Genomic DNA, 285184 nt, shown 5'->3' with positions numbered 1-285184 from the left:
TTTTCTCTAATCTTTGATTTTTGCTGAAATATTGGATCATTTGAACATTTATTGAAATGAAAGCATGTGAGAAGTTTAGAGGGAAAAATCACTATTTGGTGGAGCTGTTAACAACTCATAGACATGTGAAATGTGACCCCGACTACACACTGCTTTTTGTAAGACGTCAAAAGACAAAAAGGTTGGAAACCACTGGTTTCATCTTTAACAATGTGTTGTATTTGTATGTTTTAAACAAACATTGTAGTTTTGACACCATTTTGACTGGAACTGGTTTTGAAATTATTTTAAAAAAAATTCAAACATGAACCAGAGTTAACGAGAACTCTGTCTGTCTGTTTGTTTGTTTGTTTGTTTGTTTGTTTGTTTAGGTTGCTGCATTACAAAAACTTCTGAGGAGGAACTCCAGACGATGAAGCATTGAACAGGAAATCTGAAAGTCTTTCTGGCTGAGGTCTAAAGGACCACACTGCTGTTTCTTTAATGTTTTAGCTGCTGTTTCACTGCAAATACTTTTGTATTCCCTCTGGTCATTTTTCTGCTATTTTCTGTCAAAGTAATATTATGTCATGACTGGCTGCCTGGAAGGGACTAAAGCTTAAAACTTGATGGATAATGAAAATGATCAACAGGAACAGAAAGTAAACGAGTTGTAGTTGTTGCAGCTGAAAGATGGGAAATCATGATGCAGTTTGGCACAGACACAAACCACAGCGACCAACAGACTGAACACGGATGAACTGATGGACTGAGAGTTTGTAGACGAGTGTTTGGCAGCTGGATGGAAACATTTAATCTGTGAAACCAGGAGATAAACATCAAATCCAGCTGAGACACCTGAGAGACCACCATACCTGTCTGCGTTTGTTTTTTATTGTTTGTATGAAGTTATTGTATAAAGAAACCAAACAGTTAAATGTTTTTGTCTCTTTTCACCAACAACCTGAAATATTCAACACAAAGCCTGGAAGCAGGAGAAACCGTTAGCCTAGCTTAGCACAAAGCCTGGAAGCAGGAGAAACTGTTAGCCTAGCTTAGCACAAAGCCTGGAAGCAGGAGAAACCGTTAGCCTAGCTTAGCACAAAGCCTGGAAGCAGGAGAAACTGTTAGCCTAGCTTAGCACAAAGCCTGAAAGCAGGTGAAACTGTTAGCCTAGCTTAGCACAAAGCCTGGAAGCAGGAGAAACCGTTAGCCTAGCTTAGCACAAAGCCTGGAAGCAGGAGAAACTGTTAGCCTAGCTTAGCACAAAGCCTGGAAGCAGGAGAAACTGTTAGCCTAGCTTAGCACAAAGCCTGGAAGCAGGAGAAACTGTTAGCTTAGCGTAGCACAAACACTGGAAACAGGAAACTGTCAGAACATTTATTAAAATTTGTTTTTGGACCAGGTGACATGAAAAAAAAAAAATCAAAATTTTAGGATTAAATTTGAGAAAGATAAAAGTCTATATTCTGTGACAAAAACAGTCAGCATACATTTTTGACTCTTATTTATCATGTTTACAGCTAATGTTTCTGTTATAGCAAACAGCCCTGACAGACACTATAATAAGATATGTAGAGAAAGAAATCCACTATTCATAATCTAACCTGATGATTTATTTTACATAATTTTCACCAATTTTTTCTCCATTTAATCCACCAAAGTGTTACACGCTTGTGGAGTGGTAACTGCTCAACCCAAGTTGCACATAGTGCAAGATCAGGCGTTCAGGGTGCAGAGTGGGAATGAAAGAAGCACCACTCTCCATGTTAGAAGTCAGTGTGCCGTCAAAATGATTTTGAAGCTGTTTTAATAGTTGCTGCTTTAAAAGAAGAGCATTGAGACATACTTGCTGAGTTTATCAATCTCAAATAATTGAATAAATCATGATGGAGTTACATAAGCAGTTTCCCCCTGCTTCCATCTTTATGCTAAGCTAGGCTAACCACCTCCTGGATACACATAGATGAACTTAAATATCGTACTGTTCCTTTAAGAGTGGTGCAGCTTTAACTGTTCAAAACGCAGGTTTTTGTGAGATTAGAGAAGGACGGGAGGCAGAGCAGGTCCTCCAGTCTGCACGTCCTCGGGTAAGATGCTGAACCCCAGATGTGCTCTCTGTGTGTGTGTGTGTGTGTGTGTGTGTGTGTGTGTGGGTGGGTGAACATACATAGAAACATTTTGGGGCCCTTCAGACGGGAAGCACTGCATCGCTCCTGATGAGCAGGCTGGCATCCTGCATGGAAACCTCTTCCATCACTGTATGAATGTTTCAGTCCATTTACCATTTATGTTACACAACAACAGAACGGAGTTAAAATGCAGAACAGAGTTATGTAACACAGGCAGACAATCAGCCAATCACATGCCAGGAAGACCAACCGCCTAACGCTTATCGCCACCTCACACCTTCAGAGGAATGTCCTCCGTCCTGTCGGTCCGCAGGTGGAATCGTGAGAAACATGCGTCTCTCTGCGGCAGCAAACAGCGTCTGATCTACCTGACAGCAGGTTACATTAACTGTCACATGACACTCAAAATGATGCCCGTGAGCAAGGCATCGACCTCACACAGCTCTGATCAGCCGCCAACAGATCAGTTCAGTTTCACTCTCAGTAAATTGTTTGTTGCTGTCAGTTTATTTTCACTCTCATCATTATTTATTATTGTTATGCAGGAACCCATAGCCCAGAAACAAATGACAACAAAAACAAACTTTCTAAAGTTTTAAATTGATTAAATTTGTACTTGTTTTTTTTAAATTGTACATATTTTAATATTTTATGCTATTATTATTTTATTATATTTTAATCTTAGTTACAAATGATGCTGTCAGGACTTATCCTCATGAACATGTCCTTACCCGGATTTTATTTATGTTTTATTATTTTATTTATTCATATTTAGTTATTTATATTGGATTTATGTTATTTTCTCTTCATATTTATTTAATATTTTTATTGTATCATATCTTTATTTAGTTCCAAATAAATACATTATAAAAACATTTATTTTTTGATCATTTATTTATTGTATATTATTTTTAATTTATTTTATATATCAGTCTAAAATGAGTCAAATTAAAAATAAAGATAATACACAACATTTGTATTCATGACATTATTGTCTTCAGTGGTTCTTTCGACAGGAAGTCTCAGTATCTCAACATGTGATTTATTGATTATATAATTACTGCTTTTATAGTATTTAAAAAAATCAACTAAAAAATATATTTAATGTAATAAAAAGAGATAAAATAAAGTTTACAGTGTATTTGCACAATTAAGTGAAAAAAGAAATTTTGAAAATTATTAAAATGTGAAAATGTCATAAAGTGCCTGATGTCTCGGCTACATCACTGCGAGCAGGTCATGAAGTACGAATGAATAAATGAATAAAAACATTGATTAAAAAAAAGTAAAACACAGTTTGCTCAATATACAGATATTATATATAATAATCATATCATATAAAATACATATATTTATATATGATGACACAACAGAATGTTGAGATGTAAGAAATGAGAAGCAAACATCGATCATAACAACCTGCAGGAACAAACATCTCCACCCTCTAAACTCACCTGACCACTTTCTGTACCTGCTGTCATTCATGAGTGAATCTCCGCCCACCGATGACATCACAGCCTGGCAGTAACCTGACTTTCAGGCTTCCTGACAGACACAAGTCGACTTGTTGACAGAAAGGTAAGAAAGTGCTGCTGTTTGAGCTTTTAAAACCACAACTAACTGCAGGAACGTTAAACTACTTTTATTTAAAACGCAGAAGAAAAAAAACTTTAATTTTGTTTGATCACAGACTTCAGTTATTTGTGGAGATAACGTGTTGATCTGGAAAGTGAACCTCAGTATTTACAAGCTAAAATAATCTTGATTGTGGTTGAGAGATCTGCTTCTTTGTGATTGATGATCTGATCCAGAAACACAGAAACTAACACGACAGCAGCTGGAAGTAACTCACATCTTATTCTGGATTATTTTATAAAAACCTTTGAAGTGAATGTGATTCAGCAGCTTGTTACTGTGAGATTTATTTGCAGTGTAGATTTAAAAGCTGGTGTGTTTCTCACAGAACTGATCAGTGATCATTTAAATCCACACCTGTCTTAGTTAGATCATCATTATGATGTTTGTTGTTTGTTTATTGTGCACATTTTGGTTCCAGTTTCATCTCTTGATGTTGTGTTTTCCATTTTAACATGTCTGTGGTTATTTGTTCTTCTGCAGATTTTATGTAAACTCCATAAAATTGCTTATTGATTTTGGCCCCGAATCCCAAACGTCCCCTCAGCTCGCTGTTGACACAAAGTCATAAGATTAAACTGCTTTATGATCAGAACCCTTCATAGCAGCGTAACCGAAAAGTATTCACAGTCTTAACCCTAAAATAAACTCTAAAATATATCTCCTAGCAGCTTAATCTGACCCAAAACTCAAATTATTCATATTTTTAGGCTGCATTCAGACCAAATATTTGAGGCACCAGTGAGACGAAGTAAACAGTCAAATATGGCTTCATGTTACAAAGTAAACTACCAGCAGTGTGTTGTTGTATGTATGTGATTGGCCACCGACCGCAATGTGATCCAGCTAAGGTTGATTCCGGTTAACCTTTTTGCCGGATGGCTGATGCGGTTTTGCTGAGTCCTGTTCGGTCTGCACTGCCGGATCTGGTCTGAACGCAGCTTTAACCCTAAAACAAACTACAAACCCATAAAAGAATATAAAAGGATCATACAAGATGTGTCGTCATTAGTCTTGGACTGGACGGAAACGTCAGGGACGTCATGTCATCGGTTGGAGGTGGAGCAAATGTGCGAAACTTTACAGAAATAGAGCGGCGGCAGTTTTTTAAACAAGCGATACGTTGCTCAGCCTGTTGGCTGACGCACGGAGCAGATTAGCACATCTTCATCTGGAAAAACTGAAACAGTCTGTTTTCTCATTAACATCGCGTCCAGTCAGGAATCGCTGTTACTTATGCAAGTTTGACCCAAACAGACAAAATACATAAGTGTACATCAGCTGTAAGCTAGCTAGTAGCAGAGACTCTGGTTGTTTCTGTTGTTTCCCTCCAGTCTCTCTTCTTTCCCGCCTCTCCTCTCTGTACGTTCATAAAGTGCTGCGATACGCTCAGATTTCTGACTCAAGTTTCACTCAATGTTTTCAACTCTCACAGATGTGCCGATGTTTGTAATAGCACCACAAGAAAAACTGGCCGTGTGCTTGGTCTGAACACATCATTATTCCTGGAAAACCTTTTTACAGACAACCAGTAAAGTTTTGCAAAGGTCACTTGTTATTTCTAAACCAAATACAGTATATTCTTCTCAGTACCAACAGTTATATATGGCTTAACGTTACACATTTATTCACTCAGAATACGTTAAACTTTTCACATGATAAATACTGTAAAAAATACAGTATTTGTAGTAAACTGACCAAAACATGAAGAAGTCCATGTTGAATGTTACAAACGTTATCGCCACCATCACAAACACGCCGCCCCGCTGCTGCTCCTGATTGTTGTTCCTGTTCTCACACATATTTTACATATTTCCTTCTGTGATGAAGCTTTTCTGTTGTCATCTGTGTAAACTGTGAATTTCCACTCAGCTGTAGAGAACCGATGCAAATGTTTTCTGTCAATAAACACCAGCAGAGAATCAGAATAATAATAATAATAATGTGACTGATGCAGATTAAGTTTTTTCAGATGATTCAGAGGTTTATACAGAACAGACGACTGCAGTGATATAAAATGCTAAATGCTAATCAATGCTAAATGCTACTGAACTCAGATATTTGTCAGTGGTGGAAAGTAACTAAGTACATTTACTCAACTACTGGACTTCAGTACAGTTTTGAGATACTTGAACTTTACTTGAGTATTTCCACTTGATGCTACTTTATACTTCCACTCCACTACATTTATTTGACAGCTTTAGTTACTTCAATATTTTATATATAAAACATGTGATCAGTTTGTTATAAATGCATTATCATAGATTCATAGAACAGTACAACATTAAAATGCTTCTTCCATGTACACATCAATTAATCACTTTCAATATTCAATTCACGTATACTGTAAATATACATGTATGTAAATATGACACTTTAAATTGGGCCATTTTACTTTTGATACTTTAAGTACATTTTGCTGCTAATACAGAACTTTTACTTGTAATGGAGTATTTTTACATCGTTGTAATGGTACTTTTACTGCACTAAAGGATCTGAGTACTTCCTCCACCACTTGATATACAGTCTGTAAGACACTCACACAGTTACAGGATTAAGTTGCTTCAAATAAAGACTGAAACACAAGTTCCCGACACGGCCGCTAATAAACGTTAAAAACATCGAGGCGGCTGAAATCACATGAATTATAACATTTATATCCAAATATTTCAGCAACTATTGGATGTATTGTTGTGAAACTTGGTTCACACGTTCATGTTCTCCAGAGGATGAATCCGTCTGACTCCTCTAGCGCCACCATGAGGTTGATTTTTGTTGTTTTGTAGATTTTAATGAAATTTACAGCAAATATTCGAGATCCTGGGAGAACTTGGATGTAGACTCGTATTCTGCTTTAAATAATTCTCTTAGTAAGTTTTTATTATGTATTTATTCTTTTATTCTTATTTATTTCCATTAGTCATAGTTTTTGTATTTTTGATTTATTATGTATTTTATTTTCAAAATTTAAAAATAACATTTATTACTTATGTTTAAATTTCAATCTTAAGTTTGATTTTTAAACATTTACATTTGTATTGAAAAAATAATTGTATTACTTTTGAATTTCATATACTATCACCATTTTATTAATCTTTTTTATTTTTGTTTTATATGATTTTTCCCATTTGCATTATAATGTTTGTCATTTGTGCTAAAAAAAAAAAATATTTAAACCATTATTCAGTTATCAAAATAGTTGTTTATTGTTGCATGTTATCATCCTCTCACCTCATTTCTCTCCAGAAATAAGTAGAAGATATTATAAAGATATTAAGTTATTAAGCAGATAACTTTTACATAAACTGATTAATCTATGAAGTGTTTTAGCTCTAGTATAGTAGTGGATCATTTATGTTTCTCTACATTCTAATAACTTGTGATCTGTATTTTTAGTCAGGCAGGAATTAAATTCTCTTGAAGCTCCAAAAACATCTGCTGCTGCTGCTAATTTACATATTAGCTGGTATTGATACTCCATGTATAAGCTTGTTTTTCCACTGACACTGAATGCAGCTCACACACAGGTGAGGTGGCCCCGCCCCTCTTTTCCACCTGTTTACACCTGTTGAGACAGGTGGTTATCAGCCTGACAGGGACACAAACACATGAAGAGAGGAAGCAGGTAGAGCACACCTGTCCAACATTCACCTGATGCTGGTTTGTTATTTTTGGCTTCATTCAGACTTAAATCTGTATGTGTGTCGGAGTTCACCTGTTTTCAGGTGGAATGTAGTTTGACCAGGTGTTGTTTTGGATTAACGAGTGTCCCTGTTAACTGGTGACGATCAGCCGAGTGTGTCGAGTCATGACGGCAGCTGTCGGTGTCTCGTAAAGGCCTTAATTTAACTTTAATTAAATGTTCAGGTAGATTCGTCTGAAAACTCTGTAAATGAAAAGGAAAGTTTTCACCTTTCTTAAAGTTACTTTTGATTCACATTTCAAGATTCACTTTTCTCCTCAGCAGTTTCAGTTTTTCATGTCTGTGTGGAAAGAAGTACTGAGATACTTTACTGCAGTAAAAGTACCAATACAGCAATATACAAATACTCCATTACAAGTAAAAGTCCTGCATGAAGAATCCTACTACAGTAAAAGTAGTAGAAAGAAGCTAACGGCGGCGTTCACCTGTGCTCTGGTCGGCAGTATGATGATGGCGGAGGCGGCGACCTCAGATCTGTTCTCAGAGCAGGAGCTCACCTGCTCCATCTGTCTGGACCTGTTCAGTGAACCTGTCTCAACCCCCTGCGGACACAACTTCTGCCAGGTAACATTCACACTCCACAACACCTGAGGCCCGGTTCACACAGAGCCGGGTCCATGATGAAGGTCTGTCCTGAAGGCTTCAGACCGACACTCATCAGTTCAGGCAGAACTGTAGTTACTGAAATACCAGGATTACATTTCTAATCCAGTGTTTTCTACCTGACCATGTGGAGAAGCTTTGAACCAGCAAACAGGCCGTCATGAAACTAAAACTGTCTGTTTCTGTCTGTCATTAACTTTTACAAGAAGTTTCCTGGAAAATAAATATATAATCTGGTGCTAATTTCAGTGGAAACAGAGACAGTTATTTGAGTTTATAAGCAGTTGCTGATTCAAGTTTCCTTGAAAGAAATTCTTAATTTAAATAAAACATAGTTGAACTTCTAACTATGAAAACATTTTAAAAATTTTGATCAAGTACTCTAGTAGTAGTAGTAGTACTTTAGTATTTCTAAAATCTTATCTACGACACCAGTTGTTAATATGAGAGTGACAGAATTGACGTTAGCATTGAGAAAATAATGTTAGCATTTAAAAAAGTAAGGTTAGCATTAAGAAAAGTAATTTTATCATTAAAAAGTAACTTTACCATAAAAAAGTTACATTAACATTTTAAAAAGTCATGTTAGCATTAAGAAAAGTTACATTAGCATTGAGAAAAGTAATTTTAGCATTAAAAAGTAACGTTAGCATTAAAAAGTTACATTAGCATTAAAAAAGTTATGTTAGGATTTTTTTTAAAGTTATACTAGCATTAAAAGAGTAATGTTAGCATTAAAAAAATGTTAAAAAAAAAACAATCACAGTAGGAAGAGTTTGAACTTCTGTCACTGGACGTTGTTAATATGTTAATATCAGATTATCTGAACGTTACAGATTTAGTCAAATGCGTCTTAAGATGCATCACGATTTATTCTGTTTCCACCTGAATGTTCAGCAGCTTTAAAATGAAATAGTTTAGACTGTGATGCAAGAGGGTAAAACATGTTTATTTTTAAGATAAATCAGCTGACATCATTGTATGAACCTTCTTCTTCTTCTCTTGTTTCGTTCCAGGCGTGTATCGGAGGTTACTGGGCGTCCAGCCCGGTCTGCACCTGTCCACTGTGTAAGCGTCAGTTTGATGAGCGACCTCGGCTCAGCGTCAACAGAGTCTTCTCCCTCATCGCAGACAAATACAAAGTAGCCCGTTATGGCGCTGCCGGGTTACCGGTGCCGGTCGGGAATGGGATGCCGACGGGCGCCATGGTGACGGACAAGGAGGGAAGCAGCACCAACCCGTTCCTGACGGGGGCAGCGTCAGGTGAGGAGGTGGTGTGGTGTGACGTGTGTACAGGTGTCAAACAGCCGGCCATCAGCTCCTGTCTCACCTGCACTGCCTCATACTGCGCCGAGCATGTGCGGCCGCATCACAGCACGCCATTCTACGCCAAACACCCTCTGATGGACCCTCAGGAGGCCCTCAGGGGCCGCACCTGCGCCATACACCACCGCCTGCTGGAGGTGAGGGGAATCACATGATTCTTCTTCTTCTTCTTCTTCTTATTATTATTATCACATTATTATTGTTTGTGATGATCGATGAATCAATATTGTTCAGTTCATTTTAAAGAGGAAACAAATCTTTATGGTTAAAGTGATATAAAAATATAATTCCAGTCACTCATAAGGATGATTAAAAAAAACAAACAAACAAACATATATAAATATAGGATAATAAATCATAAAAATACACCAACAGGTATCAGCTGACTCGCCCTCCTCAACTGAACCAGACAAGAAAATAACTGAAACACTTTTGGGAGTAATGAAAGTGATATTAATAAACAGCCGCTGTTACTGATGGTTAAAATATCATCTGGAACGATGCGTTTATCTAAATATTCTATTACTGTAGAGATTAAAAATCTCTTTTTCAAGGGAGACGTGGCCTAGACGGGCAGCAGCATGAATAAAAACACAAAAAGCAAAGTGAACTCACCAGGTAAATTAAAAACATTGACATCTTAAGGAATCTGCCTCTAATTCTTTCATTTTGGATTTAAAGGCATTTAACGAGTTAAGTCATTGAGTTTCAAGTCATTCTGTAACGTATTCCATACTGAGGGTGCAGAATACACAAATGCCCTTTTTCCAATTTCCGTACAGGCATTTGGGACTGAAAGCATAAAGAAGTCCTGCAAACATAAAGAGAACTGTCCGGCACTTCTGTGCGTGATAAAAACACACATAGGTATTACAGGAGTAGACCAGGGATTTGCCTTATATATAAAGGTGTATTATTGTAAGAGCCTACGGGTGGCCAGATCAGGCCATCCTACCCCTGAGTATAACTCACAGTGGTGAGTCAAAGCTTTACAATTGGTAATGAACCTCAAGGAAGCATGGTGAGCTGTGTCAACCATATGAAGACACTGAGCTGGGGTACGCATATATAAAGTCCAACACAAGTAAAAAAAAAAAAAAAAAAAAGGAAGCAACAATTCGCTTTTTTACATTAAAAGAAATACACAACTTATTTTGAAATTTAAAAAATCCAGTTTTAGCCTCAGCTTCTTCGCCAGTTACTGCACATGTGGTATTTATAAGAGTTGAAAACCTCTATTTCACTTCCCTCAAGAGTGACCACTCATATTTTGTGGCCTATTCCTACAGCTGGTAAACAACATAAGTTTGGTCTTATCTGCATCAAGGAGTTTCAGCTGAAGTAGGACATTTTGGACAACAATAAAAACATTTTGCAAGTATTCAGTGGCCTGTATAAGAGTTGATGCACAGTAGTATATAACAGTGTCATCAGCATACAAATTAAAATTAGCAACTGACATGTTTTGACCCGGATTTTTAAAATTCTGTCCAGAGTTCAGCAGTGCTTTGAACTGAATGCTAATGTTAGCATTGAGCTAACGTTAATGTAATATTTAGTGTTTCAGCATGTTTACACAGAAACATTAGCATGTTAATGTGGTAACATGAATATTTAATATACAGTTTATTGTGTATAATGTTTGTTAATTTGATGTCATGTTATTTTAGAACACTAACGTTAGCATGTTAGCATTCTATAAAATTAGAGCAGAAACAATCAATTAATCAACCAATCGATCCACAGACAGAATTAATCTACTATTTTTGATAACTGATTAATCATTTAACTCACTTATTTGAGCAGAAATGTCAGACTTTTGCTGCTTTTCTCTGTTTTATATCATCATAAACTGAATATCTTTTAGGTTTTGGACTGTTGGTTGGACAAAAGTCAACATTTGAAAAAGCCACTTTGAGTTCTGGCAAAATGTAACAGGCAGTTTTCACTATTGTTTGACACTGTAATGACAAATAAATTAATTGAGAAAATAATGTGAAGGCTGCTAATGGTACCTGCCCAGCCCATGGATCTAGAACCACATGTGGACACAGGAAAAGCACCGGGCTTTGACATTGCTACAGGGACCAAAATTCTCCCAAAGACTAACAACTGTGAAAGAGACATCTTCAAATCAGCGGATAATTTTTTTTGACTGTCACAACCCGCTTGAAATGACTCATTTCACCATCATAATTTGATCCATTTGGTCTGATTACATTTAGACAGTCTAGAAAAGCTGCACGATTGAATCGTTTTATTCCCATTCAAGTTAGCCAGAGGGCTAAAGCGGAAGTAACCGACTCGGCTGGTGAAAGTCACTAGTTCGCTTGCTCTATGGGCCCCACAGATGGAGACGCAATGCAGAAGAAGTTGAACTTTTTTGGCTTTTTTGGTTGAACGGGGCCCCACCTCCGACACTGTTAACAGTTCTCTTTCTACATTCATGTCGCTAACAGGAGCTAACTGGCTAAATCTAGAAGCTAGCATTTGTTGCGCTTGCTAGCTTGAAATACAACTTGATATTAAAATAAAGTGTAATTATGATAGAAAATATATCTATAAATGAAATAAAAATGATATCTGGTTTGAGTTGAGTTTGAATAATTTCTTTCAATAGTTTCAGAAATTATTGGTTAATTTAAATTTTACACAGTTTATTATTTGTTTTATAATGTCTTTTTTCATTTATTTAATATTGAACACTTCCATAGAAATGTCTGCAGTCAGACAAATATCAGTTTTGTTGGCATTCAGATGACACCAATCACACTTTAACATGCTGATGACCTGCTGATGTGTTTACCTGCCCAGGTGTACTGTCGAACATGTCAGTGCTGTATCTGCGCCATCTGTGTCCTGGAGGAACATCGAACTCACAAGACCGTGTCCGTCCAGACCGAGAGACAAGGGAAACAGGTAGAGGACAGAAATATCTTCTGCATCAACACATCCTGAAGTGTTTCCTCCTCGTATACAAACAATCCAGAAACCTTTGTCTATGTCTCACCCCGTAGTTCTAGCCAACCAGAGCCTCACTATAGCGGAAGATTTTAAACACCTCACATCTGAAGAGCATATTCAAAGACTACTGAAAAAGTTGAATAAGAAACTACATGTTGACAGTCAGATCAGGTCTCTAATACATATCTTCATGCCGTACTGTCTTCCAGTTTGGTCTCTCACGACGTCAGAACTTATTGAACCAATAGCTCGACTCTACAATAGAGCTCATAAACTTCCTCCTCGGACACATCATTGTGTAGTGTTTTCATAATCTGAATCATTAAATATTCATAATTAGACAGTACTTAGCAGTATGAATTTGTACTATCAACTATATTATCACCTTCTTTACTTTGTTCTATTTAGCTAAGACTTAATTCCATAAGACTTAAGAATAACCAGAGCTGTTATAAACATGAACTGAAACCCAGACCTGCATTTAATAATAACTTAGCTTTATAACAATAGCTTTAACCTTTAAGATCATTTTTCTCTAAATACACTAAAATCTGAAATAAAATCCCATCACATTAGAAATTCTCACTCCTTTTTTACAAATTAAACATTTACACAGATATTTCCTCCCTCTGATCTAAAATTGTGACCACTAACGTTTCAATAACCTTATTCTTCCCTTTGAATTATGTATCTGTCATTTAAAATTTGTTTACCTTTGTTATTTTTTTGTCTGTATGTTGTATTCTTGTATTGATTAAAAAAATTGAATTAAATTAATTAAAAAATGAAATGAACAAACTAGACTCTGTCTCACCTGTGTGTTCAGAAACAGGTAGCGAGGACGGAGCAGGAGATCCTGAACCGCATCAAGGAGAAAGAGATTCATGTGACGGAGCTAAAGAGGAAACTGCAGGGAGTCAAGGTCGGACATCTTGTTCTTTTTGAAAACATTAGTGAAGAGAGTGAACCTCCCAGACAATCTTCTGTCCATACACCTGGAGCTAGAGTGCCTTGCTCATGGGCAAAGTAACAGCTGACAGTCAGAGGTGGAAGAAGTATTCAGATCCTTTACTGCGGTAAAAGTACCAATACAGCAACGTAAAAAAACTGCATTACAAGTAAAAGTCCTGCATGAAAAATCTTACCACAATAAAAGTACATAAGTATTATGAGCTTGATGTAGTTAAAGTATTGCAGTAAAAGTACATAAGTATTATGAGCTTGATGCAGTTAAAGTATTGCAGTAAAAGTACATAAGTATTATGAGCTTGATGTAGTTAATGTATTGCAGTAAAAGTACATAAGTATTATGAGCTTGATGTAGTTAAAGTATTGCAGTAAAAGTACATAAGTATTATGAGCTTGATGTAGTTAAAGTATTGCAGTAAAAGTAGTGGTTTGGTCCCTCTGACTGATATATTATTATATATGACATCATTAGATTATTAATAGTGAAGCATCAGTGTTAGAGCAGCATGTTACTGTTGTAGCTGCTGGAGGTGGAGCTAGTTTACACTACTTTATATACAGTTAGCTAGTTTAGTCCAGTGGTTCCCAACCTAGGGGTCGGGCCCCTCCAAAGGGTCAGCAGATAAATCTGAGGGGTGGTGAGATGATTAATGGGAGAGGAAAGAAGAAAAAACAAAGTTCTGATACACAAATCTGTTTTCAGTTTTTGGACTTTTTCTCTAATCTTTGATTTTTGCTGAAATATTGGATCATTTGAACATTTATTGAAATGAAAGCATGTGAGAAGTTTAGAGGGAAAAATCACTATTTGGTGGAGCTGTTAACAACTCATAGACATGTGAAATGTGACCCCGACTACACACTGCTTTTTGTAAGACGTCAAGACAACAAGATACAGTGATTTGTTGTTTTACAAGACAAGCAGACTAATAACAGGAAAATCCCAGAATAACATGAAAAAGTTCTTGATATAATTTGAAAAGTTTCTCGTTATTACAGGGAACTTTTTTTAGTTAATGAGATAATTATCATAATTCATTATTATAATAATATATATGATTTGTCTTTATCCCTGTGTGGTACATAGCTGTAATTGTACAATCTTGTATGAATTAAAGTAATATTTTAGTAAAAATGGCGTCATTTGTGTCAGAACTACGCAGATGGGGAACGAGGCGAGGTCGAACACCTGCTGGACGAGCTGTCGAGCTCGCTGGACAGGATCCGCTCTCAGGTGGTGGGTGGGATCGAGAACCAGCTGGACGCCGTGATGTCGAAGGGGGAGGGGCTGGTGAGCCGTCTGGAGGTGGAGTTAAGCCAGCTGATGGACAGGAGGGCCACGCTGGAGGTCCAGGCCATCAGTCAGGATCACATTGGCTTCCTGCAGGTGAGCGGAACATCTGTCAAACACACAGGAAGTGATGTCACCGTGCTGGGCGGAGTTAAATACATCAACACAAAGTATGAGACACTAAAATACGTTTGTCTCAGACTGTTTCCACAACATCTTTAGCAGGGAAGTCAATGAGAAACCTCCAATCAGAAAGCTTCCGAGGTCTTTTTTGGAGGGTAAAGTTGTGTGTCGTCAGCATATAAATTATATGAGATAGAAAGATGAGAATCTATCTATCTATCTATCTATCTATCTATCTATCTATCTATCTATCTATCTATCTCTAGTAAATAAAAGTAGAGTTTGATCAAGATCAGTTCACTTTTGTATTTTGGTTCAATTCTGGATCAATTCAGCATCTGTGGTAATTGTTGTGGTGAGTTTTGTTCCTGATTTCTCTCTTATTTTATGGCTCTGCTGAGACTCATGGGTAATGTAGTCCACAGTCCAAACTGAGGGAACAAACATGATTTTTTCCCCTTTGTCTTGTGTCCTCTCTCCTCTGCAGAGTTTCGAGGAGGCCACAGCTCCTCTGGCTGAAGATCAGCAGGACGAGGTGGATGAGGACTCGAGTTTCTCGCTCCACTTCCAGCTGGGGGACGTGAAGAGCGCTCTGACCGAGGTGAAGGAGAAGATGGACGACATCAGGATGGGAGAGGTCCGCTCCAGAGGCTCCAGAAGCTCCAGAGGATCCTGTGAGTTACACTCTGACAATGTTTAAGACTGATTTCCGTGATAAATACGGGTCATGAGGTTTTGGACCCCCTGATGAGCCCCCCTCTGTTCCCTGTTCTAGTCTCGTCCGGCGAGGTGATGCTGGCTGCTGAGAGCATGCTCAGTCTGAGAGCAAGCAACGCCAATTTGAGGAAGAGCCATTGGTCTCTGAGAGGTGAGAGATGCCCAACATGATCGAATTACATGTTTAAAGAGTTTAATTCAGTGTTGCTGCAGCATTGATGTGGTTTCCTGTCCCCCTTTTCAGATCTGAAGAAGCACAAACCGGTCTCAGGTATGTTTGTGTCTTTTAAACTGTAAGCAGTGCTGGAAAGTAACTAAGTACATTTACTGTAGTACTGTACTTAAGTACAATTGTGAGGTAAAAAAGGATGAAAGTCAAGATATCGTTATTTTTATTCCACACATTCTTCTTCGTCAAAATATGACACCTGCATTACCCACAATGCATTGCAAATTAATGGATATTTGGTGTTATTTTTGACATTTAAAAAAGTATTTTTTGGCCTGGCAGCCCACCAGGCCTGTACTATTATAGAGGAAACACCGACTCCACTACATTTATTTGACAGCTTTAGTTACTTTTCAGATGAAGATTTGACACAATGGATAATATAACAAGCTTTTAAAATACAACACATTGTTAAAGATGAAACCAGTGGTTTCCAACCTTTTTGTCTTTTGACGTCTTACAAAAAGCAGTGTGTAGTCGGGGTCACATTTCACATGTCTATGAGTTGTTAACAGCTCCACCAAATAGTGATTTTTCCCTCTAAACTTCTCACATGCTTTCATTTCAATAAATGTTCAAATGATCCAATATTTCAGCAAAAATCAAAGATTAGAGAAAAAGTCCAAAAACTGAAAACAGATTTGTGTATCAGAACTTTGTTTTTTCTTCTTTCCTCTCCCATTAATCATCTCACCACCCCTCAGATTTATCTGCTGACCCTTTGGAGGGGCCCGACCCCTAGGTTGGGAACCACTGGACTAAACTAGCTAACTGTATATAAAGTAGTGTAAACTAGCTCCACCTCCAGCAGCTACAACAGTAACATGCTGCTCTAACACTGATGCTTCACTATTAATAATCTAATGATGTCATATATAATAATATATCAGTCAGAGGGACCAAACCACTACTTTTACTGCAATACTTTAACTACATCAAGCTCATAATACTTATGTACTTTTACTGCAATACTTTAACTACATCAAGCTCATAATACTTATGTACTTTTACTGCAATACTTTAACTACATCAAGCTCATAATACTTATGTACTTTTACTGCAGTAGGATTTTTCATGCAGGACTTTTACTCGTAATGGAGTATTTTTACATTGCTGCTTTGGTACTTGGTTACTGCAGTAACGGATCTCAGTACTTCTTCCACCACTGACTGTAAATGCTCTGATTCATGGCGTCATTATGATGTTTGTCACAGTAAAATCTGTTTGTTTTGTTTCAGGACACAAGAAAGCTCGAGTCTACATGGGTGAATAACACACACTACAATATTTTTTATTTATTATCTTTTTATTCTAATTAAAGCTGCAAGCAGCGTTGAATGGACCCTCACGCCTACGCACACGTCGGGCCGTGGCGCAATCAAAGGGCTTCTGTGACGGGCCCATTCACTTGAATTTCAATTAGTAAACAAAACTCTTGATGAGTTTGTGTGTAAAACAAATTAATTTCCTAATTTTCATCAAGTCTATTTTTGGAAAAAATGGAGTGAGGGTGACAGTTTAGTGATAAAGTGCTGCAGAAAAATAAAATCAAAACTAAAATTTGTAGCTCTGTACTGCAGTTTTTCCTTTATTAGGACCCGAGCACCTAGTGGTTCACTCACACTCTCCATTCAAATATATGAGTATCAGTTACTCATTGTCTCTACACACCTGACAGTACACATGTCAATCACACTTTGACCAGGTCATGTGGTTTAAAAGTCTTTACTTTTCTAAAAATAGACTTGATGAAAATTAGGAAATTAATTTGTTTTACACACAAACTCATCAAGAGTTTTCAATTTACTAATTGAAATTCAAGTGAATGGGCCCAAAACTTGCATAAGTTTGATGACACAGGTGTGAGCGAGGCAGACATGTCTCACCCTGCAGGAAACTCTCATCCTCACACCGTTGAGATTTAATATAATAAGTGGACAAAGGAAGTGATGTTTATCTCTTTCCTGCACTGTCTGAAAACAGCCGGGTCTGAAAACATCTACATGCCTGTAACAGAAGCCCTTCGACTGCGCCGCAGCCCGACGTGTGCGGTGGCGCGAGGGCCCGTTCAACGCTGCTTGCATCTTTAATTATTATTATTATTATTATTATTAGTACAACTAAGTAAACTAAAGATTTTCTTTGGAAGCTCACTTCTGCCACAAAAAAGATAAAAAGATTCAATAAAAAAGTTTGTCCATATATTTACTTCCTAAGTCATTATGAAATCATAATTTTGATGTATTATGTAAAAAGTTTGACTCAGTTTCTCATAATTTAGAACTAAAATATATTTTTGAATTTAAATAATTTATATACCTTTAAAAGTTATAAGCAAAAAGTCTTAACTGTGAATTTAAATGTTGTGATAATATTACAAAAAAAATCACATAAGAAATGAACTGTGGTTTTAGCTGAATGCTAATGTTAGCAGGCGCCTTTCCTGTGGCTCCACTCTCAGGACAAACGTTATACTTTTACCCCATCAGCAGTTTATCGTTCTTGAGTGTGATGATCATTTCAGACTCAGGGGGGCGTTAGAGTGACAACATTTATCTTTGTATGTCCTTTTTGTTTCCAGAGGATGTGACACTGAACCCAGTGACGGCGTATCCGTTCCTGATCCTCTCTGAGGACAGGAAGCAGGTGAAGCGAGGAGAGAAGCTGCAGTTCTACAGAAACAGTCAGCATCGATTCGACGTTTGGTCCTGCGTCATCGCCAAAGAGGGATTCAGCTCAGGACGCCACTACTGGGAGGTCAGACGCCACACAGCTGAACCAGACTTCAGTGTAACATATACATTTTTTTGCTTGACATCAGCGGCTCTGTTTCCGTCCACCTGTACAGGTGTGTGTCGGGGAGAATAAAGACTGGAAGCTGGGTGTGGTCCGGGAGTCGGCTCAGAAGAAAGGTCTGTTCGACATGAGTCCCTCTAACGGATACTACGCCATCTGGTGGAGCGGCAGCCAGCTGCGAGCGCTCACCTCTCCACCGCTCACCAAGGTCCACTCACACTTACTTTATTATTAGTAACTTTATCACCGGGTTCCCCTTTAGTTCACTTCTTTATCAGCTTTTTAAAATTTAGATAATATGACACTATGGATTCTTGATGCAGCTCACTTCTGCCAGGAGAAAAACAAAAAGATAAAAAGTATGATTAAAGAAATAAAAATACTTCAAAACTACATTATTATAAATTTTTACTTCCTAAGTCATTATCAGATAGTTATTTTGATGTTTTATTTACAAATGTTGACTTAATAAGTAAACATTTTGATTTCGACAATTTTGAGGTAAAATGTTGTCATTTTGAATTGAAAGTTAATTATTTATATACTTTTAAAAGTTTTAAGTATATATTTAAATACTTTTTTCATAATTTTAAATAAAAACTTAATTGAATTAAAAAGTCATGATTTTGATGTAAAAAATTATGTTTTATTTTGTATCTTTTATAATTCTGAACTAAAACGAAATGATTGACGTCTAAAGTGAAGTTTTGACCCGTGTGAAGGATTTAGTGGCATCTAGTGGTGAGGTTGCAGATTGCAACCAACTGAATTAATCAAAATCTTATTTTTGAATTAAAAGGTCATGATTTTGACATAAAAATGATGCTTTACTTACAACATCTTTACACTTTTGAATAAATGGGGGAAAAAATTCTGATTTCATAGGTAATTCATAGGTAATTTCTGACTTCTCTTATTTTTGACCTAAAAATTGAAATTATGAGTTGTTGTGTCTAATATTTCTTAAAATTTAAGCTATAATTTTGACCTAAGAAGTAAAAAATTTGACACAACAGTCATACTTTAGAATTAAAAAGTAATAATTATTACAATAATAATTATATTATTATAATTATATATTATAATTATAATTATTATTGTAATTATTATAATTATAATTATAATTACAATTATAATTATATTATTAATAAGTAAAATGTAATTTCATAATTTCTAATTAAATAATAATTTTGATGCAAAATTATATGTATGATGTGGTATCTTACAGTATTTTAAATGAAAAGGAAATCATTGTGTCTCAAAGTTATCTCATTTTTAAATTATAAATATATAAATCATAATTATAAATTGAAATCATATTTTTAATCTAAATTAATAATTATTACTTTGTCTGATATTTCAAAAATAACAGTCATGAAAAAAAGTTGTAATTTTGACATACAATTTATATGTATGACTTTATATCTTATAATTTTGAATTAAAAGGAAAAAATAATTTCTAAAGTAAATTTAAAAAGTATATTCATATGATTCATTCATTCATAACTCAGACTTTAATTTTTTTCCTTTTCCAGGCAGACATGATCTTTCATAATTAATAAAATATAACGGAACCTGTTTTTATTGGACTGTTTTCCTCAAACATCACTGATGTAAACAAACCTTAAACAGCATCAGAAAACCTTGCTGCACCTCTTTACGTCTCGTTTTAACTACGTTTCTCTGTGTGTCGTCCGTACAGGTGAAACATCCCCCGAAGCTGCGTCAGGTGGGCGTGTTCCTGGACATGGACGAGGGTCAGGTGTCGTTTTATAATGTGAAGTCGGGCTCAGAGATCTACAGCTTCACCGGATCCTCTGAGTTCACCGAGAGGATGTTCCCCCTGTTGGGCACCGGGGACAAAGAGGTGCCGCTGGTCCTCATGACCTCACAGCATCACCTGGCCTGAGGGGCGGGGCAAAGACTGAGGGGCTCACCTGAGGGAAGAGGGGGAGCACTGGGACATGTTAGAGGACGTTAATGATCTGTGTTGACGTGATGTTCACACATTTAACACAAGTGGAAACATACAGCAGCCACCGTGATGAAAAAATATGTCCTCAGTTTGTTGATATACAAAAATCAATTAACAAAATGATTTTCGTGTTAAAACAAGATATTTTTCATGTCATGTCAACACATCCTGTCATAACGAATGATGTCTTCTTTTAGTGAGATTTGTGGATTTTTTTGTTACAAAGGTTTTGTGACATAAAATAAATTGATATGGTGTTATAACATGAAAAGTTTCTTGTCAAAACATTTGTAAATATGATAATGAAAAATATATAACATGAAAAATATCAAGTTGTAACATGAGAAGCATTTGTTAAAAAAAGAATATTTTTCTGTTATAACAAGAAATTTTTAATGATTGAAACCTTTATTCAAAAAAAGTGAGAAAAGTAAAAGTTTCATGTATTACATAATAAATCACAAAACTGCCACCAAAAGTTAAAAAACAACAAAAAGGAGCAGATGAAAACAAGAATAAAGATATTAATTAAAACAAAAACATACTTTTTTATTCTGTCGTTATAGAAGCGATACACTGCAGGTTTGTTCTGGTAAATGTTAGCATTAGCATTAGCATGTTCACACTAAACTACAGACCAGATGTACACCTGTCTCTGGACTCTGTGATGTCACTCACAGGTTCATAAGATGGATGTTTTGAAGTCTGAACTTTGTTTTGTTTTGTTTTTTTGAGATTTTTTGGAGGCAGCAACCAACGTGGCTGAATGTTACCAACCTGTCAATCAAGCAAATGTGCCTCTAAATACATCTCTTCACCAACACTGAACTTATGTAAATAAAAATGTACTGACTTTGTTTACATTTGTAGAGAGAAGTTGGCTTTGGTATGGAAGCCCATTACTGCTATGAAAAAAAGATGAAATGTTGGAATGATGAAAAAAAAAAGATAATAGTTTAAGTCAAAACATGAATTTACTAAGTCAAAAATGATATATTACTTCAAAGTTAAGGTCTCAAGTAAAAATCATGGGAGACTCCATTTAGATTAGTCATATTTATGACATTAAGTATAATAATCACATAGTATGATGTACTTTTGATGGTTTTGTCTTAATATATCAATTCATCTCAAAGCCCAAATTATGGCTGTCTATGTCAAAATTATGAGACAACTCAAATTTGAGATATTAAATGAAATGTATGACATGAGTCAATATTTTGAGATAGTATCTCATAAAATAAAGCCAAAATAAGTCAAAATCATGACATATTAAGAAAAACAATGAGGTGGTATAATGTACGGTCTTATTGTTTTGACTTTCTGTACAAAATTTATCTTAAAGCCCAAATTCTCACTTTTTAAGTCCAAATTTTGAGATAGTAAAACAAAATCATGACATCATAATTAAAAATGTGCACTTCCTAAGTTACAAATACAAAGTCAAACATTTGATTTAAATTTATGAGTTAGTTTGTAAAATTTGTAGTTAAAATGTTGATTTGCTGTCTCGTAACTATGGTTTATAAAAGTTATTTTCTTCTTCTTCTGGCACAAATAGGCGTCCATACAAAGATGAAGATATTTGATGGTTAAAACAAAAGAGAGACTCGGCTGCACATCTGAAGTTGAATTGTAGGATAATAAATATTGAACATTAAGTCCAGCTGATTGTCAGCTTCATCTTTCTGCTCGTTCTGGATCCAGATGTTGTTTTACTGTCCGCCTGTTGTTGCTGCAGCAGTTTGTGACTCGACTTTAATTATTATCTTTTATTATTTAATGACTGACTCCTAATTTTTGACCTGTTTTTTTATAATGGTCAACTTTTCATTAATTGCAAGTTGAATATTTGTTAATTGATGTTCAGCTTTTTGTGATTAGATATGGACGTTTATTAATTGATGGTTGAATTGTTATTTGAAGAGTTTTAATCATTAGATGTGATGATTTATTGCTGCAGTCTGACTCAGAAAAAGACAGTAAACTGAATATTCTGGGTTTTGGACTGTTTGTCGCACAAAACCAGCAAACTGAAGACTTCCTGGTCTTTAGAAAGTTGTGATTTTATAGACAAAATGTTTAATCAATCAGCAGATCAATCGATAATGACATAGATCATTAGCTGCAGCCTTGGTTTTGTTAAAGGACTAACTCGGTTTAGATTAAACAAAGAAGATATTGAGGTTTTTTTTTATTGATCAGCTAAATGAACTCTCCTCCTTTCAGAAAGTGAACAAGTATATTTCCTATAATGTGAAACTATTCCTTTAAGAGTTTAGATATTTTACATAAAGATCTGCAGCATGAGAAGAAAATATAAGATGAAAATAACAATAACTAAGATAACTAATAACTAATCCTGTTGAGTTTAAATAAAGTCTGAAAAGACGCAGTGACTCTGTGAGTTCAGGTTCTGTGTTTCTTCACTGTCTGTAAGTCATGTGACTTCTTGTAAAGCTGCAGTTCTGCAGTTTCTTCATCTCCAACTGCAACTTAATGTTTAACTTTCATTGAGGCTTGTAAATGGATCCTGTGAAAGAGAAAATGTGTCAAAGATTAGATGATAATGTTGGTGAGTAACACCATAGTTATAAACATACATCTGATATTATCTAGTCTACTGATAATATGAATCATAATGATGAATGTTCATTTATTAACAAATAAAGATAAAACCATGAACAGGGACAAACGCTGCTCTTCATTTTATATCACGCAGACATCAAACCATCAAACCATCAACCTTTAGTGGGGTGATGTCATCTTCCATCAGTCCTCGACCGCTGAGCCTCTACCATCATAACACCGTGATTTAACCTCTTCAGTCCATCGTTGGGGTGGATTAAATGACTCTACTGGCTTTTTACTCACAAAGCTTTTATTGCACTTTCAGCAACACAACAACTGTAGTTAGTTGTCGTCAAGTCCGCCTGGTTCACTGTCTCTCTTCTGCTACTCACACACACACACACACATAAACACACACACACACACACACACACACACACACACACACACACACACACACACACACATAAACACACACACACACACACACACATAAACACACACATGCACACGGAGCACTCAGACTGAAACGGGGAGAAACCATAAATAACTGTATCTACAGTGTGTACTACGGGGTGATTTCCACAAGACACTTTTTGGGAACACTTTCTCTTTTGACATCATGTGACTCTGAAGCAGCCAATAAGAGAGGAGAGGAGTGGACAGCAGCAGACTTAATTCCTCTGAACAGGAAGAAAGTGAACACATCATGGTCAGAGAGGAGTATCTGCTCTACAAATTTAACTTCAGGTAAGATTCACTCATTTAGTTCAGCAGCACAACTGAGAGGATTTCTACCAGCTTCTTGTTAAAAAATGTATTTTTTTAAAATGATGAATCATAAACTAACAATCACCACCATTGTATTGGGTGAAATTTCAGAGAGAGAAATATGCCACAGAAGACAACATTTTAACTGTTATTTGATTTATTTATTTGTAATTTGGTGACGAGACCTTTGAATTAATTTGTGGGGAAAGATGTTCACCTCTGTGAAGCTGTGTGACGACCACACCCCAAATATATAAACTACATGTGCTTTCTATATTAATGCTGTGTAGTACTACTACACTTCAGCTAGGGGTAAAGTATTTGCATTTTCACTACAAAGAGCAATAAACTGTACTGCTAAACTGTATTATTGATGCAAGTAGATTAAAAAAATACGCAGATTAAAAATAACTAAAAATAAATACGCCTGTGATACAAAACCCAGGGCTAAACCCTCGTTAAGATTGTTGCTGTGAGAACGACTCAGATGAGCTCGTTAACATTTTTACCAACTCAGATCTTCTCTTGTCTGTATTTCGCTGGTTGCACAGTCAGATGACTCAGTTTAGAGAGACTCCGGTGGCTTTGATGGACTCAACTTCACTACTGAAGGAGATGGGCTCCGGCCTAATTTAACTTCTGTGTTTATGGGACATATTGATAAAATCCTGGACAGAACTTTAACATAGTTCTACACTTTTACTGTCTTTATCTGCTCACAAGTTTACAGCAGCACTACAGTCTTATCAGCAGTGTTCTATACATACAGGAACACGCCCAAAAATACAGTCTTATCTGGTTTTAGCTGCGCCTATATGCTCTCCTTCACTCTCAGTGTGATCCGTCCAGGAGCTGACAGCATAATGAGCTGCAGTCTTAGTAAATCAGACACTGAATGCAGCCACAAGCTCACAGACAACCTCTGCTCCCATCTTCACAACGCCTTTCTCAGTACATCTGTGTTATACTTGTGTTGAGGAGAGAGACAGACAAAGACTACATGCATGATGGAGCCCTGGCTGGCGTCGGTAGGGGATAAGGTTCAGGTTATGTTGGAAACAACCAGTCCTCTGAATGAACCTCCAGATCTGTGGCTTGATCATGTGACTCCAGAACGACACATACAGGCAACCCCTGACAATTTCCATTATTTTCATTTATAAATCATTGAGTGTTTGGATCAGCAATTTCATTTTGATCAATCAAATAACTGATGGACACAGCATTATTTCAGTAGTGAAATGAGGTTTATTGGATTAACAGAAAATCTGCAATATGCATCAAAACAAAATTAGACAGGTGCATAAATTTGGGCACTCCAACAGAAAAATCACATCAATATTTAGTCGAGCCTCCTTTTGCAAAAATAACGGCCTGTAGATGCTTCCTATAGCCTCTGATGAGTGTCTGGATTCTGGATGAAGGTATTTTGGACCATTCCTCCTTACAAAACATCTCCAGTTCACTGAGGTTTGATGGTTGCTGAGCATGGACGGCGCGCTTCTAATCATCCCACAGATTTCCAATGATATTCAGGTCTGGGGACTGGGATGGCCATCCCAGAACATTGTACTGGTTCCTCTGCATGAATGTCTACTGTGGAATCCATGCGACCCTCAACTTTAACAAGATTCCCAGTACCGGCACTGGCCACACAGCCCCACAGCATGATTGAACCTCCACCAAATTTTACTGTGGGTAGCAAGTGTTTTTCTTGGAATGCTGTGTTCTTTCGCCGCCATGCATAACGCTCCGTGTTATGACCAAATAAGTCAATCTTTGTTTTCAGGTCATTTGAGAGTTGTTTTGAGGCCTCATGTTGCCACTCTTCAGAGGAGAGTCAAAGAGAAGAACAACTTGCAATTGGCCACCTTAAACACATTTTCTCATGATTTGATGCACCTGGCTATGAAGTTCAAGGTTTAATGATCTCACCAAACCAATTTTGTGATCCACTTAATCAGTTCTAAGTAGTTACAGATGTTCAAATCAACACAATGACAAAGGTGCCCAATTTTTTGCACAGCCTATTTTTCACATCTGATTTGATTTCATACAACTTAATATTGCTACACTAAAAATCTTTGTCTGGTAAATACCCCAGTACTCAGCTTTTATTAGAAAATGAATGGCATGACAATGTGATCATTATTATGCAGCCTCAGAGGGGTGCCGAAACTTTTTCATACCACTGTAGCAGCGTTTTCTAATCTGGTGTCTCTATCAGCAGGACGACATCATCTGTCTGTGTTTTATAAACTGTCACACATCACTCTAAAACAATAATGATGTTTTGTCGGTGGTCAATGTTTTACTTCCTTAAAGTTAGGCCACCTTCGTCTGTTGTTTTTCAGGCCTTGTGACCTTTGTGCATCATCATGTCAGCTGAGGATCAGCTGTACGAGCTCATCATTTCCTGGTTGGATCAGCGAGAAGATTTTAGTCGTCACCTGAGAGAATTAGCAAATGATCTTGAGTCTGTTAATGAGAAATGCAACGCTGGCCGTATGGTGGGAAACAGTGTTACAGTACTGGGTGGGATAACGATGATAGGAGCAGGTGTTGCCACCTTTTTAAGTGCAGGAGCAGCAGCTCCCCTCCTCGGACTTGCAGGAGCGTACACGGCAGTCGGGTCAACTGTGACTTTAACATCAAAACTAATTGAGTGGTGGTTAGAAAGAGGCACACTGGAAAAAGCAAAGAAGGTTTCTGAGGACAATAAAAAGCTTGGAGAGAAAATCCAAAGACGCATCAAAGAGCAGATAGAAGAAATCAGGAACAGCTCAGATATATGTGCGACAGATAATGATGTCATAGAGTGCATCCTTCGGGCCATTGCAAAACGAAATGGAATACCATGGATGGAGGTTATAGGGGTAGCAAAAAATTTGGCGCCTTACATCCAAAACCTGATGATAAGCATAGGTGTGATACAGGCGAGTCAGGGCGGCTTCAACCTGGAAACCTTCATCAGGGATCAGGCTGCAGGGTTCGCCAGACAGACAACTATAGATGCCCTGATAGTAGCTGGGAAAGGAGCAGTACGGGTAAGTTACCAAATACAACGCCAACGGAAGCTTTTTGGTGTTGTCTGATCATTGATAATTGATCATTTTGTAAGAATATAAATTGTTACCCTGTTGAAACTGGATCAGAGGAACCAGCTTCACATCTTGATATTGGGCTGAAGAATACACCACCTCAACACCTCAGATGACTTTTAGCATTAAGTCAAACTGTAAATGATTTTTTAGAAAAGTCTTGTTATTTTTTCCAGGTTGGGGGAGGAATCTTCACTGTGGCACTGACACTCCCGAATACCATCGACAACTACAAGAGGGCCATTGAAAAAAACAACGTAACTGGACCGAGTGAAGAACTGAAGAAAGCAGCTGATGTGCTGAAGACGTCGACTCAAAATTTCAGAGAAGCACTGAATGAAATTGAGTAAGTCTTTCTCCCCTCTGACATGTTGAACATAAAATGCACAGATTGTTATGAACATGACTTGAAGGACACATATTCTTACACCACTAGAGCAGCTTTGCATGATTCATAGTTTAAAAAAAACTCCTTATTTATCTTCTACTGGCCCTTTACTGCCTGTTTCAGACAGAGGCTGAACTGAGGGGCTGCATAAAGGACCAGTACAAGATAAATAAAGAGTCTTTTTTTAACTATAAATCATGCAAAGCTGCTCTGGTGGAGTCAAAATAAGAATTTAGAGCTGGAAATGAGCATAATAGGTCGTCTTTAACATCCAACCACAGAACAGGATATAAAGTACAGTAAATCACTAAAAACAGAATATGCCCCCTTTAAGGGGTTCATAATGTGTACACACTAATATTCATAGTACAGTATATTGTTTTTTGCAGTTAATATACAAGAAATCAATATACTAGGGATGCAAATTTTAAGCAATGTCTTTTATTGATATTCATCCACATTAATGTTTAAAGATCCAATCCAGACATGTTTTTTCTCCCTCATTAAAAATTCCAGAATCTAGAAATATGTAAATATATTTAATTTCTACAGTTTTCCTGCTGGACACCAGATGTTTCCTTCACTGTAAAGTTTATTCTCAGTGTTTGTGCACTGGAGGCTTCAAGTTAACACGTCCAACTTGTTTAAGTTGAATATTGGGCCAGAATTGGCTTCCAAACTTTTGTGATGTCACAAATCCTGCTCATAGGTCCACCCCTTAACAAGGCATTTTCAATTGGCTCAGAGAAACTTTTTCCACTTTCAGCAGATGAATATGAAAACAAACATCATTCTGCACAGAGAAGCTCAAACCTTCAACTGAAGGAACAAGAAGCAAAACACATTTTTGAGTGGAGGGGGACTTTAACATCCTGCATCATAACAGATATAAATAACTAAAAACAAACAGCTGCTTATTTCCTCATCTTGCAAACAGACAACAACACGATCATCACATTAACAGCTTCAGGAATGACATGTGAGGTTCCACAGGGTTCTATTGTTGGTCCTTTATATTTTTAATTTGTATACTAACAGTAACACACAGGTCCCCTAAAAAAAACACCATTATAGGTTGACAACACCTTCAGTTGAGTTTATGTGACTAAATCTACCTTTTTGGCCACTTTTGGAGGAAATCAACAAGCTGTAAACACATCTGACATATTCCTTTATAAAGTATCTGTGGCTAACATGTTAGCAACCAGCTGCCGGCAGACAGAGCAACATGATCATCAACATGTTTCCTTTGTCTGTTACACTCACTAGATTCACTGAATCACTGAATCCTAAAGACTCATTTCTCTTAATTTGTTTGATTCTTGCAGGAGGAAGATGAGAGAGATGCGGCGCTCAAGAGGCTGGTTTTAATCCTCATAAACGGGTCCCAATATATTTTCTTTTTTGTAACACTGCCTTTGTTTTCAACAACTCATAATGTGGAAGACTTGAAATATCAACAGAAAAGACATGAAAAAAGAGAAAAGTAAAGGGAAAAAACATGTTAAATAGGAAAACAGAGGTAGATTTGGTATTATATACATGTATGCCCATATATATGTGAAAGTATAGCTACACTTCATTTACGTACACATATATTTACTCAGCGGTGATACATTTCCTCAAGTACTGTACTTAAGTACAATATTGAACTTTATATTTAAATTTTCTGTTTGTTTGGTGGCTGCTGTACTTACTTTTCAGATTAAAATTTGACATTAAATAAGAAAAACTTTTAAATTTCACTGAATTATTTAAGATTAAACCAGCAGTTCCCAAACGTCACATAACTCAGTGTGTCATCATGTCTCTCTAGTTTCTCTAAACTTTGTTTCAAATAAATAAACCCAAAGAAGTAAAACTCCAATATTTCACAGAAACGTAAATATGAGAGAAACGTTTTGGAAAACTAATCCAAATTTTTGTGTCAGAACTTTTTCTTCTTTCCTTCACAAATAATCATCTCACATTGGTTCAGATTTATCTGGTGACTCTTATAAAGTCCCGAAGATCAAATAACAACAATAAATTGCTGCTTATGCACCAATTCATCATTAATAATGTACTTTATTAAATGTATTTAATATAGTCACAGCCTGATTTTCTGCAAAACTACTTTTACTTTAAACACTGAAAGTTAATTTTCCTGTTTATACTTATATACTTTTACATAAACAGGACTTTTACTTGTAATGGAGTAATTTTATATTGTGATATTTCTACTCTTACTGAAGTAAGGGATCTGAGTACTTCATACTGTATTTACTGTTATTCTACCGACAGAAAAACAGGAAATTACAGCGCGGCACAGACAAAGAACCTTTTTCTACATACATAAGACAAGTTTATTTGTACAGCACATTCCAACAACAAGGAGATTCAAAGTGCTTTACATAAAAAATGTTGTAGTGTTTAGTACTTGTATCTGTAGTATTAGTAATAAATGTTTATGTAACTAAAGTGGACTTGTTTGTGTTTTCTTGTGCATCTCAGTCACTTAACCTTAAAAGACCTTATACCCTTGCAAAATTATAATTAAGATTAATAACAATCATAATTCTAATAGATCTCTCTTGTGTGTCCAACAAGGAGGATTATTTCCCTGTTATTATACCTACTCTAATATGAGTTATGTCACTGCATGAATAATTTCATGTTGGAGTTGTTGCACAATAATAATTCCTCCATAAAATCATAAAGATATTTGAGTGCACAAATTCCTACACTTGTGAGTTCCTACACTCGCCAAACTGTAAAAAGCATAGACATTAAAGGAGGTTGTCAGCGTTTCCAGTTAAACCAGCAGTCAGGTGTCTGTAATCATTCCTCATGTTCATACTGGATATTAAAAGATCCTTCAAATGTGCTTTCAATGGAAGTGATGGAGGATAAAATCCACAGTGTGTCCACACAGTCATTTAAAGTCTGTGTGAAGCTTCTATTCAGCTTCAGCAGTCTGAGTTAGTCATATCAAGTGGATATCTGACACATTTACAGTCTTTTTAGCATCAAATTCCCTCTTTGTGTTTCCTCGGACAGTGTTTCCCTGTTGAGCTGCAGGTGGAAGTATAGTAACAAAAAGAGGAACTTTGGCACTAAAAAGACTGTAACGTTGAAAGATATCTACTTGATTTGACTCATTTGGACGCTGAAGCTTCATATTAGCTTCAGATAAACTTTAAATACATTTTTGCACAGAAGGAGGACTGTGGATTTTGTCCTCCATCACTTCCATTGTAAGGTCATTATGAAGGGATCCTCTAGTGGTCAGTATGAACAGGAGGAATGATTACAGCAAGAAACACAGGTTTAATGTTCATTTGATGACTGACTGGTTTCAGACACACTTGAAAAATTGTGAACACGTCCTTTAATGTACCTGTTTAATTAGATTTATATTGGTTATATATTAATCTAACAACACTTTATAATTAAAATGGTCTTTATGCCTTTTACAGGTCTAAATAAAAACTTTTAGCTTACATTTGTTTTATTTTTATGCCGTTTTAATTTTGAAAGTTCTATTTAGTTTTGATAGCGGCTGAGATAATGTACTCATCCCTCATCATAAACCATACAATAAAATAAATAAAATAAAGCACACAGTGAAACTTGCTGCTGTTAATGAACCGCTGACAACTTCAGTAAAAACTGTCATCACAGTTTAAAGATTGAGATTGAGAGCAGCTTTCGTCACTCTGTCCCACTTCAGTTCAGGGTTACTGGTTGTAATGTGGCGCCTCCAGCTGGTTGAATGTGTAACTGCTCGGTAGAAACAGAGGGAATAAATAAAAAAGCACAAAATTATTAGAGGAATAAAGTTAATTGAGCATTTTTAAACATATTACATGAACACAGGTTTACTGTACATCATCTGACAGGTCAGACAACATCCTCCATCTTGAACAAGGACTCTGTTTGAAGAGTTTAATAGTTTTAGTTTCTATTTAGCTCATCTGTTGTAAAGTTGTGTTTCATCAAACTGAGGGACAGGTCATATTATTCCATCATTATTGTCTTTAATAATCTATTGATTGTTCAGTGTAGAGCTTCTTATTTATAAACTTAGCACAAAAAGTAAGGAAATTAGTGTTTGGTAGATTATTTCTTTGTTGTAACAATGCTTCTTGGCAATACATCTTATACCGTTGGAAAGAATGTTTATTTCCCTTTTAAATGGCGTCACATTTGTAAGGAACATGCATTTGTGGGATGAGCAGCAGAGCTGAGTATGTGGGTTGTGCCCATGAAAAATTTGCCAAATCTTCTCTGCCAATCAAACAGCTTATTCTGCTGTTGCTATTGACTCTTGTTTTGAGCTTCTGGTACCGCCAGGTGCTGTGAGCATGGGCCCTGCTACAGTGGTCAGTAGGTGGCTGTTCCAAGAATCAGCATGCCATGTTTGACTGATCTGGATAGGACCCGTGCGATAGGGCAACTTCAAGCTGGTGTTCCAAAAAAAAACAAGTTGCAGCATTATTTGGAGTGAGCCCTAGTACCATCTCCAAAGTGAAGGCCAAGTTCCATATGACGGGGGATGTCAGAGACAGGCCGTGAAGTGGGCGTCCCAAGAAGACCGTTTCCTCACCCTGTCAGCACTTGGGTACCGTAGGCTGTCTTCTACAGATTTGCAGTCAAGGTTTGCAGGACGATATGGCCGACGGCTCACTGCCCAGACAATCTGGAACAGACTGCACGCAGCCAATCTCCGGTCTCATAGGGCTGCCAGGAGACCTGCCATGACTGCCCTTCACCGTCAGGCCCGTCTGTGCTGGTGTCGGCAACACGTGCACTGGAACCTGAACATGTGGAGGAACGTTATGTTCGGCGATGAGTCCAGATTCTGTCTACGGCAGTTGGATCGTAGGGTCAAAATGTGGAGAGGACACAGAGAACACTATGCTGATTGCTGCACCGATAGAGTAACATCTGTTGGTGGAGGCAGTGTGATGGTGTGGGGCAGCATCTCCCTCACCGGGAAAACAAGGCTTGTCATCATTGGAGGCAATCTCAATGCAGAGAGATATCGAGATGAGATTCTGCAACCAGTGGCCGTATCTCCCATATCTCCACAGTCTGGGACTGAACTCTATCCTCCAAGATGACAACACTCGCCCCCACAGAGCGGGGTTTATCAGAGACTACCTGTGGGATCAGCTTGGGCGTGCTGTTTGTGCCAGAGTGACCAACACAACCACGTTGGCTGAGTTGCGACAAATGCTGGTTGAAGAATGGGACGCCATCCCACAGCAGTGTGTGACCAGGCTGGTGACCAGCATGAGGAGGAGGTGCCAGGCTGTTGTGGCTGTGTATGGTTCTTCCACATGCTACTGAGGCTCCTGTTTGTTAAATGAATCAATTGTTAAATTGCCAATATGTCCTGTTTCTTCAAACTTCAATCATCCAATCCACCAAACACCAAACAAGAGTCAATAGCAACAGCAAAATAAGCTGTTTGGTTGTTTTTTTTTGGAACACCAGCTTGAAGTTGCCCTATCGCATGGGCCCTATCCAGATCAGTCAAACATGGCATGCTGATTCTTGGAACAGCCACCTACTGACCACTGTAGCAGGGCCCATGCTCACAGCACCTGGCGGTACCAGAAGCTCAAAACAAGAGTCAATAGCAACAGCAGAATAAGCTGTTTGATTGGCAGAGAAGATTTGGCAAATTTTTCATGGGCACAACCCACATACTCACCTCTGCTGCTCATCCCACAAATGCATGTTCCTTACAAACGTGGCTCCATTTAAAAGGGAAATAAACATTCTTTCCAACGGTATAAGATTTATTGCCAAGAAGCTTCGTTACAACAAAGAAATAATCTACCAAACACAAATTTCCTTAGTTTTTGTGCTAAGTTTATATTTATTAGGACCATGTACATTGTGTAACATAAATGTTACCATTTGATGTACTGCACCAGAGTTGCCTTATACCTAATGTTCATCTGCAGTCCCTTCAGCGGGTCACAATTAAAACATATAACAGCACAATAACTTTTTCAGTCCAAATTTTGAGAAAGAAAAACCAAATCATGACATCATGAGTAAATATTTGAACTTCCTAAGTGACAAATATGAGAAATGAAGTCAAACATTTGACTTAAATTATTTAGGAGTTTGTTTGTAAAATTTGTAGTTAAAATGTTGACTTGCTGTCTCATATCTGAGGATGAAACATCAGGAAGATTGTTGGGAATGATTAAAAAAAACAAAAAAACCAGTAATGACTTAAAGGTGCAGTGTGTAGAATTTATCAGCATCTAGTGGAACAGACTTCGCAGAAATTGAATATAATATTCCTAAGTATGTTTTAATTAGTGTTTAATCACCTCAAAGTCAGAATTGTTGTGTTTTTGATACCTTAGAATTATATCTATAGCAGGTCCTCTTCTACGGAGCCACCATGTTGTACAGTAGCCCAGAACGGACAAACCAAACACTGGCTCTAGAGAGGAACTTTCATGAGTTTCATGAGTTTCATGCTTGGGGGGGATTTAGTGGCATCTCACCACTAGATGCCACTAAATCCTGCACACTGGTCCTTTGGACTGGGTCAAGTTATAAGACAGTAAATGATGTTGTCTTAAGTAAAAATCATGAGATAGTGAATCAAAATTTAGATAAAAAAAATTCATATTTACGCAATATGAAGTCGAATTATGACGTTACATAAAATCATGACGTTCTGCAGATCTTCTTACCTTGAAAGTTCACCTTTCAACCTTTTTAAATTTAATTCTTAATATTTTAATAAATAATTCTAGTTTTGTCATTTATTTTAGCCAGTTCTCACTTCATCACAAAAGTAAACTACTGATTTTATTACTGTACCTAAAATCCTAAAACTGAACTAAACTCACTTTCTAAACTTAACCTTGACACGTCGTCGTCCAGCAGACGTTAAACGAGGCACCGCGAGGACGACTTCAGGACATTTCTTGACTGGCGTCACTGCGACATTAAATGATGTGAATACAAAAGTTTTATTATGTTTAAATCTCAGATGAAGTTTGGTGTATTTTGTGGTAAACGGACGTCACAATAATTATAATCATTCAAGTTCATATTTTATTTAACATAAATCATATTGCAGTCAATGTGAACAGCTGGGGTTTCAATATACACAATAGAATCGTAACATTTAAGCCCCTCCCCTCTGTGACCCCGCCCACAATGACCCTCCCACCCCCCCCAAATGAAAACAAAAAGACCCCCCCCCTTTCCTGTTAAACCCCGCCCCCCAATTTCTTTAAACAAACACGCGGACCCCTCCCCCCTCACATCAGCCCCGCCCACCTGGCACGACGCCCCGCCCCTCTGACGCTGAGTGTATTTATGTGTGTTTGTGTGTTCTAGCAGCAAACTCCAAACTGTTTGCCATGTTCTTGTTGCTAAAATGACAAGATTAGCGAACAAAAACAAGCAAAAAAAAAAAAAAAAAAAAAAAATTCCCGCTCAACCCCGTTCAACTGTCACACCTGAGCAGCGTCATGTGACCTCCTGCAGACAGTTTCAACTTACTTTCAGAGTCGTATTTTGAGGAAAACTCGGTGTTGACATTTTGCTTTGAGGAACTTTTTAAGGCGCTTCTGCTCCACCTGTAGCTCCCACCCTGACTCATAGGCTCCTCCCACCACGACCCACAAGCTCCTCCTCCCAGCGTAGACTCCGTCACACCTCTAGCTGTGGAGTAAAAGAAGGCTGAAAACTCGACCTCTTGCTTTGGGATATTTTTTTAAGGCGCGTCTGCTCCCATCATCGCTCACAAGCTCCTCCTACTGTGACTTATAGGCCCCTCCCATTCTGATAAGCTCCTCCCCCATCAACTCACAAGCTCTTCCCTCCTACAGAGGCTGAAAACACTGCTTTCTTTGAGGAACTTTTTAAGGCGGTTCTGCTCCTATTGGGTCTAACAAGCCCCCCCCATTCTGACAGGCCCCTCCCACAAGTGCGGAGGTTGTTATGGCAACAGCTATGGAGTCACCGCAGGTTTTATGCTACAATTTATTTTTTTTAGCAAACAACCGCCGGGGGCAGTGACTTTCAGAAGTCTTGCCGTTACTATGAGGTTGCCAGGGCAACCAGCGCTAAGCCGCTGTAAGGTTGCCGGGGCAACCAGCTCTATAGCCGAAGATGCTCTGCACAAAAGTCCTGAGCGGACGGATCGAACGTGGTTTGTGAGTTTGGAGTTTGCTGCCGGCTGGCGTGTTCGTAACAAACAAACAGTGGTGAGCGGGAGGGGGCGTGTCCTTCTGACCACCTGACCGCCGGCAGGTGTCTTTGCCACACACGCTAAAAAAAAAAATAAAAACAAAAATCAAACAAAAACAAAAAAAATCATGTAGGTATCATCATCATCATCATCATCATCACCATCATCATCATCATCATCATCATCATCATCAGCGTTGTGGCGTTCACCAAATAATCGACTCATCAGAGCAACATTCACTGATCACCCAAACCTCCCCCCCCCCTCCCCCGTCCTCCATCTTCACCCTCGGCCACCGCTCGCCGTTGGCCATGTTTTCGAGTCCAGTCAGGTGTGTGTCGGCGTCCCCCGGTGGCGTGTAAACGGTAGAATTCTGCGTCTTGGAAGTAAAACAGAGAAATATGGGGGAGGAGGGGGAGAAAAGGGAGGAAGAGGGGAGAGGAGGGGAGGGGAGGGGGTGTTTCTTTGTCTTCTTCTTTTGTTTTAAAACAGAAAAGCGTCTTCTGGCGTGCTGCTTTCTGTCGCTGCTTCTGCCAACGAGCAGGACTGAGGAGTAACGGGGGGAGTGGGGAGGGGGGGGGTGAGGAGGAGGAGGAGGAGGAGGAGGTGAGGAGTGAGGGAGCTGGAGGATCATGGGACGCCGAGTTATTTAAGACACCTCTCGAAGTAGGTGGCGCCCACATAGCCGCCTCGCAGAGAGCGATGGACGTTCTGCTCAAAGAGCCGCCGGTTCGTCTGCAAAACCTCCGCTGCCTCCTTGTTCAAAGGATCCTCGGGGTTCGGCTCCTGCGGGGGGGGGGGGGGGAGAGGGGAGGGGGGGAGGGGGGCGGGGGATGAGTGATCACATTCATGTTTTATCTATAGATTAAAGGATCAATGAACTGGTGGAGCTGTAGAGCAACATGATGATGCACTAACACTTCATATAAGAGCCGTTTGACATTTGAAACCAGAGCTGCAACGATCAGCTGATCAATCATTTAGTTGTTAAATTAATCGCCAACTATTCTGATAATCGATTTGAATGAATGAATTGATTTTTTAAGGGAAAAAAAAAGTGTAAATTCTCTGATTCCAGCTTCTTAAATGTGAATATTTTCTGATAAAGACATAAGACGACGTCATCTTGAGCTTCCGGAAACAATGATCAACATTTTTCACCACTGTATGGACTAAAGTCAGCTGCAGCGCTGTGTGTAACTCTGCTAACAAGTTAAAATACACAATATTTAGGATTTTTAGCAGCCTGTAACAAACATTGTTTCCCATGAGTCCTAGAGGTTTGCAGGCTTCACGTCACGGCTCGACAGAGGAGACGAGTTCAGACATGTCTGTAATAGCAGCAGGACAGACAGACGTCAGATTACAGCTGCAAACAGCAACAGTGATGCAGGAGGAGGCAGAGAGGAGCTTTATGGATGAAACCAAGTTACACTGAGGAGGCTGAACGTGATGAAAACTCTGTTTAACATAGTCAGTGTGGTTTTCTGTTATTTATTTCCTGTTCTGATGTCAGATGTTTAACATGGTCAAACATATGTATAAACGCTGCCTGCAAATCAGACGTCAGGGCTTCAGCCTGCTCTGAACGCTTCGTCTGTGATGGTGAATGACAACAGTTCAAATAAATGAGGTAAATAACATAAATGAACAGTGTCTACTGTGTTTTGCTGAGTTTCTCTCCTCTGTTTCACCGCCGGTGGGGCCGAGCGAGTGTGTCCTCTGAGTGGAGCGGGGGAGAGAGACAGTGAACCGTGTGAAGTTCATGACATCTATACTTGTTACGTTATTGTAAGTCCATAAAAAAGAGTCCAACGCAACAGCTGAACCAGCTGCAGAGGTTCTTATTGTGAGCACATCGAACACAAGCGTGAACGCAGCTGTGTTCCAAACCAGCGAGTTAGCCGCTGTTAGCCAGTTAGCGAGCTAAGCTACTAGCTAGAAACCAGTAAGAGAGCTCTGGATATTAAAGACACTCGTGGATGGAGTGAAGACGAGACCGAGAGTCGGCTTCTTCGTCGCTTTTAAGAGACTCTTAAAAGTCTTAACAACAGCAGCTTCACGGACGGCTGACATCTGTTTCTGTTTCTGTAGGATGTGACGTTGGGTTGTTTGAGCTGGAGAGCGATCGGATCTCAACGTGAGACACATATTAACACACCAGGTGTGAACGTGATCAGGTTGAATCATGACTATGAGTCGCATTTTAATACAAAGTGTAAAAGGACTAAATGTTGAATGTTTAACTGCTTTCATGTCAAAATGCTCAGTTTTAAAAAGGTAAAAAGACAAACTGTTTTTAACAAGACTGAACACCAACATGTGTGTTAAACTCACTAGAAATAGATACTGTAGACCGTAGATGATGGAGTTTATTGTCAGCACCGGCTTCCAGTCCTCTCTGTGGACGACAGGAGACGAGTTAGAAACACAAACGACTCACCTGCTGCCTTCAGGCTGCCTGGCAGCACATTCACACATCTACAGATTTAAGGTGGATTTATTCCCACAAAACAACAAAAATATACAAATATTAGAAAATGAAGGCTGGTCAGTCATTATGATCACAGCTGATTTCATAGTTTTATTGATTGATTGGTTGTAAATGTGTTTCTTATTGTTTGTTCATTCGTGGAAATGCTTCAACATGAAATGACAGTTTCTCTGGTTGCAGCTTATTAAACGATGACTTCCTGTTTTCCTTCGTCGTTTATAGAGACGAAGTTCAACAGCGTTTACCTCTGTAAAGGTTTACCTCTGTAAAGGTCTACCTCTGTAAAGGTCTACCTCTGTAAAGGTTTACCTCTGTAAAGGTTTATCTTTGTAAAGGTTTACCTTTGTAAAGGTTTATCTTTGTAAAGGTTTACCTCTGTAAAGGTCTACCTCTGTAAAGGTTTACCTCTGTAAAGGTTTACCTCTGTAAAGGTTTATCTTTGTAAAGGTTTACCTCTGTAAAGGTTTACCTCTGTAAAGGTTTACCTCTGTAAAGGTTTATCTTTGTAAAGGTTTACCTTTGTAAAGGTTTATCTTTGTAAAGGTTTACCTCTGTAAAGGTCTACCTCTGTAAAGGTTTACCTCTGTAAAGGTTTACCTCTGTAAAGGTTTATCTTTGTAAAGGTTTACCTCTGTAAAGGTTTATCTTTGTAAAGGTTTACCTCTGTAAAGGTCTACCTCTGTAAAGGTTTACCTTTGTAAAGGTTTACCTCTGTAAAGGTTTATCTTTGTAAAGGTTTATCTTTGTAAAGGTTTATCTTTGTAAAGGTTTACCTTTGTAAAGGTTTATCTTTGTAAAGGTTTACCTCTGTAAAGGTCTACCTCTGTAAAGGTTTACCTTTGTAAAGGTTTACCTCTGTAAAGGTTTATCTTTGTAAAGGTTTATCTTTGTAAAGGTTTATCTTTGTAAAGGTTTATCTTTGTAAAGGTTTACCTCTGTAAAGGTTTATCTTTGTAAAGGTTTATCTTTGTAAAGGTTTACCTCTGTAAAGGTTTACCTCTGTAAAGGTTTATCTTTGTAAAGGTTTATCTTTGTAAAGGTTTATCTTTGTAAAGGTTTACCTCTGTAAAGGTCTACCTCTGTAAAGGTTTACCTCTGTAAAGGTTTACCTCTGTAAAGGTTTATCTTTGTAAAGGTTTACCTCTGTAAAGGTTTACCTTTGTAAAGGTTTACCTCTGTAAAGGTCTACCTCTGTAAAGGTTTATCTTTGTAAAGGTCTACCTCTGTAAAGGTTTACCTCTGTAAAGGTTTACCTTTGTAAAGGTTTACCTCTGTAAAGGTTTATCTTTGTAAAGGTTTATCTTTGTAAAGGTTTACCTTTGTAAAGGTTTATCTTTGTAAAGGTTTACCTCTGTAAAGGTCTACCTCTGTAAAGGTTTATCTTTGTAAAGGTTTACCTTTGTAAAGGTTTATCTTTGTAAAGGTTTATCTTTGTAAAGGTTTACCTCTGTAAAGGTTTATCTTTGTAAAGGTTTACCTCTGTAAAGGTCTACCTCTGTAAAGGTTTATCTTTGTAAAGGTTTATCTTTGTAAAGGTTTATCTTTGTAAAGGTTTATCTTTGTAAAGGTTTATCTTTGTAAAGGTTTACCTCTGTAAAGGTCTACCTCTGTAAAGGTTTACCTCTGTAAAGGTTTACCTCTGTAAAGGTTTACCTTTGTAAAGGTTTACCTTTGTAAAGGTTTACCTCTGTAAAGGTCTACCTCTGTAAAGGTTTATCTTTGTAAAGGTCTACCTCTGTAAAGGTTTACCTCTGTAAAGGTTTACCTCTGTAAAGGTTTACCTTTGTAAAGGTTTACCTCTGTAAAGGTTTACCTCTGTAAAGGTCTACCTCTGTAAAGGTTTACCTCTGTAAAGGTTTATCTTTGTAAAGGTTTACCTCTGTAAAGGTTTACCTCTGTAAAGGTTTATCTTTGTAAAGGTTTATCTTTGTAAAGGTTTACCTCTGTAAAGGTTTACCTCTGTAAAGGTTTACCTTTGTAAAGGTTTACCTCTGTAAAGGTCTACCTCTGTAAAGGTTTATCTTTGTAAAGGTTTACCTCTGTAAAGGTTTATCTTTGTAAAGGTTTACCTCTGTAAAGGTTTATCTTTGTAAAGGTTTATCTTTGTAAAGGTTTACCTCTGTAAAGGTTTACCTCTGTAAAGGTTTATCTTTGTAAAGGTTTACCTCTGTAAAGGTTTACCTCTGTAAAGGTTTATCTTTGTAAAGGTTTACCTCTGTAAAGGTTTATCTTTGTAAAGGTTTATCTTTGTAAAGGTTTACCTCTGTAAAGGTTTACCTCTGTAAAGGTTTACCTTTGTAAAGGTTTACCTCTGTAAAGGTCTACCTCTGTAAAGGTTTATCTTTGTAAAGGTCTACCTCTGTAAAGGTCTACCTCTGTAAAGGTTTACCTCTGTAAAGGTTTACCTCTGTAAAGGTTTACCTTTGTGTGCTTATTAAAGTCAATTAAACTGAATTAGTAACAGTCGGCTACAGATGAGAAGCTGCTATCTGCTGTTTGTTTTCTATTGATCTTTGCTAATAAGAGACAGAGATTCGTTAGCGTCTGAGCTTAATGAATCCAGATGTTCTGCAGACTGCTATCAGTATTTATCTGATGACTCATAGACAAAACTATTAATCTAAAAAATCAGCAAATAAATAAAGTTTTCATTATCAATTAATCTGCTGATTATTTTTACAATTTGTTGTTTTGTCTATAAAATGTCAGAATATTGTGTAAAATGCTTCTAATCTAATATCACGTGTGACAAAGAAAAGAGACAAACCTTCATGTTTGAGAAGCTGCAAACATTTTATGGACCAAACAACTAATTGATTAACTGACAGAATAATAATCCAGAGATCAATCGATATGGAACTAATCAATAGTTGCAGCAGCAGAAACACTGAATGTAAACAGATGTTTAGTTTGTTTGTAAGAAAACTTCACAGAGCAGCAAAATAAAATATTCTCTGATTTAAACAAACTCTACTGATGAAGAGTGTGCTGAAAGCTCAGGGAGAAGCTAGTAAGTGGATCTTGAGTTCAGGTTCTTGTGTGTGTGGAGACCTTAAGATATTTAGGCAGACGTTTCCCTCCAGGTCGATGTTGGGGTGGTACACCATCGTCTCACACTTTACCTTGGGGGGGTCGTGGGGGTAACCCTGTCCTACCTGGAACACACACACACACGCACACGCACACGCACACACACGCACACACACACATACACACATACACACACACACGCACATACACACACACACACACACACACACACACACACGCACGCACACACATACACACACACACGCACACACACACACACATACACACACATACACACACACACGCACGCACACGCACACACACACACACACACACACACGCACACACACACGCACACACGCACATGATCAATATCTCACATATCAACTTGTAATAAACAGTCACAGACGCTGATCTCAGGCGTCTCCTGATCAACAGTTTCTCTTCTTCATGTTTGCTTCAACAGACAGACGGTGAAGCAGGAAGTAAGAAGGAACTGCTGCATCATGGGAGTTTTTCAGAAAACAGGAAAACAAAACTAATCGAACCGATTCAGTGAAATAAAAAGAAAAACAAAACAAAAAGAATTTAGTAAAATCTGAAGACGTGAAGAATAATAAAATATATCAGAAGAATGAAAAAATAAATATATATAAATAAAATAAAAAAATCAAAATAAAGACGATTAAAGAAAGATCCAGAAAAACAAAAGAGTATTAATGGAGGACAAAGAGGACAGAGAGGACAGGTGAGGACAGAGAGGACAGAGAGGACAGGTGAGGACAGAGAGGACAGGTGAGGACAGGTGAGGACAGAGAGGACAGAGAGGACAGGTGAGGACAGGTGAGGACAGGTGAGGACAGAGAGGACAGGTGAGGACAGGTGAGGACAGGTGAGGACAGGTGAGGACAGAGAGGACAGAGAGGACAGGTGAGGACAGAGAGGACAGAGAGGACAGGTGAGGACAGGTGAGGACAGAGAGGACAGGTGAGGACAGAGAGGACAGGTGAGGACAGGTGAGTCTCACCTTAAAGCTGAAGACAAACTTTCCTCCTTTGTAAAAGCCCTGTGAGACAAAGACAAACATGTTAATGTCTCCAACTTCATCACTGTGACCTTTGACCCCTTGTTCAGTGGGGGGGGTCAGAATGTCGTCCAATCACACTGCTGATGCACATTCACTCTCTACTCAGCTGATTTGATTGTGAACTCTGATTGTGAACACTTCAGCTTTCTTCAGGGCCCACATGGGTTTACTGGAGGGCCAGGTTTGGCCCACGGGCCGCTGTTTGCCCATCACTGACTGTACTGTAGTGTTATTATTAAACACTATTATATTCTGTGTGTTTGTTTCTTTATTATTACGGGACATCAGACCTCTAAACATGCTCACACACATATAATAATATTAATACTTTCAGATCAGTGAATGTTTCTAGTGTTCACCACTGATCTGTTCCTGGATCACATTTCTGTATACTAAGAAAATACACAGGAAACACGTGTTAGTCATGTGACATGTTGTCTGTTTCTGATGAGAACATCAATCTGTTGTCACAATAGAACAATATTATACATTTAAATTTCACTTTGTTGGTAAAATGACACATTGTGAACCAGTCCACGGCTACAATGAACTCTTCTTTGTTTAGAAACAACATGTAGATGTTAAATGTCTTTAAAGAAGCAGCCTTTACACCACTCAGGAGTTTCTGTTTTTAAAAACAAATTTTTTTATTGGCATATAAAATTGCCCCCCCCCCCCTCTGATGTCATCAGGTGGGACAATGATATAGTTTGATGCGGTTTGTCCTCCACAATGTTTTGAGTCACCAGCCGTCACTGGTGTGGGGGTTGAATGCAGCTCTAAAGGTCTATATACACACAGTACATTATATACGGACTTTGTATGAAGTTTGGTGTTATTATCATTTATTTTACAATAATTATAGGTCTTATATTTATAATTCAGTAGTGAGGATGACCTATGAGGGGAAAAAATGGAGTGAAGGTGACAGTTAAGTGATAAAGTGCTGCAGAAAAATAAAATCAAAACTAAAATTTGTAGCTCTGTACTGCAGTTTTTCCTTTATTAGGGCCCGAGCACCTAGCGGTTCACTCACACTCTCCATTCAAATATATGAGTATCAGTTACTTATTGTCTCTACACACCTGACAGTACACGTCAATCACACTTTGACCAGGTCATGTGGGTTTAAAGTCTTTACTTTTCTAAAAATAGACTTGATGAAAATTAGGAAATTAATTTGTTTTACACACAAACTCATCAAGAGTTTTGTTTACTAATTGAAATTCAAGTGAATGGGCCCAAAACTTGCATAACTTTGATGACTCAGGTGTGAACGAGACAGACATGTCTCACCCTGCAGGAAACTCTCATCCTGTCAATCAAACTTTCACAATAAAAGCACACCACACTTGTAAGAAATATCCCTCATTTTTAAAAAATCTAAATGATCTGATCCTGACGGTCCAGACTGCGACGTCCCGACCGACGCTGCTGCATTTAATCTGTATGTGAATTAGTTATGAATTATATGTATCATAGCTGCACACAGTGATGAATTAATGTCTGCACAAAGTTCCTCAAAGGACATAAAGTAGTTTAGACTGGTGTAGCTGTTACACCAGTTTAGTGCTCTGCAGGTGCACTAACATGAACATTTCTCATAATTAATTTTATTGATTCCAATTCTGCTCATCAATTCTCAGTTTCTATTCCAATGTAGTAAAAATGTTTAGATGACAAAAATATCTTGATTGTTTTGCAGTTGGGTCTGTGTGAGGTATTTAACGCATCAGTACTGATCTGCAGGATCTAGCTGGTTCTTCACATGAGATGGAAACATAAACAGAGATTTTTAGTTCCTGACTTTGGTTCCTCTGGTTCTAAAGTTCCTGGAACTTTGAGTTGAAAAGAAGCTTAAAAGTCTCTGTTTGTGTTTCCATGTGAGGAACCAGGTGGATCCTGCAGATCAGACCCACGAGGAGTTTATTCTGTTGTTCTTTGTTGGATGTGATGAAAGTATGAAAAGCAGAAGAGCAGCGAGCGTCTCCACTAAATCACCTGCTGAATGTTTGATGCTTTTATTTCGGCTGTAAAACACAACGACATGAAACAACAGCTTTGTTCTCGCTACCGCCGCTCCCTCTTCATTCACTCTCTGACCAATCACAGCTCCTCATTCCAGCCTCCCAGTTAAAGTCCACAGATCGATCGTTTCCCACCGTCAACCATCAACTGTGGACCAGTTTGTCTCATCATTAGATCCTCTCCCTCCATCAACATGTTTCAAACTTCTTCAGCCTTTTAAACGTCATCATGGAGACATGATGGTCATGTGATGTTATTATTTGTTCTCTGTGCAGTGCTGTTGTGTTTTATTTATTTTATTCTATACTTTTATTAGATGATCCTCATAACCATGTCTATGTTTTCATTTGATCGTATTTCTCGGTCTTTATAAAGCACTTTAGCCGACTGTTGTTTTTAAATGTGTTCTATAAATAAACTGCTGCTCTCTCTGTCTCTCTCTTTCTTTCTCTCTCTCTCTTTCTTTCTCTCTCTCTCTCTCTCTCTTTCTCTCTCTTTCTTTCTCTCTCTCTGTCTTTCTTTCTCTCTCTTTTAAAACGAGTCTTGAAGCTGAAAACAAAACCAAACTTTACTTTGAACGTTAACAAACGCAGTGAAGCGTCTTCCTCTCGTCCCGAAGTGACACCAGAGCGCAGCTGTGTTGTCTGTGTTTGACCAATCGGTGACGACGGTCTTCCCTACAAACCCCGCCCCCCAAACCTCCTGTACTGTTGGGAAGTCGTCGGGGCGGGAAAGTTCCTGCGGCGGAAACGTTCAGACTTTTTTTTTTTATACCTTTAAAACCTTTGTGGAGGAAACTTAATTCGATGTTTCTTAAGATTTCAAGACCTGCAGATTATTATTTTTAATAACAGACGGTCACATGATAAATATTTAACTCTTCTTCTTCATGTGACAGATTAGATTAACATCTGACACTGTCAAGATAAATATTAAATATCACATCCATTATCACTGATTTAGAGACATGTGTTACATCCTTCAACAAGTTATCAGACAGAAACCTTTGAAATAATGTTGTTGTTGTTGTTTACTTCCTGACAACAGGAAGTAAACGAAGCTACTCAACGCTACAACTCTCTCTAGATCATCAAACTAACTTCATCACACATGTAAACAGGATTATTAAGAGCAAGTTGTCACCTTCACAATAATCGCACTAATGTCTAACTCGCACTACTGTGGTCATGTGACTGTTGCCACGGTGACAGTAAACAGAAATACGTCACACAAGTAGCAGCAGAAAGTGACTCTGATTCCAAAAACATGAGGGAAAACTGTTTCCTAGACAGGAAGTGAACACACACGCACGCACGCACGCACGCACACACACGCACACACACACGCACACACACACGCACACACACACACACACACACACACACACACACACACACACACACACACACACACACACACACACCTCGTCTGGTGAGATGATGAGTCTGAAGTTGAGGAGGTCATCGTCATCGGGGAAGTTGATCTCACACGTCTTTGGCAGGTTCAACTCATTGATGTCTGACACACAAACACACAAACACACAGTTAGAGACGCTTCACATGGATCAGCTGACTTCCTGTCAACATCAACAAATCCAACAGTTTTAAAAACACGTTTAAAGTCGTGACAGCGACAGTTTATCAGTCATCATCAGCTGTCATCTTTATCTGAGCTGAACAGACGCAGACGAGGCGACACACAGCTGATCTGAGGTCAGTCTCAACTACAGCTGGGGTTAGAAATTCACTTCCTGTATTAAAAAAACAGACTAAATGATTATCGTCAATATTGATGATTCTGCACATTTATTTTCTCTGTTAATCATTTTGTCTATGAAATGTCAGAAAATTGTTAAAGTGCTTCTTAAAGCTGAAGCTGACGTCTTGTTTTGTCTCATCAACAGTCAGAAATCTGAAGATTCTTCAGTTTAATGTCACAGAAAAGCTTCAAATCTTCACATGTGAGAAGCTGTCAGCAGAAAACGTCGCAGCTCTGAAAGTCATCTGGTAAAACATTTAATTCTTCAGTAGCGGCTGACTTGAGGTCCTGCTGACCTTAAAGGATCATTCTGATGATTTTCTATATTTGTCTTCATGTTTGGATCCAAACCAACAATCAACTGATCTACTAACAGGTACTGTGTTTGTATCAGTGAGTCTCACGCTGCGCTGGGTCACATGATCCTTCATCATCAAGAGTTTGGTCTCGTTAGTTTGTAACAGCATCATGTTTTCAGTCTCTGGAGAGCAGTTCTGTGTACGACAGACGCTACTGAGCATGTGCAGCTTGTTGTGCTGCAGATCATCAACCAACCAGAGAACTGAACGCTGATAAAATGAGTTTTATCCTCCAGAACCCAGATGAACAGTGATGTAATGGATCGTAGTTGATTGGTGATCGTATTGATCCCCCTCTCCCCCCCCCACACGGTTCAGCACGCATGTGAACCGCAGATTAACTGCTGTGGCTATAAGTCACAGACAGAGGATTCTGAAGAGAAACGAGCAGCTAACGAGCTAACCAGCAGCTAACGAGCTAACCAGCAGCTAACAAGCTAACCAGCAGCTAACGAGCTAACGTGCTGCAGCTGATCAGCTGTCTAACTGATGTTAGTGGTTTGTTTTATTCACTACCTTGTTTAAAGGAAGAAGGTATCAGGCTCATCTTGTACTTTAATTTGACAACAAAGATTTTATTTGAACGTTGGACGTCTTGAGTGTTGTTTTCATTTAAGATCACTGGTTGAGTGTTTTACTGAAGAAATGGAAAGTCAGATTGATCTCTGATCCCGGTGATACGATCCGAACCGTGACTTCTGTGACGCGTCGCTCCTGCAGCTCTGAAACTGAACATCTGTGACTTTGGTTTAATAGAAGTCTGACTTTTAATCAGCATGTGAAGCAACTGGAACAGAAAGTAGAGATAAAAGTGAGTTTCCTGCGTTAAGAGTGCAGAACTAGAGCTGCAATGATTAGTCAATGAATCGATTAGATGCCAATTATTACTTAATTGCTTAATTATCATTTTGAGTCATTTATTTTTAAGAAGAAAAAGTCCAAATTCTCTGATTGCAGCTTGTTAAATGTGAATATCTCTGTGACAGTAAACTGAAGATCTTCGTGGACAAAACGAGACACTTGATGACGTCGTCTTTGGGAAACATTGATCCACATTTTTCACCATTTTCTGATATTTTGTGGACCAAACAACTAATCTATTAATGGAGAAAATACCCGTTAGTTGCAGCTCTACATGCAACCATCACGTCTGACATCTTTATTCTCACACTGCTCGCTGCAGTTTATCTTTACAGGCGATAAATACCGAACACCTCACTGTGTTCTGTACGAAAAAGCAGAAACAAGACGAGAACTAGATTCTATCGTTTTTATTTATAGCTGCCTCAGTTTATCACTTCTCTTCTCGACAGAGCAGATCTCAGATATGTTTAGTTCAACCTCAGTTAACTGAACTCAGGAAGGCGACCGGAGCGTCTCACTGTGATGGTTTGTTTTCTTTCTCTCAGTTGATCTCACAAAACAGACCTGAAGATTTTATATGTTCACTGTTTATAATAATGAGCTTAATATTGGTGCCAACAGTGGTGGAAAGTAACTAAGTAGTTTACTGTAGTATTATGCTTAAGTACAGTTTAGAGGTACTTGTACTTTACTTGAGTATTTCCATGTGATGCTACTTTCTACATGTCAGAGGGAAATATTGTACTTTCTACTCCACTACATTTATTTGACAGCTTTAGTTACTTTTCAGATGAAGATTTGACACAATGGATAATATAACAAGCTTTTAAAATACAACACATTGTTAAAGATGAAACCAGTGGTTTCCAACCTTTTTGTCTTTTGACGTCTTACAAAAAGCAGTGTGTAGTCGGGGTCACATTTCACATGTCTATGAGTTGTTAACAGCTCCACCAAATAGTGATTTTTCCCTCTAAACTTCTCACATGCTTTCATTTCAATAAATGTTCAAATGATCCAATATTTCAGCAAAAATCAAAGATTAGAGACAAAGTCCAAAAACTGAAAACAGATTTGTGTATCAGAACTTTGTTTTTTCTTCTTTCCTCTCCCATTAATCATCTCACCACCCCTCAGATTTATCTGCTGACCCTTTGGAGGGGCCCGACCCCTAGGTTGGGAACCACTGGACTAAACTAGCTAACTGTATATAAAGTAGTGTAAACTAGCTCCACCTCCAGCAGCTACAACAGTAACATGCTGCTCTAACACTGATGCTTCACTATTAATAATCTAATGATGTCATATATAATAATATATCAGTCAGAGGGACCAAACCACTACTTTTACTGCAATACTTTAACTACATCAAGCTCATAATACTTATGTACTTTTACTGCAATACTTTAACTACATCAAGCTCATAATACTTATGTACTTTTACTGCAATACTTTAACTGCATCAAGCTCATAATACTTATGTACTTTTACTGCAGTAGGATTTTTCATGGAGGACTTTTATTTGTAAAGGAGTATCTTTACATTACTGTGTTGGTACTTTTACTGAGTACTTCTTCCACCTCTGGGTGCCAATAATGATTGATCGGTGTCTCCCTGTTGTGAGAGACAAACAAACAAATAACCTGCTGACAACAGTCTCTGTCACTGTTTCACCTCCACCTGTCAGATCTGTCTGCAGTTTGCTTCTGATCAGCTGATACATCTCAGTTTTTTTGTCTTCAGTTACAACTCACTGAGAAATCACTCAGATATCAGTTATTTTGCACCAAAGCTGTACATTTAGACATTTTATCGTCACTAAAATCTGTCCAGATGTGGAGAAGAAGTTTGTCATCCTGTAGACAATTAAGCAGAAAGCTGACACAGCAAGTTAGCTGGCAGCTACCTGCTGATAGCTAGCTCCGCTATAAACCATCCTAAATAACGATATGATGTCTGGCTGTTGTTGACTGTTGGTGAGAGAGCAGTTAGCAGCAGATTGTGTCCCGTGTTTTGTGTTGTTTGGTGTTAGCTGCGGGCTAACATGCGTCTGATGGCTGTCTGCGTTTTGTTTTCAAATATAGCACAAGCTAGCCGTTAGCTGAGCAGTTAGCATGCTAGCTGTTAGCCTGAGAGTTATAATAATGATAATAATAATTTTACAGCCTGTGTTAATGTGTCCTGGGAACTAAGAGGGGGTCGTGTCCCACTGGGGTTTATTGGTGAGCAGTCAGGGCAGCTAACCGAGTGTCCGCGGGGCTCTCCAGCCTACCTTTCTGTATCCGCAGCTGGGCCGCGCTGGCTTTCTTCCCCCCGGATCCGCTCCTGTTTCCTCCAGCAGATTCCTCGTCTTTCTTCTGCTGCTTCAGGGAAAAGAGCTTAATCATCTTCAGTTGTTGGGTAATCGGACGTCTGTACTGTGTGTCGCTTCTATGCGCCGCGTCCGTGTCTGCGGGAGTCTCAGCAGTCAGATCCGTCCGAACAGCACCGGGAGGAGGGACGAGCCGTGCCGGTGCGTCTTTGCTAATCACACCGAGGACAGCTGCTGGCGCCGGGCTAACACCTAGCGCTGCGAGCTAGCCGGTGTTACACCGTATTTGGTGACCCATCAGATTCTGTGACCTGCACTGTTGGAAGAAGTAATCAGATCCTTTACTTAAGTAAAAGTAGCTTTTCGATGCCACAATGTCAAAATACTTCGTTACAAGTAAAACTCGAAGTATTACCAGCTAAATTTACTTAAAATACTGAGGTGAAAGTACTAATTTTCCAGGAAATCGGACTGTGACTGATATATTAAAATGCTGCTTATGCACTGACTCATCAGTATTAATGATGTACTTTGTTAAATTTATTTAATATATCAGATACTTTTACTTAAGTAAAGGGTCTGAATATTTCTTCCAACACCGCAGGTCACAGAATCTGATGGGTAACCAAATACGGTGTAACACCGGCAGCCAGGACGCTGTAAAACATTACAACATTACAACACAGTATTTTTATTAAATATGGTTTTGATCTTATGTTACGGCAACATATATGTCGAGATAAATGGACACATTTAGCTTCTCTCCTCAAAACATCCACATTTGGAATAACTGTAGTATTTTATTCATGTACAAATGATGATTTGTTTGTCTTCAATTATACAATAATAATACAATAATGTGTAATATCACATATGAATGACAATATAAAAAGCGGTTTTATCATATCTAATGAGGTAAAATACATTTCTTTTCAATCAATTCAAAAGAAGTTTAAAAACAAAACTGAGTTTTTTCAGTAACTGTAATTTCAAAATCTCTTTCATTTTGATGACGCACATCTGCGTTAGAAAAATATTAAAGTTATTAAATCAGACGAAAAGTCTCCTTTACAAATATTGAGCTTGGTTCCAATGTACAGTATATAATTATAAAGTTTATATATTTTCCATGAGGAATAAATCTGAGTAATATTATGGTACAATATCACTTTCACAAATGTAAATTTACAAATAAAAATTTATATTTTTTTGTATTTTTCAAGAAAATGGAACATTACAATTCCAAAGTCTCACCATCCATAAATAAAGAAAATGATTTAAACAGGAATATTTCTTACATTCATATAGTATATATATTCCAGAGAGGCAGAGGGAGATCAAAATATAAAAAAGAATATTTGGTTGAAATAAACCATTACCAAATCTCAGTACTATTTATAAAATATTTTTCTCTCTTCTTTGGAAAAAAATCCATGATTAAAATTCTGTTTAAAATACTTGAACAGAGACGCCTGCAGGACGGGAGGAGAAAGAGCAGTGTGTGTGTGTGTGTGTGTGTGTGTGTGTGTGTGTGTGTGTGTGTGTGTGTGTGTGTGTGTGTGTGTGTGTGTGTGAAGTGGTGGACGGCATGCTTATCTATGATTGGCCAAGACACGTAAAATGACGCTCCTCCCTAACCAATCAACAACCAGAGTGCAATATTAACACTGAGTTGGTCCAATGATAGATTAGATCTTCAGCTCTCTCTCCGCTGGGAGGCAGAGCAGCAGCAGTAGACAGCTCCCTGCGGCCGGAAGGTCCTGCACATGTCGGTTAGATTTGTCTAAAAACGATCAACTTGACAGGACAGAGGAAACAGAATTAAACTCTCAGCTTCTGAAATATGTTTAGACAGCTCTCATGGAGCTCAGGATTTATCAGGAGGACGGCTGCTTTACTCCAAACAATTTCATTGTATGAATGCGGACTGTGTGTGTGTGTGTGTGTGTGTGTGTGTGTGTGTGTGTGTGTGTGACCTTTCAGATGTGTAGACGAACACAGAACATCAATTATAACATTAGATCCTGATCGATCGTGTCGGGAGATTTAAATAATCAATGAAGTTGAGCTGCTGCTGTGCCTCTTGAGTAAATGCCCACAGAGTGTCTCTGAACAGGGAGACGCACTTCTCGTTTCTGCTGCAGTGGGGTCCCTGCAGGCGTTTAATAAACTCAAACGTTTTTTTGGAAAGAGGTTGTTTAACAGCACCTCCAACTGAAATCATGTTCTGTGATGCGCTACTGATTTGACAGTGGCTGACATACATGAATGCAAGACGTTTTTATCTTCCATTTTTCAACAAGCACGCTTATCGTTGTATGTAGCCTATCATTAGCGATTCAAACCACACTGTCGCCACATTTAACATGAGGGAGGACTGTACAGTTAAAGATACCCTGTGTAGTTTTCTTGTAAAGATCTTTGTTGAGCCACTGCTGCACTACTTTGTGCATTACTGCTGCCACCAACTGTCACCAAGTCAGTAGAATAACGTGAAACCAGTGGAAGGACTGTGTTGTGTAAGTGGCAACTACCACGGCTTGAGGCTGAAGTCAATGCGGAAGCACCTTAAAGTGCAATACCACCAACAGCTGCTGGATGCTGGCTCCAAGAAATCCCTGACTCTAATTGACTCCCAATTATAGCACCTCAACTTATTTCTACAAATACTAAGTCTGTGTCATCCACTTATCATCCACTTATCTGTGTTGTCAAGGAAAGCCTCCTCTGACCTTGGTAACCATGGCAATGCTGATATACCCTCTATCAGAGAGGTTTCTGCCCTCCCCAAAACATCACAGACAGCTGGAGTCTCAAGGAGACTGCTTAAGAATTACATTGTGACCTCAAGGCCAAGCTTGACCCAATGTAACCCAACTTGTAACCCCTAATGATGGAGAATTCCATAACAATTGTACAGTCCTCCCTCATGTTAAATGTGGTGACAGTGTGGTTTGAATTGCTAATGATAGGCTACATACAACGATAAGTGTGCTTGTTGAAAAATGGAAAATAAAAACCCAAGAGAAAAGTCTTACATTCATGTATTTCAGCTACTGTCATGTGAAGCACCTTCAATCTTACGTGAAGTTTCCACAAATATGTTCAATATTAAATCAATAGCGCATCACAGAATGTGAAAGTATGTCTCCTACAGTAACATCGGCTGTTTTGAAAAATATACAAAATAGCTGCAGTATCTTCATTGATTATATATCTTTACATAAGGAGAGAATTCATATCTCAGTTTGATGTTAAAGTGACTGCATGTATGTACTGCACTGACGCTGGAAGTAGGGGGCCATTGGCTCCCCACTGTGTCCCCTCAAATGCCCCTATATTGCAACACTTACGGTAGAAAGTGCGCATTTCATTTGTGAACACAACAGCTGTGAGCGCGGTGCCAAAGCTTTGGGTCCGGGGCTGCCACTGCTTCAGCCCCGGATGGTGTGAGCCCCGTATATTTGTGCTCCTCAAAACCGGTATTTTAATGTAACAGAGTGGAACTTAATGTGGAGCGACAGGAGGAGAGGGAGAAATATGGCGGTGCACATAAGAAGATGCATACAGGCCATTGATGTATTACAGGCAGTGAAGTTGCTGTTTCTAGTGTTTCAGGCTTTAGTCACATTTCAGCACACAGATCGGTCCATAATGAAAACTGCAGAGAGCACAAAAGCCTCAAATTGCGCGGCTTCAATTAGCAGAGATGCGCGCACACAGAGCTCTCCACAATCACAAACCAACTTCCTTTTGCAGGATTCCCGCCTTGAAGGATTCCCGGGCTGTGTAAAAGGGGCTACTGACTCACGTCACACTGATAACACATCAAACTATACAGACTACAAATACAACTTTGTGTTGTGTTGGCATTTTTAATATCATGCAGATCGAGTAGGAATATGATAAAATAATTGTATAAATAACGTCACAAACCTCAGTCACTTTGGTCCCTTTAGAGGGTTTCCAGCCTCTTCCCCTGCTTCCGCGGTGTCGGTGTTTGCTCTCCTCCCTCGCCTGGTCCTGCCTGCAGCAGCACCGCTAACTCGCCCTCTTCCTCTCCCTCTAACCTCCAGTACTTGACTCTGCAAACGGATAATAGAATATGTAACGTTATCCTGCCAATGCTATCTCGCTATCAATAATGCGTAACTTTAGAATAAAATAATGTAAGTTTTGTTTAGCATGACGTTGCTAATGTTAGCTTGTATTACCAAAACAATAAACTCATAATTTCTATCTTACTTGTGAGCTATAACCTATAGTACTATAGACTAAATAACTAAATACATATTCACCTCATCGCTTGATTTGTTAGAAATGCTCAAAGTTGTTGTGGACGATGACATCTTCAGCAAATAGCTTCTTGTCCTTGAAGGCCACCGTAACTTCTGGAACCTCGCCAAAGTCTTAGGGAGGGGAGGGGTGAGCGGCGGAGTGCTTCAATCTAGAACCTCACCGTTAGAGGCCGCTAAATACCACACATATTACACACTGGACCTTTAAGCTTGTGGTGAGACACTAGCACTGAATGCTTGTATCAGCGCTAGGCTATGGGTTACAGCATGCAAATTTCTGAGTACTGAAAAGTAAGCAATTCTTGGAATCACTACAAGACAGAATTAGCATAGAGGCAAGTTAAATGCCATGCAAAATTGCTTTATTCTGACTGGAATTCAATAATTCCTCAAAATTAGGCTGTGCTCTTCTTTAATCTATGACCAAAGAAAAACAGCTCTAATTTTCATCACTTTAAAATGAGGTCTCACTTTTACAGTTAAGGTGAAACTGTAAATGAATAATCACTCTCTGACTCTGTCATGAGAGGGCACTAACACATACAGGTCACTGCTGGCCTGTCTGTCTAGACTGCTTAGCTTTATTGACCTCTAATTGAAAACAAGATGACGTTCAGTGCGGTGTTGCCCTGCGCATATGCCAAGCAGAGAACCTGGAAGAGATTTGGAATAGAGGAGTAAAAGCTCTGGGCTTCTGTTTACCCTAAACTGCAGTTAAGAAATGGCAACTTCACTCTCAAAGTTGCTTCATTAACCAAAATGAGTCTACACTCACTTTACCAATGCATGCAATCTACAAATTGTCACTCCAGATCACGACGGATCAGAAGAACTAAAACTCCCAAATAAGGCTAAATTCTAGCCACACAGCATTACACAGCTTCTGCATGTGTTCTATGCTTTCCTGTCTAGCCTTTTCTCTTCCTGAGCTAGTACAGAGAGTAACCATTAAACAGCAAAGCTAATGGTCAAGGGGAGTATATAGCACAGTCTTGTAATGAACTAGAGACTCGTAGTATACATTCAAGCTGGCTAATAAAGAAGGGCCCTAGGACTTAATAGACGGGGAATTTCGCCCGAATCTGTCCTTACATACCCCTTAACTGACAGACAACCTTATTGTCTGCTAAACATAACGACTGCGGTTACTTATCCTCTATGTGTCCTTTTAGACATGGCTGTTAGACTGGGGTCTGCTTACCCCTTGTATGGGATCCTGTCTAGGCCTGTTTCTGAATTGACTCTGAGATCACTCTCATTTTATGCAGCAAAACAGAAACAGACTTTAAGCCACAGCACAGTAATAAACAGAATGTAATATATGAACCTGATACAAGTGCTTGTTGTGATTGCAAATCAGTTTAAACCTTGCCCGCATTCTCCACCAAAATATGTAGGAATTTGTGCACTCAAATATCTTTATGATTTTATGGGGATACAATTATCCTTACACAGGATCCAAAACTACATTTGTAAGTCCATGGGTTTCACGGTCCTTCGTTCTTCTTGATCTGACTTCAAACGGCAGAGGTCCATGTCATTTGAGGGCGTGTGTGTGTGTGTGTGTGTGAGCGTGTGTGTGAGCATGTGTGTGTGCGAATGGGCATGGCATATAGTGCAGCATGTCTTGTGCCTTATGCTGGTTTGCCCAGTGATCAGTTCTTGGGTTGGTCACTCATGTCCTGAATCAAAATCCACAGTGGGATTAAAGTTTGGTGCCAGTTCGTCTCTGTGTGTGTCTGGCTCTTAGGTGGGGGTTGTTTATCAAAATGGTGCTCTTAATTTACACTGGGGTGTGAATTGGTCTTCCTATCTTGCTGGCTCTTGAAGCTTGACAGATCAAAGATAGTTTGGGTCAGTGGTCTGGTTTGGTGACCATGCAGGAGATGGGGGGTTCCTTATCTGATTCTTTCTGTTTGCAGGAGGTTGTTTAGATGGTCTGGTTCTGGCTCTCACTTTATGGACCAGCATTCCTTGGGTGTTGAAGAAAGTTCTGATCTGTTGTTTGAGGCTTGTGCTGTCTTCATTCGAAACATGCCGGGATTTTATCCTACAGTTATGTACGTGTGTTACGTATCCTTTAACTTCATAAGAGGTTACCAGGTCATATTTATTGTTTACATCATTATCTACTGCAGATTTATGAAAAATTATGTGAAAGAAAAAGGGAAAGCTTCAGCTTTCGTTACGAGGCCAATTATTTCTGCTGGGGGCCCAGATTTAGCCAATGGGCCATTATTTGCCTACCACTGCCATAGACTGTATATAAAGATGGATGCAGCAAGGTGTGATGTCACTCATTGATTTGCATTGGAGCCGTTTTGAAGCCAAGCCAAGAATTGCAGTTAACGGTCGGTGTGATATTTTCTGTTTGGAGCCAGGACCTTCTAAGTAAGGAGTGTGGGGTGTTGCCTTTCACGCTCTGGAAACACACCCCAGTAGGGCTGTAGTCAACCAAATAAAATCTTGGTTGACTGAAATCGTTTATTATCTTCAACTAATCGATTATTCGTGGGTGGGTTGGGGGGGTGAAGTAATGGGGCAGAGTGCACAGTGAACTCACATTTCTCCGTTTTGCCTCTTCAGGTTAGGCTAACCTATTGTTGCTAACTTTGGAGCTAACTCCCTTCACTTTTCCAGCACTTGGAAAACAACAGACGTGACTTTTTAGCATGTATTAACTGTTAGACTGTAGTCTGTTCTGTACATTTACTACCAGACCGACAACTTACTGCTAACCTTTTCCTCTGCTCCGCTCGCATCCACCGCCACTTTCCCGCCGCTCTTTCCTGCTCGCTACGCAAACATTCTAAGCATTGCCCTATTCCTAAACGGAGATATGCTACTGATATTTGGCGTTATTTTTGGCATTAGAAAATATCTTTTGGCCTGGCGGGGGTTCATCGACATTATTACAGGAGAAACGCTGATTCAGTAAACGTTCAGTAAACGTTCAGTAAACGTTGAGTCCAGTTAGACCCAGCAGTCTCCGTTAAGTTGGAAGAGTTAAAAGTTGTGAAAACAACAGGGGTGTTTTGAATACACCCCCGTTGTTTTCACAGGTAATTTGTTAGTCTGTCCCTCCCGCCGCAGGAAATAATGGATTAATCCTGGAAGGCTACTGATGTAGCACTTCTCTCCTTATTACAGTAACACAGAGATTATTCGACCGATAAATATTTAGTGTGACGAGAGCATATCGACCAACTAATCAACCAGTCGACCAGGAGACTACAGCCCTACCCCCCACTCCCTGAGAAATACAGTGTGGTGCACACTTGGGCTTAAGTTAGCTTCTTTAGCTAAATTATGCTAACAGGGCAGGTATCATTATTAAGTAACATTAAACTTAGTGAAATATCGCCACAATAGTCCGACTCAGTGTGAGTCCCAGAGCTGGGGAGAGCAGCAGGTGAGCCAACTGTCAATCACAGCTGTTAATCAACGCCCACACAGCAGACATCAAAGCTGCTATGAGTCTCCAAACCTGTAAGGTGCTTCCGCATTGACTTCAGCCTCAAGCCGTGGTAGTTGCCACTTACACAACACAGTCCTTCCACTGGTTTCACGTTATTCTACTGACTTGGTGACAGTTGGTGGCAGCAGTAATGCACAAAGTAGTGCAGCAGTGGTTCAACAAAGATCTTTACAAGAAAACTACACAGGGTATCTTTAACTGTTGTTGTGGATACTTCTGAGCGATGGTCAGCACCTCAGTGGAGAAAAGTGCACACAAGCCCTTGATGTCTTAAAGTTGAGAATGTTTATCGAAGCACTTGGCCAAGCGGAGAACCGAAAACAGTAAACACCAGAGTGTTCTACTCCGGTGCTGTCTCTTTCCGTTCTGTCCTCTGATGGTCCGAGTCCTAGTCTTTATCAGCCTACAATATGAAAAATTAGTCTCATTGGTTTGTCACGTTGCATGGAATGTCAGCAGTTTTGGTGTGAATATCTGACTGTGTCATCCACTTATCTGTGTTGTCAAGGAAAGCCTCCTCTGACCTTGGCAACCATGGCAATGCTGATATACCCTCTATCAGAGAGGTTTCTGCCTTCCCCAAAACATCACAGACAACTGGAGTCTCAAGGAGACTGCTTAAGAATTACATTGTGACCTCAAGGCCAAGCTTGACCCAATGTAACCCAACTTGTAACCCCTAATGATGGAGAATTCCATAACAATTGTACAGTCCTCCCTCATGTTAAATGTGGCGACAGTGTGGTTTGAATTGCTAATGATAGGCTACATACAACGATAAGTGTGCTTGTTGAAAAATGGAAAATAAAAACCCAAGAGAAAAGTCTTACATTTATGTATTTCAGCTACTGTCATGTGAAGCACCTTCAATCTTACGTGAAGTTTCCACAAATATGTTCAATATTAAATCAATAGCGCATCTGGAAAGTTATCAGGTTGCAACCATGTTTATTAGTGCGCACATGTGGAGTGCGTCTGTGTCCGCGAAACACACACACACAGAAACTTTTTGGCCCCCGCACTTCTGTAATGAATCCGGCGCCCCTGATGTACTGTACAGTGTGTTAACGTACTTGTAATTTATTATTTATTTAATTATAGAGAAATATTGTTTGTGAGTTCATTTGAAAGGAAATCCTTCCACAATAAGCTCTGCAGTCTCACAGAACTGCTGGTTAAACTTGAAGGAGGCTCTAAGACTCAGCTTTTCTTCTATCTTCTGTATCATATACCACATGATATCATCAACATAAACCACGACATCCGTTGTTCACTCTGGACTAAGCTTCTCACACATAAGCTCGAAACACATTCTTGGTCATTTTTCTTTGGAGGCAGTAAAAAAGTGGAATATGCTGCAGATCACTCCTGGTTTATACGGTGAGTTCCTTTCTGTTTATTACGTTTTGGTACTAGATTTAGTGTTATTGAGATGCTTTAATTGCCCTGAAGTGTCACAACCAGCTGGAACTATTAGAGTCATATCATTTGTAATGAAGTGGTGATTCTTACTTTGCTACAGACTGAGCAGAACACCTTCGATTTAATTTTATAGACTTTAAATTAATGGATGTAAATTATGATGAAATACTATTCCTTGTGGGGCCTGAAAATAGGAAAATCCTTAACTATATTTCAAATATGTACTCAGAGAATATGTTTAAGAACATTTTGATTCCAGTGGGATGTATTACTGATTACAAAGACAAACAGGTTACCAGTAATGTTTAAGTAATGTTTTTCTAATCACTGCATCAGAAAATCTTGCTTGCTTTCTGCAACCAGAATAAGTCGTGGAAGTTCTGCATTCACAAGATGAGGCTGTGTCTCCTGCTCTGCGTCCTCTGCCTGATGGCTCCTGCTAGCTACAGTCAGCTTCCAGGTCCTCCTGGTCCTCCTGGTCCTCCTGGTCCTCCTGGTCCCTCTGGTCCCTCTGGTCCCCCAGGTGAGACAAAATCTCCTGGGAAACCTGGTGTGGGTGCAACTTCACTGCTATCATGCTCCTTACAACATTAGGTCTACACTTCAATGATTTGTTTTCTACAATCTGGCAACCCTACCAGTTGGACAGACAGATGAGTTTGCTTTTAGCTACAATCCTGAAACCTCTCTCAAACCTCCCCAGATCCTTTCATATCACCTTCCTTATTCTTCACTCTGTGTGTGTGTCAGCTGTCACAGAAGACTGATATTCAAATCTCTGAATACATTCATGCTAATCAGAGGATAAACCCTTATGACTTCAGGTTACAGCATGGCTTTTCCTCTGGCACCATGCTCAGGCTAAATACTGTCATTTCCCCCCCTAATCATCTGAGCATTGCAATTATGTCAATTTTTCATCCATAGATTTTTTTTTTCAAATAAACAACAAGCATAATCTTTGCTATGTATTATGAGTCTTGTTTTATGTCTCTTTCCCTCCTCTTTTGTGGAACAAGGACGAGCGGGAACTGCTGGACCTGCTGGACCTCCTGGAATGTTTGGATCTCCTGGAGCCCGTGGACCCCCTGGACATGCTGGATTTGCTGTAATGTGTGGACGAGGTTATATAACTTTTTAAACTTTAAACAATATATATATAAATTGTACTGAATTATTTTCATCAGCTGAACAATTACAGTTTGTCTTTTCCCTAAACTGCAGGATGCAGTAATAGTACATCTTAAGCAAATTTCAGAACGCATGAACACACGAGTCTAGTCAGATAATGTGTAAACACACAAACACACACAGAAAGGTAAACACTTGTACGAATTCAGTTCAGCAACAATACCTTCCTGAAGCTTGACTGTTTGATTTTTGTTTAGGTTGTTTCTGTGTGATATTACTTCAACTTGGTTATATTTTGAGGCCATAGTATGTAAATATTAAAATACAATGCATTTATAGGGGTACACCCCCAATTTCACACATGAAGATCAGTGTCCTCATCACGATAAGTACTACACAGTCTGTGAAAACAGTTACATGTGTTTAAAAGGGGCATTGAAAAGTCTGAGAAAATAACAGGGAATGTCATCAGGGTTATCTTGGTTTCTAATTTCAGATGTTTATCAGAGAGCCTGTTACAAACTGGGGACTTGGAATTTGAAAGATGTGGGCATTGATCAGGCACAGAGGGTCTAATTAAAGACACACTGAGTTGTACTGTGAGAAGTGAGAGTTTCAGTATTTTTGGAGGTTGACCTATATTGGCACTAAAAGTCAGGATATCTTCTTCTTTTTAATAATTGTCTCTTGCAAGTCCCCCAGCTTAATGCAGCTTAATGTAATATTCAATTGTCTTTATTCAGTCAGAGACACTGACGTCAAGGAATTAACCAGTTATGATTTTGTTTGATAAATGACAAAACGATTCATCAATGTAAAATGGGTTTTAATGAATTTTCTGTTAATCGTTGAGTCATTTCAGACCTCAAATTTCAACATAAATCTTGCACAAAAAGTGTGTACACTTAATACAAGCAGAAGATATTGAAGGCTTTTGTATTGGATTGTATTATATTGTAAGGTGTACCTGCTATTGTGTCCATGTGTGATTGGTCTACTAGCTTTGGTCTGCTGTCATGGTCAGTAAAAATGAATGACTGTCTGTCATTGTCATCTGTAACAGTCTGGTGACAGATGTGAGGTCCAACTTATTGGCAGTAACTGTATTTAATTTGTTTGATCCAGATCTACTTGACTTTGTTGACCAGGACCTTGAAGCCTTAAAGAAAAGCTTTTCTAAGTTGGAGCTGGGTAAGTATCATATTCAAGAATTACAAGTGAGTGTTACAGGAAGTGAAGTATTTCTGATGTATGATTATCCCGTCTTGTTGTCTGAGAAAGTGAAGTGTTGCAATAGTTGGCTTCACTAATATTAATGTATCTGTGTTTGTATATACTGCATTATTTTTCAATGGGGCAATTCAGAAACATGTAAATAATTGCAAATATTACAAAACATTTTTTATCTCGAGCAACAAAAACTTGTGGTTAAGTGGACAAATGACCTTCTTTCAACCGGTTGAGAAGCTAAAGAAATGATATTGATCTTCAGTCAGAGGAAGAACAAACATGTCAAACTAAGTGTGTTTTAACAAAGACTTTCTGAATAGAGTTGATGAGCCAGAGGGCCAAAATGACAATTCAGTTTAGATTGTTGAAAACACAATATTTCTTCTCTCATTTATTTCTATGGAGCCACCAAAGTCCTGAGAGATGATATGTTTTATCTTGTTCATCACAACTTCAGAGTATTGGTTTCTAAGTTATTATCTTGTGCTCACAAGATTGCATGTCGTGTCCACAAGATAATTACTGGAGCAAACAAAATGGATCACTTGTGCCAGCAATATCCATGTTATGTGCACAAGATAAAAAAATGTTATGTTTGGGGGGTTCCATATATTTCTGATATCAGGCATGTTGTTTTCTTTTTTTCAGCTGTAAAGCACGACTTTGTCCGGAGAGTTGGTCAGAAATACTTTGTGTCAAACAAGGAGAGAGGCTCTTTCTCCCAGGCCATCGAGTTCTGCTCCCAACAAGACTTAGAGCTGGCTTTGCCCAGGAACGAGGAGGAGAACAGCGCACTGACTCAGCTGTTTGGTGAAGTGGACAAAATGGTCTGGATCTATGTCAACAATAAAAAAGCAGAGGGTCATTTTGAGACAGATATGAAAAACCGTCGTCTGACCTTCACCAAATGGGGTGAAGGGCAGCCAAACGGATCTGTCGGGGATACGGGCTGCACCATGCTGTCAGAAAACGGCGTCTGGCGAGTGTCACAAGATTGCTCTCTGAATGCTTACATCATTTGTCAGATATAACCATATATCGTATCCCTTGTAAGTCTTGCTTTAATGGAAAGTTTTTCATGTGCTCGATCTTATCTGGCGTATGATAAAGTATTGCTTCACTGTGTTGATGCTGTGTAGGGGAAGATGCAGATGCAAAGTGTCCACGCTTCATATATTTACCACAGATAAAGTGTCCAGCAGAATTTGAACATGACACATCTGTAACCAGTGTTACTGCAAAGTTGTGTTCAGTATAAACGCTTCTTTTTAAAATAAACAAGCCTTTTTGTTATTCACATTGTTGTGCTTTTCTTGTTTTGTTGTTGGGATACAATTTTAGAGGAAAATTGGGTGGTCAGGGTGGTTTGGGATGGTGAGGAGCAAAATATCCGACTGGATCAGCCAAACCAAGGGAAGTATGACAGGATCAATTCACACTTGCTGCAAAGATCAGTATATGAACCTGCAGCAGAGACCTGGTAGACCAACCTCAGCTGTAGATGTGGCAAATTTAACTTAGCAACAGACATTTTTAATAATTGTATGTGTGCTTCTAATTCTTTAAATAAGTTTAAAAAAAATGAGTCTATGATCTGAAGAAAATATAAGAAATAATTTCTCTACAGTTACATGTGTGATATGTGATAACAGCTTACAGCACAATGTGCTATGTCCACACAATACTTTCAAAAAGTGAAGTAAAAGATCCTTAAGAAGTGTTTGTCTACAGTTTGCATTTAGATGTAGAAATACAGAATAATAGAGAGGTCAAAGATTTTTGAGATAACAGAGATGTGGGTACAATATCTTTAGTCAATATCAGGAAGACTTTTCAAATATGTTTTACATTCAGTACAGATCAAAATAAATAATGGTTTACAAATGAGGGAGCAGCAGATCTTTTTGTTGCCTCATTACTCATCTAAGAAATCTAAAAATCTTCGCTAGCTCCAACTTTCAGAATGAAATAAAAATTTAAAGGTATCCTGTGGAGTTTTTGATCACTATTAGTGGCTATCAAGCAATGTTTGTATGAGTGGGTCCCTGTTTTAGTTGCATCTTCCATGTGCACAAAGATGTGTGAGATGTGTGAGAGCACACTAGCACCACAATACCATAGACCAGGGGTCTGGTATTGTGGTAATTAGGTTGAACAATGGGCCAGTTTTTTTCAGCACTATTTCTTGACCCAATATGTTTTTAATATGTCTTGCTGGTTTCTTTCTTTTAATTGATTTGATAATAAAATTGATTTGTAAAATAGTTTTAGGATTGTATCTGAGGGCAGAGCGATGGCAAACAGAAAGACAATATCTTCTAAACATGAACATATATGAGACTAGAAATGTAATTGATAGGTTATTCTCACACAATAAACAGTGGCCTGTTTCATTCGTGGTTGAAGTAAAGTTATTGTTATTGATGCGAATCTGTTCTGCTCAGATCGGCAAAATTATGCATTATTAGCCTACCATACATATCATGGCCTAATATTTTTCTATTGGAGCTAATTATTTTCACCAGGTCATGACATTTTGATGCACTGTGCAACATGACAGGGGTTTTATCTCAATTAGGACCAGTAGTACAGCTTGGTGTCTTTTGGCATTTCTATACTCTAAAACATTTTTGGTTAGGCTGTGATTCATCTGTCTAACAACCCTACGGTTGAAAAGAGCATATTATGGTATTGCAGTCCTGAAAGAAAGTGGAAAGTGGAAGGTTTTAGACTGGCCAAGTCAATCACCTGACCGTAACCCAATAGAGCATGCATTTCACCTCCTGAAGAGGAGACTGAAGAGAGAACCCCCCCGAAACAAACAAGAACTGAAAGAAGCTGCGGTAAAAGCCTGGAGTAGCATCACAAATGAAGAATGCAACAGTTTGGTGATGTCGATGGGTCGCAGGCTTGAGGCTTTAGCCTACCATACATATCATGGCCTAATATTTTTCTATTGGAGCTAATTATTTTCACCAGTTCATGCCATTTTGATGCGCTGTGCAACATGACAGGGTACCAGTAGTACAGCTTGGTGTCTTTTGGCATTTCTATGCTCTAAAACATTTTTGGTTAGGCTGTGATTCATCTGTCTAACAACCCTACGGTTCTTATGTTCTTTTAACTCTCCAATTAACTCTCCAATTGTCAGTGTTACATAATTTGGTCCCAAGGGTTTTGCAGTAGTTGTCACATGAAAATTGAAAAGAGCATACAGTCCCCTCCAAAAGTATTGGAACAGCAATGCAAATTCCCTTGTTTTTGTTGTTCATTGAAGACATTTGGGTTTAAGATCAAAAGATGAATATGAGACAAGAGTTCAGAATGTCGGCTTTTATTTCCTGGTATTGACATCTAGATGCATTAAACAACTCAGGACATACCACCCTTTGTTTGAAGCCACCCATTTTTCAAGTGAGCAAAACTATTGGAACATGTGACTGACAGGTGTTTCTTGTTGACCAGGTGTTGCCTTTAAGGTTGATTGTTCAAACATTAAATAGCTCTGCATGACTAGTCTACTTTTTGGCCTGGGTTTAAACCTATAAAGACTGCATTTCCTGTTAAAGAGGATAAACCATCATGAAGACCAGAGAGCTGTCCATGGGAGAAAAGCAAACCATTTTGAAGCTGAGAAAAGAAGGAAAATCAATCAGAGCCATTGGACAAACATTGAGCAAAAAAACATGAAGAAGCTAAACGAAATCGGGACAAGCAACGGCATAAAATGAGGATAAACCCAGATGGAAATCCCTGATGAGAGAAATGTTTGCAGACTGATGCCGAAGCTTCCTGTTTACTGCTGGACAGGTAAGAGTGTAATGTATATTTATTTTGCCCCGCTGGTTATGGTTCAAAACCTAGATGATGTGCAGTGTTTATTAGCAGTACATTAATTTCCCTGAAAAGAAACGCCGCCACGTAACGTTAAATATTAGCACACTTTAGCTTCGGTTTGTGCCTCTCATGGAGCTGGTGGTCTGACAAGAGACAACAGGGAAGCAATGTTGTGCTAATAACCCAACGACTGATTCATTTTCTGTGGCAGTTAGACAACACACTGACTGATAACTAAGATATTTAGCGCTGGTAATGTGGTAAAGACGGTAAGTCAGAGTAATTAATTAGTGTGAAAGATAAACTGAGGAGAAGTCTGCTCATCACCGAGTTAATACATTCTGTGAATTTATATGTATATATATATATATATATATATATATATATATATTTTTTTTTTTTTCACAGTGCTCCATGATTTCATTGTTTGCTCCTAATTTGTCATTTAGGAGTATATGTACACATTGGGGAGCAAAGTTAGCTTATAGTCCAACACAAGTAACGTTTTCCCCGTTTCAATGTTGAAAAACATGTAATTGCTACCAGAGTTTTAATTTTACATTCGTCAGTCTGAAGTAGAATTTTTCTGTTATTTATTTTGATGTGTTTATCCAGGCCAGCCAAGGCTCCCAGCATCTTAGGACATAACATAATGTATTACAATGGTTTGTGACTCTGTCATAAAGAACTTATTTTCTTGATGTTGCTGTTGTTTCTCCAGCTATGAGAGAGGTCCTGTAGCATCGATGCATGGTATTGCCTTTATCTTCATCCTAAAGTGACTGTGTAATAGGTCAGGGGTATTTCACCATGTGCCATTGATGGCTGGGAGTACGCTGGTTTTTATTACAACCAAAGACAACAAAAGTTGATTTCACTGAATAGCTACTCGTCTCTGACTGAAAGTGTGTTAATCAATTAAATAATCTGATCTAGTCTGTTGTTGGTATGAAAATCTGCATGGAATAAGGTTGAACAGTTTCTGGTGAGCACATTAGATAAATAGATAGATAGATAGATAGATAGATAGATAGATAGATGATTTATAATAAGTTCATTCATTTGTGCTGTTTTATTTTTCTCAGGCACTATGGGTTGTCATTATTCACCATGTCTGTGACATTCACACCCGCCATATCAGAAGTATTGCAGACCAAGTCAGGAGAGGTCTAGGTAAGTGATCACATTTGTTTGCCTATGTAGCGTATTAACTTACCCTGTAAGTCCTACTCTTGGTTAAATAGCACTATTTTCACATGTACAACTGTATAAAATGTATGAAATAGTAAATTATCTCTATGTGTAATGGTACTGTCTTCCACAGAAGCAGTTTTCCCTGCGGCTGCTGCTCTACACACAGCTCCTGGAGCAGATGAGGAACAGCAGTGCCAGTGAATCATGGGTGTTGTTCCTGCCATGAGCGCCTCTTCATCCAGAGCAGTAAATTGAATACCTTTGGTGTGGTTTTGGTCTGACCCTTGTCAGCTATTATGTGTGCAGCAATTTGAATGCTGGAAGGGGATCAGATAAGTTTAATCACACTGCTTTTAGTGTTCAAACACACTAATGATTTGATAGATAATTCTGTCTTAATCAGAATCAACTCTGAACAACACAGAATAAGCTGTCAAAATGTTTGTTTGAACAGTAAAAGCTGCATGTTTATGTTATCCTTTCATTGTCCAGATTGAAAAGGATGTCCAAAAACGTTTCTGTTAAATAAGATATATTTTTATTACAAATGTCATTATTCTTAGTGTTGATTTTTATATTTTTATTTTGTGGTTCAAACTAGTGAATTACAGTTAACATAACCTGAAGTGGCAATGAAAATTAATCCATAACATGTACTACAGTGCCCTGTTCTGAGGATCAGTGGTATTCCAACTTCACTACTGTTTTATGTTGCTTTATAGATATAAATAATGACAATATAAATTAATGGTGGAAGTGGTAATGAGAATATACTGACTGCAGGGAAATACTGTTATTGTATAAGTATATATTAATATGTTTGTCATTGCAGTTACCACAGCACATCTGATGAATATCTTTTATTTGGTAAACTTGCACAGTTAAGTTGAACAAATGTGAATATATAAACAAAAAGTTTAATAATTATCCAGAAAATATATAAATTTAGAAAATATATAGAAAAAGGATAAAATAAATAAAATATCAGAAATGTAACAAATAAATATGAGATGATTTGATGCCTTGATGATGAACAGGCAGGTGTGTGAGTACCTGAGATACTGTGTGGACGTTCCAGAGGACCTGGAGGGAAACGCAGAGGCCAGGTGTGAAACCAGTGTGATGTCTTTGGAGGACCAGGAAAATTGACCCTGATCCTCCAAACACAGCAAGTGGGGATGACAAGTCGGTTTCCCTGGCCTACAGAGCCATGCATAACGGTACTCCTGGTTGTCAACCCCAGGCTTCCTGGTTTGGCCAAATACAATAATGTCCTCCCAGTACTGCCTGTGAATGCATGAAAAGCATTTTCAAGACAGTACTGGGGGAAGTGCGGTATTAGGCTCACACAATCTGCAGGGTACTGGTCACAGTATTTCATCTCCCGGTCCGTAGGCATGTCTGTACAGTTACTACAAGTGCACCATGGTACCCCTGGCACTCCAGCAAACGGTGGGACACCATGCCTGCGCTGATGCATCATCAAGGCATCAAAAATGAGCCCTGGCTGCCTCTGAAGCAGTTCACTGGTGAGCTGCCTGTGCTCCTCCAAGGTCATCTCTTCAAGAAGTTTCTGAAGAAATAATCACCCCCCCAACCCACCCATGATTATTCGTGGGTGGGTTGGGGGGGTGAAGTAATGGGGCAGAGTGCACAGTGAACTCACATTTCTCCATTTTGCCTCTTCAGGTTAGGCTAACCTATTGTTGCTAACTTTGGAGCTAACTCCCTTCACTTTTCCAGCACTTGGAAAACAACAGACGTGACTTTTTAGCATGTATTAACTGTTAGACTGTAGTCTGTTCTGTACATTTACTACCAGACCGACAACTTACTGCTAACCTTTTCCTCTGCTCCGCTCGCATCCACCGCCAGTTTCCTGCCGCTCTTTCCTGCTCGCTACACAAACATTCTAAGCATTGCCCTATTCCTAAACGGAGATATGCTACCGATATTTAGCGTTATTTTTGGCATTAGAAAATATCGTTTGGCCTGGCGGGGGTTCGTCAATATTATTACAGGAGAAACGCTGATTCAGTAAACGTTCAGTAAACGTTCAGTAAATGTTGAGTACAGTTAGACCCAGCAGTCTCCGTTAAGTTGGAAGAGTTAAAAGTTGTGAAAACAACAGGAGTGTTTTGAATACACCCCCGTTGTTTTCACAGGTAATTTGTTAGTCTGTCCCTCCCGCCACAGGAAATAATGGATTAATCCTGGAAGGCTACTGATGTAGCACTTCTCTCCTTATTACAGTAACACAGAGATTATTCGACCAATAAATATTTAGTGTGACGAGAGCATATCGACCAACTAATCAACCAGTCGACCAGGAGACTACAGCCCTACCCCCACCCCCTGAGAAATACAGTGTGGTGCACACTTGGGCTTAAGTTAGCTTCTTTAGCTAAATTATGCTAACAGGGCAGGTATCATTATTAAGTAACATTAAACTTAGTGAAATATCGCCACAATAGTCCGACTCAGTGTGAGTCCTAGAGCTGGGGAGAGCAGCAGGTGAACCAACTGTCAATCACAGCTGTCAATCAACGCCCACACAGCAGACATCAAATCTGCTATGAGTCTCCAAACCTGTAAGGTGCTTCCGCATTGACTTCAGCCTCAAGCCGTGGTAGTTGCCACTTACACAATACAGTCCTTCCACTGGTTTCATGTTATTCTACTGACTTGGTGACAGTTGGTGGCAGCAGTAATGCACAAAGTAGTGCAGCAGTGTGTCAACAAAGATCTTTACAAGAAAACTACACAGGGTATCTTTACCTGTTGTTGTGGATACTTCTGAGCAATGGTCAGCACCTCAGTGGAGAAAAGCGCACACAAGCCTTTGATGTCTTAAAGCTGAGAATGTTTATCGAAGCACTTGGCCAAGCGGAGAACCGAAAGCAGTAAACACCAGAGTGTTCTACTCCGGTGCTGTCTCTTTCCGTTCTGTCTTCTGATGGTCCGAGTCCTAGTCTTTATCAGCCTACAATATGAAAAATTAGTCTCATTGGTTTGTCACGTTGCATGGAATGTCAGCAGTTTTGGTGTGAATATCTGACTGTGTCATCCACTTATCTGTGTTGTCAAGGAAAGCCTCCTCTGACCTTGGCAACCATGGCAATGCTGATATACCCTCTATCAGAGAGGTTTCTGCCCTCCCCAAAACATCACAGACAGCTGGAGTCTCAAGGAGACTGCTTAAGAATTACATTGTGACCTCAAGGCCAAGCTTGACCCAATGTAACCCAACTTGTAACCCCTAATGATGGAGAATTCCATAACAATTGTACAGTCCTCCCTCATGTTAAATGTGGCGACAGTGTGGTTTGAATTGCTAATGATAGGCTACATACAATGATAAGTGTGCTTGTTGAAAAATGGAAAATAAAAACCCAAGAGAAAAGTCTTACACTTATGTATTTCAGCTACTGTCATGTGAAGCACCTTCAATCTTACGTGAAGTCACCACAAATATGTTCATTATTAAATCAATAGCGCATCTGGAAAGTTATCAAGTTGCAACCATGTTTATTAGTGCGCACATGTGGAGTGCGTCTGTGTCCACGAAACACACACACAGAAACTTTTTGGCCCCCGCAATTCTGTAATGAATCCGGCGCCCCTGATGTACTGTACAGTGTGTTAACGTACTTGTAATTTATTATTTATTTAATTATAGAGAAATATTGTTTGTGAGTTCATTTGAAAGGAAATCCTTCCACAATAAGCTCTGCAGTCTCACAGAACTGCTGGTTAAACTTGAAGGGGGCTCTAAGACTCAGCTTTTCTTCTATCTTCTGTATCATATACCACATGATATCGTCAACATAAACCACGACATCCGTTGTTCACTCTGGACTAAGTTTCTCACGCATAAGCTCGAAACACATTCTTGGTCATTTTTCTTTGGAGGCAGTAAAAAAGTGGAATATCCTGCAGATCACTCCTGGTTTATACGGTGAGTTCCTTTCTGTTTATTACGTTTTGGTACTAGATTTAGTGTTATTGAGATGCTTTAATTGCCCTGAAAATTTCATCAGTTTTTCCTGAAGTATCACAACCAGCTGGAACTATTAGAGTCATATCATTTGTAATGAAGTGGTAATTCTTACTTTGCTACAGACTGAGCAGAACACCTTTGATTTAATTTTATAGACTTTAAATTAATGGATGTAAATTATGATGAAATACTATTCCTTGTGGGGCCTGAAAATAGGAAAATCCTTAACTATATTTCAAATATGTACTCAGAGAATATGTTTAAGAACATTTTGATTCCAGTGGGATGTATTACTGATTACAAAGACAAACAGGTTACCGGTAATGTTTAAGTAATGTTTTTCTAATCACTGTATCAGAAAATCTTGCTTGCTTTCTGCAACCAGAATAAGTCGTGGAAGTTCTGCATTCACAAGATGAGGCTGTGTCTCCTGCTCTGCGTCCTCTGCCTGATGGCTCCTGTTGGCTACAGTCAGCTTCCAGGTCCTCCTGGTCCTCCTGGTCCTCCTGGTCCCCCAGGTGAGACAAAGTCTCCTGGGAAACCTGGTGTGGGTGCAACTTCACTGCTATCATGCTCCTTACAACATTAGGTCTACACTTCAATGATTTGTTTTCTACAATCTGGCAACCCTACCAGTTGGACAGACAGATGAGTTTGCTTTTAGCTACAATCCTGAAACCTCTCTCAAACCTCCCCAGATCCTTTCATATCACCTTCCTTATTCTTCACTCTGTGTGTGTGTCAGCTGTCACAGAAGACTGATATTCAAATCTCTGAATACATTCATGCTAATCAGAGGATAAACCCTTATGACTTCAGGTTACAGCATGGCTTTTCCTCTGGCACCATGCTCAGGCTAAATACTGTCATTTCCCCCCCTAATCATCTGAGCATTGCAATTATGTCAACTTTTCATCCATAGATTTTTTTTCAAATAAACAACAAGCATAATCTTTGCTATGTATTATGAGTCTTGTTTTATGTCTCTTTCCCTGCTCTTTTGTGGAACAAGGACAGGTGGGACCTGCTGGATATCCTGGATTCCCTGGAACCCCTGGAATCCCTGGAGCTGATGGACATGATGGACCTGCTGTAATGTGTGGACGAGGTTATATAACTTTTTAAACTTTAAACAATATATATATAAATTGTACTGAATTATTTTCATCAGCTGAGCAATTACAGTTTGTCTTTTCCCTAAAATGCAGGATGCAGTAATAGTACATCTTAAGCAAATTTCAGAACGCATGAACACACGAGTCTAGTCAGATAATGTGTAAACACACAAACACACACAGAAAGGTAAACATTTGTACGAATTCAGTTCAGCAACAATACCTTCCTGAAGCTTGACTGTTTGATTTTTGTTTAGGTTGTTTCTGTGTGATATTACTTCAACTTGGTTATATTTTGGTTAAATATTGAAATACAATGTATTTATAGGGATACACCCCCAATTTTACACACGAAGATCAGTGTCCTCATCACGATAAGTACTACACAGTCTGTGAAAACAGTTACTTGTGTTTAAAAGGGGCATTGAAAAGTCTGAGAAAATAACAGCGAATGTCGGCCTTTGTATTGGATTGTATTATATTGTAAGGTGTACCTGCTATTGTGTCCATGTATGATTGGTTTACTAGCTCTGGTCTGCTGTCATGGTCAGTAAAAATGAATGACTGTCTGTCATTGTCATCTGTGACAATCTGGTGACAGATGTGAGGTCCAACTTATTGGCAGTAACTGTATTTAATTTGTTTGATCCAGATCTACTTGACTTTGTTGACCAGGACCTTGAAGCCTTAAAGAAAAGCGTTTCTAAGTTGGAGCTGGGTAAGTATCATATTCAAGAACTACAAGTGAGTGTTACAGGAAGTGAAGTATTTCTGATGTATGATTATCCCGTCTTGTTGTCTGAGAAAGTGAACTGTTGCAATAGTTGGCTTCACTAATATTAATGTATCTGTGTTTGTATATACTGCATTATTTTTCAATGGGGCAATTCAGAAACATGTAAATAATTGCAAATATTACAAAACATTTTTTATCTTGAGCAACAAAAACTTGTGGTTAAGTGGACAAATGACCTTCTTTCAACCGGTTGAGAAGCTAAAGAAATGATATTGATCTTCAGTCAGAGGAAGAACATGTCAAACTAAGTGTGTTTTAACAAAGACTTTCTGAATAGAGTTGATGAGCCAGAGGGCCAAAATGACAATTCAGTTTAGGATTGTTGAAAACACAATATTTCTTCTCTCATTTATTTCTATGGAGCCACCAAAGTCCTGAGAGATGATATGTTTTATCTTGTTCATCACAACTTCAGAGTATTGGCTTCTAAGTTATTATCTTGTGCTCACAAGATTGCATGTCGTGTCCACAAGATAATTACTGGAGCAAACAAAATGGATCACTTGTGCCAGCAATATCCATATGTTATGTGCACAAGATAAAAAAAATATGTTTTGGGGGATTCCATATATTTCTGATATCAGGCATGTTGTTTTCTTTTTTTCAGCTGTGAACCACAACTTTGTCCGGAGAGTTGGTCAGAAATACTTTGTGTCAAACAAGGAGAGAGGCTCTTTCTCCCAGGCCATCGAGTTCTGCTCCCAACAAGACTTAGAGCTGGCTTTGCCCAGGAACGAGGAGGAGAACAGCGCACTGACTCAGCTGTTTGGTGAAGTGGACAAAATGGTCTGGATCTATGTCAACAATAAAAAAGCAGAGGGTCATTTTGAGACAGATATGAAAAACCGTCGTCTGACCTTCACCAAATGGGGTGAAGGGCAGCCAAACGGATCTGTCGGGGATACGGGCTGCACCATGCTGTCAGAAAACGGCGTCTGGCGAGTGTCACAAGATTGCTCTCTGAATGCTTACATCATTTGTCAGATATAACCATATATCGTATCCCTTGCAATTCTTGCTTTAATGGAAAGTTTTTCATGTGCTCGATCTTATCTAGCGTATGATAAATTATTGCTTCACTGTGTTGACGCTGTGTAGAGGAAGATGCAGATGCAAAGTGTCCACGCTTCACATATTTACCACAGATAAAGTGTCCAGCAGAATTTGAACATGACACATCTGTAACCAGTGTTACTGCAAAGTTGTGTTCAGTATAAACGCTTCTTTTTAAAATAAACAAGCCTTTTTGTTATTCACATTGTTTTGCTTTTCTTGTTTTGTTGTTGGGATACAATTTTAGAGGAAAATTGGGTGGTCAGGGTGGTTTGGGATGGTGGGGAGCAAAATATCTGACTGGATCAGCCAAACCAAGGGAACTATGACAGGATCAATTCACACTTGCTGCAAAGATCAGTATATGAACCTGCAGCAGAGACCTGGTAGACCAACCTCAGCTGTAGATGTGGCAAATTTAACTTAGCAACAGACCTTTTTAATAATTATATGTGTGCTTCTAATTCTTTAAAAAAGTTTAAAAAAATGAGTCTATGATCTGAAGAAAATATAAGAAATAATTTCTCTACAGTTACATGTGTGATGTGTGATAACAGCTTACAGCACAATGTGCTATGTCCACACAATACTTTCAAAAAGTGCAGTAAAAGATCCTTAAGAAGTGTTTGTCTACAGTTTGCATTTAGATGTAGAAATACAGAATAATAGAGAGGTCAAAGATTTTTGAGATAACAGAGATGTGGGTACAATATCTTTAGTCAATATCAGAAAGACTTTTCAAATATGTTTTACATTCAGTACAGATCAAAATAAATAATGGTTTACAAATGAGGGAGCAGCAGATCTTTTTGATGCCTTATTACCATCTAAGAAATCTAAAAATCTTCGCTAGCTCCAACTTTCAGAATGAAATAAAAATTTAAAGGTATCCTGTGGAGTTTTTGATCACTATTAGTGGCTATCAAGCAATGTTTGTACGAGTGGGTCCCTGTTTTAGTTGCATCTTCCATGTGCACAAAGATGTGTGAGATGTGTGAGAGCACACTAGCACCACAATACCATAGACCAGGGGTCTGGTATTGTGGTAATTAGGTTGAACAATGGGCCAGTTTTTTTCAGCACTATTTATTGACTCAATATGTTTTTAATATGTCTTGTTTGTTTCTTTCTTTTAATTGATTTGATGATAAAATGATTTATAATACAGTTTTAGGATTGTATCTGAGGGCAGAGCGATGGCAAACAGAAAGACAGTATCTTCTAAACATGAACATATATGAGACTAGAAATGTAATTGATAGCTTATTCTCACACAATAAACAGTGGCCTGTTTCATTCGTGGTTGAAGTAAAGTTATTGTTATTGACACAAATCTGTTCTGGTCAGATCGGCCAAATTATGTACCATTAGCCTACCATACATATCATGGCCTAATATTTTTCTATTGGAGCTAATTATTTTCACCAGGTCATGCCATTTTGATGCGCTGTGCAACATGACAGGGTACCAGTAGTACAGCTTGGTGTCTTTTGGCATTTCTATGCTCTAAAACATTTTTGGTTAGGCTGTGATTCATCTGTCTAACAACCCTACGGTTCTTATGTTGTTTTAACTCTCCAATTAACTCTCCAATTGTCAGTGTTACATAATTTGGTCCCAAAGGTTTTGCAGGAGTTGTCACCTGAAAATTGAAAAGAGCATACAGTCCCCTCCAAAAGTATTGGAACAGCAAGGCAAATTCCCTTGTTTTTGTTGTTCATTGAAGACATTTGGGTTAAAGATCAAAGGATGAATATGAGACAAGAGTTCAGAATGTCGGCTTTTATTTCCTGGTATTTACATCTAGATGCATTAAACAACTCAGGACATACCACCCTTTGTTTGAAGCCACCCATTTTTCAAGTGAGCAAAACTATTGGAACATGTGACTGACAGGTGTTTCTTGTTGACCAGTTGTTGCCTTTAAGGTTGATTGTTCAAACATTAAATAGCTCTGCATGACTAGTCTACTTTTTGGCCTGGGTTTAAACCTATAAAGACTGCATTTCTTGTTAAAGAGGATAAACCATCATGAAGACCAGAGAGCTATCCATGGGAGAAAAGCAAACCATTTTGAAGCTGAGAAAAGAAGGAAAATCAATCAGATCCATTGGACAAACATTGAGCATAGCAAGCACAACAATTTGGAATGTCCTGAAAAAGAAAAAAACTACTGGTGTACTGAGCGACAGACGTCGAACAGGTCGGCCAAGGAAAACAACAGTAGTTGATGACAGAAATATTGTGAGAGCTGCGAAGAAAAACCCCAAAACATCAGTAAGTCACATCACCAACGACCTCCACAGTGCAGGGGTGAAGGTATCACAATCCACTGTTCGAAGAAGACTCCGAGAGCAGAAATATAGAGGCCATACCACAAGATGCAAACCACTCATCAGCAGTAAGAATCGGAAGGCCAGATTGAAATTTGCAAAGAAGTACAGAGATGAGCCGCAAAAGTTCTGGAACACAATCTTATGGACTGACGAGACCAAGATTAATCTCTACCAAAGTGATGGAAAGGCCAAAGTGTGGAGAAAGAAAGGAGCTGCTTATGATCCAAAGCATACAAGCTCATCTGTGAAGCATGGTGGAGGTAACGTCATGGCTTGGGCGTGCATGGCCGCTTCTGGAACAGGCTCATTAATATTTATAGATGATGTAACTGATGATGGTAGCAGCAGAATGAATTCCGAAGTGTACAGAAGCATTTTGTCTGCCAATTTGTGGAGAAATGCATCCAAACTAATCGGGAGGAATTTTATCACGCAGCAGGACAATGACCCAAAGCACACTGCCAACAAAACAAAGGACTTCATCAGGGGAAAAAAGTGGAAGTTTTAGACTGGCCAAGTCAATCACCTGACCGTAACCCAATAGAGCATGCATTTCACCCCCTGAAGAGGAGACTGAAGAGAGAAAGCCCCCAAAGAACAAACAAGAACTGAAAGAAGCTGCGGTAAAAGCCTGGAGTAGCATCACAAATGAAGAATGCAACAGTTTGGTGATGTCAATGGGTCGCAGGCTTGAGGCAGTTATTGCAAGCAAGGGTTATGCCACCAAATAAATATTAAATGTTATTTACTTTAAGATTGTTTGTTCCTTTACTTTTGCTCACCTAAAAATGCTGTGGTGTAATACAAATGGTGATATATCCTCAGTTGTTTAACACATCTAAATGTAAATACCAGGCAATAAAAGCTGACAGTCTGAACTCTTGTCTCATACTCATCTTTTGATCTTAAACCCAAATGTCTTCAGTGAACAACAAAAAAAAGGGAATTTGCCTTGCTGTTCCAATACTTTCAGAGGGGACTGTATTATGGTATTGCAGTCCTGAAAGAAGAAGTTAAGATTTTTGTGTTATTAAAATTGATAAAAGTTAATACACCCCCACTTTGTAAATGCTTAATAAACACTATAATTTGTGGATTTAGTCAGTGTGCTATCTGTGGTTTGTGTTTTGGAGTAGGCTCCTTGAAAAAAAAAACACGAAGAAGCTAAACAAAATCGGGACAAGCAACGGCATAAAATGAGAATAAACCCAGATGGAAATCCCTGATGAGAGAAATGTTTGCAGACTGACGCCGAAGCTTCCTGTTTACTGCTGGACAGGTAAGAGTGTAATGTATATTTATTTTGCCCCGCTGGTTATGGTTCAAAACCTAGATGATGTACAATGTTTATTAGCAGTACATTGATTTCCCTGAAAAGAAACGCCGCCACATAACGTTAAATATTAGCACACTTTAGCTTCGGTTTCTGCCTCTCATGGAGCTGGTGGTCTGACAAGAGACAACAGGGAAGCAACGTTGTGCTAATAACCCAACGACTGATTCATTTTCTGTGACAGTTAGACAACACATTGACTGATAACTAAGATATTTAGCGCTGGTAATGTGGTAAAGACCGTAAGTCAGAGTAATGAATTAGTGTGAAAGATAAACTGAGAAGAAGTCTGCTCATCACCGAGTTAATACATTCTGTGAATTTATATATATATATATATATATATTTTTATATATATATATATATATATATATATATATTTTTTTTTTTTTATTTATTTTTTTTTTTTTCACAGTGCTCCATGATTTCATTGTTTGCTCCTAATTTGTCATTTAGGAGTATATGTACATATTGGGGAGCAAAGTTAGCTTATAGTCCAACACAAGTAACGTTTTCCCCGTTTCAATGTTGAAAAACATGTAATTGCTACCAGAGTTTTAATTTTACATTCATCAGTCAGAAATAGAATTTTTCTGTTATTTATTTTGGTGTGTTTATCCAGGCCAGCCAAGGCTCCCAGCATCTTAGGACATAACATAATGTATTACAAGGGTTTGTGACTCTGTCATAAAGAACTTATTTTCTTGATGTTGCTGTTGTTTCTCCAGCTATGAGAGAGGTCCTGTTGCATCAATGCATGGTATTGCCTTGATCTTCATCTTAAAGTGACTGTGTAATAGGTCAGGGGTATTTCACCATGTGCCATTGATGGCTGGGAGTACGTTGGTTTTTATTACAACCAAAGACAACAAAAGTTTCCACATGTACAACTGTATAAAATGTATGAAATAGTAAATTATCTCTATGTGTAATGGTACTGTCTTCCACAGAAGCAGTTTTCCCTGCGGCTGCTGCTCTACACACAGCTCCTGGAGCAGATGAGGAACAGCAGTGCCAGTGAATCATGGGTGTTGTTCCTGCCATGAGCGCATCTTCATCCAGAGCAGTAAATTGAATACCTTTGGTGTGGTTTTGGTCTGACCCATGTCAGCTATTATATGTGCAGCAATTTGACTGCTGGAAGGGGATCAGATAAGTTTAATCACACTGCTTTTAGTGTTCAAACACGCTAATGATTTGATAGATTATTCTGTCTTAATCAGAATCAACTCTGAAGAACACAGAATAAGCTGTCAAAATGTTTGTTTGAACAGTAAAAGCTGCATGTTTATGTTATCCTTTCATTGTCCAGATTGAAAAGGATGTCCAAAAATGTTTCTGTTAAATAAGATATATTTTTATTTCAAATGTCATTATTCTTAGTGTTGTTTTTTATATTTTTATTTTGTGGTTCAAACTAGTGAATTACAGTTAACATAACCTGAAGTGGCAATGAAAATTAATCCATAACATGTACTACAGTGCCCTATTCTGAGGATCAGTGGTACTCCAACTTCACTACTGTTTTATGTTGCTTTATAAATATAAATAATGACAATATAAATTAATGGTGGAAGTGGTAATGAGAATATACTGACTGCAGGGAAATACTGTCATTATATAAATATATATTAATATGTTTGTCATTGCAGTTACCACAGCACATCTGATGAATATCTTTTATTTGGTAAACTTGCACAGTTAAGTTGAACAAATGTGAATATATAAACAAAAAGTTTAATAATTATCCAGAAAATATATAAATTTAGAAAATATATAGAACAAGTATAAAATAAATAAAATATCAGAAATGTAACAAATAAATATGAGATGATTTGATGCCTTGATGATGAACAGGCAGGTGTGTGAGTACCTGAGATACTGTGTGGACGTTCCAGAGGACCTGGAGGGAAACGCAGAGGCCAGGTGTGAAACCAGTGTGATGTCTTTTGAGGACCAGGGAACTTGACCCTGATCCTCCAAACACAGCAAGTGGGGATGACAAGTCGGTTTCCCTGGCCTACAGAGCCATGCTGTCAATAGATGAAATGTCTATAGGCAGCATAACGGTACTCCTGGTTGTCAACCCCAGGCTTCCTGGTTTGGCCAAATACAATAATGTCCTCCCAGTACTGCCTGTGAATGCATAAAAAGCATTTTCAAGACAGTACTGGGGGAAGTGCGGTATTAGGCTCACACAATCTGCAGGGTACTGGTCACAGTATTTCATCTCCCGGTCCGTAGGCATGTCTGTACAGTTACTACAAGTGCACCATGGTACCCCTGGCACTCCAGCAAACGGTGGGACACCATGCCTGCGCTGATGCATCATCAAGGCATCAAAAATGAGCCCTGGCTGCCTCTGAAGCAGTTCACTGGTGAGCTGCCTGTGCTCCTCCATGGTCATCTCTTCAAGAAGTTTCTGAAGAAATAATCACCCCCCCAACCCACCCATGATTATTCGTGGGTGGGTTGGGGGGGTGAAGTAATGGGGCAGAGTGCACAGTGAACTCACATTTCTCCGTTTTGCCTCTTCAGGTTAGGCTAACCTATTGTTGCTAACTTTGGAGCTAACTCCCTTCACTTTTCCAGCACTTGGAAAACAACAGACGTGACTTTTTAGCATGTATTAACTGTTAGACTGTAGTCTGTTCTGTGCATTTACTACCAGACCGACAACTTACTGCTAACCTTTTCCTCTGCTCTGCTCACATCCACCACCAGTTTCCTGCCGCTCTTTCCTGCTCGCTACACAAACATTCTAAGCATTGCCCTATTCCTAAACGGAGATATGCTACCGATATTTAGCTTTATTTTTGGCATTAGAAAATATCTTTTGGCCTGGCGGGGATTCGTCGATATTATTACAGGAGAAACGCTGATTCAGTAAACGTTCAGTAAATGTTGAGTAGAGTTAGACCCAGCAGTCTCCGTTAAGTTGGAAGAGTTAAAAGTTGTGAAAACAACAGGGGTGTTTTGAATACACCCCCGTTGTTTTCACAGGTAATTTGTTAGTCTGTCCCTCCCGCCACAGGAAATAATGGATTAATCCTGGAAGGCTACTGATGTAGCACTTCTCTCCTTATTACAGTAACACAGAGATTATTCGACCAATAAATATTTAGTGTGACGAGAGCATATCGACCAACTAATCAACCAGTCGACCAGGAGACTACAGCCCTACCCCCACCCCCTGAGAAATACAGTGTGGTGCACACTTGGGCTTAAGTTAGCTTCTTTAGCTAAATTATGCTAACAGGGCAGGTATCATTATTAAGTAACATTAAACTTAGTGAAATATTGCCACAATAGTCCGACTCAGTGTGAGTCCTAGAGCTGGGGAGAGCAGCAGGTGAACCAACTGTCAATCACAGCTGTCAATCAACGCCCACACAGCAGACATCAAATCTGCTATGAGTCTCCAAACCTGTAAGGTGCTTCCGCATTGACTTCAGCCTCAAGCCGTGGTAGTTGCCACTTACACAACACAGTCCTTCCACTGGTTTCATGTTATTCTACTGACTTGGTGACAGTTGGTGGCAGCAGTAATGCACAAAGTAGTGCAGCAGTGGCTCAACAAAGATCTTTACAAGAAAACTACACAGGGTATCTTTAACTGTTGTTGTGGATACTTCTGAGCGATGGTCAGCACCTCAGTGGAGAAAAGCGCACATGAGCCTTTGATGTCTTAAAGCTGAGAATGTTTATCGAAGCACTTGGCCAAACGGAGAACCGAAAACAGTAAACACCAGAGTGTTCTACTCCGGTGCTGTCTCTTTCCGTTCTGTCCTCTGATGGTCCGAGTCCTAGTCTTTATCAGCCTACAATATGAAAAATTAGTCTCATTGGTTTGTCACGTTGCATGGAATGTCAGCAGTTTTGGTGTGAATATCTGACTGTGTCATCCACTTATCTGTGTTGTCAAGGAAAGCCTCCTCTGACCTTGGTAACCATGGCAATGCTGATATACCCTCTATCAGAGAGGTTTCTGCCTTCCCCAAAACATCACAGACAGCTGGAGTCTCAAGGAGACTGCTTAAGAATTACATTGTGACCTCAAGGCCAAGCTTGACCCAATGTAACCCAACTTGTAACCCCTAATGATGGAGAATTCCATAACAATTGTACAGTCCTCCCTCATGTTAAATGTGGCGACAGTGTGGTTTGAATTGCTAATGATAGGCTACATACAACGATAAGTGTGCTTGTTGAAAAATGGAAAATAAAAACCCAAGAGAAAAGTCTTACATTCATGTATTTCAGCTACTGTCATGTGAAGCACCTTCAATCTTACGTGAAGTCACCACAAATATGTTCATTATTAAATCAATGGCGCATCACAGAATGTGACAGCATGTCTCCTACAGTATCATCGGCTGTTTTGAAAAATATACAAAATAGCTGCAGTATCTTCATTGATTATATATCTTTACATAAGGAGAGAATTCATATCTCAGTTTGATGTTAAAGTGACTGCATGTATGTACTGCACTGGCGCCGGAAGTAGGGGGCCATTGGCTCCCCACTGTGTCCCCTCAAATGCCCCTATATTGCAACATTTACGATAGAAAGTGCGCATTTCATTTGTGAACACAACAGCTGTGAGAGCAGTGCCAAAGCTTTGGGTCCGGGGCTGCCACTGCTTCAGCCCCGGATGGTGTGAGCCCCGTATATTTGTGCTCCTCAAAACCGGTATTTTAATGTAACAGAGTGGAACTTAATGTGGAGGGACAGGAGGAGAGGGAGAAATATGGCGGTGCACATAAGAAGATGCATACAGGCCATTGATGTATTACAGGCAGTGAAGTTGCTGTTTCTAGTGTTTCAGGCTTTAGTCACATTTCAGCACACAGATCGGTCCATAATGAAAACTGCAGAGAGCACAAAAGCCTCAAATTGCGCGGCTTCAATTAGCAGAGATGCGCGCACACAGAGCTCTCCACAATCACAAACCAACTTCCTTTTGCTTCTTTTACTTCTCTAGCATTTCGCATCTATAACATAATCTACTGAAATGCCAAATGTCAAAATACAGTTATTGATATGACTCAGGCAGGTCTGAGACGTGTCAGATTAATGTCTGGATTTAACATGAATGTTGTTCAGGTGTCACTGATTGTATCCGGGATTTTGCAGAAACATCAGTACTGATGTTCTGTTTGTTGCTCACAGCTGCTGTGCATCAGATTCTTTCCTTTGACTTTATTAAACACCTGCAGCATCCCACAGCAGCAGAAACGATAAGTGCATCTTTAAAGTGATGTGCGCATTTACGCACGTGGCACAACAACGGTAACTTCATTAAAAGGATCAGTCAGGATCTGACGGTAATTAATGTTCAGTGTTCTGCTACTAATCCACACCATTGACTTTATATAAAGAGATCAGCTGTTACACAGATTCCAGGTTTGTATGGCGGAATTGTTTGTAATAAAGAAGCCCTTATGGTGAAAAAGCAGTCCTGTGTAAAACAATAAGGGGCTGCGTTGGTGCAGGCGTGTTGTTTAAAGTGTCGGTGAGACGATGAAATATGATCCAGCAGCAGGTTGGAGTAACAGATTATTGGGTTTAAAGACTGATCAGAAAAACACTGCACAGCAGTAATATTCACAACTCTGGAAAGTTATCAAGTTGCAACCATGTTTATTAGTGCGCACATGTGGAGTGCGTCTGTGTCCGCAAAACACACACACAGAAACTTTTTGGCCCCCGAACTTCTGTAATGAATCCGGCGCCCCTGATGTACTGTACAGTGTGTAAACGTACTTGTAATTTATTATTTATTTAATTATACAGAAATATTGTTTGTGAGTTCATTTGAAAGGAAATCCTCCCACAATAAGCTCTGCAGTCTCACAGAACTGCTGGTTAAACTTGAAGGAGGCTCTAAGACTCAGCTTTTCTTCTATCTTCTGTATCATATACCACATGATATCATCAACATAAACCACGACATCCGTTGTTCACTCTGGACTAAGTTTCTCACACATAAGCTCGAAACACATTCTTGGTCATTTTTCTTTGGAGGCAGTAAAAAAGTGGAATGTCCTGCAGATCACTCCTGGTTTATACGGTGAGTTCCTTTCTGTTTATTACGTTTTGGTACTAGATTTAGTGTTATTGAGATGCTTTAATTGCCCTGAAAATTTCATCAGTTTTTCCTGAAGTATCACAACCAGTTGGAACTATTAGAGTCATATCATTTGTAATGAAGTGGTAATTCTTACTTTGCTACAGACTGAGCAGAACACCTTTGATTTAATTTTATAGACTTTAAATTAATGGATGTAAATTATGATGAAATACTATTCCTTGTGGGGCCTGAAAATAGGAAAATCCTTAACTATATTTCAAATATGTACTCAGAGAATATGTTTAAGAACATTTTGATTCCAGTGGGATGTATTACTGATTACAAAGACAAACAGGTTACCAGTAATGTTTAAGTAATGTTTTTCTAATCACTGCATCAGAAAGTCTTGCTTGCTTTCTGCAACCAGAATAAGTCGTGGAAGTTCTGCATTCACAAGATGAGGCTGTGTCTCCTGCTCTGCATCTTCTGCCTGATGGCTCCTGTTGGCTACAGTCAGCTTCCAGGTCCTCCTGGTCCTCCTGGTCCTCCTGGTCCCTCTGGTCCCTCTGGTCCAACAGGTGAGACAAAGTCTCCTGGGAAACCTGGTGTGGGTGCAACTTCACTGCTATCATGCTCCTTACAACATTAGGTCTACACTTCAATGATTTGTTTTCGACAATCTGGCAACGCTACCAGTTGGACAGACAGATGAGTTTGCTTTTAGCTACAATCCTGAAACCTCTCTCAAACCTCCCCAGATCCTTTCATATCACCTTCCTTATTCTTCACTCTGTGTGTGTGTCAGCTGTCACAGAAGACTGATATTCAAATCTCTGAATACATTCATGCTAATCAGAGGATAAACCCTTATGACTTCAGGTTACAGCATGGCTTTTCCTCTGGCACCATGCTCAGGCTAAATACTGTCATTCCCCCCCCTAATCATCTGAGCATTGCAATTACGTCAATTTTTCATCCATAGATTTTTTTTCAAATAAACAACAAGCATAATCTTTGCTATGTATTATGAGTCTTGTTTTATGTCTCTTTCCCTCCTCTTTTGTGGAACAAGGATGGGCGGGACCTGCTGGACCTGCTGGAGCCCGTGGAATGCCTGGACTCACTGGATTCCCTGGACCCCGTGGACGTGATGGACCTGCTGTAATGTGTGGACGAGGTTATATAACTTTTTAAACTTTAAACAATATATATATAAATTGTACTGAATTATTTTCATCAGCTGAACAATTACAGTTTGTCTTTTCCCTAAAATGCAGGATGCAGTAATAGTACATCTCAAGCAAATTTCAGAACGCATGAACACACGAGTCTAGTCAGATAATGTGTAAACACACAAACACACACAGAAAGGTAAACATTTATACGAATTCAGTTCAGCAACAATACCTTCCTGAAGCTTGACTGTTTGATTTTTGTTTAGGTTGTTTCTGTGTGATATTACTTCAACTTGGTTATATTTTGAGGCCATAGTATGTAAATATTAAAATACAATGCATTTATAGAGATACACCCCCAATTTTACACATGGAGATCAGTGTCCTCATCACGATAAGTACTACACAGTCTGTGAAAACAGTTACATGTGTTTAAAAGGGGCATTGAAAAGTCTGAGAAAATAACAGGGAATGTCATCAGGGTTATCTTGGTTTCTAATTTCAGATGTTTATCAGAGAGCCTGTTACAAACTGAGGACTTGGAATTTGAAAGATGTGGGCATTGATCAGGCACAGAGGGTCTAATTAAAGACACACTGAGTTGTACTGTGAGAAGTGAGAGTTTCAGTATTTTTGGAGGTTGACCTATATTGGCACTAAAAGTCAGGATATCTTCTTCTTTTTAATAATTGTCTCTTGCAAGTCCCCCAGCTTAATGCAGCTTAATGTAATATTCAATTGTCTTTATTCAGTCAGAGACACTGGCGTCAAGGAATTAACCAGTTATGATTTTGTTTGATAAATGACAAAACGATTCATCAATGTAAAATGGGTTTTAATGAATTTTCTGTTGATCGTTGAGTCATTTCAGACCTCAAATTTCAACACAAATCTTGCACAAAAAGTGTGTACATTTAATACAGGCAGCAGATATTGAAGGCCTTTGTATTGGATTGTATTATATTGTAAGGTGTACCTGCTATTGTGTCCATGTGTGATTGGTTTATTAGCTTTGGTCTGCTGTCATGGTCAGTAAAAATGAATGACTGTCTGTCATTGTCATCTGTAACAATCTGGTGACAGATGTGAGGTCCAACTTATTGGCAGTAACTGTATTTAATTTGTTTGATCCAGATCTACTTGACTTTGTTGACCAGGACCTTGAAGCCTTAAAGAAAAGCTTTTCTAAGTTGGAGCCGGGTAAGTATCATATTCAAGAACTACAAGTGAGTGTTACAGGAAGTGAAGTATTTCTGATGTATGATTATCCCGTCTTGTTGTCTGAGAAAGTGAAATGTTGCAATAGTTGGCTTCACTAATATTAATGTATCTGTGTTTGTATATACTGCTTTATTTTTCAATGGGGCAATTCAGAAACATGTAAATAATTGCAAATATTACAAAACATTTTTTATCTTGAGCAACAAAAACTTGTGGTTAAGTGGACAAATGACCTTCTTTCAACCGGTTGAGAAGCTAAAGAAATGATATTGATCTTCAGTCAGAGGAAGAACAAACATGTCAAACTAAGTGTGTTTTAACAAAGACTTTCTGAATAGAGTTCATGAGCCAGAGGGCCAAAATGACAATTCAGTTTAGAATGTTGAAAACACAATATTTCTTTTCTCATTTATTTCTATGGAGCCACCAAAGTCCTGAGAGACGATATGTTTTATCTTGTTCATCACAACTTCAGAGTATTGGTTTCTAAGTTATTATCTTGTGCTCACAAGATTGCATGTCGTGTCCACAAGATAATTACTGGAGCAAACAAAATGGATCACTTGGGCCAGCAATATCCATATGTTATGTGCACAAGATAAAAGAATATCATGTTTGGGGGGTTCCATATATTTCTGATATCAGGCATGTTGTTTTCTTTTTTTCAGCTGTGAACCACAACTTTGTCCGGAGAGTTGGTCAGAAATACTTTGTGTCAAACAAGGAGAGAGGCTCTTTCTCCCAGGCCATCGAGTTCTGCTCCCAACAAGACTTAGAGCTGGCTTTGCCCAGGAACGAGGAGGAGAACAGCGCACTGACTCAGCTGTTTGGTGAAGTGGACAAAATGGTCTGGATCTATGTCAACAATAAAAAAGCAGAGGGTCATTTTGAGACAGATATGAAAAACCGTCGTCTGACCTTCACCAAATGGGGTGAAGGGCAGCCAAACGGATCTGTCGGGGATACGGGCTGCACCATGCTGTCAGAAAACGGCGTCTGGCGAGTGTCACAAGATTGCTCTCTGAATGCTTACATCATTTGTCAGATATAACCATATATCGTATCCCTTGCAAGTCTTGCTTTAATGGAAAGTTTTTCATGTGCTCGATCTTATCTGGCGTATGATAAAGTATTGCTTCACTGTGTTGACGCTGTGTAGGGGAAGATGCAGATGCAAAGTGTCCACGCTTCACATATTTACCACAGATAAAGTGTCCAGCAGAATTTGAACATGACACATCTGTAACTAGTGTTACTGCAAAGTTGTGTTCAGTATAAACGCTTCTTTTTAAAATAAACAAGCCTTTTTGTTATTCACATTGTTTTGCTTTTCTTGTTTTGTTGTTGGGATACAATTTTAGAGGAAAATTGGGTGGTCAGGGTGGTTTGGGATAGTGGGGAGCAAAATATCCGACTGGATCAGCCAAACCAAGGGAACTATGACAGGATCAATTCACACTTGCTGCAAAGATCAGTATATGAACCTGCAGCAGAGACCTGGTAGACCAACCTCAGCTGTAGATGTGGCAAATTTAACTTAGCAACAGACATTTTTAATAATTGTATGTGTGCTTCTAATTCTTTAAAAAAGTTGAAAAAATGAGTCTATGATCTGAAGAAAATATAAGAAATAATTTCTCTACAGTTACATGTGTGATATGTGATAACAGCTTACAGCACAATGTGCTATGTCCACACAATACTTTCAAAAAGTGAAGTAAAAGATCCTGTTTGTTTGATGCCTGTTTGTTTACAGTTTGCATTTAGATGTAGAAATACAGAATAATAGAGAGGTCCAAGATTTTCGAGATAACAGAGATGTGGGTACAATATCTTTAGTCAATATCAGAAAGACTTTTCAAATATGTTTTACATTCAGTACAGATCAAAATAAATAATGGTTTACAAATGAGGGAGCAGCAGATCTTTTTGTTGCCTCATTACCATCTAAGAAATCTAAAAATCTTCGCTAGCTCCAACTTTCAGAATGAAATAAAAATTTAAAGGTATCCTGTGGAGTTTTTGATCACTATTAGTGGCTATCAAGCAATGTTTGTATGAGTGGGTCCCTGTTTTAGTTGCATCTTCCATGTGCACAAAGATGTGTGAGATGTGTGAGAGCACACTAGCACCACAATACCATAGACCAGGGGTCTGGTATTGTGGTAATTAGGTTGAACAATGGGCCAGTTTTTTTCAGCACTATTTATTGACCCAATATGTTTTTAATATGTCTTGTTTGTTTGTTTCTTTTAATTGATTTGATGATAAAATGATTTATAATACAGTTTTAGGATTGTATCTGAGGGCAGAGCGATGGCAAACAGAAAGACAGTATCTTCTAAACATGAACATATATGAGACTAGAAATGTAATTGATAGCTTATTCTCACACAATAAACAGTGGCCTGTTTCATTCGTGGTTGAAGTAAAGTTATTGTTATTGACACGAATCTGTTCTGGTCAGATCGGCCAAATTATGTACCATTAGCCTACCATACATATCATGGCCTAATATTTTTCTATTGGAGCTAATTATTTTCACCAGTTCATGCCATTTTGATGCGCTGTGCAACATGACAGGGTACCAGTAGTACAGCTTGGTGTCTTTTGGCATTTCTATGCTCTAAAACATTTTTGGTTAGGCTGTGATTCATCTGTCTAACAACCCTACGGTTCTTATGTTGTTTTAACTCTCCAATTAACTCTCCAATTGTCAGTGTTACATAATTTGGTCCCAAGGGTTTTGCAGTCGTTGTCACCTGAAAATTGAAAAGAGCATACAGTCCCCTCCAAAAGTATTGGAACAGCAAGGCAAATTCCCTTGTTTTTGTTGTTCATTGAAGACATTTGGGTTTAAGATCAAAAGATGAATATGAGACAAGAGTTCAGAATGTCGGCTTTTATTTCCTGGTATTTACATCTAGATGCATTAAACAACTCAGGACATACCACCCTTTGTTTGAACCCACCCATTTTTCAAGTGAGCAAAACTATTGGAACATGTGACTGACAGGTGTTTCTTGTTGACCAGGTGTTGCCTTTAAGGTTGATTGTTCAAACATTAAATAGCTCTGCATGACTAGTCTACTTTTTGGCCTGGGTTTAAACCTATAAAGAATGCATTTCTTGTTAAAGAGGATAAACCATCATGAAGACCAGAGAGCTGTCCATGGGAGAAAAGCAAACCATTTTGAAGCTGAGAAAAGAAGGAAAATCAATCAGCGCCATTGGACAAACATTGAGCATAGCAAGCACAACAATTTGGAATGTCCTGAAAAAGAAAGAAACTACTGGTGTACTGAGCAACAGACGTCGAACAGGTCGGCCAAGGAAAACAACAGTAGTTGATGACAGAAATATTGTAAGAGCTGCGAAGAAAAACCCCAAAACATCAGTAAGTCACATCACCAACGACCCCCACAGTGCAGGGGTGAAGGTATCACAATCCACTGTTCGAAGAAGACTCCGAGAGCAGAAATATAGAGGCCATACCACAAGATGCAAACCACTCATCCGCAGTAAGAATCAGAAGGCCAGATTGAAATTTGCAAAGAAGTACAGAGATGAGCTGCAAAAGTTCTGGAACACATTCTTATGGACTGACGAGACCAAGATTAATCTCTACCAAAGTGATGGAAAGGCCAAAGTGTGGAGAAAGAAAGGAGCTGCTTATGATCTGAAGCATACAAGCTCATCTGTGAAGCATGGTGGAGGTAACGTCATGGCTTGGGCGTGCATGGCCACTTCTGGAACAGGCTCATTAATATTTATTGATGATGTAACTGATGATGGTAGCAGCAGAATGAATTCCGAAGTGTACAGAAGCATTTTGTCTGCCAATTTGTGGAGAAATGCATCCAAACTAATCGGGAGGAATTTTATCACGCAGCAGGACAATGACCCAAAGCACACTGCCAAGAAAACAAAGGACTTCATCAGGGGAAAAAAGTGGAAGGTTTTAGACTGGCCAAGTCAATCACCTGACCGTAACCCAATAGAGCATGCATTTCACCCCCTGAAGAGGAGACTGAAGAGAGAAAGCCCCCAAAAAACAAACAAGAACTGAAAGAAGCTGCGGTAAAAGCCTGGAGTAGCATCACAAATGAAGAATGCAACAGTTTGGTGATGTCAATGGGTCGCAGGCTTGAGGCAGTTATTGCAAGCAAGGGTTATGCCACCAAATAAATATGAAATGTTATTTACTTTAAGATTGTTTGTTCCTTTACTTTTGCTCACCTAAAAATGCTGTGGTGTAATACAAATGGTGATATATCCTCAGTTGTTTAACACATCTAAATGTAAATACCAGGAAATAAAAGCTGACAGTCTGAACTCTTGTCTCATACTCAACTTTTGATCTTAAACCCAAATGTCTTCAGTTAACAACAAAAACAAGGGAATTTGCCTTGCTGTTCCAATACTTTCGGAGGGGACTGTATTATGGTATTGCAGTCCTGAAAGAAGAAGTTAAGATTTTTGTGTTATTAAAATTGATAAAAGTTAATACACCCCCACTTTGTAAATGCTTAATAAACACTATAATTTGTGGATTTAGTCAGTGTGCTATCTGTGGTTTGTGTTTTGGAGTAGGCTCCTTGAAAAAAAAAACACGAAGAAGCTAAACAAAATAGGGACAAGCAACGGCATAAAATGAGAATAAACCCAGATGGAAATCCCTGATGAGAGAAATGTTTGCAGACTGACGCCGAAGCTTCCTGTTTACTGCTGGACAGGTAAGAGTGTAATGTATATTTATTTTGCCCCGCTGGTTATGGTTCAAAACCTAGATGATGTACAATGTTTATTAGCAGTACATTCATTTCCCTGAAAAGAAACGCCGCCACATAACGTTAAATATTAGCACACTTTAGCTTCGGTTTGTGCCTCTCATGGAGCTGGTGGTCTGACAAGAGACAACAGGGAAGCAACGTTGTGCTAATAACCCAACGACTGATTCATTTTCTGTGACAGTTACACAACACATTCACTGATAATTAAGATATTTAGCGCTGGTAATGTGGTAAAGACCGTAAGTCAGAGTAATGAATTAGTGTGAAAGATAAACTGAGGAGAAGTCTGCTCATCACCGAGTTAATACATTCTGTGAATTTATATATATATATATATATATATATTTATATATTTATATATATATATATTTTTTTTTTTTTTCACAGTGCTCCATGATTTCATTGTTTGCTCCTAATTTGTCATTTAGGAGTATATGTACACATTGGGGGGCAAAGTTAGCTTATAGACCAACACAAGTAACGTTTTCCCCGTTTCAATGTTGAAAAACATGTAATTGCTACCAGAGTTTTAATTTTACATTCATCAGTCAGAAGTAGAATTTTTCTGTTATTTATTTTGGTGTGTTTATCCAGGCCAGCCAAGGCTCCCAGCATCTTAGGACATAACATAATGTATTACAAGGGTTTGTGACTCTGTCATAAAGAACTTATTTTCTTGATGTTGCTGTTGTTTCTCCAGCTATGAGAGAGGTCCTGTAGCATCGATGCATGGTATTGCCTTGATCTTCATCTTAAAGTGACTGTGTAATAGGTCAGGGGTATTTCACCATGTGCCATTGATGGCTGGGAGTACGTTGGTTTTTATTACAACCAAAGACAACAAAAGTCGATTTCACTGAATAGCTACTCGTCTCTGACTGAAAGTGTGTTAATCAATTAAATAATCTGATCTAGTCTGATGTTGGTATGAAAATCTGCATGGAATAAGATTGAACAGTTTCTGGTGAGCACATTAGAAAAATAGATAGATAGATAGATAGATAGATAGATAGGTAGATAGATGGATAGATGATTTATAATAAGTTCATTCATTTGTGCTGTTTTATTTTAGTCAGGCACTATGGGTTGGCATTATTCACCATGTCTGTGACATTCACACCCGCCATATCAGAAGTATTGCAGACCAAGTCAGGAGAGGTCTAGGTAAGTGATACACATTTGTTTGCCTATGTAGCGTATTAACTTACCCTGTAAGTCCTACTCTTGGTTAAATAGCACTATTTTCACATGTACAACTGTATAAAATGTATGAAATAGTAAATTATCTCTATGTGTAATGGTACTGTCTTCCACAGAAGCAGTTTTCCCTGCGGCTGCTGCTCTACACACAGCTCCTGGAGCAGATGAGGAACAGCAGTGCCAGTGAATCATGGGTGTTGTTCCTGCCATGAGAGCATCTTCATCCAGAGCAGTAAATTGAATACCTTTGGTGTGGTTTTGGTCTGACCCATGTCAACTATTATATGTGCAGCAATTTGAATGCTGGAAGGGGATCAGATAAGTTTAATCACACTGCTTTTAGTGTTCAAACACACTAATGATTTGATAGATTATTCTGTCTCAATCAGAATCAACTCTGAAGAACACAGAATAAGCTGTCAAAATGTTTGTTTGAACAGTTAAAGCTGCATGTTTATGTTATCCTTTCATTGTCCAGATTGAAAAGGATGTCCAAAAATGTTTCTTTTAAATAAGATATATTTTTATTACAAATGTCATTATTCTTAGTGTTGTATTTTATATTTTTATTTTGTGGTTCAAACTAGTGAATTACAGTTAACATAACCTGAAGTGGCAATGAAAATTAATCCATAACATGTACTACAGTGCCCTGTTCTGAGGATCAGTGGTATTCCAACTTCACTACTGTTTTATGTTGCTTTATAGATATAAATAATGACAATATAAATTAATGGTGGAAGTGGTAATGAGAATATACTGACTGCAGGGAAATACTGTCATTGTATAAGTATATATCAATATGTTTGTCATTGCAGTTACCACAGCACATCTGATGAATATCTTTTATTTGGTAAACTTGCACAGTTAAGTTGAACAAATGTGAATATATAAACAAAAAGTTTAATAATTATCCAGAAAATATATAAATATAGAAAATATATAGAACAAGTATAAAATAAATAAAATATCAGAAATGTAACAAATAAATATGAGATGATTTGATGCCTTGATGATGAACAGGCAGGTGTGTGAGTACCTGAGATACTGTGTGGACGTTCCAGAGGACCTGGAGGGAAACGCAGAGGCCAGGTGTGAAACCAGTGTGATGTCTTTGGAGGACCAGGAAACTTGATCCTCCAAACACAGCAAGTGGGGATGACAAGTCGGTTTCCCTGGCCTACAGAGCCATGCATAACGGTACTCCTGGTTGTCAACCCCAGGCTTCCTGGTTTGGCCAAATACAATAATGTCCTCCCAGTACTGCCTGTGAATGCATAAAAAGCATTTTCAAGACAGTACTGGGGGAAGTGCGGTATTAGGCTCACACAATCTGCAGGGTACTGGTCACAGTATTTCATCTCCCGGTCCGTAGGCATGTCTGTACAGTTATTACAAGTGCACCATGGTACCCCTGGCACTCAAGCAAACGGTGGGTCACCATGCCTGCGCTGATGCATCATCAAGGCATCAAAAATGAGCCCTGGCTGCCTCTGAAGCAGTTCACTGGTGAGCTGCCTGTGCTCCTCCAAGGTCATCTCTTCAAGAAGTTTCTGAAAAAATAATCACCCCCCCAACCCACCCATGATTATTCGTGGGTGGGTTGGGGGGGTGAAGTAATGGGGCAGAGTGCACAGTAAACTCACATTTCTCCGTTTTGCCTCTTCAGGTTAGGCTAACCTATTGTTGCTAACTTTGGAGCTAACTCCCTTCACTTTTCCAGCACTTGGAAAACAACAGACGTGACTTTTTAGCATGTATTAACTGTTAGACTGTAGTCTGTTCTGTACATTTACTACCAGACCGACAACTTACTGCTAACCTTTTCCTCTGCTCCGCTCGCATCCACCGCCAGTTTCCTGCCGCTCTTTCCTGCTCGCTACACAAACATTCTAAGCATTGCCCTATTCCTAAACGGAGATATGCTACCGATATTTAGCGTTATTTTTGGCATTAGAAAATATCTTTTGGCCTGGCGGGGGTTCATCGACATTATTACAGGAGAAACGCTGATTCAGTAAACGTTCAGTAAACGTTCAGTAAACGTTGAGTCCAGTTAGACCCAGCAGTCTCCGTTAAGTTGGAAGAGTTAAAAGTTGTGAAAACAACGTTGTTTTCACAGGTAATTTGTTAGTCTGTCCCTCCCGTCGCAGGAAATAATGGATTAATCCTGGAAGGCTACTGATGTAGCACTTCTCTCCTTATTACAGTAACACAGAGATTATTCGACCAATAAATATTTAGTGTGACGGGAGCATATCGACCAACTAATCAACCAGTCGACCAGGAGACTACAGCCCTACCCCCCACCCCCTGTGAAATACAGTGTGTGCACACTTGGGCTTAATTTAGCTTCTTTAGCTAAATTATGCTAACAGAGCAGGTATCATTATTAAGTAACATTAAACTTAGTGAAATATTGCCACAATAGTCCGACTCAGTGTGAGTCCTAGAGCTGGGGAGAGCAGCAGGTGAGCCAACTGTCAATCACAGCTGTCAATCAATGCCCACACAGCAGACATCAAAGCTGCTATGAGTCTCCAAACCTGTAAGGTGCTTCCGCATTGACTTCAGCCTCAAGCCGTGGTAGTTGCCACTTACACAACACAGTCCTTCCACTGGTTTCACGTTATTCTACTGACTTGGTGACAGTTGGTGGCAGCAGTAATGCACAAAGTAGTGCAGCAGTGGCTCAACAAAGATCTTTACAAGAAAACTACACAGGGTATCTTTAACTGTTGTTGTGGATACTTCTGAGCGATGGTCAGCACCTCAGTGGAGAAAAGTGCACACAAGCCCTTGATGTCTTAAAGCTGAGAATGTTTATCGAAGCACTTGGCCAAGCGGAGAACCGAAAACCGTAATCACCAGAGTGTTCTACTCCGGTGCTGTCTCTTTCCGTTCTGTCCTCTGATGGTCCGAGTCCTAGTCTTTATCAGCCTACAATATGAAAAATTAGTCTCATTGGTTTGTCACGTTGCATGGAATGTCAGCAGTTTTGGTGTGAATATCTGACTGTGTCATCCACTTATCTGTGTTGTCAAGGAAAGCCTCCTCTGACCTTGGTAACCATGGCAATGCTGATATACCCTCTATCAGAGAGGTTTCTGCCCTCCCCAAAACATCACAGACAACTGGAGTCTCAAGGAGACTGCTTAAGAATTACATTGTGACCTCAAGGCCAAGCTTGACCCAATGTAACCCAACTTGTAACCCCTAATGATGGAGAATTCCATAACAATTGTACAGTCCTCCCTCATGTTAAATGTGGCGACAGTGTGGTTTGAATTGCTAATGATAGGCTACATACAACGATAAGTGTGCTTGTTGAAAAATGGAAAATAAAAACCCAAGAGAAAAGTCTTACATTTATGTATTTCAGCTACTGTCATGTGAAGCACCTTCAATCTTACATGAAGTCACCACAAATATGTTCAATATTAAATCAATAGCGCATCTGGAAAGTTATCAAGTTGCAACCATGTTTATTAGTGCGCACATGTGGAGTGTGTCTGTGTCCGTGAAACACACACACACAGAAACTTTTTGGCCCCCGCACTTCTGTAATGAATCCGGCGCCCCTGATGTACTGTACAGTGTGTTAACGTACTTGTAATTTATTATTTATTTAATTACAGATAAATATTGTTTGTGAGTTCATTTGAAAGGAAATCCTTCCACAATAAGCTCTGCAGTCTCACAGAACTGCTGGTTAAACTTGAAGGAGGCTCTAAGACTCAGCTTTTCTTCTATCTTCTGTATCATATACCACATGATATCATCAACATAAACCACGACATCCGTTGTTCACTCTGGACTAAGTTTCTCACACATAAGCTCGAAACACATTCTTGGTCATTTTTCTTTGGAGGCAGTAAAAAAGTGGAATATCCTGCAGATCACTCCTGGTTTATACGGTGAGTTCCTTTCTGTTTATTACGTTTTGGTACTAGATTTAGTGTTATTGAGATGCTTTAATTGCCCTGAAAATTTCATCAGTTTTTCCTGAAGTATCACAACCAGCTGGAACTATTAGAGTCATATCATTTGTAATGAAGTGGTAATTCTTACTTTGCTACAGACTGAGCAGAACACCTTTGATTTAATTTTATAGACTTTAAATTAATGGATGTAAATTATGATGAAATACTATTCCTTGTGGGGCCTGAAAATAGGAAAATCCTTAACTATATTTCAAATATGTACTCAGAGAATATGTTTAAGAACATTTTGATTCCAGTGGGATGTATTACTGATTACAAAGACAAACAGGTTACCAGTAATGTTTAAGTAATGTTTTTCTAATCACTGCATCAGAAAATCTTGCTTGCTTTCTGCAACCAGAATAAGTCGTAGAAGTTCTGCATTCACAAGATGAGGCTGTGTCTCCTGCTCTGCATCTTCTGCCTGATGGCTCCTGTTGGCTACAGTCAGCTTCCAGGTCCTCCTGGTCCTCCTGGTCCTCCTGGTCGAAGAGGTGAGACAAAATCTCCTGGGAAACCTGGTGTGGGTGCAACTTCACTGCTATCATGCTCCTTACAACGTTAGGTCTACACTTCAATGATTTGTTTTCGACAATCTGGCAACCCTACCAGTTGGACAGACAGATGAGTTTGCTTTTAGCTACAATCCTGAAACCTCTCTCAAACCTCCCCAGATCCTTTCATGTCACCTTCCTTATTCTTCACTCTGTGTGTGTGTCAGCTGTCACAGAAGACTGATATTCAAATCTCTGAATACATTCATGCTAATCAGAGGATAAACCCTTATGACTTCAGGTTACAGCATGGCTTTTCCTTTGGCACCATGCTCAGGCTAAATACTGTCATTTTCCCCCCTAATCATCTGAGCATTGCAATTATGTCAATTTTTCATCCATAGATTTTTTTTTCAAATAAACAACAAGCATAATCTTTGCTATGTATTATGAATCTTGTTTTATGTCTCTTTCCCTCCTCTTTTGTGGAACAAGGAGAGACGGGACCTGCTGGACGTCCTGGAGCTGATGGACATGATGGACCTGCTGTAATGTGTGGACGAGGTTATATAACTTTTTAAACTTTAAACAATATATATATAAATTGTACTGAATTATTTTCATCAGCTGAGCAATTACAGTTTGTCTTTTCCCTAAACTGCAGGATGCAGTAATAGTACATCTTAAGCAAATTTCAGAACGCATGAACACACGAGTCTAGTCAGATAATGTGTAAACACACAAACACACACAGAAAGGTAAACACATGTACGAATTCAGTTCAGCAACAATACCTTCCTGAAGCTTGACTGTTTGATTTTTGTTTAGGTTGTTTCTGTGTGATATTACTTCAACTTGGTTATATTTTGAGGCCATAGTATGTAAATATTAAAATACAATGCATTTATAGGGATACACCCCCAATTTTACACATGGAGATCAGTGTCCTCATCACGATAAGTACTACACAGTCTGTGAAAACAGTTACATGTGTTTAAAAGGGGCATTGAAAAGTCTGAGAAAATAACAGGGAATGTCATCAGGGTTATCTTGGTTTCTAATTTCAGATGTTTATCAGAGAGCCTGTTACAAACTGTGGACTTGGAATTTGAAAGATGTGGGCATTGATCAGGCACAGAGGGTCTAATTAAAGACACACTGAGTTGTACTGTGAGAAGTGAGAGTTTCAGTATTTTTGGAGGTTGACCTATATTGGCACTAAAAGTCAGGATATCTTCTTCTTTTTAATAATTGTCTCTTGCAAGTCCCCCAGCTTAATGCAGCTTAATGTAATATTCAATTGTCTTTATTCAGTCAGAGACACTGGCGTCAAGGAATTAACCAGTTATAATTTTGTTTGATAAATGACAAAATGATTCATCAATGTAAAATGGGTTTTAATGAATTTTCTGTTAATCGTTGAGTCATTTCAGACCTCAAATTTCAACACAAATCTTGCACAAAAAGTGTGTACACTTAATACAGGCAGAAGATATTGAAGGCCTTTGTATTGGATTGTATTATTTTGTAAGGTGTACCTGCTATTGTGTCCATGTGTGATTGGTTTACTAGCTCTGGTCTGCTGTCATGGTCAGTAAAAATGAATGACTGTCTGTCATTGTCATCTGTAACAATCTGGTGACAGATGTGAGGTCCAACTTATTGGCAGTAACTGTATTTAATTTGTTTGATCCAGATCTACTTGACTTTGACCAGGAACTTGAAGCCTTAAAGAAAAGCTTTTCTAAGTTGGAGCTGGGTAAGTATCATATTCAAGAACTACAAGTGAGTGTTACAGGAAGTGAAGTATTTCTGATGTATGATTATCCCGTCTTGTTGTCTGAGAAAGTGAAATGTTGCAATAGTTGGCTTCACTAATATTAATGTATCTGTGTTTGTATATACTGCATTATTTTTCAATGGGGCAATTCAGAAACATGTAAATAATTGCAAATATTACAAAACATTTTTTATCTTGAGCAACAAAAACTTGTGGTTAAGTGGACAAATGACCTTCTTTCAACCGGTTGAGAAGCTAAAGAAATGATATTGATCTTCAGTCAGAGGAAGAACATGTCAAACTAAGTGTGTTTTAACAAAGACTTTCTGAATAGAGTTGATGAGCCAGAGGGCCAAAATGACAATTCAGTTTAGGATTGTTGAAAACACAATATTTCTTCTCTCATTTATTTCTATGGAGCCACCAAAGTCCTGAGAGATGATATGTTTTATCTTGTTCATCACAACTTCAGAGTATTGGTTTCTAAGTTTTTATCTTGTGCTCACAAGATTGCATGTCGTGTCCACAAGATAATTACTGGAGCAAACAAAATGGATCACTTGTGCCAGCAATATCCATATGTTATGTGCACAAGATAAAAAAATTTTATGTTTGGGGGTTCCATATATTTCTGATATCAGGCATGTTGTTTTCTTTTTTTCAGCTGTGAACCACAACTTTGTCCGGAGAGTTGGTCAGAAATACTTTGTGTCAAACAAGGAGAGAGGCTCTTTCTCCCAGGCCATCGAGTTCTGCTCCCAACAAGACTTAGAGCTGGCTTTGCCCAGGAACGAGGAGGAGAACAGCGCACTGACTCAGCTGTTTGGTGAAGAGGACAAAATGGTCTGGATCTATGTCAACAATAAAAAAGCAGAGGGTCATTTTGAGACAGATATGAAAAACCGTCATCTGACCTTCACCAAATGGGGTGAAGGGCAGCCAAACGGATCTGTCGGGGATACGGGCTGCACCATGCTGTCAGAAAACGGCATCTGGCGAGTGTCACAAGATTGCTCTCTGAATGCTTACATCATTTGTCAGATATAACCATATATCGCATCCCTTGCAATTCTTGCTTTAACGGAAATTTTTTCATGTGCTCGATCTTATCTGGCGTATGATAAAGTATTGCTTCACTGTGTTGACGCTGTGTAGGGGAAGATGCAGATGCAAAGTGTCCACGCTTCTCATATTTACCACAGATAAAGTGTCCAGCAGAATTTGAACATGACACATCTGTAACCAGTGTTACTGCAAAGTTGTGCTCAGTATAAACGCTTCTTTTTAAAATAAACAAGCCTTTTTGTTATTCACATTGTTTTGCTTTTCTTGTTTTGTTGTTGGGATACAATTTTAGAGGAAAATCGGGTGGTCAGGGTGGTTTGGGATGGTGGGGAGCAAAATATCCGACTGGATCAGCCAAACCAAGGGAACTATGACAGGATCAATTCACACTTGCTGCAAAGATCAGTATATGAATCTGCAGCAGAGACCTGGTAGACCAACCTCAGCTGTAGATGTGGCAAATTTAACTTAGTAACAGACATTTTTAATAATCGTATGTGTGCTTCTAATTCTTTAAAAAAGTTTAAAAAAAAAAATGAGTCTATGATCTGAAGAAAATATAAGAAATAATTTCTCTACAGTTACATGTGTGATATGTGATAACAGCTTACAGCACAATGTGCTATGTCCACACAATACTTTCAAAAAGTGCAGTAAAAGATCCTTAAGAAGTGTTTGTCTACAGTTTGCATTTAGATGTAGAAATACAGAATAATAGAGAGGTCCAAGATTTTCGAGATAACAGAGATGTGGGTACAATATCTTTAGTCAATATCAGAAAGACTTTTCAAATATGTTTTACATTCAGTACAGATCAAAATAAATAATGGTTTACAAATGAGGGAGCAGCAGATCTTTTTGATGCCTTATTGCCTTATTACCATCTAAGAAATCTAAAAATCTTCGCTAGCTCCAACTTTCAGAATGAAATAAAAATTTAAAGGTATCCTGTGGAGTTTTTGATCACTATTAGTGGCTATCAAGCAATGTTTGTATGAGTGGGTCCCTGTTTTAGTTGCATCTTCCATGTGCACAAAGATGTGTGAGATGTGTGAGAGCACACTAGCACCACAATACCATAGACCAGGGGTCTGGTATTGTGGTAATTAGGTTGAACAATGGGCCAGTTTTTTTCAGCACTATTTATTGACTCAATATGTTTTTAATATATCTTGTTTGTTTGTTTCTTTTAATTGATTTGATAATAAAATGATTTATAATACAGTTTTAGGATTGTATCTGAGGGCAGAGCGATGGCAAACAGAAAGACAGTATCTTCTAAACATGAACATATATGAGACTAGAAATGTAATTGATAGCTTATTCTCACACAATAAACAGTGGCCTGTTTCATTCGTGGTTGAAGTAAAGTTATTGTTATTGATGCGAATCTGTTCTGGTCAGATCGGCCAAATTATGTACCATTAGCCTACCATACATATCATGGCCTAATATTTTTCTATTGGAGCTAATTATTTTCACCAGTTCATGCCATTTTGATGCGCTGTGCAACATGACAGGGTACCAGTAGTACAGCTTGGTGTCTTTTGGCATTTCTATGCTCTAAAACATTTTTGGTTAGGCTGTGATTCATCTGTCTAACAACTCTACGGTTCTTATGTTCTTTTAACTCTTCAATTAACTCTCCAATTGTCAGTGTTACATAATTTGGTCCCAAAGGTTTTGCAGTAGTTGTCACCTGAAAATTGAAAAGAGCATACAGTCCCCTCCAAAAGTATTGGAACAGCAAGGCAAATTCCCTTGTTTTTGTTGTTCATTGAAGACATTTGGGTTTAAGATCAAAAGATGAATATGAGACAAGAGTTCAGAATGTCGGCTTTTATTTCCTGGTATTTACATCTAGATGCATTAAACAACTCAGGACATACCACCCTTTGTTTGAACCCACCCATTTTTCAAGTGAGCAAAACTATTGGAACATGTGACTGACAGGTGTTTCTTGTTGACCAGTTGTTGCCTTTAAGGTTGATTGTTCAAACATTAAATAGCTCTGCATGACTAGTCTACTTTTTGGCCTGGGTTTAAACCTATAAAGAATGCATTTCTTGTTAAAGAGGATAAACCATCATGAAGACCAGAGAGATATCCATGGTAGAAAAGCAAACCATTTTGAAGCTGAGAAAAGAAGGAAAATCAATCAGAGCCATTGGACAAACATTGAGCATAGCAAGCACAACAATTTGGAATGTCCTGAAAAAGAAAGAAACTACTGGTGTACTGAGCTACAGACATCGAACAGGTCGGCCAAGGAAAACAACAGTAGTTGATGACAGAAATATTGTGAGAGCTGCGAAGAAAAACCCCAAAACATCAGTAAGTCACATCACCAACGACCTCCACAGTGCAGGGGTGAAGGTATCACAATCCACTGTTCGAAGAAGACTCCGAGAGCAGAAATATAGAGGCCATACCACAAGATGCAAACCACTCATCAGCAGTAAGAATCGGGAGGCCAGATTGAAATTTGCAAAGAAGTACAGAGATGAGCTGCAAAAGTTCTGGAACACAATCTTATGGACTGACGAGACCAAGATTAATCTCTACCAAAGTGATGGAAAGGCCAAAGTGTGGAGAAAAAAAGCTGACAGTCTGAACTCTTGTCTCATACTCATCTTTTGATCTTAAACCCAAATGTCTTCAGTGAACAACAAAAAAAAGGGAATTTGCCTTGCTGTTCCAATACTTTCGGAGGGGACTGTATTATGGTATTGCAGTCCTGAAAGAAGAAGTTAAGATTTTTGTATTATTAAAATTGATAAAAGTTAATACAACCCCACTTTGTAAATGCTTAATAAACACTATAATTTGTGGATTTAGTCAGTGTGCTATCGGTGGTTTGTGTTTTGGAGTAGAAGTAGACTCTGAGAGGCCTCTCATGGAGCTGGTGGTCTGACAAGAGACAACAGGGAAGCAACGTTGTGCTAATAACCCAACGACTGATTCATTTTCTGTGACAGTTAGACAACACATTGACCGATAACTAAGATATTTAGCGCTGGTAATGTGGTAAAGACGGTAAGTCAGAGTAATGAATTAGTGTGAAAGATAAACTGAGGAGAAGTCTGCTCATCACCGAGTTAATACATTCTGTGAATTTATATATATATATATATATATATATATACATATATATATATATATATATATTTTTTTTTTTTTTTTCACAGTGCTCCATGATTTCATTGTTTGCTCCTAATTTGTAATTTAGGAGTATATGTACACATTGGGGGGCAAAGTTAGCTTATAGTCCAACACAAGTAACGTTTTCCCCGTTTCAATGTTGAAAAACATGTAATTGCTACCAGAGTTTTAATTTTACATTCATCAGTCAGAAATAGAATTTTTCTTAGTACATAACACAATGTATTACAAGGGTTTGTGACTCTGTCATAAAGAACTTATTTTCTTGATGTTGCTGTTGTTTCTCCAGCTATGAGAGAGGTCCTGTAGCATCGATGCATGGTATTGCCTTGATCTTCATCTTAAAGTGACTGTGTAATAGGTCAGGGGTATTTCACCATGTGCCATTGATGGCTGGGAGTACGTTGGTTTTCATTACAACCAAAGACAACAAAAGTTGATTTCACTGAATAGCTACTCGTCTCTGACTGAAAGTGTGTTAATCAATTAAATAATCTGATCTAGTCTGTTGTTGGTATGAAAATCTGCATGGAATAAGATTGAACAGTTTCTGGTGAGCACATTAGATGAATAGATAGATAGATAGATAGATAGATAGATAGATAGATAGATAGATAGATAGATGATTTATAATAAGTTCATTCATTTGTGCTGTTTTATTTTACTCAGGCACTATGGGTTGGCATTATTCACCATGTCTGTGACATTCACACTCGCCATATCAGAAGTATTGCAGACCAAGTCAGGAGAGGTCTAGGTAAGTGATACACATTTGTTTGCCTATGTAGTGTATTAACTTACCCTGTAAGTCCTACTCTTGGTTAAATAACACTATTTTCACATGTAAAGCTGTATAAAATGTATGAAATAGTAAATTATCTCTATGTGTAATGGTACTGTCTTCCACAGAAGCATTTTTCCCTGCGGCTGCTGCTCTACACACAGCTCCTGGAGCAGATGAGGAACAGCAGTGCCAGTGAAGCATGGGTGTTGTTCCTGCGATGAGCGCATCTTCATCCAGAGCAGTAAATTGAATACCTTTGGTGTGGTTTTGGTTAAGTAGCACTATTTTCACATGTACAACTGTATAAAATGTATGAAATAGTAAATTATCTCTGTGTGTAATGGTACTGTCTTCCACAGAAGCAGTTTTCCCTGCGGCTGCTGCTCTACACACAGCTCCTGGAGCAGATGAGGAACAGCAGTGCCAGTGAATCATGGGTGTTGTTCCTGCCATGAGCGCATCTTCATCCAGAGCAGTAAATTGAATACCTTTGGTGTGGTTTTGGTCTGACCCATGTCAGCTATTATATGTGCAGCAATTTGACTGCTGGAAGGGGATCAGATAAGTTTAATCACACTGCTTTTAGTGTTCAAACACGCTAATGATTTGATAGATTATTCTGTCTTAATCAGAATCAACTCTGAAGAATACAGAATAAGCTGTCAAAATGTTTGTTTGAACAGCAAAAGCTGCATGTTTATGTTATCCTTTCATTGTCAAGATTGAAAAGGATGTCCAAAAATGTTTCTGTTAAATAAGATATATTTTTATTACAAATGTCATTATTCTTAGTGTTGTATTTTATATTTTTATTTTGTGGTTCAAACTAGTGAATTACAGTTAACATAACCTGAAGTGGCAATGAAAATTAATCCATAACATGTACTACAGTGCCCTTTTCTGAGGATCAGTGGTATTCCAACTTCACTACTGTTTTATGTCGCTTTATAAATATAAATAATGACAATATAAATTAATGGTGGGTGGAAGTGGTAATGAGAATATACTGACTGCAGGGAAATACTGTCATTGTATAAGTATATATTAATATGTTTGTCATTGCAGTTACCACAGCATATCTTATGAATATCTTTTATTTGGTAAACTTGCACAGTTAAGTTGAACAAATGTGAATATATAAACAAAAAGTTTAATAATTATCCAGAAAATATATAAATATAGAAAATATATAGAACAAGTATAAAATAAATAAAATATCAGAAATGTAACAAATAAATATGAGATGATTTGATGCCTTGATGATGAACAGGCAGGTGTGTGAGTACCTGAGATACTGGGTGGATGTTCCAGAGGACCTGGAGGGAAACGCAGAGGCCAGGTGTGAAACCAGTGTGATGTCTTTGGAGGACCAGGGAACTTGACCCTGATCCTCCAAACACAGCAAGTGGGGATGACAAGTCAGTTTCCCTGGCCTACAGAGCCATGCTGTCAATAGATGAAATGTCTATAGGCAGCATAACGGTACTCCTGGTTGTCAACCCCAGGCTTCCTGGTTTGGCCAAATACAATAATGTCCTCCCAGTACTGCCTGTGAATGCATAAAAAGCATTTTCAAGACAGTACTGGGGGAAGTGCGGTATTAGGCTCACACAATCTGCAGGGTACTGGTCACAGTATTTCATCTCCCGGTCCGTAGGCATGTCTGTACAGTTATTACAAGTGCACCATGGTACCCCTGGCACTCCAGCAAACGGTGGGACACCATGCCTGCGCTGATGCATCATCAAGGCATCAAAAATGAGCCCTGGCTGCCTCTGAAGCAGTTCACTGGTGAGCTGCCTGTGCTCCTCCAAGGTCATCTCTTCAAGAAGTTTCTGAAAAAATAATCACCCCCCCAACCCACCCATGATTATTCGTGGGTGGGTTGGGGGGGTGAAGTAATGGGGCAGAGTGCACAGTAAACTCACATTTCTCCGTTTTGCCTCTTCAGGTTAGGCTAACCTATTGTTGCTAACTTTGGAGCTAACTCCCTTCACTTTTCCAGCACTTGGAAAACAACAGACGTGACTTTTTAGCATGTATTAACTGTTAGACTGTAGTCTGTTCTGTACATTTACTACCAGACCGACAACTTACTGCTAACCTTTTCCTCTGCTCCGCTCGCATCCACCGCCAGTTTCCTGCCGCTCTTTCCTGCTCGCTACACAAACATTCTAAGCATTGCCCTATTCCTAAACGGAGATATGCTACCGATATTTAGCGTTATTTTTGGCATTAGAAAACATCTTTTGGCCTGGCGGGGGTTCGTCGATATTATTACACGAGAAACGCTGATTCAGTAAATGTTCAGTAAACGTTCAGTAAATGTTGAGTACAGTTAGACCCAGCAGTCTCCGTTAAGTTGGAAGAGTTAAAAGTTGTGAAAACAACAGGGGTGTTTTGAATACACCCCCGTTGTTTTCACAGGTAATTTGTTAGTCTGTCCCTCCCGCCGCAGGAAATAATGGATTAATCCTGGAAGGCTACTGATGTAGCACTTCTCTCCTTATTACAGTAACACAGAGATTATTCGACCAATAAATATTTAGTGTGACTGGAGCATATCGACCAACTAATCAACCAGTCGACCAGGAGACTACAGCCCTACCCCCCACTCCCTGAGAAATGCAGTGTGGTGCACACTTGGGCTTAAGTTAGCTTCTTTAGCTAAATTATGCTAACAGAGCAGGTATCATTATTAAGTAACATTAAACTTAGTGAAATATCGCCACAATAGTCCGACTCAGTGTGAGTCCCAGAGCTGGGGAGAGCAGCAGGGGAGCCAACTGTCAATCACAGCTGTCAACCAACGCCCACACAGCAGACATCAAAGCTGCTATGAGTCTCCAAACCTGTAAGGTGCTTCCGCATTGACTTCAGCCCCAAGCCGTGGTAGTTGCCACTTACACAACACAGTCCTTCCACTGGTTTCATGTTATTCTACTGACTTGGTGACAGTTGGTGGCAGCAGTAATGCACAAAGTAATGCAGCAGTGGCTCAACAAAGATCTTTACAAGAAAACTACACAGGGTATCTTTAACTGTTGTTGTGGATATTTTTGAGCGATGGTCAGCACCTCAGTGGAGAAAAGCGCACACGAGCCCTTGATGTCTTAAAGTTGAGAATGTTTATCGAAGCACTTGGCCAAGCGGAGAACCGAAAACAGTAAACACCAGAGTGTTCTACTCCGGTGCTGTCTCTTTCCGTTCTGTCCTCTGATGGTCCGAGTCCTAGTCTTTATCAGCCTACAATATGAAAAATTAGTCTCATTGGTTTGTCACGTTGCATGGAATGTCAGCAGTTTTGGTGTCAATATCTGACTGTGTCATCCACTTATCTGTGTTGTCAAGGAAAGCCTCCTCTGACCTTGGTAACCATGGCAATGCTGATATACCCTCTATCAGAGAGGTTTCTGCCCTCCCCAAAACATCACAGACAGCTGGAGTCTCAAGGAGACTGCTTAAGAATTACATTGTGACCTCAAGGCCAAGCTTGACCCAATGTAACCCAATTTGTAACCCCTAATGATGGAGAATTCCATAACAATTGTACAGTCCTCCCTCATGTTAAATGTGGCGACAGTGTGGTTTGAATTGCTAATGATAGGCTACATACAACGATAAGTGTGCTTGTTGAAAAATGGAAAATAAAAACCCAAGAGAAAAGTCTTACATTCATGTATTTCAGCTACTGTAATGTGAAGCACCTTCAATCTTACGTGAAGTCACCACAAATATGTTCAATATTAAATCAATCGCGCATCACAGAATGTGACAGCATGTCTCCTACAGTAACATCGGCTGTTTTGAAAAATATACAAAATAGCTGCAGTATCTTCATTGATTATATATCTTTACATAAGGAGAGAATTCATATCTCAGTTTGATGTTAAAGTGACTGCATGTATGTACTGCACTGGCGCCGGAAGTAGGGGGCCATTGGCTCCCCACTGTGTCCCCTCAAATGCCCCTATATTGCAACATTTACGATAGAAAGTGCGCATTTCATTTGTGAACACAACAGCTGTGAGCGCGGTGCCAAAGCTTTGGGTCCGGGGCTGCCACTGCTTCAGCCCCGGATGGTGTGAGCCCCGTATATTTGTGCTCCTCAAAACCGGTATTTTAATGTAACAGAGTGGAACTTAATGTGGAGCGACAGGAGGAGAGGGAGAAATATGGCGGTGCACATAAGAAGATGCATACAGGCCATTGATGTATTACAGGCAGTGAAGTTGCTGTTTCTAGTGTTTCAGGCTTTAGTCACATTTCAGCACACAGATCGGTCCATAATGAAAACTGCAGAGAGCACAAAAGCCTCAAATTGCGCGGCTTCAATTAGCAGAGATGTGCGCACACAGAGCTCTCCACAATCACAAACCAACTTCCTTTTGCTTCTTTTACTTCTCTAGCATTTTGCATCTATAACATAATCTACTGAAATGCCAAATGTCAAAATACAGTTATTGATATGACTCAGGCAGGTCTGAGACGTGTCAGATTAATGTCTGGATTTAACATGAATGTTGTTCAGGTGTCACTGATTGTATCCGGGATTTCGCAGAAACATCAGTACTGATGTTCTGTTTGTTGCTCACAGCTGCTGTGAATCAGATTCTGTCCTTTGACTTTATTAAACACCTGCAGCACCCCACAGCAGCAGAAACGATAAGTGCATCTTTAAATTGACAGAGTGACGTGCGCATTTACGCACGTGGCACAACAACGGTAACTTCATTAAAAGGATCAGTCAGGATCTGACGGTAATTAATGTTCAGTGTTCTGCTACTAATCCACACCACTGACTTTATACAAAGAGATCAGCTGTTACACAGATTCCAGGTTTGTTTGGCGGAATTGTTTGTAATAAAGAAGCCCTTATGGTGAAAAAGCAGTCCTGTGTAAAACAATAAGGGGCTGCGTTGGTGCAGGCGTGTTGTTTAAAGTGTCGGTGAGACGATGAAATATGATCCAGCAGCAGGTTGGAGTAACAGATTATTGGGTTTAAAGACTGATCAGAAAAACACTGCACAGCAGTAATATTCACAACTCTGGAAAGTTATCAAGTTGCAACCATGTTTATTAGTGCGCACATGTGGAGTGCGTCTGTGTCCGCGAAACACACACACACACAGAAAGTTTTTGGCCCCCGAACTTCTGTAATGAATCCGGCGCCCCTGATGTACTGTACAGTGTGTTAACGTACTTGTAATTCATTATTTATTTAATTATAGAGAAATATCGTTTGTGAGTTCATTTGAAAGGAAATCCTTCCACAATAAGCTCTGCAGTCTCACAGAACTGCTGGTTAAACTTGAAGGAGGCTCTAAGACTCAGCTTTTCTTCTATCTTCTGTATCATATACCACATGATATCATCAACATAAACCACGACATCCGTTGTTCACTCTGGACTAAGTTTCTCACACATAAGCTCGAAACACATTCTTGGTCATTTTTCTTTGGAGGCAGTAAAAAAGTGGAATATCCTGCAGATCACTCCTGGTTTATACGGTGAGTTCCTTTCTGTTTATTACGTTTTGGTACTAGATTTAGTGTTATTGAGATGCTTTAATTGCCCTGAAAATTTCATCAGTTTTTCCTGAAGTATCACAACCAGCTGGAACTATTAGAGTCATATCATTTGTAATGAAGTGGTAATTCTTACTTTGCTACAGACTGAGCAGAACACCTTTGATTTAATTTTATAGACTTTAAATTAATGGATGTAAATTATGATGAAATACTATTCCTTGTGGGGCCTGAAAATAGGAAAATCCTTAACTATATTTCAAATATGTACTCAGAGAATATGTTTAAGAACATTTTGATTCCAGTGGGATGTATTACTGATTACAAAGACAAACAGGTTACCAGTAATGTTTAAGTAATGTTTTTCTAATCACTGCATCAGAAAATCTTGCTTGCTTTCTGCAACCAGAATAAGTCGTAGAAGTTCTGCATTCACAAGATGAGGCTGTGTCTCCTGCTCTGCATCTTCTGCCTGATGGCTCCTGTTGGCTACAGTCAGCTTCCAGGTCCTCCTGGTCCTCCTGGTCCTCCTGGTCGAAGAGGTGAGACAAAATCTCCTGGGAAACCTGGTGTGGGTGCGACTTCACTGCTATCATGCTCCTTACAACGTTAGGTCTACACTTCAATGATTTGTTTTCGACAATCTGGCAACGCTACCAGTTGGACAGACAGATGAGTTTGCTTTTAGCTACAATCCTGAAACCTCTCTCAAACCTCCCCAGATCCTTTCATGTCACCTTCCTTATTCTTCACTCTGTGTGTGTGTCAGCTGTCACAGAAGACTGATATTCAAATCTCTGAATACATTCATGCTAATCAGAGGACAAACCCTTATGACTTCAGGTTACAGCATGGCTTTTCCTCTGGCACCATGCTCAGGCTAAATACTGTCATTTCCCCCCTAATCATCTGAGCATTGCAATTATGTCAATTTTTCATCCATAGATTTTTTTTTCAAATAAACAACAAGCATAATCTTTGCTATGTATTATGAATCTTGTTTTATGTCTCTTTCCCTGCTCTTTTGTGGAACAAGGACAGGTGGGACCTGCTGGACCTGCTGGAGCTGATGGACATGATGGATCTGCTGTAACGTGTGGACGAGGTTATATAACTTTTTAAACTTTAAACAATATATATATAAATTGTACTGAATTATTTTCATCAGCTGAACAATTACAGTTTGTCTTTTCCCTAAAATGCAGGATGCAGTAATAGTACATCTTAAGCAAATTTCAGAACGCATGAACACGCGAGTCTAGTCAGATAATGTGTAAACACACAAACACACACAGAAAGGTAAACACTTGTACGAATTCAGTTCAGCAACAATACCTTCCTGAAGCTTGACTGTTTGATTTTTGTTTAGGTTGTTTCTGTGTGATATTACTTCAACTTGGTTATATTTTGAGGCCATAGTATGTAAATATTAAAATACAATGCATTTATAGGGATACACCCCCAATTTTACACATGAAGATCAGTGTCCTCATCACGATAAGTACTACACAGTCTGTGAAAACAGTTACATGTGTTTAAAAGGGGCATTGAAAAGTCTGAGAAAATAACAGGGAATGTCATCAGGGTTATCTTGGTTTCTAATTTCAGATGTTTATCAGAGAGCCTGTTACAAACTGAGGACTTGGAATTTGAAAGATGTGGGCATTGATCAGGCACAGAGGGTCTAATTAAAGACACACTGAGTTGTACTGTGAGAAGTGAGAGTTTCAGTATTTTTGGAGGTTGACCTATATTGGCACTAAAAGTCAGGATATCTTCTTCTTTTTAATAATTGTCTCTTGCAAGTCCCCCAGCTTAATGCAGCTTAATGTAATATTCAATTGTCTTTATTCAGTCAGAGACACTGGCGTCAAGGAATTAACCAGTTATGATTTTGTTTGATAAATGACAAAACGATTCATCAATGTAAAATGGGTTTTAATGAATATTCTGTTGATCGTTGAGTCATTTCAGACCTCAAATTTCAACACAAATCTTGCACAAAAAGTGTGTACACTTAATACAGGCAGAAGATATTGAAGGCCTTTGTATTGGATTGTATTATATTGTAAGGTGTACCTGCTATTGTGTCCATGTGTGATTGGTCTACTAGCTTTGGTCTGCTGTCATGGTCAGTAAAAATGAATGACTGTCTGTCATTGTCATCTGTAACAATCTGGTGACAGATGTGAGGTCCAACTTATTGGCAGTAACTGTATTTAATTTGTTTGATCCAGATCTACTTGACTTTGTTGACCAGGACCTTGAAGCCTTAAAGAAAAGCTTTTCTAAGTTGGAGCTGGGTAAGTATCATATTCAAGAACTACAAGTGAGTGTTACAGGAAGTGAAGTATTTCTGATGTATGATTATCCCATCTTGTTGTCTGAGAAAGTGAAATGTTGCAATGGTTGGCTTCACTAATATTAATGTATCTGTGTTTGTATATAGAGAGATAATATGTTTTATCTTGTTCATCACAACTTCAGAGTATTGGTTTCTAAGTTATTATCTTGTGCTCACAAGATTGCATGTCGTGTCCACAAGATAATTACTGGAGCAAACAAAATGGATCACTTGTGCCAGCAATATCCATATGTTATGTGCACAAGATAAAAAAATATTATGTTTTGGGGGGTTCCATATATTTCTGATATCAGGCATGTTGTTTTCTTTTTTTCAGCTGTGAACCACGACTTTGTCCGGAGAGTTGGTCAGAAATACTTTGTGTCAAACAAGGAGAGAGGCTCTTTCTCCCAGGCCATCGAGTTCTGCTCCCAACAAGACTTAGAGCTGGCTTTGCCCAGGAACGAGGAGGAGAACAGCGCACTGACTCAGCTGTTTGGTGAAGTGGACAAAATGGTCTGGATCTATGTCAACAATAAAAAAGCAGAGGGTCATTTTGAGACAGATATGAAAAACCGTCGTCTGACCTTCACCAAATGGGGTGAAGGGCAGCCAAACGGATCTGTCGGGGATACGGGCTGCACCGTGCTGTCAGAAAACGGCGTCTGGCGAGTGTCACAAGATTGCTCTCTGAATGCTTACATCATTTGTCAGATATAACCATATATCGTATCCCTTGCAATTCTTGCTTTAATGGAAAGTTTTTCATGTGCTCGATCTTATCTGGCGTATGATAAAGTATTGCTTCACTGTGTTGACGCTGTGTAGGGGAAGATGCAGATGCAAAGTGTCCACGCTTCGCATATTTACCACAGATAAAGTGTCCAGCAGAATTTGAACATGACACATCTGTAACCAGTGTTACTGCAAAGTTGTGTTCAGTATAAACGCTTCTTTTTAAAATAAACAAGCCTTTTTGTTATTCACATTGTTTTGCTTTTCTTGTTTTGTTGTTGGGATACAATTTTAGAGGAAAATTGGGTGGTCAGGGTGGTTTGGGATGGTGAGGAGCAAAATATCCGACTGGATCAGCCAAACCAAGGGAACTATGACAGGATCAATTCACACTTGCTGCAAAGATCAGTATATGAACCTGCAGCAGAGACCTGGTAGACCAACCTCAGCTGTAGATGTGGCAAATTTAACTTAGCAACAGACATTTTTAATAATTATATGTGTGCTTCTAATTCTTTAAATAAGTTTAAAAAAAATGAGTCTATGATCTGAAGAAAATATAAGAAATAATTTCTCTACAGTTACATGTGTGATATGTGATAACAGCTTACAGCACAATGTGCTATGTCCACACAATACTTTCAAAAAGTGAAGTAAAAGATCCTTAAGAAGTGTTTGTCTACAGTTTGCATTTAGATGTAGAAATACAGAATAATAGAGAGGTCAAAGATTTTTGAGATAACAGAGATGTGGGTACAATATCTTTAGTCAATATCAGAAAGACTTTTCAAATATGTTTTACATTCAGTACAGATCAAAATAAATAATGGTTTACAAATGAGGGAGCAGCAGATCTTTTTGTTGCCTCATTACTCATCTAAGAAATCTAAAAATCTTCGCTAGCTCCAACTTTCAGAATGAAATAAAAATTTAAAGGTATCCTGTGGAGTTTTTGATCACTATTAGTGGCTATCAAGCAATGTTTGTATGAGTGGGTCCCTGTTTTAGTTGCATCTTCCATGTGCACAAAGATGTGTGAGATGTGTGAGAGCACACTAGCACCACAATACCATAGACCAGGGGTCTGGTGTTGTGGTAATTAGGTTGAACAATGGGCCAGTTTTTTTCAGCACTATTTCTTGACCCAATATGTTTTTAATATGTCTTGCTGGTTTCTTTCTTTTAATTGATTTGATAATAAAATTGATTTGTAAAATAGTTTTAGGATTGTATCTGAGGGCAGAGCGATGGCAAACAGAAAGACAATATCTTCTAAACATGAACATATATGAGACTAGAAATGTAATTGATAGGTTATTCTCACACAATAAACAGTGGCCTGTTTCATTCGTGGTTGAAGTAAAGTTATTGTTATTGATGCGAATCTGTTCTGCTCAGATCGGCAAAATTATGCATTATTAGCCTACCATACATATCATGGCCTAATATTTTTCTATTGGAGCTAATTATTTTCACCAGGTCATGACATTTTGATGCACTGTGCAACATGACAGGGGTTTTATCTCAATTAGGACCAGTAGTACAGCTTGGTGTCTTTTGGCATTTCTATGCTCTAAAACATTTTTGGTTAGGCTGTGATTCATCTGTCTAACAACCCTACGGTTCTTATGTTCTTTTAACTCTCCAATTAACTCTCCAGTTGTCAGTGTTACATAATTTGGTCCCAAAGGTTTTGCAGTAGTTGTCACCTGAAAATTGAAAAGAGCATGTTATGGTATTGCAGTCCTGAAAGAAGAAGTTAAAATTTTTGTGTTATTAAAATTGATAAAAGTTAATACACCCCCACTTTGTAAATGCTTAATAAACACTATAATTTGTGGATTTAGTCAGTGTGGTATCTGTGGTTTGTGTTTTGGAGTACGCTCCTTGGACTCTTGGATTGCTGATGTCATGTCCCAGTTGGTTGGTGAATGCCTGGTGAGGGGGGGTGGGGCTTTGTCCCCCACTTGGAATTGTTCTGAGTAAGACATTGCTCCTTTGCAGGAGCTTTGAAGTCTGGGTCCTCTTCCATGTTCTGTTCATTTTTGGAGCCAAAGTATGCACGGTGGATGTGATGGTAATAAGCCTGTGGTGTTTATTTTCTCCTCTGCTTGATGTCTAGAGCAGCTATGAGGCCTTGTTCAGTCTCTGATTGTCCATATTCCTCTATTAATGCTTGGCAAAGCAGCTGGTAGTCAGCCTTGATATGGCCTGGCTGACGGTCAAGGAAGCTGCGTACCTCAGGGTTAGAGGTCGTCCTGATGAGGTAGAATTTGTCTTCTGTGGTGGCATTGTCTAGCCTCTGGAGAAAGAAGTTGATGTCTCGCAGGTTGGCATGGATGTCATGGTCACCAGAGAGGCTGGGCACAACGGGACTGGTGTTGCGGGCCACTCTGTCCAGGTCTCTTTTGGGTACTCCATGCTGGCGCAGATCTTTCAGGGAGGTGTGTTCTGTAGTGGAAGCTCTGTCATCTGCCTCTGGAGGGTCCCTCTTCAGGGTGGAGGTGATGGTAGCTTCCTGGGGAAGATGCTGTTTCTCTCTCTGGCTGTTGTGTACCCAGTTGATGATGCAGCTGATCACGGGTAGGCGACTGGTCTCTGCTGTCTGGTGAGGACCTAGTTGTGCCTAACCAGGATTCATGCCTCACTTCTTATGAGTGTTTTAACTCTCTTCTCAAGGAGTCAAGTTCATCTTGGTCAGATTGGTGTCTCTCTTGAAAGTCTTTAATTTGGTTTTTAGTCTCTTTCAGTTCTTGTTGAAAGTCAGCTGCCTGTTTTATGGCATCTGCAAGTTGGCTTTGCAAAGTAGTTATCATGGAATTCTTGTCTTTGAATTCCTGGTCAACCTTACATTTGAGCCTTTTGGCTTGCTGCGACTTTTCTTTTAAAGTCTCCCTGGTCAAGCTCCCACATTGTCCTTCGTGCTGTGAGGCAGTCTGCAGGTCATTGTGGGGCTTTTGCATGTTTTCACTCCTTGCATTGAGTCTGTTGCTTTTCCTCTGGTTCTGAGGTTCTGGCGGTTGGTTCTGGGCCTCAGCTTCCAGTTGTCCAATGCATTGTCTGGCTTGGAATAGCTCCTGGTGAAGGTGGCCTTTCTGTTCAGTCACTGTTTCCGTCCTCTGCTCTAGCCGAGCTATCTCCCGTTCACTCTGCCTCAGCTGGGTGATCAAGTGGTTTGCCAGGGTGGGTGCTTGCCATCAGTTCAGCTGTGTGGTAGTTCAGCTGGTCCAGCCCCTAGATCTTTAGGTTGTTGGTCAGGATCTCCCACTGGGTGGATGTGTTAGGATTGGGAGACATGTTGGCTGTAACAGATTACCACACAGACTAATGGGGGGTGCGTAGTTCAAATTGCACAGTTAAAAGAGCTATACTCTTTGAAAAGGCTGGTTAAACTCTTCTACCAGGACTGACAACACTCAGTGCACATGTAGAGGTTTGAAGTTGTTTGTGTCTAGTTAACAATTAACTGCACTTGGCTGGTTGTTACTATGTTCTGGGGAAAGTTGTTAACTCTAGTTTTACTGCTAAGGGTTGTGCCTTGCCTTCACAGGCTGTTGCAGTAGGAGGGCCCCTGGCCTCAACACCTCTGAGCAAAGAGGGGTTGGGCTCAGCCAAGAGAGATAGGGAGTGAGACAAGAGACAAAGAGGGAAGGAGAGAGAGACTGCAAAAGAAACAGCAGTCATTAATTGAGTGTCAATCATACAATGATTCAAAGTGTCATTAAAATGTAGACAGTTGAAATCAAATGTCAAGATTTTGAGCTGTTGATCACCGTTGGTTTCCCTGCTGTTTCAATCAGGGTTGTTTGCTTGGCAAGGGACAAGACTCAATTTTTCCATTGTCTAACTATTTGGCCTTTGTCAATCTAGCTTAAAGCAACTCTGCTCTTAGAGTCAGATAAACAATACGTGATTTTATTGCTGAGCTGTGCAACAGAGCAAAAAAAAAAAAAAAAAAAAAAAAATAGACATAGGAAAGTGTAATTTCCTTGCTATAAGATGTGATCTGTTTTACCATTCCTTAAAGGTCTAGTGTGTAGTATTTAGTAACATCTAAAAGAACAGACTTGGTAAAAATTGAATAGATTATTTATAAGTATATCTTAATTAGTGTCTAGTCAGCAGAAAATAATAATTGTTGTGTTTTCATTACCTTAGAAATAAGCCCTTTATATCTACATGGGAGCGGATCCCCTTCCACAGTGGCCGCCATGTTGCATCGCCGTGTTTCTACAGTAGCGCAGAACGGACAAACCTAACACTGGCTCCAGTGAGGGCCTTACGCGTTTTAGATTCAGTGGGCGACTTTCGGAAATGTACCGGTTTTAAAACAAAGAAGAAGAGAGGACCAAACATTTTGTATTGTGAGACGTTTTTGAAACCAAAATCTGATAAAGGGAGGATTATACTTATTTAGAAAATCACAGGAGCGTGAATTGTCGTCGTCAAAGAAAAAAAAAACACCAAGAAGCTAAACGAAATCGGGACAAGCAACGGCATAAAATGAGGATAAACCCAGATGGAAATCCCTGATGAGAGAAATGTTTGCAGACTGACGCCAAAGTTTCCTGTTTACTGCTGGACAGGTAAGAGTGTAATGTATATTTATTTTGCCCCGCTGGTTATGGTTCAAAACCTAGATGATGTACAATGTTTATTAGCAGTACATTAATTTCCCTGAAAAGAAACGCCACCACGTAACGTTAAATATAAGCACACTTTAGCTTCGGTTTGTGCCTCTCATGGAGCTGGTGGTCTGACAAGAGACAACAGAGAGGCAACGTTGTGCTAATAACCCAACGACTGATTCATTTTCTGTGACAGTTAGACAACACATTGACTGATAACTAAGATATTTAGCGCTGGTAATGTGGTAAAGACGGTAAGTCAGAGTAATGAATTAGTGTGAAAGATAAACTGAGGAGAAGTCTGCTCATCACCGAGTTAATACATTCTGTGAATTTATATATATATATATATATATATATATATTTCACAGTGCTCCATGATCTCATTGTTTGCTCCTATTTTGTCATTTAGGAGCATATGTACACAATAGGGGGCAAAGTTAGCTTATAGTCCAACACAAGTAACGTTTTCCCCGTTTCAATGTTGAAAAACATGTAATTGCGACCAGAATTTCAATTTTACATTCATCAGTCAGAAGTAGAATTTTTCTGTTATTTATTTTGGTGTGTTTATCCAGGCCAGCCAAGGCTCCCAGCATCTTAGGACGTAACATAATGTATTACAATGGTTTGTGACTCTGTCATAAAGAACTTATTTTCTTGATGTTGCTGTTGTTTCTCCAGCTATGAGAGAGGTCCTGTTGTATCAGTGCATGGTATTGCCTTTATCTTCATCCTAAAGTGACTGTGTAATAGGTCAGGGGTATTTCACCATGTGCCATTGATGGCTGGGAGTACGTTGGTTTTTATTACAACCAAAGACAACAAAAGTTGATTTCACTGAGTAGCTACTCGTCTCTGACTGAAAGTGTGTTAATCAATTAAATAATCTGATTTAGTCTGTTGTTGGGATGAAAATCTGCATGGAATGAGGTTGAACAGTTTCTGGTGAGCACATTAGATAAATAGATAGATAGATAGATAGATAGATAGATAGATAGATAGATAGATAGACAGATGATTTATAATAAGTTCATTCATTTGTGCTGTTTTATTTTTCTCAGGCACTATGGGTTGGCATTATTCACCATGTCTGTGACATTCACACCCGCCATATCAGAAGTATTGCAGACCAAGTCAGGAGAGGTCTAGGTAAGTGATACACATTTGTTTGCCTATGTAGCATATTAAGTTACCCTGTAAGTCCTACTCTTGGTTAAATAGCACTATTTTCACATGTAAAGCTGTATAAAATGTATGAAATAGTAAATTATCTCTATGTGTAATGGTACTGTCTTCCACAGAAGCAGTTTCCCTGCAGCTGCTGCTCTACACACAGCTCCTGGAGCAGATGAGGAACAGCAGTGCCAGTGAATCATGGGTGTTGTTCCTGCGATGAGCGCATCTTCATCCAGAGCAGTAAATTGAATACCTTTGGTGTGGTTTTGGTTAAATAGCACTATTTTCACATGTACAACTGTATAAAATGTATGAAATAGTAAATTATCACTATGTGTAATGGTACTGTCTTCCACAGAAGCAGTTTTCCCTGCGGCTGCTGCTCTACACACAGCTCCTGGAGCAGATGAGGAACAGCAGTGCCAGTGAATCATGGGTGTTGTTCCTGCGATGAGCACGTCTTCATCCAGAGCAGTAAATTGAATACCTGTGGTGTGGTTTTGGTCTGACCCATGTCAACTATTATATGTGCAGCAATTTGAATGCTGGAAGGGGATCAGATAAGTTTAATCACACTGCTTTTAGTGTTCAAACACACTAATGATTTGATAGATTGTTCTGTCTTTATCAGTCAACTATGAAGAACACAGAATAAGATGTCAATATGTTTGTTTGAACAGTAAAAGCTGCATGTTTATGTTATCCTTTCATTGTCCAGATTGTAAAGGATGTCCAAAAATGTTTCTGTTAAATAAGATATATTTTTATTACAAATGTCGTTATTCTTAGTGTTGTATTTTATATTTTTATTTTGTGGTTCAAACTAGTGAATTACAGTTAACATAACCTGAAGTGGCAATGAAAATTAATCCATAACATGTACTACAGTGTCCTGTTCTGAGGATCAGTGGTATTCCAACTTCACTACTGTTTTATGTTGCTTTATAAATATAAATAATGACAATATAAATTAATGGTGGAAGTGGTAATGAGAATATACTGACTGCAGGGAAATACTGTCATTGTATAAGTATATATCAATATGTTTGTCATTGCAGTTACCACAGCACATCTGATGAATATCTTTTATTTGGTAAACTTGCACAGTTAAGTTGAACAAATGTGAATATATAAACAAAAAGTTTAATAATTATCCAGAAAATATATAAATATAGAAAATATATAGAACAAGTATAAAATAAATAAAATATCAGAAATGTAACAAATAAATATGAGATGATTTGATGCCTTGATGATGAACAGGCAGGTGTGTGAGTACCTGAGATACTGTGTGGACGTTCCAGAGGACCTGGAGGGAAACGCAGAGGCCAGGTGTGAAACCAGTGTGATGTCTTTGGAGGATCAGGGAACTTGTCCCTGATCCTCCAAACACAGCAAGTGGGGATGACAAGTCGGTTTCCCTGGCCTAAAGAGCCATGCTGTCAATAGATGAAATGTCTATAGGCAGCATTACGATACTCCCGGTTGTCATCCCCAGGCTTCCTGGTTTGGCCAAATACAATAATGTCCTCCCAGTACCGCCTGTGAATGCATAAAAAGCATTTTCAAGACAGTACTGGGATAAGTGAGGTATTAGGCTCACACAATCTGCAGGGTACTGGCCACAGCATTTCGTCTCCCGGTCCATAGGCATGTCTGTACAGTTACTACAAGTACACCATGGTACCCCTGGCACTCCAGCAAACGGTGGGACACCATGCCTGCGCTGATGCATCAAAAATGAGCCCTGGCTGCCTCTGAAGCAGTTCACTGGTGAGCTGCCTGTGCTCCTCCAAGATCATCTCTTCAAGAAGTTTCTGAAAAAATAAAACACAGGAAAACACAGATAAGGCTTTATAGGTTATAAGTTTCATGATATGTTGGAAATATGGTGATGGTAGTGCAGAATATGGATTGTAGGCTGTCCAGTGTTCCCAAACATGTCTACAACAATACCATGATTTTTAAATAAAGTCAAAATATTGCTGCTCGATACTGTTCCTATATAGTATTTATATAATCATTCAGTAGTGTCGCTGATGTTTTCAGTAGCCTTTTTTATACAGAGAACCCGCATTATAGCCGTAAAGAGGATCCGAGGGGAGGACATCTCTCTTCGTTTGATAACATTAAAAGTAAAGTTAGACTTTTCTGTCGGCTTCCCGACTCATTTTAAAAAGACGAGAGAAAGAGAGAGAGAGAGCAGTTGTGGTCGAGTGAGCTAGAGGGTGAATGAAGAGAGGGGGCGCTAGTAACGTTAGTGAGGAAGCTGGTGAATCAGATAAATAAACGATTATTTTCTGATTGTTTCACAGCGGTTAGCTTCTAAAGCACAAACACACCCACACACCTCTTCAACCCTGCAGCTGTGCACTGTGCTGCTTGATTTGGTCTGAATACGGGCTAAACAGAACAGCGAGACGGATTACAGGTGCAGGATTCCCGCCTTGAAGGATTCCCGGGCTGTGTAAAAGGAGCTACTGACTCATGTTACACTGATAACACATCACACTATACAGACTACAAATACAACTTTGTGTTGTATTGGCATTTTTAATATCATGCAGATTGAGTAGGAATATGATAAAATAATTGTATAAATAACGTCACAAACCTCAGTCGCTTTGGTCCCTTTAGAGGGTTTCCAGCCTCTTCCCCTGCTTCCGCGGTGCCGGTGTTTGCTCTCCTCCCTCGCCTGGCCCTGCCTGCAGCAGCACCGCTAACTCGCCCCCTTCCTCTCCCTCTAACCTCCAGTACTTGACTCTGCAAACGGATAATAGAATATGTAACGTTATCCTGCCAACGCTATCTCACTATCAATAATGTGTAACTTTAGAATAAAATAAGGTACGTTTTGTTTAGCATGACGTTGCTAATGTTAGCTTGTATTACCAAAACAATAAAACACTCATAATTTCTATCTTACTTGTGAGCTATGAATGCTTGTATCAGCGCTAGGCTATGGGTTACAGCATGCAAATTTCTGAGTACTGAAAAGTAAGCAATTCTTGGAATCACTACAAGACAGAACTAGCATAGAGGCAAGTTAAATGCCATGCAAAATTGCTTTATTCTGACTGGAATTCAATAATTCCTCAAAATTAGGCTGTGCTCTTCTTTAATCTATGACCAAAGAAAAACAGCTCTAATTTTCATCACTTTAAAATGAGGTCTCACTTTTACAGTTAAGGTGAAACTGTAAATGAATAATCACTCTCTGACTCTGTCATGAGAGGGCACTAACACATACAGGTCACTGCTGGCCTGTCTGTCTAGACTGCTTAGCTTTATTGACCTCTAATTGAAAACAAGATGACGTTCAGTGCGGTGTTGCCCTGCGCATATGCCAAGCAGAGAACCTGGAAGAGATTTGGAATAGAGGAGTAAAAGCTCTGGGCTTCTGTTTACCCTAAACTGCAGTTAAGAAATGGCAACACCACTCTCAAAGTTGCTTCATTAACCAAAATGAGTCTACACTCACTTTACCAATGCATGCGCTCTTGAAATTGTCACTCCAGATCACGACGGATCAGAAGAACTAAAACTCCCAAATAAGGCTAAATTCTAGCCACACAGCATTACACAGCTTCTGCATGTGTTCTATGCTTTCCTGTCTAGCCTTTTCTCTTCCTGAGCTAGTACAGAGAGTAACCATTAAACAGCAAACCTAATGGTCAAGGGGAGTATATAGCACAGTCTTGTAATGAACTAGAGACTCGTAGTATACATTCAAGCTGGCTAATAAAGAAGGGCCCTAGGACTTAATAGACGGGGAATCTCGCCCGAATCTGTCCTTACATACCCCTTAACTGACAGACAACCTTATTGTCTGCTAAACATAACGACTGCGGTTACTTATCCTCTATGTGTCCTTTTGGACATTGGCTGTTAGACTGGGGTCTGCTTACCCCTTGTATGGGATCCTGTCTAGGCCTGTTTCTGAATTGACTCTGAGATCACTCTCATTTTATGCAGCAAAACAGTAACAGACTTTAAGCCACAGCACAGTAATAAACAGAATGTAATATATGAACCTGATACAAGTGCTTGTTGTGATTGCAAATCAGTTTAAACCTTGCCCGCATTCTCTACCAAAATATGTAGGTATTTGTGCACTCAAATATCTTTATGATTTTATGGGGATACAATTATCCTTACACAGGATCCAAAACTACATTTGTAAGTCCATGGGTTTCACGGTCCTTCGTTCTTCTTGATCTGACTTCAAACGGCAGAGGTCCATGTCATTTGAGAGTGTGTGTGTGTGTGTGTGTGAGCGTGTGTGTATGCATGTGTGTGTGCGAATGGGCATGGCATATAGTGCAGCATGTCTTGTGCCTTATGCTGGTTTGCCAAGTGATCAGTTCTTGGGTTGGTCACTCAAATCCTGAATCAAAATCCACAGTGGGATTAAAGTTTGGTGCCAGTTCGTCTCTGTGTGTGTCTGGCTCTTAGGTGGGGGTTGTTTATCAAAATGGTGCTCTTAATTTACACTGGGGTGTGAATTGGTCTTCCTATCTTGCTGGCTCTGGAAGCTTGACAGATCAAAGATAGTTTGGGTCAGTGATCTGGTTTGGTGACCATGCAGGAGATGGGGGGTTCCTTATCTGATTCTTTCTGTTTGCAGGAGGTTGTTTAGATGGTCTGGTTCTGGCTCTCACTTTATGGACCAGCATTCCTTGGGTGTTGAAGAAAGAGCTGATCTGTTGTTTGAGGCTTGTGCTGTCTTCATTCGAAACATGCCGGGATTTTATCCTACAGTTATGTACGTGTGTTACGTATCCTTTAACTTCATAAGAGGTTACCAGGTCATATTTATTGTTTACATCATTATCTACTGCAGATTTATGAAAAATTATGTGAAAGAAAAAGGGAAAGCTTCAGCTTTCGTTACGAGGCCAATTATTTCTGCTGGGGGCCCAGATTTAGCCAATGGGCCATTATTTGCCTACCACTGCCATAGACTGTATATAAAGATGGATGCAGCAAGGTGTGATGTCACTCATTGATTTGCATTGGAGCCGTTTTGAAGCCAAGCCAAGAATTGCAGTTAACAGTCGGTGTGATATTTTCTGTTTGGAGCCAGGACCTTCTAAGTAAGGAGTGTGGGGTGTTGCCTTTCACGCTCTGGAAACACACCCCAGTAGGGCTGTAGTCAACCAAATAAAATCTTGGTTGACTGAAATCGTTTATTATCTTCAACTAATCGATTATTCGTGGGTGGGTTGGGGGGGTGAAGTAATGGGGCAGAGTGCACAGTGAACTCACATTTCTCCGTTTTGCCTCTTCAGGTTAGGCTAACCTATTGTTGCTAACTTTGGAGCTAACTCCCTTCACTTTTCCAGCACTTGGAAAAACAACAGACGTGACTTTTTAGTATGTATTAACTGTTAGACTGTAGTCTGTTCTGTACATTTACTACCAGACCGACACCTTACTGCTAACCTTTTCCTCTGCTCCGCTCGCATCCACCGCCACTTTCCCGCCGCTCTTTCCTGCTCGCTACGCAAACATTCTAAGCATTGCCCTATTCCTAAACGGAGATATGCTACTGATATTTAGCGTTATTTTTGGCATTAGAAAATATCTTTTGGCCTGGCGGGGGTTCATCGACATTATTACAGGAGAAACGCTGATTCAGTAAACGTTCAGTAAACGTTGAGTCCAGTTAGACCCAGCAGTCTCCGTCAGGTTGGAAGAGTTAAAAGTTGTGAAAACAACAGGGGTGTTTTGAATACACCCCCGTTTTCACAGGTAATTTGTTAGTCTGTCCCTCCCGCCGCAGGAAATAATGGATTAATCCTGGAAGGCTACTGATGTAGCACTTCTCTCCTTATTACAGTAACACAGAGATTATTCGACCGATAAGAATTTAGTGTGACGAGAGCATATCGACCAACTAATCAACCAGTCAACCAGGAGACTACAGCCCCACCCCCCACTCCCTGAGAAATACAGTGTGGTGCACACTTGGGCTTAAGTTAGCTTCTTTAGCTAAATTATGCTAACAGAGCAGGTATCATTATTAAGTAACATTAAACTTAGTGAAATATCGCCACAATAGTCCGACTCAGTGTGAGTCCCAGAGCTGGGGAGAGCAGCAGGTGAGCCAACTGTCAATCACAGCTGTCAATCAACGCCCACACAGCAGACATCAAAGCTGCTATGAGTCTCCAAACCTGTAAGGTGCTTCCGCATTGACTTCAGCCTCAAGCCGTGGTAGTTGCCACTTACACAATACAGTCCTTCCCTGGTTTCACGTTATTCTACTGACTTGGTGACAGTTGGTGGCAGCAGTAATGCACAAAGTAGTGCAGCAGTGGCTCAACAAAGATCTTTACAAGAAAACTACACAGGGTATCTTTAACTGTTGTTGTGGATACTTCTGAGCGATGGTCAGCACCTCAGTGGAGAAAAGTGCACACAAGCCCTTGATGTCTTAAAGTTGAGAATGTTTATCGAAGCACTTGGCCAAGCGGAGAACCGAAAACAGTAAACACCAGAGTGTTCTACTCCGGTGCTGTCTCTTTCCGTTCTGTCCTCTGATGGTCCGAGTCCTAGTCTTTATCAGCCTACAATATGAAAAATTAGTCTCATTGGTTTGTCACGTTGCATGGAATGTCAGCAGTTTTGGTGTGAATATCTGACTGTGTCATCCACTTATCTGTGTTGTCAAGGAAAGCCTCCTCTGACCTTGGCAACCATGGCAATGCTGATATACCCTCTATCAGAGAGGTTTCTGCCTTCCCCAAAACATCACAGACAGCTGGAGTCTCAAGGAGACTGCTTAAGAATTACATTGTGACCTCAAGGCCAAGCTTGACCCAATGTAACCCAACTTGTAACCCCTAATGATGGAGAATTCCATAACAATTGTACAGTCCTCCCTCATGTTAAATGTGGTGACAGTGTGGTTTGAATTGCTAATGATAGGCTACATACAACGATAAGTGTGCTTGTTGAAAAATGGAAAATAAAAACCCAAGAGAAAATTCTTACATTTATGTATTTCAGCTACTGTCATGTGAAGCACCTTCAATCTTACGTGAAGTTTCTACAAATATGTTCATTATTAAATCAATAGCGCATCTGGAAAGTTATCAAGTTGCAACCATGTTTATTAGTGCGCACATGTGGAGTGCGTCTGTGTCCGCGAAACACACACACAGAAACTTTTTGGCCCCCGCACTTCTGTAATGAATCCGGCGCCCCTGATGTACTGTGGAGTGTGTTAATGTACTTGTAATTTATTATTTATTTAATTATAGAGAAATATTGTTTGTGAGTTCATTTGAAAGGAAATCCTTCCACAATAAGCTCTGCAGTCTCACAGAACTGCTGGTTAAACTTGAAGGAGGCTCTAAGACTCAGCTTTTCTTCTATCTTCTGTATCATATACCACATGATATCGTCAACATAAACCACAACATCCGTTGTTCACTCTGGACTAAGTTTCTCACGCATAAGCTCGAAACACATTCTTGGTCATTTTTCTTTGGAGGCAGTAAAAAAGTGGAATATCCTGCAGATTACTCCTGGTTTATACGGTGAGTTCCTTTCTGTTTATTACGTTTTGGTACTAGATTTAGTGTTATTGAGATGCTTTAATTGCCCTGAAAATTTCATCAGTTTTTCCTGAAGTATCACAACCAGCTGGAACTATTAGAGTCATATCATTTGTAATGAAGTGGTAATTCTTACTTTGCTACAGACTGAGCAGAACACCTTCGATTTAATTTTATAGACTTTAAATTAATGGATGTAAATTATGATGAAATACTATTCCTTGTGGGGCCTGAAAATAGGAAAATCCTTAACTATATTTCAAATATGTACTCAGAGAATATGTTTAAGAACATTTTGATTCCAGTGGGATGTATTACTGATTACAAAGACAAACAGGTTACCAGTAATGTTTAAGTAATGTTTTTCTAATCACTGCATCAGAAAATCTTGCTTGCTTTCTGCAACCAGAATAAGTCGTGGAAGTTCTGCATTCACAAGATGAGGCTGTGTCTCCTGCTCTGCGTCCTCTGCCTGATGGCTCCTGCTGGCTACAGTCAGCTTCCAGGTCCTCCTGGTCCTCCTGGTCCTCCTGGTCCTCCTGGTCCTCCTGGTCCAACAGGTGAGACAAAATCTCCTGGGAAACCTGGTGTGGGTGCAACTTCGCTGCTATCATGCTCCTTACAACATTAGGTCTACACTTCAATGATTTGTTTTCTACAATCTGGCAACCCTACCAGTTGGACAGACAGATGAGTTTGCTTTTAGCTACAATCCTGAAACCTCTCTCAAACCTCCCCAGATCCTTTCATGTCACCTTCCTTATTCTTCACTCTGTGTGTGTGTCAGCTGTCACAGAAGACTGATATTCAAATCTCTGAATACATTCATGCTAATCAGAGTATAAACCCTTATGACTTCAGGTTACAGCATGGCTTTTCCTCTGGCACCATGCTCAGGCTAAATACTGTCATTTCCCCCCCAATCATCTGAGCATTGCAATTACGTCAATTTTTCATCCATAAATTTTTTTTTCAAATAAACAACAAGCATAATCTTTGCTATGTATTATGACTCTTTTTTTATGTCTCTTTCCCTGCTCTTTTGTGGAACAAGGATGGTTGGAACATGTTGGACCTCCTGGACACAATGGAGTCCCTGGACCTCCTGGACGTGATGGACATGCTGGATTTGCTGTAATGTGTGGACGAGGTTATATAACTTTTTAAACTTTAAACAATATATATATAAATTGTACTGAATTATTTTCATCAGCTGAACAATTACAGTTTGTCATTTCCCTAAACTGCAGGATGCAGTAATAGTACATCTTAAGCAAATTTCAGAACGCATGAACACACGAGTCTAGTCAGATAATGTGTAAACACACAAACACACACAGAAAGGTAAACACATGTACGAATTCAGTTCAGCAACAATACCTTCCTGAAGCTTGACTGTTTGATTTTTGTTTAGGTTGTTTCTGTGTGATATTACTTCAACTTGGTTATATTTTGAGGCCATAGTATGTAAATATTAAAATACAATGCATTTATAGGGATACACCCCCAATTTTACACATGAAGATCAGTGTCCTCATCACGATAAGTACTACACAGTCTGTGAAAACAGTTACATGTGTTTAAAAGGGGCATTGAAAAGTCTGAGAAAATAACAGGGAATGTCATCAGGGTTATCTTGGTTTCTAATTTCAGATGTTTATCAGAGAGCCTGTTACAAACTGAGGACTTGGAATTTGAAAGATGTGGGCATTGATCAGGCACAGAGGGTCTAATTAAAGACACACTGAGTTGTACTGTGAGAAGTGAGAGTTTCAGTATTTTTGGAGGTTGACCTATATTGGCACTAAAAGTCAGGATATCTTCTTCTTTTTAATAATTGTCTCTTACAAGTCCCCCAGCTTAATGCAGCTTAATGTAATATTCAATTGTCTTTATTCAGTCAGAGACACTGACGTCAAGGAATTAACCAGTTATGATTTTGTTTGATAAATGACAAAACGATTCATCAATGTAAAATGGGTTTTAATTAATTTTCTGTTGATCGTTGAGTCATTTCAGACCTCAAATTTCAACACAAATCTTGCACAAAAAGTGTGTACACTTAATACAGGCAGAAGATATTGAAGGCCTTTGTATTGGATTGTATTATATTGTAAGGTGTACCTGCTATTGTGTCCATGTGTGATTGGTTTACTAGCTTTGGTCTGCTGTCATGGTCAGTAAAAATGAATGACTGTCTGTCATTGTCATCTGTAACAGTCTGGTGACAGATGTGAGGTCCAACTTATTGGCAGTAACTGTATTTAATTTGTTTGATCCAGATCTACTTGACTTTGTTGACCAGGACCTTGAAGCCTTAAAGAAAAGCTTTTCTAAGTTGGAGCTGGGTAAGTATCATATTCAAGAACTACAAGTGAGTGTTACAGGAAGTGAAGTATTTCTGATGTATGATTATCCCGTCTTGTTGTCTGAGAAAGTGAAATGTTGCAATAGTTGGCTTCACTAATATTAATGTATCTGTGTTTGTATATACTGCATTATTTTTCAATGGGGCAATTCAGAAACATGTAAATAATTGCAAATATTACAAAACATTTTTTATCTTGAGCAACAAAAACTTGTGGTTAAGTGGACAAATGACCTTCTTTCAACCGGTTGAGAAGCTAAAGAAATGATATTGATCTTCAGTCAGAGGAACAAACATGTCAAACTAAGTGTGTTTTAACAAAGACTTTCTGAATAGAGTTCATGAGCCAGAGGGCCAAAATGACAATTCAGTTTAGGATTGTTGAAAACACAATATTTCTTCTCTCATTTATTTCTATGGAGCCACCAAAGTCCTGAGAGATGATATGTTTTATCTTGTTCATCACAACTTCAGAGTATTGGTTTCTAAGTTATTATCTTGTGCTCACAAGATTGCATGTCGTGTCCACAAGATAATTACTGGAGCAAACAAAATGGATCACTTGTGCCAGCAATATCCATATGTTATGTGCACAAGATAAAAAAATATTATGTTTGGGTTCCATATATTTCTGATATCAGGCATGTTGTTTTCTTTTTTTCAGCTGTGAACCACAACTTTGTCCGGAGAGTTGGTCAGAAATACTTTGTGTCAAACAAGGAGAGAGGCTCTTTCTCCCAGGCCATCAAGTTCTGCTCCCAACAAGACTTAGAGCTGGCTTTGCCCAGGGACAAGGAGGAGAACAGCGCACTGACTCAGCTGTTTGGTGAAGTGGACAAAATGGTCTGGATCTATGTCAACAATAAAAAAGCAGAGGGTCATTTTGAGACAGATATGAAAAACCGTCGTCTGACCTTCACCAAATGGGGTGAAGGGCAGCCAAACGGATCTGTCGGGGATACGGGCTGCACCATGCTGTCAGAAAACGGCGTCTGGCGAGTGTCACAAGATTGCTCTCTGAATGCTTACATCATTTGTCAGATATAACCATATATCGTATCCCTTGCAAGTCTTGCTTTAATGGAAAGTTTTTCATGTGCTCGATCTTATCTGGCGTATGATAAAGTATTGCTTCACTGTGTTGACGCTGTGTAGGGGAAGATGCAGATGCAAAGTGTCCACGCTTCGCATATTAACCACAGATAAAGTGTCCAGCAGAATTTGAACATGACACATCTGTAACTAGTGTTACTGCAAAGTTGTGTTCAGTATAAACACTTCTTTTTAAAATAAACAAGCCTTTTTTGTTATTCACATTGTTTTGCTTTTCTTGTTTTGTTGTTGGGATAAAATTTTAGAGGAAAATTGGGTGGTCAGGATGGTTCGGGATGGTGAGGAGCAAAATATCCGACTGGATCAGCCAAACCAAGGGAAGTATGACAGGATCAATTCACACTTGCTGCAAAGATCAGTATATGAACCTGCAGCAGAGACCTGGTAGACCAACCTCAGCTGTAGATGTGGCTAATTTAACTTATGAGTCTATGATCTGAAGAAAATATAAGAAATAATTTCTCTACAGTTACATGTGTGATATGTGATAACAGCTTACAGCACAATGTGCTATGTCCACACAATACTTTCAAAAAGTGCAGTAAAAGATCCTTAAGAAGTGTTTGTCTACAGTTTGCATTTAGATGTAGAAATACAAAATAATAGAGAGGTTAAAGATTTTCGAGATAACAGCGATGTTGGTACAATATCTTTATTCATGAATTATTAAAAATGTCTGTTCCTCAGTTAGACACTGATATATTCAGTATATATACAAAACAGTGCACGTATAGTATAGTATAGTATAGTATAGTATAGTATAGTATACGTACAATATGTCCAAAAAATATGATTTTTAAAAAATTTTTAAGACAATTTTATTATTTATTTTTGTATTTAAATGTCTAATTTAATGTTCCGTGTGCAGTTTTCGCTGCTCCTTTGTTTCATGTTGTTCTAAAATTTTGTCAATAAAGTTGTTTTTTTTTAAATCCACCATTGGCTCAACGAGCAAAAACGTCATCACAAACCGGCCAATCAGATCGCTCGATGTACCGCGGATATTTGAAAATAGAAATGGCTGAAGTCCGAGCGTAAGTCTGTTTAAAACACTTATAACGTTTCTGTTAACGGCAGCTGGCTTCAGAAAAAAACACTTTAACGTGATTAATGTAGTTGAGGTTCGCATTATTAATCACAGACGATATTTAATTCAAACTCAAACGGCTAAAGACGCGAAAGTGAACGTTGGTGCGGTCTGTTAGCAGGGTGGCTAATGCTAACTGTTGTTGTTACATTCTTATCTGCTGACGGTCAGAAATACAAGAATTATAAACACCCGAACCCTTTTTAACTTCTTTTCTCTACATATTTTCTACAATATTATGTTTTTTACACGCTGCAAGTAGCATCTCATCCAGTTATTTGTTCCGTGTGTTAGTATTTAATACTGACGAGCTGTAAACTGTGTTGTTGTTGTTTGTGTGTGTGTGTGTGTGTGTGTGTGTGTGTGTGTGTGTGTGTGTGTGTGTGTGTCAGTGTTCTGCAGCGCTGTGATCCCGCTCTGCTGGATCCATGTGGAGACTCTGAGCAGCCAGACTGTGCTGAAGCGGCCAAGGTGTTCCTCTACCTCACGGTCTGTTTATATCCAGTGTTTTAATGTGAACAGTCAGTTAAAGGAAAAGTTCACAGTTTTTCCAGTGTGTCTTAAAACAACAGTCAGTTGCACAGATGACCAGTGAGAGAGGTTTTCCTCCTGGGCTCTGTTCCCGAGAGCAGGTTTAACAAACTCTGAGTATGTTCACTCTGAGTTAAGTGTGTGTGTGTGTGATACTATGAGTCACCATGGCAACAGGTAAATAACAGGCAGAGCCTCCATTTTAATCCAGTGGATGTAGAGATATTAATGCATGTGTATGTGGTCGATGCAATAAGTTAAAACAATAAAGTTTTATTCAGCGTCGTCCAATTATTCATCATTTATCAGACTTACATTTGCTTAATGATGATAAACTGTGTGTCAGGCTGCAGCTACATTACATTTTAAATATATTTGTTGAAAACACAGGAAGCAGCAACTGAGGATGAAAAATATAGTTAAAGATTTAAAACTAGATCAAAGACACAGAGACGTGACTGTAGCTCACAGTCTGATCAATAATAATGTGTTTGATTTGCATCGAGGTTTAAATACAGCAGATATGAAATGTTTAGACGTCTGTTTGTATCTCGGCTCACTCAGAAACATTAACATATAATCTCCAGTATCACAGGAATGATGTTCCATCAGTGGACCAATCAGAGATCATTATTCATTGATCCGACGTGTCTGAAGCTTCATACTGATTGTTTAAATTTAAACTGAGATTAAACATTATGTGTAATAAAGATTAGAGGTCAGCAGCTGCTCTAACAAACTGACTCAGAGTTATAACAGAAGGACGTGAGGAGGTTTGATTCTGAGCTGAGGATCAATTCACGCTGTGGAATATTTGAACTGCTGCTCAAAGAAACGACTGATGCATAAAAACTTTAGAAAGTCCTGAGTAACAAACTAACATCCAACCAGGATTTAGATTCTGACAGTAAAGCTCCGCTAATGAACGATCGATACGAGCTGAGAGGAGACGGAGAGAAACTCAGAAAACCTGCCACACACAGAGTCAGTTACCATGGTAACCGACCCAGAGTTTAAGTTATCTCCCTTTCTGGAACTGAAGATCCAGAGTCTTCCTGAAACTGTGTGTGTGTGTGTGTGTGTGTGTGTGTGTGTGTCTGTGTGTCTGTGTGTGTGTGTGTGTGTGTGTGTGTGTAGGACAGCCGGCGTTTGCAGAAGGTTCTGTTGCGTCAGCTGTTTGTTCTGGACTCCATGATGTCTCTACTGGAGGATCTGGAGTCTGCCCAGCAACTGCTGACGCTGCCCTGCCCCCCCCAGCCCGGTAAACATCTGGCCTCATCTCTTACAGCTCTCTGACCTTTGTTCCAACAAACTCTCTTAATGTCACAAACTCTTTATAAATCTCTGGTTTCAGCCTGATGAACGTTCCTGAGACCTGCTCTGCTCCGTTTGTGGACGACTTTCATTCACAGAAATGTTCCCAAAGAGTGAAAAGAAGAATCAGAAACCAGCGGACATATTGATCATTGATTAGTAGTTCTATTAGAGGAGCTGAAACTATCAGAAGACATGAATCCATCAGAGCAGCACAGTGACAGAAACACAGAGGGAGCGAAACGCTGCGTGACTAATCTGACCGTCAGAGATATTACAGCTACAGTAGCTGATGTTACACTGTCAGCATGATGCTGGACAGGATTAACTCTGTTTTAGTTTAGATTTTATTTTTATCACATTTAAACATTTAAACTCTAATTTAATTCAGATTGAAGACGTTATGATTCTGAGTCAAACGAGTTTCTGTTTATTAAATCTGTTCACGACTCGTACGAGAGTTTGAACCTCAGAGAAGAAAACTGATGAATGCTGCAAGATTTCTGCATGTTTATACCTGTGTGTGTGTGTGTGTGTGTGTGTGTGTGTGTGTGTGTGTGTGTGTGTGTGTGTGTGTGTGCAGAGGGCGGGGCTCGTGGCAGGTGGAAGGCTCTGAAGATGGAGTGCAGGGTGGAGGTGGAGGAGACGGAGGCTCTGCTCAGATCTCTGCAGGACCGAATCCAACAAATACACAACAGACGACACACACTCACACAGCTGATCCAACAGATACACAACAAGGTACACACACACACTCACACACACACACACACTCACACACACACACACACACACACACACACACACACTCACACATCTGATCCAACAGATACACAACAAGGTACACACACACACCCACACACACACACACACACACACACACACTCACACATCTGATCCAACAGATACACAACAAGGTACACACACACACACACGGAATAAAGTTAGGAACACTTTTGTAAATTGTCTTCTGGTGTCCTCTCCTTGTGTCCACGCCTCCTCTCCTCATCTCCTTACCTCCTTGTCTCCTCGTCTCCTCTCCTCGCCTCCTCATCTCCTCTCATCGTCTCCTCTCCTTGTCTCCTCTCCTCGCCTCCTCGTCTCCTCTCCTCACCTCCTCTCCTCGCCTCCTCTGTCCTTCAGAGACAGCAGAGTGAACAGCTGGATGAGTCTCTCCAGAAGGCCCAGAATGCACTGCAGGTGTGTGACCGTCAGCTGACCCAGCTGAGGGCGGAGTCTGAGGCGGCGCTCGGTCACCTGGTCAGCTGGCAGCGTCTCAGAGACAAGTGAGTGTCATCAGGTCACATGTCTGTCGTCCAGGCGATCTGATTGGTCGCTAACGCGCCTTCCTGTCCCGTGTGTCAGGCTGCAGGTGTTCATCTCCGCTGCGCAGGACGTCATGCAGATCAACCTGCTGTCCTTCAACCAATCAGAGCTGTGTGTGGAGCTGAGGACCCGCCCCTCCTCTGATCATAACGTGTCGTCTAATGAGCTTGTACCGCTGAAGCTGTCCGTCACCTGGAGCCACGACGACCGCTTCAGACTGCAGGTAACGTCCACGTGAACCAACCAGGTCGACTTCCTGTTAAAGTTCCAGTTAGTTGCTATGGCAATACTAGTGGTTGCTAGGTGGTTGCAGTTCATTGTTAATCGTCTCCACCTGCGGATGACCGCTGCTGCCATGTTTCATCATGTCTCATCTTGATTGTTGAATTGCGGCTACGTTTCTAAAGCTCAAATTAAAACATCCACACCTGCGCACAACCCTGCAGGAAGCTGCTGCATCGCTGGATCGCAGTTATTAACCTTATAGATACATGACATCATCACTTCAAAAACAAACGTACACACTGGCCACGATCTTTAGGACACGAGGCGCTGGTGCTCATGGGAAATGTAGTCTTCATTCCAGGAAACACTACTGCTTTTGTAACTTCAGTTCAGCCCTGAAAAGCTCTGATATGATTGGCTGAGCACAAATCACATGTTTATGACTCCGTTCAGATGTTTTAGTTAGAGCTGATGTTTTTGTGTTGATGGATCATCGCTGAGGTCACAAAAATAACAACAACAACAATATCAGATGATAAACGGGGATCATACAGTTATTAGTTAAGCTTCTAAATAAGGACCTGGCTTCTGGTCCAGATTCCTCCACGTCAATAGTCTGTTTATTGTTGGTATTGATCGAGCGAGATCATGTGAACAAATTATTTCAAAACGGTTTGGGTTAAAACACTAAAATGCAGTAAAAGTGTCCAGTTTAACGGCAGTAAAATGTCGGTTAGTGGTCTTGAACAGTCCTCTCCTGCTGCTTCTGCGACTTCTTGCCACTGAAGACCAGTCCAGGACCAACAGGCTTCTGGACTACCAGACCAGACTACTCTGTGCTCCTCCATAAATGTCCGACAAATGTGGAACTTCCTGGTCTCTCTGTTGACCCCCCCGTCGCTGTAGTTGCTCTCCTCCATGTTTGCTGTTAGCGGGTTGTGATTGATGACGACAGGCGACGTGTGATCTGAGCGTTGTCACACAGCCAGACACAGCAGATCTGATATAAAACATCAGGTTTGGTTTGTTTCTTTCTGTGAAAACATTTGATCTGAGTCACCCGTTATCTGATGTGACGCTGCGGCGGCTGCAGACTGCACATTTCTAACTGCTGGTCGACTGATCAGCTGTTGGTCTCAGGCGCTCTCTGTGTGTCTGCAGGTGTTCGAGGGGACGGCAGGTGTGGTGGACGACTGCGTATCGGGCCGTCGCTCTGAGCTGAGCGCCGCCCTGCTGGACGTGATGCAGGGATACGTGGGTCAGGCGGACCTGCTGTGTGAGATCCAGGCGCTGAGATCCAGGTGAACACAGACCTCTGATCAACAATCAATAATCAGCTGTCGGCCGGTCATGAGGAGCTGACTTCATGTTATCTGAACCTGCAGCTCTGAAATATGTGTCAGGGGAAATGTTTTCAAGTGAAGGGAGCAGTTCAACTTATAATGGAAGAACATTTACTGGTTAAAAATACTCCCGCTGAACACAACGTTACATAACGACATCACAACATCTCCACAACGTTACGTAACAACGTCACAACATCTCCACAATGTTACTTAACAACGTCACATCTCCACAACGTTACTTAACAACGTCACAACATCTAAACAACATTACTTAACAACGTCACAACATCTCCACAACATTACTTAACAACGTCACAACATCTCCACAACATTACTTAACAACGTCACAACATCTCCACAACATTACTTAACAACGTCACAACATCTCCACAACGTTACTTAACAACGTCACAACATCTCCACAATGTTACGTAACAACGTCTCAACATCTCCACAATGTTACTTAACAACGTCACAACATCTCCACAATGTTACTTAACAACGTCACAACATCTCCACAATGTTACTTAACAACGTCACAACATCTCCACAACGTTACTTAACAACGTCACAACATCTCCACAACGTTACTTAACAACGTCACAACATCTCCACAACGTTACGGAACAACATCACAACATCTCCACAACGTTACGGAACAACATCACATCTCCACAACGTTACTTAACAACGTCACAACATCTCCACAACGTTACGGAACAACATCACAACATCTCCACAACGTTACTTAACAACGTCACAACATCTCCACAACGTTACTTAACAACGTCACAACATCTCCACAACGTTACTTAACAACGTCACAACATCTCCACAACGTTACGGAACAACATCACAACATCTCCACAACGTTACGGAACAACATCACAACATCTCCACAACGTTACTTAACAACGTCACAACATCTCCACAACGTTACGGAACAACATCACAACATCTCCACAACGTTACGGAACAACATCACATCTCCACAACGTTACTTAACAACGTCACAACATCTCCACAACGTTACGGAACAACATCACAACATCTCCACAACGTTACTTAACAACGTCACAACATCTCCACAACGTTACGGAACAACATCACAACATCTCCACAACGTTACTTAACAACGTCACAACATCTCCACAACGTTACTTAACAACGTCACAACATCTCCACAACGTTACTTAACAACGTCACAACATCTCCACAACATTACTTAACAACGTCACAACATCCCCACAACGTTACGGAACAACGTCACAACATCTCCACAACGTTACTTAACAACGTCACAACATCTCCACAACGTTACGGAACAACGTCACAACATCTCAACAACGTTACGTAACAACGTCACAACATCTCCACAACGTTACTTAACAACGTCACATCTCCACAACGTTACGGAACAACGTCACAACATCTCCACAACGTTACTTAACAACGTCACATCTCCACAACGTTACGGAACAACGTCACAACATCTCAACAACGTTACGTAACAACGTCACAACATCTCCACAACGTTACTTAACAACGTCACATCTCCACAACGTTACGGAACAACGTCACAACATCTCAACAACGTTACTTAACAACGTCACATCTCCACAACGTTACGGAACAACGTCACAACATCTCCACAACGTTACGGAACAACGTCACAACATCTCAACAACGTTACGTAACAACGTCACAACATCTCCACAACGTTACTTAACAACGTCACATCTCAACAACGTTACGTAACAACGTCACAACATCTCCACAACGTTACTTAACAACGTCACATCTCCACAACGTTACTTAACAACGTCACAACATCTAAACAACATTACTTAACAACGTCACAACATCTCCACAACATTACTTAACAACGTCACAACATCTCCACAACGTTACTTAACAACGTCACAACATCTCCACAACGTTACTTAACAACGTCACAACATCTCCACAACGTTACTTAACAACGTCACAACATCTCCACAACGTTACTTAACAACGTCACAACATCTCCACAACGTTACGGAACAACATCACAACATCTCCACAACGTTACGGAACAACATCACATCTCCACAACGTTACTTAACAACGTCACAACATCTCCACAACGTTACGGAACAACATCACAACATCTCCACAACGTTACTTAACAACGTCACAACATCTCCACAACGTTACTTAACAACGTCACAACATCTAAACAACATTACTTAACAACGTCACAACATCTCCACAACATTACTTAACAACGTCACAACATCTCCACAACGTTACTTAACAACGTCACAACATCTCCACAACGTTACTTAACAACGTCACAACATCTCCACAACGTTACTTAACAACGTCACAACATCTCCACAACGTTACTTAACAACGTCACAACATCTCCACAACGTTACTTAACAACGTCACAACATCTCCACAACGTTACGGAACAACGTCACAACATCTCCACAACGTTACGGAACAACATCACATCTCCACAACGTTACTTAACAACGTCACAACATCTCCACAACGTTACGGAACAACGTCACAACATCTCCACAATGTTACGTAACAACGTCTCAACATCTCCACAACGTTACTTAACAACGTCACAACATCTCCACAACGTTACTTAACGTCACAACATCTCCACAACGTTACTTAACAACGTCTCAACATCTCCACAACGTTACTTAACAACGTCACAACATCTCCACAACGTTACTTAACGTCACAACATCTCCACAACGTTACTTAACAACGTCACAACATCTCCACAACGTTACTTAACGTCACAACATCTCCACAACGTTACTTAACAACGTCACAACATCTCCACAACGTTACTTAACAACGTCACATCTCCACAACGTTACTTAACAACGTCACAACATCTCCACAACATTACTTAACAACGTCACAACATCTCCACAACGTTACGGAACAACATCACATCTCCACAACGTTACTTAACAACGTCACAACATCTCCACAACGTTACGGAACAACATCACATCTCCACAACGTTACTTAACAACGTCACAACATCTCCACAACGTTACGGAACAACATCACATCTCCACAACGTTACTTAACAACGTCACAACATCTCCACAACGTTACTTAACAACGTCACAACATCTCCACAACGTTTTTGCAGAGTCCCAGTTAGTTTCCAACCTGCTGCTGTTTCTGGATTTAAACTGATTCATTTATCTATTAGGTTCCATTGAAGAGTCCATTCACAAAATATTAAATGTAATGTGTGTGTGTGTGTGTGTGTCAGTTTCCCCATCGACTGGCGTCCTGCTCAGCGTCTGCTGGTCTACTTGAAGACGGCGTCGCTGGTGTGTCACCTGGAGGTGGAGGAGGGTTACCCACACAGCGGGCGAGCTCGTCTGCAGTCGGTCCGCAGAAACGGACAACCTGTGGACACGTCTGGACTGATGGTAACAAATCATATATAAATATATATATCTATAAAATAATAAAACCTGCAGCTGTCTGTCTGACTGCGTCTGTATCTCAGCAACAATCAGGTGGATTATTATTAAGTTTTATTTAGATATTCATGTCGCCTTCAGGATGAATCGTTGACTTTTCCTCCATCTGGTCTTTTTAACTGTTTAACTTGTTTATGACCAAATCCCATCAGCCTCACCGAGCTGTTAGCCCGACTGCTGCACTGAATGATTATTTTCATTATGTTAATCTGACCATTATGTTAATAGATGAATCGTTAGTCCATAAAAACACAAGCTGATGTCATTAAATGTCTTATTTTGTTTGACCAACAGTCTAAAACCCCCCAAATATTAAATGTACATTGTTGCTTTTCTTGGTTTTACATTAAATTCTCACATTTCAGAGCCTCGAACAGACGAATGTTTCACATTATTAGTGTAAAAATAATAATAATATGGATTTAACTGATTATTCAATTATCAAAATAGTTTAGCTGACTAATCAACTAATGTGTTTTGTCTGTAATTCACTAGTTTAATACGTCCAGATATTAAAATAAAGATCTTTTTAAAGTTCAACTTTAGTTCCATTAGTTGGACTTTAATCTCATAACTTTACAACCTTTGTCTCAAAATATTACAACTTCATTCTTGAAATCTCAGACTTGGTAATAAAAGTGAAGTAATTTGTCTCTTCTTGTCTTTCAGCCTCCTAAAACTGACCTCCGTCTGACTGACTGGTTGATTTTCCTCTGCAGCAGTTCGCTCATCTGACCGTTTTCATCTCACTTTACTTCCTGTTTATGCCACTAGATGTCAGTGTCTCACCTGTTTATTCCCCCATGTTGACCTTCATGTAACCAGCAGATATTATACAGTAACACATGTGTGACCTCAGCTGTTAAAATAATGTTTTATTTCATCTTCCTGTTTTTGATATTAAACGTGTGTCAGTCTGTTAATGTTGTAAATTAAACATAAATGAAAACAGTCTCAGTCTTTGACGTCTGGGTTTCTTCCTGCAGTGCTGCTGTGTGGCCACTAGGAGGCAGCGTGTCTCCTTCCTGTCTGCCTCCTCCTCCCAGCATGCATCTCTCTGCTTCCTACTGTACACTGTGACATAACACACACACATGTACACGTGCACATATAAACTCCTCTCATGCAGGTCCGAAGCAGCTTTCAAGGATTTTTCATTCAATCTAAAATGATGAAGGAACATGTGACTCGCTGATAATCACATTTATCAGCTTTGATACAAACACAACGTTTGTAATTAGATTCGTTGTCGGTTTGGATCCAAACATGAAGACAAACACAGAAAATCAGCAGAATGATCCTTTAAGAAAACAAACAAAAAAACAAAGTAGATGTAAATATTTAGTAACATCTCAGTTTTAATTAACTGATGAGTTAATCAGCAACACTGATGTAACGAGAAGTTTGAACTTACAAACAGCTGAAAACAACCAGATAAGTTGCTAAATCCAGTTTACGTCTGAAATCTTATTATTGTACTGATTTGATTTTATGAATATTTATTATTATTGATTTATTGTCTAAATTTAATCATTTCAGATAAAAGTCTGAAAATGGGGAAGTTATTGGATTCTTTTACTCCTCTTTTTATTTTTCAATAATAAATCTGATGTTTTTATGATTCCTGTAATTATTTTATTAACTATATTTGTTGTTGAACGTTTTGTTCTGATTAAATAAAGTTATATAACTTCTATGAAGTCACAGAATCAAGCTGTTTGTTATTTAAAACTTCACAGTAACAGTAAACAGGATGTAGTAATAGTAGTAATCACAGTAAACAGTTTGTACTGTTACTGTTTGCTGCTTTTTACAGGAAAAGATGCATAAACGAGAGTAAAGTCTGAAACTGGGACACGGCTCACCTCTCTGCTCCGCCTGCTGCCTCCTCATTGGCTGGAGGGGATGTTGGGGTTTTTGCAGCTGCTGACCAATCAGAGAGCAGAGAGGAAAGTTGGTTATGAGGCTTCAGTTTGACCCACTTCTTCTCCTTCTCCTTCTTCCTCTTCTTCTTCTTCTTCTTCTTCTTCTTCTGTGTGACCGACTCTCCCAGAAACTGCTGGCAACGTGGAGCTGATCAGAATGGATCATTTAGATTTCTGTCTGTGCTTCACATGACATTATTGATCTGTGATAATATCGATTCACCTGCTGTTAATATTTACAATCCAGTCTGTTGTTCTGCACTTCAAGAAAACATCTGTGGAAGTTAATTATTCACTTTTTCTTTTACTGTTTATGTAAAGCATCTCTCATCGTCTATCTTGAGTTATAAATACAATTATATAAATATATAAAATAAATATATATTAATAAGAAAATAGTAAAGTATTATTATAATACATATACTAAATATGGAGTTAAAGGATGATCATTATATTAGCGTATTATATTCAGTACATATTAGAGGTAACGTTATAGTTCTATCTCTTTATTTTACTCTATTTTATAGTTTATTTAGTCTGTTAGTTATTGTATTTAACAATATATAACAGAATTAGTTTCTTCTGTGACAAAGCTGCTCTCTCTTCCCACCAGACGTTCTGTTTGTGTCTGTTTGTGTCATAAATCACTAAATTTCAGTCCAATGTTTCAGTTAATCTGTTCATTTATGAGTCATCTTGCAGAATCAGCTGAGAGGATTCAGTGCTGCTGCGATGATCAGTTATTTGTTGCATTAGATTCAGACTACTATAAATCATATGAACGTCTCATTTAAGGGAAATGATCTTTAACGGTGATGAAAACTATCAGCTGGTTTTGGACCAAAGTTGAGATTTGTGCTTTCACCTATAAAACATCCCAGTCAGCATTTCTCAGCTGGTTTTTCAGTAGTGATTTTAATTTTATAGCTTATTTCTGCTGTTTTAATAGTTTTGAAAAAGAGCAAAAGAACATAAAAAGTTTATTTTATATAACTGCAAACATGTTTTATGTGGAAAAACCTTAAAAATAGAAGTTAACAGATCCTACTGGCTATTTGCAGTTAAAGCTTCTTAAGCTAGTAAGTGAACCTCTGAGTGGAGAATCATTTCTCACATATGATTTATTGCAGATCATTAATGGTAGAATATTTAATTGTGTCCCGTGTTTGAGTAGTTCAGTAGTTTCTGAATTTTTAATAAAAAGTGAAACTGACTCTTTGGAGCTACTGACGGACATTTGGAGTTATTAGGACCAGAGCTTCACTAATAATTATTTTTATGAATAAAAAAGAGAATCTGAAGCTACTGAATATTTGTTTTTTTTTGCTTGAAAAATAACTGAAACAATTAATCAATTACTGAAATAATTGCAGCTCTGAATTAGATATTTTATAGACTAAATGAACAAATAACCATCGCAGCTTTATATTTAAGCTCAAGAGAACAAAATCAGACAGGATGCTTGTGTGTATATTTATATATAATGTCTTTATGTATAATGTCTTCAAACACAGATTAAAATACATACATCAGAATACCTCATTTCCATTAGATGCATTTCAAACAGTATGTGCCCCACACATGTTTACAGTCATAACATTTGCACAGGCATATATTCATATTAACATATATATATATATATATATATATAATATATCTTTGTGTGTCGTACACAGTTCTTCAAACAGTTCAAGTATAACTGGATATTCATGAGTATTTACAGTTTTGTTTGTTTGTACACAAGTTCTACTGCATATGTTTGTTATAGAGACGACGCTGTTGCTTAAATGTGTCATTTTTAAAATGTACTTCAGCACAGCGTCCCTCCTCCTGCGTCTCATTGGCCCGTGGAGCTGTCCGTCACTGCCAGTCTGTTGTTCTATTGGCTGGTGATGTTGAGTTGAAGGCAGCTGGACTCCGACCATAAAAGGTTTTTTAAATATTAAAAGTAGGACGATGAAGTTAAGACATAAAAACAATAAAAACTGAGAAACACACAATATCCTCTTCAACAAGTCTGTTTGTCTTTGCTTGTGTGCTTTTTCCAAAAAAATGACCGAGTCATCGCGAAGCCTGGAAGTTCTGGACGTGTCCTTCTTCCTGAAGCAGTCGGACATTTTGTTCCCTGTTTTCCCAGAGTCACAACCTGCTCGCTCCAGCGGTTAAAATCTCTGCGATCAGTCGATTAGCTCACGGAGGTAAAGTGAATCTCTCTAGTTTGGTGAACTTTGACACATGAATTAGCACCAATAGCGAGCCGGAACAGTGAGCCAGAGAGTCTAAAATGGAGGAAGCTAAGCTATCGTAGCTCATTAGCTGTGTTAAAAACTGTTTGACAACAAAAACATGTTGTGTTTAGCAGGATTTGTTTAGCCTAGCTTAGCACAAAGACTGTCATGTTAACTAGTCAGTGTAGCTATAAGCAGCTAACATAATGTTGAGTATGTGAGCTATTTATAGTTAGCTATAGTAGCTACAGTCAGTTAGCAAATCCAACATTTAGCTAGCTGATGATTTGGTAGCTACAGGTCCATGTTTAGCCTAGCTTGGTCCATTACTGCACAACAACTAACTTTATTTCCATATTTTTACATACATGTATGAAACTGTTATACTGTATAAATTCCTCAGGGGTCGTTGTGGAATAAAGACGCAGCTAAGCTAACAGTTTCCCTCTGCCTCCAGTCTTTGTGCTAAGCTAGCTCTATACATTTTATTAATGTCGGTCTCTGGGTAAAACAGTCTGACTGTTCCGTTACTCAGCTGGCAAAGAATCCACCCTGTAAGACTCATATTTTGGCGGCAAACTGTGTGCTGATGACATCATCACCACGCCAGTATTTATGACGCTGCCGTACGTGTCAGAGCGGCATATTGGCGGCGATGAAATCATCAGCATGTTCGGATGATGTTGGGATGAGCTATCGTCACGGCGATGGAGAGCTCCGTGTTACGGCGTCATCAGCAAGCGCAGGAAGCCGGCCTGACGAGAGACGTCATCGGTGACGTCATCAGGCGTCGATGCGGAAGGACAGCAGCTTCTCGGAGTGCATGTTGTTGAGCGTCCGCAGGTCGGGCAGCTTCAGCAGCAGTTTGGTGAAGCGCGGTGAGTCCATGTTGTGATGGTTGTTGCCGGGGGCGACGGTCGACTTGTTGACCAGCGAGCGCAGCGCTCTGATCAGGTTCTCCTGCAGCTGCTCCACCGACAACACGCTCTCGATCCCGGAGCGGTCTGAGGAGGACAGGAAGAAGAAACTGTTAAAGAGCTTAACAGTCGAAAATAAAGTTGTGAGGATTTGCTGCTTCTCTTTGTCATATATAACAGTAAACTTAAAGATGCAGTTTAATGCCAGCTTGTGCTCTGGAAAGATGAAAGTGAATCTGTAGATTAACTGATAATTAAAGATGCTGCAGTTTCTATCCAATCAGCTGGAAACATCATTCTCTTCATACATGTTATAAATCCATCTATAACTGTGTTTGTCTGTTCATTTAAATAAGTAATTTGTGATTCTTGGTCTTTCTGTGCACACAAAACCTTCTGAGGCTAATTTGTGATTTGTTATATTGATCTATACAAATAAAATTAACTCGTTAAAAAGTCTGCAGGAGACGAGTTTAAAGCAGCTCATGGAGCTGATGTTAGTTTAATTAGCTTTCTAGCTTTTTATTTAATGAAATGGAAAGAGGCAAGCTGGTGAATAACGAGTATCTGCTGTAATTCAATCAGCTGTGTTTCCTGTTTCATGCTTCAGTTAAATGCAGAACACTTTGTTTTATGTGCTGTTTACAGTTACGTATGTTGGGAAAGACCAGTCCAAGCTGCAGCTGATAAATCTGCTACCAGTTGTCATTTCCTCCTCGGTCGCCGGTTAAAAATGAGAAGCTGCTTGTTTAAAACATTAAAATGAGTTTTCTTGATGCTGTTAGCGTTATAAACCTGCAGAGAGATCGGAGGCCTTAGTGAACTTTGAGATAAAGGTGATCGTCGTCCTCCTCACCTGCAGACACCAGCACCACGGCGGTGAACAGCCCCAGCTCCTCGGAGCTCAGCTCCAGCGTCGCCAGTTTGTGGCTGAAGTCGAACATGGCTCCCAGCATCTCGCTCATGCCCATCGCCCGCAGCTCCTCCAGGCTGTAGGTGGCGCCGGAGATGAAGGTCACCGTCTGCTCCTTCACGTTGAACAGGGAGGAAAAGCGCACCATCAGCACCTGCGAGGAAGAGGAGAGGAAGAAGCTGATAAAAGTTCCTCTGGTGGCCACTAGGGGCTCCATGGAAACTTTACTTTATTGAAGTGAAGAGGAAAACCTTCTTCTTTCCAGTTAAAGTCACCACTTTATTTATTTATTTATTTTATAAATTCAGGTCTAAAATGCACTAAAGAGTCGCATCTAACAGGATAACCGACTTTTAACAGAAGTTTGAACGGAGGTTTATTCAGCTGTAAGTATCACGTGACTGAAGTGACATCACAGACGGCGTCGGCGCTTCGTACCTCGAAGGTGCCGGCCTTGAGCAGGGTGACCTGGTCGTTCTGCGTCAGAGAGCTGAATCCTGGGATGTGTTTGGCGAACTCCACCACCTCCTTGACGGCGGGGGTGAAGGACAGCGAGAAGTCCTCCCAGATCTCCTGGGGGCTCTTGGAGGGGTCGGCGTGAGGCTGCATGTTCATTGGACAGGCCTGGAGAGAGAGGAGAGGGCGATCAAACCATCAATCTATCGTGTCAGTAAAGATTCACAGCTGTACTTGAGTATTTCCATGTCTCTTACCAGCATTATGTCTGAGCGGTTCCTCATTGGACAGGTCTGCCCCTGGGTCACATGATCACCAAGACCGTCTCCCCCAACCAGGTTACTGTTGTGCGAGCTCCGCCTCCTGTAGCCATGGTGATGATGCGTGATGTTTTGGCTGTTGTCCGGCGGCAGGTAGTGCCCGGTCCCCAGGTTGTTGTTATGGTGGAAGATGGTGTTGAGGCCGTCGGCATGGAAACCGTTGGGGCATCGGTTGGGGCCCCAGTGCTCCGCCTCCCCGTTGTGGTGGTGGGCGTGGTTATTGTGATGCTGCTCCCGAGGTGGCGCGTGGGGATTGGTCAGCTTGTCGTGAGCGTACAGGAAGGTCTCGCGGTAAGCGCGGGTGATGGCGCCGATGGTGGAGTCCATCCCAGGGCTGGGGGGGGGTGAGGATGAGGGGGAGGGGCTCTGACAGGGGGGAGGAGGAAGAGGAGGAGGGGGTGAGGAGGAGGAGGAGGCGGGGGCAGGAGGGGACGGGGAGGGCAGCAGAGCTGGAGGCTGTGGGGTGATGGTCATCGCTGGGCACGGGGAGGAGGAGGAGGAGGAGGAGTTGGAGGAGGAAGAGGAGAGGCTGGCGAGCTGGAAGTCGCTCTGCAGCTGGTTGTTGACCATGTTGTTCATGGCGCTCTGCATCTCAGCCAGCATCCTCTGCTTCTCACGCTTCGGGATCCGCCCGAAACGAACCGCTGTGAACAGAAGAAGAGGAAGAAGAGGAAGAGGAAGAGGAAGAGGAAGAGGAGAGGTGTCAGCGTTGTTGTTCCAGTCCAAGTTCAAATTCAACTTTATTAGTCGTTTGTGCAGAATATCACATCATCTGTACAATGAAATGCTTAAGATGAGACTCGGGACAGAACTGCAGGTAAAAGTTATTATACACAAGAACAATAACATAAACCATAAAGATATAAGATAAACAAAGATTTAATAAATATATATAGGAAAATAGGAAAATAGGAATAAAGACATGAAGTAAAACAAAATGGAAGATTCTGCAAAAGCCTGAATAACATTCAACAAGTCGGTTTTTAGAATCTCTCGCTCGTCTGGTAACTGCAGCTAATTAGTTAATTGGTTAATCAGGGTTAAACAAAAACCGTGGTTCTGTGTTGGAATTTGGGAGGTTGTCTCTGACAGTTTTTATGACTTGTGATTGGTCAGGTGTGTTCAGGTGAGAAAGTAGGCGGGATTTCCACTTCTCTCTCAAGTCTCTTTTCATGGGAGCTGTGGACAAGTAATGTCCTGCACACCGCGAATCACCGGTAACACCGACTACCTCGGCAAGCCTAACACAGACAGACAGACAGACAGACAGACAGACAGACAGACAGGCAGACAGGCAGACAGACAGACAGACAGACAGACAGACAGACAGACAGGCAGACAGGCAGACAGACAGACAGACAGACAGACAGGCAGACAGGTGTGCAGGTGTGTACTAACCGTCTCGGCTCATGCCCACAGACAGGCACTTCTTGAAGCGACACTGCTGGCAGCGGTTCCTGTTGATCCTCATGATGATGCAGCTCTCGTTCTTCAGACACTTCTTGTACTGGATGTTCTGCTGGATGCTGCGACGGAAGAAACCCTGCAGGATGAGACGCAGCGACACACACAGTCAGGAGTTAAACCCCAAAACAAGACGATTACAGCAACAGTTAACTTCCCGTCTCTTCACTCTTGACTTATTTTATTTAAATTTGAATATTGAAGTCTGGAAGGAGACAAACTGAAGATAAATGCTTTGATCTGACAGAGCTGTGATATACATCTGTGTGTGTGTGTGTGTGTGTGCTATCTCACCTTGCAGCCTTCACAGGCGTGAACACCATAATGAAAACCTGAAGCCACGTCCCCACAAACCTTACACAGCAACACCATGCCGTTCAGCTCTGCAACACACACACACACACACACACACACACACACACACACACACACAAAACACATCTTACAACTACTCCAAAGCTGTTTGGTTTGCATGTAAATCATCCAACAACTATCATCACAGGCAACAGTGCATCTGAGTGGACCAACATGGTGTGTGTGGAGTTCCCCAAGGTTCAATTATTGGGCCTCTTTTATTTCACGTTCACATGTTTCACGTTGGGCAAAATAATGCAAAACAATAAAATATATAATTATTATGCAGATGACACACATATTTATCTTGGATTCTCTCTGCAGTAACATGAATAATATGACGTAGGATCAGCTTTTAGTGTTCAGCATCATGATACCATCACAACCTTCAACACTGAGCTGCTTCAGATACTTACTGGTCAAACTGGCCACAGACTTGCTGGGTGACGCCCTCAGAGAGCCGCCGTCATCTCGGCCTCGAGGTGAACCTCCGTCCGAGGAGGAGGCCGAGGAGGAGCCGTCGTCTCCTGCAGAGCCTGAACTGGAGCCTCCGCTGCTGAGGAAGGAGGAGGAGGAGGAGGAGGAGGAGGAGGAGGAGGAGGAGGTGAAGCAGGGCTGGGAGTTGGAGTTGTCGCTGTACATGGAGACCGGACTGGTCGGGGTCGGAGAACCTCCACAGGAACCCACGTAGGAGATCACACCTCCTGCAGGAGTGAGAGGACAGGAGCTCAGTCAAGTCTGGAGGCTCGCCGCTACTTTTCTGATGCTGTGTTCAAGTACTGTGGGATTATGCAAACTTTTGTATAAAGTTCACCTTTAAACTCGTATTTTTAATGTCTTTTAGCCCAAAGTTTTATGTTTCCAGTGTGTTTTAAATTACAGCTACAATAAAAAAAAGAAAATACATAAAGAACAGAGATAAACTGAAGTGAATGATGCAGGCAGATAAAACTAGAAAAAGACGTAAAATAAAAAGAATCTTCAGTAAATCAGTGAAAAACAGTTTTTAAGGTGATTTAAATGAGAAAACAGGTTCGACTGTCATGTTTGTGTTTGAGATCTTCAAACAGAACAGAACACATACATAAATATATATTTATACACACACACGTGTACTATATGTTTAGATCAATACTTTATTGATCCAGAGGGAAATCACACATCACACTGAAAGTCAGCAGTAAAAAAATAAACACTTAATAATAAAATAGGATGAGAATAAGCGTTCAATTAAAATAAGAAAAACACATGAAGGAACTAAAAGGTCAGAAATATAACTTTAAAAATCATCAGTAAGATTTTATAACCAACAGCAGTCAGTTCAAATTAAATCATGTTATTCTGTCTTTTTAATTAAACTTGTTCCTGTTTTATTGTATAAGTGTAAATGTTCTGATCCTTTGCTTTTATGTTTCTCTTTTTTTATTTAAGAGTTGATATTTTGACAGAAACAACGTACTAAATAAAATGACATGTCTGCTGGTCACCAGCATCGCTCAGAGCTTCACTTTAAAAAGCTTTTAAAAGTAGAAACTCCTGTTTGATGTTTTCACAGCGAGAGTTAAAGCAGCACAGAGACGCCTGTGAGCAGCAGCTGGTCGGGGGGTCAGTTTAAACGCCTCACGCTGCCAGCCATGAGGGGGGGCGGAGCCGTCTGCGAGCATGTGAGGAGGAAGGAAGCACGGCTGTTTTCCTGTAACCGTGGTAACAGATGGGGTGGGGAGAGGGGGAGGAGGGTGTGCGGCGGTTAAAGTTCAAAACAAGCAGACTTTCTAGGAACTGTGGGAACATGGAGAGGAGGGAGGGGGGGAGGGAGGGGGGGGGGGGACAGCCTGCCTCACCCACCACCTCCCACCTCCCTCCTCCTCCTCCTCCTCCTCCTCCTCCTCCTCATGGAAAGCCAAATAAAGCATCTGTCCTTTACTCCAGTGAAGGACAGTAAAGAAATTTAAAGAATCATTCTGGTGATTTTCTATATTTGTCTTCATGTCAATGAACTGATCTACTAACAGGTACACTGGGTCACATGTTCCTTCATCATGAAGACTTTGTTTAGAAACGGCTCCACAGACTAATAACAGCATCACGTCCTCAGTCTCCAGAGAGCAGTTCTGTATGAGGCCTTCTTGACTTTGTACTGAGATATTTATACATGATCACGGTTATTAACAGCAATTAACTAACAAACTAACGTGACCAAACTCTTCATAATGAAGGAACACAGTAAACACACAGTACCTGTCAGGTTCAGGTATCATCCGATAATACGTAATTCATTTGTGATCCAAAAACCAAAAGACGGTAAATCTGTTATTTGTTTCAAAACAAAAAACAAAAAAAACGTTTTTGATGTCAGAATCAAATAACGAAAAACCAATCAACCGTTCGTTTTATCGTTATTCCTTTTTGGATTGAACATCGAGCAGGTCTGCAGACATCAAGCTAATTCGTTTTGCGTTTTTATCAGTTTCGTACGATAGCGGAAGCGGCTCCTCAGCCACCGTTGCCATGGTGAAGATGCCAGCGACAGCTTTAACATATAGTCAGTATCACCATAGATGTATGATAAGAGCTCTTATCATACATCCATCAGTATAATACGAATTATCTGATGATACCTGGACCCTGTTAGCAGACAGATTCACTTATACTGATGATAATATAACAAAATACACGTTTCTCAACGTTGGTAAATACATGAACTCAAATACTGTACTTGAGTAGAGTTTTAAAGGTATTTTATTTGATGCTTCTACTCTACAGAACGCTGTCAGAGACGTGAACCGTTACTGAACACTTTCACTAGAACTTAGACTGAAAGCAGGTCAAGTTGGTTTTATTTGTCTTTAACGTCTGTACAACATGTGACACGTTTTCTGTCTGTTCTTCAGCTGAATATGTGGAAATGTGTGTCATGTGTTGGCTATTTTGTGACAGAATAAAACAAAACGTAATGAATTTTTGAAAAGTAATACACAAAATATTTAGAACATAATAAACATTTTAAATTAAAATACTAGATACATGCAAAACTTGCATAAGTTCATCTACAACAATAACATAGTTTGGTGGGTTTTAATCTGCAGCTCTCTCTCTCTCTGGTCTCTGAAACGTCCTCACAGAACATTAAAGCCTGAAGCTGATGATCGTACCGTTTACATTAAACTGTCCACCCTCCTCTAGATCTGTTTTCACTCCTCAAGCTCCTCACGTGCACCGTTTTATTTTCTACCTGACAAACTGCAGAAAAGCAACCTGCTGCATCAAAGATCAGGTGATGACTGCAGACTCACAACGTTTACATGAGAAGAAGAGCAGGAGACGCAGAGCGACGGACGGACGCCGGCGGCTGGACGAGGCGTTGACGCCACGTGAGGACGAGATGATGAACAGCAGAGCATCACAGAAACAAACAGACCGACCGAACAGACGGAAACCAGAATGTTTCTGCCGCCTCCACACAGCTGATGAGGCTGATGAAGCACGAATTTCCTCATAAAATAATCAATATGTCGACCAGATGGTGGCGCTACATGAAAAGTCAGAGGATCAAAGTCATTACAATTCATCCTCTGAGGAACATGAACGTGTGAAACTAATTTCACAGAAATCCGTCCAACAGTTGTCGAGATATTTCAGTAAAGAACTAAAGAGTCGGCCTCATGTCCTGTGTAAAAGGTCGATACCAAACATCTCAGACCTGTAGCAGTTAACATAGTCTCCAAAAACTCTTAACTCTTTTGTTGCTCGCTCTGCAACATTGATAAAAACCAGTTCAGTCTCTTGCACCCGACGATCAGCTGCTGTGAAGTTGCTCTTTAAGCGATGGGCTGGTGTTGGCTGGTGTTGTGACAATGCTGATAAAGATATTTGTGGACACAGGTCTGATATTTTGTGATATCCACTGATATTTACAAAAGAAGAGTTAAACCAGTAAAGGACAGAGGCGTTGTTGGAGGTTCAAGCTTTCGGTTTTATTTCACGTATTTGAGGGACGAGCAAGCAGGAAAGAAGAGCTGTCAGTTCCCAGTGGTAGAAAGTAACTAAGTACATTTATCCAAGTACTGTACTTAAGTACAATTTGAGGTACTTGTACTTTACTTGAGTATTTCCATGTGATGCTACTTTCTACATTTCAGAGGGAAATATTGTACTTTCTACTCCACTACATTTATTTAACAGCTTTAGTTACTTTTCAGAACATTTTATACATAAAACGTGATCATCCTCATAAAATAACTATAAAACTGATTTGTTATAGATTAGAATATCCAACAGTCTCAGATGATTAGCATCAGTATTAATATTCCAATAATATATTTATGATAAATATGACACTAAATGGGGAAAGTTTACTTTCATACTTTAACTACATCAAGCTCATAATACTTTTACTGCAGTAACAGATCTCAGTGCGTCTTCCACCGCTGTTCAAATAATAAGATTTTCTGTTTTTCTTAGTTTTATATGATTGTAGACTGAACATCTTACTGATTGAATAAAACCAGACAGTTGAAGGCGTCACCTTGGTCTCTGGGAAGTGTTTACTGGTATTTTTTCACTATTTTTTTTTTTGCATTTCATGGAGTAAACGATTGACAAAATAATCAAAAGACTGATCGATAATGAGAATAATGCTTAGTTGCAGTTCTAGTTTAGATACTAAAACACTTAAAAGATTCCTTCCAGACATGTATGAAGATATATAAAAACACTCTGCTTGGAACAATGATGTGTCTGATTCAGTTTTACACACAAAAAAATCCTTAAAATGACATCTAAACCTTCTGCCTCATTAAAAATGGAGAGGAAAGATTTTATTTCAATGTCTCGTGGTTCAAGTTGAACCATAAAGAAACCTCCATGTTTCCTGAACCAGCAGCTGTCAGGAGACGATCCTGCAGCAAAACTAATAAAATAGAAAACACATCCAGGCAGCGTTTCATACATGCATGTGCAGGATGTAGATGTCGTTTATAAGAGTGTGTGTTGCCATCCTGCAGCAGCAGCAGCGACTCGAGCAGCTCTGTGTGTGTGTGTGTGTGTGTTTCCCACGTGTCAGAGCTGCACGTGACGCCTCGGTTTAGTCTGCATGACCGTCTGTCAGCTGCTAAACACACACACACACACACACACAGAGAGCACATACATGCTGCTGCTGCTGCTGCTTTAAACACGCAAACACACTCAGCACACACATGTTGTTGTCTTATGACACCTCGTTAACTGTCTGACGCTCACGTGCCCTTCAGGAAGGTTCACTTTTTAACACCTGAGTGTCGTTTTGAAGGTTTTAAAAATAGCTCCTGTTATTTCATTCCAGTATTTTTCTGCTTGTGCAGACTCTAAACAACATCATGTCAGTCTGTCTCACTACTTTCTGACTCACTTTTTTCCTGCATAAACACAAAAAGTACTAAAACGTGCCCATAAAAAAATCCTCTATGTTTTCAGTTTTCATGCTAATAATATGAAACGTTGTTGTAACATGATTAAAGTGATATTTAAAGTTTGCCATATTAAACACATGTTGGATTAAGGCCTCTTCTGTACAAACTCAACTATGAGCCCTTAGCTGCACTTCTCCAGTTAATGGACCAAATATGGTGTCACCTTGTCTCTTAATGGACCCCCCCCCCCCCCCCCTCTCTGGGACAACGATTGGCCTGAAGCCACATCACCATATACCCAACCCATGTTTGTAGACGCCCCATTGGCTGTTATGTGTCTGGATGTACATGATTGGTTGTCTTTTATATTTTTTTTTTTACCTTTTTTGATTTTTTTTCTGCTTCATACCTACAAACATGTTGCTTATAACGTGTTTCATGATGACCCTGATGAAGGCCACGAGCCGAAACATGTTGGTTTTACAATAAAAGTTGCTCTTTATTCTACAAACGTTGCTGGAGTTTGACATATTTGGATTAATATGTAACGTGACATCAGGCTGTCAGTGTCTTCAAATACAACACAAACCTTAAAACAGCTGCTTCTGATCTGATATCTCTGATGTAAAACTCTGCTGTTAGCCTATAAAGTCTTATCAAAGCCCAATAAAGAGACATCAGACATTACAGCAATAATAATAATAATAATAATAACAGCAAATATATAGTTTCATGTTTAAAGAAGGTTCAGTAATTTCCGGGAACAGCTGCTAACTGTAGTTTTTAACAAACAGGAGGAAACGGAGCATTTGTTGGGGACTATTTTCAGCAGTGGATGAATCAACATTTGGTGCTCTAGTGAGTGTTTCCCATAGACGGTTTATAAATATGGACGACGTGTTGCCACTTCCTGCTGCTATGCAGCGTGAAAAATTTATTTGACTCGTACTTTGATTTTTTTAGTTTGGCTCATGTCCCATCCGCTAACATATACTGCAGCCCGCCACCAGGGGGCGATCCAGATGTTCTGGCTTCACATCTGGGGAGCTGTCATGTCATCCATATTTATATGCAGTCGGTGATACATCTGGCAGCAGACGACAGTGAGGAGGAAGATAAATCATCAGGTCAGTGTTTGTTTGTTAATGAGAACAACGAATCAGTCAGTAAACACACAGCTGTTCATTCATTCCTTCAGTTGCGTAACTCTGTCAGGACTCACGCTGACACACAAGGTCACAGGGTCACTGTGTCAGGTGTCACCATGGTAACCGAGCATGTGCACCGGCCCTGTCCTGCTGTTGCTGGCCCCGCCCCTTCACATGTGCTCCACGCCACACCTTCGGCTCTGCTGTTTCCTCCCTCTGTCCTCCTCTAAACACACCATAATCATTTACACTCATTTTATCTGATAATACACAGAAAAACCAAACTGGAACACAAACATTCAGTTAACTTCTGTGTCAAAGCTCAAACTAGTGCTGAGTTCAAGTTTAACTGAAAAGGACTCATATTCTGCACATTTCCAGCCTCTATATTTATATTCTGGGGCTCTACTGGAATATCTTTGTGTGATTTCCAGTTATAAACTCCTTATTTATCTTCTACTGGTCGTTAATTCAGCCTCTCAGTTCAGCCTCTGTCTGAAACAGGCCGTTTTAGTTCCTGTCTCTTTAAGCCCCGCCTCCCTTTGACCTGCAGGCAGCATTTCTACAAATGTTCTACAAAAGTTTTGGAGCTTTGGTCGTGTTTAACATCCAACATCAGAACAGGACATAAATAACAGAAAACCACAAAAAGCAGAACATGTCCCCTTTAAATCTTTGAAGATCTACTTCACCCTCGTTAATGAATCAACTGAAACGAGTCGTTATAAATGCTGCTCTGACTGGATCCTCAGAGACCAAACACTCCTCCAAAACATGCCCGACTTTGTGTTCAGATATTCAGCTCGTTGTAAACTGAGGGCCATGAGACAGAGCTGATGATGTAAACATGTCTGATCCATTTCATCTGTTACATAACGACCGACCGACAAACAGCGAGGCCTCCTGTCTAAGTAACTGGGTCACCATGACAGACACACGAACCGCTGAGACGGTGCGAGCTGAAGACACCCGTCCACTTTGACTCACATGTCTGCTGCATGTGGCGTCAAGAACACAAACAACTTTCCTGATGAACAACTGGAGCAAACTGTGAATACAACTTTGAAACCTCCAGTTTTTGTTGCATTATTCAAATATTTCTCCAGATATTAAATATCAATAAAAACTATGATTGATTATTATTATATAATTTAATCAGACAATCTGTTGGTTAATCCAGACAATTAATGCAAAATTTTGGTAACATTTATAATAAGGTCTATGACTCATGGTGAGTAAAAGTCCTATTAGACTGTTTGGAGAAGAAGTACATACAGTACTAATGAAATATTATAGACATATGATACAGATACTATAAGATAAACATTGATAAGAAGTATATACAGCGCTACAGTAATATTATAGAATCAGTACTATAAGATAATAGTCGAGGTTCAGCCTCTCTGTCTCTCCCTCGTGTGGCTCGGCGGGAAGCTCGTGTGTTCTCAGTCACGCCCCTGAGCCACGTGCGTCCTCCACACAGGAGGCTCCGCAACGAGACCACGCGGACACCCCTCCCCCTCCCTGCTCTCACGTTCCCTCCATTCATTACCAACACACACAAACACACACACACACACAATCATGTTTCCATCACTTCAGAGGACATTACATAGACTTACATTCCTTTCCTGAAGACTTATCCTAACCATAACCCTAAACTAACCTTAACATAACCCTAAACTAACCTTAATATAACCCTAAACTAACCTTAACATAACCCTAAACTAACCTTAACATAACCCTAAACTAACCTTAACTCTAAACCACATATTCACCCTAAAATTATTAATGTACGTTAAGGGGACTTTTGCTTTTTGTCCCTATAAGGCAGCGAGTCCCCACAACATGAGGAATACCTGAACACACACACACACACACACACACACACACACACACACACACACACAAATAAAATGAGTAGAGTCCTCACAGCGATAGATAAACAGGATCACACAGATAAACAGTTGTGGAGCTGATGTTGGTGGAAACAGAAGAGGAGAACATGTGACTAATGTCTCACACTGGATTCAAACTATCTGTGAAGCAGGGAAGAGTTTACTGCCTTGCTCAAAGACACTAAAGCACTGAAAAAGTATGTCGTAGGATTTATTTAATACTTATCTAATTAAATATTAATAATATTTATATTCTGGGGCTCTACTGGAATATCTTTGCATGATTTACAGTTAAAAACTCCTTATTTCTCAGTTCCTTTAAATCACAGCTGAAGACTTGTTTTTTCGCTTCCTTTAATTAAACCAAATTTTATGGTTATTTTACACCGAACTGTAACTTTTATTCTCTTGTTTTATTTGTCTTATTCCTTTTTAGCTTCTTTTTATTTCCAAATCTAACACTCTTAAATTGTATTTAAATGTCTTTTTACTTGTGTCGCTTTTATATTGTGTCTTGATGGCTTTTATACTTTATGTAAATCACTTTGAATTGCCTTGTTGTTGAAATGTGCTATACAAATAAACTTGCCTATTTATCTTCTACTGGTCCTTTATGCAGCCCCTCAGTTCAGCCTCTGTCTGAAACAGGCCGTTTTAGTTCCTGTCTCTTTAAGGCCCCGCCTCCTGATGAGCCCACTCTGTTCTGATTGGTCAGCTTCAGGAAGCTTCCTCCGGCTCCGGAGGCTACGTAAACAAACTATAGTAGCAGGATTTCACTTCTTTTTCTCCTTCTTTACTCCAAATGTCAACTTCTCAAATCCATCCGTACATGTTGGAGCTGAACAACACATGGAAACACCTTAGCAACCACCCTAGCAACCACCTTAGCAACCAAGGCTACAGAATGGACAGAAAATCTTCACATTAAGAAGATGAAATGAGAGAATTTGGACATTTTATTCTTTAAAATGACTCAAAACGATGAACCTATTATCAAAATAGTTGTCGATTCATTTAACAGTTGGAAACAAATTAATCAACTAATTATTGCAGCTCTAGTTAGATTAAATGATCGTTTCATTGATTAATTATTTTCATCATAGTTTTCATCATCAACGTTTTTTCACTGACAAAAACAAAACAATAACTAAGTAAAATTTAATTCATAATGACAAAAATTATGATAAAATGGGAAGAAATCAGACATATAGTTTCATATTTAATGTCCAGGAAAACAAGACCTTTTGTAAAGCATGTGGATTGAGCTTTCAGTACCACACTGATGTGTCAAAGAAACATTGGAGTTACTATATATATACTATAAATATATGTATATACATACAGATAATAAAAAAGACAAAAGTCGTACTCTAAGGCTGCATTCAGACCAAATCCGTCAATCCAGTGATGCAGGAGGCTGCAGTGGTGTTTGAGATACCGGTGAGACAATAAAATACGATCCAGGAAGTCGTCTTGGAGTTACAGATTAATATATTTAAGGACTTATCAGAAGCCAAAACACCTGCAGCGGTTTGTAACGCTCACAGACAGGACTTTACCACTCTGGAAACAGCTGTTTTATCTTTATCAATGATCACAAAGTAAACAGTCGAATACGGCGTTCATGTTACAAAGGAAACCATTAGGAATGTACACTTCCATGTATGTGATTGGCCAACGCAGTGTGATGTCACGTTGAGTTTACCCGTTCAACTTCTTACTGGATCGCTGCTGCAGTCCCTCCTCCCACTGAGTAAACGTACTGGCCCCCAGTCAGGTGAATGGGAGGGCTGCGTTTTTCACACATTGCCGAATCTGGTGTGAATGCAGCCTAACTAGTCTAACCAGTAGATTTTATCAGATGCAGTAGGATTGGAATGATTGATTTGTAGATTAGCATTTATACACAGATGCAGTAGAGTTACAGATGTTCAATGTGGTGCTCTCTCAAGTGCCAGAGTGTAACTGATAATAACTAGAAATAGACCATAAAAAGCTGCTGTGACAGGCTGTACACTCTTTAATTAAAACATAAACTGTCAGATTTTTACATACAAAGGAATGTGTTTTGGAAAAACACATGTTAAACGAACATTGACATAAGAAGGTTAACAGAAAGATGTGTATGAACACATTATGTGCTGTCTGTTGCCAAAAGATTCATCCTTCATAACAACACAGTATGTGCACATACATGTAGTTCTTTCTTTTAAGCCTGTTATCTTGCTAGTGGTCGTATTCATATAAACAGGAAATGTAGGGGGAGGTCCCTGTGGACGTTACGGTCATGTGGTACACTCCTTAACCATCTGGCCACCATCTGTGTTGTTATTCAACACAGAATTAGCTCAAGACAATTAATACTAAAATGATTCAACAATACAATTTTTTCTTTCACTTTATCAAACAACATGTAGAGTGTTTACAAGTCATGTGACGAGTCTGGGAGGAAGCTAGCATTAGCTGACACTAATAAGAACCAGTAAAACACAACAAATACACACACTGTTCATGTTAAATATACACATAACAGCACAAAACAAAGTACTACACAGTAAATGTGCACATTTAGAGTACACAGGGCTTCTGCTGCCACTTTGTCCCAGTGGCAAACTGAAGTACTGCAACAAAAAAATTCAACAAACATGATCTGATCATCACTGCAGCCAATCTCAGATCGATCAGCAGCCGCGACGTGTTGATGCTGAAGCACCTTAAAGTGCCTCAGACGGCCGCTGAATGCTCCAACTTCAACAGAAAGCCTCAACTTCTCTCTAGAAACACTCATCATTGTTTTCAACAAGTCTCAATCTCTAAATTCAGACCCTCTAATAAGTCTGCTGGTGGTCATGTTTGAAATTGTTGTTGTTATCTGATCTGATTCAGCTCCAACATGTACGGATGGATATGAGAAGTTGATATTTGGATTAAAGAAGGAGAAAAAGAAGTGAAATCCTGCTGCTATAGTTTGTTTACGTCGCCTCCGGAGGCGTAGCGTGGCGTGTTTCCAGAGCGTGAAAGGAAACAACCCACTCACATCTCGCTACGTCCATCTTTACATAGACTACAACCTGTAGTTCAGACCTGCAGCAACATCTCTGATGACACTTTTACCTTCATTTGAATAGTGTGACAGTAAAGAGAAACAGGAAACACAGAGAGAGAGAGCTGATGACACAAAGCGGTTTTATGCTGAAATAAAAAAGGTTGAAATATCTTTAAAAAGAGTTTCCTGTTGTCTGAGGTGTAACAGCAGCTGTGTGAATAAAAATCAAATGTAAACAGACTGAGTGAATAAATGATGACGTGCATGAAGCATGTAAATATCACTGAAGAGACCAAAACATGAATTAAATCTATAAAATGCATCATCATTTAGAGGATAATCACATGTTTAATATGTAAGATCTAAATCTGCAGAGTCACTATTAAAGCTGTAAAATAAATGTTCAATATTTCCATCTGAGAAGTATAAAGTATGAATAAATATGTGTAAATGACAGTGGATTTGAGTGTATATTTATTACTGTGTCATGTGACTTGGCTGCTGAAACATTAAACTGAGCTGATGGACAGATACTGATTAATGATTGATTCTTTACCTTCATCTTATTGATTCCTGTGGTCTTTATTTAAAGTGTGTTTAGAGGCAGCTCGGTCAGCTGCAGCAGACACACACTCAGGTGAGGCGGAGACAGAAAGCAGGAGAGGAGGAGAATTATGCAATGAGCTCAGTCTGATCAGCAGCCAATCACAGCGCGCGGAGCTCAGTGAAAACAAAGCGCACATGGCCCGGTTTGCCGGTCCATGTGAACCGGCAACGGCTGCTATAGTGGCGGGAGCGCGCGCGCACTCACACGTCCGTGCACACACATACACATCCCGGCTGATCCACCTGACACCGATCGACCCACCGACCGACCGACCGCTGTCATCATGACCCAGTTCCCCGAAACCCGACCGGAATCACGGTGACGGTCCCCGTGATGGATCCCCGCCCCCACCACACACACACACACACACACACACACACACGTGTCTCCGTCAGTCCTCTTTCCTTCCTCCTCTTTACACGTTTCTCTGCATGAATCTTCACCTGGTGACGCGGTGCACGAGCCGGTAATTGGGGCAGTAAGACAGTTCAGAGCAGGATCCGCGTGAAGCTGCAGAATCTCATCAAAACCCAAAAATCACGAGCGGAACATCGAACAAAATCAATAAATATACATAAATGAATAAACGCTATTTGCGCACGCAGCGGTGCGCCGCGTCGTGTCGCGCGTCAAAACGCGCCGCATCAAACCAAAAGCGACTAAACACACAGAGTGGAAGCAGACACAATCAATAAAAAGACACTTATCAATAATAAAAGATCTGTTCGCAATAACGGAGCAGAGCGTCAAAACGCGCCGCAGGTGCACCTGACACAGAGCGACCTACTGACGCTGCGTAAAGAGCTGTTATTCCTTTAGTTATTGATCATTTGGTTTGATTGATTCCGCTCTTCATGCTCTTCACACACTGGTGGAGCCTCGCACATTAAAAAACGTTATCAGTTTACCTGTTTACCAGTTTACCAGTTTACCTGCTCTTTATGCACTGCAGGAGTCTTGAGCTCCTCGAGCTTGTTTTAAGTGCCCCAGTTTACCTGCTAGAGAAGAGCGATGCGTCGCGCGTCAAAATACCAACCAACTGAGCTACAGACCCTTTATTGATTGATTGATAGATTGATTGATTTTGTTTTATGCTTCATTTTGCTTCCCATGTTTAGACTACCTGTTCTTTACGCACCGTCAGAACGTCAAAACGCACCTGAGTTCAACCTGCAGCAGGACTTCGCCAGTCCTCAGACGCACCTGATGCACCAGGTGCGTCTTGACGAGCGGCGCTTCTCTACACCTGCAGCCGGAGCTCATCACTCCTCGTGCTGAATATCTGGTATCAGATGTGACATTTTAAAACAATTCAAAGCTCAGAGAGTCAGAGCTGCACTGAACTCCTCCACAGTCTCCACACCTGAGCGCACCAACCGGCACCTCAGGTTTAACACACGCCGCGCGCGCACCGCAGCAACCATCACACTGATTTGATTTTGGGGAGGTGTGTTGTTTACCTGTGGTGTTGTTGTTATTGTTGTTGTTGTTTGTATCCATGGCAGTAGTCGTCATCCTGAGCTGCAACAGAGTCATGCACGAGAGCGTTTTGTAAAAATCCGGAATATTTTCTGCTCCTCAAACCGCATCACAGACGGGAAAAAGTAGAAAAGCGCGCGGAATAAAACCCGCAGAAGAAGAAGAAGTGTTTCTACTCTGACTCCATTATCTGTTTTTCCTCTGTGAGTGACTTTAACAGAAGTGATGTCTGTCTGCTGCACTACGAGTCCGCTTCTCTCTCGTGCGCGCGCAGCCACCCTGCGGGATGATGACGTGAATGCGCGGGGGGCCGCCGTGCCCGCACGCGGCAGAAAACGGGACCATGTGACCGCGGGGAGAGCCTCGTGCCCCAGTGACACAGTTTCCCGCCCCTCCCCTCTCTGCTCGGTGTGTAGACGCCTGTTTAAATCCCCGAGCACGTGGAGCTGCCCGCTGCTCTCCGGCACAGAGGGATTGTGGGAAATGTAGGCGGAGAGATGAGTTTGTAGTTTTAGCTGAAAGAAATCAAGTTTTCACTGTAAATCAACACTAAAATACATTTTATGGGCAATAAATCATGTAAATTATAATTAATCCTTACTATAACAAATATGCACTGACACTAATCATGTTTTTGTGAAATGGTCTAAGTTAAACTTAGACCATTTCACAAGAACCAATTCACAAGAATTTATTGTCTTTTATTATGACACTTATAAACCCAATAAGAACCTCTTTTCTTTCCCTCAGTCATGTTATTCATATTTATTGGGACACTGATTTTTACAGCAAAGACAACTAATTATATTACGTCTTATAAACAATTAAATGCATTTCATCTGACTACTGATTAAAAAGTACAGTTAGGCTTTATATTTAAAGCTACAAAAGGCTACAATTAAACAATGAACATTTTAAAAAAAGAAGTATCAGTGGCTTCTTGAAAAGGATATTAAGAAGAATAAAGAACAGGCTTTGATTTTTGAACATGGCTGGTATACTGTAAGTCGAAGTGTATATACGTATATACACATTTGTATATATATTTGTACAGTATATGTATGTGTGTGGTTATTTGAGCATGTAGTATATGTGTATATGTGTAGTTTGTACATACAGTATCAATGAAAAATTTGGACACAGTGATTCAAGGGTTTTTCTTTATTTTTACTATTTTCTACATTGTAGAACAAAGCTGAAGACATCAGAACCATAAAATAACACACATGGAATCATGTAGTAATCAGAAAACCAAAATCTGTTTCATATTTTAGATTCCTAAGAGTCGCTACTGTTTGCCTTGATGAAGCTTTGCACAGCAGCTTCGTGAGGTCGTCACAATGGACATTAGACCAGTGGAAATCTGTACTTTGATGAGTCCAAATTTGAGATTTTTGGTTCCAAACTGTGTCTTTGTGAGACGATCAGCCTTTTCCGAAGCTGCCCCTCCCCACTGCCACTTCTTCACAGAGTGCACTCTGTTTGTAGTCACACTCACAGCTGAATGATCTGTTAATTTGAGCAGTTTATGAGTAAATGTTTTAATGGGTAGTCGCACAGAACTTAACATTTGTACAGAGCATCTCCCATGACCAACACAATAGGCATTGCACACGCTCAGTAAGTCAGCATCAATGCATGCTCACTGTTGGAGGGTTTCATAACCCACTTCCACTCCCCTCTAAATGGTTTGAGATGGCGGACCCTCCACATGAAACCGGAAACAGAGTGGAAGTGGGTAGGGTAGGGTGCAGGGGCTACTTTGGAAAAGGCCTGAAGAGAAGGTGAACAGATATGTGTGGTGTAGTCTGTATGTAAATGTATATGAACATATATATTGTTAATGTTGTCCATTATTAAATATAATGTACAATATTGCAGGAATGCTGCATAAACCAAATACCTTAAACAAACATACAGTAGTACAGTGCTCAAAATACAGATTTGAAGAAAATGAAACCTCCAAAACGGATTTTTTTTGCCCATTAATTTTCATCAGAAACATCTAGTGAACATAACACTGATATATCATCAGTTATTAAGTTGATATATTGAACTTGTTAGCAAACAGTTGCTTATTTCCACATCTAGCAGTTGTATTATATAGATAATGTCAATAATTACTTGTGGAGTTCCTCAGGGTTCTAGCCTTAGTCCTTCACAGTTTCAATCTGCTTAAAGCTGCTTGAAATGCGTTTTTTTGTCCACTGTTTTTCAGCAGAATAGTCTGTAAAAACAACTTCTGTCATAACTTGTTAGCAAACAGTTGCTTTTTTCCACATCCAGCAGTTACAGACCAACATTATCATTCATTTGGAGTCGTGTTTCTGTCCACCTGGTGAATGTAAGTCCAATATTCAGTCTTTTTTAGCTCTACCAACTCCTGAGGGAAATATCTGGCTCTTTAGCTGCTAAATGTTCCACTTTGTTCACAAGCTAGTCTACAGCTAACTGTGTCTGATTGCCGTTTGGTGCTGAACAGGCAATCAACACATTACACACTGACAGATCAGACTGTGGAGGGATAGAAATATATGTTACAGACACTTTAAAGATGATATTGATCATTCTTTATTTTAAACTGTGATCAGTCAGCATGATTTTATTCAACTGTAATGTCTGCAATGACTCAGCACTTTATATTGACCTAAATCCCCAATCTGCGGCGCTCTGATTGGACAGTATGAAACAACATATTGTAGTTTTTGTTGGACTTTAACTCACAGCTCTGCTGAGCCTAAATAATAACACACCATGAATTACCATAAAATGACACAATATGAACAATAAACGTTATGAAACTTACACAGAAGTATTTGAAATGATTATTAAATACACCACATTACTGTAACTATTGATAACGTAGTCAAGAGTGACTTTACAGTAAATCCTTCAATCATTGATCATATTTTACTTCACTGCATCAGTTTACACCAAACATTAGAAACAGTATGTGACCAAAAGTATGTGGACAGCCCTGTTCAACAAGTCTAAGTCAAAATCAAGAATCAGTTTCTCTCTCATTAGAAGTTAATGGAGCCTCTCAGACTAACCAGACGCTGCAGATTCTCTGTCACGTAACTGAAGTGATTCTCATTGTCACGCCATTGCTTGCCATAAATGTGATAATAATACCTGTTAAAACAGTCGTCAAAGTCAAGGTCATGACCATAATCAAAAAAATTTGAATTTTCACCAAAAAACATATATTCAGGTCCATTAGGGTCAAGGTCTTCATCATAGCGCATCACCATGTCCAGCTTGCACTTCTTTCTGATCATCTCCTTGTGTTCTGTGAACAGCGACTCCAGGTTGTCCTGGTAAGCAGAGAGGAGTCTCTTCACGTAAGTGTCAGTCCCTCCTAGTCTCACCTGGTGGATCATCATCTGGATGCGGAAGGCCGCCCCATTCACCCAGGCCTTCAGAGCGTTGTTCGTCCAGTGGCCGTCATCCAACATGGAATTCTTCAGCTTGGTGAGCGCCGCGCTCAGCTGACCGTCGATCCGCTCCAGTTCGCTCCTCAGCTTGCCGGCATTGTCAATGTACGTCCAGCATGTCTCCAGGCAGTGGTCGATCAGATCCCGGACCTCAGAGGCCTTCTGCTCAGCAAACACGCAGCGCAGAGCGTCCTTCGTGCTCTCCTCCTGCGGACTGGAGAACTTCATGTCGATGAAGACGGCGACGGCAAGCGCTCCGAGGCCCGCCATCTCAGGAGCTGACGTGAAGTCGCCCAGCTTCTCCGTCAGGTTCTTGATCCAGTCTGGAGCGCAGTCAGACGCCTCCATCCTCCTCTTCTCATAGTGTTGTTTCAGCATGTCTGAAGAATCCAGACTGCAGAACTTCATGATGGTCTGATTGATGCTCACATCTGTGCTGTATTCCTGCTTACTCTGCCAGATACCCATGATGTGGTGTCAGGGTCAGATGATGATGATGATGATGATGATGATGATGATGATGATGATGTATTGATCTGTGGAACACTGAAACACAAAATGAGCAAAGTTGATCGTAGCACTCTAGAGCTTAATAAGTTGATTAATTAATTGACAGAAGATTAATTGGCAAAATTTTTAATAATTTAAGTGATTTTTTAAGCAAAAATATCAAAAAATTTATTTTTAGCAGCATAAACATTTTTTACTATTATTATTTTTATCTTTTAGACTCAATATATTTAATTTCAGCTTCTATATGCTCATATATACAGATAGGAATGAACCACTTTTGTTGTCTTGTGTTGTTTGTTTGTATTTATTAATATTATTATTATTATTTTCTCTTATTGTTTTTGCCATTGCCTTGGCTCTTAATGTTAAAAACTGGAACGTGATGGAAAGCCAGTCATGTTGTATCATCCTGAGCTCCATCACAGCTGTCTAAAAAGTTTATTTCAGAAGCTAAAAGTTGAATTGTGTTTCCACCTGCAGAGTTTCCTGTCAAGTTTGTAACTACAGTTTTTAGTTTTGCTGCTTAAATGTCCCACTGTATCCGCTGCAGTGACATTACTGCAAGTAAGGAAAGGATTACAATTACTGAAAGCAGCCTCTCTGATCTCTATAGTAATCCGTAAAAGAAAACACGCATGCATCAATACAACACACAATAAAGTAATGACCTGGAAAGCTGCACACTGCTCAACATAATTTAAACATCAATTCAGCCTACAGGGACCTTAGAGGTGGAGAGAAACGTCCACAGTGAGTGGCTCTGTTGTGGACACCTGGTTCTTCTCCCAACTCTTCTTTCTTTCCTTCAGGGTCTATTCGCACACGACTCAAAGATAAATAAGTAAATTATTACAGTTACACAAACGGGCCTCCAGGTTTCCAGCCGCCTGCAGCACAAATAAAAACTTAAAGCAGCAAAACTAAAAACTGACAGCAGTTATAAACCTGAGAAAACTCTCCAGAGGAAACTGAATTAAACTCAATAAAATCCTGCTATCAAACAAGTTGAACTCAGCTTTGGATGATCATGTTTTCATGTGTAGAAATGCTCCTGCTCTCTGTTGTTGTTTCTGTTAATAAAGTTTGAATTTAAAACAGATTTCAGATCAGTTTTCACTGCTGCTCTAAAACAGGATTCCAGTGTTTCTTTATCAGAACACGAAGAAAGGAAGAGATTAATACATTATAACATTAAACCAGAAAGATTTGAAAAGATTTACCTTCCTCTCAGAGAGATTTCTGCAGACAGACTCACATCACATGTAGACTCGGGCTGCTGAACACTTCTTGTCTGATTTCTCTTTATGGCTTCAAAAGTGAAAGTTAAATCAGAGCCTCATAAACAGACTGCTGGCGCCTCCTGCTGGTCAGCTGTGTCCTCCTCCTCCTCCTCCTCTTTATCTTCTTAATCTTTGTGTTTATTGGCAGACATCTCTGTAAAAGCTGCAAAACTGTATACAGAGATGTGTAGAATCATGACATCACAGTTTGGTGATGTCAATGGCAAGGTGACTGCAGCCATCTTGCCATTGTCTTTCTGACACACACTCAAAGAGACACACACTAACACACATACACTTGTATATAGGTACACTTAGCTAGATTAACATTGTGTGTTTTGCTATTTTACCTTTTGTTAAATTAATGCTTTTGGATATACCTGTTGTCTGTTTTAATGTTGCACAAGAATGAGTTTTGCCAACCTCTGCTCTGTAAAGAACTCCAAATCCTTCAACCTTAACTAGCTATTGATATGGTGATTTTGTTTGTAGTTATTAAGTTAATTGGTAATCAAAGTTCCAAATTGATAGATTAGTACACTTTGAGACTGAATTGGTCATTTATTTCCTTGACTCCAGGGTGGTGCCCCGTTATTATTAATTCTTATAATAATAGTTATAATTTATTGATTTTAATCATTAATGATTATCTTGATAATCATTAATTATTGCTGATAGCCAAACTTGTATCCAAGGCCCAACAAAATGGTGCCCCCTGTGAGGCAGAGTATTGTTGGCAATTATTCATAATTGTGCAATATTCATTTCAGCATAATTTTGGCCAGTACAAAAATTCTGGAATCTAAAACTTTAGACTATCTGAACATCTTTATATTTAACACAACTTGTCTGCCACAGGAGTAGATATCTAGCTGTACTAGCTGAAAAAAAAGTTAAGAGTGGTGAGATTTGATTTTTCAAAACAAATTTAGCTAAGGCAATTAATAACCCAAAATCTTGAGTTATTGGTAATTGCCACTTCAAGCCCTCAGTGTTACATTAAGAGCTTGCTGTTGCTGCTAGCCACTCAGGTTGAACCTACTCTGTAGAAATTGTAAGAATTTCAATTCAGCATTCGCATAGCACACATTCAATGCCATTGAGGCAAGCTGTCAGAATTAGCTGTTAATTCAAGTGCTCCCCTTGTTAATTAAAACACAGCGTGCCACTGGCCTTGTGACACATAGAGAGCTTTTACCTGGCTGTTACTGCCATGCATTCCAGCCTGAGTAAGAAATAGAGCCTGTGAGATAGAGCCACAACGTGCTACCAGCCCTGTGAAGTTATCCTCTAGCTGTTACTGCCATGGATCAAGGAGAAAACAAGGAGAGAAGAGAGAGGAGCTCACAGCTTGGATGCTCATGTGCTTGTAGAACAAACAAACAGAAACTTAGAGAGATGCAATGGTTATCAGAACAGTTGTAATAATCAATGATCAATGAGTAAATTCATTGAAACAGAAGCAAACCCGCTGTGCAGAAGGAGCTCAATTAAAAACAACTAATTAAAGATTAAGGCAAAAGATGAGTTCTAAGTTTAGGCTTTCAGGACTCAACAGACTGGGATTGTCTGACGTCAGCAGGGAGGTTTATTCCATAAGAACGAGCCCCATAGCAACAAAAACATGTTTCACTCTTCATTTGGGCTCCTGACTGTTTTCAGACACAAAAGAAAGAAAGATTGTGACCCTGAACCCATGCCTACTTATTCAGTCAGATGGGAAACAGGTGTCTACAGCCACATTAGCAGCTCTAAACTAGATATAAATGAGCTTATTCCAGATATATCAAAGATATGTTTGAGATCATTTACAAACAGAGACGACTGACAAGTTTGTTTTTACATAGTAAAATGTAAAATGTCCCAAACACTACTGTACATATACTGATTATTTAATAACTAATTTTCAGGAATCCTTATGAAAGATGTTGTCCTGAGAATACACAAGCAGGTGTGCAGCTCTTAAAAGTACCTGCACACCAACAGGTGTCAACGTTGTTGCCTGTATTTTTTTCAATGTACACACAATGGCAACTTTGCCTCCAACCCTCACAGCAGCTGCAGAATTAATTGAGGTAATTTTAAAGTATTTCTTCAATGTTTTTAATTTGTTTGTGCAGATTTATACATTTCTTTAACATTCTAGCAATATTTTATAGCGAAAGACTCAAAGGGGCCACGGCTGGGGACCCTTCTTCTTCTTCTTCTTCTTCTTCTTCTTTCTTCTGTTGTGTCTTCTGTTGTTGTTGTTATTTCTGTTGTTGTTGTTGTTTCTGTTGTTTCTTCGACCGTCTGTAGACTTACATGCAAGTGATTTGACTTTCAAGGGTATTTAGTAGCTGTTGTTAATTGAAACTCACTGTAGTCCTTACTGTTAGTAGTTAGTTACACAATAGTGTGTTGTGTGGTATGTCATCCATTTTGCAGTTTACAGTAAAAATGTGTAAGTCTGCCACTTGTGAAAATTCTGCTAAAAGCAGTGTAAATTAACAGTAATGTGTATTACTGTTAATTTACACTTTTCACAAGTGGCAGACTTACAGATTTGTACCATAAAGAGCAAAATGTACAACTCAACACACAATTGTGTAACCGACTACTAACAGTGAGGACTACAGTGAGTTTCAATTAACAACAACTACTGAATACTCTATAAAGTCAAATCACTTGCATGTAAGTCTACAGTCTATTGGCAGAAACAAATGTTTGTGTGGTGCCTGTGTTAGTGAGGAGCTTGGCTGCTAACTGCTTTCAGCAGTATTTTTCTGTAAAAGGAGAATAACAGTTTTATGCTGTATTTATAAAAGCACCAACAAACTGAATTTCAGCATGACACTGTTGATTTTGCAATAAATTAATGGCAACCCTGCATTTGGTATGTAGCATTGGGGGGAAGGACATTGAAAATATCTCAATGACTCCTCCTACTTCGTCTGTCGACTCAGCAGTTGAAATGGGGAGTCAAAGGTAATGCACTGGCCGACGCATGTTCATCAGCAGCCCACAACTCTTATCTGCTAACATTTAATTGGTGTCTTTACTATTTTCTTCCTATCGGGATTTTATTAAAGCTCTGATCTCGCTGGTAAGAATCTTAGTTACCAATGGTTTAAGATCTGGGTAGGTTTTGGTCACTTCATAATTAGTTGATCTAGTTTTATATCAAGTGTTTAAGTACTATTTGGATTCCGGTTTTGGATCGATCTTGTAACTGATTTTATTTTTATTTTATAACTGACTGAATTTATTTTTATGTATTTATTTTCTGTTTATTTGTTAGGACACATCTTCAGCAGTGGACTTCAGGATCACCAGATGTTTCAGCCATTATCGCTACACATCCTCACCCAAAGGAGGCCCTGCCGAGGTTGATCGAGCCCCGGAGTGTGTCCTGTAGCCAGTTGATTGGACTTGTAACTGTCGTTCTTTCGGTAAGTAGGTCCAGGTAAGTATAAGGAGTTGCTAAGATCGGTTGGTATTTAAGGTAGGTAATATGAAGATAGGTATTAGTTGTTGAGGTGCTAATTGTTCCTACAGTAAGTACTTAAGGTAAGTATGTATTTTTTAGATAGGTACTTCTATCATGGTAAGTATTGAGGTAAGCATTAGCATAACGGTAAATAGGGTAGGTATTAAAGTATTGGAGGTAAGTATTTGCACAGTAGTAAGTCTTAGAATAAGGTAAGTAAGGTAGGTATTATTGTAGGCCAAGGTAGGTCCCAGACTAACTTAAATTATTAAGGTCAATATTAGGGTTAAGTATTAAGGTAGGAGGGAGGTGAATGTTAAGTTGGGTTTGGGTACATAGTTAATCAAGCAATTCTGAGGCTAATTGTATAAGGAAATTTTGGGCTTAGGCCTTAGAGCAAGAGTAGGCAGGTCTAAAGGTAAGTTAAAGGTTTCTTAGGTATTTTGGAAACAGACTCTCAAAAGACGCTTCCATCAAGTGTCTTTTCACACTCGCATCACTTGTCTGTGTTCGGAAACATAAAATAGAAGAACTGTGAGGGACTTTTATATATATTAGGTAAAAACATCTAATTTGTCTGAATTGAGTGATAGAGTACATACAATGAAAACACCAACGGTGGGCTTGTGCATAACTAATTTATGTATTTATTCATTGTATTTTTTTGTGTTAAAATGTGATAATATGATAATTATCATGACATTTTTATCAACCTTAATTTTGGGGGCCCCTGCCTGGTACTACCTGGCGCTCTGCGTACTCTGCACATGCGGAGCGGCGGCACTGGTCACGTCTGTGTTGGAGTGAAGCCTTTGATTTAAAAGCTCAGCATTTACAATTTAAGAAATAAAAGTGTGCCAGTGTAGTTTTAAAGTTATTTATTTATTCATTCACTCATTTTGTTCAAGCTGTGAAGACAAAGAGAAAATTAAACAGTGGTAACTGCTTATAGTGATCACAGATACAGTGATCAGCTGCTCATATGGATCAAAAAGCTCTGAGACAGAATCAGTCATATACAACACTTTACTTCAATGATAAGCGGCTGCTGCTGCCTGAACACTGAAATCATGACGGACGAACGTCGTCTTCTCTAAGTTTCTGACAATAAAAGGGAAAGAAATTCAAGCAAAATTCACTGCTATCTTCACCTCTTCTGCCACCGAGGAAAATAAGGAACTTGTCACCTGCAAAAGTCAAAACCTGCTGCTTCAAAAATGTACACAATGTGTTTGAAACAGCTGTACTGTATTTTGTCAGTCAATAAAATCCAGTATCTTTATATTCATGTAGGCTAATAAATATACAAATGTCAATTAGATGGTATTCTGCATGAGAAATTAAGAAAAAGAAAAGGTTATGATATTATAGTGATATTTGACCTGGACAGACGTGATCACTAAGTGGTTTCCACTGTACTTATATCCTTCTCCAGTTTCTTTATCTCCAACTGCAAGTTAATGTTTAACTTTCATTGACGCTTGTTAATGGACATTTTGTGAAAGAGAAAACGTGTCAAAGAGTTTGATAATGTTGGTAAGTTGGTTCTCTTAAGTTGCAGACACCATAGTTATAAACATACATCTGATATTATCTAGTCTTCTGATAATATGAATAATAATGATGAATGCTAATTTATTAACAAATAAAGATAAAACCATGAACAGGGACAAACGCTGCTCTTCACTTTCCTCACACAGACTCATCAAACCAGATGGAGGGATCAAACCAACCTTCAAGTAATAGGTTTACTCCTCTAACCTTTAGGCCATCACTACCTGCCTACAGATTTGCATTTAATCTGTCATCAATTTGTGCCAAGTCGTCTCCTTCACCTTGTTAATTGCAGCAGTTTTGCCCTTTTTTAGTGAAAAGTCCTTTATATCCTTCATATGGTTTCATTAGTAAACAGTAGATCCTCTGAACCTGTGCAGGACGTTGCTCTGCAGCTTTACAATAAGTCACGTGACTTACAGAAACTGAGCAACAGTATAAAGTCTGATGCAGGAAAAACTCTTCAGCAGTGAGACGAAGGAACAAACTCAGAGCCTGAACTCAGTCTCAGTCTCTGTTTTTAAAAAAGAAACTTTACTTAAACACAACAGGAAAAGTTTTTGGACTCAGATTCTCTCCAAACAGGTCAGAAACGTTTATTCTTCTATTTTCTATTTTTTCATCCAGCTGCAGATCTTGATGTAAATATCCTAATCTATACTATGAAAAAGTGTGAACAGCTCTCTGTGCACACTCGGACCACATGGATTGTGATTCTGCAGGTTGGTTTTGAAGATCTTTTGTGCATTTAAACGTTGATAAAATAGCAGAGGCACTTGCGCCCATCGTGTTGGTTTAAAGTAAGGTGTGGTCAGGCGCACTGGTGCGCATTTCTATCTTGAGGTAGCAGAGAGCGATTGACCAACAAAAACCTGGTCTACAGTCAATGTCGCAGTGTTTCTATGTTATTTTAAGGAGCGTTATCAAGATGCGGCTGCACAACATCCACTCTGCCTGTTACACACACAGGACGCGCAGCAGCGCACAAACATGCAAAATGTAACAAATAAAAGGATTACAATGTGAAAGGTAATTATTGTGTTTATTAATGTATTTTTTAAAAATACATGTCATGATGCTTAGTCATAATATTTATCAGAATTTACTAATTGCAGTAATGACAGATTAAATTGTTTAATAATTTGACCGAATCGTTGCAAAACACGGAGGTATTTAAACAACGGATCAAACACAGATCAATTTTCCTGCTACATTAATACATGATGACATGAAGAACACATGAGGAAATAAATGAGGTGAAAACAATGATTCAACTAACGAAGGAAACTAGAAAGGTGTGAAAGGTGTGTGGTCTGAATACTGAAATAAATCGCAAAGCGCTGTTGAAAATACTAAAGACTCGTTCAGGATCCCCATCTGTATGAATACAATTTGATTACCATGGCATGTTACATTTAACAGATTTGGCAGTTAATAAGTTGTATGGTAGTGTTTTATTTATGACCACAAGGTGGGGCTATTGGTGCCATAATTCAGTATGTTGTGTAGATTCTCATGGAAAACTTATCTGCCAAGTTTCATTTCATCAAAGACAACAGAATTGTAGAAATAGCATGTTAAAAAGTTACTTTAGCGCCCCCTTTGGGAAAAATTTTATGAATTGTTACACACTTCTGACAGGTCACCTTGTGTACAAAATTCCCATAATTGGTCACGATCCAACTCTTTATTGAGGACTTATTGACCATTAAGTGCATTAGGCCACGCCTACAAAAGTTTGCTAACCAATAACAGACAAACCGTAAGTGATATCTGAAAACAAATTAATAAGTTGTGTTCAGGGTCCTCTAAACAAGGTAAGTACCAAGTTTGGTGAAGATTGGATTGTAGAGATTTTTGAGAGAGAGGAGGCTTGTGGCAACATACTGAGGCAAGATATGTGCTTTAGGAGTTAAAATTGTGGAAGTGACAGCTGTTCAGAAAAACATTTCTGGTCTAAAATTATCTGTGCTCTCCACTGTGCCTGATCACATGACACACTGGTGAGACCTGAAAAAGTCTGAAAACCCCCTGACTTTGGGCATAAATTGCTGAAAAACTACATAAGATATCACTAAACAATCTGATAACTTTGAAAGTTCAAAGTTTTGTGAACATTTTACAGTTTGAATGGTGTCTGTAGGATAATGGACGTCTGAGCAGTTGAGTGTTAAAGTGACCAAGGTTCCAACTCGGTCGGACGGTTCGTCTCATAGACTGCCATTATAAATTTTAATGTTTTAAAAAATTATATAAAATCACTGAAACATGTTACATTTCAGAAAAATACAAGCACACATCTGCTGAATGAGTTGCACAGATTGACAGTTGAATGGTTTTTATAGCACAAAGTATGCAGCAGTTGAAACACGGCAAAAAACGTACGGCAGACGGAATAAGAATAAAGACTGAGAAGAACTAGAAAATGCAATTTCTGTAGAAATTGCGTGTGATTGCTGAAAGTGAATTTAGATTGCATAATTGGAAGCTAAACACTATTGAAAAATCTACCAAGATTAAAATCAGCAATGGGTGAAACTGAACCTACATCCTCATGTTTGTAAGACAGACATGCTATGCATTGAGCTAACATGTCAAACAGTAATGTCAGGCCAGATTCTGGTATTAAGCCTGTCACTTGCATGAAATTGACAAAAAAGCAGTTCAGCTCAGCTCATTAAGCAGATTGACATCACCTGGACTCCTTCATCCTTCAACTCTACTGAGCTCTGCCCTAAGCGGGGTTCAAACTCACAACGTTTGGATCTAAAAGGAATCTAAATCTTGGATCTAAATCTGCTGAATGAGTTGCACAGATTGATGTTTGAATGGTTTTTATAGCACAAAGTATGCAGCAGTTGAAATGCGGCAAAAAATGTACGGAAAACGGAATAAGAATAAAGAGTGAGAAGAACAATGTGTCATTTCTTTCAGCAATCACACAATAAAGATTTGGATAACAAAAGTGCAATCACACAACAATGTGTCACACAAATACAACACAAATATTCTTTAACATTTTTGAGAGTACAGTGATCAGGTTTATATACTTTTAGCAATTAAAACCCTGCTGATTTGACCTGTTACTCCATGACTGAACAAAACGATTTTAAAGAAACCAAAGCTGTAATAAAATAATAAACCTTTTCAAAAACCAAACGAAGATAAATTTGCAACAAATTAATGAACAGGACCTTAAACTGGTGGTCTGGGGCCACGGGAGGGTCCAGGAGCAGCAGTGTGCTCGTTATGGATCCGTTTCCTCCGCAGAGAAGCTTCCTTCGTACTACTTGGCAAATGCGCCGTCATAATAGCAATCCGCCAAGGTGTAAGCACACCTGGCTCTTAAAGGGAATGGGAGATGACACTCTGATTGGTTTATTGCATGTTACGCCGAAAACACACCCATGATTAATTAGGAGACTAAGGACAACCCCTTTGAACCGTGCGCCTGGCGCAGCGACCATTTTTCCGCCGTTAAAATACACACCCTCAATGCAATTCAGACCATGCACTTTAGATCGTTAAAATAGGGCCCGATATCTCTAGTACAGGAACACTGCAGCTCTACTACATTCATTTGTCCTCTCTGTGTCACATCCTGCCAGGACTTTCTGTTGTGTTTGGACTCTTTGTTTTTTGTTCGTTTGGGTTTTCTGTGTTACACTCGTGTTGCCTGGGGCCTGTTTTAGAAAGCAGGTTCAGCAAACTCTGAGTCTAACCCTGAACTCTGAGTTGATGAACCCTGATGAGAAACTCAGAGTTTTCAGTTTCAGAACAGCTGATCAAAGTTTGTTCAATCAACTCTGAGTATGTTCACTCTGAGTTGAATAAAAAAAGCCATCATCAATGGAGCTCTGATACTATGAGTCACCATGGCAACAGGTAAATAAAAGGCAGAGTCTCCATTTTAATCCAGTGGATGTAGAGATATGAATACATGTGTATGAGGACGCTGCACATTTATCTTTAAAAAAAGAGCCTGAGTCAGAGCGGGAAAAGTGTTGATAAGTTTATATATGGGACACACCTGGCCCAGGTGTGTCCCATATATAAAGTCAGAAGCAGCCGGTTCAGCTCCTCTCTTCTCTCCTCCACACATTCCTGTGTTGCTTTTGGTTCTGTTTCTTTTGTTTCACTATACAACACCCACACAGCATACATTCACTCATCCACTCCCTACATGACTGATTTTACAGACTAACCCTACCTATTGTTATCTTTTGTTTGTTTTTGAGTACTTTGTGTTAAATAAATTTACTTTTTGATTATGTTCTCACGCTGCCCAAACAATTCTCACACCAAAACACTGCTATAGCAACAGAGATGAACAGTCAGAATATATATAATAGTTTGTGTAGAGTGATGGTTAAACTAAGCAAAAAATTTTTTTAGTTATACACAGGGCTGTAATGGAGGCTAAACGCCAATTAGCCACCTCTCAAATTCTGGAAAGCGTTCAAGCAGACATCCCTTTACAGCTGTTAAAGGTTCAGACCTTCTTCCTACCGCAGCTTCTGTTTTATCTTCCAGGAGCACTCGTTTTGTTTTCCGATTTAACTTTGTATCCTTGTATGAGACACAGAGACCGACAATCCACCGCCCACTCCTGCTGCGCTGGTGTTTTAATCAAACAAACCCTCCGCGCTGAAGCAGACTGGAGCCGCTTTCATGGGACAGATGAATGAATCAGAGTTCAGAGCATCGTGTATGACTGACTGCAACTGACGTGCAGCATCAAATAATAATGTCAGAAAAGGGAGCACAAAGTAAGTAGCTAGCAAAACTCTTCAGCAAAAAGTGGAGCTAAAGTTTTTTAAATTGACATTATTGTTTTAACCATCCAGTTTATCTGCTGCTGCTTGACTGCTGATGCATCCCCACTATGTGTTTTGTCCACAATTTCTGTAATTAAAACCATACATGTTAAAGTTCTGCTTGATGCTCACTCAGATCTTCAAAGGAAGGCTTTTTATATTTTCAGAGTGAGTGAAGGAATCAGGAGAGAGGAGACGGAAGTAAGGAAGAATTGCAGGATGTAATAGTGTTGAAAGGAAAACAAGGAGAAAGTAAAGAACTGACTCAAGATTGACATAAAAAGTTTAAAGAGGGAAGAGAAACACATAGAAGCAGCCCAGGAGTCATCTGATAGAGAGACATGAACACATTCAAAGCAGGAAAACTGGTGAGGAAATTACAGCTGTATCTAGATGAATTACTGTTCTGGTAAATATTTTTAAATGCAGAATCTGTTATCCAAATATAAAGACATCCCAACAAACTAAAGTCAAAGACTGAAACCTGCTATTAAATGACATTTCAGTCGGGCTGAATGCAGTGATTGGACGGGATTATTACAGGCCTGCAACGGTCACAGATACTGGATTTTCATTTGATTTATTGATGGCTGTCGGGATGGACAGAGAATTTCAACAAATATAATAAAAATGCTTCTAAAAAACATTAGATACCCTAGCTTTAAGGTGAGCCTATTTTTAATTCAGATTGTATTGGCTGCATTAGATATTGTAATGATATGACAAATTAGTAGACAGATTTACTTCATGGTTAGTGCGGCACCCATGAAAAAAATAGTGAAAAACACTGATGTACATATTTGGCTGTGTGAATGTGTGTGTTAACCCTTGTTATTGCCTTTTAACTTGTGAACATTCAAATAAACGTAGTTTTGATATCAGGAACAACACGTTTGACTTTCATTTGTGAATGAACCTTTGCGTCCTTTATTGGATTAGTGTATGTCTACTATTGTGGTGTAGTCAGGCTATATCCTGAAATCTGAGACCTAGGCTCCTGCTCCCACCACATATGTAAACTGCATACTGCGTGCTAACCAAGCTAGCAGCTAGCGCTATGGTCGGCTCCACCCTCTCGTCCAAATATGGTCACTTCTGGCTCAAAAATCAAAAATGGCGACGGCCAAATCGCTAAACTCAAGGCTTCAAAACGGCAGTTCACAAACCAATGGGTGACGTCACGGTGACTACGTTCATATTTTTTTAGTCTCTGAATGTACCCCACATATACACATACATACATATGGATTCTTATTTGTTTCATTGTTGTTGTTTTGTTACTGTCTTATTTATTTGCTAATGTTGTGTTTCTGTATTAGTTGATCACTTTGAATTCTCAGTATGAAAATTGTTAATGTGTTATGAATCATTACTACTTGTTACTAGTGTTTTGTTTTGTTTTCCTTAAAGGAGTTTGGGAGGGTGAGGAGATGATATAATGTGGTTTGGGTTGTACTGTATTTGTTTTACTTTTATGAATCCTGGTCTTCATCAGCAAATATTGTTCAGTTGTCATGAAGATGTGGATGATTAATAATAATTCAAAGTGTCCTCTACTCCGCTGGTTCCCAACCGGGGGGTCCTGACTCCCACTAGGGGTCACCAAGCCTGTACTGTTCTGAACTGAATATAATTCGAAAGGTCCATAATATGTCAGTTCCTCAGGGGTCGTCAATTTAAAGGTAAAATAGGGGTCTCTGAGGGTAAAAGGTTGGGAACCACTGCTCTAATGCATCCTCTAACTTTCTTCTTTCAGCTTCCTGTTGATCACACTGCTGAGGTTTTCTGCTCTCTGGTTGGAGGACCTCCATCATGGCCACCGCTGACCAGCTGCTGGAGCGGATTTTCTCCTGGATCGAGCAGAGGGAGCGCTGTGCAGAGAAGCTACGGAAACTGGCCGGAGAGCTGGAGTCACTCAGGGAGAAATGTAACGGCAGTGAATGTATTGGCAGTTCAGTGTCAGTGGCGGGAGCTGCATGTCTGATCGGGGCCGGCGTGGCCACTTTGTTCACCGGCGGAGCTGCGGCTCCATTTTTAGGTTTGTTAGGAGGAGTGTATACAGGTGTCGGTCTCACCGTCTCTCTGGCTACTAAACTCACTGAGCACCTTATATCCAGCGACACCATGAAAGATGCACAGAAGATAGAACAGAAGAGCAACGACATTGGAGAAACAATCCAGCGACTGCTGGAGAAACTGAAGGCGGAGAAGAGGGGAGTGAACTCCTTCACAGACCCAGATGAACTGGACCGACATGTCATGACTGAAATTCTGGGAGCCATGGCGAGAAGAAATGGACTGAAGTGGCCAATCAACATCAGCTCATTTGGAGATGATTGGGAGGAGGTGATAGGGTTTATTGGCCAGGATTCACCACAGCTCAACCCAAACTTAATCATGCCTTGTGTCATGTTTGCAGTCGCAGGTGTTTTAATATGTTTCTCATTTAAAGCTAAAGGGAAAGCATCCAAACGTTTGTTTGCTAAAGGAGGTGAACAACTCATCAAAAAAGTGTCATCGGCTGGATTTAAAACATTTCTTAAAGGAGGCCTGGTAAGATTATGCAACTATACACATATGACACAGACAATCACACATAATTATCCTTTATAATAACATGTCAAAATGTTGTTATTAATAGATTGATAATTATTGACTTAATGTTTTTATTCATTATATGTTTGATAAATGTGCATTTGCTTCATCTCATAAGACTGAAAATGAATGTATTGATCTCTTCCCATTGACCCTCAGGTTGTGGGAGGAGCTGTTGGAATGGCGTTTGCACTTTCAGAGGCCATTGACAACTGGAAAGACATGATCGAGAAGAATCATGTGACTGAGGCGAGCCAATCACTGAGAGACACAGCTGATGCAATCTTAGAGATGACCCGGACACTGAGGAAACAGCTTGACGACATGAAGTATGATGTTTTCTTCGAAATACATTAAAGTGATTCTGTAGGTTTAAAAGGTGTCAGTAAACAGTTTGTAATTTCCTCATTTAGAAGGAACAGCAGCTGCAGTAAGTTTGGATTCATGTTAGATAAAAAACTCCAGACCAAAACAGAAACATGTGTAAACCACAACTGCAGTATAATTCTCTTCACTGTATAATCTATAATCCTCTATATCATCTCCATCCATGATGCTCCAAGTGTTTGCCAACAGTGAACTGTTAGGAACATACTGATCATGCAGATGACAGGGTTGAAGCAGGTTATGTCACAGCAGCTTGAAGCCGAATCATCATGAAAAAGAGACATTAGAATCAGAGAACAGCACCAAACACTCCAGCAACCAATCACCACCCCAGTAAGAATGTCTTAGAAACCTCCTGCCAGGTTCAGACTACACGATATCAGCTCAATGCCAACTCCACCCAACAGACATCGGGCATCAGGACTGAAAAAGGGCATCAGGGAGGACAATATAAGTAGTGTATCATAGTGGACGACAATTGATGCCACATCTGGAACGTCCCAACAAAAAGACAAGTCCGAATTTCTTCACTATCTGTCACCTTGTTGAGCAACTTGTTGCTGGTACTGCTCATGCTATGAAACAGAGGAAAGCTTTCAGGCAGAGTTCAGCACAGATATTAGCTTCTATGGAAACATGAGCGGATGGAAAGAGGAGACTCACTACTCACCTAGGAATGTGCTATAAATCTCTTTCATACATACAGTAAGACAGTCCCCTCTGAGACAGCACAGACATACACTAGCCAAGAGATAAGTACAGAAATGAGTAATAAATGATACATTTTAATGTTTCATTTTAATTTACTTCAACACTGGCACCTCCTTCTGTCAGATCGGTCGGGTACCAACATGCAGTCTGACTTTTCGCTCTATAATTGTCTAATTTGACACAGTGACATCTTATCAGTCAAAAATATCGTGCGGTCTGAACCTGGCATTAGCAATCAGTCATGGCACCCTTCCATACTCCTTGGTCACTAAACCACACACCATAGTAACCATCTAACAACAAAGTGACTCTTGCATCTGCAGAGCAACATGTTGAAGTAGCAGCAACTCCAAACCCTCCTGCAACTCTTACAACTCAGCAGTTGACCAATTATCACCCTACCAGAACCCTAAACTGAACACCACAGACATCACCTAGCAGTGCACAAAACACCAGCCAGATGACTTTAGCAAAAGCAGAGAAACATACTGTAGTAATGACTCAAAACATCACAGCAACCAACAAACCTTAGCAACCACATACAGTAGCTCCCAGCAAGTTGTAGCTGTGATCTACAAACAGTCCTCAAAACTGCTTAGCCTAAGACTTTTTAAAAATTATTCAGTTCACAATTATTTCTTCTGAAATCTAATTTCAAAGTAAATCTAGTTGGCTTTGGTGTTTCAACATTTCTACCATCGATGTTGGTGTTTTTAAATTATTCTGACTGTATCTTCACTGTCGTTGTTCACAGGAGGATGCTTGAAGAGATGGAGAAACAGCAACGAGAACAAGAGGAACAGCTTCGCAGAGAGTTCGCCAGAAGACAAGAAGAGGAACAGCCTCGCAGAAAGATCGCCAGAAGACAGCAAGAGGAACAGCTTCGCAGAGAGTTCACCAGAAAACCAGAAGAGGAACAGCTTCGCAGAAAGATCGCCAGAAGACAAGAAGAGGAACAGCTTCGCAGATATGATGATCGAGGGGATGAGGAGAGTGATAGTGAGGAGGAAGAGAGTGATCGAGGGGATGAGGAGAGTGATAGTGAGGAGGAAGAGAGTGATCGAGGGGATGAGGAGAGTGATAGTGAGGAGGAAGAGAGTGATCGAGGGGATGAGGAGAGTGATAGTGAGGAGGAAGAGAGTGATCGAGGGGATGAGGAGAGTGATAGTGAGGAGGAAGAGAGTGATCGAGGGGATGAGGAGAGTGATAGTGAGGAAGAGACAGAGGTGGTTGTGTTGATCAAAATCAGAAAAGCTGGATCAATAAGGATGGGGCTGCTCAATGTTCAGTCACTGACAGCAAAAACAGAAGAAATCAAAAAGCTCATAACACAAAACAGCTTGGACGTCTTTCTCCCAACTGAGACATGGTTAAAAAGGATAGGTGGAGATCACGTTCTCAGAGCAGCTTCACCGGAAAATTTCAGTTCCGTTCATCAGGTGAGGGCAACTAGAAAAACTTTCAATGTCAAGCAGGAGAGGAAATCTCGAGGGGGAGGGGTAGCGATTCAGTATTCAAAGGTGTTACAGGGTGAAAAAATAAAACGAACAAAAAAAGCCCCAGATACCTTTGAATATGTTGCTGCAGAGCTGCAACATTGTGAGTGGGGCCAACCTGTCCTGCTCATCAATGTGTATCGCCCACCGGGTAACTTGAACAGCTTGACCCGGTTCTACCCATTCCTGAAAGAGTTTGAAAGTCTTTTGGATGAAGCTTCTGCACGTTACAACAGCATCATCATTACTGGCGACTTCAATATTCATGTTGAGAATAAAACGTTGAGCTCAACTACTGAGTTTCGACAGCTTTTGGAAAGGTATAATCTTGTTCAGCATGTAGAGGAGCCGACACGCGGGCGTGTTCACTTTCTGGATCTGGTCATCACCAGGAATGTTGAAATCTCTGATCTCACTGTCCAGAATGACGAGATATCAGATCATTACACCGTCATTTTCAATGCAAAGCCGGTGTCAAAAGAAACAGATGACGAAAAGAGCAGAAAACGATACAAGAGGAAAGAGTAAAAGAAAATGTCGTGTTATAAAAGATGGTGCAGATTCAACTGCATAATTTGACTCAACAGAATTACATCGATTAATTTCAATTCATGAACAAACAGTTCAAAATGTTAAGTGAAAGTCATATATTTCCTTATGTAGCTATGACAGATCTTTACAATCATTAACCAACTGCAACTTAAAATAGTGCAGTTTGAAAGGCCAAAACGGAAACAGGACAAACAAATATTTATCTTTATTCTTTCAAATTGAGCTAAAAATAAACTGAAACATGTTTCTAAAAGAAGAAAATGTATTCAAATGAGTAAGAAAAAAGGAAACCCTGAAATATTTGAAAAAGTAAAAATTAGAAATGCAACATAAAAAGGTCAAAACTCCACCAACGCTTCAGTGTAACAAACATCTTTACTGTGAAACCAACATGTTTTGTCTCCGATTAAATAAACAAACTTCAGACTTTTTTCCTTCTCTGCAGTTTGGAAGCAGGTGAAGTTTGGCCAGAAACCCAAACTCTAAAACATGCAATGTAAAAATGTTTGGAGTCACTGCAGTAAGACTAATAAAATCCTGAACAGCAGCCACCAGATTCATATGAACACTAGCCAAGAATTAAATGTACAGATTAGATGTGCATGTTCAAATGGTGTCTAAAGTTATTGTTTAACAAAAGACAAATAATAGAATTAAACAACTTTACAGAAGTAAATAACTTTAACATTTTTGAAAGCAACAACACTTCACATATGTATATAGTAAATTTTGACCAAAAAAAGTACAGAACTGTACAAGAGTTTTAGATGTGTAGCCAGTCTACACTCTATATTATGTAGATGGGACCCTGAGTTCTTCATCCTAATTTCCTTTGTTATATTATCTCTGATTAATTTAATGTTTTTAGCTTGGGTCACTTTGGAAATTCTATACCTCTTGAATATAACATATTGTGAGACCACAGTGTAACAAACAATTGAGTGTACTATCCCTTTAACACAGTACAAGACCACACTCTAATATAAGTTGGTATATAGTATGAAGGCTATATAGCTTTTAATCTCTGAAATAATAAACACACTCAGAAACCATTTAAAATTAGAAGTAATAATTCCCTCCTTTTATTTCTAAAGCAAAATTAAATGAAAATAACATTAAATTAAATACCAGGAGTGTTCACTGCTTTTGTTTCACAAGTCACACAGTAGTTTTCCCTTTTTACCTTTCCAACTTTAAAATATATGTTTTAACTTGTCCACTGAATTATTTTAGTGACCTTACTCACTTACTTATATATATATATATATATATATATATATATATATATATATATATATATATATATATATATATATATATATATAATATATTTTTTTATATTTTGTAAACATCAAGGCATAAACAGATACTTTGTTTTTTGTTTTAACAGTTTTGAAGGTGGAGTTAAAGTTAAAAAATGTACGTAATTATCAGGAAAATCCAAACATGTATTTTTGTATTTGGTTATATTTGTATATGCACTATATTACTGTCAGTGACTACGTTCACATGCACACTAATATTCCACTATTATTCCGAATATGACAGTGTTCAGAATTTGATACGGGTCATGTAAACAGCATATTCTGTTTGGATGTTCTGAATTAGGCCTTATTCCAAATGTCGCATTTTCTGATTAATAAATGTGTGATATGCTCGTTAATCAGGTTTTAGGAGCATTCTTTGGACTTGTATACAGCACATTCAGAATGCGCATCATAACTGGGGTTTTACTGTAGTTTTACCTGTTTATGTTCAGCTCTGTGGGATATGTGGGATTCAAGAATAGGGAAAACTGAAGTATGCACCACTGCTTTCATTAGACATGTAAACAGCTTAGTAGGAATATTTTGTGCATGTAAACGCGGCCATTGCAAACACTGATGAGTGAAAATGATGTTTTCTGTAATTTATCACTTATATTAATGTTCTTGAATGTGTAAACCAGTTTAAATTCTGAGATTTGATTTTGATGCTGTTCACACAGAAATTTGTCACTGGTGTGTAAGTATTTAGTAACTGATCATTTCGTTACTCACTTCCTTTACTCACTGTGATCATTTCTTTACTCATAATAAATGCAACTCTTATGTTTTATGAGTTTTGGTTCTTCATACTGTGTGTAATAATCACTTCATCAGTGAGTGTCGTCTGCTGCTCAAACACCAGATGGCAGCAGAGGTCAGTCTGTCAACCACAGACCATCACAGACTAAACAACAGTTATAAAGTCATATAATGTATGTCACTTCTATAATATAATAATAATCAAATTTAAAAAACCAGTAAAACTGCATTGTGATTTTGTGTTTGGGACTAATTTACAGGAGACGAGGTCACACATACTTTGTACTGAACTGTGAGGACATGAACTCTGTGATGCACTGTAATCTAATACTGATTATATATCTAATACGGTTTGACAGAATGTGTCTGATAGAAATAACACAAATAGAAAATGTAAATATTTATTACTGAAGGGACAGAACAGACATGATGTAGCAATACAAACTGGTATAAATCATCTGCTCAGTTAGTGAAATAATAACTGAGACTGCAGCTGTATATTTTTCCCAGTGAAGCTCAAATGCACTTGGAACAGAAATAATTACATTATTGTGTGATTGCTGGAAATAATCATGTTCTTCTCACTCTTTATTCTTATTCCGTCTTCCGTACATTTTTTGCCGTGTTTCAACTGCTGCATACTTTGTGCTATAAAAACCATTCAACTGTCAATCTGTGCAACTCATTCAGCAGATGTGTGCTTGTATTTTTCTGAAATGTAACATGTTTCAGTGATTTTATATAATTTTTTAAAACATTAATGTTTATAATGGCAGTCTATGGGACCAACCGTCGGACTGAGTTGGAACCTTGGTCACTTTGACACTCAACTGTTTGGAAGTCCCTTATCCTACAGACGCTCTCTTTTGTAGTTTTTCAGCAATTTAAGCCCAAAGTCAGGGGGTTTTCAGACTTTTTCAGGTCTCACCAGTGTATCATGTGATCAGGCACAGTGGAGAGCACAGATAATTTTAGACCAGAAATGCTTTTCTAAACTGCTGTCACTCTCACAATTTTAACTCCTCAAGCACATATCTTGCCTCAGTATGTTGCCACAAGCCTCCTCTCTCTCAAAATGTAAATACATTTCACATAGGACTTATAGTTTTTGAGATCTGAACCTTAATTGATAGAGTCCCTGTCATGTTCTCATTGACTGCAATACAGTCTGCAGGATGCGTGTCTCCTTTCACTGCAGTTTCTTAAACTTACAGATTCTCTCTTCCTTCAAACACTTTTTACACATATCATTCATTCTCATGTTAAACTAGTCTTGCTTTCACTAATGATGTACAGATCTCTGGGCTTCAAGCTCTGGTTTGAGACAAATACATTTTCCTCATCAAAATGGAGATTTTTTCCTCTCATTACTGGGAATGTCTGTTGGCACAGTGGTTTAGAACACTGCTCTCATGATCAGCTACCCCTTAGATGACAAGGTTGTGTGTTTGATACTTGCTCACTGCAGTGCTCCTCATAATATTGCTGTCATGTGCAAAGATGCTTTCCATCTCTATCATGTACCATAAGTCAATTCCTCTCTAGCTTACTTTAACATTATTACCTAAAGTGTGGATTGCTATTCTTGTTACGTACATCTTTTCCAATTCTACAGATCCAGTCTGAGTAGTCCAGTGGTTTAAGTTCATGTAGTTTTTCAGCAATTTAAGCCCAAAGTCAGGGGGTTTTCAGACTTTTTCAGGTTTCACCAGTGTATCATGTGATCAGGCACAGTGGAGAGCACAGATAATTTTAGACCAGAAATGCTTTTCTAAACTGCTGTCACTCTCACAATTTTAACTCCTCAAGCACATATCTTGCCTCACTATGTTGCCACAAGCCTCCTCTCTCTCAAAATGTAAATACATTTCACATAGGACTTATAGTTTTTGAGATCTGAACCTTAATTGATAGAGTCCCTGTCATGTTCTCATTGACTGCAATACAGTCTGCAGGATGTGTGTCTCCTTTCACTGCAGTTTCTTAAACTTACAGATTCTCTCTTCCTTCAAACACTTTTTACACATCATTCATTCTCATGTTAAACTAGTCTTGCTTTCACTAATGATGTACAGATCTCTGGGCTTCAAGCTCTGGTTTGAGACAAATACATTTTCCTCATCAAAATGGAGATTTTTTCCTCTCATTACTGGGAATGTCTGTTGGCACAGTGGTTTAGAACACTGCTCTCATGATCAGCTACCCCTTAGATGACAAGGTTGTGTGTTTGATACTTGCTCACTGCAGTGCTCCTCATAATATTGCTGTCATGTGCAAAGATGCTTTCCATCTCTATCATGTACCATAAGTCAATTCCTCTCTAGCTTACTTTAACATTATTACCTAAAGTGTGGATTGCTATTCTTGTTACATACATCTTTTCCAATTCTACAGATCCAGTCTGAGTAGTCCAGTGGTTTAAGTTCATGTCACCTCTCAACTCCTTTTAGATCCAAAGGTTGTGAGTTTGAGTCCTACTTAGGGCAGAACTCAGTAGTCGAAGGATGCAGGAGTGCACAGCTGATGTCAATCTGCTTAATGAGCTGAGCTGAGCTGAACTGAACTGCTTCTTTGTCAATTTTATGCAATTGACAGGCTAAATACCCAAATCTGGCCAGGTGTTACTGTGTGACATGTTAGCTCAATGCATAGCATGTCTGTCTTACAAACATGAGGGTGTAAGTTCAATTCCAACCATTGCTAATTTTAATCCTGGTAGATTTTTCAATACTCTTCTGCTTCCAGTTATGCAATCTAAATTCACTTTCAGCAATCACACGCAATTTCTACAGAAATTGCATTTTCTAGTTAATAATTATAATTAAATAAGAAATAATAATAATTTATAATTCTAATTAGAATTACAATTATAAACAAATAATTTTGGCTGGTGTAGCAAAAGGACAAAAGGCTGCCAGACATTCTACATACGTGATACTGTATTTTATGAATAAATATGAATGATGTTAGAGAAACCATTGGTGCTCTCCACAGACAGTTAACCTAATCTATAGTTTAACAATCACACAACATTACAAACATTACAGTTGGGCTTTTTTCACGTCTAATCCTTTTACTCTCCCATCTGATCAGCTGACCAGTCAATAAATAGACGATCAACAGGGTGAGGACATCAGGTAAAATCAACTTCCACATAGGACAGACCTGTGTCTCCTCGTCTCTGACACATTTAAGTGATTGGTACATTCTCCATGATGGCAGACTCTGATCGATTTCTTGGTCACAGGCTGGAGGACGGAGGAGTGGAGACAGAAGGAAGCAGAATTAGCAGAATGGAAACACCCTGAATGTTTGTCAAAGTCAGCGTATCTGACTGCATGTGATTGTGTGTGTACATGTATTAGTCATTTCAGGGACAAACAATCTGTTCACACTCTACATTCCCACCGGAAGACCACACAGTCTCGGCTGATGAGCCACAATAACACCATGAAATACCATAACATGACAGAATATGAACAAGACAAAATGTGAAACTTACACAGAAGCATTTGAAATGATATTTATTATACTGCATTACTGTTGCAATTCCACTCTGACAAAGAGGAACAAACTCTCTTAAAATATTGTCACATTTAATAAAATAGAGCTCAGATATGTTTATGGTCTCAACGTCTGGACCAGACAAAGAGCAGAAGTCAGAGTGAAACAGATTAAATAGCTGTCGAACACGAAGGCTACAAAACATTGATGTCATAGTCAGAAGTAATTAAATACAACAGCATTGTAATTGGTAGTTATGTTTCTTTCCTGAGGAGCCTCCTTTGATGCAGCGAGCTGAACATCGTCTTCACCTGAACTTTAGCCTCGACCTTTCTAAACACTTCTGTTCACTCTCAGAGACTAGAGACATCTCTCAGGCTGAAGCTCCTCAGTTAAAGATTACATGCTGAAGATTCACAATAACTAAACATGATTACATAGAGATTCAAACTTGATTATATGTGTTACAAACACAATTAATCTCACTGTAAATATTGATAATGTAGTCGAGAGTGACTTTACAGTCATTGATTAGCTTTTACTTCACTGCATCAGTTTACTTCTTCTATTCAGTATCTGCCATGAAAGGTAGTGTTTTTATTTAAAGACACAAACATCAGAAACATCATGTGACCAAAAGTATGTGGACAGCATGTTCAACAAGTCTTAAATCAAAACAACCAAGAGACAAGTCAGAGTCTAAAGACCCGCAAGACGGACACAAGACTGAAAAAAGCCTTGAGATCAAGACCAGGTCCAGTCCAAGTAAAAAAACATGAAAGAAGTCTGAGTCAAAACGATCATGAGGTCGAGAAAAGTCCAGATAATGATAACTGTCCTGATGACAACATGTACAAAGTCATGGTTCAGCTGTTACATATGTCTGCTATGTTTGAGTGTCCTCATATTTTTGGCCATGTAGCGTCTCTTCAGATGAATCAGTTTCTCTCTCATTAGAAGTTAAAGGAGCCTCTCTGACTAACCAGACTCTGCAGATTCTCTCTCACGGAACTGAAGTGCTGCTGAATCTCATGCTTCTGTCCACCATACCTGTGATCATAATATGCCTCTAAAAATTTGTCAGGGTTGCTGAAAAAATCAAGGGTGTGCCCTTTTGAATTTTCATCCACTAGAACGGTATTTCTAAAAGGAGAGCCTGCCTCCACCGTAAATGACATCTTGCACTTCTTTCTGATCATCTCCTTGTGTTCTTTGAACAGCTGGATCAGGTCGTTCTGGTAATCAGAGATGAGAGTCTCCACAGTGTTGCAGGTAACCGTCCCTCCCAGTCTCACCAGGTGAATCAGCATCTGGATGTGGAAGGCCGCCCCGTTCACCCAGGCCTTCAGAGCCTCGTTCGTCATGTGGCCGTCCCTCAACATGGAGTTCTTCAGCTTGGTGAGCGCCGCGCTAAGCTTGCCCTCAATCTGCTTCAGGTCGCTGCTCAGCTCATGTCTATTGGTGAAGTTCATCCTGCATCTCTTCAGACACTCATCGATCTGATCCCAGACCTCGGAGGCTTTCTCCTCAGCAAACACGCAGCGCAGAGCGTCCTTCATGCTCTCCTCCGCCGGACTGAACGACACAATGTCAATGAAGATGGCGATGGCGAGCGCTCCAAGGCCCGCCAGCTCAGGAGCTGACGTGAAGGCGCCCAGCTTCTCCGCCAGGTTCTTGATCCAGTCTGGAGCGCAGTCAGACGCCTCCATCCTCCTCTCATAGTGTTGTCTCAGCATGTCTGAAGAATCCAGACTGCAGAAATCCACGATTCTCTGATTGACTTTCACATCTGGACCGTCGCCGAGTTCACGCACAGACTTGTCGATTCGTTCCTCCTCACTCAGCCCGTTACCCATCGTGTGGTTGTCAGGGTTAGGTAATGATGATGATGATGATGATGAAGTAGTGATCTGTGGAACACTGAAACACACAAAATGAACACAGTTAATCGTAGCGCTCTAGAGCTGAAACGATTAGATGATTGATAGAAGATTAATTGGCAACAATTTAATCACGTCTCCACCATAGCAATGGTTGCTGAGGATCATGGGTAGGCTAATGTAGCCGCTTCGGCTATCATACTGAAAGGAAGGATGTGTGATGATATCGTTCAAAGGAAGAGCTGACGAAGTTCTTATTTTGTAGACGTTTATTAGACGATGGCCATCGGGTCCATTCCATGTACAAAGATGGTCTGGGCAACGTACCACTGTCGGTGCATAGCTTATATGGGGTTACACATCTGTATCTTATCACCTGAATAACATAGGTTTTCCATGAGCCTAACCCTAACCCTAACCCTAGGTCAGTTGGGAGCCCTCCAATCAAGTGGTTGACAGCTACCTCACCACATATTATGTATCATTACATACCACATCTGGAACAGTTCCAAACTTGACCATAAACCCATTATTTGTATTTAAAGGTCCCCCCAAGAAGGGCTCTATCATATTACCTAAAATGACATGCAGATTATGGAATATTTAGGTCATCTGTCCAACATCCAAAATCAGTAAAATACATAGGGTCAGATAAAAGTCATACTAACACATACAAAACTGACAAAAATACTTGATGTCTAAACCAAAATTGCACGTTTTTTTTAATTTGGTTTTCTGGATTTTCGTTGGGAAACAAAAAAGGAATAGATCACGTGATTTAGTTTTTTGTTTTTGGTTTAAAATGAAAAAAGGAAAAAAAAAAAAGACTTCCGTTTTTGGTTTAAAATGAAAAAAACAAATTGGCTTGATGTCCGCAGACCTGTGCAATATTCAGTCCAAAAAGGAATAAAGATAAAACAAATCGGCAAAAACCAACAAATAACAGATTTACCGTTCTTGGGTTTTTGAATTACAAAGAAATTACGAATTATCCGATGATACCTGGACCTTCTCCTGTGTGCGCTCGTTCTTTCCTCTCGAGCAGTTTAACTGAGCGGAGCACACACCTTTGTCCTGCTTAGCAAGTCAGAGCCCAGAAGCCCCGCCCCACTGTGATGTAACAGTGTTTATATCAAACAGACCCCGGTGCACTCAGACACGGAGCTGAGAGGCTCGTTGTTCGAGTGTCTATTCAAAATTTATTCATATTAAACGTGTCATGTGTCCAAATTTCACCAAAAGAGCGTCTGTCTCCACAGTAAATCACCTGTTGAGTGTTTGATGGTTGTTTATTTGTGCTTTAGAACATAACTGCAGTGAAACAATCAGAAAATTTTTCTGGTCTTCTTAAAAATGAGTCAACCGAGCCTAACTTTTAATGTTATCAAATGAAGACAGATGTCTTCCTCTCCTATCTCTCATGGCAGGGTTGTACAGCTCTGACTATAACATGAAGTCACAGAGCCCAAAGGACCCTAATCCCTGATCGCTTGTTTATTCTCAATTTATAATACTGAATGTGTTGTGTGTCCTAATTGCACCAGATTGCACTCCCTTGTGTCCCCAACAATACACCTACCAAATGTGAAGTAGATCAGATGAACAGTTCTCAGATATGCGAAGGACAAACATACAGACAGACAGAGATTCCTTGCTTTATATAGAGACTAGTGCAGTGCCCGTTCAAAACGGGTCGATTTCTCAATACCTAGAGAGAGTTGTGCCCGTCCCCTAAACGCCTCTCATGATGACTATCAGCAGACACTACAATTTACCGATGCTCCCTAAACGCCTCACGCAGAATATCTGAAAACTATAATTTTGAGTTGAGCTGCAGTTGATCGGATGAATTGTAGTGCCCGTTCAAAACGTGGCTGAGACATCCTGCACTATGCCTTAAACATACATAGAAAGTTCCCACATGTGAGGAACAGGAATAAAGCTTAACTCTCTAAACTTTTTCAATTAATTTTCTATGGTAGTTCTCGTCACTAGGGGTGAATTGCAATGGCAGAGTGGCGCTGTCTGTATTTCTGCTCGTTGACTCCACGGGCAGAAGAAGTAAATCAACATTATCAATGTTATTTATGAGGTATTTTATATTCTCAAGAATCGCTCATCCAAATAACTTAATACATCGACACTGCACTTCCTTGTTTCCCCAGCAACTCACCTGTCAGCTATGAAGTAGATCAGATGAACGGTTCTCAAGATACGTGAAGGAAAAACACACATCCATATATACAGACAGACTGACAGAGATTCCTTGTTTTATATAGAGATCATCTGCCCTTACTGCACTGATAGATAGATAGATAGATAGATAGATAGATAGATAGATAGATAGATGGAGGAATGGAGAGCATAGCCGCGGGAACATGATTTCAGTTTGAGGTGCTCGAAAATCTGTTTTTGAGTGTATTAAATACCTGCAGCGTAGTTTTGCTGTTTTCTACAGAAACAAATCCAATTATTTCATTTTCGCGTATCAGCGCCCACGTTCACCAAATAAAAAAACGCAAATTTGTAAAGTATCAAGCGTGTTATTAATACTTAGTGGGACGACGGACATTACAATTATAAACTGACTGTCTGCAGAGTCAGCCGGAACTGCTCTCATGTCTCCAGGTGTCGGTCAGCGTCATTGATAAACATCTTATTTTGTAAAATGTCCGGTGTATCCGGTAACACCGGTGTTGTCACGAGTTTATTAGTCGGTGGGAAAATTTCCTCACCGCGGCATCCTTACCTTCCTCTCAGAGAGATTTCTGCAGACGAGCTCACATCACATGTAGACTCTGCTGAACACTTCCTGTCTGATTTCTGTTTATGGCTTCAAAAGTGAAAGTTAAATCAGAGCCTCATAAACACACTGCTGTCGCCTCCTGCTGGTCAGCTGTGTCCTCCTCTTCCTCCTCCTCCTCCTCCACGACCAACACATTATACACTGACAGACCAGACCGTGGAGGATAGAAATATATGTTAGAGACACTTTACAGATGACAATGTGCATCATTTATTTTAAACTGTGATCAGTCAGCATTTATTTATTTAAATGTAATGTCTGCAATGACTCAGCAGTTTATATTAACCTAAATCTAAATCTGCAGTGCTCTGATTGGACAGCATGAAACAACATACTGTAGTTTTTGTTAGACTTTGACGATAAAATACAAAACTGAAATTGCATTGAATTGAAATTTAATAGATAGATAGTTTATCAGCCACATGTTTTGGGTACAGTATTTTATATTCTGCAGCACAAACACATAAATGGACAACAGCAGACAATCAACATATCATTACAACACAGTACAGGGATACAGTCAACATATCATCCCAGAAACATAGTACACACAACCATATACAGCAGGTGCACGGTAATGCATGTCAGTAGTGTGTGAGGAGGGGCTAGAGGGAGGAGGTCAGAGTCAAAAAGCTGTGCAGCCTTTAGTCCTAGTGGACAGTGAGCTGTAGCGCCTCCCTGAGGGAAGGAGCTGGAGGAGGTGATGAGCAGGATGTGAGGAGTCGGACATGATCTTTGTTTGTTTACAGTTGGCTGAGTATGTAAAGATTCAGCTGAGGTGAGTGGGTTGCCTATGATTTTGGATATCTGGTTGACAATCCATCGTAATCCACTGAAATGATTATTTATTAAATATACTGCATTACTGTAACTATTCATAACGTAGTCGAGAGTGACTTTATAGTAAATCCTTCAGTCATTGATCATATTTTACTTCACTGCATCAGTTTACACCAAACAATAGAAACAGTATGTGACCAAAAGTATGTGGACAGCCCTGTTCAACAAGTCAAAACAACTAGAAGACAGACAAGTTTAATTTAAATCACCCATATGAGGTCGAGAAAAGTCCAGATAATGATAACTGTCCTGATGACAATGTGTACAAAGTCATGGTACAGCTGTCACAAATGTCTGCTATGTCATTAGAAGTTAAAGGAGTCTCTCTGACTAACCAGACTCTGCAGATTCTCTCTCATGTAATTGAAGTGGTTCTCAGTCTCACGCTTTTGTTGGCCATACCTGTGATCGTAATACAGCTTCTGAAATTCTGCACGGCGGAAGTTGTGAAAATTAAGAGTGTGCTGTTTTGTATCTTCATCCACTAGAACGAATACTGACTGAAATATTTCACCCATCTTAAACAACACTGTGCACTTCTTTTCAGTCATCTTCTCATGCTCTTTGAACAGCTGGTCCAGCTCAGTCTGGTAAACAGAGATGAGAGTCTTCACGGTGTTGCAGGTAACCGTCCCTCCCAGTCTCACCAGGTGAATCAACATCTGGATGTGGAAGGCCGCCCCGTTCACCCAGGCCTTCAGAGCTTCGTTCGTCATGTGGCCGTCCCTCAACATGGAGTTCTTCAGCTTGGTGAGCGCAGCGCTCAACTGGCATTCGATCCGCTGCAGGTCGCTGCTCAGCTTTTGGTCATCATTAATGTGCATCATGCATCTCTTCAGACACTCATCAATCTGATCCCAGACCTCGGAGGCTTTCTCCTCAGCAAACACGCAGCGCAGAGCGTCCTTCATGCTCTCCTCCGGTGGACTGAATGACACGATGTCGATGAAGATGGCGACGGCGAGCGCTCTGAGACCCCCCAGCTCAGGAGCTGACATGAAGGCGCCCAGCTTCTCCGCCAGGTTCTTGATCCAGTCTGGAGTGCAGTCAGACGCCTCCATCCTCCTCTCATAGTGTCGTCTCAGCATGTCTGAAGAATCCAGACTGCAGAACTTCACAATGTTCTGATTGACTTTCACATCTGGACCGTCACTGATTTCACCCACAAACCTGTTGAGTTCTCGCTGCTCCCTCTCCTTCCTCTCCTCACTCAGCCCGTTACCCATCGTGTGGTTGTCAGGGTCTGATGATGATGATGATGATGAAGATGTAGTGATCTGTGGAACACTGAAACACAAAATAAACACAGTTAATCGTAGCGCACTTGATTGACAGAAGATTAATTGGCAACATTTTAATTAAGGAACAAGACGAACTGGCACAGAAGGAAGGGAACACTGAGACTATATAAGACAACAAGACACAGGTGCAAACACATCAGGGCAGGGCAGGTAATCACATGGGAGGGAGACACACGAGGGCAGGAAGTGAAGGACCTGGAACGAGACAAGAGGTGAGTATCAAAATAAAACAGGAAGTACAAGACAAGGAACACTGGGTAAAACAAAAAAAATAACTCAGCTGTCCAGCCGGGGCATGACATTCTGCTTGTTGCACCTCCACCAGTGCCTGAGTACCAGCTGCAGGGTCTTCACCACTAAACCCCAGAACATCTCAGGATGGTGGGGTAGCTGTCAGGGACGTCTCCTTGCTGCTCTCTGCAGCTGGATTTAAATGGTCAGGTGCTTCCACTACAGCTCTTGTCTTTTCTTCGCAGCCAGAGCCAGAAACGTCCCTTCTCTGCTTCTTTGGAGAGATCTTGTCGGACTTTATTGACCTTTTCTGACGTGAAGCGAACATTTCTCAGGAAGCGCTTAGTTGAGAGGTTTCCAAAGCTGTGGCAGCTGTCTTCTACTGGATAGGTTGTTGCTCTCCAGGCTTCCTCTTGGCATTCCACCAATAGTTTGGCATACCGCAGCTTTTTCCTTTCATATGCTTCCTGCATGCCCTTTTCCCATGGAACTGTCAGCTCAACTATCAAGACATCACAGGACGATGTCAGGTCTCAGTGTGATGGTGGTGATGTCCATGGGGAACCTTAGCTGCTTGTTGAGGTCTGCTCTCATTGACCAGTCATTTCTTGGGGCCAAGGCTGCTGTCCTGCCCTGTGTGGGTTCTGCACTGATTGTCCAGCTGGTACAAACTGGACAAGTTGCTTCCTGGTGACATCGGGGCTTCTTGTTTGTCAAGACTCTCATACTGTCTATGAGTTCTGTCAGCTTCCTTAGCATCTGGTCATGCTGCCACCTGTAATGACCCTGGGCCAAAGCGGTCTTGCAGCCACAAAGGATGTGGTGGAGATTTAACTGGGCTGTTTCACACAGGCCACAGTTCTCTTCCAACCATAAACTAATTTCCTGATGAGTTCATGGTCTCAATCACTAGTTTTAAGTCTTCCTCAACACAGCATTATGTTCATTTTGTAAATTATGGTCCCATTTAGAGTAAAATGGATGATAAAGCAGCATATTCTTTAGGGTGTGGCTACATTGTGATTGACAAGTAGCTACCATGGCGACAGCATTGATTATGTAACATAACTATGGCATAACCCCAGATTCACAGAGAACAGGTGTAGCTGTCGCTATTTCAGTGTGTTTTCAGTTCATGATAAGTTGATTGTAACATTTTGGTTGCCAAAAAAAGTCTTGTTCAGTGTTCGGTTGCACTAAAAGACCCTTTAAGGAGTCGGCTGTTCAATTTTCCCGGTAAGCACATTTTGTTTTAATGGTTTTAGGCCTGTTTTTTGCTAGCAAAAATTAGCATTAGCATTAGCATTGTAAATGCACTGTGCTAACCAAGCTAGCAGCTAGCACTATGGTCAGCTCCACCTATTCGTCCATATATGGTCACTTCTGGCTCCAAAAATCAAACATGGCAAGGATCAAATCAAACATGGCGATGGTCAAATTGCTTCACTCGAGGCCTCAAAACGGCAGTTCACAAACCAACGGGCGACGTCACAGTGACTACGTCCATATTTTTTACAGTCTATGTTTGAGAACTGCATCTGCTCAGGTATACATTAATTTAAAGTAAGTATTGAATTTTTGAATTTCTTTATTTCAGGAATGAGATGTGAATGAGTTTGATTAGTCTGACGGCAGATGGTTCATGTTGACCAGCAGGTAGTGGTCTGCCTGCAACAGCAGTGGAGTTTCTATGTAGAATAATTTAATAGTCTGATATTGGAGATTACAGAATGAACGCTGCTTTGATGATTACAAGCTACCAGGTCATATTAATAGGCTGTATTCTATCATACAGAACATCATTAAAGCAATGTCAGTGATTGAGTAGCTAAGCTTGAGTAGATTGATCTGCTAACATTTTATTAACTCGAGATCAGATCTAACAGGACGTAAGTATTTCTGTGACTTCCTGTATATTCTTTGCAGGCTGCTGGAAACTGACTGCGACTGATCCCGTACGCTGTCCAGGTGAGGCGCAGTTCATCTCAAACGAGCCATTTATGACGTCATAAGAACGCATTATCTCTCACTGCCAGGAGGGGGAGACAAAAGTTCTGCACTGCAGGTTTAATGCAATCCTGCAAGTCACTGTTTGATTCAGCTCTAAGTGCAGCAAACTTCAATACTGAATAGAAAATAATCACAAAATGCAACACTACAACGTGCTGTTATCATAAAAATAAACAGGCTACAGTAGATGCCTACGTGTCAGACTAAGAAAACAGTCTGCTGATGACAGACTTATGTCTTTTTTAAAGCTTTCCTCTGGAGGAGTCATCCGCAGTGTGTCGCCCCTCTTTTACTCACATCTCTGTAAAGCTCGGAGCAGAGAAGGAGGCGACCCCCGGTCCATTTACTGACTCATCACAGAGCCTGACCGCCGTTTCATCTCTACTGTCACACGAGCGCTGACAGTGAAAGTCCATTTCTGATTTTAATTACTGTTTGCAGTAATGATTGTTCTCATGTTGCAGCCTTCACTCAGATTTTTTTAAATAGCCTTTTTTTTATTTGAGATATTTTATATGGTCTGCGGGTGAAGCAGCATCATCACTACGAGGAGGATACATTCTCGTCTCCACCAGGGATTAAAATGCAAATCACACCCTGGAGGTATTAATCATTAAATCTTAATAAATCCACACACTGGAGGTGTGTTAATAAGGAGGTATTGATAATCTGATGATTAATAATCTGATTATTAATACCTTTAGTGAGTAAACATTAAGTCAGAAAGATTTTAAAAGATTTACCTCAGAGAGATTTCTCCAGATGAACTCACATTACAAGCTGAAGACTTCCTGTCTGGTCTCTCTCTCATCAAAAGTGAAAGTTAAACCAGAGTCACATAAACAGACTGCTGGTCAGCTGTGTCCTCCTCCTCCTCCTCCTCCTCCTCCTCCTCCTCCACTTTATCTTCATTATCTTTCTGTTTATTGGCAGAAACCATAAAAGCTGCAAAGCTTCACACTGATGTGTAGAATCATGACATCACAGTTTGACTCCACTGATTTGATGGAAATTAGTTTATTTTATTTGTTTGTTTGCACATTTTTAAAAATAAAGTTTTATTAAGTATTTTATGGTTTGATTTGTACACAAAGTGTCGCAACCTGGTTCATAAGGCCATGACAAAGACCTTGTTGCTATCTTGGACAGGTCTCCCCCGAAAAAGAGATTCTAATCTCAAGGGACCTCCTAGTTAAGTAAAGGTTAAATAAAAAAAGAATAAAAGATTCAGTGTTTCAGAATCACCTTCCTCGTTATATACAGTAATATTATTTTCATTTTAGCATTATGTCTATGTTTAGTACCGTCCACGTCAGCTGCCAATATACAGTGAACAGGTAACATCACTAAGTTATATATTGTTATTTGTTCTTACCACACAGAAAACCGTTTGAGCTGAATGTAATATGTACATAATTATATGTTTATGTTTGTTCTGGCTGTGTGTCCAAATTAAAGTTAAATACAATATAAAGAACTTTAAAACTTGCTTTAGTGTCTTAAGAAGCATAAACCCAGCAGATAAACGCTGTTTCTGCAGTGAACGCTTCGCCGCTCCGGCCAGCAGGCGGCGGCAGCGTCCATCAACACACTGCACAGCAGATCCGCCATTTTCCTCAGAGCGGAAGAAGGAAGAGCAGTGAGGGGAAAACATTAAACGTTTCTGCTGGATAATCCTCCAAAAATCACTTTTTCTGCCATGGACCCAGGACCGGACAGCGACTGGAGGAGCCCGCAGTTTCGACAGAAAGTCGTCGCTCAGATGTGAGAATAGTTGTTTTATTGTTGTGGTTTTGCGGCTAAATCACTGTTTCTGTTTCTGTTAGCCTCGTGAGCTAGCTGAGCTAATGCTAGCTCGGCTAGCGTTAGCGCTGCTGGAAACACGTATTAAAAACCCGCAAATTAACACCGAAATGTAAAAACACAAACATAACAGAGGTTTTCAAACATGACAGAAAACCTGTTAAGAATTGTTTAGCTTCACTCTTTCATTCGGCGTACATAAAAATGAACTAAAATAATATTTAATGTAATTTTCTGTCATATTTCATTATTAGCAGCTAAAGTTAGTCAGTTACACAGTTGTAGTTCTCACTTGTTTCCTGTTAATTATCTACCGAACATGTTTTGTAATTGTTAATGATTTAATGTCAACCAGAATAAAACGGGCAAAAATCTGATCTGATAAATGGCCAAGATCATACAGTAAATATTAAACAATAACCGATAAATACATTTAGCAGAGGTGGAAGAAGTACTGAGATCCTTTACTGCAGTAAAAATACCAACACAGCAATGTAAAAATACTCCATTACAAGTAAAAGTATTGCAGTAAAAGTACATAAGTATTATGAGCTTGATGTAGTTAAAGTATTGCAGTAAAAGTACATAAGTATTATGAGCTTGATGTAGTTAAAGTATTGCAGTAAAAGTAGTGGTTTGGTCCCTCTGACTGATATATTATTATATATGACATCATTAGATTATTAATAGTGAAGCATCAGTGTTAGAGCAGCATGTTACTGTTGTAGCTGCTGGAGGTGGAGCTAGTTTACACTACTTTATATACAGTTAGCTAGTTTAGTCCAGTGGTTCCCAACCTAGGGGTCGGGCCCCTCCAAAGGGTCAGCAGATAAATCTGAGGGGTGGTGAGATGATTAATGGGAGAGGAAAGAAGAAAAAACAAAGTTCTGATACACAAATCTGTTTTCAGACTTTTTCTCTAATCTTTGATTTTTGCTGAAATATTGGATCATTTGAACATTTATTGAAATGAAAGCATGTGAGAAGTTTAGAGGGAAAAATCACTATTTGGTGGAGCTGTTAACAACTCATAGACATGTGAAATGTGACCCCGACTACACACTGCTTTTTGTAAGACGTCAAAAGCCAAAAAGGTTGGAAACCACTGGTTTCATCTTTAACAATGTGTTGTATTTTAAAAGCTTGTTATATTATCCATTGTGTCAAATCTTCATCTGAAAAGTAACTAAAGCTGTCAAATAAATGTAGTGGAGTAGAAAGTACAATATTTCCCTCTGACATGTAGAAAGTAGCATCACATGGAAATACTCAAGTCAAGTACAAGTACCTCTAAACTGTACTTCAGTACATTCCCCCCCTGCTGGGGGGGTCAGAGAGATTGTAAACATAGTGAATTGTTGTGGAGGAGAATCAGGCATCTTGTGCATTTTAACCCACACAGTCTGTAAATAGTTATTAATGATTATAAACATATGTATTCCTGACCAGGGCACATCAGCACCATCCACAAGCCAAACGCTGGTTGATCGATTTCACCAGTCAAAGAAAACAACAGTAATCTATTGAGTGTCTGGTAACATTTGAACATTGATTAGTCATCTTTATTTATTATTATTTTTTATTTATTGACACTTTCACTGTGAGGTTTATCAAGAGATGCCACAGTGATGATTATATATGTTTTACTAGAAACATTCATCTATAAAACACAAACACATGTAGTAAATCATCAGGGATATGAAACTAAATCACACACAGCAGCAGTTTAATAATTGATGATATTACACATTTCTAGTTAACGTGGCATCAGATATATATTCATTCAGTTAATCTGTTTCTACACTGCAGCTCCTCTACTGATACACCTGCAGGCTGTTAGCAGCTGTGATTAAAGGATGAACATTCACTCTGTCACACCAAGCAGCATCATTCATTAAGTCTGTAAACGTCTGTGTGGTGCATGTCCTTCCTCCTCCTCCTCCTCCTCCTCCTCCTCCTCCTCCTCCTCCTCCTCCCTCTGCAGCTGAAGGGTTCAGTATTTGTTCTTCGTGTTTGTTGCTTTGATGAAGTATTTATTGGCCTTTTTATTGCACTTCCAGTAACGAACGTCGTCGTCAACTGAAGTAAACTACGAGTTGTTTTCACTTCACCTGGTTCACTGTGTGCGCGTGTGCGTGTGTGTGTGCGTGTGTGTGTGCGTGTGTGCGTGTGTGTGTGTATGTGTGTGTGTGTGAGTGTGTGTGTGTGTGTGTGTGTGTGCGTGTGTGTGTGAGTGTGTGTGTGTGTGTGTGTGTGTGTGTATGTGGGAGCAGAGGTCAGAGAAGCAGCGCGACCATAAATCATAAAACAGATAATCAATATGTGTGATTCAGAGCTGCAACTATTAGATTATTAATTTGAAAGAAAATGAAATCTGCAACTATTTAAGCTCATTGATGAATTGTTCATTGATCCTGCTCTGCTTCCTTACATGATAGTAAATGAATAAACATCTGGAGACGTTACGTCGCGCTGCAGGAAAACAGTTTTCTGATGTTTTCTGGACAAAATGAATGAAAAACGATGATCAGATTGAATAAATAAATGTGTTAGTCGGAGCTCTTGTGTGACTCCTGTGTCTTCCCTCCCAGCGAGGAGGCGATGAGGAAGGCAGGAACCGCTCACACCAAGTCCGGCAACGACATGGAGAACCACGTTTACGTCAAAGCCAAATCCAGAGTGAGTAAAGAGAGAGACACACACTGCAGGACGACGTCTCACACACACACACACCTGCAGAGTCTGCTCAACCTTGTCATGACTGACGGCTCTTTTTTCCCTGCAGGAGGAGTATTTATCTTTGGTGGCGAGGCTGATCATACACTTCAGAGACATCCGTGAGTATCTGTTCACTGCAGCGGCTGTTTGTTTGATGTGTTGGCATGTTTGTGAGGTGAATGTCTGACTTGGACTTGTGTCTCATTTACAGACAAGAAGACACTCGGAGGTCCAGGTAGGTGGACTTTTTGTTTGGATCTGTTTGGTTGAGTTTTCTTTGCTGTGTTCTGTCCTCTGCTGTCACTTCCAGACTCATGGTGTTCATGATTTCTGCTGTGCATGTTGGAGCTGCGTAATATTGTCTGTTGTCTACCCTTCTGCTAGATCCCATGAATGCCCTGACTAACCTGACAGGGGTTGGAGGGGGCCCGGGCGCCATCGGCATGGGGCCTCGCCCCACCGGTGCTTCAGTGGGTGGCATGGGGGCCATGGGGCAGATGCAGATAGGCCAGCATGCCATGGCAGGGGTGGCTGGAAACCCACAAGCCAGTGAGTGTGTTTCCTCCATGTGGTGTGTGTTTGATGCACATCTGCAGAGCGTTCAATGGATGCTGGCTGCGTCTAAACGGCATATTTTGGCATCAGAGCCGGTCTTACTTTCTGCTTTGGCACGTTGTGTGTGTGTGTTTGAGACTCCAGACGTCTCCTCAGACTGCCGCCGCGGCACCAACGGTTTCTGTCCTTTCACCTCTGTCTCCTCTGCAGTAGGGGGTCCAGGCCAGATGCCCATGCAGCAGATGGTGCAGGCGCAGCAGCAACAGCAGCAGCAGCAGCAGCAGTCCATCCAGTTCCAGCAGTTCCAGCAGGTGCAGCAGCAGCAGAACGCCATGCAGCAGCAGCAGTTCCAGGTGCAGCAGCAGCTGAGGGTGCAGCAGCAGCTGCAGCAGCAGCACCACCAGAACCAGCAGCTGCAGCAGCAGCACCAGAACCAGCAGCAGCAGCAGGCCCAGAACCAGCAGCAGCAGAACCAGGTACACAAGAGTTCCTCCACTCAGAGACCACGTAAGAGCACTTTAGTCCACAGGCGGCAAGGCTGTAGATTTATTATGATGTTCGGATATGAAAAATATTAAATCATGTTACTTTTCTAACACTGTACATTTACCTGACAGATAAATGTTACTATACTATAAATATAACAGCTCAAATATGATGCATTATTATTCATTAAACAATCCAGCACTATATAAAACAGTTCAAATCTCCTCCTTGAACGGATGTCGTGTAAATTTCAGTACATTGTGCTATAATATAATATTTCTCTCACACGTCACTTTTAAGTAAAAATGAACGCAGGACTTTTACAGTATTTTTACTGTGCAGTATTAATAGTTGAGTTCTTCTTCTACCACTGCCGATACCAACATTCCCAGTTAGAGAAAAGGTGAAAATAAAACAAGACGGCGTTCGCTTCGAATCTGCCTCCGTTAGTCCAAACAGTGAACATCAAGCTCTGCTAACTAGATACTGTCATGCATGAATGATCAAATCACAGAGTAATCATTGTTTTTATTGTTTATTTTTACACCACGCAGCAACAGAGTCAATACACATAGAAACATTAAATAACAACAACAACAGAGAGGACAGGTGTATTTTCAGTCACAGAAAAAAATGTACAAGAAAAATATTATTAAAAAACTTGAATATTAAATATATTTTTTTACCTGTTTTTTTTTTTTTTTTGCTTTGAGAATAAAGATATTTAACAGATATTCCTGAGCTACTTGGTGCATTTCCTCCACCCTCTCTCCGAGAGAGTCAAAAATGATATTCAGATGGAAATGTAGACGTACTACACCTTTAAACGGTATCAAAACGGCTTCCAAACATCTGTCCTCTGTAGTGGACACCAGGCGTGAAAGGGCTTGATGCCTGGTGTCATGGCGGCAGATGTTTAGGTCTCTGGTTTAAAGCGATAAAGTTGTTGATTAAATATATTTAAATGCATTTGTCTAGATACCACATGCGGCGCTCAGCGGAAGCGTCTCCACACAGGAAATATTCAACTTTTATATTTTAGTTTCTTGACTTTAAGTCGTATTAAAATCAGGTCGTATTCTTCTCTCTGAACTCTTTGGGTTCAGTAAATATACAATGAGCAGTTCTTGTTTCTGTGTTCTGTTGGTAAAATACATGGAAATAATGTATTTCCATGTGTGAATGATTGTAAGGATGTTGCCGCTATGTCTGGAAATCAATACTTTGTATTAAGTACTAAGCAAAAAATATTATGTTTTATGCAGGCATACGTGTGTTTAGAATTATGTTTTTAACATATATGGTGCAATATAAACCCACATATTCTACATATGTGATATCCCACACAAGTGATTTTATGTATTATGAAAAAATGGCTTTATATTAACCGGATCAAGTGAAAGTTAAAGAAAAAATTGTATTTGTCTGTGTGGTTCTTTCTATAATGTTGTGCCTGTCAGTGGTGAAAACAAGCACTTTAGTGGACTGAATGGAGACACTGATGGAGCGCTAATGCTCCAAAGGTTTACATTACTCTCACTCAGTACTGGACCAGTTTCAAAACTTTCCCCCGTTAATCACTTAGACACAAAATGATGAGAAAAAACAGGGTCCAGGTTGAAAAATACTGAAGTTTCCCTTTAAGGTCAATTCATGCTTTCTGCATCGGCGTTGGCCGCGAGGGTCCGCGTGAGATAAACTTCGTCATCTGCCTGCGTGCAGCCCAAAATTTGTGACCGCGCCGACTGTACGACAACAGGCGCCGACTGTGCCAGAAAAAAACAACATGGATGCTTGTTTTGAAGAGCGGTTGTGCGAGGAGATGTGCCGTTACCCACGTTAATTCAGTTCATCTTTAAAGGAGTACAAAGACATTTCAAACGGGGTTAAACTCCTGGCGAGAAATCGTTCGAACCCTTTGGAGAGATGATAATGCCTGCCGGTAAAAGTCGAGGCAGATTTGTCAAGGCCAAGAGAAAGCTGAAAGGAAGGAGCGGCGATGCAGGCGGCAGGCAGTGCCGACATACCTCCCATTATTTCAATGCTGGATTGACTCTCTGGCTTCATAAAACATCGTGCCACGGAATCGAACTTCCCGGCGGAGGTAATGTGAACTATTAAATCATTAAACGTATGACAGACGAGTGGCCACAGTCAATGCAAGCTAGCCTCTACTTAGCAACGTAGCTACAGGCTATTGTGTTGAGTGTGGCTGGCGAGTGTGCACGCATGACTAGTATGGCATGAAATAATCCTGCATTTTTGAGTTGCTACTGCATTTGCATTATAAGTGTTATTAATGCTGACTAATTGTTCTTCGTATATTTAAGATTTGTTACTATGATGTGTTTCAGTGTGAAGGACCCTGTGTGTCTACCGCGCCTTCATCCCCACCACCAACCTCACCTGTGACTCCTCCCAACTCAAAAAAGAGGAAGGAGCATCCGACACCTCTGCAGGAGGCTACATTGGACAGGACGAAGAGACCGAACAGAGACGGAGAGGATGAAGATGAAGACGAAGAGGCACCGTTTGGTCAGATGGTAGCAGGGATGCTGATGAAGCTTCCACCACAAAAAAGGATGGAGGCCAAATCTGAAATCCAGCAGATACTTGACCGCATGCAGAAAGAGTTCTGTCAGGATGAAGCAGACCAGTAGATTTGTGGTCTGATGTCTTTAGTCTCTGAAAGGGACATTTATATTTTATACTTTTACTTTTTATAAATATATTTTCACCAATATTTTATACATGTTTATATATAAATTTCTATATCTGTGTAGTGATTGAGAATTTACTATATAAAAGCTTTATTGTATTATAGGTTAAACTCTTATTTTATATATCTATACTGAATATTTACACAGAATTCTTTATATATTTTATATCTATCTGTATAGACACATTTATAGACCTCCATATCTGTGGCTTGTTTCTTTTTTTTATTACAAAGGTTGTCACCCAATAAATACATTTCAAGAATCTGAAAAGTCTTTCGAGAGTTTGTTTAACAGTAACTTTTAAAAGTATTTCATTTTTCAAAGATGACTCTTCGAGGTTTTAAGCTTTCAACTTTTATTATGCACGTCACAAAGTATCACAGCATGTTACAGAAATCAAAATCGACAACTTGTACACAGTACAGTTCTTTAGTTCGGTAGACCTCTTCTGCCATGGTACACATCTGACAGGTACCTGAAAACGTTTGGAGGTTTTGCTGAGTGCAGCCTGTGTTGCTCTTGTTGTAGACCGCTGCCTTGGATCCAGAAGGTTGCTGTTTCCCTCCACGTTGCCTCCCCTGGCTGATGATGGGGTTGTAGTGTCCATGTAGGTGGCTGGGATGTATCTTGTGGTTACTGAATTTGCTGTGTCAGTACATGTTAGGAAGTTGCATAGAGCAACACAAGCCTTCATACTTTGCGTCCAACTGCGGTAGTTGTAGGTCTGTTGCCATAGACAGTAAAAAAAAAAAGTAGATGTAGCCGTGACGTCACCCATTGGTTTGTGGACTCCTGTTTTGAAGCCTCAAGTTTGCATTTTGACCGTCACCAGTTTGAATTTTTGGAGCCCAAAAGGACCATATTTGGATGAGAGCGTGGAGCTGACCCTAATGCTAGCTGCTAGCTTGTTTAGCATGGTGCACCACCGTTCCACCACCGGGGAACTGCAGAAGAGAAGAGTCTAGCTAGCGCCTTAGGGCCCTGTTGTGGTGGTGGTATCAGGCGCCTTTCATTGGAGTGTAGTGAGCGGGAGGGAGCGTAGACCTGAATGAGGGAGTTCAGGTTGGCAGGAACTGTTTTAGTTGCTGTTTTGTAAGCAAGTGTCAAGTTTTTGAATTTGATGCGGGCAGCAACTGTGAGCCAGTGGAGGGATATGAACAGCGGGATGACGTGCTGTTTTGGGCTGGTTGAGGACCAGACGTACCACCGTGTTCTGGATCATCTGCAGAGGTTTGAACATACATGCGGGGAGGCCTGCCAGTAAGGAGTTGCTGTAGTCAATGCTTGACATTATGAGATCCTGCACCAGGAGTTGTGCTGCATGCTCGGACGGGTAGGGTCTGATCTTCCTGATGTTGTACAGGACAAATCAACATGACCGAGCAATCGAGGCCACGTGAACCTTCATGACACCCAAGTTCCGGGCAGACGTTGTAGGTATGAGTTGGGTTGATTCAAGCTGGATGCTGATGTTTTATTGTATAAAGGGACTGACAGGGATGACAAGGAGCTCAGTCTTAGAGAGGTTAAGCTGAAGGTGCCGTTCTTTTCACCATGGCGATATGTTGGCATGGCATGACAAGATCCGAGCTGAGACTGTGTGGTCTTTCAGCGAGAATGACAGGAAGAGCTGGGAGTCATCAGCATAGCAGTGGTATGAGAAACCAAATGTTACAATTAACTTTTATGAACTGAAAACAAACTGAAATAGTGACCGCTACGCCTATACTCTGTGAATCTAGGGTTACACCATGGTTACATTACCTTACCAACGTTGTCTCCATGGTTGCGACTTGTCAATCACAAGGTAGCCACGCCCTAAAGCATACTCTGCTTTATCATCTATTTTACTCTAAATGGGACCATAATTTATAAAACCATGCTGTATTGAAGAAGACTTAAAACTAGCGATTGAGACCATAAACTCATTAGGAAAGTGTTTAATGTGGTAATAAATCAAGTGAGAAGTAGGGTCATTTTCTCATAGACTTCCATACAATCCAAACTCTTTTAGGAACCAGTGGAGTCGCCCCCTGCTGGCCATTAGAGAGAATGCAGGTTTAAGGCACTTCCACATTGGCTTCACTTTTAAGACCTGGAGCTACCTGCTTGGAAGTAACAGTATAACAAATATCGCATATGATAGTAAAGATGACAGTAAACACAACAACGATAAGCTAATGAAAGTTACATATACTAATGCAGTACTATACTATGATGTGCAAACACGTGATTTATTGCGGTGATCAAGTAATTATGATGAAGAATAATTACCTGGATATGGAATCATCAGATTTTGATCCAACTGGGAAAGCCACATCTCCCACAGAGGTGTGTGGATTGATGACATCTGTGCCTGGGTGGTTGGTGATGGTTCCGTTGATGAGCTTCAAATGGAAACCTCTCTCCTTGAATATGACACCATGATTTCCCAATGGAGTGGGTCCGTTTGTAGTTGAAGTAGTTGCTGCTGGACTTTGGAGGTGCTTTGATTTGCACATGCAATGGTGCCCAAACACAGTGAAAAGTTCCAAATCATCCAGAAATGTTGTGCAATGTCTTCCCACTGTGCTCGGGATGGGAAGGCAACAAACTGGCTGCAGGCTACTCCATAGAGCTTGGCTCACCTCAGGAATAATCTTTGACACGGTGCTACGGCCCAATCTGTAACTAGCTGCTGTACTTTGCTGTGAAGATTCTGTAGCTAAAAAGGGCAAAGTCACAGCCGGCCTTTCAGTTACATCCGCAGGAGCCCTGTCTGTTTTTCTGTGCTCAATATGAGTGGAAATGCTGAAGTACTGGTGATGCTTCTCATATCTCTGTACTGTGTTACCCGTCCCTGGTCCTATTCTCGTTAAGCGCTTGCACACTACATTTTCTTGTTTGGCTTTTTCTTGTTGTTCAGCCAAAAACAACAAACACAGGAGCTCTTCTTGCTATCATGAGCTCACCATCTTCTTTCCTAATGTGCACGCGTAGAAGGTGTCTACATAGCAGACCGATGCAGACCAAAGACCTGCCTTTCTGTTAATAAGCTGCCCCAAAGTGTCTAGTATGAATTAGACAGGTGTGCAATTCTTACACCATTCTTGCACCTTTAAACATATAAGTTTACAAAACCAAGATTACAGGCACAAACATTACTATACACGTTTACAAAAAACAGGTACAAATTTAAATGTACAAATTTACAAAACCAAGTTTACAGGTATAAACTTAAATTTACAAATTACAGGTACAAATGTAAACATAGAAGTTCACAAAACTGTTATAGGTACAAAATCAAAACCTGTGTTGAAGGACTGTTTTATGAACTAAATAGTGTTCCATATTTGTTTTAGTTCCCTTCCTCTTAAAATGAAGACGTCCCCAAACACGTTTTATTCCCTCACTGTTTGCTTCCTGTGCTTGCAGATGCACCAGTCGAGGATTCAGCAGCAACAGCAGATGGTGCAGCTTCAGCTCCAGCAGCAGCATGCTCAGGCTCAAGCTCAGGCCCAGGCTCAAGCTCAGGCTCAGGCTCAGGCTCAGGCTCAGGCTCAGTCCATTCAGCACATGGTTCAGCAGCAGCAGCAGCAGCAGGCCCAGGCTCAGGCTCAGCCGGGTCAGATGCCTCAACATACTCAGCAGCAGCAGCAGCAGCAGGCCGGCATGGTGCCTCAGTCTCTGGCTGCTCAGCACGTTCCCATCAACTCGCTGAGTCAGCAGCAGCAACAGCAGCAGCACCAGATGAAGATCCAGGCCTTCCAGGTGAGACTGCGGACTCACTGCTGATGTGTTCACTGTTTGCATATCTGCAGCACGTTCACAACCTTTTGTAAGAATCTTGTTCATATCACCTGCAGCTGTACAGGTTGTTCTGTTCCCAGAGATCGACAGTTAAAGCACCTGAAAACTTCTCGATAACTTTTAATTGTCAAAACTAAATGTGCAACAGTAAAATTTACACTTCAGAGAAAAACTCAACCAAGGTGTAAGTTAGACAAACAAAATGGCCTCTAAAGAAAAGCAGAAAAACTGCAAAACCTCTGTTTAAATTAACATCCTGTTTAAACTGTAGTACAAGCAGTTACTGATTTTACACTATTAAAGGCTGCATGAGCTTCAGTCCTTGTTTCACTTTCCCCTATTCTTCATCTGAGAAACAACTTAAATGTACAAATTCTCAAAATGTACATTACAGGTGCAAACTTAAATGTACAAGTTTACAAAACAAAGATTACAGGTGCAAACATAAGTATACACATGTAAAAAACTAAGATTATGGATACACATTTAAATGTACAAGTTTACAAAACTAAGATCACAGGTACAAACTTAAGTATATAAATGTAAAAAACTAAGATTACAGGTACAAATTTAAGTATATAAATGTAAAAAACTAAGATTACAGGTACAAATTTATGTATATAATTTTACAAAACTAAGATTACAGGTGCAAACTTAAGTATATACATGTAAAAAACTAAGATACAGGTGCAAACTTAAGTATATAAATGTAAAAAACCAAGATTACAGGTACAAATTAAAGTATATAAATGTAAAAAACTAAGATTACAGGTACAAACATAAGTATATAAATGTAAAAAACTAAGATGACAGGTACAAACTTAAGTATATAAATGTAAAAAATAAGATTACAGGTACAAACTTAAGTATATAAATGTAAAAAACTATGATTAGAGGTACAAACATAAGTATATAAATGTAAAAAAACAAGATTACAGGTACAAATTTAAGTATATAAATGTAAAAAACTAAGATTAGAGGTACAAACATAAGTATATAAATGTAAAAAACTAAGATTACAGGTACAAATTAAAGTATATAAATGTAAAAACTAAGATTACAGGTACAAACATAAGTATATAAATGTAAAAAACTAAGATTACAGGTACAAATTAAAGTATATAAATGTAAAAACTAAGATTACAGGTACAAATTAAAGTATATAAATGTAAAAACTAAGATTACAGGTATAAACTTAAGTATATAAATGTAAAAAACTAAGATTACAGGTACAAATTAAAGTATATAAATGTAAAAACTAAGATTACAGGTACAAATTAAAGTATATAAATGTAAAAACTAAGATTACAGGTACAAACATAAGTATATAAATGTAAAAAACTAAGATTACAGGTACAAATTAAAGTATATAAATGTAAAAACTAAGATTACAGGTACAAATTAAAGTATATAAATGTAAAAACTAAGATTACAGGTATAAACTTAAGTATATAAATGTAAAAAACTAAGATTACAGGTACAAATTAAAGTATATAAATGTAAAAACTAAGATTACAGGTACAAATTAAAGTATATAAATGTAAAAACTAAGATTACAGGTATAAACTTAAGTATATAAATGTAAAAAACTAAGATTACAGGTACAAATTAAAGTATATAAATGTAAAAACTAAGATTACAGGTACAAATTAAAGTATATAAATGTAAAAACTAAGATTACAGGTACAAATTAAAGTATATAAATGTAAAAAAAACTAAGATTTAAGGTACAAATTTAAATATATAAATGTAAAAAACTATGATTAGAAGTACAAACATAAGTATATAAATGTAAAAAAACAAGATTACAGGTACAAATTTAAGTATATAAATGTAAAAAACTAAGATTAGAGGTACAAACATAAGTATATAAATGTAAAAAACTAAGATTACAGGTACAAATTTAAGTATATAAATGTAAAAACTAAGATTACAGGTACAAATTTATGTATATAATTTTACAAAACTAAGATTACAGGTACAAACTTAAGTATATAAATGTAAAAAACTAAGATTACAGGTACAAATTAAAGTATATAAATGTAAAAACTAAGATTACAGGTACAAATTAAAGTATATAAATGTAAAAACTAAGATTTCAGGTACAAATTTATGTATATAATTTTACAAAACTAAGATTACAGGTACAAATTAAAGTATATAAATGTAAAAACTAAGATTACAGGTACAAATTAAAGTATATAAATGTAAAAACTAAGATTACAGGTACAAATTAAAGTATATAAATGTAAAAACTAAGATTACAGGTACAAATTAAAGTATATAAATGTAAAAACTAAGATTACAGGTACAAATTAAAGTATATAAATGTAAAAACTAAGATTACAGGTACAAACATGAGTATATAAATGTAAAAACTAAGATTACAGGTACAAATTAAAGTATATAAATGTAAAAACTAAGATTACAGGTATAAACTTAAGTATATAAATGTAAAAAACTAAGATTACAAGTACAAACATAAGTATATAAATGTAAAAACTAAGATTACAGGTACAAACATGAGTATATAAATGTAAAAAACTAAGATTACAAGTACAAACATAAGTATATAAATGTAAAAAACTAAGATTACAGGTACAAATTAAAGTATATAAATGTAAAAACTAAGATTACAGGTACAAATTAAAGTATATAAATGTAAAAACTAAGATTACAGGTATAAACTTAAGTATATAAATGTAAAAAACTAAGATTACAGGTACAAATTAAAGTATATAAATGTAAAAACTAAGATTACAGGTACAAATTAAAGTATATAAATGTAAAAACTAAGATTACAGGTATAAACTTAAGTATATAAATGTAAAAAACTAAGATTACAGGTACAAATTAAAGTATATAAATGTAAAAACTAAGATTACAGGTACAAATTAAAGTATATAAATGTAAAAACTAAGATTACAGGTACAAATTAAAGTATATAAATGTAAAAAAAACTAAGATTTAAGGTACAAATTTAAATATATAAATGTAAAAAACTATGATTAGAAGTACAAACATAAGTATATAAATGTAAAAAAACAAGATTACAGGTACAAATTTAAGTATATAAATGTAAAAAACTAAGATTAGAGGTACAAACATAAGTATATAAATGTAAAAAACTAAGATTACAGGTACAAATTTAAGTATATAAATGTAAAAACTAAGATTACAGGTACAAATTTATGTATATAATTTTACAAAACTAAGATTACAGGTACAAACTTAAGTATATAAATGTAAAAAACTAAGATTACAGGTACAAATTAAAGTATATAAATGTAAAAACTAAGATTACAGGTACAAATTAAAGTATATAAATGTAAAAACTAAGATTACAGGTACAAATTTATGTATATAATTTTACAAAACTAAGATTACAGGTACAAATTAAAGTATATAAATGTAAAAACTAAGATTACAGGTACAAATTAAAGTATATAAATGTAAAAACTAAGATTACAGGTACAAATTAAAGTATATAAATGTAAAAACTAAGATTACAGGTACAAATTAAAGTATATAAATGTAAAAACTAAGATTACAGGTACAAATTAAAGTATATAAATGTAAAAACTAAGATTACAGGTACAAACATGAGTATATAAATGTAAAAACTAAGATTACAGGTACAAATTAAAGTATATAAATGTAAAAACTAAGATTACAGGTATAAACTTAAGTATATAAATGTAAAAAACTAAGATTACAAGTACAAACATAAGTATATAAATGTAAAAACTAAGATTACAGGTACAAACATGAGTATATAAATGTAAAAAACTAAGATTTGAGGTACAAACAAGTGTATAAATGTAAAAAATAAGATTACAGGTACAAACATAAGTATATAAATGTAAAAAGGTACAGGTGCAAACTTGGAAAACCCGCATTTAAATTAAACTGTACTTCTTCAAACTGTAGTACAGCAGTTCGTGGTTTCACACTTTTAAAGATTAAATGAGTCCGTGAGCTTCAGTCGTGGTTTCCCTCTGAAGTTCGCTGTCTTTCATCTCAGAAACATCTAATTCAGCTGCACACGGTTGGAAAAAGTTCAGAGTCTCTTTTCACTGAATCTGTTTATATCCAGACTATCTGCCGTTGTGTCCAGTTTACCCCAGAAACCTTTTCTACACAGATGCAGGGTTCAGTAGTCTTGCTTACCCATCCCTCTGCTTGCATGCTTTGCATTGTGTGCGTGTGTGTATGTAAGCAGGCCCGGGCCATGCAGCAGCAGCAGCAGCAGCAGCAGCAGCAGGTCCAGCAGGCGCAGCAAGCAGCGCAGCAAGCCCAGCAGGCCGCAGCACAGGCACAGCTCAACGCTGCCGCTGCAGCTGCCGCCGGCGTGCCAGGACAGGTGAGACTGCAGTCGCCGCAAGCTCAGGTGCTTTTAACACGTCTGAATAACACCACACGCTGCTGCAAACAACACTGAGCAGATTTTCACTGGGACTGCTGGTCCTTCACTTTACAAATCTGTCACTTTTATCTTTGGGGAAATGTTTTAAAATCTTTATACCTGAAACACACAAATGTGACTAATTAACCGAAAGCAGTGAAGTAACAAAAAAGGGTTTAAAGATAGAAATTTTATGTCGTTTCTTTTGTGCTTTTTATTGAGAGAATTAATCAAAAAATGTAAACAGTTTTACATCTTTCTCTTACAAGAACTCTTCTCTCTCTTTTCCCTTCGTGAAAATACAAATAACCAAAGAGAGACAAACAACGACGACATCAGCAAGACACAGTGACAGTTATAAATATAATAGAGTTTAGGAAGATTATTTTACCACAAAAAATAATCACCATAGCGCCACATAAAACCCAAAACCTGCAGACTATAATCTTCAGCTTTCTGTCCAGTTCTACTAACTAAATAAGCTTTAATTTGATCATTTAGAGTTCAGACATTTTAGGAATTATTTGTATCTCTGTCTGTCTGTCTGTCGTCTAATAATATTTTTATTGAAATCAATATAATATATTGATAATGAATAATTTAACAATTTAAATATGTGATTTAAAGGTTGAATTCCACTTGAGTTCAGCTGTGTTTTAACTCTGCATCATGATTGGATTTAGCTGCTGCCTCGTTTAGTTTTGTGGAATAACTGAATAACTGAATAACTGAGATGTCGACAGCTGGTGAAAAATCAATCTGTACATTTAGTTTATTTTTAGCTAATGCTAGCTGTCGCTATCAGCAGTTAGCTTCCACTTGATGTAGATCTGTAGTTTTATCTGTGCAGTAGATTTCACTTTTTTTTGTTTGATTCTCTGGAGATTTTGTTTATTAAAAAGCAAATTTAATCCCATAAAACAAAAACAAAAGCAATTACTCCCAACAAAACAGTTAAAATAACAGCAGATATAAATTGTAATGTACAGAAAGTCTAAACACCTTCAGCTTAATCTCTCTAAAACCGAGCTCCTTGTCATCCCAGCCAGTCCTTCCATACAACAAAACATCAGCATCCAGCTGGAATCAACCCAACTCATGCCCACAAAGTCTGCCTGAAATGACCAGCTAACCTTTAAGGCTCATGTGGCGTCGACTGCTCGATTCGCCCTGTACAACATCAGGAAGATCAGATCCTTCCTGTCTGAGCTTGCAGCACGACTCCTGGTTCAGGCTCTCGTTATATCACGCATCGACTACTGCAACTCCTTACTGGCCTCCCTGCATGTACACTTAAACCTCTGCAGATGATCCAGAACACGACGGTGCGTCTGGTCTTCAACCAGCCCCAAAACAGCACATATCACCCAGCTGCTGATATCCCTCCACTGGTTCCCAGTTGCTCCCGCCTACCTGAACTCCCTCCTTCAGGTCTACACTCCCCTCCCCCCCCCACTACGCTCTGCCAACGAAAGGCACCTGGTACCACAACAGAACCCTGAGTCACCAGCTGGACTCTTCTGCTCTGTAGTTCCCCGGTGGTGGAACGAGTTACCAAACTCTGTTCGATCTGCAGAGTCTCTCTCGATCTTTAAGAAAAGACTAAAGACCAGCTCTTTCAGGAACACTTCTGCACCTGATGAACTGTAGGGTGAAAAAAAACCCCAAAAAACAAAACAAAACAAAACAAAAAACATACTTCTATGCACTCTAATCGTTGCCTTGTTGCGCTGCCTGTTGGCATCTACGTCCTATCAGGCCTAAACTTAAGCTTTACTCTTACTGGTGTTGTTGACCTGACTAGATCCCTGCTTGTGTTGTATCAGTCTCATATGTACGTCGCTTTAGATAAAAGCGTCTGCTAAATGAAATGTAAACAGGAGTTTAGTGCCATTTCTGCTGTTTGGTTTTTATCATAGACTGTATGAAAACATGGACGTTGTTACCGTGACGACACCCTTTCGTTGGTTTCTGAAGAGCGGTTTTAAAGCTCAAAGCGAGCTGCTCCAGCCGTCACCATCTTGGCAGTGCGTGACGCTGCCTAACTCCCAGCCAATCAAAAATGGGCAAAGAGGCGGGCCGAATGACTGAAACAAGCCACCTAGCGGCTGGCGGACCTGTCACTCAAAGCAGCCATGTCCTTCATTATGCAGAACTTTACGGCTTAATAAAATTTAAACAGGTGAGTTATAAAAAAATTCACCCCCGTACAGTTGTCATGAAAGAGGAAATTAGCTACAGAGACCAAAACCGTTGTTTGTACCAGACTGTAAACATGTTTATTTCTGCTGTAAAGTTTAACATGGGGGTCTATGGGGATTGACTCGCTTTTAGAGCCTCAAGTGGTCGTTCAAGGAACTGCAGTTTTTGGCTTCGTTTTACAGCCCCGGAGGTTGATGCTCGGTTTTTAGTTGTTTTGTAGTTACTGACATCCAGATGTGTTGTAGCTGCACACAGATGCTGCACCAGTGAGACGAGTCTTTGCATCCTGGAGCTCAATAGATGTAGTTTACTTCTTAAATAGATTATAGACTCTGGTCACATGACACTCGCATGATATACGTGCAAAAACCTATTATATCACTCATATCAACATATTATATATACAGTCACAGGCGCTAAACACGCGTATTAAGAAAAAAAACAATAATAATACATACATATAATACATAGAAATATAGAAAGAGCACACTAGAAATACATGAGGCCAGTAGCCGTCATACTCTAGATTCAAATAGAGACGCCACTTTATCCAAATATGGGAAATAGTACAGCGGATAACCATGTCATATATCAAATAATGCAGATATTAATAAACAGCACAGGAATAAATTCATACCTGCAGAGAACATGGCAACAATAAACAATCAATCACAGGAAGAGTCTCATATTAAAGTCCTCATTCAGATGTCTTGCTGTGAGAGTATCCAGTGAATAAAGTCGCTGTCGCCTTGTTTAACGGAGAGTTTAATAGCTTCGATATATCTGAGAGAGGATGAGGATGAGGATGAGGATGAGGATGAGTCCTGCTGGGCTTCGTTAAGAAGGACGGCAGCTGGTCTCGTTACATCCTGCTAACGAATAGCTCGTCTGTGCTCGGTGATCCTAGTTCTGAGGATTGTTTTTCCCAATATAAGCGAGACCACGGGGACCTTTCAGCGTCTATATGTTACATGTTTCCTGTTGCGAGATATCACGTCCTTCACATTAAAGCTCAGATCATCTGAGAAACACTTGAGTCAGTGAACGTTACAGGACATCATGCAGCTCGCTCAACCACAGTTCACCCAGCGCTGATATCCCATCTCCAACCCCTGAAACATCCCCATCACTGTCGTCATGGTAACCTTTTCTTTCTCTCTCTCTCTCAGGCTGACACAGAAACACTAATGCATGCTTTTATAACCTCCAGGCCTGAATATCGCAGCGCTCTCGTTTTCACAGCCTGAAACACTGAAGACGAGCAGACACAGAGCTCAGAAACCACCTGTTGTAAAGTCAACCAATCACAGCTGGTCTCTGGACTGATCTGTTTTTTAGCCTGGCTGTGACTTCAGGTGTCTCGTCATTTATTGTTTTATTTATCTATTGTTGCTTCATTCTTTTATTTTTTGTTGTTTTGCTCTTTTGTGCCTTTGCTCTGTTTGCTTTTGTTTTTGTCACATCAGCCTACAGCCACCGTATGAAATGTGCTCAATAAAGATCGATTGTTTGATTGACTAATTAATAACCTGACTGCAGTGCAGTGGTGGAAAATAATGAAGTTCATTTACTTAAGTACTCAATTTACTCAAGTGTACTTAAGTACAGTTTTGAGGTACTTGTACTTTACTTGAGTATTAAATATTAGTAAATATTGTACTTTCTACTCCACTACATTTATTTGACAGCTTTAGTTACTTTTCAGATGAAGATTTGACACAATGGATAATATAACAAGCTTTTAAAATACAACACATTGTTAAAGATGAAACCAGTGGTTTCCAACCTTTTTGTCTTTTGACGTCTTACAAAAAGCAGTGTGTAGTCGGGGTCACATTTCACATGTCTATGAGTTGTTAACAGCTCCACCAAATAGTGATTTTTGCCTCTAAACTTCTCACATGCTTTCATTTCAATAAATGTTCAAATGATCCTATATTTCAGCAAAAATCAAAGATTAGAGAAAAAGTCCAAAAACTGAAAACAGATTTGTGTATCAGAACTTTGTTTTTCCTTCTTTCCTCTCCCATTAATCATCTCACCACCCCTCAGATTTATCTGCTGACCCTTTGGAGGGGCCCGACCCCTAGGTTGGGAACCACTGGACTAAACTAGCTAACTGTATATAAAGTAGTGTAAACTAGCTCCACCTCCAGCAGCTACAACAGTAACATGCTGCTCTAACACTGATGCTTCACTATTAATAATCTAATGATGTCATATATAATAATATATCAGTCAGAGGGACCAAACCACTACTTTTACTGCAATACTTTAACTACATCAAGCTCATAATACTTATGTACTTTTACTGCAATACTTTAACTACATCAAGCTCATAATACTTATGTACTTTTACTGCAGTAAATGATCTGAATACTTCTTCCACCACTGCTGCAGTGCTTCCTCTCTGCTCATCTGTCCTGTTGTCTCTGCTGTGTCTCCTCCTCTGAAGTTGGTCCGTCCTGGGATTCAGATTCAGGCCCGGCTGCCCCGAGCTGCCCTGAACCCGTCCATCCCTCCTCCAAACGCTGCTGCAGCTGCCGCCGCCGCGGCTGCAGCGGCTGCTGCGGTGGGAGGACAGAACATGACACAGCAGGTATTCCCCCCCCCCAAGCCTGACCTCTGACCTCTCCCCCCCAGAGTGTGTACTGTCAGCTCACCTCCCTGCTGGAGAACAGGAGGAATGATTACAGCGAGGAGAAGCTCTTTCACTGTTCATATGGTCACCTGACTGCTGGTTTAACACACTGGGAACACTGGGAACACTGGGAACTCGTCCTTTAAAGCCAAAACATTCATATATCTGGTTATTTATCATTACTGATAATAACAGAAGGAACATTTTCTATTTGTCTTTAGTTTTGTTCATTATGAAACATTTAATCAGTAAAAATATCAGCAGATATAAACTGAAAAAGTCTAAACAGTTGTAGCTTCTCTTCCTCTGATTGGCTCACTCTCCTTCTCCTCTGTCCAATCACCTTCCTCCACAGGTACAGCAGCATACAATGATGTCATCGCCCTCTCCGGTGCAGGTCCAGACGCCGCAGTCGATGCCCCCCCCTCCCCAGCCGTCCCCGCAGCCCCCGACCTCACAGCCCAACTCAGCCAGGTACGCCAGGCGTTCAGCGGGTACCGCCCTCCCGATCATGTGACGCCGGTATGTTTTAAAAAAACGTCTCCTACCTACTTCCTGTCTGCTGCAGCTCCGGTCCCACTCCGTCTCCGGGGGGATTCCAGCCCAGCCCGTCCCCTCAGCCCTCACAGAGTCCCGCCAACGCCAGAACCCCCCAGAACTACGGCGTCCCGTCCCCCGGCCCGCTCAACACTCCAGGTTCGACACATTTAAACTCTCTGATGAAGAGTTAACAGCCTAAAAGCTTCAAACACGACTGAAACATCTTCAATAGAAACATAAAAACAGTAGAAATAGAAACTGTGATCATAATGAAGCTTCCAGACAATCTGAAACTCAATAAAGTTTATTCAAAGATGACGACGGCGTCCTCGACAACGAGAACAGCAAGTAAGAAGAAAAACTCGTAGGCTCGTAGTTTTGACTTTGACCGTTTCTGACCAATCACAGAACAGAAAGCTTTGTGTTGAAGTCAGGTGACTTTAAGCGAGGAGCGTCGCTGTAACGTGTCCTCACCTGTCCTGCAGGTAACCCCAGCTCGGTGATGAGTCCGGCGGGCGCCACGTCTCTGGAGGACCAGCAGTACATGGAGAAGCTCAAACAGCTGTCCAAGTACATCGAGCCTCTGCGCAGGATGATCAACAAGATCGACAAGAACGAAGGTCGGTGCCGCTCGCTCAACGCCGTCCGCTGAACGTTTAAACTTCATGAAATAAAAAAACAGCTTTTTAACTTGTTGTGTTTCTGCCAACAGACAGAAAGAAGGATCTGAGTAAGATGAAGAGTCTGCTGAACATCCTGACCGACCCGAACACCCGGTAACACGCCTGCTCTCATATATAGATAGAATTATATATGGAGCCATTTCCCTGTCGTTATTACATCAGAGCAGAATTTATTAAATTCATGTTCAAATCTTGTAATTTCTCCCTCAAACTCCTGCCCTCACACTCTAACAGCCTCTGATCTGCTGTGTTTCTGCTCAAACTGTGTGTTTTCACTCTAATATCATGTTGTTTGCAGAGATTTGCAACAACCGTCAAAATCCCCCAACCAATAGAAGGCCAGGTTTAGTGTTGATCCCTTCCTCCTTGTGAGCTTGTTCGCTTTACTTCTCAGAGCGTCCCGTACGGGCGGGTACTCTTTAACCGGGTTCATCCACTCCGCCCTCAGGGCTTTATTAAATGTCCTTCTCTCGCTTTATTTATGACTTTTGGAATAAAAGGACGCTTCATTTATACACCAGGACCTGTGATTTGTACTACAGTAGCTGCATTCAGTATTATAGTAGCCGCGTGGCACAGCAGCGCCCGTCTGTTGGTGTGCTGGAGGAGAAAACGATGTCACCTTCATCATAAATGTTCAGAGTTCAAACACACAGTTTGAGCAGAAACACAGCAGATCAGAGGCTGTTAGAGTGAGAGGGCAGGAGGGTTGAGGGAGAAATTACAAAATTTGAACATGAATTCAATAAATTCATGTTCTCAAATTGATAAACCATAATTATATAGTTATATAAAAGTCTTCATCCTCTAACTGTTTTCTTCTCCAGTCGTTGATTGTTTGACTCATAAAATCTCAAATAATGATGAAAAATGTGGATCAATGTTTCCCATCAAATGTCAGAAACCAGGAAATATTCACATTTATTTACTTTTTTTATTATTATTATTGACTCAAACGATGAATTGATTATTATAATAGTTGGAGGTTAATTGCTCTGATCTTTAAATAATGAAACATTTCATCAGTGGTTTAATAATCAGGAGACGACTGATGTTGATGCTTTTCTGTCACCATGACAACAAACTGAATATCAACAACATAACAACAGAATCTGAAGAGAAATGATAAGTTTATGTTTGATATTTTATAGACAAAGTAACGTTCAGATTGATTGACGATGAAAACAGTCGTTAGTTGAAGCCTCGATGACGTCAAGTTTAAACGGTGTTGTCATGGAGACGTTTATCATGTGAAGTGATGTTGTGATGTTAAACATCAGTAACAGGATGATGATGTCATTGACCTGCAGGTGTCCTCTGAAGACGCTGCAGAAGTGTGAAATCGCTCTGGAGAAGCTGAAGAACGACATGGCGGTGGTGAGAATCTTCATCCCCGACCTGCACCTCATCATAACACTGAGATTATATTATATTATATCATATTATATTATATTATATTATATTATATTATATTAATTATATTAATTATATTATATTTTATTTTATTTTATTTTATTTTATTTTATTATATTTGAGCAAAAAACTAGCAAGGTAATCCCAGATTGTGTTGTTGCCGACCTCTGACCTTGAATGAATGAGTTATTGTTTAATTATTTAATTGATCATCCATCGTTTATCTGCTGCTGATCCTCCTGTTTAATGAGTCATTATTGATATTATTGGCAATGATCGTTATACTGACGGCCTTCATCATCATCATCATCATCATCATCACTGATGGTTTTATTGATCTTTCATTCTTTGACCATGAAACAGGTTTTAAATGATTCAAAATAAAAAGTCTCTGCGTTAATTAAAACAACAAACGAGACGAGATAAATGAAGAACGTTGATTTAAAGCGTGTGTGTGTGTGTGTGTGTGTGTGTGTGTGTGTGTGTGTGTGTGTGTGTGCGCGTGCGTGCGTGCGTGCGTGCGTGCGTGCGTGCGTGCGTGCGTGCGTGTGTGTGTGTGTTTCCAGCCGACTCCTCCTCCTCCTCCGGTGGCGACGAAGCAGCAGTATCTGTGTCAGCCGCTGCTGGACGCCGTCATGGCGAACATCCGCTCGCCCGTCTTCAACCACTCCCTCTACCGCACCTTCGCCCCCGCCATGACAGCCATCCACGGACCGCCCATCATGTAGGTCACACCTGCGTCGTCACCTGTCAAATCACATCCAGGCTCATTATGATCAACATGATCAGGTTATTGATCGTCTGATCGTTAACTGATCTGAGCTGCAGGCTCATCATCTTCATCACATGACTCACAAGTTACTGAAGCAGGTCGGACGTGTTTAGTGTCATAGAGTCACAACTAACCATCAGTTTCACTATTGATGAATCACTTTGACTATAAAACATCAGGATCAAATGTTTAGTTTTGTCTGATCAACAGACGGAAACCTGAAAATCCTCATTTTACAATCTGACAGCAGCATATTTTGGACATTTTTGCTTTACAAAAATAACTAATGTGACACATTTTGAATACAAAATGCTTCACATGATGCTTTAAAAACATTTAAAGAAGCAAGTTTTATCTTTTTAGAGGAAATAAAGTCAAGAGTCTGAAGTTTAACGTCTCCTCGTCGTCTCTCAGAGGTCCCAACGTGTCGGGTCGGAAGAGGAAGCACGAGGATGACGAGCGGCAGAGCATCCCCAACATCCTGCAGGGGGAGGTGGCTCGTCTCGACGTCAAGTTCCTCGTCAACCTGGATCCTTCGTTCTGCAGCAACAACGGCACCGTGCACCTGGTCTGCAAACTGGGTGAGACCGCACAGTCACATGACCTCCAGCGGACTGAAAACACTCACACGCAGCTCGTTACTGATGAGTCTTTAAACACCTGAACTCAGCTCGACTTCTCTTTGTTTTGTGTCTTGAACAGTGAATATTAACAGATGACTTTAACTGTTTGTACACAAAGTTGCTTCTCATGAAACTGTAAAAACATTTTTCTGGACTCGTCGCCATAGTAACCAGCAGCTGACGAAACAAACTGACCTGAAGCTTCAATCTGAAGCTCGATGAGTCCAACATGGAGCAGAAGATTCTTCAGTCAGCTGCTGTTTGTTTTAATAACTTCATACTCTGGTTAACATGTGAGCAGGTCTGATAATAATAATAATAATAATAATAATAATAATAATAATAATAATAATTAAAGCTGCAAGCAGCGTTGGTCGGGACCTCGCACTCTGGCCCGTCGGGATCAGATCATTTTGCCTTTTAAAAATGAGCGATATTTCTTACAAGTGTGGTGTGCTTTTATTTTGAAAGTGTGATTGACATGTGTGCTGTCAGGTGTGTAGAGACAATAAGTAACTGCAGCTGGACACAGAAAAATACTCATATATTTGAATGGAGAGTGTGAGTGAACCCACACCTTTTTGAACATTTACTGCTTCCACATAGTTTTAGATACAAACTACATTTGAACTTTAAATGAGTCACGAGACTTTGACCTATAAATCTTGAATTTACATGTTTTTTCTATCTTTTATTGTTTTTGAGATATTAGAGTGTGAGTTTTAAGGTCTTTTCTTGCTCCTCCTGTGATTTTATAATGAGTGTGTATTGCGGAATGTTTCACAGCACTGAGGGAGTGACATCACCAGGAGCAGTTGGAGAGGAGGATTTTAGAGAACGCTTCTGGTGAAATATCCTCATAAATCCCATCACTTTGGCCAAATCTTACATTAAAAATCATATTTTTGTAGGAAATTTCGTTGTGAATCCATTGATACAGGTTTGAAAGTGGTCAGACTTATAGTTTAGACGTCAGAAGCCTCTGTTTGACACAAAGTTCATGCCCATAGATTGCCTCTCCATTGTTTTACATTGTAAGGGTGATGTGGCACTGCAACTTTCAGGGCTTATTAAATCCAAACCATTCGAGTTATTACAAAGTTTTTAATAACTTTTTTTCAGCACAGTGTCATAAGTCTTGTATTAAAGTTTGAAGCCGATCTTGGAGGAGATAGCGTTTGTTCGGGGGCCAAAATTGGGGCAAAGTCTTATTTTGAAAGGCTCATTGCGGACTTCCTGTTGGATTTAGGTCAGGGGTGTGATTTGTAGGTCTTGATGAGACGAATAATTGAGTTTTGGTTTGATCTCTCTACGACATTCCTATGGGCTGTGGCGGCCATTTTAGTTACATAGGTGGTGCTAGAGAGCACATTTTGGCACTTTGGGGGTTAATTTTCACATTTTATCAAATTTTTCACCAGAACTGATGTGCGTGCCAAATTTGGTGGATTTGGTTTAAGTGGTGTAATAATAAAGAAAGAAACAAACACACACACAAAAAACCAATCGGGTCGTTGCCCTCGGGCTCGGTCGCTAATATTAACATGATATGATGGAGGAGAAACAAACAGACCAGCTGGATTATGATGACTGACGCTGACTTTTTGTTGTTCTGTTCTCAGATGATAAAAACCTTCCCAGCGTTCCTCCTCTGCAGCTCAGCGTTCCCGCCGATTATCCGGATCAGAGTCCATACTGGGCCGACGACGGAGAGCAGTACGGTGAGTCAGAGCCCGGAGGATTTCCTCCTCAGTGTGAGGTAGACTACTAGGATGAAGGTCTGCTTCAGACTAAACGTTTCTCCTAAAATGAGGTGTGTGTCAGTCGGAACTTTAAGACTCTTCAGTTTGTGATCCGAGAGTTTCAGGATGTAAAAGCAGCTCATGATTTATAATAAGGATCCAATCAGAGCATCAACATATTAAAACAGCTGATGATGATTCAGATAATAAATACTCTTCCAGTTTCAATATAAAGTTTAAAATAAAGTATAAAGATTTGCTTCTATGTGCTAAAAATATCAAAATAGTTATCAGAAAACAGTTTTTCTTAAGATCTGTGAAAATCATCACGAATCATTTTCATTATTGATTAATCTGTTGATTGTTTTCTTTATGAAAGATCTTCAGTTTACTGTCATAGAGACTAAAGAAACCAGAAAATATTCACATTTAAGAAGCTGCAATCAGTCAAAAAATGACTCAAAACAATTAATCAATAATCAGAATTGGAGATTAATTTAATCAATCGACTAATCGTTGCAGATCAAACATATATTGATAATAAAACCAGTCAGTAAATGTAATAAAATAAATGTGTAAATGAACAGTTTATGTCGTTAATAAAGCTGCAACTCAATTATTTTCATTATCAATTAATCATTTAGTCAATAAAATGTCGAAATTAATGAAAAACTGTCCGTTAATTTCCCAGAGCTCAAGATAACGTCTTCAAATATCTCGTTTAGTTCGACCAACAGTTCAAAACCCCAAAATATTCAGTTTATTATCTTAAAACACGGAAAGAAAAGCAGAAATAAAAACGATGAATCGTTTCAGTATCGATCTGCCGGATATCAAGACGACGTCGTTCTCTGTTGTTAGTCGGGGAGGAAACATCCCGACAGTCGTGTCAGAGTTCAGAGACGATGACGTTTTGATCACATGACTTCCTGTCTGTCTCCTGTCCGTCAGGTGCCAACAGCTTCCTGCAGTCGGTTCACAGGAACATGACGTCCAAACTGCTGCAGCTGCCGGACAAACACTCGGTGACGGAGCTGCTGAACACCTGGGCTCAGAGCGTCCGCCAGGCCTGTCTGTCTGCAGCCTGAAGCCCCGCCCACCGCGGCACACCACGCGCACAGGAACACACCGAGTGTTTACATGGACTCACAACCCCCCCCCCCACTTTCTTTACCTGTATTCAACATTTACACCTGTGTGTTTCCAGCCGTACAGGAAAAAGAGGAAGGTCATTTATCCTGATCTATACTCTGCCCCCTGAACGCATCATGTTAGTGTTTATTTCGCCGGGTGAAGACGCTTCCTGTTTCAGATGTAAAGTCAGTTTTGTACCGCAGAGGAGCGACGATGATATTCTGTAAAACACTGAGGGAAGAAAAACTCTAAAGGTTTGAGTATGTAAATGTATTTTTTTGCTATCATAAATAAAAAAAAAACTTTCATTTCAACTTTTTAAACACTGGAATCAGTTTTTATTTCTGTTTCTGCTGTTTTCTGGTTGGTTCCTGCAGGAGAGAACATCAGACCTGGAACTCATCACGTTTACACACAAACCAGATATAAAGTGTAGATTAGGAGTCCGGCTGGCTGTTTACAGTCTTTATGCTGCGCTAAGAAGCTGCTGTAGCTTCATATTCACCTCGGTCTTCATCTCATGATTGGTTTCAAATTTGCTCTCACAGCCTCCATTAGAGATTTGACAAACATGACTTTATCCCCCCAAAAAACCTTGAACTTCACGTAAATCATTTCGAAGACAAAATGAGAATTACAGAAAAACTCTCAGCAAGAAAAAGAAGAAATGCTGAAAAGTTGAACTATTTGTTTTCTCCAGCAGAGCAGCAGCAGCTCTGAGCGGTCAGCTGGTTTCTCTCTCATGAGCTGCAAACAACCAATATTCATCTGTAAAATGTCAAAATAGTGATTTTCAAAAATGACTTTTTATTGAGTTTTGGTCATAAAAATGTTGTCCGTAAATATTTTTTGTTAGAACTTTTGTTGACAAAATTAACCACAGACCATGAGATGTGACTGAAAGCTCCAAAAGCTAGTAAGTGAGCCTTTGATTTTAGATTATTTTGTTGCAAATAACAAGAAGTATAAAATGACAAAAATATTTTATTTATCATGAAACAAAACGATACAAAAAGTAGTGACACGACTTTCTGACAACTTTACAAACACTTGAACGGACTCGTGCGTGTGCGTGCGCGTGTGTGTGTGTGTGTGTGTGTGTGTGTCAGAAGCTCAGGGAGAAAGCTCTGTACGACAGGTTAGTGAACACGTCAATGTGGTCGCTGCTGCCTCCAACCGTCAGAACCTGAACACACAAAATACAGAACACGTTAGTGACGAGGCGTTCAGGTGCACTCAGAGAAAAGACAAACTGTTTCTGTAGTTTTAGCAGTAATGTTGTAGAATGTGAAGCAGACAGTAAGTGACTCTCTGCTCTGAATATAAAGGCATTTTAGTGCTGGACTGATAGAGAGCGTTAAGTCCCGCCCACCTCAGAGGGGAGAACCAATCATCGCTCTCCACTGACTCTCCTCCTGTTCACGTGGATCTGATAACAAACAACAGAAGGATTCTTGAACGCTGCTGCTGCTTGGTGGGATTCACCACCAACAGCGAAGAACCAAAACTAAGTTTTTATAAGCTGCCGAACCGAAAAACTGAGTCTTGAAGAAGACAAACGTGGATCCAGACGATAAGATGAGAGGCGGGAAAAAAGGGAAAACTGGGATCCTGACAGTCATTATTTCTACGTGTGCAGCAAACATCCAAATGTCATTTATCACTATATTTCTGTAAGTTAAGCTGAAGCATTTTGACATTTTGCAACTTGTGTTTTAGTGGAATGTGGATAAATCAGAAAAATGTGCAGGTAAGAAATAAATACACTGTTTCCTCTCTGCTGCTAAATTAATCCTTCAACATGCTGAAATCTAATGTTTTTAATGAGCTGCAGGTGTTTTGTTAATGTCATAATATTCAACCGAGAGCTGAAACACTAACTGTTTTCCCCTCCGGTGGTCGTGTTGCGTTCGGTCTCTATAAAGTTGGAGCGTTGACAGCGAACAAGGTTTACCGATTATTTTATATAAAACCAGTCAGACTGAATCTGTTCCTGTAACATCCTCTGATGATGAACATGAGTCACTGGTTAAACAACGGTTCTATTATGAGAAAACGTCCACTGTATCTCATACTCCCTTAAAAGATTAATAACTATTGATTAAGGACAAGTTTGGGTCTTAATAAAACCCTGAGGTGCCGTTATGTTTGGTGGTTCTAACATTTCCTACTCTACATACTGACCCTGAAGATATATATCTAAAGCGAGACGACACCAATAGATGCAGAATAAAATCCACAACAGTTGTTCTAAAGTTCTGAGTTACGCCGAGTCATCAGGTCTCTTCTGGTTTGTGGTTCTGTGACGGACGGGACGGGATGGACGAGCTCCCGGCTGCACGCAGTCTGCTGGTGCGTTCAAAAAAACACCTGAAAACTCAGCTCTTCTGTGGACACCTTCAACCTTTGCGCACTTTGTTGGTTGTTGCTCTACTTTCTTGTTGTTTATAATGTTTCTTCTGCATTTGTCTACTTCAGTTGTTTACTTTATATTTCCGTAAGAGACAGACCTTCTGTCTAGTGCTCTCTTATTGCACTTCTACCTGGTCGGCTACTTGAATTTGTACCAAAGCTCGTCAGTCTCTGTCCTCTAATAAAAGGCGTCTGTCTGCTAAATGACTGAATGTTAATGTTTAGAACCAAATTCGCTCTTTTTGTTTCTCACTGAGCTGCAGAGGGAAACGTTCTGGTCGTCGTGTAGATTTGTTGCAGGAACATTCACGTTTCAAGCACATCCATGTTTTGTTTTTTTTGTTTTTTACACGTAAGCCTTCGTCAGCTCCTCTTCTACTGAGCTGCTCTCAGGATCTCAGAGGAAACCCAGCAGGTCTGGAGGATCAGATCACTCAAAGACTCGGAGCAGTCAGACTGTGTGGGAGTTTTGATGGGATCGACTGGGACGCAGATGAGAGACCGGCGGCGATGTTAAGGTGAATGTATGGAGGGAACATCTACTGGCGCCGACATATATCATAAATTACAGTCTTAAAATAAATACGGCAACTAGGTACGTTTGAACTCGATACGTCGGTTTTAAACGGTGTAATACACACGTCGTCTCCATGGTTACCATCAGTCATTGCTGCATTTTAAGTTGTCAGAAGGGTTGAGTTCAGATATAGGCTTTTTTTTAAAAATATGTTTTATATATTATTTCACTTACACACGACCCAAAAATAGTTTTAATACATTAACTATTAAGTTAGTCGTTAACGCTGAGTGTAAAAATTCCCCAGTACAGTGTTTCATGTGTGTAAAAGTGTTTGTTATATTACTTTGGAAAAGACATTAGACACATGTAACACGTCACATGACCATCTCCTTCAGTAGGTAACCATGGCGATATCCACTCGCCACACAGGCTGAATGTTTCCCTCCACAGATCAGTGAAAACTCTGGAAGATACCGATTCGTTTGACGTAACTCGGCTGAGGCTTCGTGTCTGGTTCACAGGATGTGTTCAGGGTCAGTATGCAGAGTAGGAAATGTTAGAACCACCAAGTCACATTTCTACGTACATATGGACACATCTGACTGTGTTAAAGAAATGCTGTTTATATCGAGCAGCTGATCTCAGAGCTGTGAGACAGAAATGATCCAATAATCAGATAATAATCAATAAGCAGTTGATGTTAAAACTGCTGCAGAAGGAAGTGTGTCTGTGTTTCATGCTGTGTTACTGATCAGGTATCTGATGAGGTGCAGGTGGAGCCGACAGCTGGCGGTGCGTTCACTGACTCACTCTGTGTTCGGAGCTGTTGGTGTTGAGCTGCAGTGTGTTCAGGCTCTGAGGCGTGCAGGGAATCTGAGCCTTCACCTCCCCGCCCAGCAGGCAGTGAGACACAAACGCACCTTCACCTACAGCCAGGATCTACAGCAGGAGGACAGAGACACGTCGTCTTAAAACATGCTAACAACATGCTAACATCACGCTAACACACACACACACGCTGTGGGAGAGCTCACCATGTCCTGGTGGAAGCTGACGTGTCTCTGGCAGCCGCTCAGAGGGAAGATGGAGGTGGGAGACAGAGAGCGGAGATGCCACAGAGACAGAGACGGACCTCCACCACACAGCTGCACACAGACAGAAACACCGTCAATACTCATCGATCAATAATGTCTCTGATCAGCTGTAAACGCTGGAGGTTATTAATTTATTAGAAATATCTGTGTTTCATGGTCAGATTAACCTCCTGATGACCCTCAATGTACGTGTTAGCACTCTGGAGCTGAAATGATTAGATGATTAATTGACTGACAGGAAATTAATTGGCAACTTTAATTGATAACTGATTAATAATTTCAGTCGTTTTAGACACAAAAAGATCAAATCTTCTCTGGCAGCAGCTTCTCACACATGGATATTTGCTTTTCCAGTTTTCTATGATAGAAAACTCAACATCTTTGTGTTTCTGACTGCTGTCGTCAATAAAGTGAATGTTTTTTCCCAGGAGGACATGAACGCATCATGTGTGTTGATGTTTTCTTACCATCCAATCAGAGTCTGTGGTCAAACAGCTGATCCACTTCCCGTACTGAGGCCGAGCACAATTCTGAGAGACAGATATCACATGATGAGCTAACTGCTAACTGCTAACATGATAAAAAAAAAAACTTTATTTCTAAAGTGCCTTTTCAAAACCAGAGTTACAAAGTGCTTCACAAAAAAAACAATAATATGAAATAGAGGTGCAAAGATAACGAACGTAGACACAAACATGTGGAGCTAACAGCTAACGGCTAACAGCTAACAGGGCCAGCAGGTCTGACCCTCCTCCAACAGCAGGGGGCGTAATATTTTTAACCAAAAACCTCAAACGTTGTAGGGACGACTGTTGCTGCTCTATGTGAAAAGTGTCCTGAGATGACTTTTGTTGTGATTTGGCGCTATATAAATAAAAACTGATTGATATTGATTGATATAATGAGTAAAGTGGATAAAAGGAAAATAAAGAACAGCTGTTGAGTTCAGAAAATGACTTTTTACTGTAAAGCAGCTTTAAAACCAGGAAAAGAAGAACAAGTACAGCATATCTAAAATATAAGACAATATCTAGTCTCATATCACGATATCAATAACAATAATATCGATATATTGTCCAGCTGTTGTAATGCTGCGTCCGAACACTCAGCTTCCTGTTGGCGTGATGTGACTCTGATCGTCCCGTCAGTCCTGCAGGTTGTTCTCTCACAGAGCTTTAACACACCTGCAGACTGTTTTAGTTTGTTTGATTCTCGTTGTACATCTTAAATATAAGCTCATTATATAATAAAATAAACTCAAATGAAAGAAAAACATTTAACATATGAATGTATGTGATCGTATTCACTGTTATTTATCTGTAAATCTGCAGCTGTTTGACAATGAGCCTGTATTATTTCACTTAATGTTGATATAATTTAGCCTAACATGAAATAATATTATATTATGAACTTGTTCTGTGTTCATACAGGCTGTGCAGGTTATTTTGGAGAAGAAGAAATATATAAACAATATAAAATAAAATAAAAACTCATCTCACCTCGTACTTGTAGACCTCGATGCAGTGAACAGACTGACCAGTCCTGCAGTCTGCAGACACACATCATTATTCACTGTTATCCAACATGTTTTCTTCTTCTCTTCACTGTAATCTAACAAGTTTTCTTCTTCTCTGATGATGGCCAACATGTCTGTGCTGTCACTCACCCCAGATCCTCACAGCTCCGTCCTCCCCCCCCGACAGGATCTCCCCCTCCCTCTCTCTCACGCTCACACAGTGGATGTAGTCCGAGTGTCCCTGGAGGACTGACTGCAGACACGACAGACAGGCGACAGACACTTGACAGAGGAAAAGTCACCAAACAAGTCCACAGCTTCCTCTGAGCGTCTGATCAGAGCTTCAAACATGAAACTAAGACTTCCTGTCGGACGACGACGAGTCCAAATGAAGAACTCAACCAACAAACACAAACATCTCGGTCTGATGAGGAACATCTTTATCTCAATTATTATCAATTTTTACAACTTTTTATCAAAACTATTATGATTTTTTTCTGGAAATATTACAACTTTTATCTCAAAATCAAATAACTTATGACTCATGTTCTTTAAGTCTCACACTCTGCTGTATTAAACATTAAGCTGCAGGGTTTCCAGGACTCTCACAGACCTTGAAGACTCCGTGTTCCAGGTCCAGGATGTGGATGTTGTTGTCGCCTCCACCGACTATCAGACTGTTGTCCTGAAACACACGCAGAGAAAAAATACAGTCGTGATAATTCTTCTGTCAGTTAATTCAGAGCCGAGTATCAAACATTCACACAGATGATCAAAACTGTATAAACTTGGTTTCAGTGCAGAAACTCAGGTATCGTATGTAAAAATCTACATTGTGTCTAAAAATGTGAAGCGACGGCAGCAGTGATGCAAACAAACCGCCTGCAGTTACCAGCGGTGACCACAGAGGGCGCCACATCACCGTATCACCCACGACTGAGACGTTCAGCTGATCGACTCACTCTGTGACTGACGACCATCGAGTTGATCTCCGGGATCTCCAGACTGGATCTGAACAAACACACACACACACACACATGTAGTGATCTGCACACGCTGTGAGGCTGGAATCCATGTCAGGACATGAAGAAGAAGAAATTTGTTTTTTTTTATGCTAACGTTATTTATTTTCATGCGCAAGTTTCTTTTTAATGCTATTATAATGCATCTTTTGTACGCCGACGGAACTTTGTAAAAATTTTAGTCGATGTCAAAATTACTTTATTTTTCACACAAACATTAGTTTGTTATGCTAACACGATCTTTTATTTTTTATGCTAACAATACTTTCTATGTTTTTATGCTAATATTAATTTTTTGTTTTTATGCTAACATGATCTTTTATTTTGTATGAATTCTGTCTTCAGGTTGATGTTTTATAGAAATGAACTGAAACTAACAGCTGCCTGAAAGGAAGGAGATCAATCTACAGACTGATAGATGATTTGTTAATTGATCAGCAGGGATAATGTGTTGTTATTCAGCTAAAATCTGCTGAATCTGCTGTTCAGTACAAAGTGAAATGAATTAAATGAACAGAAAACACAAGCTGCTCCTCACTTGTAGTTGGGTCTTTTTGTCCAAAGAGGCTTCACATTCTGAGGAGACAAAAAGTCAAATATCAGACAAATATTGACAGAAAGCTGGTTTCACACCGACGGTTACTTTAGTCTGTCTTGTGGTTTTTTTTAAAGTTAAACTCAGCTCCACCTTCTTGATGAGCTCGGTCCAGCTCCAGGCTCTGATCTCGCCGTTCCCGGCGCTCAGCAGCTGACAGTTGGTGGACAGAAGAGAGAAGACGGGTCCTTCATGAGCTGAAGGACAGAAGAGATGAACAGAGTCTTAGAACACTTTAAGCTTTTAGTCCCATCATCAGTCCGTCATTGGTCAGAGTTCAGTGTCCCTTCTCAAAGGCTTCCATCCCTCAGAACAACGTCCTTTCATCAGTGCACCATATGTCCGAGAAAGGCCTCCGCAAGTCTCCTGAACATCTCCTTTGAGTACAGAGTTTGTTTTTTTTCATGCGGAAACACATTAAAAACTTCTCTATCCTGCATCGTGGCAGAAGGAGAAGCTTATCAAGTAGTTTCAGAAAAGGTTCCACGGACTGTTCATGAGACGGACGCAGCGAGGTAGCGAGGTGTGACGTCACCCGTTGGTTTCATTGGAGCTAGAGGATATTATTAGCATACGGGACAGTTTTAAATATAAATATACACCTTTAAACGAGTCGAGAGATCAGAAACTGTTCATTTGTTCATTTATTGATTAAAGAAGACAAAAAAGAAACTCACCTGTGAACGTGAGAATAGGTTTCTGACTGACTGCCGTCGCATCTGGACTCAGAGCTGCAGACAGGCTGCAACAAGAAGTACATCATCATCATCATCATCATCATCACTCTGATAACGTGCAGATTTCAGGTGTTTTGCTGTCGCACCTGAAGAGGGCGATCTCTCCGTAGTTGTTTCCAGCCGCCAGGAATCGACCGCAGGGAGAGAAACTCTGCGAGAAGACGGACATGTGGAGCAGCTGCAGACACAAACACAACATCATGTTTTTATATATTTTACATTTAATCGCTCTGGATCACCTGAAACTCTCCGCAGCGACGTTACGTCACAGCTCAGAGGTTCATTTCAATATCCTGAAGACAAACCAACTAAATCCTGAGATCTTTATCATGAAGAAGTATCTTCTGACCAAATGACCGATTGATTAATCAAGAAAGTTGGCTGATTAATCGATAATGAAAATAATCGTCAGCTGCAGCTTTACTTTTGACCACGTCAGGTAATAATTATTAATAATTATCTGACAGTTTCTATATGTGATTAATTATTTTGGTTTTATATTAAATGCGAGAAAACTGAAAATGTTTCCAGTGTTTGTTTTGTCCGACCGACAGAAGCAGTCAATATTCTGGTTTGACTGAATTTTTGATGCTTTTTCTTTAAAAAAAAAAAAAAAATTTAAAAAATGAGCGAAACAATTAACAAATTATGAAAATAGTTGCTGATTCCTTTTTGAGTCAATCAACAGATCTATTTATCAGCTGTAGGAGGAATGAGGTTAAAAACAGGACAAACAGACTGATGGATGATGATTATAACTGCATATTAATTATGAATGCAACGTTTCAGTCACATACAGTTGATATCATCAGGTGCAGGATTTGAATGTATTGTGGCTCCACCTGGTGGTTTTGTCATAAACGACACAGCGGAACATAAAACATAAAATTGATGACAGACTTTTGAGTCTCTAATTGTAAAGACTAATAATTACCAAGGAAGGTTTCATGAAGTTTGGTCTAACAGGAAGTAAATATATTGTTTGAAAATGTGCTTCCTCATTTATCGATACATGATGCCCCCTTTATTTCTTTTAAATGTATTTTTCCATTTGTTTTCACAGTTTATCGTTTTTTTCTTACTGTCGCTAATTCTGTTTATTCTACTTATTTTACACTGATTTACTGTAATAAGTAGTCTTGTTTCATTATATTTTGTATATATTGAAAAAGTTAATTTAAAAAAAACTCTACTTACAAAAAGAAAATGCGTTAATGCGACACACAAGCAGTGATATGGTTCCTTCCTTGAACGCTTTCATAGAAAAACCACAACACTGAAAATGAAATGAACTAATGTATTTATGCAGGCAACTCATTTATAAACGACCCGAATATACCGGAAGTCTCTCTTTAACAAGGACATGTTTTTAAAGTTGTTATAAAATGTGTAAATTGTTACTAATCAGTAAGAAAATGTTAATTTAGCAGAAATTTTGAAGGTAGTTTGGTTCGACTCCTTCTCTCTTCGTTTGAACCTCTGACAGGTAAAAGAGATGAAGTAACGTTAAAAATCAATTATTATTGACTTATTGTAAGTTAACAAATCTATTATAAGTAAAATACATCAGATATTAAGTTTATCATCAAACATTTGTGGCAGCTACACAACACAAAGCGCGAACCTGGCCTGAACCTGAGCGCAGATTTTAGTCTAAAATGTATGAAAAGTTGATTTAATTGCGGTCAGAAGCGTCAGTTTTATTGAACATTATGAACTTTACCTCGATGGGACCCATTCTGCTGCAAATATGAACTCCGAAACCCTCTGAAACTGAAGAAACTCGACTTTACATATGAGAAACAGAGCAACACAGACCGACCGATGCAAAGAGGGAAAAAAGACTAACAACGGCGACGGAATATGACGTTAGCACCGAGGCAAGGGATTCTGGGACATGTAGTACATTATCAAGCAGTAGCTTTTTAACATATTCGAAGCCATGGTAAATTAAATTAAATTAAATTAAATTAAATTAAATTAAATTAAATTAAATTAAATTAAATTAAATTAAATTAAATTTATCAATTTATTTTTTATTAATTATTATTATTATCATCATTATTATTAAATTCAAATCAATTCAATTGAAAAATAGTCAATTAATATTACAAAATTAAATTAAATATTAATCACATTTTTAAAAACTGGTGAAATTTTTTTTTTTTTTTTTAATCTGTGAAAGACAAATAAAACTATGTGGCAGCCAAAAATGGAAACCAAAAAAACCAATAACTATAATCTCTGTTATATTAAAACCAGGTGAGTAACAGCAACAGGTGAACAACTCAGGATTTACAACAATCATTGAAGTGGACAACCAGTATCAAACATTTAGGATGTGTAATAAGTGACAATAAGCAACAGATTTATAAAGAACATTTTATTTGAACATGAACATGTGAGTGCTGTGATCTTATCGGCTTCTAGTTCAAAATATTAATCACTTGAATTGATTATATGTAAATATATAAATGGGCTGCATTTATATAGCACCTTTCTAGTCTTCCAACTACTCAAAGCACTTTACACTACATGCCAACATTCATGCGAGGTGCCGACCTGCCCGTCAGGAGCTCTAATGTTCATTCACTCACTCGCAGTTTGAGGTTCAGTATTTCGCCCAAACATGGCGCACCTCGACATGCAGACTGGAGGAGTCAGGGATCAAACCGCCGATCTTCCAATTAGTGGACTATCCGCTCTGCCTCCTGATCCAAAGTCGCCCTCAATGTCATCATAAGAGGCTTGTTAGTATCACCTCCTGAGCAGAACTGAAATTTAGTTCCAGGAACAATTGAAACCAATCAGCAGCCACGATGTCTCGAGGCTGAAGCACCTTAAAGTGTCACTGACGGTTCCAACTGACATTCAGCCTCAACTTTTCTCTAGAAATACTGAGTCAGTCATTGTTTTCAATGAGTTGCAAGTGTGCTGGTGGTCATTTTGGAAATTATCGCTCCATTAATAAGATTTAAAGACTTATAGTAGCTTTGATGTCTACCATGTGGGCGTTGATTGACAGCTGTGATTGACAGCTGGCTCCGAGACTCACACTGAGTCCGACTATTGTTACAATATTTAACTAAGTTTAAAGTTACTTGATTATGATACCAGCCCTGTTAGCAGAGTTTAGCTAAAGTAGCTAACGTTAGCCCAAGTGTGTGGCGCTCAGTGTTCTCAGTAAGCTAGTGTTAGCATGGGTCCGAGGTAGCGGGGCGTGTTTCCATCCAGAGCGTGAAAGGAAATGACCCGCAGTCCTTATCTGGAAGGTCCTGATGGCGCTGACCAGAAGCCACAACTCTGGGCTTCAAACTGGTGCCAATGAAACCAGTGGGTGACATGAAATGTTACATCATTACTTGGTTTTTGTCCATATAGAGAAAAGTCACCAACACTCTCCTGAAGTCAGTTTTCCAACTTTCTAGCTGTAATCTCTGATGTCTACAAACTTCTACAGTGTTCAGTCTCCGTCCTGATGTTATAATTCAACTCCTTTAACCTGTGATGGTCTGTGGGCTTATGGGAAATATATATATATATATATGAAGATGATATATATTAACATATATCATCATCTCCACTAAACATGTGGAATGAAAAACACAACAAACTTGAGTTCTTCTGGAAAAGAACCTGGAAGTTCCAGTTTTATTTCAGCTCTTTAAACTAACCTGGTTGCTGAGGTTAAAGTCTTAAACATCATGATTACAACAGACCTGCTTGACATGTAAACAAGTTTCTAACAAGGTTTTTAGATGTGAGTATTGCTGTGATCAGTTCATGTCTGTTGATGGATCTGATGTGAGCAGCAGGACTTCGTGGTCCATCCTGAAGGAAACTGTTTCCACTCTGGATCAGGATCCTGGCAGCTCTGGTCTGGATGTTCCTGCCAGGATCCCCGTGAGGAGCACAGAGCAGTAGTCTAGACTGGAGGAGATAAAAGGACGAGTTTCTCTGCATCTGACAGCGTTAGAGAGGAGCAGAGTTTACAGATGTTTCTGAGTAGAAAGAGGTTTTTTCACATCTTATATGGTCATAAAAAGTCAGCTGAAGGTCAAACCTAACATCTTGATTAGTGACGGAGGAGGAGAGGGGACGTCCTGGCTGTGAAAGGTGAGATGAGGTTTGGAGGATGACTGAATCTGGTCTGGATCTTCAGTTTAACTGGAGGTTATAGATTCATAGGTTCAACTGACAGCAGACAGAATATTTTGGGGTTTCGGACTGTTGGTCAGACAAAACGAGACATTTAAAGACGTCATCTTGGACTCTGAGAAACTGTAACAGACAACAAGCTCTTATTCTGGTTCTATTTTTTAAGATAATATAGGAGTAAACACCAGAATCAGCTTTATTGGACAATAATGTTTACACATACAAGGGATTTAGTTTCTAGCGGCTCTGTGTGCTCTCACACAACAATCTTCAGAAAGATACACAAGAACAACGAGCCAAACAAATGATAATTAAACATAAACATCACTGCTATGTACAACAAGTGGGTGAAAAATAGGCAGATGACTATGTATCTATTTTAGAACATTTAATACAACAGCATGAAATGTCTATAAACAGGTGAAATTGCAAACAGGATACAAATGGTGCAAAGGTGTGAAAGAGTGCTGAAATAAGTACTGAGGGGAGAAAGATGACGAGTTACACACAGCAGGTGGTTTTATACAGCCCGCTCAGTTAATGACTATTAACAGTAATGAATGATATATATACCTGTTAATGCACGTTTTTGTATTTTAAACTAACGTAAATATAAAATATATATCATTTGTAGGTACACATGCACTTTTACTTTTGATACTTTGTTTTATTGATAATACTTTTACTGAAGCAGGATTTTGAATTTAAGTATTTAAGTAATTAAGTATTTTTAAGTTGTGATCAGGATCCTGAGTCCTTGATCAACTGATTAATCGATAAAACAACTGGATCACTTGATATTGATTGTTAGCTGCAGCCCTAAAGCTGTGGACTCGCTCCTTCACGTCCCGTAATAAGTAGTGACAGGAGGGACGTTTCTGAAGTGAAGGCGCCATAAATTAATCGCAGAATGTATCACGTCTCTGTTTGAGCTGATAAAATGACCTCGGTGTGTCATTTGCCCCCATGATCATCAAGCAGCAGCAGCAGCCTGGCTCGGCTCGGCTCGTTATTCCCAGCGGCTGACAGGCCGAGCTGCACCAAGTCTGCATGTTTGTCTAAAAATCTGCATCCAAACGGGCTCAAAAGACCGGAGTGAGCTCCTGGAGACATATATGAAGCCATGTGCGCCCCTCAGAAGCTGTAAACCGGCGTTCAAACAATAAACTGGGTGTTTTTGTGGCTGCTGTTGTTTTATCCTGCGCATGATGACGCGTGAACGCGTGCGGCGGTCCGGATGCGCTCCGCACGGCGCGCCGCGGCAGCGGCAGCGGTAGCGCAGGAAGTGTGTTGTTGAAGCGGCGGCGCGGCGGGGAAACAGCCAAGAACCAAAAGTCGGTTGTAGACAGGAGGAGGAAACAAATAACCATGCCTAATCCGTGAAACTTGCACATTCTGCATCTCCCCGCTGTGCATCGTTGAGCGTGCGGGCGCAGAGGCCAGCTGAGGGTGAGTTTGGAGCCTTAACGGCTGAAAAATGATGTTTTCCGTGAAAGGCGGCCGCGGTGTGTCTGAGATCTTTGTGTGGCTCCGGGCTAGCCTCGGGTTGCTAAGGCTAGCTGGCGAGCTAACCTCTGCTGCGGCGACGATCTCCATTCAGGGCAACCTTCATTTAATTAACGTGAGAATAAACCTGAACGCCGCGGTAATCCGTGCACCGCTGTGTTTATGTTGTTTGTGTGTTTTGTTTATCATTTTGTTGTCCTGAACTTCCGTTACCCCTTTTCTCTCATCGCGGGGGGTTGCTAACTAGCCAGGCACCGATGCTAACGTTAGCTCGGCCGTGTATCTGCCTGCTGTCCGCCTCATATAATCAACATAATGCAATTTAAATAAATATTTGAATGCTCCACGGTTGATTGTGTTGTGAATGTGCACCTTGTTCAAATAACCGGACTCCAGCGGAGGCGTCGGTTGTTGCCTGGGTGCTGGCAGGTTGTGTTTGCGGGGTTGAGAAGGCGAAGCTAGCCCGTTAGCATGGGGGAAAATGGCTCGCTGCTCGAAAGCCATTTTCCGATGAAATGGGGTCTCAGTGAAAGTGGGCTGGTGGCTGAAGGTGTTGTCCTGCTCTGCTGGGAGCATCATGTCGGAAATTCATGCTTGAACCTGGATTTGTCCCCACCGGTTAACCCCCCTCTGCTCCCCTCCCCGCCTAGCCGGGCTCGGGCGTCTCTCCCCCGGATAAAATCGGGGAGTCGGCCGTAGAAAATGTCGGCCGTGTGTCGGTGAAGATGGCCCGCTTTGTCCCGATACCTTCATGCCGGGGCTGAACCCGACCGAGAGGAGACGGGCCAAGGTCAGGGGAGCTCAGCTGCGGGTGTTTCTGTGTCACATCTCCCCCTCTTTATCCAGAGTGCATTTTAAAGTTTGCTGATACGGAGTTCTCTGCAGAGTGCAGCCGGGTTTGATGGTCGTAGCCGGGGATGTATCTGCTGGTTTTCTCCGATCAAAACAAATGTGTGAGCAGAGCTGCTTATTTCTGCAGCACACGGGGGGAAATATGTGAACTCGGACTTCCTGAGACACTAATAACAGCTCCAAAGTGTGACATGCATTGATGATATTAGTGACTGAAGTGCAGTTTGATCAGCCCGGCGCCCTTTTTTTTGCAGCTCAGCCTCAGTTTGTTTACATTATCTCGGCTTCAGGCTCACGGGAGGAAGAAAAAAGTTGGAAGGAAAAAAAAAAGTGAACGTGTTTTGATTGGCTGCCGTTGAGAGGCCTGATTCAAATCTGAGTGTGAATGAAATGCTTCACATTTGTGACGTCTGAACCGGGTTATTATGATCAGTTCTGCCTGTTCACTTTAACGTTAGATTATTGATCAGCGGGAAGGAAATGTGGCATCAGAGCAGAGAGGATTTAACAGGATACACACATGAAGGAAAATATGTACAAATCACACACAAATGAAAGTTAGAAAGTTAATTAGAGCTGCAATGAATGGTCAATTACCTGATCATTTGGCAGCTGTTAATTTAATAGACATCTGTTTCATTAGAAGGATAGTCAGTGGTCGCATCTATAATGTGAATTCTTGGATATTAAATGTTTTTCTGTCGTGGTTTCAGTAATATTTGTCGTTAAAGTGCTGAAGTAGCATCACATGACGCGGTTAAGATACGTTTGAGTCAAAATAAAGGAAGAACAAAACTTTCCACTCATATCTTGGGATGTTTGATTTGAAAGAGAAGTTGTTTTAATAATTCTAACTATTGTAATTATCTGTGAACTCCTGCTCTTTCATCTGTTTCACTCTGTCTCTTATGTTTTATCGGTGATATTATTTGGTGTTTTTAACTGTGAGCTTCCTTCAGGCCTCCATGAGCCTTTTTTTTTCTGCCTTTTTCCTGTCGACGCTGCAGTGGAAATTTATAAATGAAAGTTTTGACGGAGTTTTAGGCGCAAATTCAGGAGGCTCATCTCCACCCGGTTACCATAGTTACAGACAAACTCCCAACACAGCCGGCCGAACAAATGGTGTAACTTCATCACTCACTGACTCACACGTTCACTCACAAACAAACAAACAAACAAACATACTCACACATGTATTCACTCACTCATTCGTTCATTCATTCATAACGGTGTTTCTATGGCAGGTCTGTGTGCGTTCAGTCAGAAACATGAACTCACTCTGTGGTGTTTAAAGTGTTTCAGGAAGTGAAGTTTGAACCAAACAGGAAACACATATATAGAAACATTTAACGACTAAATAAAAGATATAAAGCTAATAAATGATCTGACTGCATGTAACGAACCTGCAGATCAGAGCGACATAAAACAGACTGTATGTTTTAAATCTGATTATATTAGGGCTGCAGCTTAATGATTACTTGATGATTAGTTTGGTTATTGATTGATCTGGATGTTCTTGTGTATAAACTGTCAGAAAATAGTGAAAGTGAAGAAGAGGGCTGAAGGTGACGTCTTGTCTCCGACCAACAGTCCAAGACTCAGAGATATTCAGTGTAGGACAAAAAAAGATCATATTATAAGGAATATTCTTATTCTAAGTGAATAAGAATATTAACTGATTACTAAGTGATCGGTTAAACGAGAAAATAACTGTCAGATTAATCCAGTTTATACAAGGGCTGCAGCAAATGAATGTTTCATTATTGATCAGTCTGGCAATTATTGTCTCAATTGATCTTTTTCTCAATAAAATGTCAGAAAATAATGAAAGTTAAAAAAAAACAAAACAAAATCCAGAAGTCTTGCTTCATATTTGTCCTTAAGTGATGCAGAAAACATGAAAAGAAAACGAAGGCTTCAGGTGAAATAATCTGATGAATTTATTCTTCCATCACAGACAATCTGTGATTATTTCTTTGATAGTGCTTTAGTTTTCTTTTCATGGTTGCCTGCACCACTTGAGGACAAATATCATTATTTAATACTAATAAGAGGCTGCTCTCCACTGCTGGAGACATGATGTTAATAACACAGTAGAGCAGAGAGGCTGCTCTCCACTGCTGGAGACATGATGTTAATAACACAGTAGAGCAGAGAGGCTGCTCTCCACTGCTGGAGACATGATGTTAATAACACAGCAGAGCAGAGAGGCTGCTCTCTACTGCTGGAGACATGATGTTAATAACACAGCAGAGCAGAGAGGCTGCTCTTTACTGCTGGAGACATGATGTTAATAACACAGCGGAGCAGAGAGGCTGCTCTCTACTGCTGGAGACATGATGTTAATAACACAGCGGAGCAGAGAGGCTGCTCACTGCTTGAGACATGATGTTAATAACACAGCAGAGCAGAGAGGCTGCTCACTGCTGGAGACATGACGTTAATAACACAGCAGAGCAGAGAGGCTGCTCTCCACTGCTGGAGACATGACGTTAATAACACAACAGAGCAGAGAGGCTGCTCTCCACTGCTGGAGACATGATGTTAATAACACAGCAGAGCAGAGAGGCTGCTCTTTACTGCTTGAGACATGATGTTAATAACACAGCGGAGCAGAGAGGCTGCTCACTGCTGGAGACATGATGTTAATAACACAGCGGAGCAGAGAGGCTGCTCACTGCTGGAGACATGATGTTAATAACACAGCGGAGCACCCCTCCCCCCTCAGTTTGTCATACATACAGGCAGGAGACTGTGAGATGCTTCACATTAATTAATTCATTAATTAATGCAGTTAACTATGTTAAATAAAAAGGCTGCGGACCATTTATCTTATCTGCCAGTTATGGTTCATATTGTATTTTAGTGGAACCAGGACACAGTGAACGATTTAACACAGTGTTCTGGAGCAAGAGACTGAATGAATAGAGAAGAGGAAACTATTTTAATCGAGAATCAGTTTTGAATCGATTCTGAATCGAATTGGCACCAAAGTATCATGATAGTATTAAATCGTCCCAGACCTACAAACATCAACACTGTCATTTATCACAACCTTTATTTTTCATCTTCTTGGTATAAAGTTGAATCCCTCTGAACACTTTTGTCTGTTAAATGGTGATTTTTTTTTTTTTTCACTCTAAAGGTGCTCGACTGTGTTCTCCAGCCTTTAACACCTTTGTCTCAGTAACATCCAGGAAAACCCTGATGAATATGGCAAAATTCATAATCAGGATTATTTTGGTCAATATTGAGATCAGTTATTTAACACGATTACTCACTGACCTTAGTAACATCATGCATTTATTGATCTTTTTTTAAAAACTTGTCTTTTTAAGAGTGGATCTCCTTGAACTTTATAATTGAACTGAAAAACAAAAAGTAAAAAATGACAAATAAATCACATAAATAATAAAATGTGCATATATATATTTGAATTAGGGATGCATGATATGATCGGCACGTCATCGGTGTCGGCCGAAATGAACGTTTTCTGCCGATTATGAGAGGCCGCTATGTCGCCTTCTCCTCCGCCGCCTGACTGTGTTTCCCTCCACGGACTGTTTCACCCTGACGGTCCCGGTGTTTCCTCCGCCTCACTGCGAAACGGCACAATAATTGTTTTATCTCGATTATCTTGCTTTTATAATTGTTGGAAGTCAAAATCATAATTGAAAATGGGATTTGATTGATTGCCCAGCCAATAAAATAACCCAATTATTGAAGAAGAAACATGTTAAAACCATAAAGTACAACTAAATATTTGTACATAAAGTACAAATATTTGTGCAGCTATGATTCTTTCCCAGATGTCTTATTGATCACATGTTGGGGGCGGCTGGAGAAACAAACTATAAAAACTCAATGCGTTTCCATCACTGTAGGGTTCTGGAGAAATACAAGTTACTGAGCTTTGACAATGTTAGATTATTCTCAGATTAGTGCCTAGTTTATAAATATTAAATGTTTTGTCCTCCTCCACTATGTGACTTTGTGTTCAGTCGCTCAGTAAGTTCTATTAGATTTCATCTCACTGCATCTGGACATCAGCTTTCTGTGTGAACGTAGCTGATGATATGAAGAACTGCAGTTCAATCAATATATTCAAAACCAAATTATAAAATCTACTAAAGACCAATCAGCTGTGTGACCACTGAGTCTAGTTTACATTATTCATTTCTAGTTGACATAGTGGGTGTATGTGATGAGCTGCTGTCTGTAGCTTTGTGTTTTGTATGTTTGTGTGTTTTTTTTTGTTTGTTTTGTACTGTTTGTTGTTGTGCTGTTTGTATGTTTTGATTGTTGGGGATGTAAAGCTTCAAGCTAACTCCGGTGCATCTTTAATGTTTTTAAAACTACACACTGTGGAGCATCGAAGAGTTTTAACATGAACATGATGTCGGCAGGTGCAGCGACGCTTCCTCACAGCGTCACATGATGTCAGAAACAAACAGTGATGTGTCAATATTACACACACACACACACACACACACACACACACACACCTGCCTTTTCAATTCTTCTGTCAATTTGCTTTTGACAAATATAAAACATTTTCCTACAGGATCGTGTTTTTTAATTGAACAGCCGTGAAAACTCTGGATATTAATTAGAAATAACGATGTCAAAGATCTTTTTGTTCTGATCAGACTGAAAACTTGTTGACATGTTTGTGCTGATTGTGGTTGTTTTTATTATTATTAATTATTTTATTATTAAATGTTGTTCTGACACTGCAAACCAATATTAGTTTATTAATTAGTTTTGTCAGAAAATGGTGAAAAATAAAACTTTCTGGATGTCAAAGATATTCAGTTTCCCATAAATGATTTATGTAAATAAGACAAAGAACCAGATAATATTCAGCATGTTTACTTGGAAACTGACACATCAAACAAGTAATCTGATCAGCTTCTGTTAAAGTGAATATATAATGATTATTTTATGGGCTTTTAATACTTTACTTTTCTTTATGGCTGCAACTAGTGATTATTTTCATTAATCAATGAATTGTTTTGTCTATAAAATAGCAGAAAATAATAAAAAAAATGCCTGTCACAGTTTCATTGAGACCACAGTGACGTCTTCAGATGTCTTATTATCTGGTCAACAGTCCAAAACCCAAAAATATTCAGATATATATAAAGATATTTACTGAGAAAAGCCTCATATCATCACAGTTGAGAAGCTGCTACTAGAAAAAATGACTAAAACAATTATTGACTTACCAAAAATAGTTGCTGATTAATTTTCTCCCAGTCACAGATTGAAATAATATAATAAATATAATAAAGTTATAACAGGGTTTAAAGGACAAATCTGTTAATTGGAGGAGTAACGGAGACCTGGTTCCATCGTTAATATGTAGACTGGTCCTTAATTTACTTTTGTTTACTCACTTAATTTAATAACATTATTGACATTCTCCAGTTGCAGTTGGTTTAATTATCCCCTCATTAACCAAACTGTAGATTAGAAGAATCATTACACCAATATTTATAATACTTGTATTTGTTTCTGCCTTCATTTTCTCCTAAAAGTTATAAAAACTGTGTGAAGTGCTCTCTGTGCAGTTTAAAGCTGCAACCGTCCGTCAGGGTGTCTGTGGGGGGAGGGGGGTGGAGGTTTGTTGATACTGCAGTGGTTTTCTGAAGGCTGTGGAGGGATTCACAGCGAGCTTCGTCCTCTTTACACTGTCAACAAAGGTGTGTCCTGCAGGCTGTTGAAACTCGGATCCGTCAGCTGTGACGCAGCAGCTTCACGCCGTCGGTTTCAGGATTTTACGCTTACAAAGGAAATATGAGGAGTCGTGGAAAAGTGACACTCGTACACTGTTAAAATGGTGAAAACACTATTCATATACAGGCAGACACCTCAGAGCACCCATGACGACTAAATTACAGGTGAAATAATCAATCAGTTGATGGAAGATTGATCAAATATATTAATTGTTTTGAGTCATTTTTCATGGAAAAACTTGTCTGGTTTCACTTTTAGAGCTGAAAAAATTAATTAGCAACAGTTTAATTATAATTAAAAGTTTCTTTATTAAGTAAAACAAAATCATCTTCATCTCTTAAACTGATTTTATAAACTGATCATCTTTTTGTTTTGACGGACAAAACACGATATTTGAAGACGTTAAATCTAGAAACTGATAAATGTTTCCTGACATTTTATAGACTAAATGATTTAATTGATTATTTAAAAAAAACAATCAAGAATAAAGATAATGAAAGTAATCATTATGCCTGAAATTCAACATTTAACTGTAATTTTGTGTAGATTTTTGATATTGAATTAAAGAATTTCCCATAATTGAGACTATTTCTCACTGAGTGCAAACATATCTTATTATCAGTCGACATAAACGCAGCGTGTTGTCCGTAAATTTTTCTGTGTTTTATGATTTAAGCAGAAGTGTCGAATCATGTGGTGGATGAATAAAATTTCAACAAATCAATAAGAAATATTATAAATGTAATCATACATCGAATGAAATGAATATATATCAATGAATTTATTAATGAAGCAACAGAACATTGCACTACTTCCTGTAACATTAGCATGAAGAAGTGAAACAGATGTAAACGCTGTGGCCTGAAGTAATCATCAAAATAATAATCATCAGAATAACATTTGTAAAATGAGGCTTATAATGGATTTTTAACAGGTTCACAATTTACAAAACAAAAACACATAAAGACACAAATAGAAGTAATAGATATAAAGTGTGAAGTGTCTTTAGTGTACGATTAGCCACATTTAAAGATTCATGGCAAACTAAGCTAAACTGTTACGTACAGACAGCTTTCGTTTTGCTTTCGCTTGTTCTTTGCCACAGACAACAAGCGCAGTTGTCATTGACTCGAGTAAAACCTTTATCTTTCACTTCAGCTGGTTCACTGTGTGTGTGTGTGTGTGAGAGCTGAAAACAGACAGCAGAAGATAGAAGCAGTAGAAACACAGTAGAGACTCATCATAGTTTTTTTTCTGTTCATTTGGCTCAGGTGCTGGTCTTATAATGGTCTTTTAATGGTCTTTTAATGGTATGGAAAACCCTGATTTGTATGAATAGCATCCACATTTTGGCAAATTCCATGATATTCCACTTGTTACAGTTGATTACACTTTTATTATCAAATTTTGGGGTTTCGTCCGTGTGTTTTCCAACGTGGAAATCAAAAGGCCCTATAGGCTATACGCAGACACCAGGATACCTATATGGATATCTGTGATAAACAAACCGATAATATTGACGCGGGTGATTTATCAGTAATCTAATTTTAAGTGGAGTAAAGAGATAAGAGCCTTTATACATTTTATTAATAACTAAAATTTGACATCTTTCTTTAGGGCTGTAGACAGTGATTAATTTCTGTATTGATTGATCTGTTTCTACAACATTTTTCTGTTGATAAACTTATTGATTATGTTCATCTTTCATACTTAAAAGTGTACAGAAGTTGAGAATTACTCTGTGAGGTGAACATGAGTTAAACTCCATGTGGTTTTTGCAAACACATTTGTAAATGTGACGAAGCTGTGACAAGTATTGTAATATAGTGTAAACCCACCATTAATGTGAATAGTCAGTATATACAGTATATGTCACTGCTCTACTTTAATAGTTAATATTTCACTGTGTAACTAATAATTGGGTTTTTCTTAAATTCATACACTGAAAAGTCTTGTGTGTAACCCTCTTGTTTTTCTTCTTCTTGTCTCCACAGTGATACCTCATTGGCTGGTGTGACCCCCGCAGGCCCGCCACCTCCCAGGGTGGGCCTCGATCAGCTGGACCTGCACTGAGGGCTCTCGGGGAGAAAATTGCCGCCACTGGCGTCCTCAGCTGAAGAGCTAAGCCCCGCTGTTTCCTCCCCCACCTCCCTATCATCACTGTTCATTGCTCTGTTGTGAACCGTGATTCCTTCCAAACGATTCGCTTTAGAGTACTATGGCAATGCATGATATGAGTCGTGCCAAGGGTTTCCCCTGTAAAGAGTGTGATATGGTTTGCCCGAGTACTCCAAGTCTTCTAGAGCATATGAAAGCACATTACCAGCAAGAAGAGAACGGACGTTTTGAGTGTGAACAGTGTGGCCGAATTTACAAGCACGCAGCCAGCCTAGCTAATCATAAAAAGTCTCACGAAGTGGGTTCATTCCAGTGTCCTGTTTGCACCCGAACCCTGCCCAACGCGGTAGCTTTGAAGAATCACCTACGTATCCATACATTGTCCCCCAGTAGTGCACACACAGAAGAAGAGAGTGAAGAAGTACCTGAAGAAGAGGTCCACGACGAGAGGGACTACGGGCTCGCCCAGGACCTGTCGGACGGGTTTGGGCGCTCTCATTTGAATAATAGTGGTATAGGACATAGTGTGCTACAAAGTCACGAGACAGACGACCACGGAAAGAAAGGCTCCCCTGAATCCGACAACGCTTGGGACAGACCATTCAAGTGCGACCAGTGTGACAGAACTTACCGGCACCACGGTAGCCTTGTGAACCATAAGAAGTGTCACCAACAAGGAACTTTTAAGTGCTCTGTGTGTTTTAAACAATTTAGCAACCTGGCTGCCTTAAACAGCCACGAGCGAACTCACTCGAAGTTCAAGACTCCAGGGGCATCCATGGTGAGCAGCAGCAGTAGCAGCAGCAGCCTCCATGACTCGGAGCGCAGCAGCGGCACCCAGTCATCCCAAAGCGACAACACGGCCGCCTGTTTCTGCCACCTGTGTCAGGTAACGCTGCCGAGTAAGGCTGACTTCCAGGAGCACATCCTGTTGCACAACTCGGCCACGCCCTCCCTCGGCCTGCCGAGAAGTTTCCCAGGAATCATGCCTCACAATCTGAGTGCGGTTCGATCCCCAACGTACACCCCAGCTCTGGGTGACCCTCTTCCCCTGCCACCCTTGCCCAGTGACAAAAGAGGTCCCTATGACCCCATAATGGGCCCTCCAGTCAACAATCCCATCTATACATGTGCGTACTGTGGGGCAGGACACCCAGACTTGGAGACCCTGAAAGTCCACTATCTGACCCACGATCCCCACCCTGCCTCCCATGGCCAGGATAGCTCCATCCTCAACTCAGACACACTAAGTTCTGGATCTCAGGGCTCGGTGTCTTCTCCTGGAGGCCGTGTGCCCCAGGCCAATTCTCCAGATGATGGAGAGCGTCGCTTTAAGTGCGGGGAGTGCGGCAAAAGCTACCGACATGCAGGAAGCCTGGTCAACCACAAACGCTGCCATCAGACGGGCCACTACCAGTGTACCATCTGCTGTAAGCAGTACCCTCACTTGGCAGCGCTGCACAGCCACCTACGAAGCCACAAAGGGCGTCCCTCCAACCAGCCTATTAATAATGACAGCAATGACTGGCTATCTCCAGAGCCTCTAACTCTGGACTCACTGCCAGGAAACCTCAGTGATGCTGCCCACTTTGTACCAGATGGCGGCCACAGCAGCGGGTTGGATTCCCTTGAGTTCCACGACCGCTTTGACGGCAGCTCACTTTCCCAGAGCAACTCTGCTCACCGTCAGGCTGACAGACATGTGTGTGCCGACTGCGGTGAGATGTACGGGGATGTATCTGGCATCAAGTCGCACATGTGTCCCCGCCGTGGCCAGCAGCAGCCACAACAGCAGCAGGGCAACATGTCCAACGGTTTTATAGGGAACATGAACTACCACAGCTCCAGTGGAACCTCACTGCCCACTGGAAGCTCTAGTAGCCTAAAGGAAGGCAGCAGCCAACGACAGTACTCCCAGAGTGGAGGCAAGAGAATGGGGAACAATGACAAGGATGATGAGGATGATGGAGAGGTATATCAGTGCTCGGTGTGCGGCAACCACTACGCCAGCCTCAGAGCTCTCAGGAGCCACCTGCGTAGCCACGCCAATAACCCCACAGGGGCAGGACCCTCCAACCTGGAGCAGGATTGGAGGATGATCTGCTCTACATGTGGGCAGAGCTTCTCCAGGAAGCAGGACCTCCTGAATCACCAGCTAGTCCATGGCCCCCAGAGGCCAGATGGCCAGCAACCAGGTATTGGAGGCAGCTCAGCTAATGGCAATGACAAGATGGATGGGCGCAACCACATTTGTGTTGACTGTGGCATGTTTTTTGCTGACCGTCACCATCTGATCACACACCTGTGCCCTGGTAAGAATCGGGCCAGCTCACTGAGCAAGCAGCAGGGCCTGAATGGAGCCAAAGGGATGTCTGGAGGAGATGGCGTTGGTGGTGGAGTCGCTGGAGGAAGCCGTGATGTTGGTGGCGATGGACGGAGGCCAATGGTTGACCAAAGTGACAAACCCCATAAGTGTGACCAATGTGGACGAGGATACAGACACCCCTGCTCCCTCCTTAACCACAAAAAGTCCCATAAGACTGGTGTTTTCCGCTGCTTGGTGTGCCAGAAACGCTACTACAATCTGCTGGCTCTCAAGAATCACCAAAGGACCCACTTTGACTTGAAGAGGTAGGTCCCTGATTTTTGTTTTTAGCAGATGTCAGTATTTTACAGGTGATGCTACATTTTCATAAAAATTGCTATTGTGGACACTGTTACAAAGCACAACTGCTGCCTCACTTTGCTTTTAGCTCGACTGCTAAAGTTTATGTTTAAAGAAGAAATGCATATTTAAATTGTGTATATATGTGGAGTTTATTTCATCTAGCTTTTAAGGTTCCTAATTCCTAATTATTGATGCATGATTTTAGAGTCCAATATGCAGGCCGATGGCTTATGAGATTTAGTATTATTTGTTTGCTGAAGAAGACAAATGTTCAGATTAACTTTCATGAGTCAGTTTGTTGGCAAACAATAAACTAAACTACCACAGTTTTGATGTTGTTTGGAGTTGAATTTAATGTATGTAAGGAAATTCTATAGTGTTTTCTTGATCTCTGTCCATCCCTGTTGCAGGCACAAGTGTGAAGAATGCGGCAAGGCCTTCAAGATCCAAAAACAGCTGATTAACCACCTCCGTCTCCACGAAGAGCACCGGGCCAAAGGCCTTGTTCGAACTGGTCCCAATGGTTCCCGCTTCCAGCAGCCTGGCCCGTCTCAAATGCAGACTATGAGAGGAGAGTCTTCGAAGGGTCAAGTAATGGGTGTTAAATACAGCCATCAGGGGTTCAAAAAGCCCTACTCTTCAGCTGGAACTTCCAGGCCACAGAAGTTTGACCCAGCTGAAACTGGGCGGCGTCCTTTTGCCTGTGAAGAATGTGGAAAGACATACCGCCATGCAGGCAGCCTGGCCAATCACAAGAACCTCCACAAAATTGGGGAGTACCACTGCAATGTTTGCAACTCTACATACCCCAACAGACTGGCTATGAAAAACCACCTACGCCTCCACTTTGCTCAGAAGAAGCACAACTGCCAAGAGTGTGGCAAAGGCTTCCGCACTCAGAGGCAGCTAGCTACCCACACTACAGCCGGCCTGTGCAAAGGCCCACAGGGTCCTGGGGCCCAGATGGATTTTGAGTGCGATGGCTGCTGTGAAGGCTTTGCCACGGCTGATGAGCTTGCTGCCCACGACTGCCCAGCCCAGCACCTGCCTTCTTCCTCGTCAGCCAACAGCTCCACCAACATCAGCATGGAGAGAAGCTCCGTGGACCTGGACTCTGACGAGAGACCATATGCCTGTGACCTGTGCAGCTGTGCCTACAAGCATGCAAGCTCCTTGCTGAACCACAAGCACACCCACAAGACAGGCAACTTCCGGTGCAACTTCTGTGACAAGCCCTACACCAACTACATGGCTCTCCGCAACCACATGCGCATCCACACGCAACGGAAGAAGCACATCTGCCACACGTGTGGGAAAGCCTTCCGGCTGGCCAGGTTCCTCCGCAACCACCAGAAGGTCCACGAGGAGGGCGCCACCCCTTTCGGCTGTCCCACCTGTGGGAAGAGTTTCCAGGGGAGATCCGGTCTGGCCAGGCACCGCTGCGGGGACAACCAGGTAGGCATGGAAGTCAGGAGGAAGGCCACTGCACCCACGGGAGAGGGCGAAGAGTGTCGGTACACGTGAGTTCTCGTCAGTTGTTTGTGATTCTTCGAAGTTGTAAAAAATTAGTGAAGATAAATTTAGGTCTCTACATGTCTATTACAGGTATATGATCTCCAATCCGGCTTCCTTGGGACCATACGCGTACCGGAATTCGGATTTTTCTGAAGTTTGGACAAATTGAATTAGTGGAGAGACCAGATAAGTCAACCCCGTTTGCTTTCAGTTAGCATATATTACACACTTTAGTATTTAGGCTACCTACAGTCAAACATTTCATGTTTAGATGTATTGTTTTCATGCTTTCTTTTCTTAGCAAACTTTGACACAGATTTGATTTTAAGTAGTATTGTGTATGTAGCATATTAGCAAAATTTAAAGTATTGATGTTTTGTGTTCCTTGCTCTTTGCTATGATTTTGATTATAGTCTTGTTTGTTTTGTTTTCTAGAATCATGATACTGGCCAGTTACTAGACTAGAAACTGCAGTTATGTGATGGGGCTCTTGCATTTTGATGTGTGTTGGCAAACTGAAATCACAGGGAAGATTATGAAGTATTTGGAGCTAGCTGCACTGCACATCTCTAGAGGTTATTATTCTTAACAGATTAAGGAACTACAAGAAACTTCAGTCATGTATTGGTAGACGTTCTTTGGGCATGTTTATGGATTTTTCATCATTACATTCAGAATTTAGTTATCACGCACAAAGAAGGCTGTGACAGAAGGAAATTGTTTTCAGATGTGAAAGAAGCTGTTTGAAGCTTGTGTCCATTTGTGCAGTGCAGGGAGCGGCAGATACCTCCCAGTTCCCTACATGAATCCCACTTGTTTGTACAGAGTTTCTCCCATGTCCCTCCCTCCCCCACCCAGCAGTCCTCTCCCCTATGACCTGTCTAGAAATCATAGCTTTAAATGGTACACCACTTTGTAGTAATCTTCTTAAAAACCTTTGAGCCGGATTTCAGATCATATACCTGTATGTGCAAAATTTTAGATGATGAGTAGTTTAAGATATTTCAATATATCAAAGAAAGTGGTAACCAGTAGCTGAGATTCACTTGGCTAGAACAGTGAAAACAAACTACCATCTTCAGTTACTAATCTCCCCTTTTCTTTCCTTCTGTCCCTCCTCCCATCCCCTTTTCCTCCCCGTCGTTTTTCCTTGTTTGTCTCTGCACAGATGTGATCAGTGCGGCCGCTCCTACCGCCATGCCAGCTCCCTCCTCAACCACAAGAACACCCACACCGTCGGCATCTACCACTGCGCTGTGTGCCTCAAGACCTACTCCAACCTGCTTGCCCTGAAGAACCACCGCCGTATCCACTCTGAGACGCGGCGCCACCGTTGCCACGACTGCGGCAAAGCCTTCCGTGTTTCCTCCCAGCTCTACAACCACCGACGCGTCCACCAGAAGCAGCGGGAGCTGACCTGCCGGTCCTGCCAGCGCGCCTTCCCCACGCAGGCCAGCTTCAGGCTCCACATGGAGATCACCCACGGCCAGGCACCACAGCCTCGCCAGCCCAGATCCCAGCAGCCCCGACCGGGGGGCTCCCAGGAGCTGGGCTGGGGGTCAGGCCTGGACCACACCTTGATGCAAGAGCAAGGACTCAACCCCAACAGCATGGCCAGAGCCCGCAGCCGTGGGGGCAACAGTGAGGTCCTCAAATCCCATGTCTGTGACCAGTGTGGGCGGTCTTACCGCCACGCCAGCTCCCTGCTCAACCACAAAAACAGCCACAAGACCGGGACCTACTTCTGCAACTCCTGCCAGAAGGAGTTCCCCAACCTGATGTCACTAAAGAACCATCGGCGGATCCACACCGAGCCCAAACGCTACCAGTGCCCCGACTGCGGCAAGTCGTTCCGTGTCTCAACCCAACTCATCTGCCACCGCCGCATCCACACCAAGGAGAAGCCGTTCTCCTGCCAGCAGTGTGACAAGCGCTTCTCCTCCAAGTCCAACCTGAGGCACCACATGAAGGTGCACTGGAGCAGCTCGACGGCGCCCCCTCCCATGGCCATGGGTGCGCCCAACTTCCTGGGTATGCCCGGCGGCCCATTCATATAAGCTAAGGGATGAGGGAGGGGGGTTGTGCCAGACAGGGGGAGGTGGGGAGCCAGTCACATGCCAAGGTTTCTGGAGGTGCCAAATCGTAGCTCTTCCTCCTGCTCACCCTCCTCTTCCTCATTTTCCATGTGTGGCTGTAGTGTGTGTGACGGACAGGACTGCATGACTGCGCATACACTGAAAGCAGGAGGGAGAATACAAAATGGACGCTGCACACACACTGAGAGGACTGAGAAAGGAGTACGTGCACACACACTGCGTCGCTCACACACCTCCACGTCTGTCCTAATCTGTCCTGAGCGGACGCTTCCTTCACAGTCGATCCCACCAGGCCTGGTTGTAGAGCTGCTTTACTGCCCAACACACTGACTGACAGGCAGACATGGACTGTAGACAGACATGATGTAGTTTTTTTATAAGCTGCATGGACTTCACTACTGCTACACCTGCCTTACTCCCCACTGCATGTTGCCCTATAAAGCTGAGGTTCTTGAACCTTTCTCGATCTTGAACATTGATGAGAAATTGGGTGGCAGGGCCTCACGCAGCTGTAACCAGACAGTTAATAAGAGACAAAAGCCCAGCTCGTAAAAAGACTGATGAGTCCTGTGGTAGTGACTTGACTGACAGCTGCTGTGAGGGTCCACATGAAGAAGTGAGGAAGTCTAATGCTTGTTTTTCGAGTTATGAGCCATCTTGTCCATTTCAGTCCCAGGAGTTGATTGGTCCAGTGTTGCAGTTGGTTTCTCCGTTTTCCGCCCTCATCCCATTTCTGACTGTTTATAGGGAGTTTTGTCTTGATGAAATTGTTTCTCGTGGCCTTTGTCACAATGTTTTTAAACCATATTCTGACTGATTCAGTCTAAACAAAGTTCAAACTGTTTTTATTTAAGTGTGACCAACATATAGGTGCAGGAGAGTTTGGTTTGTTTTTCCTTTTTTGTACCTTAACGGTTTTGACGAGAGACGGCAGCGACTTCTGGGAGCTTTTAAGGACTGAAGACGGGACACTTCAGTCTCGGAGGGTCTGGTTTTAATGTGTGTGTGTGTGTGTGTGTGTGAGTGTGTGTGTGTGTGTGTGTGTGTGTGTGTGTGTGTGTGTCTTGCAGCACAAAGATGAGCTTGTAGCTTCCCAAACAAAGACTTCCTGACACCTCGTTCACACGTACAGATTCAGCAGCAGCAGCTTCTTGAGGCCTGACGTTTGTGAGCAAGTTTAGCATTAAATGTATTTTATAGTTTCTTTAAAAGATTATTTTTCAGGCTTTTTGCCTGACAGACAGTGTGGAGACAGGAAGTGTTGGGTGAGAGGGCCGGGAGAGGAACTATAAAGATGTTGTGGTTATGCACTGTAACCATTAGGCCACCAGGTAAATGTCTTACTACATCCTCTGCTCTGATTGGACAGTTGGTCGTTGCCTGTATAACAGAGGTAGTGCTGTGCATTGTTTTGCTTCTTCCAGCGGCTTGTTTAAGTTCTGTCGTAGAGGATTTGTTATTCGTTGACAGCTTTCCCCACATTTAGCTTTCACATAGTTTAATGGAGTTAAAACGAGGGGATCAGAACATGTGTGACTGGTTGTCGCTCCAGTGTTTCAAACAACGTCAAATCTTGCTCATCAGCACCTTTTTCTGTTTTGTTTTTAGGTTCCATTTACAGCAGAAACCATTTATCAATCAACAGAAAAACATTCAGATGATTAACAAACAGTTCAAATGAATTTTTCAAGAAAAAATGCCAAACGTTTCTCAGTTCCAGCCTCTCAAATACGAGTATTTATTGTTTTCCTTTAAACAGTTTGTTGTGTCGTTTTGTCACACGGAGGACAAACAACCTCAAATCAAGGTCCACTTACTGTCCTTTTCCAGAGCTTTCAAACATGTTACACTCTTTATCAGTGCATGGAAGAAGCTAATAAAGTGAGTTGGGATTGTTTTTCAAACTAGTTTTTAGGGCAGAAACTAATAATTTCATTATGGATTAATCTGTGGATTATTTTATGATTGAACCTTCTAAAACCCAAAGATATTCAAATGAGAAGGAAAACAGTCAAATCTCAGAACTAAGAAGCTGAAAACATGAAATATTTGGCATTTTAGTTTGGAAACTGTCAGAATAGTTCCTGATGACTTCAACTCTGCGTCTGTTTCACAAGGGAATCAAAACACTATCATAATAATTATAATATTGTATTCATTACGTTTATGTAAATGTAAGTCAGAGGAAGTGTTTCACTTCTCTCAGCGTGTTAAATCTTTACGTTCTGCTCGCCGGCAGCAGGTCGTTTGGAGCTTCGTGTTCTCAGTTGGTTTTTGTTGCCTCGACATCAACAGTTATCTGTTAGATCATTGATGTTCAATCAAAGGGAATTAGAAAGCTACTGACCAATGATCAGTTCGCTCAAACTTCTTTTGAAATAGTTAAAGTTTTGTGTTTCGACACAATGATCCAAACTCCTGAGTCCATTTCTGAGCTTCCTGTTCTGTAAACCAGAGCCTGAGCGATACGTTGCAGACGCATAAGATACAAGAAACTGAAGCAGAGAAGATGTCAAAGATGTTTTGACGTCTTTCACCTCTGTGGTTTATTTTTCAACGCTTCTCATTTCTGGAAAGCTAGTAAGTGGACCTTGAGTTTGGGTTATTTTGTCAAAGTGTTATTTAAAAGCTCAAGAATCAACTTTGATGCCTCCATTTAGAGCTGCAACAGTTATTTTCTTGATTAGTTGTTTGGTCTATAAAGTTCAGAACCGACAGCAAAACCACAAAACATTCAGTTTACACTGATAGACGTAAAGCTGCAACTAATGATTCATCGGCAGCTTTTTTATAAGTAAAAATGGTTTCAGTTTCTCAAATGTGAGAATTTTAATTCTACAGTAAACTGAATGTCTGAGTTTTGGACTGTTAGTCGTACGAAAGACATTTAAAAACTCTAAACAACATCTTTATAGACAGAAAGATTCATTAATGAAGGAAATAACTGTTGCAGCTCGACATGATATTCATCACTCAGTCATATCACTGATCCGCTCTGTTTCTCAGACTCTAATGATTATTTTCATTATCAGTTTATCTGTTGATTTTCTGGATTAATTGATTAGTTGTTTTGTTTCCTGTCGTAGAGACTAAAGAAACCAGAAAATATTCACATTTAAGAAGCTGGAAGCAGAGAATTATTTTAAATTGTCAGTTACAGATCTGATATAAAAACAGATAAGCAGCAAATTCACTATCTAGTGAAGCAAATATCGACATTTTTGATTTTAAAAATGTCTGAAATCGATGATCAAAACATTGCTCATCAGTTTTCTGTCCATCAGTGAATTGATCGTTTCACAGGAGGAAACAGAAATTTTTTTAAAACTCAAACCAAACAAAAACATTAAACTTGTAATTTTAGAGCTGAGTTGACAGCGTGGACCTCGACATCGACATCCTGCTGTATCAGTCCGTCTGATTTATCGTCCCGACGTTTCCGTGCTGTTTGTCTCCGTCTTGTCTTTTTCGAGGCGTTTTGAAGCTTCCTGTCTTTTTGAATCTGTATGTGTGAACAAGTCTCTCTGATTGGCTGCCTCTTGTGACATCACATTTGTAGATTTTCCAACCCCCCCCCCCCCCCCCTCCCGTCCTGCTCCGCCCCTGATCTCTTGTCTCAGACTCTCGTACTGTACGACTCCGATTAACCAGCTGAACCAGGCTGCCGGTCGAAAAAAGGAGAAAAGAAACCACACGGAGCTAAAGGAAGATGTATATTGATCGGCTCGAGCCGACACACGTTCTGTTCTGTTTGATCCTGTATTGTAATCGTACTTCTGACTGTATTATCTACAGTACCTCTTTTTATAAGAAGGAAAAAAGACGACAGATCATTGTAGTAATGCATTTATTTAAATTATTATGATTATTAACACTTGTAATGGACGGCGATAGTCTTTAGGATGTGTGAGTTTAGAGCTGTGTTGATGTAAACCCTCCCCCCCCTCCTCCTCCACTACCCATAACCCCCCTCTCTTCTTCTCCGGAGATGATGGACTCCGTTAAATGAACACTCGGCTCCACTGAGACTCTACTGTGTTTCTAATGTGTTTGACTGCAGAAGATTTAAAAGAACTTTAAAGTGTTTTTTTTTCTCGCCTTTTACAAAGTGACGTGACGGTCTTTCTCAGTCAAGCCTTCCCATCATCCCTCTCTTCCATATTTATCCTCTTGCCGAGTTCAAACTCCCCCCCCACCCCCCCCTCCACCACACACTCACTCCTGTTTCACAAAACTCACTTTGAAAAGGGATGACTTCTCCTCCTCGTTTGGAGTGCATTCAGTCCTCATCATTTGATCCTTTTTTATGTTCCAATTTTATGGTAACGTCTTGTGTTTTATTGGTGTTTCTTTTCCTTTTTATTTAATTGCGTTTTTCTGACTATTTGGAAGCCTCTGTGTGTGTGTTTTTTAAAAAACACAGTTTGTCAGCGTTTCAGGAGCACTGGTGCTAGTTTTAAAAAAAAGAAAAAACATTAAAAAGTCAAAGCCGTGCAGTGACCGTCAAGTGCTGTAGGAGTCGATGTGATCTTGATCTAGAACACAGAAATAATAACTGTACATTCTCTATTTTTATTTCATCCAACATGTTTCATTTTGTTTCTGAGTGGACACTTTCCCGCCTGCATTTCAACTAGTTTTTAGAGAAGAAGAAGAAAAAAAGATTTGGTTTGGAAAAATTATTATAACCCCCTTTTTTTTGTTTTGTTTTAAGTTCTAACTTTTTGTTTCCATGCATATATATGTAATGCTTATTATACACTTTTATAAACTATGTTTTGATAATTCATTTCTTAACAGAAAAACTTGTCCATATACTATAACCCTTACTGCTGAGTACTGAAAATAAATAGCTGAAAAAACACAGCAGAGCTCAGTGTTTTCAATCCGTTCTCCTTCAACAGCTTCAACAGACTTTTAAAATTATTATTATTATTATTATTATTATTATTGTTAATGCCATTTACACCGGAGGTACACCTGTACAATCTAATGCAACACCTGTATGAAGCCTTTCAGAGAGAGCTGCTGATTCAGCTTCAGGTTTGTTATTGTGGTTGTAGTTCGTGATAGAAACTATTAGTCAATCATCAATTTAAAGTCATTTTTGGAGAAAAAAAAACCCAAATGTTGCTGGTTTCAGCTCCTCAAATATGAGGATTTGCTGCTTCTCTGAGTTATATCAGTAAACTGAATATTTCAGGGTTGTGAACACAAAACACGGTGATTTAAATTTACAGCTACAGCTTTATATCGAGGACTTAAATACCAAACATATTATATTTATTTACTTTTAATACATGCACTTACTAAAGGATGAAATGTCCCTTCATGGGTTGAGAAAACTGCTGTTCTCCATTAGTCAAACAAATAATTTTTAAAACTCTGGATTTGCTGAAACATGTTTTTATTAGCTCTGAATTTTTTTTTTTATTTCGGACAGCGACGATACGGGGAAATTATTAGATTTTTGTCTTTAACTGAACAAACTGGTTTTTCATTGTGACTCATGTATCTAAACTTATAATAAAATCAAAAATTTTAATAAGTTTTTTCATTTAATTTTAACATTATTTATGACTTCCCAGGAAAATAATGACCAAATTAGTGCTGTGCGATATGATATGTATCGTGTAATGATAGAAAAACATCTGTTATTTCATGTTATGCTCTTTTTATTTTGTTGTCGCAAATCACAATCTTTACGGCAATATTTTTTGTCATTTTGAGACTATCCATCTTCTGCACAGATTACATTAAAGAAGACCTATTATGCTTTTATATAATGTCACAATGTCAGATGTTAATATTAAAAGTTGCTGACGTGTCAGATAATGAGTTAAACGTATGTAGCAGTAATCTCTCTGAGCAGAAAGCAGCTCTGAATGGTTTCCAGCGATTTTTTTTGTTGTTGTTTTTTTTTTTTTTATACTTTCAGCCCGAGCTGACATCAGCTGGTGACATATTTTTTTTATATGGTCATCTGCTCCACTCCGCTAACATTATGCTGTTTTTCCCACACTGAGCTATGACTCCATCACACAGCAGCAAAGTAAAATAAGTAGTTTACCTGTTGGAGGGTCATCTGCAGCTCTTCATCAAACATCATCATCACTTTGGCTGTTTCTGCTTGTACTCTTCCTCCCTGCATTATTTCTAACTGATCCGCTCAACAAATAACTCAAATATCTACATATGTTATTGTGTCGACCGGTTTTTAGCGCCGCTAACGAAGCTCTGCTAATTCAGTGAGGAACACGTTTCACTTCCTGTAAATTCTTCACAATAAAAGTCTCCCATTATTTAGTCATTTAAAAGCTTTTAATTTGAAGCAGTAAAGCAGGAAATGTTGGGTTTGAATCAGCAGTAACTTAACACAACTCTGATACGGTTGCCCCTTAGCAGCTTCCTAAAACTGACCAATCAGAACAGAGTGGGCTCATCGGGAGGCGGGCCTTAAAGAGACAGGAGCTAAAACTGCCTGTTAGAGACAGAGGCTGAACTGAGGGGCTGCATAAAGGGCCATTATAAGATAAATAAGGAGTTTTTTAACTGTGAATCCTGCAAAGTTGCTCTTGTGGAGTCCCAGAATCAAAATATAGAGCTGGAAATGAGCATAAAAGGTCCCCTGTAATATATTATTCTTCTCGGCTTTTTACTTGCAGCGCTTTTATTTCACTTACAGTAACGTAATGAGTGTAGTTGTCGTCAGCTGGAGTACTTCACCTGGTTCAGTCTCTCGTCTGCGCCGCTGTATGTAGCACAAACGGAGCGCTGAGCCACAGAGAGCAAGAGAGCAGCGCGACCATAAATGACAGCAAAACACAGTGGAGACTATGTTTATTTATGTTATTTAGCTAATGTATGTGCGCTTGTTTCATTTCAGCTCATTGTGAGAGTCTCTGCTGCTTTTTGCTGTCATTTATGATCACGCTGCTCTCCTCTGCTCTCTGTGGTTCAGCAAGGGCGCACAGCGCAGCAGAGGAGAGGCAGTAAACCAAGTACTTGAGTTAACAGCAACTACAGTCGCTACGTTACTGTAAGTGCAATAAATGCTTTGCATGTAAAAAGCCAAGAAGAGTAATTTATTAATGTAATCTGTCACGGGCCAGAAACAAATTATTCATTGAATTTACAGGAAATGTGCTACAGTGAGATATGTATCGTTATCAGGATTTTGGTCATATTGCACAGCTCTTTTTTTTTTTTTTTTTGAAAAATTCTGACTGTATTCTTGAAAAATTTTGACTTTTTTCTCAATTATTACAACTTTATTCTTGAAAAAAGTTATGTCCCCCCCCCCCCCCAACAATTCCGACTTTTGGGGGGAAATATTAAATATTAATAATAAATTAATCAATATTAATATTTTTCTTGATTTTTACTTGAATAGGTGCTTCTCCAAAAATTACAACTTTATTTCTTATATTTATTTATTCTTATTTCTTTCTTTGTTCTTAAATTATGACGATAATTATGATATGTTGAATGCATGTATTAAAATGAAATGCATATAACAATGTGTATTCTATTTTACTTTGTCTTCTCTTTTAATTCTTTGTAATCAGGCATTTTAAGTATTTTAATTATTTCAATATCATGTCTTCTTCACGTTCTCAGCTGTGGGTCCCAGATTTAACTTTACCGTCCTTTACATCAACATATCATATATATATCGTACTCAGATATTTTACTTAAGTAAAGTAAAGTAGCAATACCACAGTCTACAGATACTGTTACAAATAAAACATATTCAAAAGTAAAAAAGTAGTAGCATCAAAATATACTTGAATACTTTTAATTTTGGTATTTATCTTGCTGAATGGCCCAATTCAGAATAATGTAAATACTATTATTGGATTATAATTATTGTGTACATAGCTTTAATATTACAACTAGTAAAGGTGGATCTAACTTTAATTAATAATTTGTTTTATTAATCTTAATCTGCAAAGTAACTAAAGTTACCAAATAAATGTAATGTTTAAATAAATGTATATGTAGTGGAATAGAAGTTTAATGTAACAGAAAATGGAAATACTCATTTACTCACAGTACCTTAAAATTGCACTTAAATACAGTACTGCATATAATTCTTTCAAAAAATTCATATTATTTACAACATATAATGTTTGAAATCCAAACATCAGCGACATCAGTCTGAGTAATATTAAAAAGTCAAATATGAGAATAAAGTTCTAATTTAATCAGAGTCATAATATTACAAGAAAAAGTTGAAAAAAAATTGTAGGTTGAGAATAAAGTTCTAAAATAATGACAATTACATTGTAATATGAGAGTAAAGTTGTAATTTAATGAAAAAGGTTGAATGAGAAAAAAAGTTGTAATACAAGAATAGGTTTTTATTTAGAAAAAAATGGTAATCTGAGATTAAGTCGAACTTTAATGAGAAAAAGTTGTAATTTTACCAGAATAGTCATAATTTAATTAGTGGAAGTTGTAATATGAGTAAAGTCGAAATTTGATTGAAACGGAAGTTATGAAAATAAATTTATAATTGAATGAGAAAAAAATTATAATATGCCAATAAAGTTTTAATTTAATGAGAAAAAAGTTGTAATATGGTAGCCCAACATGAAAAATACTGTGTAAACTGCTGTATTATTGATGCACTCTACTTAAATACTTTATATTTCATCTTTACTGCAGAGATCTACTAACCTGACGTGTCAGATGGTTTGTTACACAGAACCATCTGAGAAGTCGTCCATGGAAACTGTTTGGAAAAGGGCAGCAACTTTCAAAAAACACTTGGCAGGTGATTGGATGAACCGTCTGTCCATCAATGGCCATCTTACCTAGTGAGGCAGCTGGATTCGCGACACAGATTGGTCCAAACCAAACGCATAACTTGACACCTGACGAGAATCCAGCTGCTTTGCAAGGTAAGAGAACTACAGCTTTCTCTTTGATTGATGTTAAGTTTGAGTTTTTTTAGGAGAATATAAATAAAAATATATATTCAATTATCCTTTTTTTATAAACCAGAAAAACAAGCAGAACAAGCATAAAGTCCCAACTACCTCCACCCATCACAGGATAAAGCAGCCTGTCTTTATCGAGCCTTACAGACAAAACTCAGGAAATTAGTGCAGGTGACACCTGCAGGAGACTCAGATGAGCGTATCAACATGTTTCTCTCAGAATAATCTGAGGTTATGTAATCTGTGGTTGTCTAAAGTGAAGCAGCAAGAAGGCAAGAGTCTGTAGAGACGTAGAAAGACGAACTGTAGGAAAGATTTCAGTCAACGGACTGTTATGACCTGATTTATCACATGAATGATAGAGCAGTGGTGGAAAGTAACTAAGTACATTTACTCAAGTACTGTACTTAAGCACAATTTTGAGGTACTTGTACTTTACTTGAGTATTTCCATGTGATGCTACTTTCTACATTTCAGAGGGAAATATTGTACTTTCTACTCCACTACATTTATTTGACAGCTTTAGTTACTTTTCAGATGAAGATTTGACACAATGGATAATATAACAAGCTTTTAAAATACAACACATTGTTAAAGATGAAACCAGTGGTTTCCAACCTTTTTGTCTTTTGACGTCTTACAAAAAGCAGTGTGTAGTCGGGGTCACATTTCACATGTCTATGAGTTGTTAACAGCTCCACCAAACAGTGATTTTTCCCTCTAAACTTCTCACATGCTTTCATTTCAATAAATGTTCAAATGATCCAATATTTCAGCAAAAATCAAAGATTAGAGAAAAAGTCCAAAAACTGAAAACAGATTTGTGTATCAGAACTTTGTTTTTTCTTCTTTCCTCTCCCATTAATTATCTCACCACCCCTCAGATTTATCTGCTGACCCTTTGGAGGGACCCGACCCCTAGGTTGGGAACCACTGGACTAAACTAGCTAACTGTATATAAAGTAGTGTAAACTAGCTCCACCTCCAGCAGCTACAACAGTAACATGCTGCTCTAACACTGATGCTTCACTATTAATAATCTAATGATGTCATATATAATAATATATCAGTCAGAGGGACCAAACCACTACTTTTACTGCAATACTTTAACTACATCAAGCTCATAATACTTATGTACTTTTACTGCAATACTTTAACTACATCAAGCTCATAATACATAGCAGGACTTTTACTCGTAATAGAGTATTTTTACGTTGTTGTATTGGTACTTTTGACAGAAACAGTAGGTCAGTAGGCTAGTTTTCGGATGCCTTGCTAGCTTGTAAAGTTGTACTGTAAAGGAAGGTAAACAGTGGTTTCATCAACTTGCATTTCTTTATTCTTCATCTCTGTTCAGTTTTGACAAATTGTGATTGAAACACTGCAAAACATTTACAAATGTAAAACATTGACCACAAGAGAAACAAACTAAACACTCGTAGCAGCCAAACTCCCTCCAAAATATGACTTATTCATCATGATTCTTCTTCATTCACCTAAGCGGTGCTAGGACATCATGCTTGGGGAGGCTAAAAGTTAGCAATGAGACGCTGAGCAAAACTCGGAGGAGCAGCTGAGATTGTCACTAAAATCAGAATAGGTGGTTCATCTTAAAGATCAGTCCAGAATAAGTGAGCCTCGTCAGGATGTCGCTAACTTCGGGGCTACATAATGTGTTGCTGTCTTTTCAATCACTGAACTGCTGTCACAGGTGTTCCCATTATTTTAACTTTACCAGCCAGCAGTTGTGCACCCAACACAACTACTGGTTTAGGGAAGGGTTAAGCTAGGTTTTTGCTCAATGAAGTGTCCCTGGCACAAGGGTATGCATGCCAAAAATTATATCACCATGTCTTTTATGTCAAGCGCAAAGGCTCTGCAAGTTGTTGCAGCGTTTGGTTGTGCACCTCTGAATTTTTGTAACTAGTTGCCTGCTGTGCGCAGACATGCAGAAGTAGCTGAAGTGCATTTCCCCATCAATAGCATGCATCAGCCTCACAATATGGCTGTATTCCCCATGGAGACATCTCTCTGCGTGTAAGGGACGGAAAGACCGTCTCCTCTTGCGTCGCCTTTGTAGTTTTAATAGTCATAAGCAGATAAATTCCTCAGCAACGACAGGCTCCAGGGCAGTGCGTGTAGCCATGTTGGATAGTGACATTCTTCCAGTAACACTAATTGACTTCTTGCTTATTCACAGAATATTTTGTTTGTACGCCCCCTCGCGTTTCAGAAAATACTGCAACAAACAACACGTTGAGAATAAAAGGATATAGCCTGTTTGCCAGTAGTTTTGTTGATGGTTAAATGTTTTCAGTGATACTTTTGGGGAAGCTAAGCGTCCCCTAGCCTCTTAATAGCACTGTCTGTGTCATGCAAACATGAAGTTTATCAGATTTTGAAAACCACATATAACGTTTGACATTGAGTGAGTTTACTGATAACTGAATATAATTCTATGTATTTGATTGGCTCGTTAGTATTATGTCACCTGGACTGCATCTTTACATCAGTGACATTAACATTATGAAAATCACACAACTACAAAATGTGTAATTATACTTGAATAAAAATACATCATTTGAAAGTTGAATGTTTTAGCCTACATGACATTTTTTCATTGTTAGTTGAGCTTTTGGTTATGTCGACCATGTAATTTGTGTGTAATAACCCTTTATGGTAAATTTCCCAGATGCTGCCTGAGGTCAGACAGTCTGAGGTGTAAATGAAGTAAATCCAGAGTAATCCTTTGGTCACGCAGCTCAAATCGTTCTCTTGGGAATCAAACCGTGTAAAAAAATAATCAGTTTATTGTGATTTGGTTGTAAACTGAAGCGCTTGTACAAGCTGACTTCTTTGTTTCATGGCTGCGTCTCTTGAGACGGAGATGTCGCTGTTTGTTTTCTTCTCCTTTTGACTTGAAATGGTTTTAAAGCATCAGATGTAAATCACAGGTTCACAATGTTTTCTTCATGTTGTTTCCTGTGTTTGTTTTCTTGTGAAGAATGAGTTTTTCTTCTTCTCTTGTGCTGACTGAATGTTGTTTTGGATCAGTGCAGGTGAAATATCCAAGTGCATTGAATTCACCAAAGAAAAACGTTGGAGATGTTATCTTGTAATTATAATGTTTGAATCTCATAATTATGAATTTGTACCTTATAATTACAAAATCAGTATGAGATCTTGTATTTGTGATATACGTTTTTATACCATTATGGATACAGATGTTGTGATTATTGAGATATTTAAGTTTCTCAGATATCTCAGATATATCAGTTTCTTGTAATTATATCTTGCAATTATGAGACGATAATATTTCCTTTTGTAATTATGAGATTCTAGTAATTAAGAGACCTTTTCACATAATTATAACATATCAATTGCATAATTAGTGAGGTCTTTACACGTAATTATGGAGTATAGATCTTGTAATTAATGGTCTTAAAATTATGAGACAGATCTCATTAAGATCTTTTTTTGTAATTACCATATTATAATTATCTAGATCTCTTTTTATCCACAAATAATGAATACAGATGTTGTAATTACTTTAATATTTTCATTATAAAATTATTGTCTCATAATTATTGAGGTCTTTTCTTGCAAACACGAAATCAGGATTTTGTAATTACGAGATACGTTTTTGGAAATATGTGATTTGGATCTTGTATTTATAGGATAATTTCTCACAGAGTCATAATTATTGAGGTGTTTTCTCACAATTATGATACATGGATCTTATTAAGATCTTTTCTTGAAATTTTAAGATATATAAGACAATGAGGTAATTTCACGTAATTATGCAGTATAGATCTATTCATTATAAGATCTTGTAATTTTGAGATTCGTTTTGGTAAATATGTAATATGGATCTTGTAATTATATGAGAATTATAAAATCTCTTGTAATAATCAAATAATTTTCTATGTAATATACATTTCATAATTATGAAAACTTTTCTTGTAATTAGGAGATATAAATCTTGCTATTATGGATCCCCTCTCATAACTATGTACAACAGATTTTGTAATTATGAGATATGAGTCTCATAATTATTAAGAACTTTTTTCGTAATTATAAAATGCAAAAATAGTGCGATTACTGAGGACCTTTTCTGTAATGTTGAGATATCCATCTTGTAATCATCAGATATTGCCTCGTGAATATGCGTGAATATGGCTCTTGCAATTGTTACATACGGTTTTCATGACAATGAGATCTTCTACACTTCTGATACAGTTTTTTCTTGCAACTAAGAAATGTGGATCTTGTAACTATGAGATCTTCTTGTAATTATGTAATACAGGTCTCGCAATGATGTGATTTGGATGTTGTAATTATTAAGGAATTTTTACATAATCATGTAACACATCTGAAATTTTCTTCCAATTATGGGACACACATTTGATCCTCTTAAGCTCTTTGAGATCTTTACACTGGCTTCCTGTCTGTCAAAGAATTGATTTTAAAATACTGCTGTTGGTTTTTAAAGCACTGAATGGTTTAGGGCCAAAATACATTTCTGATCTGCTTCTACGTTATGAACTATCCAGACCTCTCAGGTGTGGTCTGGGACAGGTCTGTTTTCTGACCCCGAGTCAAAACTAAATATGGATAAGCAGTGCTCAGATTTTATGCTCCACATATCTGAACAAAATTGAAAGTCTACTGCAACTCTCACTTCTTTTAAATCAGGACTGAAGACTTTTGTGTTTGCTGCTGCCTTTGATTAAATCAAATAATTATTCGTTTCTTATACTGCACTGTAAAATTGTATCTGTCTTACTCTATTTTAACTTTTTTTGTTTTCTATTCTCTGAGCTCTTTAATGACTGTGTAATTGTATTTAAATGTCCTTTTTGGTGTGATATCTTGATACTTTTAATGTTTTATGTAAAGCACCTTGAATTGCCTTGTTGCTGAAATGTGCTGTATAAATAAACTTGCCTTGCCTTAAACAATCTTGAGCTGGTTGGGAACAACGAGGTTGTGGACCTACAGTAGCCCAGTGAGACATTGAGCTCCACAAACTGGCCTTGACTACAGATCTGCAGGTTTTAGAAGAAACTATATTTTTAGACATTGCTGTCAAAATGTGAGGTTTTTCCAAGATTAACCTGAGTCGATCTGAACTACTACTACTCTGTTTCTCTTGTCTCAGATCTCAGCCCGGTGGGTTCGACGAGCAGCTCCAAGAGCTATGTCTGCAACCAGTGTGGGCGGTCTTACCGCCACGCCAGCTCCCTGCTCAACCACAAGAACAGCCACAAGACCGGGACCTACTTCTGCAACTCCTGCCAGAAGGAGTTCCCCAACCTGATGTCCCTGAAGAACCACCGGCGGATCCACACCGAGCCCAAACGCTACCAGTGCCCTGACTGCGGCAAGTCTTTCCGGGTGTCCACAGCGCTCATCTGCCACCGCCGAATCCACACCAAGGAGAAGCCATTCTCCTGCCAGCAGTGTGACAAGTGCTTCTCATCCAGGTCCAACCTGAGGCACCACATGAAGGTGCACTGGAAACGTCCGCCGCTGTCCAGGGGAACACCGTCCGCCTTCCTCACCGTCCCCTCCAGACCTTTCCTTTAAATGTCCGACCTCGCTGTTCTGACATGTTGTCCTGAAGTGGTCCGGACCAGCAGAAAGACCTCATAAAGGACCACAACCCCCGGGCCACATTGTGTCTGAAGAAAACTGCAGCAAGGTGTTGCTTAAACGAAAGGTCTGAATCTTATAAGTAGCTGAATACCTGAAACTAACTACTGAATACTTCATGTTGACATTTAAAGTACAGTTCTTCTTTTTCTTGCCGAGTTAGATGTTCAGATTGATTCCTCTCATATGTCTGTTCACTAAATATGAAGCTAAAGCTAGCAGCAGGTTAGCTGAGCTTAGCATTAAGACTGGAAACTGGGCAAACAGCTAGCTCTGTTTCCCCATGTTTCTAGTCTTAATGCTAAGATAAGCTAAGTATTAACTTAGCTTAGCATTATTTAGCATACAGACTTGTAAGTGGAATCAACAAACATCTACTTCTAACATTCCAACATTCTGTAAGAAAGCAAATAAGCTTATTTCCCACAATGTGAATGATTTTTCTCCAGGTTCACAAATTGTGATTTAAAAACTTCAAATGTCTTTCTTGGATCATGTGACTGGAAAAACATATCCTGATAGGACACAGCAGGTCTGATTGATTATCCTTAGCAGCTCAAATGTTAAAGTTGGAATTTTTCATCTTGAATTTTGGCACCTGAAATTTGAGTAGTTTGAGATTTGTGATGTTTTGACTTTTTGGATCCAAAAATGATCAAATTTAAAATTTTTGAAATGTTGAATTTGAGTAACTTTACCATTATGAGTTTGTGAACCCTTAAAATTTGAATAAAATAAACTTGCAATGAAACTTGAAATGCCTAAATTCAGAAAAAGTGAAATGTTTAAATTCTATAAATTTCTAAATGAAGTTTTCAGTAGTGATTAAATTTAACAATTCAGTTTCTTATAAGTTTCAAATCCTTCCGGCCTTTTTTTGCTTCCATATTGCTCAAACAGATGACCCCTTGCCATATTTCCTCTCCGTTGAAAACAAACATGACACCTGGAAACTAAAGCTCTCTCTTCATGAAAAACTTAAATATTGTGTTTTCTCACTGACTTCTTGAAACTCTCAGTTTCTTTCCATTGATGGTAAAAAGTACTCAAAGATTTTTTGCCTTGAAGCTTCTTTATTGACACTCAACAGGTCTTTGTCTGTGTCCACTGAGAGTGATCGGGTCACTTTTATACACAAATGGACACCCGTTGACAGTAAATGGGGACCTGAAAGTGACTCTGAATGAAGGTCCTCCAGTTGGATTAAACAGAAGTTAAAGTTTCCATTGAAGCTCAGCAGGGCAGGAGATGGTGAGACTGTTATGATTTCTGTCTCTTCTGCAGCCTTAAACACAGCAAGCACAGATGGATTATGGGTATTTTTCCATTAATGAATACAGAGAACAATCCACAAATAGTGGATTAAGCAGAAAACTCTGGTATTGTTAGGGTTACACTATGATATGTCCTCCATGTCTTCAATACTGTTCAGGTTCAGAATTACAAAATGAAACTTTTCCTCTGACAGACGAACCAGACTCTTCATGGTTTCTTCTTTTGACAGAAAACAAACAAACTTGAACAAACTGAAGAACAGACAGACTTCCAGGACATCAGTGTGGACAAAAACAAAGAAAAACTGTATCTTCCTCTTCTGTTTGTTGACCTTCAAGCCTGAACATATACAGATGTAAAGCAGAGAAGGTGCACAAACTGATAAAACTTCCTCTTCTGTGCATTTGTGAAACTTAATGTCAGTTGGAAAAACTGTAAACATGAGCTGCACCAACTTGGAAGCTTTTATCACATTTTATGAGTGTTGAGGTTAAAACACAACCTGCAGAGATGTTTTATAAACTGTTAAAAGTATTTTCAGCTTTTCCTCTAAAGATATTTGGTGGATGGACACTATTATGGGATATTTATGGACAATCGTGGTTGCAGCTAGTCCAGTTACTTAATGGAGAGCTTTAGTTTCACAGGGTGTAAAAGCCTCAGTTCACCAACATCATCACTGGGTTGGAGTAAATGAACTCTTTAATTCAGGCAGTTTTTAATGTCAGCAAAAACATCAAACCATCAACTATGGAAGCTCATTTCATGTAAAATGCCACGTAAAATAATTTTTTTTTTGTTTTTTTTTACATCATTAAGTGTTTTAGTAGCTTGTAATTATAAGAATTTTTCCCATAAAGTTTCTTATAATTAGATACTGTCTCATTATTATGAAAACATTTCTCATAATTATGAGAAGTATATTAATTATTTAGCCATAATCATTTAGTATCTCATAATTTATGACTTAACCTCTAATTACTATGAAATAATATCTTAAAACTTTTTCATAATGAGAAGCTCTCATAATTATTTGATAGGAACTAATCAGACCTTGTAATTTTTACTTTAATTATAAGTATAATTATGAGACACTCAGACTATCTCATAATTTAGGGAAAAAAATTATATAGTATCTATTAATTATAAAATGTTATAAAATAATTATTGGATATTATCTCATAACTATGAGAGAAGATCTCCAAATTATGAGATTCAAAGTCATAATTATGAGAAAAGTAGCACTTAATTTTAAAAAAACAACTGAGGGCGTGTTTTTTTTTTTTTTAATTGTTTATTTTTTTATATTATTTTTTTGTTGGTAATGGGCTTTTCTACAAGTTGATGCCCTGACTCTGAAACTTCACTGAAATCCAAGATTATCATTGATTCTCGCTCAGATGTGATTCATTGTGTGTTTCTTTCAGGGACAAAGCTGATGTCGGGAGCCATGTAGTTTTGTCTCTGAGGAAACTCACTAAAAACAGACTTCAGGTTGGTCATGAAGCAGCCTGCAGACCAGCAACATCCTCATCAGACGAGTTTGTGACGTCAGTGATTTATCTCTCGTCTGTCTTCTTCATCACCTCGTATTTGTTTTAATAATAATAATAATAATGATGGATTACATTTATATAGCGCTTTATCTTGATACCCAAAGCGCTTCACAGTGAAGGGGCGAAACTCAACTCAAACCATTACCAATGTGTAGCACCCACCCGGGTGATGCACGGCAGCCATTTTGCGGCAGAAACGCTCACCACAAATCAATATTTGTGTATTCAGTTTGTTTTTTTTTAAGGCACCTGTATTTTCTGATGCTGTGCCTCTCACAAAAACATAGTTAAAGGGTTGTGGTGCAAACGTAAGAGAAGTAGAATTTTCAAAAAGTAATGATGTGATGATTATGTGTCCTCTCTGCTTTCACACGGTCACAATCTGCAGGAGTTTCCATTTCTTGGTCAAGTTATGAACGTAACATTTACTTTTGTAAAATGTATCTAAAATACTAACTTGATGTTGGGTTGGCGGGGGGGGGGGGGGGGGGGATTATCAGATGAAATGATAAAGAGTTGCAGCTTTGCAGCTTGTCCAAAAAGTGACAAACAACTGCAGCCATTGTGACGGCCATTTTGTGTCCCTTCCTCAAACCTACATTTGTAAGTAACGCATTCATCAAAGAAAGAAATTCTCATAACTACAACTTACTTCACATAATTACAAGATCTTGATCTTATGAGAAAACAATGTTGTAATTACAAGATATATATCTGATAATTATGAGATGGTTGTGTTGTAATGAGTAATGAGATCTTTTCTCAGCATTGTGAAATCCAGATCTCATAATTATGAGAAACTTAGGATCTCATAATAATGAAATTTTACTGTAGTTATGAGACAAACAATTCCATAATTATGAAAAACTTTTTTGTAATTATGAGAAAAACAACTTCACAATTATGAGAAAACTTTCTTGTAATTATGAGGAAAAAACTACTTCATAACTATGAGAAAACTAAAACTACTTCAATATTATTAGAAAATGTTCTTGTACTTATAAGAATGATAATTTCATAATTAAAGGAAAACATCAATGTAATTATGGGAAAAATGGTTTCAGAATATAAGAAAACCTTTTTGTAACTATGAGAAAAACTGAAACTTAATTAGCATCATGACAAAAAAGATTTTATAATGAAAAAAGATTCATGTATTGTTTCAAATATTTTCTTGTATTCATAAATTTAAAAAAAAAATCTCATCACAAGATTTTCTCTCATCATTGAGATCCAGATTTTTTTCACATAATTATGAGAAAGAATTGTCATAATCATGATATGATGACACAGTTTTAATCATAATTCTAAGTATTTTTATAATTATAATTTTTTCTCATTCCCATAACTACAAAAAAGTATTGTTCTACAAGATACAGTAATAATGACAATGTGTTTTTTGTAATTATGGGAAAACCTTCTAACTCTAACTAATAGATGTATTTTATACTTTTTTTTACATTCACATCTCATAGATATGAGAAACTAAGTCATAATTGAGACAAAATCTCTCATAAGATCCGTGTCTCATCATCATTTATGAGAAATTATAAGAACTTTTTGTCATAATTATCAGGATCTGGCATTTAGGAGTTAACAGCATTTTAATTAAGATTGTCAATTAATCTCAAATTAATTTCTCTTTGGTGAATTCATTGTGCTTCTGTACATTCATAACATCACAGAATTTGGGATTTTGTGGCGAGAAACCAAGAAATTCAAAAAGCTCTTTGGCCACAAAAACACAAAACTTATATTAATTAAAGCACATTTGACTAGATGTATTTAATTAGAGAAACCAGAATCATCTGGTTTGTTTCAGTTGGGGATGCAAAATGGCGCAGAAGAAAGCGATGTGTAGAAACATAGCAGTAGATCCTTGGTGCTGTTTGGTTTAGATGAAGTATCGTCATTGTACCTCTGTATCATAACCTCTATATGAGCTTTTATATACAAACAGATAACTGTAGAATGCCTTTGTTTCTATCAGCGTGTAATGAACTGATGTTAGTGAGAGCTTTGTGGAAGAAGCTGTTGGTGAGAAATGGTCTGAAAGTGTCGCTGAGAAAGAAAATTTCCAGCCTAAAACATTGAAACATTACTTCCATGTTAAATAAACACCCTTCTTTAGAAAAATCCTCCTCCTACAAATGTTTCCTCTTCTTGGTGGTTGTCAAACCGAACATTCCTGCAGACTCGGAGAAATAAAAGAACAAGTTGTGTGACTTTTACTTCAGACAGTTTTGGCTATTTTAGTGACAAATTTTCTGTATTTGTGTTTAAATTCTTTGCTTTTCTCAATAGTTTGAAGTGGGCGGGGCTCAGTCATGAAGTGTGAGCAGCTGCTGGTTCCTGAAATCTTTTTCCTCATTTTATATTCTCATTTCAAATATTTCTGTAATCGATCTCTTCGATGTGACTGAGCAGAGAAACTCAGGACTCTCCCGGATGACGTAACACTCCTACAGGTTTATATTCTGACATTAGATTACATTATTTACACTCCATTTCTGAGAAATAACGTTTAATCTGTGATTTTGGCAGATGGCTAAGAATACTACAGTTTCCTTGAGCCTCAGCTGCCGTTGCTTTGGAGAAGAAGCCATCAGAGCGTGATGAATCAGAGCGTGACGAATTCAAAACGCTTTGTTGCTAAAGCTGTAAACAAAAAGTGTCACCATGGTTACTGAATTCACTCAAAGTGACCCAGAAATTGAAAGTGAACTGATTTAATCTGCAGATTGTAAAATCAGTTTTCTCAACATCGTGATCTTTAGCTTCTATCAGCTGTTAGCAGTGCACTTGACCAAATTTTAAGCTCAGTGATTGGCTGTTTCTTGCTGAAATGCACCTTGGGAGTCGTAGTTAATTTCTACCCTGAAATCTTTATGTTCACAGTCTTGTAGCTTTGACTTTCTACAAAAGGACCAGATATTTTCTAACACAGCTGTTCATCTTTTGTTCTGGTGATTCAACCTGGAGATTTTCATGTTGATCAAACTGTAGTCACTGATGTCGTCTATGAAAAACATGGAAACATGCATTTTTGACTCATTTTTACTGAAATATCTCCTCCCACTTCACACTTCTATTCACATCTAGCAACATCTGAATCTGAATGTTGTGACGTTTTTTTTTGGTTGTTGCTTATTCATGTAACATTAACACTATGCAACATGACGTCATGAATATTAACTGTTAAACAGAAATATATATATATATATGTGTGTGTGTGTGTGTGTGTGTGTGTGTGTGTGTATATATATATATATATATATATAATATATACATGACACCTTTTCTCATACCCAAAACAAGACAAAAGACAAAACAAAACCCAAATAAAATAATAACAGAAAAATTAAAAGATATAGCCTAATATTGATAATTATAATTATTATTATAATATGCTAGCTGGTTATTGTTGCTAAGAGTGCTTCATAATAATAATAATAATAACAATAATAATAATAAACCTTATTTATATAGCACTTTCTTAACAATGTTACAAAGTGCTTTACAGAAGAAAATAACCAAACAAGGCAGATAAAAGTAAGGTAAAGAGGAGCACAGAGGTAACAATAGAAGAAGCACAGTAATAGTAATAATAAAACAATAAAATGCAAAGACGTAAAAACAGTAGTGAACATATATCAAACATTTCCAAAAGCTTTCACAAAGAAAAAAAGTTTTAAGAACAGTTTTAATAGAACGTAGAGACTTAGTGTGTCTGAGTTCAGTAGGCAAGGAGTTCCAGAGTGTAGAGGCGCTAACAGCAAAAGCCTGATCAACACGGCTCCATCTGCGGATCTTAAGGGTCGAGGGGGCACAGACCAGGTCAATAATGCAGATATGTAACTAGGAGCAAAGCTGTTTAACGCCTTAAAGGTAAGTAATAAAATTTTAAAATCAATGTGAAAGCTAACTGGGGGCCAGTGTAGGGAGGCAAGCACAGGGGTAACATGCTCCTACCTATTTGTCCCAGTAATGAGACGAGCAGCAGCATTTTGGACCAACAGGAGATGGTGAAGGGAGTCCTGGCTGATGCGTGAATAAAGTGTGATGCAGTAATCAAGCCGAGGTAAAAGCATGTATAATTTTTTGAAGATCTGCAAAATATATAAATGACCTAATTTTAGAGATGATCTTCAACTGGAAGAAACACAACTTGACAACATTTTTGACTTGGTTATCAAAACAGAGGTTAGAATCAAATATTATCTTCAGATTCCCAGCAGCCTGTGTGATGCTGTTTGACAGATCGCCAAGGTTTGCTCCAAAAGAGCTGACAGAATTTGGGGAACCAAACAGAATGACTTCAGACTTGTCATCATTACATTTAAGAAAATTTTGGGACATCCAGGATTTAATGTCAGAGACATTAGGCTGCTAGGCTGCTTGAATCTGAGTGTTTTAATGGTAAGTATAACAACGTGTCATCAGCATAAAAGCACATCATGATTGTGAATAAGTTGGCCAAGGGGCAGCATGTATAAGGAAAACAGAAGGGGGCCAAGAACTGAGCCTTGAGGAACCCCACAGTTACAGTGAGCCTTCGTGGAGGTGGAGTTACTCAGAAAGACAGAAAAAGATATGTACGTAATAAACTAATAAAGAGCCGGGCCCTTGATGCCAACCTAAGTCCTCCAACCCATGGAGGATACTGTGGTCGACAATGTCAAATGCAGCATTTAAATCTAAAAGGACTAAGGTCGAGCAGTCACCTCTCTCTGCAGCTAGAAGTAGCTCATTAGTTACCTTAACAAGGACTGTCTCGGTACTGTGAAATGCTCTGAAACCAGACTGGAAGCAGTTAAAAACACAAATGCTATTGATAAAAGAAATCCTCTCTCTTCTCCAGAACCTTGGATAAAAAAAGACAGTTTGGAGATGGGTCTGTAGTTGCTTAAGAACTGAGGGTCCAAATTGGGGTTTTTAAGCAGAGGGTGGACAATGGTATGCTTAAAACTATCAGGAAAAGAACCGGAGATCAGGGAATTCTTATAATATGTGCAGGATAACAGGACTAACAGTGGGAAATACCTCCTTAAGCAGCTTGGTGGGGATGGTGTCTAAGGTGCAGGAGGAAGAGTTCATGTTCAACTCTGATATTAAAATGGGTTGAAACTGAGAATGCAGGGGGCAGGCTGGATTTGGGACCTGATATCCCAAATGTAGGGTTTATAACTTAAAGAGAAAGAAAGAAAAGAGAAGAAAGAACTCATTTATGCCTCATTCACTAACAACAACAACATGAACTTGAGGAAACATCCACCAAGAATAAAAACGTTTTTTATTCCCGTGTGAACAGAGTTGAATTTTTTCGTACAGTTTGCTGTTTCACTAAAAACAAAAAGAGAAACCTGTGAGAGAGGAGCTGTGTACTCAGCTGTTTATGAGAAGCTGCTGTCTGTCTGCTTTTTGTGCTTCTGTCACTTTGCTCTGCGTCTGCGTTTTTATAAATAAATCCTGTTTCTACATCGTCTCTGTGTCCACTGAGTGAATTCTGCTTTGTCACAACTCAGGTCACATAACCAGCAGTGTTGAAGTAACTAAATACATTTACTCAAATACTGTACTTAAGCACAGTATTGAGGTACTTGTGTAACAGAGTTAAAAAAAGGCACTTTAATGATCCTTAATTCCACTTTGTGTTTGTAAATTTTATCTTAATGTGTAATTTTTATTTACTGTTTTATTAATGTTTCTTGTGGAAACTGTCTTGCTGCACATCGCCCCTTCTGTCCCTCACGGTCCAGGTATCATCGGATAATTCGTGATTCATTTGTAATTCAAAAACCAAAAAAACGGTAAATCTGTTATTTGCAACGGTCGCTGAGGATCATGGGTAGGCTAATGTAGCCGCTTCCGCTATTGTACAAAACTGACAAAAATACTTGATTTCTAAACCAAAATCGCTCGGTCTTTTGAATTTGGTTTTCTGGATTTTCATTGGGAAATATAAAAGGAATAGATCACGTGATTTTGTTTTTCATTTTTGGTTTAAAATGAAAAAAGGAAAAAACCATGTGACTTCTGTTTTTGGTTTCAAACGCAAAAACGAATTAGCTTGATGTTCGCAGACCTGCTGGATATTCAATCCAAAAAGGAAAAACGATAAAACCAATCGGCAAAAACCAAAAACGGGCCGGGTTAGATTGGTTTTTCGTTATTTGATTCTGACACCAAAAATGTTTTCCGTTTTTTGTTTTGAAACAAATAACAGATTTACCGTTTTTCGGTTTTTAAATTACAAATGAATTACGAATTATCCGATGATACCTGGACCCATCACATTGCCGTTTTGCGTTGCTGAGGGTAAGTTGCTGCTGCTGTTGCTATTTTATTGTTTTCGTTGGAAATTGAACCGTTTATGTTGTAACATTTAATGCATGTTGTTTACTGTCAATACTATTACGTTACCTAGCTGTTTCATGTTGTTTTGACTGCTAATATGAGTTTTGTAGATGTTTCATTTAACTTTCTTGGCGCCATTTGTATCACGGTGGGCTGCCCTGCGTCATGTAGTCAACGTAGCGCTGCAGAGATTTTAGCATCTATTTCCGAGTGTAAATTATTTTGCATGTTTAGGAGCAGATGTGCAACAGAGAGCAGAAGGCAAATGATATGTGTAACATTGTCTTCTGCAGGTATGTGCCTTGTTTTTCTCAAATGTTATAATTTTTGTTGTCTCTGTTTAATCACCCGACACCACGTAGTTGTTTACTTTACCCACCAGGTGGTGCTGTTTGTCCTTCTGTATGTTGTTTTTATTGGTTTTGAAGAGGAGAAAGTTCAGACTTTGTTGTTATAATTCAGGACAAAGAAAAGGAAAAAAAGAAGAGTTTCCTGTCAATCTTAATGGCTCTTGGTTAGAAGTTTCCCCATATTAGGAATACTGTGTTGATCTGTGTAGGTGTGGTAATACCCAATTAACGTATTTTTATACTTTATTTTGGGAAATATAATGAAGTCACACATTGCTGTTTTGCATTGCTGAGGGAGCAGATGTGCAGCAGAGACCAGAAGGCAAATTATGTTACATTGTCTTCTGCAGGAGCTAATAAAAAGGCTGGAAACCAATGAGTCTTCTCATTAGATTAGATTTGACACAATGGATAATATAACAAGCTTTTAAAATACAACACATTGTTAAAGATGAAACCAGTGGTTTCCAACCTTTTTGGCTTTTGACGTCTTACAAAAAGCAGTGTGTAGTCGGGGTCACATTTCACATGTCTATGAGTTGTTAACAGCTCCACCAAATAGTGATTTTTCCCTCTAAACTTCTCACATGCTTTCATTTCAATAAATGTTCAAATGATCCAATATTTCAGCAAAAATCAAAGATTAGAGAAAAAGTCCAAAAACTGAAAACAGATTTGTGTATCAGAACTTTGTTTTTTCTTCTTTCCTCTCCCATTAATCATCTCACCACCCCTCAGATTTATCTGCTGACCCTTTGGAGGGGCCCGACCCCTAGGTTGGGAACCACTGGACTAAACTAGCTAACTGTATATAAAGTAGTGTAAACTAGCTCCACCTCCAGCAGCTACAACAGTAACATGCTGCTCTAACACTGATGCTTCACTATTAATAATCTAATGATGTCATATATAATAATATATCAGTCAGAGGGACCAAACCGCTACTTTTACTGCGATACTTTAACTACATCAAGCTCATAATACTTATGTACTTTTACTGCAATACTTTAACTACATCAAGCTCATAATACTTATGTACTTTTACTGCAATACTTTAACTACATCAAGCTCATAATACTTATGTACTTTTACTGCAATACTTTAACTACATCAAGCTCATAATACTTATGTACTTTTACTGCAATACTTTAACTACATCAAGCTCATAATACTTATGTACTTTTACTGTAGTAGGATTTTTCATGCAGGACTTTTACTTGTAATGGAGTATTTTTTCATGGATGTATTGGTATTTTTACTTAAGTAAAGGATCCGAGTACTTCTTCCACCACTGAAGTATCTGCTAGAGGACATCAATCAACAGATGTAGTCTAGGGGGCGCTCTAAGTGAAGTCTGTCAATGTTCATGTGTTACCACGTTGTTTTTTTATTTGAGAGTTTACTGAAACTAGAAGCAGCAGGAGAAAGACGAGGACTTGATTAGAAAAGAGAACGAGAGTGATTGAAAACACACAAAGCAATAAAGATCCCATCAGGCAAGAAGAGTACACTGAACAATCCTTTTCTTTATTCATTTTTTGTTATCATTTCAATATGTCTGTCAGGGTTTGTTTTTTTTTTTTAAAGTTTTTATTTTAAATTAAAATTTTGACACACTTATAAAAGACAGCATCTGCATAGAGTTGTCATCTTAAAGATCCATGAAGAGAGAGAGAGAGGGAGTGGGGAGAGAGAGCAAGAGAGAGAGAAGGGGGGGAGAGAGTTGGGGGGGGGTGGGGGGGGAGAGAAAGGGAGGAAGATGGGTAAAGAAGGGGGTAGGGGGGAATACTGGCACGTCACATGAACTAAACAGAACAGCCAACAGCAGTACGAGAGAGGGGGGAGGAGGAGGAGGGAGACGGGGTTGGAGGGGATGGAGGGGGGGGGGGGGGGGGGATCAGGAGGGGGAGGGTGTTTTTTCTGAGTGGGGGGGGTTGGGAGGGGAGGGGAAGGGGGGGGGGACAGATCGCTTTTACATTACACTACGCACACATACACACACACAAAAAAAACGGGACACAAGTTGCATTTCCGGTCAAAGTTGCGTCTGAAGAGCGATGGCTCTGTCCTCTGTGTTTTTAAATTTTGGAAATATTTTTTCTAACCTCACATCTCCTGCCTGCCGTCTCCCCCAGAGACAGCTTCTATCTGTTTTTTTCCCCTGACAAACTTTTAAGGTTTTACTGTTTTTGGGTCTGCAGAAAGTGTCTGTGACCTCGGTTCCTGCAGGAGGTCTGAGCTGGTCGGCCGGGCCTGAACGCCTCTGCATGGAAAGAAAGCCCTTGTTTCTCTGAATATTGCACGCTTTGTTACGGTAGGCCTGTGTGAGGCTAGAGACTGGGCCCAAAATGAGGTGGTGACTCTGGGGTGGGGGGTGTGGGGGGGGTGTTCCTCAAATACATCGAAGATGTAAAACTGCATTCAGACTAAATTCACAGACCTGAGCTACTTCCTGCAGTCTGACCAGGTAAAACTGAGCTTTTGTAGCTCAGATCTGTTTGTTGCAAAGATTTTAAGATCACATTTTTTTTTTTGGTTGACCTTCGACTGTTCTTTTGCACTTCGACACCTTTGAGAAACTAAAGTCAAGACCTCCTCCAGGAACCCGGTGAGGACTAAATGCTGGAAACAGCCACAAAGAAGGAAGACTGTGGTGGCATGTCGAGGTATGTCCGGAGGATGAAGTGGATGCAGTAACACAGAAGGATGATTTAAAAAAAACCCCAACATTTTAAGGCTAATGATCTTGTTAGGGACTAAGACCATGTTAGCCTTGAGACACCAACATGGGATCTAGATCTTTCTATGGCTGCATCAGCTCTGACGGGTTCAGATTGCAGTTTGGTTGCTGCTGACATGGACACAAAATAAATGAGATCTTGTGTGCTTGTGTCAATTACAGACGAAGACTAAGGCTGATTTTATACCTCTAAAAGCAACTCATTAAAAGATCTCAATTGACCCAAAACCATTTAGTCACAGGGAATCTGACACTTCTTTGTCATGGATATTCAATTTCTGCACCCTGTGAGAACTGCTACTGCCAATCAAACTGTTAGCAGCTAGCACGTTGATGTTAGTGAAGGCTAATTGGGCGTTTGCATCTCAGGATCTGGCTACTTACTGGTACTGCAAGTCCTTTTTGTAGGACTGGGCGCAGGCTGAACTCTGGGGAAGCAGACGGGTAAACAGATAGGAGTTTTAGGTCTGCAGTTTGGCTCGCTAGCTGTGGTTGAGAGACATAGAGTCAAACAGAGAGAGAGAGAGAGAGTTCGGAAACCGCTAACAGGGCTTCTGAAGTGATGGGGGGGGGGTGTGGCCAAGAAAGCCCTGGAGGCGGGGTTAGTTTTCCTAATATGGAGGGAAGCACTTTCATCAGAGGAGCCAGTGGGTGGAGCCTCTGGAACTGGGGTGATGAACAGAGGTGTGGTTGTGGCCGCGTTTACACCACAAAGACAAAAGATTTGTCGTGTTCCCGCCTTGAGGTCTTTTCATTTCCATAGACAGACGTGAAGAGACTCGAGTCACAAAAAAAACAGCTACGACGTTGCGTCTTTCAGCGGGTGCATTACTTCTAAGAACAACAGTGCACTTTTTTTTTTGTGAGATTCAGCCGGCTGGTGTAAACGCAGCGTCTGAACTGAGCATGGTGGACAATGATGCTGGAAGCTATGTTTCTATCTTTCTCTCTGTTTTTCACCCACAAGGACAGAATAAAGGACTGTCTGATGGGAGGCGGAGGGGATGGTGGCGGCGGTGGAGGTGAAGACGGCAGATGTCGGGGAAGCGAAAGTGGCAAAAAAAAAAAGGACAGAGATCGAACTACTTGTCAACTTTGACGGGAATAAATATCTCAGTAGATTTATACATAGACATGCAAGTCATTTTTTCTCTCTTTGAAGTTATTTACAATAATTACATAACACAAAGAATCCAGTTTCAGTTTGACAAAATTGCGAGCATTCAATATTCAATATTACTACTATTATTTATGATAACATAACTCCTTTTGTACTTCTTTAAATCATTGCTATTATAGAATCGTCATTACCTCCCTTTTTTAAAGTTTTTATGTTTGATCACTTTGTGTGAAGCCGTTCGTTCTCCCTCTGGGTTTTTGCAAATGTTTTACTGCATTTTTATTCGTCATTTATGGTAGTAATAATAATAATAATAATAATAACAATAATAATGATAACAATGTTATTTAAGTGTCTTTCCTACTTGCTATGGTAGAGACCATGTGGGCATGGTCTATCTTTGTGACCCCTCCCCCTTACTCGTCCCACCTCTCCGACTAGGGAAAAAAACACTGATACAAACCAAATACTGTCTCGTACGATGAAGAGCAGAAAGACAAAGGGGTGGAGCGTCAAATAAATCATCATCAGAAACAACAATTAATATCAAGTCGCAGCTGCTACTGCTGACAAGGGCAGATTGAAGCCACGACAAACAAACAAACAAACATTTTTTGTCTTTAACATCATCCAGAATAGGGCACTGAACAGGTTTTGGTTTTTGAAAATTGGTTTCAGGAAGACAAAAATCATCGCAGAGAAGAGTTTAATCGTCCGACAACAGAGGAACAAAAAAAGGAACGACTAACTTGGATCCTCACTCTTTGAACTTGGTGTCTGCTGAGTACAAACTTGGAAGACAGACACCCGTCTGCAGTCACTGTGCTGCTGGTTCACACTGAAAAATCAATTTGCAGAAGTTAACTGTAGAGCATGTTGTGCACGCACACTTTTTAATGTTTAAAATGACCCCAAACTACAGGAATTACGAGTCATTTTTCTATATGTGTGTGTGTGTGAAACAACACGCTAATTTACTTCCACATGCAGGCTAATGGCTAACGGCTAACGGCTAACGGTAGGTCAATCTTTGGAGTCTTCGTGTCGCACCCAAACTCTCTCCAGATGATTTTTTCCTGCTTTCCGTACCCCGCTCCGACAAAAACTGTACACAGCCAATAGAAGCAGTAATGGCTACGAAGCCACATACAGTTATAGAAATGCAGTATGTTGGTGTAAGATTTATATATATATATATTCTTGCCTATATATGTGACTTCAGTTGACAAGGCCTCAGTCCTTCCTCACACACCGGAAAATGCTCACTGCAGGTTTATGGCTAGCAAGCGCTGGACTCAGCTAGATGAAGATGATTCGTCACCCCCAGTCTTTTCCCTGTCACTGCAAAATATCCATTATCTCTACTGCACATGTACAACGGTAATTTTCAAGCAGAAATGCACATTGGTATTAGAAGAACTATTTCATTATGAATTTACTCATAATCGAGTGCTCACTGACAGCTGATTACCAAAAAATGGACACAAAAATGGTGCCAAGCTGCACAGGTTGTTATAAGTCCACTTACAGAAATAACAACTCTGAAATCGACATATGTCTTTGATTGATGTTACAAATGTTTAGCTAACTGCTCCTAGCAACCGCTAACACAGCTGCTGGGGAAATAACTCCCTCCCAGAACAGAAAACAAGAACACAAGTCAGAATAATGAAGTGAAAATGAAACGGCAACAGTTAATGTGAGCTTGCTAGCAATGCAGGTCTGAAGTTTGAGGGATTAAATAAATTAATGTCCCCTTTGATAATCTAGCTATCTAGCTTTTGTTGGCTTTTGTCAAAGTGTAGAGTACAGTAGAGGTAATGAGTCAGAGGGGAAAAAAGTGAGTAGTAATATTTCAGTCAGGATGATCACGGAGAGGAGAATTACAACATGGTTAGCTGGCACTACTTCATAACTCTCCTGACCGTTACTTTTGTGAAAATCATAGTCATTTGCAAAGATAAACACAAACAATTCAGGTTTTGGTTGGTTGGATTTGACCCGTCGGCCAAGATACTTTATGTCTGGCTAGCTAGCAAAACCTTAAAACCTGCAGGGTAGTATTGATCCAGTGGTGTGAACACAGAGACTGGTAAACAAGCTGTACAGAAAATAACGACACCAAAATAAGAAAAACAGCAATTAATAAAAAGAATAAGAAAGCACCACTGTTGTCTCCGTATATGCCTCAAGTGGAAGAGAAGCGTACATATGCTAATTTTTTCACAGATGATTATGCGTCATATTTTTCCACTAATCAGACCACATACATCTAGAGGTGGAAAGGAAAGGAAAGGGTGGTGGAGGCAGACGTTGTTGTGGCTTGAGATAACTATCGGACAGGTTTGACAGTTTGATTGGTGGACAGACCAACATGTAGTGAGGGCTGGTGTTGGTGGGCAGGGGGGGCTGGGCTTTTGTTTCAATAGTAACGGTAGCATTTTTTATTTTTACTTTTTTTACCATTTGTGACGAACGTCTCAGTGTAAACTCGACTTGCGTTGTGCTCTTTAATATTAGCGGCAAAGAATTTGAGAACACATGAGGGGAGGGCAAAAAACGCTTTGGTTTGAATTTTAATAAATATAATAACAATAACAGTGATCATGGCATCCATAAATATGTCTGATCTCTCATCTCTTCCCATCGGTCACAACTTTCACAAAAAAACCCCCAAAAAAAACAAAGTGGAATTTGTCAAACAGCTGCAACCCGTGGACCTGCGATCGGATACTTCGCACATCAAAACACACTCATGCTGCTCCGACTCAAACAAACACACACATTCACACATCTATGCACCAATCTTGTTTCACTGAAGAGGAAGGGAGGCATGCTGCACACACACACAAGGCCGGGTGGAGGGGCGACGGGAGGGTAGCCCACAGGTAAAAGTTTTCAGACTTATAGTCTGTGGGGACTGTTCCTTCACTAAAACACGACACTATGCAACCATGAAGGCAAACAAGCACAGAGATCAGTGGATAACGGTGGTGTGCAACCTAGCGGGAGGTTTGGAGGTTGACGTCAGGAGTTGAGGGGGGGAAAGCAGGATGTCTGAAGTCGATGGCAGCTTATTTGAAAGTTTTACCTTTCACAGGTTCACATTTGAATATCAACCCGCTCTTTGAACAAAATGCCTTAAAAATCCAGTAACTGCTCCAACAATGTGTTACAAACAAAGCATGTGTGGTTGGCTGTTAATGCCAACAGTTATTTAACTCTTAAAAAAAGTAGGAACGAGTAAATTAGTTAGCTAATGCGCTAACCAAAGACAGGTCCGATGAGCGGTAAAGTGCACGACATGGAGGGCAGATTGGGGGTGGGGTACAAAAAACACCATCATGCAAACTCCACAACGCTTTGCATGCCTTTTTTATTATTATTATTATCATTATTACACACAACGGGATGGGTGGGGTCTGCTGGGGAAGGGACGGAGCAGACTCCCGATGCTCAACGTCGTCTTTTTGTACAACCAAACAACTACAGCACAAACAGGAAGAGGGAAGACGACAAGACGGGGGGGGCCGAATATTTGGACAAACCTCATGACGACAATATTTTCCAACTTTAACTAACTGTAACCATTCTGCCTCTGCGGCCACATGGTTTTGTAATGTTTGTCCTCGCTTTCTTTCCAAAGAAGATGGTGGCAGGGCCTTGATGAATGGCTGCCAAACAGGAACAGGAACTTCACAGAAAACACACACACACACACACACACACACACACACACACACACACACATGGCAAATAAACATTGGTGTCAACAAGCAGGCTGGTGCTACGACGGCATCCTCACACCACAATCACCACCGCCTAACCCTTGCAAGACTACCGCGACGACCGTGACGTCACCATCGACCATCGAGAATGTGTAACCGAATGAAATATCGTGTGGTTGACTTGATGATGTAACTGGTAGAGAATGAGCGGAGCATTGTGATTGGTGGAGGTAAAATGTATTGACTTTCAAAGCAGCCAACAGGCAAGTCAGTTTAGTTTCCCAGATGATCAATTCCCTAAACACACATTTGAAATTTCCACAATGAAGCAGAACTTTAAAATAGACCAAAGACTTCTGGGAAATGTAGTTAAGACGAGCACACTTGGGTTTAATGTACAGGGGGGGAAATATCTGATATTTAATCCATTTGTGGACAGATTTGATGTTTGAACTACAATCTAAAAACCACCACTTAGAAATCACCCATAAAGACAGAATGTAGCCATGAACAACACAACAGCAGAGAAAAGTGCTAAAATATTCTAAATCTACTAACAATTCATTTGAACAAACATCTATTGGATTTTGCTGCTTGGAGGGGTTGGGGGTGTTTGCTAAGCTTTGGTGAACACAGAAGTTAGTTTTGGTTTTGGGAAGTCAAAAAATAAAATAACAACTCCCACCTTCATTCTTCTCCAAACCTGAAGCTAAAAATCCTTGCCCCTTTTTTCATCTAGCGACTATACAACATCACAGACATCTACAGCTAACAGTGCTAACTACTACAACGTCAGAGAAAACACACATATTCAACGAAGCAACTTCCTCATGTCTTCTCCTCATCCAGGCAGCCAGAAGTATCGTTACCCGAGACAAAGCAGCTAGCATGATCTGGCATTATGCATATATTGTTAGTCACGCCGTGGGTACGATTGTTGGCTAACGATTCTTGTCAAACACCACGTCATATTAGCTTCTAGTCAGAGCGTAGCCTTCCAGAGCAATAGAGTTGTGAAGTGATATTTCTGTACTGATGATTCAACCAGGTGAGTTTCTTAAAGTGCTAAAACTGTCGGGCACCTAAAGAGAAAAATAAATGACAGGACTTTCACTCACCCAAAGTCACTTTTTCACAACTCTATAGCTTCGAATTGGGGGAAGAATTTAGACACAGCTAGCTAGCGAAACAGTTTTTCTGCCAAATACACTGCACCATAACAAACTGACTGTATTGCTTTGACACCAAGTGTAGTGTAGGCTGATTTTGTGGAGTTAAAGGTGGTTATTTGTGGCTGTTGTTACCCTGACAGTGATTGTAGTATAGCTGTGCAGGATCGTCCAGCGGAGGCCTCAACAGAGGCAGATGTTCCTCCGTATCACAGAGCCTGTACCGACGAACCTTCCCCCTTAAAACCCCCCGATCTAAAGCCAGAGTCACAATACTGCGTAGTAACTTTCAACACATCCGTGTGTCCAGTTTGGAGCAACATACGACACATTAACAGCAACAAAACAAAACATGCTTTCACTAACATATATAGTGTTGAAATGTAACACACATGTACAGTATGTTGCAGTGTTGGGGATAGATAACACATTATTACTTATTTGTTTTTAAAGAGTTTCAAATTCTAATTCAAATTAGCATATTATTTATTATCTGTCACAGCAGAAGTACAGTAATAGTTGCTAACTGCTGAAGCTAACACAATTAGAGATACACTACAATAAGTACATTTTAAAACAACAATCAAGTATAAATTTAGATGATTTACTTTCTGTATATTAAGTGGAAAAGAGCAAAAGAAAAATGCTAAAATCAGCTAGTTTGACAAAATACTAGCAGGCTACTATTTACTAGCAATTTCTGAAACTTTTGACCATCATCAGCAGACTGAATTTGCAAAGTAA

The 285184-nt window shown here is 39.5% G+C and overlaps 16 protein-coding genes and 3 long non-coding RNA genes across 32 annotated transcripts in view; 14 read left to right on the top strand and 5 right to left on the bottom strand.

Moving 5' to 3' along the window:
- utp18 (UTP18 small subunit processome component) overlaps positions 1-917 on the top strand; it is an 8713-nt gene extending 7796 nt beyond the window's left edge. The window contains exon 13 of the mRNA XM_044331806.1: positions 372-917. Coding sequence (XP_044187741.1) covers positions 372-396 — 25 coding nt within the window. The 3' untranslated portion in view covers positions 397-917. The remainder of the gene's footprint in view (positions 1-371) is intronic.
- Positions 918-7307: 6390 nt separating this feature from the next.
- LOC122967262 (E3 ubiquitin-protein ligase TRIM39) lies at positions 7308-22841 on the top strand. 3 transcript variants are annotated; one of them, XM_044331804.1, is made up of 13 exons: positions 7308-7371; positions 7893-8013; positions 9069-9515; positions 12193-12297; positions 13169-13264; positions 14465-14698; positions 15213-15399; positions 15501-15593; positions 15687-15713; positions 16910-16936; positions 18253-18428; positions 18520-18675; positions 20170-22841. In XM_044331804.1, exons 1-13 carry the CDS (start codon positions 7355-7357, stop codon positions 20374-20376), a joined length of 1893 nt encoding a protein of 630 aa, XP_044187739.1. In that variant the 5' UTR covers positions 7308-7354; the 3' UTR covers positions 20377-22841. The 3 variants fall into 3 exon arrangements, with proteins under 3 accessions (XP_044187739.1, XP_044187740.1, XP_044187738.1); XM_044331805.1 differs by having other exon boundaries at positions 7320-7406; XM_044331803.1 differs by lacking the exon at positions 7308-7371 and having other exon boundaries at positions 7437-8013.
- Positions 22842-23686: 845 nt separating this feature from the next.
- LOC122967334 lies at positions 23687-29390 on the top strand. The gene is made up of 4 exons (XM_044331925.1): positions 23687-23763; positions 26139-26831; positions 27062-27231; positions 28602-29390. The coding sequence occupies exons 2-4, from the start codon at positions 26163-26165 to the stop codon at positions 28642-28644; spliced, it is 882 nt and encodes a 293-aa protein (XP_044187860.1). The 5' UTR covers positions 23687-23763; positions 26139-26162; the 3' UTR covers positions 28645-29390.
- A 5274-nt stretch (positions 29391-34664) lies between these two features.
- Positions 34665-49695, bottom strand: ube2m (ubiquitin conjugating enzyme E2 M). Its single transcript, XM_044331899.1, has 6 exons — positions 49385-49695; positions 45554-45648; positions 42043-42081; positions 41037-41140; positions 37829-37892; positions 34665-36277 (listed from the first exon to the last, which is right to left on the bottom strand). Exons 1-6 carry the CDS (start codon positions 49497-49499, stop codon positions 36137-36139), a joined length of 558 nt encoding a protein of 185 aa, XP_044187834.1. The 5' UTR covers positions 49500-49695; the 3' UTR covers positions 34665-36136.
- Positions 49696-58127: 8432 nt separating this feature from the next.
- On the top strand, positions 58128-62025 carry LOC122966233 (pulmonary surfactant-associated protein D-like). Its single transcript, XM_044330282.1, has 5 exons — positions 58128-58579; positions 58958-59144; positions 59641-59745; positions 60878-60943; positions 61631-62025. The coding sequence occupies exons 2-5, from the start codon at positions 59015-59017 to the stop codon at positions 62011-62013; spliced, it is 684 nt and encodes a 227-aa protein (XP_044186217.1). The 5' UTR covers positions 58128-58579; positions 58958-59014; the 3' UTR covers positions 62014-62025.
- Positions 62026-81810: 19785 nt separating this feature from the next.
- On the top strand, positions 81811-98419 carry LOC122966232 (pulmonary surfactant-associated protein D-like). 3 transcript variants are annotated; one of them, XM_044330280.1, is made up of 5 exons: positions 81811-82719; positions 83147-83297; positions 83792-83896; positions 97282-97344; positions 98030-98419. In XM_044330280.1, the coding sequence occupies exons 1-5, from the start codon at positions 82690-82692 to the stop codon at positions 98410-98412; spliced, it is 732 nt and encodes a 243-aa protein (XP_044186215.1). In that variant the 5' UTR covers positions 81811-82689; the 3' UTR covers positions 98413-98419. The 3 variants fall into 3 exon arrangements, with proteins under 3 accessions (XP_044186215.1, XP_044186216.1, XP_044186214.1); XM_044330281.1 differs by lacking the exons at positions 97282-97344; positions 98030-98419 and adding exons at positions 85029-85094; positions 85784-86352 and having other exon boundaries at positions 83147-83288; XM_044330279.1 differs by lacking the exons at positions 97282-97344; positions 98030-98419 and adding exons at positions 85029-85094; positions 85784-86352.
- LOC122966238 lies at positions 89342-95731 on the top strand. The gene is made up of 3 exons (XR_006398353.1): positions 89342-89561; positions 93198-93206; positions 95721-95731. It is a non-coding gene; the product is annotated as an uncharacterized LOC122966238 (long non-coding RNA).
- LOC122966236 lies at positions 89814-91440 on the top strand. Its single transcript, XR_006398351.1, has 3 exons — positions 89814-89851; positions 90985-91072; positions 91225-91440. It is a non-coding gene; the product is annotated as an uncharacterized LOC122966236 (long non-coding RNA).
- Positions 98420-107624: 9205 nt separating the features above from the next.
- LOC122966235 (mannose-binding protein C-like) lies at positions 107625-111234 on the top strand. Of its 2 annotated transcripts, none has more exons than XM_044330283.1 (5): positions 107625-107886; positions 108314-108446; positions 108941-109009; positions 110142-110207; positions 110586-111234. In XM_044330283.1, the coding sequence occupies exons 2-5, from the start codon at positions 108344-108346 to the stop codon at positions 110966-110968; spliced, it is 621 nt and encodes a 206-aa protein (XP_044186218.1). In that variant the 5' UTR covers positions 107625-107886; positions 108314-108343; the 3' UTR covers positions 110969-111234. The 2 variants fall into 2 exon arrangements, with proteins under 2 accessions (XP_044186218.1, XP_044186219.1); XM_044330284.1 differs by having other exon boundaries at positions 108287-108446.
- A 13560-nt stretch (positions 111235-124794) lies between these two features.
- LOC122967020 (mannose-binding protein C-like) lies at positions 124795-127935 on the top strand. The gene is made up of 4 exons (XM_044331375.1): positions 124795-124915; positions 125410-125505; positions 126638-126703; positions 127388-127935. The coding sequence occupies exons 1-4, from the start codon at positions 124795-124797 to the stop codon at positions 127768-127770; spliced, it is 666 nt and encodes a 221-aa protein (XP_044187310.1). The 3' UTR covers positions 127771-127935.
- An 859-nt stretch (positions 127936-128794) lies between these two features.
- On the top strand, positions 128795-138130 carry si:dkey-225f5.4. Of its 3 annotated transcripts, XM_044330272.1 has the most exons (10): positions 128795-128870; positions 129316-129412; positions 130592-130715; positions 131352-131497; positions 131674-131685; positions 131912-132054; positions 132134-132317; positions 133481-133620; positions 136961-137123; positions 137847-138130. In XM_044330272.1, exons 1-10 carry the CDS (start codon positions 128827-128829, stop codon positions 137910-137912), a joined length of 1119 nt encoding a protein of 372 aa, XP_044186207.1. In that variant the 5' UTR covers positions 128795-128826; the 3' UTR covers positions 137913-138130. The 3 variants fall into 3 exon arrangements, with proteins under 3 accessions (XP_044186207.1, XP_044186206.1, XP_044186208.1); XM_044330271.1 differs by lacking the exon at positions 131674-131685 and having other exon boundaries at positions 131352-131509; XM_044330273.1 differs by lacking the exons at positions 128795-128870; positions 130592-130715; positions 131674-131685 and having other exon boundaries at positions 131352-131509.
- Positions 138131-140571: 2441 nt separating this feature from the next.
- nr1d1 (nuclear receptor subfamily 1, group d, member 1) lies at positions 140572-159840 on the bottom strand. Of its 2 annotated transcripts, XR_006398350.1 has the most exons (9): positions 159304-159840; positions 146171-146458; positions 145695-145783; positions 145335-145479; positions 143874-144580; positions 143599-143784; positions 143104-143314; positions 141629-142334; positions 141072-141087 (listed from the first exon to the last, which is right to left on the bottom strand). XR_006398350.1 is itself a non-coding variant. In XM_044330270.1 (8 exons), exons 1-8 carry the CDS (start codon positions 159377-159379, stop codon positions 142114-142116), a joined length of 1923 nt encoding a protein of 640 aa, XP_044186205.1. In that variant the 5' UTR covers positions 159380-159840; the 3' UTR covers positions 140572-142113. The 2 variants fall into 2 exon arrangements, 1 of the variants encoding a protein (XP_044186205.1); XM_044330270.1 differs by having other exon boundaries at positions 140572-142334.
- Positions 159841-161877: 2037 nt separating this feature from the next.
- Positions 161878-190566, bottom strand: LOC122966231. Of its 2 annotated transcripts, none has more exons than XM_044330278.1 (2): positions 190333-190566; positions 161878-163305 (listed from the first exon to the last, which is right to left on the bottom strand). In XM_044330278.1, exon 2 carries the CDS (start codon positions 163225-163227, stop codon positions 162346-162348), a length of 882 nt encoding a protein of 293 aa, XP_044186213.1. In that variant the 5' UTR covers positions 163228-163305; positions 190333-190566; the 3' UTR covers positions 161878-162345. The 2 variants fall into 2 exon arrangements, with proteins under 2 accessions (XP_044186213.1, XP_044186212.1); XM_044330277.1 differs by lacking the exon at positions 190333-190566 and adding an exon at positions 164493-164781.
- LOC122967019 (trichohyalin-like) lies at positions 169882-180109 on the top strand. The gene is made up of 4 exons (XM_044331374.1): positions 169882-170160; positions 176149-176945; positions 177147-177316; positions 178840-180109. Exons 2-4 carry the CDS (start codon positions 176205-176207, stop codon positions 180107-180109), a joined length of 2181 nt encoding a protein of 726 aa, XP_044187309.1. The 5' UTR covers positions 169882-170160; positions 176149-176204.
- Positions 185709-190179, bottom strand: LOC122966230. The gene is made up of 2 exons (XM_044330276.1): positions 190013-190179; positions 185709-187623 (listed from the first exon to the last, which is right to left on the bottom strand). Exon 2 carries the CDS (start codon positions 187557-187559, stop codon positions 186657-186659), a length of 903 nt encoding a protein of 300 aa, XP_044186211.1. The 5' UTR covers positions 187560-187623; positions 190013-190179; the 3' UTR covers positions 185709-186656.
- A 44-nt stretch (positions 190567-190610) lies between the features above and the next one.
- LOC122966237 lies at positions 190611-195873 on the top strand. Its single transcript, XR_006398352.1, has 3 exons — positions 190611-191167; positions 194688-194729; positions 195020-195873. It is a non-coding gene; the product is annotated as an uncharacterized LOC122966237 (long non-coding RNA).
- A 498-nt stretch (positions 195874-196371) lies between these two features.
- On the top strand, positions 196372-223311 carry med15 (mediator complex subunit 15). Of its 5 annotated transcripts, none has more exons than XM_044330267.1 (18): positions 196372-196535; positions 199166-199253; positions 199360-199411; positions 199504-199527; positions 199677-199841; positions 200061-200323; positions 206468-206803; positions 211062-211232; positions 215905-216048; positions 216446-216564; positions 216659-216786; positions 217116-217250; positions 217343-217406; positions 218624-218690; positions 219293-219450; positions 219913-220079; positions 221744-221842; positions 222815-223311. In XM_044330267.1, exons 1-18 carry the CDS (start codon positions 196471-196473, stop codon positions 222949-222951), a joined length of 2382 nt encoding a protein of 793 aa, XP_044186202.1. In that variant the 5' UTR covers positions 196372-196470; the 3' UTR covers positions 222952-223311. The 5 variants fall into 5 exon arrangements, with proteins under 5 accessions (XP_044186202.1, XP_044186201.1, XP_044186203.1 ...); XM_044330266.1 differs by having other exon boundaries at positions 200058-200323; positions 211065-211232; XM_044330268.1 differs by having other exon boundaries at positions 200058-200323; positions 211062-211205.
- Positions 223312-223963: 652 nt separating this feature from the next.
- Positions 223964-232749, bottom strand: thoc6 (THO complex 6). Its single transcript, XM_044330275.1, has 14 exons — positions 232617-232749; positions 230980-231071; positions 230834-230898; positions 230250-230353; positions 230100-230137; positions 229502-229550; positions 229153-229224; positions 228690-228792; positions 228523-228572; positions 227491-227553; positions 226964-227074; positions 226740-226868; positions 224098-224183; positions 223964-224063 (listed from the first exon to the last, which is right to left on the bottom strand). The coding sequence occupies exons 1-13, from the start codon at positions 232629-232631 to the stop codon at positions 224103-224105; spliced, it is 972 nt and encodes a 323-aa protein (XP_044186210.1). The 5' UTR covers positions 232632-232749; the 3' UTR covers positions 223964-224063; positions 224098-224102.
- Positions 232750-235223: 2474 nt separating this feature from the next.
- On the top strand, positions 235224-271096 carry si:dkey-89b17.4 (zinc finger protein 850). The gene is made up of 5 exons (XM_044330263.1): positions 235224-236500; positions 245143-247897; positions 248345-249454; positions 250618-251480; positions 265652-271096. The coding sequence occupies exons 2-5, from the start codon at positions 245367-245369 to the stop codon at positions 266077-266079; spliced, it is 4932 nt and encodes a 1643-aa protein (XP_044186198.1). The 5' UTR covers positions 235224-236500; positions 245143-245366; the 3' UTR covers positions 266080-271096.
- Positions 271097-285184: the final 14088 nt, after the last annotated feature.

This window comes from Thunnus albacares, chromosome 17 (assembly GCF_914725855.1).
Source record: "Thunnus albacares chromosome 17, fThuAlb1.1, whole genome shotgun sequence".
NCBI lineage: Eukaryota > Metazoa > Chordata > Actinopteri > Scombriformes > Scombridae > Thunnus > Thunnus albacares.
The sequence above is the reverse complement of the archived record's forward strand: the minus strand, read 5'-3'. Positions and strand labels throughout refer to the sequence as shown.

Coding starts and splice junctions, on each gene's coding strand:
- LOC122967262 (XM_044331803.1), top strand. CDS start 7,639: ATGAAAAGGAAAGTTTTCACCTTTCTTAAAGTTACTTTTGATTCACAT. Junction 8,014..9,068: donor GCGGACACAACTTCTGCCAG/GTAACATTCACA, acceptor GTTTCGTTCCAG/GCGTGTATCGGAGGTTACTG. Junction 15,400..15,500: donor CAGAAGCTCCAGAGGATCCT/GTGAGTTACACT, acceptor TCCCTGTTCTAG/TCTCGTCCGGCGAGGTGATG.
- LOC122967334 (XM_044331925.1), top strand. CDS start 26,163: ATGTCAGCTGAGGATCAGCTGTACGAGCTCATCATTTCCTGGTTGGAT. Junction 26,832..27,061: donor CTGGGAAAGGAGCAGTACGG/GTAAGTTACCAA, acceptor TATTTTTTCCAG/GTTGGGGGAGGAATCTTCAC. Junction 27,232..28,601: donor GAAGCACTGAATGAAATTGA/GTAAGTCTTTCT, acceptor TGATTCTTGCAG/GAGGAAGATGAGAGAGATGC.
- ube2m (XM_044331899.1), bottom strand. CDS start 49,499: ATGATTAAGCTCTTTTCCCTGAAGCAGCAGAAGAAAGACGAGGAATCT. Junction 45,649..49,384: donor CCAGCTGCGGATACAGAAAG/GTAGGCTGGAGA, acceptor TTTGTGTGTCAG/ACATCAATGAGTTGAACCTG. Junction 42,082..45,553: donor TCATCATCTCACCAGACGAG/GTGTGTGTGTGT, acceptor TTTGTCTCACAG/GGCTTTTACAAAGGAGGAAA.
- LOC122966233 (XM_044330282.1), top strand. CDS start 59,015: ATGAGGCTGTGTCTCCTGCTCTGCGTCCTCTGCCTGATGGCTCCTGCT. Junction 59,746..60,877: donor TGCTGTAATGTGTGGACGAG/GTTATATAACTT, acceptor TGTTTGATCCAG/ATCTACTTGACTTTGTTGAC. Junction 60,944..61,630: donor CTTTTCTAAGTTGGAGCTGG/GTAAGTATCATA, acceptor TCTTTTTTTCAG/CTGTAAAGCACGACTTTGTC.
- LOC122966232 (XM_044330279.1), top strand. CDS start 82,690: ATGTCCTGCAGATCACTCCTGGTTTATACG. Junction 83,897..85,028: donor TGCTGTAATGTGTGGACGAG/GTTATATAACTT, acceptor TGTTTGATCCAG/ATCTACTTGACTTTGTTGAC. Junction 85,095..85,783: donor CTTTTCTAAGTTGGAGCCGG/GTAAGTATCATA, acceptor TCTTTTTTTCAG/CTGTGAACCACAACTTTGTC.
- LOC122966235 (XM_044330283.1), top strand. CDS start 108,344: ATGAGGCTGTGTCTCCTGCTCTGCATCTTCTGCCTGATGGCTCCTGTT. Junction 108,447..108,940: donor TGGTCCTCCTGGTCGAAGAG/GTGAGACAAAAT, acceptor TTGTGGAACAAG/GACAGGTGGGACCTGCTGGA. Junction 109,010..110,141: donor TGCTGTAACGTGTGGACGAG/GTTATATAACTT, acceptor TGTTTGATCCAG/ATCTACTTGACTTTGTTGAC.
- LOC122967020 (XM_044331375.1), top strand. CDS start 124,795: ATGAGGCTGTGTCTCCTGCTCTGCGTCCTCTGCCTGATGGCTCCTGCT. Junction 125,506..126,637: donor TGCTGTAATGTGTGGACGAG/GTTATATAACTT, acceptor TGTTTGATCCAG/ATCTACTTGACTTTGTTGAC. Junction 126,704..127,387: donor CTTTTCTAAGTTGGAGCTGG/GTAAGTATCATA, acceptor TCTTTTTTTCAG/CTGTGAACCACAACTTTGTC.
- si:dkey-225f5.4 (XM_044330272.1), top strand. CDS start 128,827: ATGTACCGCGGATATTTGAAAATAGAAATGGCTGAAGTCCGAGC. Junction 128,871..129,315: donor GAAATGGCTGAAGTCCGAGC/GTAAGTCTGTTT, acceptor TGTGTGTGTCAG/TGTTCTGCAGCGCTGTGATC. Junction 132,318..133,480: donor ACGACCGCTTCAGACTGCAG/GTAACGTCCACG, acceptor GTGTGTCTGCAG/GTGTTCGAGGGGACGGCAGG.
- nr1d1 (XM_044330270.1), bottom strand. CDS start 159,379: ATGACTCTGTTGCAGCTCAGGATGACGACTACTGCCATGGATACAAAC. Junction 146,459..159,303: donor CAATAACAACAACACCACAG/GTAAACAACACA, acceptor TCACTCCTGCAG/GAGGTGTGATCTCCTACGTG. Junction 143,785..143,873: donor ACCGCTCAGACATAATGCTG/GTAAGAGACATG, acceptor CTCTCTCTCCAG/GCCTGTCCAATGAACATGCA.
- LOC122966231 (XM_044330278.1), bottom strand. CDS start 163,227: ATGGGTATCTGGCAGAGTAAGCAGGAATACAGCACAGATGTGAGCATC.
- LOC122967019 (XM_044331374.1), top strand. CDS start 176,205: ATGGCCACCGCTGACCAGCTGCTGGAGCGGATTTTCTCCTGGATCGAG. Junction 176,946..177,146: donor CATTTCTTAAAGGAGGCCTG/GTAAGATTATGC, acceptor ATTGACCCTCAG/GTTGTGGGAGGAGCTGTTGG. Junction 177,317..178,839: donor AAACAGCTTGACGACATGAA/GTATGATGTTTT, acceptor CGTTGTTCACAG/GAGGATGCTTGAAGAGATGG.
- LOC122966230 (XM_044330276.1), bottom strand. CDS start 187,559: ATGGGTAACGGGCTGAGTGAGGAGGAACGAATCGACAAGTCTGTGCGT.
- med15 (XM_044330264.1), top strand. CDS start 196,471: ATGGACCCAGGACCGGACAGCGACTGGAGGAGCCCGCAGTTTCGACAG. Junction 199,528..199,676: donor GAAGACACTCGGAGGTCCAG/GTAGGTGGACTT, acceptor CCCTTCTGCTAG/ATCCCATGAATGCCCTGACT. Junction 206,804..211,061: donor TGAAGATCCAGGCCTTCCAG/GTGAGACTGCGG, acceptor TGTGTATGTAAG/CAGGCCCGGGCCATGCAGCA.
- thoc6 (XM_044330275.1), bottom strand. Junction 228,573..228,689: donor CGGAGCTGTGAGGATCTGGG/GTGAGTGACAGC, acceptor GTGTGTCTGCAG/ACTGCAGGACTGGTCAGTCT. Junction 227,075..227,490: donor CCACAGACTCTGATTGGATG/GTAAGAAAACAT, acceptor GTCTGTGTGCAG/CTGTGTGGTGGAGGTCCGTC.
- si:dkey-89b17.4 (XM_044330263.1), top strand. CDS start 245,367: ATGGCAATGCATGATATGAGTCGTGCCAAGGGTTTCCCCTGTAAAGAG. Junction 249,455..250,617: donor GGCGAAGAGTGTCGGTACAC/GTGAGTTCTCGT, acceptor GTCTCTGCACAG/ATGTGATCAGTGCGGCCGCT. Junction 251,481..265,651: donor GGGTGCGCCCAACTTCCTGG/GTATGCCCGGCG, acceptor CTCTTGTCTCAG/ATCTCAGCCCGGTGGGTTCG.